This window comes from Antechinus flavipes, chromosome 1, assembly GCF_016432865.1.
Source record: "Antechinus flavipes isolate AdamAnt ecotype Samford, QLD, Australia chromosome 1, AdamAnt_v2, whole genome shotgun sequence".
Classification (NCBI taxonomy): domain Eukaryota; kingdom Metazoa; phylum Chordata; class Mammalia; order Dasyuromorphia; family Dasyuridae; genus Antechinus; species Antechinus flavipes.
Genome location: NC_067398.1, coordinates 294926340 through 295214697, shown reverse-complemented (window position 1 = coordinate 295214697; position 288358 = coordinate 294926340). Strand labels below are relative to the sequence as shown.

At 36.1% G+C, this 288358-nt stretch overlaps 4 protein-coding genes and 1 pseudogene across 5 annotated transcripts in view; 3 read left to right on the top strand and 2 right to left on the bottom strand.

Annotated features, from left to right (window-relative positions):
• NTAN1 (N-terminal asparagine amidase) overlaps positions 1 to 13351 on the top strand; it is a 15541-nt gene extending 2190 nt beyond the window's left edge. The window contains exons 2-10 of one of the 2 annotated variants that reach the window (XM_051962805.1): positions 2707 to 2809; positions 2886 to 2951; positions 3328 to 3436; positions 5021 to 5094; positions 6258 to 6311; positions 7284 to 7337; positions 10567 to 10664; positions 12376 to 12489; positions 13000 to 13351. In XM_051962805.1, coding sequence (XP_051818765.1) covers positions 2707 to 2809; positions 2886 to 2951; positions 3328 to 3436; positions 5021 to 5094; positions 6258 to 6311; positions 7284 to 7337; positions 10567 to 10664; positions 12376 to 12489; positions 13000 to 13179 — 852 coding nt within the window. In that variant the 3' untranslated portion in view covers positions 13180 to 13351. The remainder of the gene's footprint in view (positions 1 to 2706; positions 2810 to 2885; positions 2952 to 3327; positions 3437 to 5020; positions 5095 to 6257; positions 6312 to 7283; positions 7338 to 10566; positions 10665 to 12375; positions 12490 to 12999) is intronic. The other variant, XM_051962814.1, reaches the window with a different exon arrangement.
• A 1911-nt stretch (positions 13352 to 15262) lies between these two features.
• On the bottom strand, positions 15263 to 73157 carry PDXDC1 (pyridoxal dependent decarboxylase domain containing 1). Its single transcript, XM_051962780.1, has 23 exons — positions 72958 to 73157; positions 52428 to 52501; positions 51826 to 51891; positions 45840 to 45920; positions 44782 to 44928; positions 43758 to 43947; positions 41542 to 41610; positions 40295 to 40373; positions 35453 to 35537; positions 34980 to 35028; positions 34711 to 34812; positions 34157 to 34282; positions 27806 to 27856; positions 25970 to 26033; positions 23622 to 23716; positions 22310 to 22415; positions 20712 to 20883; positions 20110 to 20228; positions 19545 to 19666; positions 18520 to 18612; positions 18343 to 18439; positions 17493 to 17597; positions 15263 to 17205 (listed from the first exon to the last, which is right to left on the bottom strand). Exons 1-23 carry the CDS (start codon positions 73096 to 73098, stop codon positions 16931 to 16933), a joined length of 2508 nt encoding a protein of 835 aa, XP_051818740.1. The 5' UTR covers positions 73099 to 73157; the 3' UTR covers positions 15263 to 16930.
• Positions 73158 to 99029: 25872 nt separating this feature from the next.
• Positions 99030 to 100966, bottom strand: LOC127545385 (serologically defined colon cancer antigen 8 homolog; annotated as a pseudogene).
• A 4320-nt stretch (positions 100967 to 105286) lies between these two features.
• On the top strand, positions 105287 to 115447 carry MPV17L (MPV17 mitochondrial inner membrane protein like). Its single transcript, XM_051962858.1, has 4 exons — positions 105287 to 105867; positions 107878 to 107948; positions 115122 to 115151; positions 115240 to 115447. The coding sequence occupies exons 1-4, from the start codon at positions 105558 to 105560 to the stop codon at positions 115417 to 115419; spliced, it is 591 nt and encodes a 196-aa protein (XP_051818818.1). The 5' UTR covers positions 105287 to 105557; the 3' UTR covers positions 115420 to 115447.
• Positions 115448 to 146951: 31504 nt separating this feature from the next.
• On the top strand, positions 146952 to 287342 carry BMERB1 (bMERB domain containing 1). Its single transcript, XM_051962845.1, has 6 exons — positions 146952 to 147229; positions 239264 to 239387; positions 273936 to 274009; positions 281357 to 281471; positions 282948 to 283030; positions 285973 to 287342. The coding sequence occupies exons 1-6, from the start codon at positions 147124 to 147126 to the stop codon at positions 286083 to 286085; spliced, it is 615 nt and encodes a 204-aa protein (XP_051818805.1). The 5' UTR covers positions 146952 to 147123; the 3' UTR covers positions 286086 to 287342.
• The last annotated feature ends 1016 nt before the right edge of the window (positions 287343 to 288358 follow it).

Genomic DNA, 288358 nt, shown 5'->3' with positions numbered 1-288358 from the left:
TCTGGAATACATGTTAAGTACTTGAGGAATCCATTCAAGAGATCCATGTATTCCAGCCAGCGTGATCAAGGAAGGCTTCCTTGTGTCTCAGTTTCCACATATGTAAAATGTGATTAATAGTTAATAATACTTCACAGTTTACCTCATCTGGCATAAGTTAAGTTAAGTAAGCATTTTATAAACTCTTAAGTGCTATTTTCAAATGTAAGCTCTTCTATATAAAGGAGGGGAGATTTGAGCTGAGCTTTGGAGGATGGTTAGGTAAAGATGTGGTTAGGTGAGAGGAACATCCTAGTTAGGAGAAAAAGGAAGAGTTGGGAAAGTGGAAAGTATGTTTGGGTGGTAGTGAAATCAACCATTTGGTTTCAAGACACGATTTTCTTTAGATTAATAGGGGAAAAGGAGACTGAGAAATAGGGCTAAAAAGGGAGTTACAGGACTTTGAAGTTTAGATTTTATCGTCTAGCAATGGCTCCTCATTGCCTAGAAGGTAAAAATCTAAATTCACTAAGAAGATAGGGGACCACAACAAGTGATGTTTCAAACAATTAACATGGCAGTGAAGTCCAGAATGGATTTCAGTGAATAGAAAGTGGTGGGGAAACTATTATAAGGTGATTGAGTCCATGAAGCCTAATGAAACCAAAATTCATAGTTCAGATTTAAGAGACATGAAGGAATATTTGCTTAAAAGAAGAATTGGCCCTACTTGATGATTGATTCAGTATAGAGCTAGAAGAGGAATGAGAGTTTAAGGGGTATGTGGTAAAAAAAATAGTAGGAAAAAAATGTCAATAGGAGAATGAGGAGAAATTGGTTTGAAGATGAAGGGGTGATGTGTGTGTATGTGTGTGTGTGTGTGTGTGTGTGTGTGTGTGTGTGTGTACACATATACATATATAAACATTTGGTATCAATTAGATTTCAGAGAATTATATAAATATTGTTTAAGAAAATGAGAAAGTGCAGTTTACTCATTTCAAATATAAAATATTCTGATTTTTATATAGTATAAGTCTGTTGCAAAAATGGATAGATGATATTATATAACTTTTTCACTACTAGTTTGGAGGTCTGATATTTTAGCTATATTGCTTTAACTTTTTTCTTTTATTTGAAAAATCAATGAAAGATATGTTGAAGGCAGTTATAAGGTAATGGTTATTTTGCCATTTAGGAAAGAGGTAGTAAGTAGTAGAATTCAAATTTTGCTCATGTGAATTTGGTTAGTAGATATATTATAACTTTAACTGTGTTTGCATTCTTTTCCACTTCATTCCCCACTCCCCTCCCCAGGTAGTGTAAAAGAGTCATAAAAAGTAAGTTCTTCCGTTTTTATTTAGAAGAGCCCAACTGCTTTGAAATTTTAAAAATTGCTTTAGTAAATTTTAGTGACTAGAATGAATGGACAAAAGATATAATCTCATGATACTGGGAAATAGTCAGCAACAGTAATATCTCAGTGACTTTTTAAAAAAACTGCTCTTTTACTGATATAGTTTTCTTGAGAAATTGGCTTTAGAGTGTTTTCTAATTTGAGGGGAATTTTAATTACTACTTGGGTTATAATTAGTGGAAGCTTATTATAAAATAAAAATGCTGTAGAGTTAATTAAAGTGATCTTAATATTGATTACATTTCCTTATATTTTATTAAGTGTTTTTTGTAAAAACATCGAGGAAGAAGCTAAGGCATGGGGAATACAAGTCTTAAATAAAGAAATGTTCTAAATGGCATTTTATTGTATCCTTATTCAAAATGTTTTTGCTATGGAAAATGTGGTCAGTGAAAAAGAAAAAATTTGGCAACTTTTGCTTTTAATAATTTTGCTTAAATTTGTCGCTTTTGTTAGAGGAGTAATTGGTTCTGTTTCAATTCATAATTTCATGGGAACAATGAAGTTTTAAATAATATGGTATATTTTGCTAATATTAACAGAGCCTCTTAAATAAATCACTCTAACTCCTTAAAATAGACTAAATTATGAATGACACAATCTTCACTTAATCCTTTGCTTTATATAATCTGATTTCTTTTTTTTTTTTTTCTTTTTTTGCTGAGGCTATTGGGATTAAGTGACTTGCCCAGGATCCCATAGCTAGGAAATGTTAAGTGTCTTGAGACTAGATTTGTACTCAGCTCCTCCTAACTTCAGGACTGGTGCTCTATCTACCATGCCACCTAGCTGCCCCATAATCTGATTTCTTTGTAATAATTCCAAAGACCATTTAAGAAGTGCTTACTCTATTCAGAACACTATTTGGATACTGGAGGAAATACAGAATTTGAATAAGATATCATTCCTCTCCTCCTCATGGATCTTAATTAAGGAAGCTCCTGATAGAGTTTATGAAATTATAAGGTCTTATGACAAGATTCTTTCTCTCTCTCTCTCTCTTTTTTGGCTGAGGCAATTGTGACAGGGTCACATAGCTAGGAAGTGTTAAGTGTCTGAGACCAAAAAATTCATATTCTAATAAGGAAAAACAATGTATTGGGTTTTTACCATATATTTCTCTCACTAAGAAATAATTGGTTTTATTTATATAAGTAAATTTTTTCATGTATTTATTTCTCCAACCTTTTATCAACTTACTACAGACATATTTGTACCTGCTCTCATTTAGAGTACACTGTGGCTCTCATCAGCTCTCTCACCATTTAGCCCTTTTAAATTTACATAATTCTTATTTTTCAATTAAACAGGAAAGGGCCAAACTTCTCAGAGGTCAGTCTATTCAGCTTGTGGGACCCAAGGGCCTTCTCTATGTACAGCAAAGGGAGCTTGCAGTGACCTCCCCAAAGGATGGTATGTTAAGAAGCAGTGAATTAGACAATTAAGTAAAATGTTGCTGGATATTTTATTTGATTTCTTGTCTAAACAGGCTCCATCTCCATTCTGGGTTCTGATGATGCAACTACTTGTCACATTGTGATCCTGAGACACACAGGTATGAAAGAGATAAAAAAATCAGTTACTTTCATTCTAGGTTTTTTGAGGGGAGTAGGCTGAGGGGACAGTATTATTTCTAAATTGACTTTCTTCTTTTCCAGCTCAGAACATGACCTTAATTATACATTTCCTTTTTTCTAATGTGCATATTATTTTACATGCCAGCTTCTAACCATTGTCGGGATAATTATTGGCATACTTTTTTTTTTTTTTGAAGGTTTTTGTATCTTTTGGCAACAGAATAAAAAGTGAGGTATGAGTGAATAGAGCTAGTTAGGTTTGTTAATTCTTGCTTTATCACTTCGTGACTATGTATTAGTTTAATTATTTCTTCTCAGAAAGTACCACAAATTAGTTCTTCTTTGTTTTTTCAGGTAATGGAGCTACCTGCATGACACATTGTGATGGATCCGATACGAAAACTGAAGTCCCTCTGATCATGAATTCCTTAAAGTCTTTATCTAACCATACCCAGAATGGAAGGTGAGCTACTCTAGAATAATTTTTGTGCATTTTAAAGGCTGGTTGTCTGAAAATGGGATCTTGGGTATACCTATATATATATATATATATATATATATATATATATATATATATAATATATATATATATATATATATATATATATATACACACACACACATATATACTTATATATGTATTACACACTATATATGATATAAATACTTATATATGTATTACACACTTAATAGTACATCAAAGGGTCATCATAGGATCCTAGACTTAAATTAAAAAGAGGTCTTAGTAATCAGCTAATCCAACCTCCTCATTTTATAAATAAAAAAGATGAGGCCCAGAAAACTTAAATGACTTTCCAAAGGTCACACAAATAGCATGTGGAAGAGCTGGGAATTGAAGCTAAGTTCTATGTTGCTTCCCAAAGCCTTGTATCACCATAATACATGACTGATAGAGAAATATTTATGTAATCCATAGATAGGATAGTTTGACTTTGTAAGTGATATTTTAAAACTAACCATGGTTCAGTTTTTACAGAAGAGTCCCAGAAACAATACTTCTTTTGATTATTGGTATTCTAGTGTAGCCTGATGTAGCCAGTTGTATTGTTTATCCACGTCATGTTCAGATTACATTTGATTTTCTTGTGAGATTTTAATTTTTTATTCTATCACTCATTCACTAATATAATAACCATTATGATAGCCTTCACCAAAAACATATTATATATGATTAACTGAAATGATTTTTTTAAAATTTGAAACAATTTTTTAAATGGATTCAAACACAGGAATTTTTTTCTTATCTTTTTAATTACTCAGCATAGTGTCTAGCACATAATAGGATCTATATGTATTGATTACAAAGGAAAGTGCCACAACTATGCTATCCCATTGCAATTATTTAACAGTAAATACTGAGGCAGCTTGGTGATGCAGTAGTGGGTTTGGAATCAGGAAGACCTGAGTTTGAATTTAGCTTCTTACCATGTGACCCTCGGCAAGTTACTTAACTCCTATTTCTTCCTTCCAAAGAAAGAAAAGAAAAAAATTTTACATGACCATGGAATGTTAGTTTCTTGATATAACTTATAAAAGATAATGGTGTGCCCAAGATCTTTTTTTTGTTGCTGAGCAATTGGGGTTAAGTGACTTGCCCAGGGTCACACAGCTAGGAAGTGTTAAGTGTCTGAGGTCAGATTTGAATTTAGATCTCCTGACTTTCAGGTGCTCTATCCACTGCACCACCTAGCTGCCCTTGTGCCTAAGATATTAAATCTCAAATAATCTTACACCAAAGTATTTTTTTTAATGTCTGAAAATTATACTACTTTAGATGAAGAAGATGCTGTTACATAATTTAAAATTTTGCAGTGCTGTAATTCTGTGGGCTGATAATTATTTTGACTGAAATTCAAAACATCAATCCACTTTAATATTAAAATATTAATTTTTTTATTATTTATTATAAAAAAATAAAATAAAAAAGAGTGCAGAATAGGTTTTGGATGATATTGCAAAACTGCCAACTTGTAAGTGTACTTTATTATTGTGGATGTCCTTCATTATTATTCCATTTTTTTTTTAGGTTAGAAGTACATCTAGTTGGAGGTTTCAATGACGACAGGCAATTGTCACAAAAACTTACAAATCAGCTTCTTAGTAAGTACATGTTTTGTTTTGTTTTTCTTTCTTTCTTCTCTTCTTGGGCAGAAGGGTAGAGATGGTCTTTCTTACTTTCTGTCCCAGAGCTCTTAATTTTTTTCTGGGAAGGAATGCCCAAACATTTCATTAAGAAATGGTCCCTGGTATGATACCGTCAAGTTGCCAAGTTAAAATTGTAGTGTCTTAAAGTTTAACTATTTCTGAATAGGATGGAAAGACATTTCTGAGAGAAAATTTTGAAACAGTATTTTCTAAAACGTATTTTTTTTAATTTTGAAAAAAAAACACAGAATTACCTTCTTAATCTCAAAATGAAATTAAAATGAAAGAAATAATAGTTTATCTTCAGCCAGTGGAGAAAAGTTCAAATCTAGTCTGAGACATTTCATAGCTATGTGATTCTGGGCAAGTCACTTAATCTTTTTCTTCCATAGTTTCCTTAACACTAAAATGGCAATAAGAACAGCCACCTACCTCCCAGGGTTATTGTGAGGATCAAATGAGCATTTTATTATGTCCTTATTTGAAATCTTGTTTTTACCATGGAATGTGTGTCAGTGGAAAAGAAAAATTTGACAACTTTTGCTTCTAATAATTTTGCTTAAATTTATCACTTTTGTTAGGGGAATAATTGATTGTTTATCCATAATTTTATGGGAATAATGAAGTGGTATATTTTGCTAATATTAACAGAACTCCCCTCTCTCCATCCCTCTTCTCTCTCTCCTTCCCTTCCTTCTCTCGCTCCTTCCTTCCTTCCTTTCTTCCTCCCCTCTTCCCTCTCTTCCTCACTTTCTTTCTCTTCTCCTTCCCTCCCTCCTTTCCTTCCTTTTTTCCTTTCCTCCCTCTTTTCTTCATATGAAAAGACAAAAAAAAAAGTTTCAGGTACCCTGGGTGTTTATTTATTTATTTATTGGCTTCTATTGCAGAAGTACTTTGTTATCTAGTACTAAGAGTTCTAGCTAGATATTCAATTTCTGGGCATTTTCACACACTGAATAATCTCTGTGCATTTGACAGTGACAGCTTGCTTACTTAATGGTCTCAGATAAACAGCAGGATAATTCATGTTGTCTGTCCAAGCCATCCTGCCTTTGTGTTCAATGAATGAAACTGCCAGTTTGAGTCATTTTAATTTCTTTGAAAATGTTTATTTGTAGATGAATTTGACAGACAGGAAGATGACATTCACTTAATGACTTTCTGTGTGACAGGTAAGTACACATGTGCAAATTAAAATTGCAAATAAAAATGTCTTGCAAAGTATCTAGCATTTAATAGACTTTCAGTAAATGTTTGTTAAGCATGATGGTATTGATGAAGACCCAATTTTTTTTTTTTAAATTCTGTTTCCCATGTCAGAATTAGCATGGATAATTGGCACAGGCTGGAATTTGTGTTATCCCTGTAATGTGTGACTAGCTCTTCCTGTTGTTGTATACTGTATAGCTGGTTTTGACAGCAGCCATTTTAGTAATCCTAAAACCCAGATTTAACTACATCATCCCCTACTCACAAATCTTCAGATTTCCTATTGCCTCTGGAATAAAAAAGCAAATTTTTCAGCCTGACATTTAAAGTTATTTACTATCTGGCCCCCTTTTCAGTCCTATTTAACCTAATTTCCCTTCAACACAGTCTCCATTCCAGTATGACTGGCTAATAGTTATTCCATGCACTTGACTTTTCATTTCTGTGCTTTCCCTCACGTATGGAATTTATTTTTTCTCTCTTTTTTGTAAACTCCCTAGCTTTTTTTCAGAGCGTAGTTCAGTTGCCACCCACTATCTGACACCTTTCCTAATGTCCCAGTAATTTTTCTCTCTTGAAATTACTTTGTATGGAATTTTTATTTTCTTACCTGTGTACATGTTGTATCCACTAAGTAGAAAGTAAACTCCTGGAGGACAGAAACGACATTATTTTTATCTTTGCATCCTAGCACTTTGAACAGTGCTTGAAATCATCATTTATTCCGATATAAATCAAACCTCTTAGACACTTAGCAGAGAAATATGAAAGCATAAATTCTCTTTCTGTTCTTCCTGTTTTCACCTTTGAAAGATGGGGTGCTTTTCTTGTTTTCTTTTACAGAACAGAGCTAAAATTTTGCTTAATCTCCCCTTCACACAACATTATGTTTTTCAAAGTTACTGTAATTACTTTTGTTGCTTTTTTAAAAATAGAATTAAATGATCGAGAAGAAAATGAAAATCACTTTCCAATAATTTGTGGGATTGGTAAGTACCAGTTGCAACTAAGAAAAGAGATGCAAAAGTATTTTATAAACTATTTGAATATAGGGTATTATTATTGGGCTAAGTATGGGAGTCTAAGGATAAAATCTGGGCCAGCTATATTATTTTATGTTATAAATTATAATGCTCTGTGTTCAGGGAGATGGGTAGCAGCTTTCTGGGTACTAATAGACCAACCCACACACCTTAATTCAGTCCTTATGCAATAACAGTGGTCACTAGGGCAACTCTCCCATGTAGTTTACTACAACTTGGTCATCATCATACTTGGGGAAAAAAATACTCACAGGGAATGGCCAGTGAATATTTTATTGAAATTTCTTTGAAGGGACAAAATACCATTTTGAGTGAATTTCAATTTAATTTTGGAAACTTAAGTTAAATATTTGCTATTTCAGGTGAAGGAATTCCATGGGGTGGGCATGCCCTTGACTGATGCATATATCCCCATTCTTCTCCTTATCCATGTACTTACATACATTTTCCATAAATGATTTTCCTAACAAGATAAAGGCTTGCTCTTGTTCCTTTAAAATCTTGAGGGTACCAGTGTAGCTTTCACACTGTTCAATTATTGTATTCTTGTTACATGACCAATCTACCTTGTTTTCTGGTCATATATGTTGTTAACAGTGTTTTAAAATCACACCTCATATGCAAATTATCATTGGTTACATGTTATAGCCTATTTAATTCTGCCATGTCATTCATTTGCCTTTTGAGTTTGATTTTTTTTTTTTTTTGAGACCATGGTATTTCATGATTCTCAAACAAATAACATCACTGGAGAACATTACTAATTAGGACACAAAAACTCTATTAAGGAATGTTTACATAAAGACTGGAAGCTTTGAAGACCTCTTACTTTTTCTTCATCCTCCATGCCCAAGTAGTTGTCAGGTACTGTTGATTTTATCTCTACACGCCTGGCATCTCTCATTTTCTCTCAGCCAATGCCACCATCCCTTTAGTCTGGTCCTTTCTCTTGCCTAGACTGTTGTAAGAATGGTCTGACTTGTCTCCCTCTGCCTTCATTCTCTTCTTTCTCCAAGTGATCCATCACACAGCCACCAAAATAATCTTCTTGGGGTTTTGACAATGTCACCTTCTGGATCAAAAAATAGTTCCTCAATATTCCTGGGACCTAATGTTTTTCCCTCTTTTTGTCCCTAAAGACTCTTCTCAGCATGGGTCCAGCTTACCTTTCTAGCTTTATCCCACAGTTCTCCTTCCATCCTCTCTGTGTTCCAACACTTTAAACTACTGTTCCCTAATTTCTGAGACCAGAGATCTAGATATAGAAGCTATCTCAGAGGGCAGCTAAATCAACATCTTCATTTTTAAAAATAAATTTATATTGATGTGTGTTTAAAAATTGCTTAAACTCTCCCAATATTTCTTTTCCTCCTTAACTTCTATAGAATAATCCCTTATGATAAAGACTTTTTTTTTTAAAGAAAAGAAACAAAATCAAGCCAAACTTATCAACACATCAAAAAAAAAAAAAAACTTAATAGTCTTATGTGATTTATATAGTGTTCCATGTCCATGAACCCTGACCTCTGCAAAGGAGCCAATGTCTGTGAAGGGCAGGGAGGTAGAAAAAGAGAAAAAGGAGCTGTTTTCTCTCTCTCCTTGGGAGTTAACTCTGTTCTTTGTAATTTTGGAAAATTCAGTTTTGATGAGAAAATTGAGGTTCCTGGAGGTTGGATAAATGATTTGGCCAAGGTCACTTTGGTAATAAGTATGAGAGATGAGATTTTGATTCAGAGCCTCTGCCTCAAAAGCTAGTGTTCTTTTGTCACACACCAACTATGTGACTCTGGACAAGATACTTAGTTTCTGCCTCAATTTGCTCAATCATAAAATGGGAATATTAACAGTACCTATCTCAAAAGGTTGTTCTTTGGATCAGATGAGATGGTATTTATAAAGTGCTTTGTGTAGTACCTGGCACATAGTAGGCACTGTATAAATGCTTATTTCCTGACTTTCCCCATCTTGTGTCATCTTATACATTCCTCATTTTGTACCATGTATTACATACACCCTGTCTTCATATATTTGTGCGGGCCATTCCTTATTGCCTGGAAAGTCCTCCTTTCTTTGCCTTTCAGATAAAGAAACTTTATCTTCCTTCAAGGCTGAACTCAGGTACCATTTCTTCAGAGAAGTTCTTCTCAGTTTTTATTGCCTCCTTTCAAAAGTATTCTCTCCCCACATTTTGCTAGTGCTCTTTTATTTGAACATCTTTGTCTCATTACACTCTGCTTTGTGTCATATTTGTTTGTGTGCATGTTCTGCAGGAGAACATAATCAGGGGCATGAGACTTCATTTTTCTGTATCTCCCAAGAGACATACTGCACAGATTTTGCCTGAATTAGAAGGGATACATCTGTCTGTCAATCTGCACACGTGGGATAGATCAAATAGAGATGGACCTAGAGCTACACAGAAAGAGGAAAGGGCTCTGGCTTCTCTTAATGACCCTAAGCTTCCCATGAGAAAAGAAAAAAAAAGTTTTTTTTTAAAATGCTTGTTCTATCAGCATTTCTGTATCACCTGAGATGTGTAATGCAATAATCTCCCAGGAATTCAGATAGAGTGTAAACAAGACAGTGAGGTGTATGGTGGATATGAGTGGGCTGTAAACTAACCACAGAGGAATTTGGAAGGACAAAAATGAAGGATGATATTGAGATGTTTGAGAAGCTGGTAACATGAGGAAAATGGGAGATGACAGGCAGAGAGCTAGACAGACAGAGTGCTCAGCTGTCATTCTCCTAATTTAGGAGAAATGGAGGAAGGCCACTGGCAAATGACATTGATCCCCTGAACAAAGTTATGGGAGGACATAGGCAAGGGTAGTAGAGGACAGGCACGGAAAGCTTGTGATCTGCATTGTTAGAGAAAGCTCCCCAATCAATGAGGTCACAAATCCATCTCAGTGTCAGAACAGTGCCTCACTCATTGTAGCTGAGTTAATAATTGTTGAATTGAATTAGGATAGCTGTTTCCCTTTATTTCATTGGAAAACTGTAGACACATGATTATTTTGATGTGCTTATATTCATCATGAGGTAGACTGCAAATTCATTGCTTTATTTTCCAAATACTGTCTTTTCTTTGTAGATGTAATCATAAAACATGAAAATGTTTCTTTTTTATTCAATTGCCTTTTAATTCCAAAATATGTTTTTGCTGTCGCAGCTATCAACATTAAAACTGCAGAGATTTTCAGGGCCTCGTTTCCAGAGAGAGGTCCAGAGGAAGAGTTGCGTTCTGCTCGCTCTTTAACTGGAGGACCAGTGAGTGAAAAAAGTGATTTTTTTAATATAAAGGGCTTAAATTTTAATATAAATCTTAGTTTAATCTGTTACATTGGCGCCTCAGGACTCCAAGGTTTATTGAACCATAGGTGTTTCAAGGCAACAAAATGAGAAAATGCTGACACACATTTACATTGTTTATGAAATATAAATACTGACTTGCAGCAAATTGACCACTTTCATTTGGTAAGATTATCCCTTTCTAATCCCTAAAGAATGGTATAAGCATATGTTGTTTATATGATGTGCAAAGCTCAGACGGCTGTCCACGTGTTATTTTCCTTTTCTCTCTAAACAAGACTTCTTACTTCCCAAATTCTTGAGAGGTCTTCAGTTGAGCCAGAAGAGTATTAGGGACTCAGCATCTCCAAAAAAAAAAAATTAGTCTGGAGCTATTAAGTACCCTTCAAATTACATAATTGCTTATAGGGAAGGGTGTGATGAGACAGTTACATATTTAAATAAAATTAGTACTTATCCTTCTGGATATCAAGGTAACAATTAAGAAGTAGTGTTTACTGGATATAAATTAGAGTAATAAGGAGCCTTATGTTTATGGTTTGATCTTCCTGTAGATGAGTTAGTTTTACTTGATTCTGTGGTCATTAACAACATCTTTAGTCTACCATTGTATCTTAAAGGATTATCCATGAAATTGAAACTTTGCATTAGTAGTAAATTCTAAAATGTTTATTATTTATTTCAAATTCTTTCTGGGTTTTGCCTTTTTATACTGAACTTAAGAGGCACCAAATAAAAAGAACATTTCCTCATACAAAGTAGAACAGAAAAAGACCATTATACATAAAACCAGTTGTATTCAACTTGCTTTTATGTATGAAATAAATTCAACATGTAACTTTCAAAGCTGTTATTCTTGTTTTCTTCATTTTAGAACTGCTTCAACGACTCTTCTTTTTTCTCTTTTTTGAGGGGAGAGGTACAGATCCTATCTGCTCCCTACTCTTTATTTCCTCCTCTCCCTCACTGAAAACATCATTTGGGGGAGGAGATAATAATATTGCTGATGACTAATCAATTCAAAATCAACTCAATGTCAGCACAAACCTTTCAGAATTGGGGAAAGTTATAAGCTTTCAATGGCTTTTCCCAGATCCATTCCCCGATTTGATAAACTTTTTAAAATTCTTTTCTAATGAATTGCTGTTAATATAATTAAGCAAAGCTTTGCACTAGACATAGTAAATGAATATTGTCACTTTCTTAGTCCATCTTTAGAGTCCTTTCTTCCCTTCATTTCACCTCCAATTCAATTCAGTAAGCAATTGTGTTTACTCTGTCTTGCCCCACGCTTATTACTGGGAATTTAAAGACAAAAATGGTAAACATTCATTGCCCTCAAGAAGTTTACTTTCTAGTGGAAATCCTTTATCCAATTTTAATGATGCATAGAAATTATAAAGAAAATAAACCTGGGATTGAGGTCAAGAATTTTATAATTAAAGCTATACAAGAGTAGAGTAGTAAATAGTTTTCCATTAGAGGTTTTCAGTTAAATACTGCTTGACTATTTTAGAATATATTCTACTAAGAATTTCCTTTCTGGGGTTAACTGTATGAGATTGGCTTCTTTAAGCCCTATCCAAATACTAGAATTCTGTGACTTTGCATGAGTTGTGTGTTCCTTAAAAAGTGAAATTTTATGCTTCTCTTTTGAAATTTTTATTAGATGATTAATATTTATGATGCAAAGACAGAACAACTTCATATTGGACCTTATTTCTGGATGCCCTTTCCTCATGTGGATTTTTGGCTTCAACAAGATGATAAACAGCTATTAGAGGTGAGATATGATACAATATAGAGAATCCTGAACTTGATGAGAGCTGGACCTTAGCCTTGGTTTTGCTTCTGGTCAGTTATGTGGCCTTGATCAATTATCTTCACTTCTTTGCAGTTGTTTGCTTATCTGTAAAATGAAGGAATTATAGTAGGTCAAGTCCAAGTCCCTTTCCACTCCTAAAATTCTAACTATCTTTTTTGTAAGAATTATAATTAATGTTTTAGGTGGGCTTTTAATAGAGCTCATTTAATTTCCCTCCTTTAGTAAGAAAGGATGTTTAGTACAAGAAGTGAAATCCTTCAGGAACAATTGTGTTAAGATTGTGTTCCGCCTGTTAGTGGTACTGCTGCGTTTTATTGCTTATTGACCTTCAGTTTCCCTATCTTTATCATTAAAAACTTGGGTTATTAATATTAGTTTAGAGGAAACTTGCATATTTCAACTTATATTACTGTCAAAATAAGGAAATATAACAAGGCTTATCTTTCCTCTCATAATCTTATCTTTCAGAATCTTTCCACTTCGCCTCTTGCCGAGCCACCCCACTTTGTCCCGCACATCAGATCTACCTTGATGTTTTTAAAAAAATACCCATTTCCAGGTAACTCACTGTTTCCTGGAAATAGGGCTCTACTCTACAAAAAAAATGAAGGAGGATTATGGGAAAAGATTTCTTCACCAGGAAGCTAAACGTAGGCATTAACAACTGAACAAAAAAGCCTTATAAAGTATAATCCTGGCAAAGGCAACTGGCTCTGAGTGGAGAGAATGTGAATTTTGAAACTTGGTGACTTGGAGTCTTGATGTTTCATTCCTGAATATCTTTTAAGTGCTTTTCAAAATAAAACCTTATTTTGGCAGAGGTATTTGTTCATATTATTGCTTTATGAAAAAAGTGTCTGTTTTTTTTCTCTCTCCAGACCTCCATTTGTGTCTTCTCTTGTTTCTTTCTTGATCTAGAGTAATTACTGGCCAGAATTTTTTTATTCTCCTTCTATAGTGGATAAGATATTGAAACTTCTGAATATTTTAAAAAGTATATTAAATGCTACTGTATAAGTGTGGTACCATTTAAATGAAAAGAAAGAAAATTTCTAAGTAATGGAGGGAGATGAGAGGTTATAAAAGGAGAAGTAAGCTGGTGCATACAAAGCATTAGAAATTACCCACATAAAGACAATTAAACTTATGGAAGTTAATGAGATTATTATGGAGATTGCAAATAGAAAAAGGGAGACCAGCACAGTGTCTTAGTGGGTAGAAGATGAAATTTAAAAAAAAAGTCAGACGGGAAGAGAACCAAGAGCGTCCCAGAAGATAAGGGAAAAGAAAATAGTCAATCGTGTCAAAAGCTGAGAAAGGAATCTTTTGTGTCTTCTGGGGTTGATTTTCTAAGGCAAAGTTCCACATTTCCTTAGGCACCTGTGTAGGAGCCATCACCGACTGGGTTGATAATGGCAGTGCCAAGAATGTAGATACCATCTCTACTTGAGTGGGCTTCCTAAAGCTGGTGTGGGTGACAGTGATGATCAGTAAAGAAGGGGAAATCATAGCTCCAAGAAGTTTATCCATTAGTGGCAACGCAGTAGGAATCAGACCAGAAAAAAAATATTTCTGTATTTTGAAGACAAGATATGGATCACAATAAACAACAGAAGTAGGATGAAAGGTTTAGCTAAATAGGACCGATTTCCAAGCAGTGTGCTGAGATTGACTCTTTTATAACTCATCATAAAAATGCCTTATTAAAGTTATAAAAGCCTTTTTTGTTTGTTTTTTTAAAACTAATGAAGGCTGGAGGGTGAAATAAAGACAACCCCTCTCCCCTCTTTTTTTCGCCGTAGCGTCAGTTTTCTGAAGAGCAATGATGTCTGTTAACTTCTAAGGTCCCTTTCCAGCTTTAAATCTTTTTGTTTGTTTGTTTATTTGTTTTTTATTTTTTTATATTTTTTAGAATTTTGTAATAACTTTTTATTGGTAGAATCCATGCCAGGGTAATTTTTTTTACAACATCATCCCTTGCACTCACTTCTGTTCCGATTTTTCCCTTCCCTCCCTCCATCCCCTCTCCCCTAGATGGCAAGCAGTCCTATATATGTTAAATATGTTGCAGTAAATCCTAGATACAATATATATCTGCAAATCCAAACAGTTCTCTTGTTGCACAGGGAGAATTGGATTCAGAAGGTAAAAATAACCCGGGAAGAAAAACAAAAATGCAGATAGTTCACATTCGTTTCCCAGTGTTCTTTCTTTGGACGTAGCTGCTTCTGTCCATCATTTATCAATTGAAACTGAGTTAGGTCTCTTTGTCAAAGAAATCCACTTCCATCAAAATATGTCCTCATACAGTATTGTTATTAAAGTGTATAATGATCTCCTGGTTCTGCTCATTTCACTTAGCATCAGTTTATGTAAGTCTCTCCAATCCTCTCTGTATTCATCCTGTCCAGCTTTAAATCTTTAAGCCTATAAAAGATGACTGGCATTGGGAATAAAGGAAAAGTCTAGGCCAGATCTCTATAAAGATCATGACAAAAGCATAATATGCCCAATAAGATTAGAGGATGTGACTTTGTAGTATATTCAATTCCAATAGTTTGTGTGATTTTCTGCACCATTTACTAGTCACAGAGTAAGAATGGAGAAGGTGAATAAATAGTGGGGGAATCCAAGGATCAGGACTGGCACGATATAATGGAAGGAAGGGGACCTGATCAACTAGACTGAGGAAATACATAAAGGCTAGAAAATAAAGTAGTCAGCATGCTCATTTACTGAATAGTAAGATTTATTGTATATGAACTGAACTCGTATGTAACAATTTCAAGAACCTTTATTGAATCCAACATTCAAATAGTATCTAAAGGGTGAAGTTCTATTTCAGCAAAAACAAACCATTTTAACAATTTCAAATATAAAAACATTAAAAATTAATTTATTTATAGATAATTTTATCCCCCAATTTTCACGAGTTAATATACTTCATTGCACCAAATAAATTGAAAAGGAAGATCATTTGCCTTTTAATCATCTGCTCAAATGAAAAACTGTATTTTTAAGACAAGTGCCAAATATCAAGGAATCATATTAAATCAGAAAGTACTTATAAGTTTAATATAGTGTAACCAAGGCTCCCAAAACTAAAATCAACAAGTCTAATGTGAAACATGAGTAAAGGTACACCTTAAGTGTAGTCGCCTGATAATAGTAGGCAAAAAACTCCCTTCAAATATGTCAATGAAAAAGCAGTTTTAAAAAGTTGGGTTGAGTAGTATATTATAGGCTGTTACCATTTTAAATTTTAGACCAACTCTTAATCTGGGGAAGATCATTGTTTTGTACCTTTTCTTTTTTAAGTTTTAAAAAATCTTTTGTCTTTTATTGATGGATTGGGTCCAACAATGAAATGTAAGTGAAAAAGAGCCTCTGAGTCAACTTATGGTAAAAGATGAAATTATACATAAATTAAAATTGAAGGCTGTGTGCTACAGTGCATAAGATTTGATTTCATACATATCTACCAGACTTTTAAGTTAATCAAAGGAAAACAAAAACTAGTACAATCTGTGTTTCAGTTTGTTAATTTATAACTTCCACGTGTAAAAATATACATGGGAAAGAGACTTCAGTTATGGTTGCTCTATACATTTAATAATCTGTTTACAAATAGTGCATAGGGGAGAAAATGGATTTATGGCAGAGAAAAAAGTCTCAGACTGAAATGCTGCCCATCCTGATGTGCCTGACAGAGTACTATCAGTCAGAACACAATTTGGTAGAGTGCACACAGTCCCTACTTAAATCTCCAGGACACACAGCAGTGGGATATGACAGGTGGGGCTCAAGCATTTATATTTACAAAAGGATTTAACCCCATTCTCCTTCAAACAAAAGACGTATGTCACAAGACCAATTTGGTATGAAAATGCTACAATTCCATAAAACAGAACCATCAACTAACCAGAGACAGCCAAGAAGGCCGAGTGAATTTCTAGCAAGTGATGTGCTATCTTTGCCTGTAGGATAAAGTTCAGTGAGTAGCAGCCTGGAGTAATTGCAAAAGAGAAGTGTTTATCAAGAAGCAATTATGTGCAACCCAATCATTTACATTTGTGTTTGTTAGAGGACTAGGCCAATTATTTCAAGGGACACACCTGTTGCTTGTAAATAAATATTATCTAAAACAACTTTAAAAAATTCTCTTTCAACTTAAGTGTTGCTAAAGATGTGCAGGGTTGAAGCAACAGCCACAAACTGGCCTATTGAGCTGACCACCACTTAGAAAGCCCAGTTTTCAATCACACCTTTGTGCAAGAGTTCCAGTTAATTATGAATTGCAGTAGTTCTTACTGTCCTAATGGCACCATTCACATTTTCTATGTATCCTTACCATCCCTGGAACATAGGGAATACAGTCTTAATCTAGGAAGTCAAAATTTTATCTTAAGCTTTCTTGTTCTTCTACTTGACTGCAGTCATTGTCCAGGTGCTGAGATCCATCCCTTGGAATTGCCTCAATTTGGTCTGTTGCCCGTGAGAGAGCATCCCCAGTCTGCTGCTCGGTGCTGGTTAGGTTTGGAATCCCCTGTTCTTCCCCACCAGGGTGAGCTGAAGCTGCTTGTTCCACCTTTTCTAAATCTTCAATATGACTCACTGAGCTTGTCTCACTAAAAGCATCTGAGCCTCTTAAAGATCTTTTAAAAAGTTTTTGACCTGGAGTAAATTTGAATAAATATATCATTAAGAGACAGAAGACATTAAAATAAAGTCCTTATTTTAAAAAAGTAAACAAAGAAAGTTAGAAATTGCTTTATTTAGTAATGAGTATAGTTAAGCTAAAATCCCTGCAAAGATAATGGAGTTAGAACTATGAGAATTCAGAGCATAAAGAACATTATTAATAGCAACATGGTATAAAAATGAAGAGGTAATTAAACTGGTTTTAATTAGTGAAGAGGATAGGTTTTTCTTTGTTCAGTTCAAATAAAAAGAAGACATACCTGGCAGTCTTTGTTTGGTGCGGTTGGCCAAGGGGGTTGGAGGTGGAGTAGCTCCTGTACCTTGTACCTTTGAAGCATATGTGAGCTCCGTGGATTCCAAAGAACCTGTGGTTTAAAGAGCAGGGGCTGGGTGGGAAGGTAAAGTTTCTGGCAAAAGCTCTGTCTATCTTGGCCCTGAGATAAGCTGCTGCAATTAATAATTCTGCTCTTTAGTTGTTTCTACTGACTTGTCAGGTTTTCAGTGTTAATGGGATTTTTCTGTTTAATTCTTAGCTTTTTGCAGCAGTCCATATCTTTAAACTCAACCCCAAAAGACCAACATGACCCTAAGATCGCAGAATACACAATAGTCTGAAATCAGAATTCAAAAAAAAAAAAAAAAGAGAGACATATTTTGGTAATGTTAATCTATCTACCTAAATTCAAACTAGTGGTATTTATGAAAATTTTCCAATTTAGAAATCAAATAGCTCAGGAATCATTACAACAATCTTTGCTTAATACATAGTTGTGAAGAAAAGATTTTTCATTGAAGGAAAACTAAAATTTAATTTAATTTATATATATACATTTATATAATTTATATATATATATATATATATATATATATAAAAAGCATATAAAAAATTGAAATATAGGCCTACTCTCTTCTTTAAAGGTAATTTTGCTTTCCAACTCTTTAAAAATTCATAGAATAATCCAGTCATCTTATAAGAGGGACTAGCATAGTGTACAATGGTAAAAAATGGTAAACATAAAGTATTTCTCGAAATACAATGTGCTTTGGGAGTCAAGATCATTTGGATAAATCTCTCAACAACAGATTTTGGCAGAAGTTATTTAATCCTACCTGCCGTTAAGTTAAAAGTTCTTCCCTTTTGTGAAGCTTGAACTGGAGAAAACCAATTCAGTACTGAACCAACAACAGGAATCTGCCGTAACACTCCCTGCGAGATTACAACCAAGACCCCAAGGTTAGTGTGGCAACTTTTAAGGCTGAGGTGGAAAATTCAATCTATGGGCTCACCTCTTCTAAAAGGCGTTCTTCATTTGCTTTCTGTAGCTGAACCTGTGCTTCCTGGATTCCTTTCCGAACAACTTCAGTCATGTTTTCCAGCAGCTAATTAAAATCAGAAAAGGCATTATTGGGTATAGTTATTAACAGGGTACTGAGGGAATTTTCCAAAAGCTTGTCAAGGAAAAACTAATTTTGCCTTAATTAAAACCATAAAGAAAAACAAGTATTATAAAAACCTAAGCTTCCTGCTAACTTACATATTTAGTAGATACTGGCCAGAGGAGAGAAGATCAGACTATAATTTAAAGTTTTACACAGGTACTTAAAATGCTAAGTCAAGGAAAAGATTCCTACCCCTTACCTCCCCTACATTCCTAGAAATGCATCCAAAAGGAAAAAAGTAAGCTGAAAAAGTTAACATACAAGAATGAACTAAACTGGCACTTTTTTTTTTCTTGAGATAATGGGTTAAGTGACTTGCCCAGATCACAGCTAGGAAGAGTTGTGACTGAGACCAGATTTGAACTCAGGTCCTCTTGACTTCAGGGTGGTGCTCCATCCACTGCGCCAACTAGCTGCCCCTAAACTGGCACTTTTTAAAGTTTGTTTTGTTTTGCAAGGGCCTATAAGTCATGTATTGAATGCCTCCTTTATTTTTTTTAAATTAGTTGAAAAATATTGGCTATCCTACTAGGATTCCTTTTTTCTCTTCTTGAATATATCTATGACTCAACTGTGTGGTTTGGAGAATGTGCCTCATATCACCTAGTCTGTCTCCACATTACCCTTTAGAGAAGCAAGCAAACTTGGCTGCTGGAAGATCAAATACGAATTTCCAAGCATAGCTTCGGGAGGCTGCTTCTTACTGTATGGCTTTTAGCTAAAGACCTAACAGGACTCAATTCTCTTCTTCCCTTTCCTCCCAGTGTCCTGACCCAGAATTAAACACCTTAATCCTGCAGAACTGTCAAAAGGCTCCCAAGAGTCAATGTCTCTGGAGAGGGGAAAAAAAGTGGTCTGTTTATTTTACGAACCCTTGAGTTTTCCTCTATTTCTCGGCCTGTAGCTGCGATGGTCTCTACTAGTTCAGAAATATCAAGGTCCTCAGTTGCCATACCGATATAAATACAATTCTTCTGTCTTCCAAACTCAGGACCTGCAGAGAAATAAATAAAACAAGTCCCTTAGTTTAACCCTTAGTTCAGCATTATCAAATTTTAGTTCTGCTTTAACTTCTGCCAAAATCTGTTGAGAGATTTATCCAAATGATCTTGACTCCCAAGACCCACATCCAAATAGTGGGTACCCCGTATCCACATTTGGTACCTATCTCTGTTGTTCCACAAAGAGGCTAACATGGGACAAAGTTCGGTAATCAATTCTTCACATGTGATTAGAATTATTTGGGGCATTCAGGAATGGCTTTCATCTGGGAGAAGGAAAGCCCACAACAAACTATATACAGGAAGGGGAGATGCAACACTGGGAGAAAAGCTGCTATACTTTCATCCAGAAGCACACCAAAGTTTTTCCTAGCATTGTCCACATCAGCTCATTGCTTTAATGATGAAAATAGTTGATTTAAAAAGTAGGAATTACCCAGTGAAAATGAAAGGTCAGATTCCAGTTCATTTAATTTTTTCAGGATTTCAATATTGATTTTCTCAACTTCTGCTTCTGATTTCTCATTAATCTTCTCTTCAATTATGTGTTCATACCTACAAAATCACATCAAATAATAATATTGCAACCTACACAATATCTTTATTTATCACAGGGTTATAAAATGAGATACTTAACACAAAAATGAAGCCAGGCAACAGGGATGGAAAAATCATTTCATGGATCCTCAAAACTTAAGAACTTTAGGGAATGTAGAAGAGGAAGCAAAAGTCCTAAATCTATTTCCTGTTACCAGAAGTTTAAATATAGTACAATATAAAAAGTAAGAATGTAAGCTTTTTTGAAGGAAGAATTATTTCAGATTTTTTCCCCTATCTCCAGCATCTAGCTTACAAAGTCTAGCATGTAGTAGGTGCTTAATAAATGTGTGCTAATTAGTTGAATAATAGATCTGAATCTCAAGTAAATAAAGCCACAGATGGCAGAAGTGCTAGACAAATTCATTATTACAGCATCTTTCCAGCTGGGTTTTCTAGGCTACAAACCAAACATCAGGTGATGAAGAGCTGAACCTGTACCTGACTACACCTAACCCGGGCCAGCCCAAGTCCTCAATGTGTGAGAGGCCTGTTGTTCTTCCCACTTCTTCTTTGAACTCTTCTCGGAGTTGAATTGTACATGTCAGAATGGGGATCTGGGTTTTTAAGCACATCACCAGCTGATCAACATCATCTACTTGAGTTCCTAGAACTGAAAAAGTCCAACAGTTTATTATCAGGAATATTCCAACAATAAAAATAGATCAAAATACAGAGGAATAACATTCCCCTTTCACCATCAGAAATGTCCCCACAGAGATTCCTCACACGTCCAAATAGCTAGAGTTGGGAATATGAAAAATGCATAAGTTTATTTAAGGCAAGGTAGGATTAGTCAAAAGTTGTTTTAGAAAACAGTCCCCTGCCCCCCATTTATCCCCAGGGAAAAATGATCAAAAGGAATCCATATTTTTCTCTAAACTCATCTGTTTCCCCTCAATCCTGGCACATTAAGTAAAGGGAGCAATGGCTCTGGAAGCAGAGGAGGTTCAATCCCCCATTGTGACCACAACTTAAACATCTATTTTCCCTGGGTCTCAGGTACCTCAACTTGGACAGATTAGATGTCCTCTAGACTCCTCCTCACCCTAAATCTATGATCTCTATTTCTCTTAGTGATCCTACCATTCTGCTAGAGAATGCTTTCCCCCGGCCAGTCATCCAGAATCCTGTGCCCTCCATCTCCATATTTCTTTGTTTATTGCTGAGACCACTCACTCCCCTAATTTAGGCCTTTATTTCCTCTACCGCAGTAACTTGAGCAGTCTCCCCGTTTCCAACCACCCTATTTTTTTTTTTTGGGCTAAGGGATCACACAGCTAGGAAGTATAAAGTGCCTGAGGCCAAATTTGAATTCAGATCCTCCTCATTTCAGGGCTGGTGCTCTATCCACTGTGCCATCTAGCTGCCTTCCTCCCCTTTCCCCCTGCCCCAATCACCCTATTCTTTAATCCACTATGCATATAATTTTGATAACATTGCTAATCAAACTCCTTAGTTGCCAGCCTGCCTCTTATTTACCTTTTTATACCTATTTCACACAATTCAACATGAATTTTACATTTTAGCTCCACTGGGCTTCACAAAATTGTAGCAGCTCAGAGCTGAAAGAGGCCTCAAATAGTGTCCACAGCAACCTATCCAAACTTTCTACAAAATCCCCAACAAGTGGCTGACCTGCTTCTTCTCTGAGACTTTGAACAAAGGAGGACCCCCTCCTTCCAATGCAGCTCATTCTATTTTTGAATAGTTCTACTTGATAGGGAGCTCTCCCGACAATGGACCTAAATCTGCTCATCTGTAATTTCCACATATTGCTCAGCTTCTGGGCCATGTCTAATTATTGCTCTATAAAAGTGGTATCAAATTTGCTGTGTTAGGCCCTAGGATGAGAGAAAAACAAGGTCTCGCTCAGGAAGAAAAGCTCATGATAAGCAAAAGAAAAAAGGGGGGAGAAAAGAAACTTATTACTGATTCAGAGCAAGTTTTATTACACTGACAGCTTATATATTAACTCTTGTTATTTCTTCATCAGGACAAAAGCCCCTACACAAGCAGAAGACAGGGACAGCAATTACCTGCTGATGTCATGAGTGGGCTGAACCGTACACATGTGCCCTCATCTTCTAGTTCCACTACATCAACTCCACTAGCAGGAACCAGCTGTGCCAGCTGCTCACCAAGCTGATGGAAACAGGCAGGCAAAGGGACTGAGCAGAAAGGGTCATCAGGCCCTCAAGCCCTCTCCTCCCAGCTCATCCCAGAGAGGAGTTCTCCAATCCCCATTAGTGCACATAGAAAGTCCATCAAGCCTGAATGGGGAAAGCTACTTGTGATGGCTTAAAAAGGCTTTTTCATCCTTTCCATAATGCAGAAAATATTTTGTTGCTGAAAATAAGAATCAAGCCCCCCTCAATAACTAGGTCCATGAGGTTCAATTGCCATAGCTAAGCAAACACATTGCTGCTCCTTAGAAATTATTGTTGTTATTATCATCACCATCCTCTTCTGACTATTGAGGAACTGCTTATCTTTTTTTAAAACCAAACTATTACTATTATAACCAACCCTCATAATTGTGTTTAACAACCTTATCATTGAAGGTAAAGGAACAATGATAAGAATAGGTACACTTCTATAATGAGTAAGGAGAGCAAAAAAATCCTTCTCATTGGATCCTCACAGCAACCCTGGCAGTTAGGTGCTGAATTTTCCCCATTTTACAGATGAGGAAATTGAGGCAGGTAAGGTTTAAGTGATTCAATAGGGTCCCACAACTAGTGTCTGAGGCAGGATTTGATATATGGGAAAACTGAGAGAAAATGGATAAGTAATATGATGAAACCCTATCTGAGTCAAACAAAACTGAATCCAAAGACAATATTCCAATATTTCTGCAGGAAATAGTTTATTTCTACAAATGCAAATTCCTAACAGGAGTAGAGGAAAGGAAGGGAAGATTCATATAGTATCTACCATGAGCTAAGGACTGTGCTAAGTATTCTTACAAATATCTCATTTGAACCTCACAACACTCTTAGGAGGTAGATGTTGTTATTATCCCTATTTTACAGATGCGGATAAGTGACATACTCAGGATCTCCCTGCTATTAACTGTCTGAGGTTAGATTTGAACTTGAGCCTTTCTGAGTCCAGGCCCAGTGCTCTTTCCACTGAACCACTAGATGCCTTAAGATATGGGCATTGTCCCTGGACAATGATTTAAAAAAAAAAAAGTAGACAATGTCCCCTCATACTCTGGCCCACTATGAGAATGTAAACCCCTGAAGGGTAGAACTGTTTTAATTTCTAAGTGTATCCCCAGCACTTAGCACAGTGCTTTGCACAGAATAAGCACTTACTAAATGTTTCATTCATTCCTTCTCTTACCCACTGGTTAAACGTATCACAAATGTCTCTCTCCTGGGTAGTTGTTGAGGACTGCATAGTGGGCACTACTGTGCCATGCCCTGCTTTATCTGTTCCTGAAAAACAGAAAGAACAATCACCCCCAGGAACAGCAAAATGTTTCCAACAAACCAAAAAAATGAAGATAACACAATTGTGGTTAATTCCCATAACTAAAGTTTCCACATATTTTTATATCAGTTACAATAACTAACAAATATTCACAAATAGTAGCTGCATTTACAATGTGCTTTTTAAAAATACAGATCACTTCTTCTGAAGCCCTGTAAAGTTGTAGAGTGAAAATGATTTCCCGAGGTTCAGGGATTGATTGATCAGATCAAGAATATGCAGTAAGTGGCAAACTTTTTATAACAATAAAACAACAAAAACACAGTGGGTGCCCACTAGTTAGGGAATAGCTGAATAATGAATGTAAAGGAATCATAAGAATAGGTAACCCTTCTATAATCAGTAAGAAAGCAAAGTCCTTTTTCTTATTGGATCCTCACAGCAACCCTGAGAAAATTGATGTAGGTTAAATGATTTAATAGGGTCACACAACTAATAAGAGTCTGAAGCAGAATCAAGACAATTCTGAGGTACTATTAATACCTCTCAGATTGTCTAAGATGACAAGAAAAGATAATGATAAATGTTGAAGGACATGTGGGAAAATTGGGACACTAATACATTGTTGGTGGAGCTGTGAAATGATCCAATCACTCTGGAGAACAATTTGGAACTATGCCCAAAAGGCTATCAACCCTTTGATCCCACAGTGCCTCTATATTCAGTCTGCATCCCAAAGAAATCATAAAGGAGGGAAAGGAACCCTTTGTGCAAAAATGTTTGTGGCAACCTTTTTTATAGTGGCAAGGAAGTGGAAACTGGGTGGATGCCCATCAATTGGAAAATGATTGAATAAGTTATGGGTATATGAATGTTATGGAATATCTTTCTAGTATAAGAAATGATCAGCAGATGATTTCAGAAAAGTCTGGAGAGACTTATATAAACTAATGCTAAATGAAGTTAGTAGAACCAAAAGAATATTATGCCCAGCAATAACAAGATTATGTGATGATCAACTGTGATTGGACTTGGCTATTTTCAACAATGAAGTGAGTGAGGCCAATTCCAATAGACTTGTGATGGAAGAAGGACCTGCATCTAGAAAGAGGGCTGTGGGGACTGAATGTGGGTCACAATATAGTATTTTCACCTTTTTTGTTGTTTGTTTTTTGGGTTTTTTCTATTTTTTTTTCTTTTTTGGTCTGATTTTTCTTATGAAGCATGATGAATGAGGAAATATATTTAGAAGAATTGTACATATTTAACCTATATTAGATTAACTGCTCTCTAGACTAGGAGGAGGAAGGAAAGGAGAAAAACTTGGAACACAAGGTTTTTACAAGGGTGAATGTTGGAAATTATCTTTGCATGTATTTTGAAAAATAAAAAGCTATTATTATAGAGTGTAAGGCAGAATTTGAACTCAGGTTTTCCCAATTCCAAAGTCGGTGTTCTATCTTTTGTTGCATATTAAGCTGTAAGAAACAGCAAAGAGCAAGGAATTCAGAGAAACATGAGAAGATCAGTATGAACCTTTAGAGAAGGAAGAAAGCAGAACCAAGAGAGCAATATGCACAATGGTTATAATAATGCAAAACCAATACCCAGAGGCAAACAAGTTAAGGTTAAAAATACAATTACAGACTAGTCCCAGAACATATTATAAAACACTTTCCTCATCTCACACAGCACAAGTAGGAATGACTCCCAATGCCCAACTTCAAACTTCAAATCATTCCCATTTCCATTAGTTTTACTTCTTTTTCTTTATTATAAGCAAGAGCGCTACAGGAGTGGAGAATATTATTTTGAGAAATTATTCCTCCAAAAGTATAAAATTTTTAATGAAAAATAATAGCAGAGTGCTATGACTTGAACTTAGGACTACAAGGGCAGTAAATCTTTCTATCAGACCATATTACATGTATATGTAATGTAGCTAAAGAATCAATGATGTTTCATAATTACAACACACTATAGAGGCAATTTCTTTCAAGAAATTCCAAAGAGAAATCTTACAGTGTAAGGTTATCAGAGTTAAAAATCTACCAAACAACTAGTATTGACTGGGTTCCTGATGATACCCCTCTGTAAACTACCATAGCTAGATTAATGAAGTACTAGAGTCGTTGGGACAGAATCATCATAAAGGCTGTTATAACAGGATTCTCATGTGAATTATGACTAAAGATATAAAGTAGTTTATGTAGAAAACTTATTCAAAGTTTTCTCATGCTAATTTCTAAAGTACTTACCCAAACTTGAAAGTTCCTTGGAAAATTTGAATACCACTACTGGAGAGGTGAGTTCATCTTCCACCTTAAAAACCAAATGTGACATTATCAGGCAATATATTAAAACTACACATAATTAATTAAAGACTGGAATATTGTGTTTGCACCAGAGACTGAAGAAGTATATATTTTGTTTAGAGAGAAACAAAAGGTTCTAAGTTTCATTTACCTTAACTAATGAATGGAAAATAAAAACAGTAGTTTTGCTATACTCTTAAGATTTACTAAAATATTTTAGACTTTTTTCACATATTATTAATTTTGACAATCTGCTTAATCTTAATTTCAAATATTAATTTAATGTTTTACTCCAGTGTAATGAAAGCCAGGAAAAAATTTCAAAAAGACAACAACAAAAAAGAGATGTTCACAAAATTCAAGGCAATTCTGAAACAAAGGAATAAGCAGAAGGCAACAAAGTGTACAGAAAACAAAAAGAAGGCAAGGCTTAAGAAGACTTGGACCTTAGGGTTTTAGAACTTATGTAGACCCAGGCATGGTTAATTTAAACTCCTCCGAAAAACATGTTTATATGAAAGCAACCTATTTCTAGAATTAAAGGAATCCTCTCTTTTTCTACAAGTTGCCCTTTCAAAAGGAAGTGGTCCTTAAGGATGGTACTGCGAACGAAACTGTTATGTGTGTCCAAAATCTAACATATACATTTTCTAAAACCAGAACATGAAAAGGTACCATATTAGCATTTTGATGTGGACCAGATGGTTACATTATTAAAAGATTATAATTGCAAACAAATGAAAATTTTTATTAAGAGAAAGAAGCAAATCATGAGCTATTATGAGACTAGATTGAAGGGTGTTTCATCATAAGTAACTGTTTCCCATATTTTATGGTACTGAAGTACGGAGCAACAACAGTCCTATAAAGCAGAGGAAGTTGTAAATATGGAATTGCTATCATCGTAGAAGCATTTCAGAAAGGTTGCAAAGCGGAAAAAATTGATAGAAGGGATCTTGGAACTGGTCCCTACAAATTTCAACATAGAGGATAGGAAACAGTCTATGAAGCCCACCTGTCTGCTGGGACTGATAAGGGAAGAGTTTCTAGAAACTTTTTTTTTTTTTTGAGAGGCTTTCCAGATTGAAAAGGGAAAAATACATGAATTTTGTGGAGAAGGTGAAGATTTATATTCAAACTCCCCATCCTTTCCCTCAGCTAGCTCCATGATCCTAATTCAGATGATAGTGGGGAACAGAGGAGCTACTGCCCTCATTTATTGAACTAAATGCAAAAATAATTTTTAAAAATTAAACTAAGGACAAAAAGATCTAAAAACAAAACAGGTCAAAACTTTTTACAAAACCATCTGCAGACTTGCTTTTGTTACTTTAGGAAACCCATCTAAAAAATAAATGGCCACTTTTATTCTCCTAACCTAAGGTGAAAAAAGGAAAAAAAGATGTAAAGGTTAAGAGATTTTGAAAAAAGTTCTGATGAAAAAACTGCTTTTCAGCTAGGGAGATTTATTTGAATATGTTTTCTAAACTATGGGTATAGTATTTATAAATTACTTATGTGGCTGAATTTTATTTTACAAACTATTATATCATAACTTAAAACAGAATTAAACAATAAGATTTTTAAAATAGCACCTAAATCTGATTAGCCTTCAATATAATTACCTAGTTATGTCATACATTATTTATGATAGGATTTGTGAATATTAGAAGTCTCTTTAAAATGCATCAAAATAGAGATAAAAAGTACACAATGCTATTAAAATTAAATGTACTTTATGAATTTTGTGTCATACAGTGGAAATATTTTATTTAATACCGAAGTTTTGATGAAATCCAGTTTCTTCAAGTTTTCCAGCAATCTCTGACTCTGTAAATAAGAAAATATGACTTCATCAACTTGAAATAGGATATAAAAAGTGATTTTTCATAAGAGTTTGTAACAAACAGATGACCTCATCCAGAACTCCAATTAAAGACATTTGTTTATGTGCTATTTATACAGCCAAAGTAAAACAAGACTTTGAATCTAATAATCACCTAATACTTGATAATTTGTAAATATGGATGTCTACCAGTCCTAGAGGCTGAACTTCCAACCATCCATCTTAATTTAAATTAAGAGTGATACTGGATTCATTCAAGATATTTCTAATGGTCTATAAGAGTCAATAGAAATAAATAACACTGCAAATTCATTCAATAACTCATTCATTCAACAATGATTTATTAAAATATGCAAGGTGGTGTATCAGACTTGACAGACTTATAAAGGTTAAGGCATGCTATTTATCTAATAAGAAAGATGGTATGCACATATGAATAGCCATATGAAAGAGTTCTAAAGAAAGCCCTATATTCATTATTTTTGCTAGGATGATCAGGTAAGTCTTGATAGAGGAGGCAGCAACTGAACTGTATCTTCAAAGATAGGTAGGATTTCCAAAAGATTAGTGGTAGGCGAAACTCATATTCAAATTGTACTTTAAAATGATAGGATATGGAAAAGTACTTGCTTGATATTAACTTTTTAAAAGTATTAATAATTAATTTTTTCCATCATTTCTCCAAGGACAATACTTTTTCTGCATTATAAAGTATGTTTGGATACTAATAATTATACTCAGATATAAATATACAAATTTGAGAGATGAAAGCTGTACATACAATCCAACCTATATCATTATAAAGTTCATTCCTACTTGAAGACCTCCAATGAAGAGAAGCTCACTGTCCCTCAAGGCCCCCCCTATTTCGAGGGGTTCTTTAGAGAAGAGTTGTAATATCATAGAGTAAGAGAATTTCAAGAGGTCAGGTAATTCAACCCCAATAATTTTACAAATAAGGAAACTGATTTTGAGAGAGAAAATGTGTCCAAAGTTTCACTGCAAGTTAGTAAATGGGACTAGAATCTGGCTCTCCCTATCTGCAGTCCAATGGGTCCTTTTGTTATAACATTTCCTGCATGCATCATCTGGTAACAATCATAAGCAATATGCTGGTCTTGTACATAATAAGTACTTAGTATATGTTTACTTGCTTTTTTGAAAAAACAGAATTACAGAAAATGTTGAGCTCAAGTTGTGTTTTCAGAAGAAAAAAGAACCTGGAGTGCACTTATGTCCACGCACAGACACAGACAGACATACACACAGTCCCACTTCCCACACACAGGTTCTTTATTACACTAAAACAACCTGAGCCTGAATGGCACCTAGCCCAAATCATTCAGCCATCCATACTCTCTAATTTGAATCTCACAGAATTTATTTTTGGACCATTTTTCTTGGCATATTATTATAATTTAACTGTCTCATATGGTTAATGTCATGGTTATATTATAAACTCACTGAAAGCAGGTATATAATATTTTTTAATATTTATATTTTATTTTATATATAAGCAGGTCTTATATTTATCTTCACATCCCTGAAAAAAGTAGCAGATAGTGATATAAAAACACCAAGCAGTAAGCTTTACAGTTTAATTAAGCATTTTCTTTACAACTCTGTGAAAAGAGGCCATGCAAATATCATTTTTAGTATATAAGAAAGAACCAGCCCTGAAATCAGGAGGATCTGAGTTCAAATCTGTTATTTTCTGTTTTTTAATATCACCATACTTTCCCCTACATATATCTTCTCTCCTTCCTACAGAGCCATCCATCTCATTTAGCAAATAGTATTTTTTTTGGAGAGGAAATTTAAAAAAAACACCTCAGCACAATTGGTCAATACACTGAAAATGTCTCTTTCTTTGTGAAGATCAATCTAGTTAAGTTTGTTTTTGTTTTTTTGGTTTTCTAGTCATCCTCCTCTGGATGTCCTCAAATGTCCTTCCTAAAATGTAAGGCCTAAGCTAAAATGTTCTTTGTCCCAGAGATCCCACTCCTACATGTATACATTTAGCACAGAAAGATCTCACAAATAGTAAACTAACACTTTTTTGTAGTATCAAAGAACTGGAAATAAAGTAGATGCCCACTTATTAGGGTCTAGCTATCACTGTGGAAAATTAAAGCATTTTTTGCTCCTAGATGCAACTTCCAAATACTGATTTTGTTCCCATCATTCAAATACATTGTTATATTTACTGTGTATATTATTTTCTCAACTATCTACTTTACTCTGCATGAGAAAGGTTAGATCAACTGACCACTCCACCAATATTTAGTTCATCAGTGTGACTGTTTTTCTGATAAGCTCTCCTACAATTATCATTTCCTTTAAAAAATTTTTTTGTTAATTTTGATAATCTGATAGACATGAGATGGAAATCTCAGAGTGGTTTCCCTATCTGTGATCTGGAACATTTTTCATATGGTTGTTGACAACATGGATTTCTTCCTCTGAAAATTGCTTGTCCATCATCTTTAGCCATTTATTTACCTACGTGGGCACAATGCCTTCTAAAGGATTTTATTTTCTCATATTCATTTATAAATAGTTTTAAAAAGCTAGGAATCAATATACTGGTTTAGACTAAGTCTAAAGTTTTTTCAACTACATTCAATTAACATTTACTGAGCATTCATTATATATAACTGAATGTGCCTCCATTTAACATAACTTACAAAATTAATATCTAAGGCATTATTCAAAATCTCATAGACATTTCAGATTCTATCTCAGCTTTTGCTTTCAAGGATGGCTAAGCTGTGGTGTGACCTTAGGGACATTTTAAAAAATAATTTTATCATTTCTTGTCCAATACGAATGAATTTAAAAGCTCCAAGTGAATGCCTGCCCATTCCCCAAATACGCTAAGATACTATGGCAATGTGCTACACAATCTTTATACATGATCTCTATGAAAATTCTTCTAATTTATAATTTTAACTTTAATATGTCATTCGAGAGAAAAAAAAGTATTTTAAAAATATTTTTTCCAAAATGTTAAACCTATATCAAGTCTAACAGTTATTCCTCTAATGTATGAAGAAACTATCCCCATCATAAAACAAAGGGCTACTGCCACAACAGTATGAAAATCACTAAGACATGTAGTTTTTCATCTGTCTTGATAAAGACAACTTCCTTAATAATCTATTATAAATTACCAAATAATGTTCCATGTAAAAAGCCATAGATGGAAACAGGAAAAGTACTTTCCTCAAAGTACCATCAATTAAAATAAACTATTATTACACATTAAATAAATCATTTTAGTGATATAAATTACCATTTTATTTTTGTTTCGTTCTCCCTGTACCAAAGTCATTTCTTATGCAACCACAAGAACTTCAGTGTTGGAAGGACCCACAAAACTCATAAATTTCAACTTCTATTTGAATAGGAATAGACTATCTAATATCTCCATTGGTAATATAAGACTACCTGTAACAGAGAACTCAAACAACAAATACTGTGGAGCATATCTGGTCCACAGTAATTGTAGGTGTTGGCTTTGCATCGAGTTAACATCTTAATATCCACCCCCTTATTCCTCTGTACTCTGTACCCACTAAAACAAATCTACTCCCTCTTCTATATAACAAGGCATCAATTACCAGGAGACAAGATTACAGCCCTTCTTAGTCTAATCCTTTTCACATTAAACACTTCTAGATCTTTATAAATCAATCTCACAAGTCATGGTTTCAACCCTTTCACCCCATGGCCATTCCCTGCCATTCTAGTCATCCTTCTCTGAATGTGCTCAAATGTCCTTCCTAAAATGTAGGACCCAAGCTAAAATGTTCTTTGTCCCAGAGATCCCATTCCTTCATGTAAATATTTAGAACAGAAAGGTCTCACAAATAGTAAAATATTCATAGTAACACTTTTTTTGTGGTATCAAAGAATTAGAATAAAGTAGATGCTCATCTGTTGGGATCTAGCTAAAGAAATGAAAGTTGAAGCATTTCTTATTACCAACTGCAACTTCCAAATACTAATTTTGTTGCTACCACTCAGCAAATCTTTGAAGTTCATTCTATCAAAACTTACAAAAAACTATTCAGATTATTGTCTATTTTGTTTTCCCTACTTTTCAGGAAGCTCAGTACCTGCTTCAATTATCTTCTCCATAACTTCTGTCCTTCTTCTTAGAAACTTCAACATTTATGTTATGTTCTCTTAGTTTCTCATACCTCAAAACTGGATAGTCCTTCATTTTAACCCAGTCACATAAATGCCCCCATCCTAAATCTCACAATCACAAGTATTCTACTTCTATGAGGGAAGGTTAGGGAAAATGGTTAAAAAAAAAAAAAAAAAAAAAAAGGAAGTAAAGCCATTCTTAAGTCATGATGGAAGTTTTAGTCATGTCCCAACTCTTTTGGGATTTTCTTGGCAAAGATATTACAGTGGTTTGCCATTAACTAAGGCAAAGAGAATTAAGTGACTTTTTCAAGGTCACACAGCTATTGAGAGTCTTGAGGCCAGATCTGAATTCAGGTCTTCCTGACTTCAGGCCTGATATTCTATCCACTGCACCACCTAGCTGCCTGTCACAGTACAGGCTTAATTCTGTGAAAAGTCCCATAATGAAAGTAGTTGAATTAATCCAGAAAGACAGACATCTGGGGCTAAGAAAACCTCTGAAGCTCATAAATATATAATGAGACTTTCCTTGTTTTTTTCATTTTTCTCCTTGGAGATGGCTTCCATTCCAAAGACTTTAGAACTCACTTCTATAGAGGTGACTCTAAAATCTAGATTTTAGAGATATTCAGTCCTCAATTCTCCTTTGGCCTCCAGCCCCTCATTTCCAAATGGGTTTCAAACAACATTTAAAATCGAACACTTCATCATTCTCCAATCTATCCTTCAAACTTCTCAATTTCTATTGATGGTCTCTCACCATTCTTCCAGTTACCAAAGCTGGTAACTCTGGAATTATTTGTGACTCCTAACTTATCTATTTTGTCCAAACCATTGCCAATCCTCATCTATTCTAGCAGCACATCACTTTTTTTTTTTTTTTTTTTTTTTTTTACCTTTGCTCCATCTCTCAAATGTGCTCCTTCTCTCCTGTGACACAGCTACAGCTACAGCTTTAGTGAAGAATTTCATCACTTTACAGCATATCACTTCTAACCATCCCTCCTTTCTACCACAACTTTAGTTCAGGCTCTCATTAACTCTTTTAGAATTACTGTTCTTTGGTGATAATCTTGTAACTTTCTGTTAATCGTTCAATCTAATCCTCATTCAGAAAGCTATCAAAATTACTTCCTATTATACCAGTTTGACCATATGATTGTGTTCAAAACACTCAGAGGGCCCCAATATCTGCAAAATAAGCATTAACTTGTTCAGTTGGCATTTAAAGAGCTCCATAATTTGGCTTCATAATTATCTTTCTAGTCTTTTTTTACATTATGCCCTTTATATGTGCTTTATTTCATTCAAACTAAACTTATTAACTGTTCTCTGATCTTATCTTGGTTTCTCACACAGGCTCTCTCATAGGAAATCTGCTTGACTACCCCAAGAGGATTATAAATTTTCTGAGCAGAAACTGTTAGTTTTCCTCTTTTGTATTTCTAGTGACCAGTAAGAAACATTGTGGACAAGAGACACTAAATGTGTGTTTGTTAAACCATAACTCCTACCTAACAGTAAGTCAGAATAAGGAAGACTTCTTTTTCATATTTTTCAAACTAAATGTTCCCCCTTCAAAATGAACATCAAGAACATCCACAATCTGTTTTCATCTATTAAAAATATTCATATGCTCACAAAGGGGATCTTTTTGGTTGGTTACATGTAAATCTATATTCAAATTAAATTACTGAATGGAAGACATTTGAATGAGATACACTGTTCTCACTACAAGGAGCATGACAGAGAGAAATGAATGCTGCGCTTGGAAGCAAGACAAGCAGGGCTGAAGGCCCAAGTTCTGTACTTCCTAGATGTGTGATCACATCTCAATAATATCTGCACTCCTCATTTCACACATTTGTTGAGAAAACTGAATTTTATAAAACTGAAAATGCATTATGAATATGAGCACTTATTATTAAGTTTGAGAATGGAGAGACCTAATTAATCTTTTTTTCTCTCCTTGAGGCAAATGGGGTTAAATGACTTGCCCAGGGTCACAAAGCCAGGAAATGTTAATTGTCTGAGGCCAGATTTGAACTCAGGTCCTCTTGACTTCATGGCTGGTACTCTATCCGCTATGCCACCTAACTGTCCCCTGACCTAACTAATCTACTCACCAACTGAGAGGCACGTTTGATTCTTTCCACAATCCCATCAAGTCCCAAGTACTGTAAAGATAACCACAGTGGTAAGGCACGAAGTTTCTCCACTGGTTGACTTGATGTAAGTCCTGCAACCAGTGACTAAAGGAAAAAAAAAATTATTATATGAGAATCCATAACAATATTCAACACATTATCAATAAAATACAAAATTAAGTGTTAGAAGATAACCTAAATGGAGTTTGTTTTACAGTTCTTTTTTCTAAATAAACCATAAACAGGAATTCTCTGGATTTTAATTTTTGAAAGTTCCTAGCACCTAAATAGCATTTTTAAAAATTTTTTATTTTTTTAAAATTTTATTTTATTTAATAATAACTTTATATTGACCAAATCCATGCCAGGGTAATTTTTTTTACAACATTATTCCTTGCACTTGCTTCTGTTCTGATTTTTCCCCTCCCTCCCTCCACCCCCACCCCTAGATGGCAAGCAGTCCTATATATGTTAGATATGTTGCAGTATAACCTAAATAGCATTTTAAAAACTGACCATGTAAATAAGCTTACCAAAGAAGGATCTTCATGCCTGTAAAGTGTTACTGCGGGAACAGCTGGCAAGCCTAGCCATGGGCCCAGAGTCAGAGTCATACTGTCACATTTGGTTGCAGCCTACCAAAAAGAGAAGAATTCATTGCTATTTATCCAGAATCAGAGTTTAAAATTTAAAAACCTCTCCATTAAAAAAGGTCAAGAGGCAGACAATAGCAATTATTAAAAGGAAAGCTCTTTTTAAGGAGCTGACTTCTTTTCTCTTATCATTTAGTAAAATAACATACCAGTACTGAAGAGGAAATGTAGCCTAATGCCAAAGTTGCTAAATTCACTCTGAAAAAGAAAATAGAAATTTACCAACCAATTATATAGCTTATTTGTTAAAGCTTTTTAACACCTTTTCTTGTCTGTTGTTGGCTTAAATAACTTATCAGTTTATTCCTTGTAACTTTACAAGAAGACATGATTTAATTTATATAAAGTCATTATTCTGAGTTCACCACACAGCCATGACACACCAAAAAGACTTAAAAACTCACACTTTAGACAAAACCTTGAAAATGAATTTTAATCAAAACTTTTCTCACGTGAAGGATAAAATTAGAATGGTATTATCTTTATAGAAAAGTCTTTCAACTTTCTTTTCTTGCCTAGAGAAATGAAAAAAATACCTTTGTATATTTTATTTTGTATCATTACAAATTGATAGGGAAGATAGAAGCCTTAAGCTAGGCTTCAAGGAGTTTATTCTACTTACCCCTCCACATGGAGCCACATATTATGCTGGTTACAAAGTTCTTTCAAACGTCCCAGCTTATCTGTGTGTCCTGCTCCTGGGGTACCTACAATGAAGGAAAAATAACCTGTTAAGATTCTGATTCTTTATCTTTAATTACTACTAATCAATTACAATAACTACTTGCTAATAACCAGTATCTCCTCTTATTTCTTCAATAATAATTAAGAATGTTAGCCCAAATTTAACATAGTATATTTCAAGTTATACAAAGCATGTATTTTATATAAACTTCAGCAACAAAATTTTCCTCCAGAAAGACAAATACTTCACTAATTGAAATCATAAGACTTTCAAATCTATTTAACATTACTTAAGAGCTACTATTAGTATTTACTGGGAGGAAGTATAGCATTTAAGCAATTTGTGAAAAGTCTGAATTCTAAAACATTTAAAAAGAAATGCACATTTTCTTAATGAATCAAGTGTTGGAGGAGTCAGTAATAACTTAAATTCTGTTTCTAACACTTCCTATACATGAGTATGGGCAAGTCATTTAATTTATTTGAACCTCTAGTTTCCATATCACCAAAATGGAAATGGCATGTGTTGTACCTACTTTATAGAGCTGTTATGAAGCTCAAATAAGATAATGCAAAATGTTTTGTAAATTTTAAAATGCCATATAAAAACTAGCTATTCTTACATATAGTAACTAAAATTAGGTTACCAGAAGGTCACCTAATAAAAGTTCTTAAGAGACCTACTGGAATAAATAGGTAAGAAAACATTTATAATTAGTAATACAATGGTTTGTCTCAACTTGTTCTCTTAGATATTTTAAATATTTGCTCTGAGGAGAAAGAAATTTGTGACCAAAGATGAACTAGAGACCATTACTGATCACAAAATAGAAAATTTTGATTATATCAAATTAAAAAGCCTTTGTACAAACAACACTAATGCAAACAAGATTAGAAGGGAAGCAACAAACTAGGAAAACATCTTTACAGTTAAAGGTTCTGATAAAGGCCTCATTGCCAAAATATATAGAGAACTGACCCTAATTTATAAGAAACCAAGTCATTCTCCAATTGATAAATGGTCAAAGGATATGAACAGACAATTTTCAGAGGATGAAATTGAAACTATTACCACTCATATGAAAGGGTGTTCCAAATCACTATTGATCAGAGAAATGAAAATTAAGACAACTCTGAGATACTACTACACACCTGTCAGATTAGCTAAGATGACAGGAAAAAATAATGATGAATTTTGGAGGGGATGCGGGAAAACTGGGACACTGATGCATTGCTGGTGGAGTTGTGAACGAACCCAACCATTCTGGAGAACAATCTGGAATTATACCCAAAAAGTTATCAAATTGTGCATACCCTTTGATCCAGCAATGCTACTACTGGGCTTATACCCCAAAGAGATACTAAAAAAGGGAAAGGGACCTGTATGTGCCAAAATGTTTGTAGCAGCCCTCTTTGTAGTGGCTAGAAACTGGAAAATGAATGGATGCCCATCAATTGGAGAATGGCTGGGTAAACTGTGGTATATGAATGTTATGGAATATTATTGCTCTGTAAGGAATGACCAGCAGGATGAATACAGAGAGGCTTGGAGAGACCTACATGGACTGATGCTGAGTGAAATGAGCAGAACCAGGAGATCATTATACACTTCGACAACGATACTGTATGAGGACATATTCTGATGGAAGTGGATTTCTTTGACAAAGAGACCTAACTGAGTTTCAATTGATAAATGATGGACAGAAACAGCTACACCCAAAGAAGGAACACTGGGAAACGAATGTGAACTATTTGCATTTTTGATTTTCTTCCCGAGTTATTTTTGCCTTCTGAATCCAATTCTCCCTGTGCAACAGGAGAACTGTTCGGTTCTGCAAATATGTATTGTATCTAGGATATACTGCAACATATCTAACATATATAGGACTGCTTGCCATCTTGGGGAGCGGATGGAGGGAGGGAGGGAGGGGAAAAATCGAAACATAAGCGAGTGCAAGAGATAATGTTGTAAAAAATTACCCTGGCATGGATTCTGTCAATATAGTTATTATTAAATAAAATAAAATTTAAAAAATAAAAAATAAAAATAAATAAAAATTAAAAAAAATTTCCTCTGATATAATATAGCTTATAGAGGAGATAGCAATAATTTTAGGGGGCTTGTTTTGTCAGTGATTCTAAACCTCATTTAGAGAATGAGATTATAATCTTAATTTAGATTTAGAAAAAATTGAGCTTTGGAATTGGATCCTGAGGCTCTCTGATCTAAGAATGCTATTGTTCTGTCAATGATTATAAAAGTCCTCTGGACTAGGAATATAATATTCCTTCCCTTAGGCTTTAGGGAAGACATATTAATGATCCTGAGATCTCTGTTCTAACAGTCCTATCTATTGGTCAGTAATAACCAAATTCTTGAGACCTTGGTTCTACCTCTAGGCCATAAAATGAACATACCAGTAACATGAAGGACTAGATAAATGTGTCTCCTTGCTTCTGTTCCTTTGCTAAATTCTCTTGGAATTTAGACCTCTTCAACTGGCATTACAATTATAATAAACTTTGCTCCTTAACTTAGACATGGATTCAAATCTGCAAATTCTTTTGAGACACCTGTAATACAGGTCTATGACCCCCAACCTTTTGGGATTCCTTCCCAACCTCAACACCTCTATTAATTTTTCTTACATACTTATATAATCTCTTCAAAAATGATGTAAAATTCTCCATTATTCTTGGCTCTTTTCTCTTCTCTATACTCATAATATTAGCTGATATTATCTCCTCTATCCAGGGCTAGAATTAAGACTTATGAGGCTGTGGGAGCAATTGAGAGCACCAATGAAAAGAATACAAAGAGAGCCAAAATCAATGGGGACAACTTTTCAACTATGATGTCTATATTATCTGAATACCATCCTGAACTACAGGACCATATTTCCTATTGTCTAATGAATGTCTCTATCAGGATGTCCTAAGTCAAAACCAAACACATGATCTTTCTCTCTTCTCTAACTTCCTTATTCTGCTAATCTGACCACCATCTCCCTAGTCACTTAAATTCAATATAGAATTATATTTGACTCCTCCTTTTCCTTTCATAGCCAATCATTCAACCAGTTCTATTACCTTTATTTCCACAATCTCTCCTAAATTAATTACTTCTTTTTGAAGTATGCAACCCATTTCAGGCTGTCCTGATATAAGAGAAAGAGTAGTGGTTTTAGAATGAAGAGACCTTCCAACTCTAAATCTATGACTACCCACAAAGCCTGGGACCAAATAGGCCCCTCCATAGGGCCTCAACTTCCTCATCTGCAAAAAGAGGGAGTGAATGAGATAATCTCTAAGGTCCATTTCAGCTCTAAATTTATGACACTAAAATTCTGAGTATTCTATAACTTTCTATCTATTATCGCTATCCTGCCAATCTATCCTACCACATACTACTTCAGATTAATCTTTCTAATATATAGCTCAAGAAATCATTTCCTGGCTTAAAGGATAAGTGGCTCCCTAAAGTCATTAGGACTCAATTTGAACATTTATTAAATACCTATTATGTAGAAAGCAGTGATTAATTCTAGGTATACAAAGACAAAAATGAATCAGTACCTGTCCTCAAAGGGTTTATATTCATTAGACAAACTTCTCAGCTTGGCCCTCAAAATTGGGCTCTGATTTGTTACTTTTTCTTACATTTCATTCCTTCAAGTTCTCTACGTTCCAGTCAAACTAGACAGTAGTGTCTCACTTTTGTCCCTTTCCTCAAATTTCCTTATACATACAATTCTGGTTTTCTATAAATTCACATTATGCAAATTTGGCGGACTTGAGGGGGAAAGGCAGGTATGTCAGCAGGATCCCAGCACTGGATCCAGTTCCCAGGGAGGGGTGGGGAGTGGGGGATAGAGAGAAGAGGAAGAGAGGAATTAAGTCCAGCCTCAGATGCTCCAGGAATTAAAACCAAGGGAACCATGGGTTGCACTGAAGCCCCTCTGCAAAGTACTGAGGGGTCAACAGAGCTCTATGAAGGGAAGGGAAAGTCTGCAGAATGGTCCACTTAGGTTAAGTGAGAATTGACTAAACACTGAATGGACTCCTTGTCTTCACCAAAACTTCTGCTTGCTGAATAACCATCATTTAATGTCAAACTGCAAATATCACTCCTCCACAAAGTCTGTATTGATATCCCAATATGTAAGTAATCTTTCTCCTCTGAACATTAGAAGTACTTTGATATTTAGTGTATTTATTATATTCTAATTTGCACACATTTTTAGCAGAAGTCTAAATCCTTGTGATTACAAATTATTTCTTATTTTTCTGTGAAGCTCTCTAAATTTGGGGTTTACATTTGGGAGCATTTATATTATCTCCCAGACGCGTTAACAAATGTGACCAAAGTATTTAACAATAATCTATCCTAAACATTGTTTTTCTCACTGAAATTCTAATGTAGACTCATCATATACACTTAGTATATTGTGTTTTTTAAGGCATCTAAGACGTGGTGAATAGCATATCAGTGGAGTCATGAAAACCTGAGTTCAAATTCAACCTCAGACACTTAATTGCTTTGTGGTCATGGGCAAGCTACTTAATCTCTGACTCAATTTCCTCATCTCTAAATGGGTATAATGATTGCACCTATATTTCAGGATCATTATGAGAGTAAAACAAAATAATAGTTTTAAACTGCTTTACAAAACTAAAAACACTATATAAAATACTTGCTACTATTATTCAATACCTAAAAATCAGCAACATTTATTTATTCATATATTCAAAATGGAAGCCTTGAATTCGAAATACCTACCAGCATTTGCAACAAGCAATAGGGGCAATTTTTCATTCTCCACATCATCTTTAATTAATCTGTCCAATAAAGCAACATCCTGTCACACACACACAAAAGAACCAAAAATTAGGCACAGAACAGAAAAGTTGCAGAATTAGAGAACTACAGATTCTTAAAATGGAAGATAGCATTCTTAAAGTTAATACTATGACTAAATTCTTAATGCTTCCTCCATAAGAATGGAGGAAGCAATGGAAGGAATGAAGGACGAATGGAGACTTTTTTTAATTTCTTTTTGAAAATCAGAGAATTAATATGGAAATAATTTTTTTTGTTTTTTTCTGTAAGACACTGAATAATGAAGAAATAATAAATGCTAGATAAATAAAAAATACAGCTACAAGAGAATAATTTTCCAAGGGTACAGTCAGGATAATTTCTCTGAGACTACTTCACTGAGGCAAGTGAAATGAATAATAAAATTGCCTTTAAAAAAAAATCTGTTCTAACAAGTTCTTAGTTAATGTTTAGTTTTAGAATTCACTTCTAAGAAACAGGAGGATATACTTCAAAGATCAGAATTAAGAAATCTGATTTTAAGCCATCATGCTTGCTAACTCATTAACAATGTTAATATTTTTTAAATTATTTCAAGTATTTATCTGTTCCATCAGCTATCCATGGGGAAAAAAAAAAGAAAAACAAAAATACTGTTAACAAATATGAGCAGTAAAGCAAAACAAATTCCCCAAATGACTAAAAAATGTCTAAAATAATGTCTCATTCTATATCCTAAATTCACAGCCTCAATGTTTGGCTGTGAGCAGTCATTAGTTCCTTCAAAGAGTGTTAATTATTGTATTGATAAGAGTTCCTAAGTCTTTCAAAGCTGACAATTTTTTTTTAAACTGCACAGACTTTTTGAAGGAAATGCCCATACTGATTTGATCTCCCATGTCCTAGTAATGTAGGAATCTTAGTTTTTAAAAAGAAAAAGTCAAGAATTCTTAAGAATCATGAGTTTTTCAGCTAATTCATACCATATTCATAAATATACACAAGCAGAGAAGGAAGCCTTAATCACCCAAATATTGAGTTTTTCAGGTATAAATAAAAAGAGATAGTATATAAATAAAAATTATAGTTGATAAGCCAAAAAAAAAGTATGGAAACCTAGTGGAAAAACTATCATGTAGACAAAGTTTAAAAACAAGATTCATTACTATTCTTCAAAATTAATTGACTAAAGACTTTTTTAAACTTACCATCTGATGTTGGGATCCAAACATAGTATTACAAGGTACACGACACAAGCAGGATAAAGGTAAGCCAAGCTGCAGGGATAAAACTTTTATTTAATAATCTTTGAATCAGAAATGTCCATGTTATTACTCACTTCCTCAAGAGACTATCAATAGTGATTAGAGCTCTGAGAAAAGTCACAATTCCTATTTGAAAAATTCTATGTATAAAGAGTCCTAAACAACGCTTTATCCCTTTCTCTTTGACACACAAAAAAGAGAAAATCTCTCAGAGAAATTAAGAAGGTACAGGCTCTCAGTCCAGAAACCTAAAATAATCTAATTTAAAAAGGAACAAGAACTTTTAAAGGTCTATTTAGAAAATACAATGAAAAGTTTCACAAATAAAGTAAAAAATTATCCCTGAGCAATTTTTCTTGGGAAATTTTAGATTCTTCTTATTTTTCCTAAGCATCATTTGTGAATTAATGCTATGTCAACAGCCTCCTATATATTACTACATTTAAAGTAGCAGCAATAAATATGAGTTTAGATGAAAAGATATGCCCATTGCTGCCATCTACCAATCTCTGGTTACTATCAACTTCCTCACTACTGATGGGGCATCTGGCATTCCTTTCTATCATATATCCTGTTAACACTTTCAAAAATTTCAATATTAACTTTCATGTCTCCTTTAATATTTGGACTCCACAATTACCCAACTTTGTATCTTAGATCCTCTTTCTAAACAATTCACTTTAGTCACACATGGGAAGGGTTGCACTTCAGACCTGAGTATCTCTTGGAAATGGTTTGCCTTAAAGATAGCAAACTCAAAAAATTTTTATTCTCTTATCACAACTTCCTGTCCTCACAATAAACCTCCTCTTTGTTCTCATGATGATATTTGATGGACTGTCTGTTCTTTACAACAGTCCATCTCCAACAAGATTCTTGTCATCATAACCAACCTAGAATCCATCTACATACACAGCCACTCTAAAAAGCCCAGCTCCATCTCCAACCATCTTTTGCTTCCTGTCTAGTAATTTTCACTCATAACTTTAAACTTCCGCTACTTCATTCTCTATAAATGTTATTCATCTTCACTGAACAAAGTCACAGAAATCAAGCTGATTTTTACTTAGAATAAAGACACTAAACTTCATCTGGATATTCAACAATGCTTTACAACATTTCTCCTTTACCCTTATTGACTACCTATTTCATTGCTACACCAGACTATTTAAAAGCTTAAACACTTTCCTTCCCCACACTTCAAGCTGATAACCTGGTTTCTTCTTTACTGAAAAGAATGAGGACATCTAACAGGATCTTCCTCCATTGCTCACAACTTTCCACTCATTATCATTTACTCCTCCTTTTCGCATTTCTCAGAGGACAATGCAACCTCAGTATATTGAAGTAAATCCTTCTACTGATGTCTTTGATCCCATCTCCTCTGAGATCTTGAGACCTAGCTATGGTTTTCCTCTCTCATTCATAAATCTGAATTCCACATTTTCTGATGGCTTATCCCCATTTGCTTATAAATGTGATCAATCTTTTGTAATCCTAAAAGAATAGTCTTCTTTGACCATTCTGACTTATTCAGTTACCATTCTCTCTCTCTCCTTCCCTCCAAGTAAAACTTCTTGGGAAAATATTTCTACACAAATGGCAAAAAAAAAAAACCAATAGAGAGTCAATATTGGGATTTGGAGGGAAGGGAGACCTATACCCAGAAAAGACTATGATGTAAAAATAAAAGGCATCAATAAACTGTTAAAAAAAAAAAAAAAAAAAAAAAAGCTTTCTATAAGAAGTCCCAATGACTTCTTCATTTGCTAGGTTTATTAGTTCTCCTTCATCTCTCATCCTTCTCTGATCATTACCAATCCAGTTTCCCTTCTTATATACCTTTACCAGTTCCTTTTCTGATTTTTCTTCTTAATTCAACAGGTTGGATTTTCCAAAGTCCTTTCTTTGGCTCTTTTCTTTTTTCTCTCTATAGCTATTCTGTGCAATCTTATTCCTTCTCATTGCTTCAACTATCACTTCTGGGTAAGTGATGCCCACATATCTTTACCTCTAGATTTAATATTTCTCTGGATCTCCATTCCTACATCTCCAAATGTTTACAAGTCACCTCCTAAACTTGTTTGCAAATTTAGCAAGCTCCAGTACAGAAAATAATATTTGCATCTACCTAAAATTTCAATCTTAATACATCTTACCTGATTACAAAGGAATTGGCCCAGGCCAGGCCTACATGCAGCACTAATATATATAACAGGTTGCCTATTATATAATACATTGAATCCTTCCACTGTGTAGTCTTCATAGCGCGTATGAATAACAAGCCTACAGATCTTTAAAAGGCCCTCACGGTCATCTTCATGGTAATAGGCAGAGCCATTTTCATACCTGAAAGAAAATGATCCCAGACATTTCTTACTTTTTACCTTAGTTCAGAAATTTCCCCCTAATGTCATGATAACAGAAATTCCGGAAACAAATAGGTACATAAAAGTTTGAAGAGAATGATTCCCCTACTCCCATTCCTTATTCTATATTAAGGTGAGGCCCAAATAACTGAATCAAAGCTCTCCTACATACAAACTTGATAGTTTCACTAAGAGGACATCTCAAGAAGTACTACAGTGTCAAATGTCCTGGCTATTTTCTATATCAGGTTCAATCCTGATATATTAATCCTTTTTTCCCTCCAACCTTCTCAAGGAAGAAAGCAGTAGTGGTAAAAGGTGCTATTAAAATAAAAAGGTATCATGTGAAAAAAAAAATTAGTAATGCTATTTTCTATATCAGGCTATTTTCTATATCAGGTTCAATCCTGATATATTAATCCTTTTTTCCCTCCAACCTTCTCAAGGAAGAAAGCAGTAGTGGTAAAAGGTGCTATTAAAATAAAAAGGTATCATGTGAAAAAAAAAATATTAGTAATGCCTTGAAGTGATATTTTCCCAGGACAAATCAAACTAAACTACAAAACTACTCTTATTTCAATTGACTATGATGATCCTTATCAAAATTATCACCTCATTGTAAACAAGTTTTAATTTCATAATACATTCTATGCTTACTTGTAACATAAAAACCTGCAGGTAAATTTAAATAGAGTTCAATTGAGATAAAATAATTTGATGAAGAATATATTATCATCTAGATCATTATTATCTTTTTCTTTTTAAACGCATATATTTGTATGATAGTTTAACAGACAGGTAGAAATGTCCTTACCTGAAAAGTCTGCAAAGCCATAATGTGGTATCTGAAAGTATTCTAGTTGTAAGTTTTCTCAGCTTCTCTCTATCCAGTACTGAAATATATGCTGCCAGACTATGTCCCAACAAAGCCATATGCCCTTGTTCTCCAACATTTTGGAGTCTATTGAAAAAGAAATACAAATTTGAAACAACATTTATTAGAATCCTAACTTTGCCACCCAACTCTCCAGGGATGCTTCTGGGTCATAGGTTAAATCCGTCGCATGCAACAGGAGGCAGATACTAATCACTATACAATGGAATACAGACATATAATGGAAAAGAGCTTTAGAGAATATTGAAAGATGATGATGTCCAATCGATTTCATTTTTACCTTTTTTCTTACCCTAATACATTATTAAAATAACTTTAGTATATGTAATCAACTAAACATTTTATTCATTAGTTGAATACTTATTAAATATATACAATGCCTACTGAATATATGGTATTATAGCATGACAGGGTTTATTTAGGGTTTGTTTGTTTTTTTTTCAATTTAAAAACTGGAAAATATTATTCTATCTAAAACTATGGAATGTTTGACAATATAGTTGTTTGAAAACAAATGGAAAAAACAGAATCAGTAAGCCAGGAAAAATTCCTTGTTTCAAGTAACTTTATATAACAATTTACAATAGTTTCTAAAGAAAAAGAAAATAATAGCTTTTTATTAAAAACAAAAATGGATCACAATGTGGATGGCCAATTTCCTACAACAAATAGTATCAATCACAAACTCAGTCAAAATTAATTTATTAGTTGTATTGTGACTCTAATTCACCAGTCTCAGATATCAAATTGTGAAAATTAACAAGTTTAACAATTGGCTTTTATAATCAGAAGACTTAACTAGTTACAAAAACTATAGCTAAAGCATGCACATGTCAATTTGAAAAGAAAAGTGTGGGATTTTCAAATAAGATATATTATACTAAATGAAATAACTTTTATAATTTTTTAGAACACCCTGAAATCCAACAATTGCTATGGGTAAAAACAAAATGGTAAATGTACTAGTTAACCAATACCGAGAACACTGGGGCTCCTCATCATCATCTCCATGCATCAGGTTCTGAACCAACTGGAGAATGCTCACCATATCTTGCCCACTAGAGAAAAAGAAACAGAAAATGGATGGGGGGAAAAAGATGTATCTCTTCTCTCCCCACCCCTGCCACTAGCCTCCAAAATTAGTGTGATAATATTTTTAATAATGTAGCTGTAAAAGAAAGACTATATTTTGTTCAGATACAGTAAAAATCTTTAAAAAAAACAAACATAAAATTGTAAAGTTAGTTGATTCTGGAAGTTAGCTAACTAAAATAAGTTAATTTCCTGGCTAAGTATTATTTTGAATTATTGAAAAATAAAAATGTACATCAGCATTACTGAATCATGTAATTTTACAAATACACTCCAATCATCTATAAAGTACAGTCAAGGAGAACAACTATTTTATATAATTTTGTGGACTTTGTAGCTACAAACACTAATGAACACAGTTTACTTTAAAAAATCTAGTAATATCAACTGGCCCTTCTATAAAAGTCTCATTCATATTTGGATTATAGGCATCTTTCACCTCCCACAGAGGAACTTTCTGTTTCTTTTACCATAGCTGTGAAACTTGAAGATATGCCTTGAAGATATTTCCTTTCAAAAAAAGTTCCTAAACACCACCTCTTTGGATCTGCAAAGCTAATGGCTGACTAGGTACAAACACCTGTTGACAAGTGCATTTATACATATCATCTGTTTTATTCAGAGCACGAGATTCTTTTAAAAACTCTAACTAATATCTGCTGCAGGAATCAGATCTATACATACTTGAAACCCTTTTTTTTCCCTCTATAGGAATCTAGAGTAGAGTTTCCTAATTAAGATGTATTCAATAACCAACCTGACTGGTACTGAGTTTGATATAGGAAAGAAAACATCAAAGTTACTACTACTGGGTCTCACAGAGAATTAAATTTTGTTGGCTTGACTTGCTCATTTCCCTCCTCCTCCTTCTCCCTTTTCCTCTCTCTCTCTATTTGTGATGACCGCATATTTAAAATCAGCCGAAGTCAGGATTTCAGGTTAAGGGAAAAATCTCCAATCTTTATTCTCAGTAGAGGTGAAGAAGGATTGCGATAGTAATATGGGCAAGTGTAACAGGAAGCCAGCTAGCAGAGGTGAAGGGGGATTGCAGGCGAAAAGGGGACCGGAGGTGAAGGGGGGTCGCAATAGCAATGCGAGCAGCTGTGTCAAGACGGCAGCCAGCAGTCTCCCTTTCCCTTTCCTTCTCCACTCCCCTGCCTCCACCCACCAAAATCGTCATTTCCTATACAACACATCAGGACTTGCACAAAGAGTGGGCGGGGGGCCATTCTTTCTCCAAGCATATACATTTAATAGAGTTTGGTCCAATTACTATTTAGCCTCACATGCTTGGGACCTCAGTGCATCAACTCCAGCCTCAGCCCATTACATCTATCTATTCCTTCTTCTGTATCTTTTTTGCATATTCATGTTTGGATTAAAGTACTCTTTAAGGGAGCAGTACGTTTATTTTCCTATTAGCAAGTTTTGAGTTATAAAAGAAAAATAAAGTTAAGCTTAGCACAAGCAAATCATCTTGAGGCAGGAGAGATTTGCTCTTAAAAACAGATTTGGAAACCATCTGTGAAAAGATGGTTTTTCTCACCAGCAAGCCAGGTAGCTATTTTAATGATTTGCCTTTTGGTGAAAGGTTTTAAGGACACAATGGATAGAGTGCATGCTTAGAGTCAATAAGACCTGAGTTCAAATGTATCTTGAACACATACTAGTAATATGATCTTAAACAAAAAATTTAACCTCTATTACCTCAGTTTCCTTATCTATAAAATGGGGATGATAATAGTACCTATTGCCCAGCACTCTTGTGAAGACCAAATGAGATAATAATTATAAAGTGTTTATTTTTAATACATTTCCTGGGTACATGGTAGGAATGCTGTAAGTGTAAATTATTATTATAATTATGACTGGTAAAAAGTTTGCTTGACTGAATCAATTACATTATATTGGCCATTTACTTTATTGGTTTTTCTTTTCCTAGCTGAAACATTAAAACTCAACATGCTTATTTTGGATATAGATTCTTCCAATGAAAAAAAATCACAGAAGTTTCTTTCGTTAGCTATATTTCAGTAACCAAAAAAACCCAAAACAAAACAGAACAACATTCTCCAATAAATCTTTCAAAATAACTTTCCTTCAAGCCAATCAAATAAAAATATATTTCAGTCAAGGTAAATAAAGGCCATTTCATATTAAAAATTCATTTAATATATTTGATTTGTGAGATTGTACTGGCTTTTGCATTTAATTCAATGAAAAATTATTATGCACTTATTGTGTACAAGGAAATATGCTAGATTATGGGGGATTAAAAAAAGAAAAAAAAAAGAAATGGATCTTGATGAATTTACATTCTGGGGAAGGGAAGAAAAGGGAGAAAATGCCATTATGTACACAGAAAAGTTAATTTGAGGAGGGGAAAAAATATCTTGAAAAGATGTCAAGATCATAAGACCTACGAGTTAAGTCTTGAAAGCTATGGATTTTAAGAAGCAGAGGTAAGAATAGAGTAGGTTCCAAAAAAAAAGGGGACAGACTGAACCACGGTAGAGATATGAGGACATGATATGGTAACAAATTTATAATATAGCTAGAACTGCATGGATGATAAAGAGTGAGATGAATTAACCCTGGAGGGACATGCTAGAAACAGATTTTGAAGGTATGTAAAAATCAGGCTTGAGGAGTTTGATTTTATCATAAAGATAATAAGAAAACATTAAGTAACACAATGTGACCTTTCCTTTAGAGATATTATTTTGGCTTTGTACTGAAGATGGATTAGAAAAAGGAGAAATTGCAAACTAAGAGACTTAATTAAGGAAGTTAATATAGTAATCTAAGTCAGAAATACTCTCAAATAGGGTAGTAAGAATGTGAGTGAAAAGAAGCTATGATTATCAGAGTGAGTGTAATGATTATCAGAAATATCACAAAGGTAGAACAGACAAGCTTTGATACATGATTAGAGACAGGGAAGAAAACAAAGAGTCCAAGATGACTATGAAGTTGCCAACAGGGGTGATTTAGTGCCTTCCAGAGAAAGGAAATTTGGAGGAAGATGTATGGTCTAAAAAGGGGATAATGAGTTCCATCTGAGAAATGCTGAGTTCAAGTTGCCAATGAACTAGTAGAGATATCCATCAAGACATTGATGGTGTGGAACTGGAGCTCAAGAGAAATCAGGGTCATATGTAAAGATATGAGAAATAACTGAACAAAAATGGGAATGGATATGCTCAACCAAAGAAGGAAATATGGAGAGAAAAGAGTAAGAGTAAAGAAGCCAGGACAAAGAATTGGGGAAACCTAAATTTAAAGAATGAAACTCATGATAATACAGCAAAAGAAAATAAGGTGTGATCAGACTGGTAGGAAACAGCATACTACAGTAAAAAAAAGTGTACTCTTAGACATGGAGTCAAAGCTCATGGACAGAAGTTCTGTGTACTTCTGCATCTATAAAACTAAGGAGTTTTTATTAGATGGGCCCAGGTTCCTACCCGCACTCTCCAGTGAAGGATCCTATAAAATCAACAAGTCAATAGCATTCACTATGTGCCAGGCAGTATGTTAAACACTAGAAATCCCAAGAAAGGCAAGCCAGTCCTTGCCTCCAAGAAGTTCTGTCTAACAGAGGCGACGCCACAACAACAAACAAGACAGGATAACCTAGAGGTGGTTTCAAGGGGAAGATCCTAGGATTAAGGGACTTTAGGGAAGCCAGAAGGTGGAACTTCAGCAAGACTTGAAGGAAGCCAAGAGAATATGAGAAGAATGTCTCAGACATGGGGGATAGTAAGAAAACACTTGGAATTAAGAGAAGAAATGATAGACACAAAAATGGCAAGGAGGCTAAAATCTAACATTAGATAGCAGAGTATGTGGAAGGAAGGAAGTAGACGATTGTAAAGGTAGAAGAGGGGCAGGTCATGAAGAACTTTAAAGATCACACAGAAGATTTTATAGTTGCTATTGGAAATAACAGGAAGCCAATGAAGTTTACAGAATGAGGGGAAAGGTGAAAGACAGACCTGACACTTTGAAAGATCACTATGACAATCGAAAATGGAATCGAAAATGAACTGGCATAGAGATACATATGAGACAGGATTATTCCAGGAACCTGTCTCATGTTCCAGGTTCTTGGAATAATCCAGGTATGAAGTGATGAGAGCCCTGTACCAGGATGGCAGCTAGAGATGTTCTAAAAGTAAAATCAACAAACTGGATATAGGGATGTAGGTAAAAAGGAAGAATCACAGATGACATCCAATAACACGGAATAATAACACGGAAGTTAGGAAGTGGGAAAGTTTAAGGGTAAAGATAGTGAGTTCAGTTTTGGACAATGTGAATTTAAGATGTCTATGGGATACAGATAAATGAATGGCAACTGATGAGATTACCAAGCAAAATTATGCTGAGGGAGATGACTACACAAATTAATATTGAAGGAGAAAAGAATACAGGACAGAGGTTTGGGGCATAATCAGAATTAGTGTGGGATGTAGATAAAGAAGAGAAAGAGGAGAGGTTAGAAATGTAGAAGGAAAAGCAGGATACCACAGAAACCTGAGAAAAGAGTATCAAGAAGAGGGTGCTTGACAATGTCAAAGACTGTAGAGAGGTCAAAAAGAATGAGGACTAAGAAAAGGCCATTAGATTTGGCTACTAAAGGATCACTGATAACTATGAAGAGAGCAATTTCAGTTGAATGATGAGGTTGGAAGTCAATCTTTAGAGAGTTAAGAAGAGAGTGAGAGTAAAGAAGTGGAATCATAGATTACAGATGGTCTTATCACAGAGTTTAGTAAAAAAGAGAGACACAGGAATGAGCCAGAAGGAAATGACTATTTAGGCCAGGGTATTCTGATGGGGTAGACATGGGAATGTCAGGAGGTAGCAGGGAAGCAGCCAACAGACTGGGAACTACTAAGATTAGTGAGAAAGAGGGAATGATAGAGGGCAGAAATTTGCTGGAGAAAGTGGGATAAAACAGGATAGCATGTACCGGTGTGAGACAGAAGGCAAGGAGCAGAGAATGCTGCTGGCATCTAAATGATGTTTGAGGAGGGAGGATGAGGCAAGGTTATTAGTTAAGAGGAAGCAGAACTCAAATTAGCAGGATAATGAAAGCCAATGGAAGAAAAAGTATTCAGGAAGAGGAGTTGGTTGACAATACCAGAAACTGCAGAGAAGTAAAACAGAATGAAAATCAAGGCCATCAGACAACAGTTAAAAGATCATTAGTATCTTTTAAAAGAACAGCTTTAAAACTCTAAACTCAGATAAAAGAACTCTACCAATCACTGATAAAGTGTTAAAAGACAGATTTTTTTTAAGGGTTGAGAAATTAGGGAACAGAAGAGAAATTTCTAAGTTTGTTTTAAAAAGGGAGAATAGTTGTAGGATGAATACTTGAGAGGATGGCAAAGTCAACTGAAACAGGTTCTTTTGCTTTTGTAAAGAAGTATGATCTATTGTAGAGAAAAGAGGATCTGAGACCTTCCAAGATCAGGATTACTATTTTGGTGTCAAGACAATAGTACTGATGATTAATTTTGATAGACTTGGTTCTTCTCAGTGGTTCAGTGATTCAAGGCAATCCCAATAAACTTTGGATGGAAAACTCCATCCACATCCAGGAAAACATGCAATATTTATTAATTTTTCTTGCTTTTTTCCCCCCTCATGGTTTTTTCCCTTTGTTCTGTTTTTTTTTTTTCCCAACATGAGTCATAAAGAATTATGTAAACACACACACACACACCAACAGAACAACTTGATTCAAACTTACGTTAGACGTTACGTTAAATGCAAACATGTATATTACTGATCTGACCATTTTGGTTTTTAAAAAAAGTTTATCAAACAAACTGGAAATTACCAAACAGTGCTACCTACCTGCCTTGGAGTGGTCCTGGAATATCTCTTGGTGCATACTTCTTTTCATTCTCTTCCTCTGCTTTTCTAATTAAAAAAAAAAAAAATATATATATATATATATATATATATATATATATATATATATATATATATATGTTAAACTTTGCTTTCTGTCAACATTTAATTATGCAAATTCTCTTCAAATTACTAAAGCAAATCTAACTTGGAAGAAATCAAACATTCCCTTATCTCCCCCTCCCCTTTAAAAGAAAAGTTTGGTTTTCTAAAGAAAGAATATAAGATATTTTCTTTACTTAATGGGATGGTGATTTTGCTGGTTTCATACAGAAAATGAATATAGAGGAAGAAGAGTTGTTTATAGATTCAAATAAAGATGCTGAGGAAATGAAACTTTTAAAAAATAGAGAGCCAATTGAATTCATAACCAAAATTATATATTTTCAAAATCTATTAATTAGAGCATCTTTTACCTTTTACAAAAGGCAATTTTGACTAACTAAGCATTACATGCCAAATACCATGAGAAGCCCTAATAAGAGGAAATTAGTGCCAAAAATTTCACAGATTTCCAGAGACTTAGCATTGTTCCAGGTGCCTACCTCTGATTGTCTTCTAGCATCTTCATTGCTTCATTAAGATTTTTTCCCATTTCAGCTAGTGTAGGGTCAACCATCTAATATATAAAAAGATAAAACTACATGTTAATAAAATTCTATCCATCTAGAAATGCATTTCAATCCAGTAAATTATTTTAAGTTAAAGAAATATTTTAGAAAATAGCTACATAATCTGCAAGTCTTAAAAAATAAAAAAGATATTTAAGAGCTACTTTTAAAGGTCTCTATTAAGACAATTACTCTAAAATACTACTTTTTAATTATCATGCAGAACATGTATGGTACATTCTTTTTAACTCTGTAATCAACAGCTCTACTTTTTTAAAAATCTGGTGATCTGGGGTCAAGGATAGAGTAATAATCATTTATATATGACAGAATAAATTTGCCAATAGACTCTTAATTATTCTCCCTTCATCCAACACTATCCTCTTTCTAACGGAATCTTCACAAAGCTGGTATGACTTCACATCGGAGATAGTAATCTTGGTCCTGGAGGCCTCCATTCCCTGCAATAAACTGTACTCATTCTTTAAGAACAACAACAAAAGTCCATTTTACACGATGCTAACATGCTTGTAAGTCCTATAGTTCTTCTCTCTCAACTTAGAAACTCTATACTTCTGTACCATTCTGATTTCTTAACAATTTGTTTTCCAAATCCAACAGTTGATTAAAACTGCTATTTTAAAGTTACTAATGATCTTTTAAGTGTTAACTCTATTAGCTTTGGCTTTCATACTATTTAATCTCTCAAAAAATGTTCATACCACTTAATACCATTTTTATCTTTGACATTTTCAGATCTGCTCTTTAAGAAAACCAATTTGGCAGCTGCTTGGAAGAAGGTTAAAGAGGGAGATCAATTAGAAGGCTATTCCCCTAATCTAGGGAGGTGATAAAGGGGAAAAAATATATCACTAACCACATACCAAGTACTATGCTAAGTATTTTTTTTCAGGTTTTTTTTTTTTTAATTACAGCTTTTTATATATAAAACATATTTTTCAATTTCGACCCTTGCAAAAACTTCTGTTTCAACTTTTCCCCTCCTTCCCTCCACCCCCACTCCTAGATGGCAGGTAGTCCCATACATGTTAAATATGTTAAAGTATATGTTAAATACAATATATGTATACATATTTATACAATTATCTTGTTGCACAAGAAAGATCAGATTTAGAAAGAAGGTAAAAATAACCTAAGAAGAAAAAACAAAAATGCAAGCAAACAATAACAGAAAGTTGTGGTCCATACTCATTTCTCAGTGTTCTTTCTCTGGGTGTAGCAAGTTCTGTTCATTACAGATCAATTGGAACTGATCTGGATCTTCTCATTATTGAAGAGAGCCATGTCCATCAGAATTGATCATCATGTAGTATTGTTGTTGAAGTATATAATGATCTCCTGGTTCTGATTATTTCACTTAGCATCAGTTCATTTAAGTCTCTCCAAACCTCTTTGTATTCATCCTGCTGTTCTTTTCTTATACAACAATAATATTCCATAAGATTCACATACCACAATTCATTCAGCCATTCTCAAATTGGTGGGTATCCCTTTAATTTCCAGTTTCTAGGCATATAAAAAGGGCTGTCACAAACATTTTTGCACATACGGGTCCCTTTCCCTTCTTTAATATCTCTTTGGGATATAAGCCCGGTAGTAATACTGCTGAATATGTATGCATAGTTTGATAACTTTTTGAGTATAGTTCCAAATTGCTCTCCAGAATGGTTGGATCCATTCACAACTCCACCAACAATTATGCTAAGTATTTTCTAATTATCTCACTTGATCCTCACAACCACCCTAAAAGTAGATGCTATAATTATCCCCATTTTAAAATTGAATTGCAGTCAACAGTTAAATGACTTGTCCAGAGTCATACAGCTGTTACGTGTCTGAGGCCAGATTTAAAATCAGATTTTCCTGACTTCAGGCCCAACACTCCACTCCCGACACCACCAGTGTTTGTATGAAATGAGAGAAGAGGTTAACAGATGTAAAGAGAGAAATGACAAGATTTGACAATAGACTTGATATGTGGGATGAGTGAGGAGTTGAAGATAACATCAAAGTTTTGAACCACATTAAGTAAAAGATTGGCAGTACTCTCAACAGTAACAGCCCCATTCAGGAGAAGGATAGAATTGGGAGGAATGACAATGAGTTCTGTTTGGAACATGCTGAATTTGATACCCACCCAGTTTCAAATGTCTAAGTCTGATTTGGGACTGGAGATCAGAAGATAAATCAGGAGTTGGATACATAAAATTTAGGAGTTATATGCATACAGATAAGGGAAAAAAAAGAATCTGAACAGAGTCTTGAGGTATAATAACCAGTTAATGGAAGTGGTATGGAAGATTATGTGAAAAGAAGCTGAGAATAAGTAATCAAATAGAAAGGAAGAGAAACAAGAATGAACAACATGAAAATTCAGAATGAAAAAAGTATCTAGGAGGTGACAATATCAAATGCTAGAATGATGAAAACTAAGAAAAGGTCTAACAATGAAAGACCAGTGGTATTTTGGAGAGAATTGTTTCAGTTGGATGATGAATTAAGAAGCCAGAATGCAGAAGGTTTAAAAGAGAATGAGAAGAGAGGAAATGAAGGCACCAAGTGTAGACAATTTCTTCCAAATCAAGAAAAGGAAAAATAAGAGAATGTCATCTACTGGGAAAATGTGAAGATCCAGCAAAGATTTGATTTTTTGGTGGTGGGTTTTTTTAAGGATGGAGGAGACTTGGGACATTTTTTTAGGCAGCAGGAAAGATAGGCAGAAACTGCAGATAAAGGGAGGGATGACTGGAAACAACATACATTAGAGTTGTCTTTGGCAAGGAGAATGCCTACCTCTTATTTGGAGACTGGTGTGTAAAGGAAAAGATAGAAAAGGGGAAAAGTAGTACAAGGAAAAGGGCCTTTTCTTTTCTTTCTTTCTTTCTTTTTTTTTTTTTTTTTTTGTTAAATACAAATCAAGGTTCTTAGATAAGAAGGAAGTAGAGGTACTATGGGAAACTTTGAGACAAATCCCACCCCCCCCCCAAAAAAAAACCCAACAATCAAAAATCAAGTAGAACAGCCTCTGTGGTCAGTTGCTGTCCTTTGTTCTTGAAAAAGCCCAAAACAAAATCACTATGTTAGAGTTGAGTTTCAGTGTGTTCGACTGTCTGATCAGACCAATATGAGCTCAGAATGTCAGATTGGACACAAACAGTGCATATGAATACTTGGGGTGGATTCTTTAACTTTGTGCATCTCACATTTCTTCTGGGATATTTCAATTCTGCTTTGCTCACAGAGTACACCACCTTCTCTGATGAGGGCATGCCATGCTGGATAATCCTGTGTGTCTCCTATGTCATACAATCAATTCTAAAGTTCTTGAGAGTATCCTTGTGAGTGCTTGCCCCATAGGAATCATGGAAAAATAAAAGATGGGACTTGCTTTGATGCAAAGAGGGCCCAATCAACCAAGATAAGATAATATGAATAAAACTGTGGACCCAGTTAGCATACTTCATGACTTCCTATAGTTCTGTTCAATAGCATGAGAGTATTAGTGATGAGTGCAAATGGTGGGAAGATGACAGCAATAATGTGACAAGGGAGCAAGGGATTCTAGAGAAAAGACAATATAGTATTACAGGGTCATAATCAGCAAGAGAAAAGGGTTACCTAAGAGCAAGACTGATGGTATGGGAAAGTAGAAAGGGGAAGAAGGACATGTATGTATTAAGTCAGAAGAAGGAATGTGGGATGATATAAAGTAAAATACAAGAGATTCATTATATTAAGTCGCTGGAAAAATGAAATAAGGCATCAAGCACCACCTGAGTTTGAATAAAACTCAATTCATCTGATGGATCTGTGATATTATTGATCTGGATACTACTTTCATTAATGCAGATTGCTATTTCTCCATACTTTCTTCCTTTGTACAACATCTAATACATTTATTCCTTCCTCTGACAATTTTAATATCTGTGAAAATCAGTGCAATATGTGATCTGTTCATCTGTTATGCTTCATTCTTGTTACATGACCAGCCTACCTCCTTTACTGTAGATATCAGTTCTTGATGAGGTCTCATGCCATTTTCTGCATACAAGTCGCTGTTGATAATAAGATACATCCTATTTTCACAATTGCAAAAGCTTTTGAAAGGGCCTTGCAAATTTATCTGTTCTATCATGTACCTGAATAAGAATCAAGTTAACAACATTCCTCACAAAAGATCATTCACCTCCTGCCTAAAGATCTCTTAATCCCACTACTTCTCAAAACAACCTATTTCACTTTTGTATAGCTATAATTTTCAGACAGTTTTCCTTACACTGAGCTAAAACCTTCCAGCCATTTCTTAGTTTTGTTCTCTGCAGTGAAGCTAAACAAAATTCTTCTTCCAAATGAGGACCTTTCAAATACTTTGATGACACCTACTGTCCACCCATCACACCTCCCCAAGTTCTTTTCTTGGCTGAACATTATCACTTCTTCCATCTTCTCACCAAATTGGTCACCCTTTTCTGGATTCATGCCAGTTTGCCAATGTTATTCTTAAAATGTGGCATCAAGCATTAAGCACAATCCTCAAAAGGTAGGGAAGAGAACAGTGGAACCACCACTTTCCTCTTTCTGGACTTAAAAAAGTTTAAGATCATATCAGCTTTTTGTCCTTATTTATGTGTTTTATTATTGAGATGCATTAAGCTTGCAGTCCACTAAAACTTTTTTACTAAGACCTATTACCTAAACACATCTTTCCTCCATCCTTTAATGGAAAAGTTGATTTAATGCAAGTGGAATATTTTACATTTATTCTCATTAAATTTTCTCTTATTAGATCTTCCATGCTGATATATTTTTGTTATCTGAAAATTTGACAACATCATCTAGCACATTAAGCATGTCACTAAGGAAAAAATACTAACTAATAAAGAATGTCAAGGACAAAGCTGCCTCAAGAAAATGTTTAGCAAGACCAATACATCAATTATGTTGGATAGTATATGAAATATTCTACCACCCCTGAAGTAAAGGAAAAAAAAGTGGATTTTCTCAACTTTTCTCTGGGGCCATTCTGGGGCATTATAATTAAATAATTAATTTTTATAATGATGAAAAAGCTGATTTTAGAAAGGCCTGGAAAGATTTACATGAACTGATGCCGAGTGAAACAAGCAGAACCAGGAATACGTTGTACACAAGAATATGCAATGATTAACTATGAACGACTTGGTTCTTCTCGGTGCTTCAGTGATTCAAAGCAATCCCAACAGACTTTGGAAAGAAAATGCCATCTGTATCCAGAAAAACAATCAAGGAGACTGAATACCATGTTCACTACTTTTTTGTTTTTCTTCTCTCTCCCATGCTTTTTTCCATTTTGCCCCAATTTTTCTCTTTCAACATGAGTCATAAAGCAATGTGTGTTAAACAAATAAGCAAAAAATTCATTTTTCTTATTTTTATCATGTCTTATTATTTATAATATTTATTCATAATATTTTATTATTTAATAGTTATTATTATTATCTTATTTTTATCATTGTTACTGTCATTGTGCATGCTGTTTTTCTGATTCTTTCACTCTTCATAAAAATCTTTTTAAAAATCTCCCCATTCTTCGTATTCATCATGTCTGCATTATATTCATGTACACAATAATTTGTTTAACCATTCTCCAATTAAAGGACATCTATTGTTTTCAGTTCTTGATATCATAATAGATGCTGCTATAAATATTCTGGTGTACAGGGGTCTATCTTTGACCTATTTATATGATCTAGTATATGCTTAGCCCTAAGATCTCTGGGTCAAAGGACACAAACAATTAAGTCATTTAATATATGTTCAAAATACTTTCCAAAATAGATGGACCAATTTGAAATTCTACCTGCTTTTTCAATGCCTATAAAATTGATCATTTTTACTTTTGTCATATTTTTCAGTTTTCTGGTTGTGTGGTGAAATTTTAGTTGGCTTTTTAAAAAATTCTTTTATTAGTGATTTAAATAATCTATTCATATTCTTTGCCAATTTATTCATTGGAGAGTGGTCCTTCACATATATTTTAATACCAAATATATTTTGGCTATTAGATGCTGATCAGAGATTCAGTTATGATGCAAAGATTTTTGTATGTTCAATTTGTATCTTTCATACATTGTTCCTCTTTCATACATTGTTCCTGATTCTGTCTTAAAGGATCAATCAGAAGAAATATAATCCCTTCTACATGACAGCCCTTCATATGCTTTGCAGCTACAATATTCTACCTCATTCTCCCTTTCTTCAAGAAAAATAGGCTCAATACTTAGAAATAATCGTTCACATAACACAGACTCAAGGCCTTCTACTAAACTGGTTACCCTTCTCTGGATATTTTCTAGTTAATTAATGCCCTTTAAAAATCATGGCTCCCAGAGAGGGCAGGCCTAGGATGATTCTTAAGGTCCCTTTCAGCTTCAAGTCTCTAATTCCTGATTCCCATTATTTCAGTTATTTTGTTTTCCATTGTATTAATTTCTGCCTTAATCATAATACTATCCATATTCTGTTCTTTTCTATCATATTACTTTGTTCCCATGAAAAAGACCTGTATATAATAAAATTAATCTACCAGGGTAACTAGATGGTGCAGTGAATATAACACCAGCCCTAAAGTCAAGAGGACCTGAATTCAAATCTGAGGCCATATTTGAGGCAAAAAAAAAAAAAAAAAAAAGTAATAAAATGAATTTAAGTTTGGAAATTAAATGTTTTTCCTATCCTTAAACTGTAAAAGAGGCAGCTAGATAGCTTTATAGATAGCATACCAGCCTTGGAGTCAGGAGGACTTAAGTTCAAATCCAGACATTTAATACTCACTAGCTGTGTGACCTTGGGTAAAACACTTAACCCCTATTGCTTCATCCCAAAATAAAATTAAAATGTGATAATTCCAAAAATACAATAATGACCACACAGGGGTAGCGTGAAGACAAATAAAAGATAATGTACTTTAAAGCACCATATAAATACTAGCTAACATCATTACAAGCCTTAACAAGAAAATAATATTATAATGCAATATCATTAAGAAATACTCCAATGTGTAAATATTCCAAAGGAGCTGCATGGGGCAACAAGATGACAGGATTCTGGAATCAGGAGTAACAAAAAAGCTGCAATCACAGTGCATGTATTAACTCTACTGATGCAAATGGAACCCTTGCAAGCTCATTCCATCTTGTGTGTCTTTCATCCATGTCCTCTCAAAAGTTTGTCATAGCAGGTGAATCCAACTAGCTGGGGGAAGGAGGAGAAGAGAACTCTTGAAGTTCTCTGGACATCATTACTCCTCCACTTTGTTTTCCTGCATGGAGAGCTAAGTCAAACTCTAGAGTAAGCAAGAGGGGAAAAGGAGAGGATCCTCATTTTAGGATAACTTACATTGTTAAGGGTCTTAATATAATCAGCATGACAACATCTGAAAATTGGAGCATTTGGAAGACCACATCACTATAAGGAATCCCCTGTCAATTTAGACTATGTAGGCTCTCTTTCATGACAGTGTCAAACATCTTAAGCAAGCATATAATTCTCCTTATTTTATTACTCCATTATTATTAATTACCAGAGGACTGGAAAAGATTACCTCTTTCAAGAAACATTACATGATTTTGAAATATGCACAGTAAATACCATGTTAAAAAGTGAGAATTTAAGATTTTCATTTTTTTCTATAACTCAAATGCTTTTTTAGAGTTCAGAAATACTAACTACAACAGAATATTTTATTTTCTGCATTTTTCTGTCAACCATGTAATGATCAAGATGTAGTCTACTATGAAATAGTTTGTGAACACCTATCTTTTCAATTCTATTATTAAGGATGCTCTCAATATTTGTGTGGATTATTTTCATTATTTTACACAGATAGGAAAGTGGATATACCAGTTAATACTAATATATGTTTTATCATCTGCTTCTTCAAATATTAGAGACCTAGTACTTTGATGATTTCACATCTGTCACTTCCAACATGGATTGTCTCTCTATACACTTAATCTAGTCCAACTGTCTTTTCCTTATTTATCTGTTTTGCTTGAGTGTCCTTTTCACTTCTTTAAGACTATCTGGAATTGTGATGTTAAAATCCAAGTACAGTCATCCCATTAACTTTGGCACTATAAAGAATTTATTTGAAGTTTTCTTTTTATCTTTGTTTTCTTAAACATTAGGCGCGTGACTTTGCTTAAATGAACCTCTCACCAAACTTTCTTTCTTTTTATTGGGGGAAGTGGGGAAGAGAGGAGAATGAAATATTACACACATATTACCCACCTCCTGATGGAGAAATAAAAGACCTGGAGTGAAAAATAAAATAAATAGTTTTCATACATGGTCAATTTGAAATTTTTTACTCAACTATACATATTTGTAACAGGTTTTTTTCTTTTGTTCTTATGGTGGGGGAGGGATTGGCCAGGTTAATTATACCTCTATGCTCAATTCTACATGTATATATGTGTATTCTTTCATCAGTTCAGATAAGAGTAAGATTCACATGTCAGCTTCTCCCACCATCTTTATTTTTACAGATGTTTACTTGTGCATTCTTATTGAGATAATTTTTTCGATCCTTCCTTCCTTCCCACCCCTAACCAACACTGTATTCCTCTTTCCCTCGTTCCATTTTTTTCTTTTAAGATAAAGACAGAACTGAGCCATTCCCACACCTCGTCTAATTAGACTCCCTCTATGACCCCAATGATAACAGGGTTCAGATGAGACCCAAATAGCTTCCCATATTTGAATGTAAGCAATTTATTCTTGTTTGATCCTTTAACATTGTTTATTTTTGTTTCTCTTCAGCCCTGTCTTTGGACTTCAGAGTTTCTATGCAGCTCTGATCTTTTTATCAGGAATGCTTAGAAGTTCTATATTTTATTACAGATCCATACAATATACACAATACACAAAAGTTAGAAAAGGCTTTTGTTTAGTTATCCCAGAACTAAAACTCTAATCATAAAAATGATAAAAAGGGGAAAAAATCTGTACAAAAGTATTCAGTGCTGCTTTACTTATAACAGCCCCAATAGTAAATATGAGAATTGATCCCTGTGTTTCAAGGGATGTTATTTCATTAATCCGAACATTCCCTTTAACAATATACTTTACAGACCATCCATGACTGACTGTTCATCTTGTGCAAGTCTCACTCACAAATCTCTCTATACAGTGTGCAAGAATGTTTGTGGCAGCCTTCTTTGTAGTGGCCAGAAACTGGAAACTGAGTGGATGTCCATCAATTGGAGAACGGCTGAATAAATTGTGGTATATGAATGTTATGGAATATTATTGTTCTGTAAGAAATGACCAGCAGGATGATTTCAGAAGGGCCTGGAGAGACTTACATGAAATGATGTTGAGTGAAATGAGCAGGACCAGGAGATCATTATATTCTTCAACAACAATACTATATGATGATCAATTCTGATGGATGTGGGCCTCTTCAACAATGAGATGAAACAAATCAGTTCCAATAGAATAGTAATGAATTGAACCACCTACACCTAGTGAAAGAACTCAGGGAAATAAGTGTGAACCACTACATAGAATTCCCAATTCCTCTATTTTGTCCACCTGCATTATTGATTTCCTTTACAGGTTAATTGTATACTATTTCAAAGTCCGATTCTTCTTGTTCAGCAAAATAATTGTATGGACATGTATACATATATTGTATTTAACATATACTTTAACATATTTAACATGTATTGGTCTACCTGCCATCTGGAGGAGGGGGTAGAAGGAAGGAGGGGGAAAATTGGAACAAAAGGTTTTGCAATTGTCAATGCTGAAAAACTATCCATGCATTTATCTTGTAAATAAAAAAAAATCTCTATACAGGACGTTTAAACTAATATGGAGAAGAAGGAGGAAGGAAAGAGGGTTACAGTTCTTCTAATTCTCTTCATATTGTAGAAATATCAATGTAGTATTAAGAAATGTATGTCTGACATATTCCTCATTCTTGCTACATGATCAGCATAGTATCTTTTTCACTGATACATTTCTCTAATGACATCCTTTATTTGGCTCCTTTTGTGTAACTCTATTTCTAATAGATAGGCGCTAGTTCATAGCCACCACATGCCTTTCCATTGCTTTAGAGAGATTCTTAAGTTCAGTTCTTCAGAGACTGAAGTATTTTAAGACTGTAGTTATTATATGATATCACTGAAAGAACAACAGTGTTTAAAAAATTGTGCTTTTGTTTCAAGGACAAGTTTTGGGTCATTAAAAGAAAAAGGAAAAGTATAATTTGCCAAGGGCAAGTCAGCCTGCTCTATTCCTGCTTATACATTTGGCAATTACCACTTTAAAATAAAGCAACAAAGCTTTACAAGAAAATATCATTGTTATTATTTTGTTACACTTTATATTTTTCTTTTATTAAAATATTTTAAAATGCCTCTCAATTTGTGGTTTCATTTGCAACTCTGTCCTTTAATTTGTTTGTAATTTTATTGAGATATATTAGGAAATGAAGACAATGTAAAAACAAGATTTTAAAAAACTTTTTAATTAAAAAAATGTAAAGCATCAATATTTTATAACAGGTTCTCAACAAGATCATGCTACAAATAGCAAATGAGACGTCATCTTTAAAAATCATAATGTATTCAAACATCAATTATTCCCTTAATTAATGCAATTACAAAGAATAGAAATCAAATTGGAAAATGTTACTAAAAGGTATTTTTAACTCCTTTATTACATCAGCTTTGACTTATACATGTACTTCCAAGTCTGGAATTTGGCTTTACAAAGCATTTTACAAATATTTCATTTTATCCATACAACAATCCTGTGAGGTGGGTGCTATTATTCTTCCCATTTTATAGATGAGGAAATTGAGGTAGAAAAAGGTTAAGTGATTTGCCCAGGGTAATAGAGCTTTCTAAGTCTCTAGAGGCTGGAGTTGAATTCCCAATTCCAGGCCCAATGCTCTAACCAACATGCCTCCGTGATAAAACTAATTTATCTTATATCCCCTTCTCTCCACTCAGAGAACCTGGCCTAATGAAATTCTGTGGGTTGGTCTCTATGCTTCATCTCTCTCCATTCCAATTCATTTTTCATTCAATTGTCAAGTTGATTTTCTTACAATGCCAGTCTGTCCATGTCATATCTCCTCATATTCAATAAACTCCAGTGACTCTATTATTTCCAGGTTGAAATATAAATTCTTATTTGACTTTTAAAATCTTCATTGTCTGATTCCTTCCTATCTTTCCAATATTTCTATGTTACTCTCTTCCATGTGCTCTACCATCCAGTGACAATGGCTTCCTTGCTTTTCCTCAAATTATCTTAACTATTTACCTTGTCTTTTTTTTTTTTAACTTAATTTTCAGTTCCAAATTCTTTCCCTCATCCCTTTTCCTTTACCCATTTATCAAGGTAAGAAAAACAAAATCTATTTACAAATATATACTGCAAAAACAAATTTCCACTGAGAGGAAGGAAGATGTAAAGAAAGAAGAAAGGAAGGAAGGGAGAGAGGGATGGTAAGAAGAAGGGAAAAAGGAAGAAGAGAAAAGAGAAAGAAAAAAGGGAGGAATAAAGGGAGAGAAAGAGAGAGAAAGGAAGGGAAAAAAGGATGGCAGCAAAATGATTTGATATGTTCTGAATCCATTAATTTTCCATCTGGAGACAGAAACCATGTTTTAGCATGGGGAGTTTGGTGTGTGGTTAATCATTCTGTTGGTCAGTTACTTAGTCTTTCAAAGTTTTTTATTTATAATATTGGTATTATATGGATTGTTCTCCTGGTTCTGCTCACTTCATTTTGCAGTTCACATAAATTTTCCCAGGTTTAAAAAAAAAATTCCTATCATCATTTCTCACAACACAAAGTATTCCATTACAATTATATATCACAATTTGTTCACCTATTCCCGAACTGATGAGTATCTCCTCAGTTTCCAATTCTTTGCTATACCAAAAAAAAATTGTTACAAATTATTTTTATGCATAGCTGTCTTTTTCAACTCCTTCTTTGGTCTCTTTGGGTTACACCGACTATATTGCTGGGTCAAAGAGTATGCTCCGTTTACTTGCTTTTTTTAGTGAATTCCAATTTACTTTCCAGAATAACTAAACTAACAGTTCTACCAACAGAGGGACATGAATACAGGAATTCCAGCTGTCCACAAAGCCAGTAGTTTCTCCAAAGTGGGGACTTAAGAATCAATAATAACGGGTTAATTAAATGGAAACTAAGAAGATGAGTTGTGGGGCAACTAGGGGGCGCAGTGGATAGAGCGCGAGCCCTCAAGTCAGAAGGCCCTGAGTTCAAATATGGTCTCAGACACTCAACACTTCCTAACTATGTGACCCTGTGCAAGTCACTTAACCCCAATTGCCTCAGCCAAAAAAAAAAAAAAAAAAAAAAAAAAGATGGGTTACAGTCTACCCATCATACCATACATAATTAATCCACGGATTTGTTTTCAACACAACTACACCAAGCACTTATGGGTCAATACTCAATCAAATACCTTTTACTACAAGCCTCTCTTAGAAATTAATCTTGGTTATGCCTGCTACATCTCATATTCTGTTATAATTATCAAGCTACCATTAAGAAGATAGGGTCTGAGTTTTCACATATAGTCGCCAGTAAAACTTTTATTTTTTCCCACCTGTGAAAAGGAGTGAATAGCATAGGATGGGTCAGGAAGTGCATCACAGATAGTACATTACATTCCCATTCTCATCTCCTCAGCCCACAGTGCATCTTCCAAATGTCTTTATTTCCATTAAATCATCCTTCTAGTCTCTCAAGTAATCCTTAACTTCTCACTCAAATGAAAGTATTAAACAGTTCAGCCTTTTCTCAACCCTCATTTTTTTTTGACCTCTTTGGATCATTTGACACTATTGACCACTCTCTCCTTTTGGTAGGTTCTTGACCTTTTCAAGCTTACTGAAAAGATTTTGTATGCCACCTATAAATACTCATATATGCATACATAAAGAATTTGGCAACAGAATCTTTCTGTTTAAAAATTCTTCAATTATAATGAGCAGGTGGATTTCAGAAAAACCTGGAAAGACACATTAACTGAAACTGAATGAAGTGAACAGAAGCAGAACATTAAACACAGTAACAGCAATATCGTGTAATGATCAACTATGTATGATAGACTTATCTCATCTTAGCAATGCAATGATCTAAGACAATCCCAAAAGGTTTATGATGGAAAATGCCAAGCACATCCACAGAAAGAACTATGGAATCTGAATGCAGATCAAAGCATATTATTTTTTGTTTGTTTTTGTAACTTTTCCCTTTTGTTCTGCTTCTTCTTTTAAAACATGATGAATGTGTAAATATTTTATGTGATTGCACATGTATCATCTACATTAGTTTGCATCTTAAGGACAAGGGTGGGAGAGGAAAAAAATTTGAAACTCAGTATCTTATAAAAAAAATGAATGTTGAAAACTATCTTTACATGTAATTGGAAAAAAATTTATCATTTACAAAAAAACCTCCAATTAATTTCTTCTGAACCCATTTATTAAAAAGATTAAAATACAGCATATTTTGAATAATTTGTAAAAAACAAACAAGGAAGAAAAAATTAATGGATGAATTTCAACAAAATCTTTTGCATAATTATCAATTGGGATGAAAAAATGCGTTATCATGATTTAGTAACTACAGCTGGACAATTTACTTCTCTCATTTGGATCTACATGTCTTTATGAGGTATCTTTTTCAGCTGTGATAGCTATTAGACCAAGTATCAAAATAAATTGAATTTAGAACTAAACTTTCAAATTACAGTAGCAAAAGAGTTAAACCAAGATTTAAAAAAATAATGAAACATCTCACACTGCTCTCACTAAAAATATCACTGATATTTTGGTGAGAACAAAAAAGGTTTTTGAATCATTAACACCTTAAAAATTTCCTATCTTTTTCTTCTTTTGTACAAGTTTTATAACATTTATAATTACAAGTAGTCATATAATTTATAAATAAGTAAATATACATATTGAAATTTATGCTCAAATTTGCTTTTTTTTTTTTTTTAACCAAATGGGTATATAATCAAAAAATTTTAGAAACTACTACATTGTTAAACTTTGTTAACATTTATAATTACTTTGTTTACATACCATATTTATTATCTGATCCTCAATTAATTCTTTCGAATTCTCATTTCAGTACTCTATCAATCATAAAATCCGAATCTACTCTAAGGGTTCTTAAACCTTTTTTGTTGCATGGATCCAAGTACTGTACTAACAAAGATTACTTACTACCTAGTATCATAATTCCCATTCTAAACGTCCCTATAACTATTACTCAAAAGACCAAGAATTATTTTATTCTCTGCAATACCTTATAATTAGCAAGGTCCACTCTCAGTTCCCCCAAAATAATGATCTGCTAAGAAGCTGAACTTTAGGGATGATTTGTAATTAACCGAAGCAAATAATTCCCCCGCCCCACACACACACATTGGTCTGAAAACCAGGAAAGCTGAATTCTATTCCTTTATCTACTATGATTTAGCAGACTTTGGGTTATCATTCAATCTTTCTAGAATCTCTGTAAAATAAGTAACACTGTCTAGATTAGTGGTTTTCAAAATGTGGTCCACAGAATCCTGGGGTCTCTGAAATGCTTTCAGAGGATCTACAAATTCAAAGTTAGTTTTTTCTTTCATATGTGTGTGTGTGTGTACATATGTATATGTATACACACATATGTACACATACATATATACACATGTATATACACATACATATATATATTCCACATAAACAAAAACTCTTTGGATAGATCCTCAATAATTTTAATAGTACTGAGAACAAAAGTTCGAAACCATTATTTAGATGATCTTTAAAGTCCCTTTCAACTAAAAAGAAAACAAAAAAAAAAATCAAAATTCTATGATTCAAAGTTATCATTAGTAGACAATACAGAAATTTGCCTTTTCTTCCTTATCATAAAAATAAGGCTATAAACTTTTGGTATTAAAAATTTTGGATGATATATGCAGTCCACCAGTTTTCCACACTGCCATATTAAGTTTAGCACTATATATTCTTTTACTGCCTTCATGAAAAAGGTGTGTAAAATCTTTAAAGAAGCAGGAAAATTACATAATCCATAACCTTGGAAAGGAAGCTTTCTCACTCTATATCTATATCTAGATAACATTTACATAGCCAAGCAAGCTATCTTGATTGGTTTCAAAACTGTTTTTGGGTTTTCTTTTGGTTCTAAGTAAAGAGCAAGAAGATATTTTAAAGGCAATTTTTACTGACAGGTAATGGTCAGGGACATTACACTCAGGCAAGTGCTATTGCCTTTTATAGGGTAGTAGCACAAGAAGGAAAAAAGTATATTAAATGAAGGCCCAATGGAAAAAAATTGTAGTATAAACAAAGATGAGTTCAAATGTTTATTCTGCCCCAAAAGATAATGAAAATTAGCTTGGTAATAATTATTCATCTAAAAAGAAGAATCAAAATTACTCTTTTGGAGATGAACATTTAATACATTAACAATTAAAATAAGCCTATCTCTTTAAATCAGCAAAGGAAAACAATATCTAAGAGTTGTTGAAAAATGGAATTAAATTGATGTAACACAATAAGGAACAAGGGCACCCTCTTCCACAGATGATCCTTGAAGAAAATTTATACTAGCTGTAATGTTCAGGCTAGCTTTTGGAGGTCCTTTGGATGGGCCTTGGTCCCAGCAAAATAGACACCATGAGAATATTTAGAATAGAGTCTAGATTCTTGATTCTGGCCCAGTCTTGATCTTAGGGCAGGAGGCATGAGAGCCACTATAAGGCTGGGCAAAGATAGAATGTCTCTCTTCCAGTCCTTATTATTACATTTACATTTATTATTACAATTACATCATTACAGTATACTATGCATATGTGAACTAGGGAACCATTACATCACCATACTAAATACTAAGTATGTATGTGAACTAGAGAACCATTATCTCATCAATTCTACTGAGTTATTAATACCTTGTTTCAAGTATACTTCTCCAGAGTGCTGGCTCTCTACAACTAGCATTAAATATATACGTAGTTTTACAATTTTAAAATAATGAGCTTTCTAAATTAAAAATTCAATTCAACAAGCACTACTTAAAATTGAGAACTAAGAGCAAGGTTCTATATTAGGTACTCAGTACTAGGAACAATCACCAAAGATACCCAGGAAACAGTTCCTGGCTTCAAGGAGCATACAATCTGTAAGCAAGTAAATAAATTCAAGATAATTTGAGAAGAAATTTTGTTGGAATCCTTACAAAGTGTTAACTCATTAGAGTTGATAGAGACAATAATTATCTAATTTAGCATGGTTCAGTATGATTGATCTGATCTTACAAGGAGATGTTATGGGCCAGAAGAAACAAGGTACTAAGTGGAACTGAGAAACAATGCTTGTGTTCACACCTTTAGAGAGCTCATATACACAAGAAGCTCTTAGGGACAGAGAGCACTCTGGGACAGACACAGAGCACTCTGGGAGAGCCAGAAGCCCTCTCTCGGAGGCAAAACAGATTCATTCCAACTTTCACCTTGGTGCTGGCTGCAGATATTTGGAATGGTGATTGGCCTCCTGCACTTCCCCCACTGAGACCAAGGCTGGTCTGAAAGGCTCTCCAGAAAGCTGCCCAGCCCCAGGCAAGGAGACAAGAGATTCATTCCATTTTCCACCTTTGTGCTGGCTGGAGGCTAAAGAAAGCAGAGACAAAGGACAACTACAAGAGCTCTTGGAACCAAGCAGAAAGATAGGTCTCTAAGAAAAACTAACCAGGCTATTTTGGAGGAAGCAACAAAAGATCTGAACTTTTATCACCTGGCTGCATTTGGAGTAATTATTACTTTTAACCGAAACTAAGGTTGCCTCCAGAAAACCCTCCCCAAGAAACCTGCTCCCAGAGAGAACCATCTTATATTATATTTTAAAGAAAAAGAACACTACAACATTTAGTATCAAAAAAGTTTTCCTGTAGGAGCTGATATATTTGCTCTCCCCCCATCAAATTACATTAACTGAGTTCATATAAGTTCTTTTTTAAAAAAGCCATTTCATGAATGAGGTAAATAACCTTAGATGTTCTGTTTAAGTAGATAAAACAGAATCATTAAAGATGATCTAAATCTATGATCCTATTGCAATTTATTCTACTACCTCAAATGAACTTGGAAGCAAAGAGTTATTCAAATCTTTCATACTACCACTGCTGATATATGCACTTCAAGAAACAGTCAAGAATCACTTACATCTTCTTTCTGCACACTTAAATAAGTACATACATTTGTAGAGAATATGTCCATACAACAGGCCAATTGTTAGTTTTAATCAAGCACCTCTCTCTCTCTTTTTTTGCTTCTTTTGCTGAGACAATTGGGGAGTTAAGTGACTTGCTCGGGGTCACACAATTAGGAAATGTTAAGTGTCTGAAGCCAGATTTGAACTCAGGTCCTCCTGACTTCAGGGCTTAAGTGTCTGAAGCCAGATTTGAACTCAGGTCCTCCTGACTTCAGGGCTGAAGCTCTATCCACTGTACCACTTAGTTGCCCCTAATCAAGCACCTGTCAAGAAGCACTGGGGATCACTATTGCCAAGAGAGAAAAAAGAAACTCAGATTTGGCATAGAAAGTCCTTTGAGGTCTGGTTCTAACTCCATCTTCCAGGCAAATTATAGATGACTTTTACACAGTCTACATTATGATCAAACTGTCTCCAGGTACAAGCTATGCTCTATCTCCCACTTCTGTGCCTTAGTACATATGCTCTAACAACCCTTCCCTTTCTAACTCTCCCCCATTCTCTTCAAGATTATTCAAGAGGCCTTTCCTGATGCCCCCAAAAGATAACTGGCCACATCACGTCATATTTGTTTTGTTTATATCCCATACTTATTTGTCTGTGAACAAGTTGTATCCCTTCAGTAGAACAAAACCTCCAGAAGGCAGGGAATAATTGAATTTTGTCTTGAGTTTCCAGCATCTAGCAAAGCATCTGGAAATTAGCTGCTGCTTAATAAACAGGATACAATAAACCAGGATAGAGATTGGACTGTGTAACTTAACTGGTATATAACAACTTCTGAAAGAGAAAAATTTCCTTACTAATGCAAGTGATACCTCCCCAGAAAATTAAAGTCTGACAAAGCTGTCTGGAGCACTGACTGCTTAAGTGACTTACCTGCACCATAATCATATAAGTATATGACAGAAGCAGGAACTGTACCCAGATATTCCTGACTTGACAGCTAGCTCTCTATCTACATCTAGGCATTGTCTATTAGCTGATTTAAATTTTGAAGATAAAGCAAATTAGGCTTTGAAAGGTTAAGTGACTTGTCCAATATACTATAAGAAATGGCCAGAACTCAAACTTGGGTCCTAAGTCTGAGATTAAGACTTTTTCCTTAACACCATTCTTCCCTTGACAAAACTATGTCATGAGGAATAGTTGACTTTAGATAAGATTCTCTTTTACTTGGTAGAGTACAGAGAAGTTCAAGGAGGTTATGTCCATAATTCCCTGCAAACTGGGTTCCTACAGAAAATTCCCATACATTTGAATTTCTAAAGAATGCTGAAACTTTTCGAAGGCAACATGATCTAGTAAAATACTTAATACTTCTCATTATGACCAATTAACTTTTACCAAGCATCCACAATGATCTAAATACTAATCAAATGGTGAGAAAGCAATATTTAACCTTGGGTCCTACACTGAAAATGGCAGGTGAGAGTTACTTCCTATAGATAGCTAGCCTAAAAAAATACTGGACTTGCAAGTAAATCATTCCACTTCCTTATATGTCTCAGTGAAATTATACACAAGCCCTCCCACTGTCATCTCTCCCTTAAGACCTATGGCAAACCATAATAATGAAGAGAAAGCTCTTTCATACTGAATAGCTTCCTACAAATTTTTTTCTCTCATCACTGGTGATGCTGAGATAGCAAAAGAAACTGTAAACAATAAAAGTGAAAGAAAGTACTATACAATTAAACAATGGTCTGAACATTTTCCATTTAGCCACAATTTCGATGTTATAATATTCACAAATGAAAACAGCTTTAAAATGAAATATTTTAATTGTTTTCCCTTCTGCAATGATTATTCAAAACTGACAACATATCATTTTGTGGACATTCTTGGTACATGGTAGGTACTTATTGACTGGCACTCTCATACAATTACTTCTTTCAATTCTCTTATGACTTGTAAACAAGTCTACAACAACACTTCAGTATCTGAACTTAAAAGGAAGTCAACTAATTTTGCATTTTGAAGTTTAAATGAAGCCACTAGAACACAGCTAATGACTAAAAACCACACAGATAAAAAAGTTTGGTCATTATTAAACTGGACTAGCAATAGTCAGCAAAGTAGTGTGGATACTTCAAGCGATAGTAATTGCAGTCCAACTTATTGTAAGCACAGGGAACTGGTTGTAGGTACAATTTTAAATAAATCCAAAATTGATTCTCATTTCCAAGATCCAAATTCTGGCCTCCATTTCATTTAATGATATTTAAATTGGAAGGAAAGATGAGAGGGAAAGCTTTTTTCCCTAATTTGACATAATTTATTTTATTTTTTGACACGTGGGTCTCTGAGCTGTTCTTGGTAAAGTAGGTAGGAGGAAGGAATCTGGGAAGTTCAGGGTGTCAGCGACCAGTGACCCTGAGATTGTTATCTCATGATTCCGGGTGCAGATAGCCCCTCACTAACATCTTCATTCTTAATTAACGAGGATGAATGGGAAGCACATAGCCCTCCACCCCCCACTAGGTCTTTTCTGCCCCTCCCTTGCGTCTAGTGCCTTCCCTCTATTGATTATTTCCAATTTATCCCGAGCTATATAGCTTCTTTGCATGTAGTTCCCCCAGTAGACAGTGAGCTCCAGGAGGGCGGGGACGGTATTTGACCTTTCTTGCACTCCATAGAGCTTATCTTACTAGGTGCTTAGTCCATACACAGTAGGCGCTTAATCAATGTCTTATGACTGACAAATCTCAGCTTCGCTTCCTGCAGCTCTGCAGCTACAACCCGTCACGTGCTGACACCGAGGCCAGACCCAAACAAGCGTCAATTTGCCGCCCCCCGCCCCAGAGGACAGCCCTCGGGGCTCGTACCCGCCGCCGCCGCCGCCCCCCGTGACGTATGCATGGGCTCACAATCCCACCAAGCCGCGCAGCCCCGGGCAGCCCGCTCCCGCTGCCCATTCGGCCCGCAGCCCCCTCCTCGGGAACAGCCCCGCCCCCCGCCCCCCGCTCGGCCCGGCTCGGGCCCCGACGCCAGCCCCAGTCAGCAGCCGCCTCCCCCGAGGGAAGATCGTCCCAGCGCCCGGATAATCAGGGAGTGCCGCCCGGGAGGCTAGAAGCGGGGTCTCCCCTCCCCTCAGTTCTGGCTTCCCACGAACCTTCTCCAGAGAAATGTCCATGACTCGGGACGAGCCCCGGGCTCGGAGGGCAGCCGGACGGTCCCGTGTCCCACTTCCGCCTCCTGCGCCTCCGCTGCCGTTTCCACGCTGGCAGCGCTGACGTCCCAGCCAATCCGCCATGGGGGGTGGGGGGTGGGGAGGGAGGAGGAAGGAGGGGAAAAGGAGGAGGAGAAGGGGAGAGGGAGGAGACGAAGGATTGTCCAGAAGGGGGCGGGGCAGACCTGCGCGACGCAGAAGTGGGTGGAGCCATCCGGCTTTCCATCTCGGTGACGTCAACGTGACAGCCCCTTGTATTGGTAGGCCGGGGGAGAGAGTAGAGAGAGGGGGGCATGGGTCAGAATAGAATCTACTCAGGTCGACGCTGGAACTTGTTACCGTCATTCCTTAAAAAAATAGTTTTGTCATAAAAACCAAGTGGCATATTGCCACAATTGCCGATCCTTTTTGTCTCGTTTCCCAATGCCTCTTTTTCCCTTTTCCTCCAAAAAGATGTTGAAAAGACCAGGTCACTCGCTCGAGGGCAGGAGAGCCTTACACCGGCCCATGCGTGGGGTTAGCATCTTGCACGTGACTAGGGAAGCGAGTGGGGCTGGGAAGATGTGCAGATTTGAATTTAGAGCTCAGCCCATAGGCCCTTCAACCTTTGCTTCGTGGCAGGACCTTTCATAAATCATATTAGATTAGATTAAAAACGAAAAGAAATTCAACCCTTCCACATTCAACCCTTCTTTCTTGAGAGAAAGAAGAAACACCTGGTTTACAGAAAAGGAAATAGGCCTTGTCCCAGGTAACAGTAGACTACATCTCCCTATTCCTTGTATTTTCAGCCTTCAACTCTGGCTTCCTTCATTATTGTTCAACCTTGTCCAACTCCTCGTGACCACTTGTGGAATTTTCTTTATTTATTTTTTTTAATAATAGCTTTTTATTTTCAAAATATATGCAGATAGTTATAAACATTCACCCTTGCAAAACCTCTTGTTCCAAATTTTTCTTCCCCCTTTCGTTCTATCCCTCCACTAAACAGCAAGTAATTCAAAATGAGCACATTTATCATGCGCTCAAGTAAAATCAGATCAAAGTGGGAGAAGGGGGGAGAGATGAGAAAGGAAAAAAAAAAGTAACCTAAACAAAAAGGTGAGATGGCTCTCTCAGAAGTCTATTGGAATTGGCCTGAATCACCTCACTATTGAAAAGAGCCAAGTTGTGGGGTTTTCTTGAGAAACATACTGGAGTGGTTTGCCATTTCCGTCTCAAACTCATTTTACAGATGAGGAAATTGGATTGACTTGCCCAAGATCACACAGCTAGCAAAATGTCTGAGGCCAGATTTGAATTTAAAAAGATGAGTCTTTCCTGAATTCAAACATAGTACTCTATCCACTAAGAAGCCTAGCTACCCGTATTTCCTTCATGTCGTACTTTCTCCAAGAAGTCTTATCTGATTCCTCTTCCCCGCTCCAAAAAAAAAAAAAAAAGCCTTTCCTCTAATATCTCCAGTTTATATTCTGCATATATTTTCTTTATTCATGATTGTTTGTTCATAGTCTTCCCCTTTAATTTGACTGAAAGCAGGGATGTGGAGGAGAGGTTTCTTCATATTCCCAGGCCTAGTACAATTATTGACACATGGTAGAAGCTTGATAAATTCTACTTGACTTGTGGATCCTGAAGGTTTAGAGAAACACTGGAATGAATTGTCAGATGACTAATTGTGGAATGGAGCTTCTAGAACACCTGATTCCATTTAACTTTGATGGTCACAAAGCATTTTTTTACAAATGTTTTTGGAGATAAAATAGCATAAGAATTTTACCCATTTTACAAAAGAGACAACTTAGGAGCAGAAAAATACTAAAGTCATTTAGTCTGGGATAACATAACTAATGATTGTTGAAGCCCTTAACTAAAATAAGTCTGATGCTCTACATCCTAGCTAGGTCATGCATGGTGAAATGCAAAGAACATTGGGTATAAAGAGAGATTCAAACCCCACCTTTTCTATTTACTATCTGTATGGCCTGAGACAAGTCATATTTAACTTCTCTCCTCCTCAGATATCATATCTGGAAAAGGGAGTCGGAATAGATGACCTTTAAAGACCTTTGCAGCTATTTCCCCCCCCTTGGATCCTAGTAAATTCTCTTCCTTTATTACAATGTTTAAACATCTTTGGTAGTTGAAAAGTAGCTTGATAATCATCTGTGTGAACATTTCTTTCAGTTGTGAAGATCACAGACTAACAATATCTACCTTTTGTCATTCTTGTCTATGCTTCTTAGCATTCTTAAATATTCCATGAAGGAACCAATCAATATAAAAGAGTCTTCCCTCTATAGTGATATTCTGATAAGTATTTAATAACCAAAGAATTTGTTTAAAATTAACCAAAATTAAAAAAAAACTTTAATCTGCATTATTAACACTTTCTTTTTTTTAAATTTTATTTTATAATAACTTTTTATTGACAGAACCCATGCCAGGGTAATTTTTTTTACAACATTATCCCTTGCACTCGCTTCTGTTCTGATTTTTCCCCTCCCTCCCTCTACCTTCTCCCCTAGATGGCAAGCAGTCCTATATATGTTAAATATGTTGTAGTGTATCCTAGATACAATATATGTTTGCAGAACCGAACAGTTCTCTTGTTGCACAGGGAGAATTGGATTCAGAAGGTAAAAATAACCCGGGAAGAAAAACAAAAATGCAAATAGTTTACATTCATTTCCCAGTGTTCTTTCTTTGGATGTAGCTGCTTCTGTCCATTATTTATCAATTGAAACTGAGTTAGGTCTCTTTGTCAAAGAAATCCACTTCCATCAGAAAACATCCTCATACAATATTATTGTTGAAGTGTATAATGATCTCCTGGTTTTGCTCATTTCACTTAGCATCAGTTCATGTAAGTCTCTCCAAGCCTCTCTATATTCATCCTGCTGGTTATTTCTTAAAGAACAATAATATTCCATAACATTCATATATCACAATTTATTCAGCCATTCTCCAATTGATGGGCATCCATTCAATTTCCAGTTTCTAGCCACTACAAACAGGGCTGCCACAAACATTTTGGCACATATAGGTCCCTTTCCCTTCTTTAGTATTTCTTTGGGATATAAGCCCAGAAGTAACACTGCTGGATCAAAGGGTATGCACAGTTTAATAACTTTTTGGGCATAATTCCAGATTGTTCTCCAGAATGGTTGGATTCGTTCACAACTCCACTGACAATGCATCAGTGTCCCAGTTTTCCCTGCATCCCCTCCAACATTCATCATTATTTTTTTCTGTCATCTTAGCCAAACTGACAGGTGTGTAGTGGTATCTCAGAGTTGTCTTAATTTGCATTTCTCTGATCAATAGTGATTTGGAACACTCATATGAGTGGTAATTATTAACACTTTCATCATCACTTAAGTCTACACAATTGACAATAAATCAAGCACTGATTTGTAGCATTTGTAGATTTCCAAGGTGTTATTACTCAGACTAAAAATTTAATTATCCAACAAGCTTAGGAAGCTTGTTGAAATTGACTCCAACACATCCATGCTCTTGCTCTTGTAGTATGTTGTAGTATTGCCAACATGGCAATATTCTTTTTGTTTTTATAATACTGGTATGCCAATTCTTTACTGGGTAAATAATATGCTGCATCCTGAAAGTCATAGGGAACCCTTGTAGTTAACTAATTGAATGACTAACATATCCACTATTCCATCAGGCAACAAGATTTTATTAAATATTATTCATCTATTTCCCTTTAGATCACTAGCAACAGAAAGCTTCAGGCAGACCTCGGTTCAGATTCTGCCTCAAAACACTCAGATAGCTATGTAACACCGGGCTTAATTTCTTTCAGCCTAAATTTTTTTATTTACAAATGGAGATATAAAAATGGAGATAGTTACTTTCCTCATACTTCTGTTATGAAGTTCAAATGCTATAATATATGTAATGCATTTTGCAAATCTTAAAGCATTATGTAAAAATGAATTATTGCTAATATCTTGAGTGTTCTGAAATCAAGATTTTCCATTGACATAACAATATGCCATAAGAATATTAGTATTAAAATATTGGGCTTTTATATCAGGGATGAACTTGTGAAAAACTGAAAATATTGTACTTCACACAGATACAGAATAGTCTATCCTGATATTTGATATGGGCGTTAATTCATAATTCATTTTCCAGTGTCTATCTAAGACATAGGTATAATGAAGGACAAAATCAGAAATTCACAGAACTTCAGAGTTGGAAAGGACATCACTAACCACTTAATCTAAGCCCAAACTGAAAAATATTCCTTTTACAATATCTCCATCCTCTATAGAAAAGGAGCTTATTGTTCCAGAGGCAACTCATTCTACTTTTGGATAGTTCTAATCATAAAAGAGTTGTGTTTTTTTTTTTAAATATTAAGCCTAAATTTGCATTTTGCCTTTATGTACACACATACACACACTTACTCCAGAGCCCATAGTAGTATAGGTGATACACTACTATACTACTACAAACTTGCATAGTAGTATAATGTTTCTCTTAGGAGTTAGAAGCAAAAGGAATGTTTGTACTTTTGTTTCTTTGAATATCTTTGAAGTACATATCCTTCTCTAAAGCTAATTGATGTTAATTGGACTAGGGTTATTGCTGTCCATTCTCAAAGCAGACCAATGCCATCACGAGGGTGACATCTTGACATGCTTGTGAATTGTATTTAAGTGAGTCAGAACTGCCCAAAATTATCAACCTTACTCTTTTCTCCAGAATCATTGGAGTCTGGTGATAAGACAGAAATCACTATGACTGGTAATGGGAGACTAGGGTCCTAGTCATTAATGATTGGCTAACTGTATGGTAGGGTGAGTACAACTGGTAAAGGTTTGAATCAATAGCATTAGAGAAGAGAGATACTCAGCTCTTTAAGATACCTCTTTAAATTTTGAGGGGGCATACAAAACCTCTGAAAATAAGACTCAATTATAATTGCTGTACTAAAAAAGAAAACAAAACAAAACTTTTTGTGTTGTCCTTAGCTGCCCTTGCCTTTAACTTTAGCTCCTTCTGAGCTTGAGCACTCCTAAGACCATTCTTGCAGGACATTAATGAATTTTTGTATTCAACCTTTGTTATTTGTCTTTGTTTTCATCTTTTACACATCTTTTTAAAATCTGAAGTTATTGATGAATTCCTTGTGCCATCTACATTGTTATCTTGAAACAGTTTTCTTTACCTTATTATAATTGTTCATCATTTTTGAGAATTTCCCAACTATCATGAACTCATAAAACTTAAATTCATGGGATCCTACCTGTCCTCCTTCTGAATCCTTTGAAATTAATAGCTCATATCTCCTCTATTACAAATCTAAGATGAAGTAGTAAATTTTTCTCACTGTTCCCATTATTTCCACTCCAACAACTGACTCCTTCCTGTGGGTGAGAATAAGATTCAGAATATAATTTTCCCTTGTTGATTCCTTCACAGTTTTAAAGATGAAATTATCATTGAGGAAAGTCAAGAAATTAGAGCTGCCATGCTTTTGGCAACAGAAAATGCTTTAGCAGCTGTTCACATAACTGAAGTTTCCCATCACTACTGTATCATGACTCTATGCCAAGCTCATGATCTGTTTCTCAACCTCATTTATTTCCTCTTTCTGTTCACATGGTTGATAACATATTCTGCTAACAACATGGCTTCTTTTCATGTCTCCATTAATTATTACCCAAATTCTCAAGCACCATGCTTCCTGCATTTCCTCATATGAGTAATACATCTTAACATATCATGACATTCCATCCTGCCCTTTTGCTTATTCTATTCCTTTTGAATAAATCATACCCTTTAATATAGAAACATATTCCAATCATAGATCTTAAGTACCAGAGATACTTTTATAGGGAAGGAAATTCCTTAATCCAATGCAGATCATACTTTTTTTTAGTAATTTATAGTCTTAAAGAGCTACCTAGGCCAGAAGCATTTAATACCTATAGGCCTTGGCTAGCATGCAACTTACAACATTCCCAAGTAAACTAGATTAAATTAGATTAAAATATAATTGAGAAATATTTAACAAAATAAGTTAAAATTCAGTAAAACACATATCACATTTAAAACTGTCAATAATGTCCCTCAGAGATTTTTAGTCTGGATTAGTGACCCAGTTTCTATTTGAATTTATAAACATTGGCCTAGGGCACAGAGAGGTTAAAAACTGTCAGAATGTATCAGAGGAAGGACTTTAAACCATGTCTATTTTCATTATTTCAAAGAGCTCTCTCTCTCTCTTTCTCTCTCTCTCTCTCTCTCTCTCTCTCTTTTTCTCTCTCTCTTGGGTCACACTGCCTCTCATTGACTCATACATAGATCAAATTGGTCTCCTTTCAAGAATATCTCGTTATTTATTTTTAACTACATTTTGTACAATTGTGTATAGACATATGAGGCAGTGAGTCTTATTAGGTTCCTTTCTTGGATTTTGTCTCCTGTGAACTTATTGAGTGCATTAACTACTATTTTTCTTTCAACATTATTGCTATTATTTTTAGTTTGTTGAATATACTTAAATACTCAAATGGGTCTATGATCTTATTAATATTCCTTTCAACAACTCATATGCAACCCATTTATATTTGTCCATTCTATGCAATTCTTATCCATATTCTCTCCTAAATTTACCATAGGGTATCCACATAATGCTTCCTTGATTTTTCTTGAAATAGAAAACCTAGTAGCAAGTGACAGGACTGTTCCCTGGATGTTTCGCACTTTCACCACATGAGCAACCCAATTTCTTCTGATAAATTGAAATTGAAAAATGCCTAAAAGGGAGACAGAAAGGAGTGTGGTAGGTGTGAGCAGATTGTAGCATATTAAAAATAAAGAACTATAAAGAATTATAGTAATATAACTATAGAGATATTATCAAAGAAAGGTAGAATCAAAAAAGAAGTTAGACTTTTGCTTCTGAGATAAATCTGTGGTTAATAAAAGAAATCTTGCAATTTCCTGAAAGTAATGCCACCCCTTTTCTTTCTCCTACTATGTTTTGAGTCGAAATCATTATTATTAGAGACTCTTAGACTTCCTGTAAGGTGGGAAGAAGGGGCTCCTCTCCCTTTTGGCAAACTACAGTAACTTGTCACTAGTGGCATTAAGCCCTCATACTAGCCCAAGTAAGCTTGAACCTGGATTTCTAAGCACTGCCTCTTCTGGTTTGGGTTTCCTTCCCTGAGTATAAGTGACTGAACAAAGACCCTGAAAAAAGCAAGGTTGCCTTGGAGGCAGTCCTTGTTAGTTCAAAAATTGAGGAGCATCTGGTTCCTCCTGTTAGAGCAGCCAGAGGAATTCTTTGTAATTGCATTCTTCTCAGAGAAAAAGACCATAGGCAGAAAATGAACGCGAGCTATGACCTGTGACTAAATAGAAGAAATGGACACTGGATTGATGTTTGGACAGCACAGAGCTAAGATGAAAATGAACTAGCTATTTAGAAGTGTTGCAAAATGTTTTCATATTATGATGTTTTAAATACTGTCCTAAGATATTTAAGATATATTTTATTATATATTATGTTAAATATATATTATATTATTCATATGTATTACTTTTATATAATTATATAATGGTAAATCCTGAATAAAAATTATGATCACTCCTCCCTTCCTTGTCATTAGGACTAAAAAATCCTTGGAGCTCTGATTATCCTTACAAACCATTGAGTCATAAACTCCAGGTGCTTCATCTCAGTCCTTGCTCAAATAATTCCTCCTCCTTTTGAGTATTGCCCCTTATTTTACTCTCTCCTCTCTGTGACTTTTTTATCTTGACCCCTATCCTGTCAGGATTAAGTTATGATCCTTTTATGATCCTTTCCTGAAATTATGGTTTGTCCTCCCAGCGTCCTCATCCCCCTTATCTGCTTTTGTTAAGCCCTAGTTAACCAAAATCCTATATAAGTTCACTGCCTCAATTTATCTGTGCCAAATGCTTTGGACAAGAGTCCCATTTGGTCAGCTAACCTCAACTCGCCACAATAAAGATTAAAGACCAATCCCTCAGTTTCTTAGGTATTACAATAATATATCTCATATATTTACATAGCCTATTATATGTTTATATATTACATATGTTATATATGTATTTATGTTATATATATGAATATATATTCATGTGAATATATATAACAGTTATATATCATATATGTCTGTGTGTATATAATTTTTATCAGTACAAATGTAGTAAATATTCTCTGGCTTTTTCTCTCAGAGTCAGACAGGTTACAGATGCCTTTCATGTTGCAGGATAGTAACATCAAATTTAAATAGAAATGGATCCCTATAGGCTACTTAGAAAGACTTAGAAAATCACAAATTGACATTATCTATGTTTTATTGGATTTTTATCTTGTTAAAAATTTCTCAATTACATTTTAATCTTATTTCAGCATACTTGGTCACATGTGGTCCACAAGTTTGACATTTCTGTTCTTGATTGCCTTGGGAAGTTTGAAGGAATGTTTCTCTACTGCCATTAGCTTAACTCCTAACCAACTATATTCTTCTCTCACTATTAAATGCCAGTCACTTACACCTAATTTACTTAACTATTTCATAGCTTTTACAAAATATTTACTTCAAAGATATAGTAAGAATTACATATACATATTTCCTCCCAGCACTTTGCTGACAACACACTCTTGCTCAGCTTCTACATAGCATTGTCCTTTCTCTATATAGCATCGTTTATATTCAGATGTTTTCTAACTGCCAATTGAATCCTCATCTCATCTTTCTTGGCTCATCTGAATCCAGAAGGTAACTCCTAAAGCTCTTTTGATCTTGTTTTTTGGTACACTGATGTTGTACTAGCTACAGAAGCCAGACTCTGGAATGCTGGGATGCCAGAGCACTGCTTGTCTTAGGACTTTATCAATTCAAATGGAGGAAAAGCCCCAAATCTTCCATGAACAAAAGAGGCACCAAGATGCCCAAAGAGCACTGAGGCAAAGTGGCCAGATTAAACTCAGTCTTTTTTGAAGATTCTTGCTTAAGGTTATGCAACCAATCAAAAAATCCTCCTATCAAACATATGGTTAGCAGAGTGGGCCCAGTTATACAATATCTAGGTATTCTCCATAGTCTATACAAGATATTTCCATTTCATATTATCACAATTCTTCTAGAAGCAGGCTCTTCAGCTACACATGGTAAGGATAATTTCTCGAGGCTCTGAGTATTCTCCAGACCCCATTACAAACTCATTAATCTTTGGCATTTTAAACATTTCTTTTGTGTAGGAGAATTAAATAGTTGCCAAACCTGATATACCTTGTACTTCTTTTTGATGAGAGATATAATACAAACATAAGCTTTAAGGAATTTTTCCTAGGGGTGTTAAGTACCAGTGTAAAGAGCCAAAATGTGTTACAAAGAGGTCCCAAACTCTCTCTTTAGAGCTTAGACTTTTCCAGCACTAAATCTGATCCACCTGAACTCAGAAGTTGGGACCCTTTAGTAAAAGAGGTACTCCAAGCCCTTCCTGGATATTGTTACATATCCCTCTTCAACTTGGACTCTGCACTGGATTTCCTTCATGGCAAACACCCTTAGTAAACATATGTGCCCTGTTTTATGTCTTACCTTATGTTTAGAATCATAATTAGGAACAAGATTGTATTGTTATGGAATATTGAACAATTTTCATGGGTGTATAGAATGCTGGAAGAGAATCTTTAAGGTGGCATTTGGTTCTACAGGGTCAAAGAATTTACTGTAATCCATAAATGATATGCACAGATGGATCCTATATTCTCTACATCTTTTGGTTAGTTGTATAATGGTGAAAATGTAATCTATTGTGGAATGTCAATTGGGAAAACCTTCCTGCTCCCTACTAATTCCTTTATCAAATATGCCCTCAATATGTATATAGATTCACTATATAAAATCATATCTCGTGTGAAAATAGGCATTTAAATGCCTTTATTATTTTTCCTTCTCTTAGGTACCTTGTTAACTTATTAATCAAGGCCTTCCTAGTTATATTGCTTCCAGCATGGATCTTCTCTCTCTATTCTAGTTCCAATCCATCTTTTCTCCCTATCTTTTTCATTCTATCATTGATACCTCCTCTTTAAGCACAAAAGGGTCAGCTAAGGAGCAAAATTAATAAAGAGCTGGGTTCAAAGTCTTTTTACTTTGAGCTTAAATACAGACTCAGACATTTACCAGTTTAGTAAACCAGTCATTAAGTTCAAATGAGAAAATTGTAAAGCACTTAACACAGTGCCTGGCACACATAGTAAGGACTACATAATTATTATTATGATTCATGTTAAAGCTAAGTATGGTAAGTTCACTGTCTTTGAGGATAAAAATTTTTTTTTGCTATAAAAGTCTTTGCAGATTGTTCACTTTTTTCTTCTATATGTTGCTTTCTTCCATTTTTATCTTTAATAAGTTAGAATTTATAAAGCACTTTTTGCAAAGTACTTAACAAATATCTTATTTTATCCTCACGACAATCCTAGGAGATAAGTACTAATATCATCTCCATTTTATAGATGAGGAAATTAAGGCAAACAGAGGTTACATGACTTCCTAAGATCACACAGCAAGTTTCTTAGGTCAATTTGAATTCAAATCTTCCTGACTCCAGATTCAGCCTAGGTGCTTTGCTTAGTTTTTTCCCTCAATTTCTTTTTCTTCTCTTATTGCTATAGCTAACACTTCTAGTAAAATAATGAATGATAATGGTGATAATGGGCATCTTGATGCTTTACTCCTGATGTTATTGGGAAGGCTTCTAGTTTATTCCCATTATAAGTAATGCTTGTTTGCTGATGGTTTTAGATAGATACTACTTATGATTTTAAGGAAAGTTTCACTTATTCCTATGCCCTCTAGTATGTATGGTTTTTTTTCTTTCTTTTTTTTTTTTTTAATAGAATTGGGGTTGTATTTTATTTTAAAAAGGAAGAAAGGAAGAAAGGAAAGAAAAAAAAGAAGTTCTGCATCTATTAAGATATTCATATTTCTGTTGGTCTTGTTATTGCTATGGTAAATTATGCTGATAGTTTTCCTAATATTGAATCAGTCCTTAATTACCTGATCATAGAGTATAATCCTTCTGATAGATTACTATAATCTCCTTGTTAGTATATTATTTTAAATTTTTGCATCACATATCTAACATATATAGGACTGCTTGCCATCTAGGGGAGGGGTTGGAGGGAGGGAGGGGAAAAATCGAAACAGAAGCGAGTACAAGGGATAATGTTGTAAAAAATTACCCTGGCATGGATTCTGTCAATATAAAGTTATTATTAAATAAAATAAAATTTAAAAAATAAAATAAAATAAAATTTTTGCATCAATATTCATTAGGAAATTTGATCTATAGTTTTCTTTCTCTGCTTTCATTCTGTTTGCTTCCAAAAATTTTTAAGAAAATTTTTTTATTTTCTATCACTTCTGCTTTATGAAATTATGTTGCTCATAATTTTCCATCATCTTTCTCTGTAATATTTTATAAGTTAATTTATATTCCAAGCTAAATCCTAGATTGCCATATCTTTCAATTTGATCATTAAGTCCAGTGTTTGATAATTGAGATACTTCTTAAGCTTTTTTTGTTCTCTTTATGATAACTGATTAATTATGACTAAACTTCTGTAGTTCTGAAGAAACAGTAATAGAGTATAACATTAACAACAAGGAGACTGGCTTTGGACCCTCGAAGAATTTTCTTCAACAGGAATTCCAATACTAATGAAATTCCACATCTGAATTTTTTAATACATGAAATTATTATAATTTTTTTTCTTCCATTGATAACTCATTTTTCAAAATTTGGTTAAATTGTTTGGAATTGAATCATTTTAGCAGTATACTATATCCTCTTCTCATTCATATTCTTTTAGCTTTGGGCTGAATTTTATTTTTGCTCTAATGAAATGGACACTAACCCCTGTCCTGCACTCCCGAAACCGTGAGAATATTATCTTTGTTTGAACTCTGTCTGTAGTCAGAACTATGTTACCAGCTTTTCCCTCCCTAATGCAGGTGGTATTTTCTGTCTCCAATTGCAGGTACATATGGCCCCCAAATATGCCACCTTAAAACTTATCACCAAAGACTTTGACAACTTGACAAATATAAAACTTAAAGAAATATTGTCCCCTTGTTAACCTTTCCCACCTGTCTGGGAATGGAATTTTTAGTGTGATAAATGTTTTAGAGCATTTCTGTGGTTTTTTCAATAAATATGTGTCCCCAAAACTGCTCAGGGCTGACTCCTGTTCTGGCGGGGCTCAGTCATTTGCCAGCTACCAATAAACGATTTTAAACTTACATTATTTTGGCTGTCCTGTATTTTCTCTCCTTGGTATGTCAGTTGGAGGCTCCAGCGAGATAGCCTTTGTCTCTATCCGACTGTTAGTCCCTTTCTCTGGAGAGCAAAGGGGATTACCGTCTCTAGGGGGTGGCCACTGAGAAGACGTTCCTCAGCCCCTGACTTTGGTAACGTCCTTCTGCAGATTGGAAGAGTGAGACCTAATTTGGCTCAAATTGTCTTCACGCATTTTAGGAACCGATTAAATTTCAAGTGAATACTCTGGAATGAGTAGGTGGCTACACTGGACATGGCATCAGTACTCCTTACTGACCTCCACAGGACGCTGTCAGAGTGCCCTGGTTTTTCTGTCTGGATTGTATGTCTTATGTTCGGTAATTGTTTGTCTTCCTCCTCTTTGTGTTTAAATGTGTCTATTGAAATGGGAATGTTAAATGTTTTGTTTAATGTTGTAACTATGTAGTCTATGTCTGTGTGATTTGTGTTCTGTGTGATTGTTGATTTAAGAGCTGTATTAAAGTTTTAAAAACAATGATTAAGAATTGGTTATTTCAATGTTGTAACTGTGCTTAGTATAAACATTTGCTTATGATTTTAAACTTTTTTAACCTGTTGTACTAATTTGTAAGTAAAAGGAACAGAAAAAGAAAAAAAAAAAGCTTAGCTATTTTAAAACTGGCAGACAGGTTTTCAAAGCCTGCTAGAGAAAAAAGGACAATAAAAAACCTTATCTGATTGAAGTCACCTGGGGAAAAGAAGTTTATGCTAGTTGCTTTGAAACTCAGGCAGAAGAAAACATTTGGTTAGGAATTTTAGGATGATTCTGAAATTATGGGAAATGATTTACTATTTACTACCCTGTACATGCTAGATTTCGTCATTTTGAATATAAGATCTTAAGAATTTGTTTGAATATTGAAATCTTTATTACTAAAGAGGAAAAAGAAAATACTTGGTTATTTTAAGAATGGCAAAAAAATTTTCCCTTCAAAAAGCAGCCTGCTCTAGTTGGAGAGGAGGAAAAAAGCAATAAAATTCAATCATGGCCTTCGGTGGGCCATAAAAAAAGTTCTAGAGGTAAGACAGCTAATTGCTGTGAGAAGAACACTCAAGCAGAAGAAAGAAAAACTTAAAAAAAAAAAAACTATTTGGTTTGATTCAGTTTGTTACCTTCTGAAACACTGGGTAATTTGTTAACATTACAAATTATGTCTTGCTGGACATGTGGGTTTTATGAAGTTATTTAGCTATTCACTGTATTGTGAATCTTAAACGTTTTGAAGGGAAAGGAAAAGAGAATGAAGGTGATTTATGAAAGATTGGTTTGTAGGAGCAGTTGTAGGTTTGAAGGGTTTTAGAAGTAAGGAAGAGAAGAGATGGGGGAGGGAGAAATGGGAGATCTTTTGTTTTCAAAGGTAAAGATTCAGCTCATTTCCCATCCCCATTGCTTTCTGCTACTTTAGCAATGGAGCATCTAGTTAGAAAGATTGTTGGAATTTGTTTAAAGTATATAACAAGAGGGAAAGAAAAAAGTTAAGTAGGAACAGAAAAAGAGGAAAGTTTTTAATGGAAGGATGGAGAAAAATTGAGTGGGGAACAGGAGGGAATATTTTGTGCAGATTTAGCTTGCATTCCCTTCTCCTTTCTCCTTTCCCCTTCCTCCCTCCCCCTAAGTGTGTTCTAACTGGTTTTTTTTTGTTTGTTTGTTTGTTTTTGTTTTTTTAAATCAAGTTGCTGCCTCTTGGCCCTCTGCTGAAAAAAGCAAACTGTGATTTAAAGGGACAGACCTACTTTTAAGTTAATTAACTGAATTTTTTTTTTTAGCTATATCATGGTTTCCTTGTTTAAGGAATGTGATCATAAATGTGATTCCCACTTTGGTAGGGTTATTTCTAAAAGTTTAATACTTTTAAGAATCTTTCAGATTCTTTTATGTGGAATTATAATAATATATGATATATAGAATATAGATTCTGTATAGGATATTCTGTATAAGTTTTAATTGATTGTATCCTGAGGTTATGTCCATCATTTAAAGGACCTCTGAGAATAATAGTTTTTTTCTTCTTTGTCCTTTTGAAAATGTTTCTGTTATGGACAATATAATTTGGGATTTCTCTATGTACTGGGTATTTTAAAGCAAAATGATTTGTATAATGCTCACTTAGGAAACATTTACTTGAATATGAAAGGTAAATTGTGAATTTACTGGGACAAATTTCTTACTGTTATCAATATAAAGTTATGATAAAAACCTGTTTGAGATTTCTCTGAAGCTTTGGTTAATGGGATTTGTTAGTGGAGTTCGAATTTTTGGACTTGTGGTTAATATTATTTGGGAGTTTTAAAGCTCTGTTAGGTTAATTATCTGGTTAAAACTGAGTTAAGGCTATTTTATACTGTATGCGCTGAAGGATAGTTTTAACTACTTATGTTATGTTTTAGTTATGTCCCTGTATTTTTTTCCTCCTGTGACTTATCAGAAATGATGTTTTTAGGAATGTTAGGAACTGTTAATGCAATTCAATTATATCTTGCTGTTTCCAATCTGATTGTATATAATTATTATATCCTAAATACTTAGGCAAATAAGTATTTAGCCTGGTCATCTGTTACTGAATATTTTGTCTGTGGATATTCAATTTTTTAAAGGTTTCTAACTAATGAGAGGACAATTAGCATAGTGATCTGTGAAACTTACCTGCTGTTTTTACTGGGACTACAGCTGGCAGCCATTTGCCTGTCTCCTTTCATGGGAAGCTGCTGGCCATACTGGCTTTTTCACATTTTGTATTAGTCTGTTCTAACCTTTATTTGTTAGATTTGTTTTTTGTTCTAGATTTTGGTCAAATTACAGCTATATTGACCTGCTTCTGGTACATGGAAGTTTTGATCATTTTCATCAAGCCACACCACACCCATCCCCCTGCTTGGATTGGATATGACTCTCCACCCATACTCAGTATGAAGCAGTTTCGAATGAAGTTTCATCCCCTACCCATGATGGACTGATATGGGGATTTGGGAATTCTTGATGAATGACTGTTAAACCCTGATTGGGTCATCTATTATTGTGTGTTTAAGATTTGGGATGGAAATTGTTAAAATTGTGTAACTATTGCTGTTAAACCCTACTGTGATATGTATAGGAATTCACTCTTGGGATTTACATGTGGGATGGTTATTTAACAATTTATTTGCCTTTTTGGTAAATTTGCCTGAAAGTAAAAGAAGGGAAGAAGAGATAGGAAATTGGGGAAACTGGTGGATTTTTCTCAAAATACCTGAAAGAATGGGAACCCCCAGTTCCTATTCACTTTGCCTTAGGTGCTTCTGTCCCACCCCTTATTTCACTAGTTCAGATTGAATTGAAAGCCTTCTAACAGTCCTTTTTCGTTTTTAAACTTACTGGACTATAATTGCTGGTTATACTTTAGCTTTGGAATCCCTTATTTTATTAGAATTGCCCTAGCACTCTCAGTTTTTGGGACTAATTTTTTTTTTTTTTTTTTTTTTTAGAAACAACTAGAAATCAAACACCTTGGGACTTGGCAGTCTCCAGTCCTGTAACCCTCATTTCTTAATTAGTGTCTCAGCATTTTCAAAGGACATTGTAGTTTTGAGCTAAGACCTCTAAAAGTTCAGGGTTTGCCTGCTTTGATGGCCTAACTGTGCATACGCTGATAACTCTGCTCAGAAATCTGGATCCTTCCTGTATTCTAGTACCAGCCCTGTCTGTTCCTCTGGGTGGGAACAGGTGAAGCTACTCCAAGCCTCACCCTTCTCCCCTGGTGGAGTGGGTTGCCCCTATGAATGGGCTGTTTTGAGCCCTGCTGCTCTATAAGCAGAGGCTGAGTTACATGCATAAATGACTGCAGACCACCTAACTCACAGTGAACTGTCCATCTCAAACTGGATTTTCTGGCTGAGATGGTGCCCCAACTGCAGAGGATCTGACATGCTGCAACAGGGAGCCTTTGTACTGCTGAAAACTCTGGGGTTGTCAGAGAAATACTTGTCCTTGCCATAAGTCTTTACATTTTTCTAGTTTTATTTTGATTTATTGCTTCACATAGGATTGGTTAAAAATTATGGTGCTGAGACCTTCCAGGTATCTAGAGGAAGGTAATTCAATGATTTAAATATTCAGAAGAGAGCATGTAGAATGCTGTGCCACAGTTCCCTTTAATTGTTCTGCCTCAGTTCCCGTTTGCAAACCCTCCTTCTGTTCATTAGAGCTGATATAAGTTAGGGCTAGTTACTCTAAGGTTACAAACTCAAGATAAGGGGGAGTTCAACAAAACCTATGGGCAACCAACCCTCGCACAGACCTCAAGATCCTCCTGGCTCAGCTGATGGTCAAGGCTGGTGGCGCCCTTCAGAAGGACGTGTGATTCTTCCAAAAGCCTTGAGCTATCCTTTTATTTTAAAACTGTACTCTCTAACTCACTTGGGGGGACTCCCTTATATGATCTGCTTTCCCATTTCTTTTTCTTCCCTGGAATGAAAACCCTCACTGAGACTGCTGCCTGCCAATGCCTGACCTGTGCCAAAGTGAACCCTGCCCATCTCCCCACTGTGTCTACTCTGTGCCCCAAGGACTCACACCCAGTGAACACTGGGAAGTTAATTTCATGGATATGGAGACGTAGATTCAAGGACATCGTTTTCTTTTAGTTTTTGTTGACACCTTCTCCAGTTGGCCCTAAGCTTTTCCCATCAAGTCTAGTCCACTTTGGTCTAGCCAAGAAACTTATGAATCAAATTATCCCCTGGTTCAACCTTCCTCTCTCCCTCAGGTCTGACAATGGCCCAGCTTTTTTTTTTTTTCCCTAATGTTGTTCACTCCCTGGCACTGTTTCTATAGACAAAGAGTTAGGGTCGGGTGGAAGGAATGACCAGGACTCTTAAGGAGCACAATTCTAAGCTCCAGTTGGAAACTAGCGAGACCTGGGTAGGACTCCTTCCCTTTGCCCTCATTAGGGCTGGGTGTACTCCAAATCCTTCCGTTCTTTCCCTCTCACCCTTTGAGATCCTATTCAGTGCTCTACCCCTATTCTTCCCCACATGGGGCAGAACAGCTCTTATGATGTTACTAATGGTTCCCTTTTCAAGTCCCTGCAGGCTCTCCAGGACATCCGGGCAGCGGTCAGAGCTCTATATCGAGCCTCTGCCTAGTCTCCCTCACCCCAGCCTGTGGACTGGACCTCCAACCAGTGACTGGATCCTGACCAGAAAATTTCCTCGTGGCTCTGTATTAGAAGCCCGCTGGACTGGCCCATACCAGGTCATCCTCTCTAATCCCTCAGCAGTGAAGGTGGTCAAGACATGGATCCATCGTTTGCATGTGAGGCCTTGCCCTGCTCCCAAGGTGTCTGCAGGACCCGACCCTGGAAGATGATGTTTTCATATCTTATCCTCTTTTATGGCCTGATCCTCCCTCTTGTTTCCCCCACTCTATTGGGGAAGCCCAGCCACATTTCCCCCATAGATATGTGTGGACCCTAATAACTACTGGGGGGAGGTGATGGCCCAAAATGATACTTACAGAGAGCCATGGTTTTATCTGGGTCTATGCCAGCTCTTGAGCAGCTCTTGGAATCTTCCCCCTTCCTGCTGACATTGGTTTACAACACTCATGAAAAAACGGTCCCTCCAAATTAAGGGAAGGGAATGTAGAAACACAGTCCTTCCCTCCTATGGATGTGGGTCCCTGAGCATGGCGAAAGGATTGGGGAAAACCCAGTACTATATGTGCCCAGCGAATGGACCGTCTAAGTGTCAAGGGTTGAGCCAGTACCACTGTGGATCATGGGGTTGTGAGACCATAGAGATTGGCTCTCGGAGGGAGGTAAGGACTCCTACATTAAGATACATAGGTTAACTGATGTTACCACATCAATGGTCACTTGGTTAACTGATGTCACCACAACAATGTCAGAAGGAAGGCACCTGCAATCCCATTGCATGAAAGGATGGCATTATGAGGCCTGGGAATTGGGAAGGAGCTGGGGTACCAGATTTTATGTGGCAGGAAGAGATTTGGGAGCCCTGTTCACAATCTAAAGGACCCTCCCAAGAGAAAGTATCCCCAGAAGCCCTAATGCAGTTATTAACCTGCTCCTTTACTCCTGAGACCAGCCACAACCACTTTTTGTCTAAAGGGAGGAAACCAGGACAAACACCACTCCCCTCCCCGCAGCTTCCACTCCCCTGAGGACTGCTGTCTCCCTATAAGACCTTTATATCAGCCCTTGATGAAGTATATTGGCTGATAAACCTGACCAGCCCCACCCTCGCCAAGCTGTTGGCTCTGCCTGGACCCCCCCTTACTTTGTAGGCATAGATATATGTGCCACCTGGGGGACAGAGGCCCACTCCATCCTGATTCTTTCACTCTCAGCCGAGAACCTGCCCCCAGAGCACACCGCCCATGTTCCCAGGTTAACTTTGGGAGGGGTGGAGGGTGAGGTATGGTGCCTCAAATCAGAAGTTACGATCTGGAGCGCTCCCCATACAAGAAGCACTAAGTAGTGGTTACCGAGGTTCGCCCTACAAAAACACTTCCAACTCCCTAATACAGACCCCAACAGGGTCCTATTTTACATGTGCCCTTGTATCAGTGAATACACTTTAGCTTTGGAAGAATCCCCAGAGCTTTGCTTACTTGTGTACATGCTCCCTCAAGTGTATCTGTACTCTGAAGAAGGGGCTGAAGAACATTTTGGTTGGCCAAGGAGAGCTGCTCCTATTCTTGTTCCCCTGCTAGTAGGACCAGGAATAGGAGGCTCCATGGCTGTTGGGACCGCTGCCCTGATCCAGGGTGACAGCCAATTGTTAGCTCTGGATTCCCAGGTGAACCAGGATTTAAAGGACCTAGAAAATCACATGTCCTTCCTGGAGAACTCCTTAAACTCCTAGACAGAGGTTGTCCTACAAAATCAATGGGCCTAGATTTGCTGTTTTAAACGAGGGCTATGTATGGCTCTCGGGGAAGCTTGCTGTTTCTATGCTAACAACTCAGGGGTGGTAAGGGAGTCTCTATCTACAGTCAGAAGACATGGAGGAGTGAGAGAATGCCCAACAACAATGTCCTGGTATCAGTCACTTTTTAATTGATCCCCCAGATGACCTCCTTTATAACCTCCCTGATAAGCCCCCTTATTCTATTTCTGCTAGCTCTACTAATTGCCCCTTGTCTGATTAACTGTTTAACCATATAAATCAGGAAACGCAGGTAAGTGGTTTGTTGCTAAGACCACCTATTTCCCCCTGGCCTTTGATGAATCCAGTCTCTAACCAGTCACAAGTAAAAGGGGGGAGTGAAATGGAGGGACACTAACCTCTGTCCTGTACTCCTGAAATCATGAGAATATTATCTTTGTTTGAACTCTGTATGTAGTCAAAACTATGTCACCAACTTTTCCCTCCCTAATGCAGGTAGTATTTTCTGTCTGAAATTGCAGGCACACACAGCCCCCAAATATGCCACCTTAAACCTTATCTGTAACCAAAGACCTTTACAATTTGACAAATATAAAACTTAAAGAAATATTGTCTCTTTGTTAACCTTTGCTACCTGTCTGGGAATGGAATTTTTAGTAGGATAAATGTTTTAGAGCATTCCTGTGGTTTTCTTTTATAAATATTTATTCCCAAAACTGCTCAGGACTGACTTCCCTGTTCTGGTGGGGCTCAGTCGCTGGCCAGCTAGCAATAAACACTCTTAAATTTATATTATTTTGGCTGTCCTGTATTTTCTCTCGCCCAGATATTTCACTAAGTTGGTAGTATGACTATACACTGATAACCAATTCAAGGAATAATTCTACATCAATGAGTTGTTTTCTCTCTATTGAGATAAAATTAATTTCCTTTGCATCATACTATTAGTTCCTCCCCACTTTCAGAGCTTCTAAATTCTCTTCTACAAGAAAGTATGTATAGCATATAAGTATGAAGTTTCTTTATAATCCACAAGCTCTGCGTTCTCTCTCTCTCTCTCTTTCTCTCTCTCTCTCTCTCTCTCTCTCTCTCTCTCTCTCTCTCTCTCTCTCTCTTTCTCTCTCTCTCTCTCTCTCTCTTTTATTCCTGATCCATATTTACAAATCTATTTTTCACTGTCCTCTCTTATTTCAACCTTTATTGAAGTCACTGAGTATCAAAGAAGAACAGATCTTCTAAATCTGATCAAACTCTTTGAAAAATTTCTTTACCTCTTTAACACTCTGGAACAGAGATTAGTGAGTGACAGTAATTTAACAGTGTTCTTTTTGCAACTACTTATGAAAACTGCAATCCATGGTGGTCAATTGTCCCATGAAAAGATCTTTACCTTTGACCATATGATAGAACTCATTCTACCACTTTATTTTCATAGTAGAACTTATGAATCATCTTCCATTGAGAGGCAACTTCTTTTTTTTTTTCATTTAGAGCAAAAATATAAAAACATATACCATTTAATTTTTTCCCATAGTATGTCTATTCATTGGTCAGTGGCCAAGAATCTCATTGTAAGGATAACAAGAAAACTGAATGCAGATTGAAAAATACTATTTTCATTTTTTTGTTATTTTTTGTATTTTTCTTTCTTAGGGGTTTCCCATTTTGTCCTGAGTCTTCTTTCACAACATTACTAATGTGGAAATATGTTTAATATGATTATTCATGTATAACCTATATCAGATTGTTTGCTGTCTTGGGGAGGGAGAAGGGCAGGGGAGGGAGGAAAATTTGAAGCTCAAAATCTTAAAAAGATGAATATTGAAAACTATCTTTACATGTAATTGGAAAAAAGAAAATACTATTAAGTAAAAAAAATAAAGATTTAGATAATCTAAATACTGTGCAATTCTCAGGACTTTTTGCTTTCCTTTCCTTCCTTTCCTATGTCTGTAAAAGCACACATAATTGATGTCTATTTCATGTTCTTTGCCATGGTTAACAAATTCATCACCCAAACTGTGTCTACTTGTAATGATAGTGAATATACATGAATTTTTAAAACCCCTCTTCCTTTTCAGTTTTGAGTTCTTTTAATTAGATTTATGGCACCAAATAAATTCATTCTTCTTTATATTTTCTTTTATTTAAAATATCTTAAAATCTAAAATCAATTGTTGATGATAGCCAACATTTACAAAAGAGCTTCACATTTCTTTTCTCATTTTGCTTCTCATAATAATCCTTTGATTTAGATGCTATTGTTATCATTGACATTTACAGAAATGAAAACTGAGGCTAAAATGCAGGGGTGACTTATTGTACTACCTAGCTTGCTCACCAACAAATACAAATATTTCTACATATACAAATAGAAAAGAGGAAAAGGGGGATGGCATATAAAACCCTGAGTCTGTGTTGTATACAGCTTGTTTTAAAAATATATATTAAATTTAAATTGATGGTTTTACCATCGTCATGCTTATTATCCCCCTTTGAATTTCTTTCTATTATCTTCTTTGTGATTTAAATATTTTCATTCACATTTTTTCTTTTCCTTTCTGTCACAATTACTTTCCTCCCTTAAAAAAGTATCAAACCCTCTCTTATAACAAATAAGTATAATGAAGCAAAAAATTATTACATGTTGGTTATGTGGGAAAATGGATATCTCATTATGCCTCTCTAAGCCAGTATATTTCTGCCACAGGATAGAAAATATGGTTCATCTTTAGTCTTTCATAATTCTTCACTGTATTGATTACAATTCTTGAGTTTTCCCAGTTTTCTTTGTTTAAATTGTTCCCCTGGTTCTGCTCACTTCACTCTTTTATTAGTTCATAGGAATTTTTCTAGGTTTCTCTGAATTCATCCTTTTCTTATGATGAAATTGTATTCTATTCTTTTATAGTATGCTGTGCCTGACTCAGTTAAGTTTCCTGATAGTCTAAGTCTGAATTTAGAAAGAATAAATTCTTAAAATCGTAATTAACAATAAGAAGTTTGCTTAGCCATAGCAGGGAAAGATGTTTAGAATACAGAAGAGATGTTCATCAAGAATATTAAGTACATATTTATTGCATTTACAATGTGCCAGGTGCTTTATAATTATTACTTCTTTGATACTGACAACATCCCCAGCAAGCAGGTACTATTATTAACTCCATTTTACTGATGAGCAAACTGAGGTAGACAAAAGTCAAGTAACTTGTTCAGAATCACACAGCTGGTAAGTGTCGGAGGCTAGATTTGAATAGTCTAGGTGCTTTGCTCTATTCACTCCTCCACCAAAGCTTCGATTAAGTTGAGCATAGCTTCCCAGTCTTATTTATGTTGCTAGTCTAGGGCAGGAAGCCTCAGATTGGAGCTCTAGTCTTAACTATTCTACTACTTTTACAAAACCCAGATGATGAGGAAACTACATCAGTAATTGAACTTTAGTATGCTGAGACAATAAAATCTCAATGACAGTTTCAGTATCTATCTACTTCAGTAGCCACTAGCTTAATCTGAATACTGATCAGCACAGAAGCTTTACTAGCTATCTTTCTCTAACCTGGACTGATTGAACCCTGCTTAGTAGTCTTCCACTCCCAGGGATTCATCATATTGGTACTGAACTTCATCTTTAGCTCTACTGACATTCAGAATTCCCAAATTCAAGCTATCCAACCAGTCATATCTCCTCTGGTACCTTTTAAGGAAAAACTGGCTAAATTGGCAGGGAGTGGGAGATTAAATTATTTCTTCTACTACAACATTTATTTACAGTAATTTGTTCAGTCAATCTGCAATTGATTGGGCACTTGCTATAGTTCTTTGCTAAACAGAAAGTGCTGATTTAAGTACTTTTGTACATATTGGTCATTTTCCTGTAAATCTAAACTCTTTGGGGTAAAGCCTCAATAATGGTATCATTATTAGGTCAGGGTATTTTCAGTTTAGTGACTTTTGGAGTATTTGTTGTTATTCAATTGTTTTAGTTGTGTTCTACTTTTAATGATCCCATTTGGAATTTTCTTGGCAAAGATACTGGAGTGATTTGCTATTTCCTCCTCCAGCCATTAGGCAAACAGGGCTAAGTGACTTGACTGGGATCACACAGTTAGATGAATCTTCCTGACTCCAAACCTGGCATTCTATCCACAGTGCCATCTAGCTGCCCCACATATTCATATGCTGTATATATGTATGTGCCTGTGTGTACATAGGTGATATGTATACATTATATATGCATATGTAAGCTTGAGTATGTGAATACATACATTTACATATGTCTATATGAAACTCAAAATAAAACTACTAACGTTTTTTCTTAGGTGGAAGAAGTTGCAGAAAGGCTAACTCTTCTGGAAAAAAAAGCTGGACTTATGTGAGAAAAAGACACTCACTGCTCTCATCCTTTGACCTATCAGTCCCGTGGTTGAGTGTATAGGCCCAAAAGATCAAAAACAGAAAGAAAGTTTACATAATAAATGGGAATAGATAAGTAAAGAAATGTTGGAAAAGTGTTGAATACATAATATATACATCTAAGTTTATATATATATATATATATATATTATTTTGAAATCTGAAAACTCTAATGGTACATATGTGTTATTGAAAATATATTTAGAGCAAATTACCAATTTTTTCCCAAGAATTTTAATTTGTATCAAAGATGTTCTTAGGTAGTAGGTTAGACTGTGTAAAGTCATTATTGAGACTCCAACTATCGTTGCTAGCAGAAATTACTAATTTATACTGCCTTGAAAGTAAAATGTGTGTTTTTTCTAAAGCTCAAGTAAAACTAATTTTTTAGGGCACTTCTACAATACATATAATTGATGTCTATTTCATTTCTTTGCCATGGTTAAAAAATTCATCACCCAAACTGTGTCTACTTGTAATGATAGTGAATATATATGAATTTTTAAAACTCCTCTTCCTTTTCAGTTTTGAAAGGACTCTTGGGAAAAAATAGGTAATTTTCATTTTGTGTCTTGACCCCAAAGAGTAGAATCTTTTTCATACTCTGTTTTATTATACCTTTGCCACACCCTTCTCTCCAGTTTCTTGGGGAGAAAAATCTCTACAACAAAGGTTGGCTATAACTCACTTACCCAGGAATTCTTGAACTCATGAGGTATCATCAAAGGCTACAAACATTCATTTCTTCAAATCTTCATGGAGTGACCTACACTCAGAGAAAGAAATATTATAGATGAGGCAGCTATCCACTTAAAATTCAGTCTCAAGCCTACTCCTACGTGCGTGTAATTGCCATTGCTACTAGGGCTAGGAAGGGAAGAAAGGCAGTGGGTCACTGCTTGCTGGAAGTATGGAGGAGTTACCAGAATCCCAAAAAAAGCTGCTGAGAAAGAAAGGCTAGAATCTTTTTGTCCTCCTTAATCCCTATTGAGAGGGAAGTTTCCTTCACAATAGTCTGTCCCCCAAGATTTTCAGTGATCTGCTTTGACATGAGCACAGTCACATGGGCCCATGGCATCCCAAAATTCTTATTTTTCAGCAAGGGTCCAGAAAAATGTTTGCCAGAAAGGGGACATAACACATATCTACCTTGAATGCAGGTGCTCTAGTCTACAACATCAAGGGATACTCCTGATCATTTTTCACATAGTAGATTATAAAACAATAAATATTTGTTTTCTATTTTTCAATATGACATTTTCAAAATAGATAAGTGCTCAAATGGCTTCTTTATATTGAAGTTAGGACCGTGTTAGTTGACATTTCTTGATCAGAAACCAAATAGCAGACTTAAGCAAAGGAAATATGAATGGCCATTCATCAATGAAAAATAAATCAGATTTTAAACATTAGGTTTACATAAGATTTAAATTTCACTGGTGATACCATAACAGAAATCCATAATACCTGGGCAACAGTCATCCTGCATCTATAATGATCCTATCATCCCGATTCCTTTAATAAATAAGAAATTATTTTTAATTTACAATAATTCCCACAACAATGAAAAAATTGTTACTTCTACCACTCTTGGATACATAACGGCTGCTAAATTTGCAATTCTCTGTGAAAGCAAAGTACTTGCTAATACACTCTGAGTTTATGTTTTTAAACAATTTGAATGTCAGTATTATAGATCAATTTCTTACTCTAAAGAAATATCTCAACCCCAAAGATCATTAGTATGGTACTATTTCCTCATTGGTGAGGATGAATACCCTGCTATGTATGTGGGGTGGGGTGAAGCTAGGGGAGAAGCAGAGAGGATTTCTCTCTCTCTCTGGTCCCAGAGGCAATGGCAATTACAGTTACCCAGAAATAAGAACACCTGCTTAAATAGTCAAGTCTGAAATGGCATCTCAAGTTTTGAGTTTCCTCCTCTGCTTTGTGCTTCTTTCCCCAAGCTTAGATTCCTCAAGGATGAACTGAAGGAATGAAAGTTTATAACCTTTAATGATACCTCATGAGTTCCTGTGTAATGACTAAAATTTGTTGTAGAAACTATTTTCCCAAGAGTTTAACTGGGGAGGAAAGAGTGGCTTGGGAATAATAAACCAGAAAGTGAGATTCCCCTCTTTGGGGTCAGGACACCAGGAAGAATCCTAGCTTTGTGTTGGGTCTTTTATAACTTCATTTTATTTCACGTAGAAAATGACAACACCCAATATAAGCTAAAGTATAAATAGATTGCCTACAAACATAAAATTAAACCCTAATTTAAAAAGCCCAGATTTCTCATTTCCCTTTGCAACAAATATCTTTTCTGTGCATTAAGCATCCACCGTGGAACTTTGTAGATTGAAGAGATACAAAGGGATGGATAGAAAGAACAATCTGGCTGTCAATTCCTGGTGTTTAATTTCAAGCTCCTTCAGCGGTTTTATTCTGTACTCTCTATGCTCCATTTCTACCTCATCCTTCATTTTGATTTGATTCAACTGATAGTACATTTCTCCACATACCTCTGTGAGTTCCATGTCATGACAAGTCGGTTGTTTTTCAGCTTCTTCTAACTGATTAGCTACTGACATCTCTTATAACTTTCTCCACCTGAGCCATATTCTGAGATAAAGCAAGCATTATTGCTCCCAGATCTTCCTGTTCTTTTTTCAGCTTTTGTACCAAGATCTCCTTTTCATTTCTCTTGCTGTACTATGAGCTCTTTTTCAAATCAACATTTCTATCTCTCCAACTCAGTCTTTGACTGATCACACTGAATTAAAACCTTGTTGTTGTTTTTTTTTCAAAGTTGGCTTCTTCTATCATCAGGACAGCCTGTTTCACTTCCTTATAGGCATTGGATTCCATTTGCTACATCTCTGACAAAGTCTTTTTTACTGTAACAAGTGCAGACATTAATTCATCCCTCTCTTTGGTCAATCTTTCAATAGTCTGTACATGAATATTGGTATGTGTTTGAATGAGAACAGCTTCATATTGAGAACATTTTAAACACAGATCACCAGCACAGAAGTTGAAAGGAGTAAATCTTGATGCCTTACTCTCTCCTTGAATTCTTCACACCTTTTCTGACACTCAGACAAGTTTTTACTCAGTGTTGTGACTTAACATTCTAGTATTTCATTCTCTTCTTTATAAATAAGTTTTAACCGTTCAAGTTCTAGTTGCCACTTTTCCAGATCAGAAGTGATTGATTTTTTTAGATCATTTGAAGTAACAAGTGACTTGCTACCTTGACATGTTCTTAAATCAGCAACAGGCTTAATCCAAGAATTTTGAGAATTTCCAATACAGATCTACTCAATTTTTTGCTCTGCTGATGTGGATTTCAACTCTTCCTGAAACTTTTCATTTTCAAGCACAACTACATATATTCTTTCTTTCATTCTAGGTTGTTTTTCCTTACAAAACTTTACTTATGCCTCTAAATTATGAGTGTATTGGGATTGATCATTAATGATGGGAATAACATCAAATATGGCAAGCAAAGTGTTATTCTCATTTTCTGATGTTTTCAAAGACATCATTTTCTTTCTTGTTGTGAGGATACTTCACTTTTCTTCTTGTTCTGCTGATTTAATAAGGCTTTAAGTTGGTTAACTGCACTATGATGTAGTTCGTGCTAACTGGACCCACTCTCCTCAGTCCCAGTTTCAACAGGATTCTTCATGTTCAAATTCATCTTCCTCAACTGCGATATCACTTCCTTGGAAGAAACATTTCAGTTGGTGAATGCTTCTGTTGGCACATTCTGAGAAGAAAGGTAGATCCTTTACAAATGCAGAAAAGAATATAAAGAAAAATTGACATAGCTATTATTTTCTGTCAATGAAAAAAATAATTGAATCCTTTAATAACAAAGAATTTTCTTGAATATATTGAAAGAGCACATGTAGAACACTTCTTCCTAGAAATTTAGAATTATCCTTGAAGAAACATAAAGTCCATTTAACGTATAGGGGTATGTTGAGATTTCTTTGATCTTTCTTTGAGTTGTTGAGTCCCGTCAGGCTTCAGGAACTTCTGGCTTCCATCTATAAGAGAGAAGATAGAAAAAAGGACAACTCTACAGATTGATGAAGAGAAAGACTCTGGAAAGAGATGAAAGGAGCTGGGCATCTCCATCATGCCTCTAACTCCAGTACCTATACTAAAAGCTTTGGGGAACTTCTCCTTGATTGAGATCCAATATTCTCTCTTGGCTGAGCTGAGTTACCTTACCTCCCCCATGGGAGAATTCCTTCATATTTTGTTTCATATTTGTTTGTTTTCCACTCTTTCTCCCCGCCTCCCCCCCCAAGATGATAGGTAGATCAATACATGTTAAATATATTAAAGTATATGTTAAATACAATATATGTATACATAGCCATACAGTTATTTTGCTTCACAAGAAAAACCTGATATCCTCTTGTGACGTTCTTTCATTGTTTCTTGATGTTGGCTTGGATGTATTGCCTCCCTGGAATCACTGTAATGTACTTGGTCCACTGGTTGACTTAGTTTCCATATCCTCTACATATCAGGTAGCTAATAAAGGTTTATTTCATTGAAGTGACTTGACAGCAGACAGTTATAATAATGCTCTTCTTCTCTATTCTCAACCAGTGAAGGGTAGTTCCTAATTGGGAGGTTTCCCACACTACTGAAATCATAGGCTAGGCCAAAAAAAAACATATTAAATTTGGTGGCATTTCAGAATATGTAAAAAGCTATTTCCCCCTCCCCATTAGAATTACCACTTTTAGTATCAGTTTTCTTCTCATTTGATTTTATTTGTTCATCTTGATGAAATTTATGAATATTATAAAAGGCTATTTTAAACATGAAGGCTAGAAATGGAAATAGAATAAAACAAATTCAATTGATTGTCTATATTAATCCAAGCTAAGGTTAGCTATCATTTCATTTAATATTAATGGAAGTGGACTTCCTGAACCAAAAACAAAGGATTAGTCATAAGATTTTAGATATAGAACCATACAGGTCCCAGAAGTAATAGTCCAACCCCATTCCCTTTATAGGAGAAGAAACTAAATTCCATTTACAAAAGTAACTTTCCTAAAGTCATACTTTAGAAAATCATACCTGAAGCTAGGTCCTCTGACCCCAGAATCAGTTGCTTTTCTACTTCACCACCCTGCTTCCTCCATACCTTAAATATTTAATTTAAGGATTAAATGGTATGGTTTCAACATACTATGATGCAATTAAATGATCAAATACCCTTGGCACTAAGTAATCATTTGACGATCTCTGTTCTACTCTGGAAAATTTACAATAAAAAGTATTGGTAGCAAGACAAAGAATGTTTTTTCCCCCTAAGCTAGTAGTGTTGTCTGAAAATAACATAGATTATACCATCAATCATACAACATTATTTATCAGTATCAAGAATAAGAGTTCTGTGGGGTCATGAAGATTGACTCTTTAGGTATGGTTTCTTCAAATCAGAGTCAAAGCATAGTGGTCCTCCTCAGGTACTTTTATACACACACATACACATATTTTTACATATGTATATGCACACATATAAATATAAAATATACATATATAGTTACATATATTAATATGTACTCTATATATTTTTGTGTGTATCTATCTATCTATATATCTATCTTATAAACAAGGCTAAAGTATGTAAGCCACTGGTACTTTCTAGACATAGTAGATACCCTCTTCTTTGGTGTCACTGTTCCCATCATCACCAGAAGAACCATCATTATTTTCCTTTGCTCTTGGATTCACTGATCACCACCTTCCTCCCATACTGCTGCTTACCCTCCTCCACATAGTTTCCCTTGAGTAAACAGCTAAGACTGTGAGGGAGAAAATATTTAAATAACTACAGAATAAAGTATGAACAAGGGAGAATCATGTTACCTGTCCTTCCCAGCTTGTTATCTATCCCTATATCAGGATAATGGGAAAAGGTTCTTTGTTTTAACTCCTTCCCCTGTAATCCAGAATATTAGATTTAATAATAAATCCATGCTCATATCCTTTGTTGTCTCTTCAAGCAATAGAGATGTAAGCTGTATACATTAAAAAATACTAGTGGTGAGAAAGAAGCATTAATGGCACTTTCTTTTCAAGCAATAGAGATGTAAGCTATATACATTAAAAAATACTAGTAGTGAAGAAAGAAGCATTAATGGCACTTTCTTTTTAAGTAGGCCTTCTAATTGTCCATCTCTGGGCAAATGTTCCTTTTACCCAATAGAAAATACAAATTTGCCTGTAGCAGTAGTGTTACACATCTGTAAAACTCTGGCACATAGTAAGTTTGTAATAAATAGTTATTCCCTTCCCCTTCCTTCTCAGAGATTTCTGTATGCCAAAGGAAGACTAAGAATGCCGTGAAAAAATGTTTAGATAGTATGGTGGATTTGACAACTTCTCAATTCAAGATTAAGTAACAGTTTTAAAAATTAATGAAAAAATTGTAATACATTTTAATGGAATTCTTAGTGATAAACTGATAAAAGTGTTCTTTTGTTCGGTTTTCTTGGGAGTCTCTGGGCAGCCTTCTTTTCAATTCAGTAATCACCACAGGAGTAACCAAATTCTTTATTATTTCTTTCAAGGAGATAATAAAGAAAGATTTCTCAGTGAAATTCCCCTTTTATATTTTAGTGCAAAAATGTGTTTTTTAGTAATTTTCCATTGCTTAGTGATTTTAATATAGGTTGACATATATTGATTGATTATGTCCTGAAAATTCTTGATCAGAGCTTTCTACAAATGATGAAGTAAAAACATAATGGAGTCATGTTTTTAGTGTTTGTTGTTGTTTTAGGGCCATGCTAGGTATTTTACAATCTCCTGCTTCCCCCTCCTGATAGGAATCAAAGTCACTCTCTGGGAAAGGTGAGTGGAGGCAACTCAAGATATCTATTCATGCCTCTTTGTGAGTTATATCCAGAAAGATACACATAAGCTACATATACACACAAAACTATCCAACAACAATGGCTAGATACAGCTAATAGTACTATTAATGTTTATGTTTTTGTCAATGCCCATTATATTCATGGAGTTAGGTTTCAGTTGCTTTGCCAATCCTGGGTAGTCATTTCACCTTCCTCTTTTCTTATTGAACAATTCCTTCTAATATCTTGCCCCACCTACATATATGTATATATACGTGTATATATTATATATGTGTATGTGTGTACATTTATATATATATATAAAATCAAGCCCCAGCCTTCTACCTAACACTATAAAATTTCACAAATCCCAGAAGAATAGGACACTCAATTCAAGATATTAGGCAGAGTACTAAGGCCTAAGACAATCCCTTTCACATATCAGGTAGCTAATAAAGGTTTATTTCATTGAAGTGACTTGACAGCAGACAGTTATAATAATGCTCTTCTTCTCTATTCTCCTTTTCTTAAAAGTGTAAAAAAAAATCATAACACCACACACCTCTGTGGTGTAAAGGGAGCAAAAAGGATTTTAAGTTCTTTGGTAAAGGTTTGAGTTCTATTGTCCTAGAAATAAGGGGGCTTGCACCCCTATTTTTTATCCTATCAAGATAATTCTTTTGTCATGATGTTTTCCAGTCTTGTTCAGTTTACAATTCTTGTTTTCCCTCTTGTCTGATGTATTTAATTAGGGACTTTTGGTAGAAGTATCACATAATTTGATACAGGCAGGGAGGAAGAAAAATAATCAGGATTTGATAAAACAAAAACAAATCTGTCTCAAACAATAAGATATTCTCAATCTTTCAGGTATGTTGATAAGCTGACCTAGTGGGCAAGTTTCTGCCAACGCTAGAAGTTGCTTTTTTGGTAGTTCAAGGTAGAGTGAAGAGAAAAGAGGAAAAAGGCGGGGGGGGGGGGGGGGGGGGGGGGGGGGGGGGGGGAATAAGCAATATCTCAGTGGATCAACAGAACCTTAGATCTGTTGCTTAATGGTGCTTGCCCAAAAACAAAGCGAAATCTCTTTTATTTCGGGCAGTGATTGTAAAAAAAAAACAAAAAAAAAAAACCCGGGAAGCAGTTTGCATACACACGAACCCAACACAAGCACACAGTATCTGAGGATACTGACAGAAAAGGTACAGTTGTAAGAAAAGAGGTTAGACAGGGACATACCAAAGCAGTCTGTTTGGGTTATCAAATCTTGAAAGGGAGTAGTCAAAATTGAATGATTAAAAAAAAAGAATCGAAGGGGTTCAGAAAGGAGGAAATTGGGAAGGTGTGGAGTCAGGAACCAACTGGGCAGGTGTACAGCTTGAATGAGAGTGGCCAAAGGAGAGTGATCAAGAAAGCAAGAAACTACGGAAATGGAAAAAATCGCCAGGAACGGAGTATAGGCAAGACCTTGGCAGGTCTGAAGGAGAGAGTAAGGTAAAGGACAAAAGGATAGGTAGAAGGAGTGGGGTGCAAATCAGGAAAAAGATCGAGATTCTGGCTGGCAGAGGTAGGGAAATGGCAAAGTTTGAAAGGGCAACTAGTCCAGAAGTCCGAGAAGTCAGAGAAAGGGGGCAAGGTCTAACCTAAACTGGATGTGGCTGGGGCAGCCCTGATAGGAGTGAGCTGACCCAGGGAGGCAGGTCTAATAGGGAGCAAATCCGGCATACAACAATAAAAGCCTACCGAAGGAGGCAGATCTAACTGAATGTAGCTGCCAATGAGTCGAAAGACAAGAGGAAATCCTGACTGTGGCTAGCAGCGGTGCCCTAGGGTGCCTGAGAGTACACGGTTGTAAGTCCACCTTCCCGCCCACACCGGCGTCTCCACCCTAGGCGCTGTCACGCAGCTCCGGGGGTGAGCGGAGGGGAAGCGCACCAAACCAGCCAGTGGGGCCGAACGAGGCCGGCGATGTGGGGTTGGTGGCGGATAGTGCCGCGAATAGCCCAGCGCTACCCGTGGCCCACAAACGTGCTGCTCTACGGGACTCTATACTCCTCCGGGGACGCGCTGCAGCAGCTACTGCGGAGATGCGAGCCCGACTGGCAGCAGACGCGGCACGTGGCCACCGTGGCCATCGGCTTCCATGCGAATTTCAACTACGTGTGGATGCAGTTCCTGGAGCGCGCGCTGCCGGGCCGCACGCCGCGCGCGGTGCTGTGCAAGGTGCTGTGTGACCAGCTGTTGGGCGGGCCCATCGCGCTGAGCGCCTTCTATACTGGTGAGGGCCGATCGGGGCTGGACAGGCTGGGCCGGGAGCGAAGCGGGGCGCGGGGCGGCGCTGTGGGGGCTGGAAGACCTAACTTGCGGGAGGAGGCTCCCACGGGGCATCCTGGCGCAGGCCGCCGTGACCCAATGGACCCTGCCCTAAAGAGTTGTTTTCGCAGCGCAGCCGGCTGCTTTCCTTTGGAAACAAGACTCAAAATGTCACACGCACGCTCGCACATAATTGTGCTTAATGGTGCTTGCCCAAAAACAAAGCGAAATCTCATTTTATTTCGGGCAGTGATTGTAAAAAAAAAAACCCCAGGAAGCAGATTGCATACACACGAACCCAACACATACCCAGACACACGCACAAACAAACCACACACTCAGCTTTGCAGAGTATGGCCGACACACAGCTCTACATGCTTATGCACACTTGCTGCGTTTCCACTTGAAAATGTAGTGCCTTCCCTCCTGCTTTTGGAAAGGGATGGCAGAATATAAAACAAAAGATTTCACTCATATAAATGCAACCGTGGACATGCATATACATACATGAACGTACACATACATAAGCACACAACACATTTATATTTGTGAATGGCATCCAAAATTGTAGGGAGCAGTTGCAGAAAATAGGGAAACAAAAAATTTTTCACAATGTTCCCACGTATATGCATGAACAGACACCACCCATTTGTTGTGGTTCTCTCACTGAAAAATGTAGCCACCTCTCAGGCTCTGACATTGACATGGGGTAGTGGTTGCTGGAAGCAAATCCCACAGCTATACATTTTGGTGATGACTGTCTGCATATTTAGCCACCTCCCTTCTGACTCTCTGGGTTCATCCAGAATTGCAGAAAACAGAAAATCCCTTTAACGTACAGGCGTGGATACACCCAGCCAGTATGCATGCACAAAAATACTAGATTTTACTGTTCTCAGCAGCTAGTGAACGCCCTCCTTCCTAGTACGATTTCATACTAAGTAGTTGCAAAATGTGGGTCACAAGTTGGCCCCACATGCAATGCTTTGTCTTGAAGGGAAGGGATTATTATCCTCTCTGGTTGTTGACTGGCAGTTGAACCACAAACAAAGGAATCCAGACAAAAATGAGAAAACCTGAGCCTCGTAATTGGAAAGCTCAGAGACTAAAAAGATTAAAAAAGCACGGGGTGTATCAAAATGCAAGAAATAGGACATTTGAGATGGTCTTCATGTGTTTTTTTGGCTAAATTGTCATTTAAAGGAAAAAATGTTTCTCGGGAGTCCTGATTTTGTCTTTACATATCTAGAAGAATTTGTCCCCAGTTAACCTAAAAGCATGTTGTTGGAATTGAATTATTGTCCTTGATAAGATGGAGAATCTGGCTTTTTCAGATTGTGAAAGAATTTGGTTTGTAAAGAACTTGTTAAAAGGCAAAGTTGATTATTGGCTTTTAAACTGTTTTTTTTTTTTTTTTTTAATACGATAATGCAACTCCTTTTTTAAAGTCAAAGTTCTTTTCTTTTTGACAAGAGATCAAGGATCATGGCCACTGTGGGGAGAAGTGGGTAGCTTTTGTTTCTTACTCAGTGATGTTGCTCAGCCTCTTCAATCGTGTCCCATTCTTCGTGACTCCTTCTATTTTAGAGGAGGGTGAATCTTCCTGACTCCAGACCTGGCTTTTTGTCCCCTGTACTTTCTAACTGCCCTTCTTACATAGTAGTAACATATAATTTGGGCACTAGGTAGCGCTTTAGTGCACAGAGTACCCAGCCTAGAATCAGAAAGACTCATTTTCTGGAGTTCAAATCTAGCCTCAGACATTTGCTAAGCTTTGTTAGATTAGTTGACCCTTTTTATCTCAGTTTCTTCATTTGGAAAGCTAGTTGGAGAAGGAGATGGCAAACTGCTCCAGCATTTTTGCCAAGAAAATCCCACATAGACTAACTAGATGTTACTAAACAACAAAAAGTGTACAATAGGATAAAATCTATATTAGGTCTTTTAAAATTCTTGTTTGCCTTTTTATAAACAGGCATGAGTATACTTCAGGGAAAAGAAGATAAGTTTTTGGACCTGAGACAGAAATTCTGGAATACTTATAAGGTGAGTACAAACTAGGTCTTACTTGACTTAGCATTGGAATATTGGGTCTGATCATGTCACTCACTAATTTCAGCATATAAAGTTAAACTTCTTAACTTGGCATTCAAGGTCATCTGACAGAGTCTGGCCCTGTCCTTTGTTTCCAGCTTATTTACTTAAGAGAACAGTTTTGACCTGGTAGGTTCTGGAAACCGTAAAAGGTCCCTAGCCTATGGGGATCAATGACCTAGTTTAACTGAATTTCAATAAAGCATTATATTAAGTAATATACAAATTAAATCTTACTTAAAAACCATAGCAGAGGTAGCTAAGTTGTGCAGTAGATAGAATAGTAGCCCTGAAGTCAGAAGAATCTGAGTTCAAATTCAGCCTCAGACCCTTAATATTTATTAATTGTGTGATCCTGGGCAAGCCAGTTAATCCTGACTGTCTCACAAACAAACAAAAATAGCCAGTTTAATAAGTCAATTCATCAACTTGACAAACATTTATTAAATTATTATCCTTTTCAAAGATATATGCAGACCTTGGCAAAGATACAGTTCTTGCCTTCATGGAGCTTACTTAGGGTCTACCAGAGAATACACATATACAAACATATATATGCATAAATTATATAATAAAATAATGCACAATGCATGACAACTGTCCTTAAAAGGTCTTGCAAAACAAAGTGCTATATAATGTTTAGTGGGAGAAGAGTATTACTGATGAAGGAGGTTGCATTTGAGTTGGGTTTTAAAAGCCAGGTAGTTGTATTATAAGTTACAAGTTGCACTACCATGAGCATTATTTCAACCTAAAAAAAGATGTGAGGGAGAGCATTACAAGCATAGTGAACAGTATACAGGCAAAACTTTGGGAGTGGGAAAAGTGCAAGAAATGTTTAGAGGGCCAGAATTTGGATTATAATAGTAGTTTAAGTAAAATAGAATAGTTTAAGAAATTGTACTAAAGTATCACGTTGTTTGTATCACACAGCCAATACTTACCTCCCCCCCCTTTTTAAATAATCACTTTTATTTTTAAGATACATGCAAAGATAATTTTCAACATTCACTCTTGTAAAACCTTGTGTTCCAAATTTTTCTCTCTCTCTTCTCCCTACACCCTTTCCTAAACAGCAAGTAATCCAATATAGATTTAACATGTCCAGTTCTTCTGAATGTATTTCCACATCATGCTGCACAAGAAAAATCAGATCAAAAAGGGAAAAAAGGAGAAAAAAGGCAAGCAAGCAAACAACAAAAAAGGTGGAAATACTATATTGTGATCCACATTCAGTCCCCATAGATCTCTCTCTGGATACAGATCGCTCTTATCATCACAAATCCATTGGAATTAGCTTGAATCATCTCATTGTTGAAAAGAGCCCAGTCTATTAGCCTATTCCCCCCACCCCCTTTTTTTTAATCAATACAATACAATATAAATGTAGAATTTGGTCAGAAAACTTTAATTCAAAGCCAGTTTTACTACTTAATATCCATATGACCTTAAGTAAATCAAAATCTCTCTGACCTTAGTTTCCTTATTTCTAAAATGAGAGGTTGGAATAGATAGGTTACTTCCAACTTATACTCATGAAAATAAAGAGGAAAGGGTGCTGAGAAGTAAGACTTTCTTCACCATGGGGCAGAGGGGGAAGGATACTCCAGTACTTTAGTCACAATCTTAGCAATGATTCTGACTTGGTTATCTTATCTTTTTAGCATTGACCACAGTTTATTTAGAATTGAGGGCCAAAAAAGTAACTGGAAAACTATAATAATGCTGAACCGTGAGTGAATGAGTTAGTACAACCATTCCCATAATCACAGCCAATGTTCCCAGGTGTGCAATTGTTAAGGCAAGATTTCTCTTTAGTCCCCATGAAAGAAACCATTCTCTGTATTAACAAAGATAATTGGAGCTAAGGATTATATTACCCAGGGCTATCCTTAGGGGGTGGCAAACAAACTAGACTATGTATGTTGCCATCCCTGTAATTTCTTCATAGGACAGAATCTGGTTTCTCCAGATTTAAATCTTATACCATTTTGTCACTGTGGTTTGGAAAGTATTTTGAGTGCTCAAATATCAGAGCTTCTAGTTTGATTTGGCAGACCTTACTCAGAAGATGGAAAGACTTCACTTGCTGATAGATTACAATTTAGGAGACCACTATGCCTCCCATTTAAGGCAGCCTCACTAAATCTGAAAAGGATCATCACCAGAGAGTTGGCCACTGAGTAATACTATTTTTATGTATTTGACTACAGCATCAAAATAAAATAGCTTCTAAAGCACTAGATATTATAGTCAGTAGTGATAGGAAAAGTATCAGCATTGATGAAATCATGGATCTTTGGAATATTAAAAAAGAAATGAGATCCAAATAAATACTCAAGAGTAGCCTCCTTTAGTAAAAATAAGAATGTAAAGATTAGGAAGAATTGTTATTAGGTAAAAGAAGTGGGCAGTGGAAAGATGTCCCAGAAGGGCAGTATGTATTCTGAGAAGGGTGTATTGAAGAGGAAAAGGAAATTTGTCTTGCTAAGTGGCCAACTTCAGCTAGGTGGAAGTGAGAATTAGGTCATGATTTATGATTATTTAAGTGGCTTAGCTTTTTTTTAGTCCTACATGGTATTAGAATATTTTAGAGACCCCCTTTTCATCTCTTCCTTCACATATTTGCCTATTACCTAATATCTCCCTGATCTTCACAGCATTGGTGGGCAGAAGATAAAGAGTTTAAAATAGAAGTGAAAATAATCAACAACTCTATTAAAAGAAACACAGATTTAAACCACTCTGAGGTTTACCCCATGATCAAGCATAAGAGCATAAAAGATGACAAAATATGGAAATAACTAATGTTGGAGGAGATTTAGAAAGACTGACACAATAAAAATTCTTGATGGTATGGTCAACCATTCTGGAAATCAGCTTTGAATAGGTAAAACAAGTTAGAAAACTTCACATCCTTTGATCCAGTGATCTCCTTACTGGATATATAAATCAAACACAATTTTTTTTACATGCAGATTTGTGTGTGTCTGTCTATCTTTGTATATATATAGCAAAACATTTTGTGATTGCAAAAAGTTGGGAACAAAGTGGGTACCTATTGATAGACAAATCATTAAAAAAATTTTGGCAAATGAGTTATTATGGAATATTGTGTATCTTCAGAAATTACTAATATGAGGAAGTCATAGAAACATAGGAAGAAATGAATTAAATAAGCACAACCCAACATTGACACCACAAGTACCACTACTAGATAATACTGTCCAGAGGTTAAGAGAGAAAGAATGCACATATACAAAAATATGTAAAATAGCAATTTTTGTTATGGTAAAGAAACTAAAGGAGGGAGATGATTGAACAAATTATGGCATACAAATCTAATCGAATATTATTGCAATGACCAGAGGATCATGGCAAAGCATGCTACTTACCATCTGACTGAGGGTGATACACGAGATCATCCTAGTTCTTAGGTTCTTAACCTTTTGTGTCATGTTCTCTTGGGCAGTCTAGTTGAACTTACAGATCTCTTATTAGAGTAATGTTTTTAAATATACAAAATAATATAGGCTTGCAAAGGAAGCCAATTATATTGAAATACAGCTATCACATTTTGTCCTTTTTAAAAAAAGTTCTTAGATTTAACTTTTAAAGGACAGAATATTATATTCACTTAAAAAAATAAATTGCATTTATTTCTCATTTTCAAACCACTCCCCCCCACCCCCCGAAGAAAAAAACCCCAACCTTAACAAGTAAGTCTAATCAAGAAAAACAAAATACCATTACTGGCCATATCCAAAAGTGTGATATGTCTTACTCTGCATATTAATCTATAATCTATCTGTCAGGAATTGGATAGCAGTCTTCATCATTCATCCCTTGAAATCAGTTATGTGCATTATCAGTTGTGGCCAATGTATGGATTTATTTTGGTTGGCTGTACTTGTTTATTGCAAAGGAAGGTTTAAAAATTGAGGAAAGGGGAATGATAAGGATGAAAAGAAAAAAATGCCAATGAAACTATATATACATACATATCCCTCTTTTTCTGTTCTTCCTATATGGAAGTGTTCATGTTTGTTAATGTTATTCAAGTTCAGAATAACAAAAAAATTATTAAAAACAAACAGAACTAAAATGATATATACAAATAGAATTAAAACAATACTAAAAGGCAACCAAATTCAAATTAGTTATATGACCAATATTGGTTCCAGGTAACTGTTGAAACACAAGTCCTTCTTAGTAGAGAGAAGAGAAACTGCCAGTTATAGTTGCTGTGGCAGGTTTTATGGAAGCATGTTAGAAGATGGATTAACAAAAATAGATTATCAGGAAATAACTGGAATATAAAAATACAAGACAAAAATAAAAGTTTCAAAAATGGATATATTTAGTTTCAACAGAATAGACCCTTTCCAGTAAACATCTAAACAATTTTCCTTTAAAAAATCCTTCAGTGGGAAAAAAAGTATAGTGATTGTTGACAGAAAATAGGATTCTACCCTTTATTTCTGACAATTTATATGCCTGTTATATGACTGTTTATATGCCTGGGGTTTTGTTGCTTCCCCATGTTGATTTTATTTACGTTGTTTCAGTTGCTATATATATTGTCTGGGCCTTGTATCATTTTTTTTAACATTATTTCTTCGAATACATTATATTTGCACAAATATATTCTACACTTCAGCTATTCCTTTGTAGTTGTGTATATGGTTTTTCCCAACTATTTTTTCCAGCTCTCTACTGAAAAGAAAGACTTCCAAGATCTGTTCTTTGGAACCAAGATTGGTCCTGTAATTAATCTGGATGTGGCTATCTTTTAGTGTTGCTTTGATTTTACATTATTGTTGTTATTATGAAAATGGTCCTGATTCTGTTTTATTTTTTTCATAACTTAAAACTTATATGAACATTTTTATACATAGCAAGGTTTAGGGGACTGACACATTTGACATATGGGTGACCTCATCATCTACCATGTGATATGTTTCCATATTTCATCTTGCCATCACTAGAGCTAGAATGAAGTTAAGGTATGTTTTGACATTTCTTAATAAACTTTCAGCCTCTTTCCTATTGGCTCAATCTTCTACCAGTTCATTAAATATTATTTACTGAATAAACTAGAGAAATGGCCACCCCCAATAGCAGTTACTCATGTATCTCTATATATTAAATCTCTTAATCTGCTATGATTAAATAAATAATTACAAAATAGATAATTTATTAATAAATGAAATTAATATTAAAAGTAATATATAATTATTTACAATATTTTATCTCTATCAAAGATCATAGCTGTCATCATAATGACAGATGATGGGTTTTTTGTTTTTTTTTTTTACTTCTGGAAACACAATTCTAACATTTGAAATATCTTTTGAAGTCTCTCAAGAATGTTCTTAATATTTATCCTAATTATGAATTCATTTCAACCTCTTCAGAAATAAATCATGCTAGCCCTTTTTCTTTTTCTTTTCTTCTATTCACAAATAATGTCTCTGAAGCATACTCCATAAACTACCAGTTTCTTATACATCCTTCATGTTTTTTCACAAAATAATAGAATAATTCTCATAAGAAGTTTCTTTCACCTCTCTCTTTCAAAGAAAAACACATTTTCTTTGACTGAATAGGGAGAAGTACCTTATAGAATGATGGTACAATTCTCATTTGAAACTGGAAGTCTAAACTGTTCAACCTTCCGTTTGACTCTTAAAAACAGTAATAATATCTATAGTCTCTATGGAAGAATCTAATGAAATTGTAATTACATTTACTTATTTTCCTCTTGGGGGATAATTTTAAAATTTTAAACTTAAATACAAAATTAGAAAAGATCATAAGAGAGGAATCAATATAAAATAATATATTTCCATTTCAGGAAAACCTATATAATACATACTACATATAATTTTCAAAGCTGCCCAACTTGTTTTTGCTTCTTTGTTGGTTTTCTTTTATTCTCTGTTGGATACTTTTTACTTTTTTTTTAATCTTCCCTCCCCTTACCACCCTAGAGAAGACTATAATTAAGTATATATATACTTATGTATATAGGCTTAATTATAGCATATATATAAATGTATATATACACATATACATATATACATAAATACCTACATTAACATATGCACATATGCTATCATACATATATATGTAACACTGTATTATGCTGATTTCAACTTGTCATCTGTTTCTTTGAAGGTGGATAGCATCTTCCTTAATAAGTCTAACTCTTTCCATGTTTTTCTAATTTAGCCAGCTCATCATTTCCTATATTACAGTAATATTCTAACCCAATCACATCCTGAGAGACTGACTTAGGAACCTTTTCTTGCAGATAACCTCCTTGAAAGATCAAATTATTAAATGGTTCATACCTTTTAATTAAAAGTTCTAATAATGTACCTTTTTTTTTTTTTTGGCTGAGGTAATTGGGGTTAAGTGACTTACCCAGGGTCACACAGTTAGGAAGTGTTAAGTATCTGAGACCAGAGTTGAACTCAGGGCTGACTTCAGGGTTGGTGCTCTATCCACTGTGCCACTTAGCTGTCCCTAATCTTTAATCTTTAAATACTTAAGACACATTTTTTAAAAAGGCAAGTTCTTCTTAATAGGTAAACTTTTAAGAAAGACACAACTGAAGTTTATTAAAAAGATATATATGAAATATTTTGGAATCTACCAAGATAATATGTTTTGATTATTAATATAATATCAATTTATTCTTAGAGCATTATATTTATATCAAAGAATTTATTTGATACTCTTACACAGAGTGGCAGCTCCTTTTGTTTCTAGAACATTTTCCTGTGAGTTTTTGAATCAGTTGAACTGTGTGATATTACAGTGTAATGTCACAATATCTACTTTTCTGTGTATTTAAGAAATGTTTGCTTTATATATTCATTGTTGACACTAGCTAACATTCTGTTCTCAAAGTATAAGTATGACTAATAAAATTTAATGTTTTCTATCATGATTATTTCAATCTCTAGTTAAATGAGTGAGATCTAATTTGAACAGCTTAGCCTAAATCCAATATCACATGACTAGACTGCCATGTACTTATCAGCCTTTTGTAAATTGAGCAATAAAATTAATCCATTTAGTTGAAAAGCATAGTAATAAAATTCTCCTTTGTTGCAGACTGGTCTCATGTACTGGCCTTTAATGCAGGTGAGTTTCAAACCTACTTTCTGTGCTTACTTTTTAGTATAGTTTATATAGAACACCAAATAACAAAGTCTTTTTCTTTCTGCCACAGCTTACCAACTTCTGTTTTGTTCCCATTTACTTGAGAACAGCATATACAGGACTTTGTGGCTTTCTCTGGGCTATCTTCCTTTGCTACTCCCAACAAAGTGGTGATGGAACATTGTGGTCAATTTTTGCATGGCTTAAGAAAAAGGAGGCCAATGAAAATGAAAGGTCTCCAGAGAAATGATTGCTTTTAAATAAATTCTACTAATGAATTGGCTAAAATTTATTTCCTAAGTTGCAATGAGTTGAACCAAGGAAACAGTATGTTATTTAATAATTCTTATTTCTTAATATAGCATGTTTCATTGTAAAATATTATTGTATCATAGAAGAAAATAATTGACTATGAATAGTTTTATATATTTTATTATCAAGATTTTTGTTTGAAAGAACAGAAGGGATAGGGTTATTGTCAATTTCATTAATATTTTAATTAATATCAAAAAGTTTCATTGTTTAATATATCACTTTTTACCATTTTTATGATTTGATTAAAAAGTATTATGAAAATTTATCTAAAGACTAAATTTCAGAAACTATTATTCAGAAACAGTGGGGATCTAATTAAAAGTTCTTATATTTATATATATAATATATATGTGTGTATATGTATTTCATATATTTCTATACACACAGATGTATATAATATATATATATATATATATATAATTTATATTTATATATTTTCCCTCCCTCACCCCAATTCAAGATACTGAATTCTTATTTTACTCCTTTAAGATCATAGTCATCTATGCCAAGAATGGCCTTACGTAAAGTCCTGTGTACACAGAAACCAAATAACCATAAAGATCAAATAATTTAGTTTTTCCCCAGAATACTATACATAATTTGTAATTATGTTGAACTAAAGCAATACACGATCTCAATCATCAAAGAAACATTATAATGTAACTTTACTGTCAAATGTATTTTATTATGTTTCACTTCTTTGAAATCTGATCACTCTTGTTTTCAAATTTTAACTTCCACTTAAAATTTAAATATTCAGTTATAACCAGAATTTCCATTTTCCATTTCAAGTAAATGGAGGTTTTGTTTTCTACTTATATTTTACTAAGATAAAGCAAATGAAAATTTCAAGAATGTGTGAATAAATTTTCCTTTTTTTTGGTCAAGAAGAACTTATTTAGGGGTTTCAGTAAAAACATTACAAATATGGATATTAAATTTATGTTTAAGAACATCAACAATTTCAAATAAACTTGAATAATTTTGATGCATGTATTTTAAAATTATTCAAGGTTCATCTACATTTAAAGCTTATAGTTTACAAATTGTATGTTTATATAATCAACCACCCAAAGATTAATCAAAATTCACATAAGAATGAAACCATAAACAACAAAGTATAAGACATTGAATCGGAGGAAGATCTATTTTCCTTGTCCTTGGAAGTATAATTTGTATCTTCTAGCCTACCTAAATACTGTCTTTTTTTTAATTGTCAAAAAATTTAGTAGATGTTAATATAATTTGTGTTCTTAGGACAACAACAAGGTAATTCACAGATTATCTAATTCTGGCATTCCTTTCCAAATCATGGCTTATTCATCATAACAGTTATTTCAAGTGTAAAGCTATTTTTTAGTATGAAATGAAAAAAAAGAGTATTTTCAAAGTGATGACTTCTTGAGAAAAAATATAAATGTTTTTAAGTTTAGATTTTTAATTTTTTTATGGTAGAGGAACAGTATTTGCATTGCCTTGATTAAATGTTTGGGAACAGTTCTAGAATAAAACCTTTTTCTATACTGACAAATTGAGGTATAATATTCACAAAAATTCTAAAAGAATATAGATAGACCTTGCTTTACTAAAAGAGTGGATTAGTCATTAAAGCTTTATATTCTCCCGAATTTTTGCAAATAATATACTTGTTTCTAGTGTTATAATATGTTTATATTACAAGAAAAAGCTGAAGTTAATTAATTTAAGATAGTATGACAATCAATTTAATTTTATTTATTGAGGGACCCAGAGATGGGTAGACACTAACTTTTTCATTTAATCTGGTTTATGAAATTATATTGTGCTGGTCACAGCTGCTGAAGCCAAGGGAATAATTTCTTCTTTGGTAGGCAGTTGTGATTAATCTGTTCAGGCTAAAACTTCTGAAGGAATAAAATTGAAGAAAAGTTGAAGATTTGTAAATAGTAGAGTAGGGCATAAATATTTTTATCAAACTAGCATTTCAAAATTTATATAAATCAGGGATTCTTTTCCAGGGGTTCATGAGCTTTTTTTGGGGGGGGGGGTTGTATTTTAACTGATTTATTTGGTAATCCTACAAAATTATATTTTATGCATTTAATAATATAATTCTGAGAAGGGTTCTGTAGGTTTCACCAGACTGCTAAAGGGGTCCATGATATGAAAAAATTAAGAAACCCTTAGTTTTACATTTTCTTTTTATCCCTCTCTCTTCTATTTGTCTTTTTTCTTCTCTTCTACTTTCTTCTTTCTGTCCCCCCCTCCCCAGTTAATTAGATATAATATGGATTTGAAATATATTTGGAATTATTTTATTTACCCAATAAAGCTTTATTTTCTCTGTTCTTAATTTCAAAATTCAAAGTTCAAAATTTAATCTCTGTTATGTGTATATCTTTTTAAAAGCCTAACTGCTGTTATCTTTCTTTACTAATATAAGACCTAATAATTTTTTCTACATTTTAAAATTACTGTCTTGTTCCTGTTTCCTTCTCTCACAAAGTTCCTCAGATGTCCAGTGTCTTCTGATTGTCCATAGTTTACTGCCTCATATTTTCTTTTTTCTCATTGACTTCAAACTACCCCTTTCCTTAGTAAGGTTAATCTTAGATTAATCTAATTATGGCAATTGTGATTGAATTTCTCATCTGTAAAATGAATGATGTTGGAATATCTGTACAACCTCTAAAATCTTTCATACATCTAAATGTTTGAACCTATGTATAGCAGAGGTATTCTGGAACCAGTTCAAACCAGTCTAGGAGAGTTGATTATTAAATTTTTAGTGTATTAACACATCAAATATTGGCAAATGCTACAAATTAGGGTTTGATTTATTGTTTTATTCATTGTCTAAATTTGAGAAAGTGATAGAGAAAATGTTAATAAAGCGTATCAAACTTAAAACTCCTCCAGGGCAGAGATAATATACAATTCTTTTGAGCCACTGCTCAGTGCCTAGTACTGTTCTTGACAATTATTAAAAAACTAATTCTCTATCTCTTGACTGATTTCAGTTGTCTCCTGTAGAGCTAAATGCCTAATATGAGGCTTAAGTATTGACTTCTCAGTATTAGAGATAAGGTGCCAGATTTGGTCATGAGTATATTTACCAGAACAGTGAAAGAGAACAATGCAATTTTCAAAATATCTTGAATAAAAAATGTCACTGTCTTTTGGAAATGCTAAGTTGATTGCATTTTAAGATTAAATTGTACATTTATAAAACTTGTAAATTAAAAATCACATTTTATTATGTCTCCATGAAAAATAAATTTTAATCATAAATATAGCGTCTGATTTGTGAAGTTATTATTTTATTTCCACTCTAAATGTTTTAGGAAATAGGGCAAAAGAATTAGACTTCTATGACAAATGGAAATCTTTATTAATCCCCTTTATTTCAATCTGACATAGATTTATTCTTTTAGATTGGATTGCATCTATGATCTGATGTAAAGTTTTCTTTGTCTCATCACTTATCTTTATCACTTAATTCTTCAAATGTTGTCAAATTAAATCTTATGAGGTGATTCTAAATAACTTCTCAGTATTATTCCTTGTGAAATAGAAAAATGGAAAACTACATTGCAAATGCAAATACATTGCCCGTGTTATAGTATTGAGCAGTGCATTTTCAACATTGCCTACAACATTCTGACTCAGAATGCTGAGTCCAGCCAGTCTTCTAATGGCTGTCACTCAGTCACATTTATTATATATTTGGTATGTGCCAGACACCATGCTAAGTGCTAGAAATACAAATAAGTTCAAATACAGCCCCCCAAACCTCAAGAAGCTTACATTCTAATATAGGAAGATAATAACACAGAAGGAAGCTGAAAATGGGAAGGGGGAGGGAAGAAGGTGAGACAGGATGGAGAAATCCAGAATTCAAGTTGGTGAAAAGTAAAAAGAAAGCTGACTGGTCTGAGAGTCCTCTGTAAGTAGAGGATATGGGAGAAAGCCTCCTTCTCATCAGAGGAATGGCCTCAAGGGGCAGAGAGTACTTGAAGTTATGAAGTCCAGGACTGAAGTTTGGTTTCTAGTAAGATTTGGAGTGTACCCTAATAAGAAACAAAGAGATAAACATCTATTTGTATTTTAAGATGGGTAGGTTTCTGTTTTCTCCCGTAATTGTTTTAACTTCTTGTATGTGGAATGGAAAGAGCAGAAGCTTTGGGTTAAATGACTTGGGTTTAAATCCAACCCCTAATGTTTATTAATGTGTGATCTTGAAACAACCTATTTTACTTTCCTGGGCTTCATTTTCCCAAAATGAGTGCTTGGACTAAATCGTCTCTGAGAGCCCTTCTATCTCTAAATCTATAATTCTGTCTCTTGCCTGAATATATTTCTTTAAGTATATTCAATGAAGGAACTGACTGTATCTGTACAGTATAACATACATATATATGCCTTTATATAGCTATATGATTTTATGTATACATATATTTTATGTATATACATATACTTTTGTGTATATATGTATATTTTATATTTATATAGATTTTGTATATATACACATACTTCTCTGTATATGTAAACATGTATAATTATGCAGAGATATGTATACTTTTGTATATGTGTAGACATGTATGTTTTATGCATATCATAGATATTTTATGCATATGTGTATACTTTGTATATATAGAGATATATGTGCTTTTATAATATAAAGATAATGTATATTTTTGTATATTATATATATATTGATTTTGTGTATATATGTTTATTTTTATTTAGAGAGATGTATGTTTTTAAGTTTTATATGCAGATTATGCTTTTATGTGTATATGTGTAGATTTTTATTATATATATTTATTTATATATTTAGACTGTACTTTTATGTATATATGTTTATACTTTTATGTGTACACACATGTATATCTTTATTATATATTTGTTCAGGGTTTTTTGTATTTTATACATATATTTTTTATTATATACATACATATACATATGTATTTGTTCAGTTATTTTAGTTAGTTTAACTCTCTGTAACCCCATTTGGGGTTTTCTTGGCAAAGATACTAAAGTAGTTTGCTATTTCCTTCTCCAGCTCATTTTCCAGTGGAAGAAATTGAGGCAGACAAGCATTTAAATGATTTGTCTAAGGTCACACAGCTTATAAGTGTCTGAGGCCAGATTTGAATATATATATATATATTCATATATATATACATACACATATGTACACATATTTTTATGTGTATATAGAGAGAGATTTTATGCAGATATGTATAAATATATAGAGAAAGATTTTCTGTGTATGTATACTTTTATGTGGTTATAGGTATATATAGTTTTATGTATGTATGCATGTATATATCTATACACATTCTCACATATGAATATATGTTTTATTGTTCAGTTATTTTAGTCGTATCTGACTTCATGACCCCATTTGGGATTTTCTTGGCAAAGACCCTGGAGGGAGGTTTGCACTTTCCTTCTCCACCTTATTTTGCAACTAAAGAAACTGAAGCAAACAGCATTTAAATGATCTGCTCAGGATCACAGAGCTAGCAAGTATTTGAGGTGAGACTTCGACTCAGCGAGAGGAGTCTTTCTGACTTCACATCCAGCACTCTATCCACTGTGCCACCTGATTGCCCTTATAAATACATGTAATTTGTGTGTATATGTACATGTATTACATATCACACATGCACATACGTATGCAGTTTTATGCATATATTTTTATTTAAGTACAATTCACGTGTATATAGAGATATGTATATATGTATATAGATATAGAACAGATATGTTACCTATACATAAACATGTTTTATATATTTATATATCAATAGCTGTATCTATATATGCATATATGTGTGTAATTTTTCTAAAATTAGTTTGTCATTGGAACTATTGTGTTTGTTACATTTGCTCTTGAATCACACTTTTCCCAAAATCTATCATTTAAGAGGATATGAACTAAGTGGAAGAAAATAAAATAAGATTTTTGGATTTCAGGTTTGTTAAATTTTTCTGTCATTCAGAAAATCTTGGTCTAGGGTTGCATTTTAGAAAATAAAAGGGAAATATGGGTTAGAGTGGAGATTGTTCTTGCTCATCTCATTTCCTCAATAACCAGGCTAAATTTCAGAATAAGACCTCATTGTTGGGAAGTTGAAAGGGGAGGTAGGGAAGAAAAATATGTGATAATAAATTTTTTTTTACTGATTTTAGTTAATTTTTCTTTTTCTGTTAAAGGTAAATCAAAGAAATTAGCTTTTGTATAGATTGTGTGAAAGAGCAGATGCTTAATAATATTCATAAAATTTGATAAAAGGGACATGAAGTCTTAATTTCATCTAGCTGAACAGTAGGCTGTAGACTTAAAATGAAGAAATTATGTTCTGTCAAAAAAAATTACACACTGATGATACTCTGTAATGATAAATACTAGTGAGATGAATTGAAATTCTCAAGCTTTTGGCCAACCAAATGGTGGCATTGGTGTTAGAGAGCACCTAGCTGGGTGATATATGAATTTTTACATAAGGTTTAGTAGCAAGAAACCAGGCAAATATGTTTTTTTCAACCCTTGGAAGAAATTACAAGGAGCAATATGGCATATACCTTTTGGATCATTTCTATGATCTAATGTCAATTATATTACAGAAGAGAAAAATGATATGTTATATATGTACATACAAACATATATATATGTGAATATATATACACACATATATATATAAATCATTGTATATTTTGAATTTTGAATGAAAATTTAAGAGGATTATTTTTTCCACAGATATACAGAAAGAGGAAAGGATAACTGCTTAAAACTGAAATAAAACCATCCCAATTCTTCAGCCTTACTTTCAATAAGAAATTTTCTTTTAAAAAACTAATTCTAGGGGACAACTAGGTGGTGCAGTAGAAAGAGCACCAGCCCTGAAGTCAGGAGGACCTGAGTTCAAATCACTTAATACTTCCTAGCTGTGTGACCCTAGACAAGTTACTTAACCTCAATTGCCTCAGGGGAAAAAAATTAATTCTATTGATATCTTTAGTTTTTTGTCAACTATATTTTCCACTGTAGAGGGATATCCTATACAATAAAGAAAAAGAAATTCATCAAAACTAAAATATTGAAAAAAAATCTGACCTATGTACTGTTCTTGTATAATGAAATCTAAACTTCAAGGGCAGCTGAATGACACAAGGGATATAATGCTGAGCCTTGAGTCAGGAAGATCTGGGTTCAAATTTGACTTCAGATACTTACAAGCTATGTGCAATTTTCTTGGCAAAGACACTGAAATAGTTTACCATTTCTCTCTCTAGCTCATTTCTCAGATGAGGAAGCTGAGGCAAATAGGATTAAGTGATTTGCCCAGGGTCACATAACTTGTAAGTATCTGAAGTCAAATTTGAACCCAGATCTTCCTGACTCAAGGCTCAGCATTATATCCCTTGTGTCATCTAGCTGCCCTTGAAGTTTAGATTTCATTATGCTTAATAAAAGCTAGTGTGTGTAACCTAACCTATTTTACAGAGGAGGGAACTAAGGCAAACAAGTCATCCAGTATCACATAACACTACATAGCTGCTTTTTATTGATTGTATTCCCAAATAATATTCAAACTATTCAAGGTGCCCAAGCAGTGATATACTTCCTATCAATTTGATGCCTTCACTCATGTTGTTCACTCTGTAACATCTCCAACTCTTCCTACCAACTTAAACTAAATACATCCTCCAAGGCTCAGCTCTAGTCCCCTCATCTCTGTGAAGTCTTGCCTAAGTGACCCAACTCTCATTTTCTTCTGAAATCCCACAATACTTGATATTATGCATTTCAAAACTTAATGTAACAGTTGTCTCATGAAAATAAGACTTGGATCAAAGGACCAACCCAGAAAACTAGGGGAAAGGAATGCATGATACCCACTACTCTAATATATTTAGACCAAATTTCTGTGCACATATTAAGTTCACAGTATTAGTATTAAAAGAAAGACCACAAATCGACAAAAATCTCTGAAATTGATTTGTGATCGACCAGTAGTCCTAAGATTTAAATAAATCTCCAGAATCACGTGCAGTCACAAATATGAGTTCTTACCAGTCAAAAGGTACTCATTGAGGGCGTGAGAATTGCATAGGACAATATCTTCAATTTTCAGTTTTTCCAATGTCTATATGATACTCCCAGATCAATAAGACTGCCAAGATAACCTACAAGTTTCTCAGGCAAGGTGATGATGAGCCTCATATTTCTGGGCCATTGTCCCAGAGGCTCACCAGGACTTTCTCACTGTAGGCCTCTGGTGATTAGTTCTCTGTTCTCTGGTCTTTTTTAGCTACCAGTCTTATAGTGCCATGCATATCTTGGGGTGGAAACCCTTTATTTTTCTAGTTATTCAAATGAATGAGGAAAGAGGAGAAAATCCTGGTATTTGTTTTTTTTCCTCTGACCAAAAAATGCAGTTTTTGCGAATCATACCGTGTAATACACATAATAATCATACAAAATGTATGTTTTCCTATGATACAGATTGTATAATGTTTACTTGGTAAATTCCCATTCAAGATATTTCTCATGCATTCCATTATTTGCTTGCCTTTTCTCCTAGGATGCAGTATACTGCCTCATACTAGCATAACAAGCATCTAAGTACCATATTAGTGACATTTTTACTCATTTATTCCTGGTAGACCAAGTTAGCCTTGTCTCTTGGTCAAATAGTCTGAGTACTTTTTGTGATTTTGTGATTTATTGGATTATTTTGGATCACATGGGACCTCAGAGGCTATGCAGTTATCCATCTCATTTTACTGATAAGGAAACTGAGGGGGGCATTATACTTAGTGAATTCAGAACCATCCCACCACCCCACAGAGGAGTTTGGAGTTCATTGACATTATTCATGAACTAATTTTTTTTGGAATAAACAAATGTATACATTGTACACATATGAAGTTCACAGCATTAGTATTAAAAGTAGTAAAAGAAAGACAAAAATCCCTGAAATTGATTTGTGATCAACCAGTAGTCCTAAGATTTAAATAAATCATTATGCTTAATAAAAGCTAGTGTGTGTAACCTAACCTTTATCATGTGTTTCTGAGAGAAAAGGGGAGTACTGAAGTGAAAGTACCTCCTATATTGTTTTATGTATTCCATAAAGAGAGGGCATCCCCTCTGAGAAGAGTATGTAGTTCCTCTTATTTTCAGTTATCAATCACTGTAAAGGACCCTTAGCACCTGAGAGCCCAAAGAGGCATTCTCTTTATTCTCTAACAGGAAAGTTAGTGTGCATGCCTATTTCAATGAGATGTTCCCTTCCAAAGAATCCATGCCCTTTAACCATATCAAACTGATTAGGGATTATCATTAAATTGATCCGCATTTTAGCTGATAACTCCCCCCTCCCCATCCCATTACACTAATAAGGGAATAATTTTCCTTCACTTGTTTCATATCTCTCAAATTCCTAGCCCTTTGAAGTTCAGAGAAGATATTAAAGCAAGTTTAAGTAAAATGCTTAAGATTATCCAGGCAGAAGGGAAAGTCAGGGACGATATGAGCAAAACTACAAAACACTTTCCACACAAATAAAGTCAGATCTAAAAAACATCAAGTACTCTTGCATAGGTGGAGCAACTACAATAAAGATGACAATACTACCTAAACAAACCTATTTATTTAGTACTATACCAAATAGCAAACTCCCAAGAAACTATTTTACAGACCTAGGAAAAAAGAAAAACAAAATGCATCTGGAAGAATAAAAGGTCAAGAATTTCAAGGAAATTAATGAAAAATGCAAATGAAGGTGGCCTTCATTTCATTCAGATCTAAAACTATATTAAAAAGTAGCAGTCATCAAAAACATTTGATACTAAGAAATAGAGTAGTCAGTCAATGTAATAGGTTAGGATCACAGGACAAAATAGTCAATAACTTTCAATAATCTAGTGTTTGACAAACCCAAAGACCACGGTTTTGGGGATAAGAACTCATTATTTTACAAAAACTGCTGGGTAAATTGGAAACTAATATAAGAAATTAGGGCTAGACCCACACCTAACACTACATACCAACATAAGATCTAAATGAGTTCATTATTTAGACATAAAGAGTGATACTATAAGCAAATTAGAAGAACATAGGATAGTTTACTCTCAGATCTGTGGAAAAGAAAGGAATTTGTGACCAAAAATAATTAGAGATCATTATTGATCACAAAACAATTTTGATTATTATTATATTAAGCTAAAAAGGTTTTTATAGAAACAAAACTAATATAGACAAGATCAGAAGGGAAGCAATACATAAGGAAAACACTTTTACATTCAAAGGTTCTGATAAAGGTCTCATTTCTAAAATATATAGAGAATTGACTCTAATTTATAAGAAATCAAGCCATTCTCCAGTTGATAAATGGTCACAGGATATGAAGAGACAATTTTCAGATGAAGAAATTGAAACTATATTAAAAAGGTACTCCAAATCACTATTGATTAGAGAAATGCAAATTAAGACAACTCTGAGATACACTACACACCTCTCAAATTGGCTAAGATGACAGGAAAAGATAATGATAAATGTGAGAGGGGATGTAGGAAAACTGGGACACTGATACATTGTTGGTGGAACTGTAAATGGATACAGCCATTTTGGAAAGCAATTTGGAACTATGCTCAAAAAGTTATCAAACTGTGCATATCCTTTGATCCAGCAGAATTTCTACTGGGCTTATATCCCAAAGAGATCTTAAAGGAGGGAAAGGGATCCACATGTGCAAAAATGTTTGTGGCAGCCCTTTTTGTAGTGGCAAGAAACTGGTAACTGAATGGATGCCCATCAATTGGAGAATGGCTAAATAAATTATGTTGTATGAATGTTATGGAATATTATTGTTCTGTAAGAAATGACCAACAGGATGTTTTCAGAGAGGCCTGGAGAGACTTATATGAACTGATGCTAAATGAAATAAGCAGAATCAGGAGATCATTATACACGACAACAAGATTATACGAGGATCAAATCTGATGGATGTGACTCTCTTCAACAATGAGATGACTCAAACCAGTTCCAGTTGTTCAGTGATGAAGAGAGCCATCTATACCCAGAGAGAGGACTGTGGGAATTGAGTGTGGTTCCCAACATAGCATTTTCACTCTTTTTGTTGTTGTTTTCTGCATTTTACTTTCTTTTTTTCTTGTATGGCACAATAATTGTATAAATATATATACATATGTATATTGGATTTAACATATATTTCTACCATATTTAACATATATTGGACTTGCCATTTAGGGGAAGGTGTAAGGGAAGGGGGAGAAAATTGGAACACAGGGTTTTGCAAGGGCTGATATTGAAGAATTGTCCACTGTTTTGAAAAATAAAAAGCTTTAATTAAAAAAAAAAAGATTATCCAGGCAACTATTGGATCTGCATCCCAAAGAGATCATAAAAGAGGGAAAAGGACCCATATGCATGTTGAATTATGGGACCCTGCCTAGAGGAACTACCGAGGCCACCTCAACCTTTGATGCACAATAAGTTTTCTGCCACATTGCAGAAATGCTCTTGTTGAGCAAGGTGCATTGATTTGTGATCATGGGAATGAGTATAAGCCGAGGGTCACTGACAGTGGCTACATGAACAGGGATGCCTGAACAGGACCTCTCTCCTTTGAGCAAGCTGCTGAATTGCTGGATTGGCTCTCCTCCCATTGGTAGATACCATGCATACACAAAGCCCACGGGCTGCTTCTTTGAGTGGTGATTGGGGATTGCCTACTGTCTATGTGCTGATCACGCTTGTAAAAATGTATATCAACAAGGCTATATGGCATAATATTCATCTCGCCTCAGAAATCAAAGGGCACATATGCCATGAGCTCTTAAAAGAGGGTTACAACAACTGACTCCTGGGGAACAGGGACAGGAATCTGGAAGGGTGCCAGAGTGATCATTTCATGGTCAAGCACTGTTATATGGTCAAGACAACCTCTACAAGATTTTCAGAGGAAGAGCCTGCTGATCTGGGCTGTTTCCAGATCAGGCAGAGTGTGGTGGAGAGTGGTTAAGCAACCTAATGGGGCAGAAAATAGGCATCCTACTCCCTTCAGATAGGGAAGCATATGTTAGGACTATATATAAATGTTTTAAAGAGTAGGGGTGCATAATTCATTTAGGAGACATTAAGAAATTCCTGGACATTGCTTACAAAATTTCTCCATGGTTACCTGAGGAGGGCTGTTATAATTGTGATAGATGGATTGTTTTTGGTGAACAGCTCACTGCTTTTGATAAACAATGCCCAGGAAAAATACAAAATAATCTCATTAAACAAAGTCTGAAATCAGAACCAGAAAAGGAGATCAAGAAATTTACAGTTGGAGCACATGCAGGTCCATCTCTTAGTAGTAGATGTCCCTTTCCTGAGCCTGAGGAGGATAATAATGAATGGCCTCCCCATCCTCCACCATCATCAGCCTCGCCTTATCCTACAATCTTTCAAAGGCTCTTCTAATAAAAAAAATGAAATAAGAACTAAGGAAAAGCAGAATCAGAAATATAAAACAAAGACTGCAGCGACACTTAGTAGACAAAAAGTAAAAGGTAATCAGTTATATTCTTTACTTTCACTTCAAAAAGTTGCCCACTATAACCATTACTATTCAATATTGTATTAGAAATGCTAGCTTTGGCAATAAGAGTTGAGAAAGAGATTAAAGGAATTAGAGTAGGTAATGAGGAAACCAAATTATTATTCTTTGCAGGTGATATGATGGTATGCTTAGAGAATCCCAGAGAATTTACTAAAAAGGTATTAGAAATAATTCACAACTTTAGCAAAGTTGCAGGATACAAAATAAATCCACATAAATCCTCATCACTATAGAGGGCTGAAACTCTTGAGTTGATGCACTGAGGTCAGGACAGCCGAACACTTAAGGCTAACTACCTATTGGACAACACTGTATGAGTATATGCTTGAAAAATGGCCCTTCCCACTATTCTGTGCTGGTTCAATGATTGGTGTATACAGAGGATTGTCAGAGGAACTGGGGGTGGAGTAAGATTAGCCAGAGTCACTTTTTGTAGTGGACAAGGAAGAAGGAGGTTGTGGAGATTCTCTTCCATCCCCTTCACTTCTACCCCTAAAGACCAAGAATAAAGACTAAGGACTTTTGCTTATCTTGACTCCAGCTGATTCTGGAGTACTAATGTGTTCATCACACATCATTTTTATATATCACCAACAAAATCCAACAACAAGAGATACAAAGAGAAATTCCATTTAAAAAACTGTTGATAGCAAAAAATATTTGGGAATCTATTTGCCAAAGGAAAGTCAGGAACTATATGAGCAAAATTACAAAACACTTTTCACACAGATTTAAATAACTGGAAAGATATTAAATGCTTTTGGATAGGCTGAGTGAATATAATAAAGATGACAATACTCCCTAAACTAATCTATTTATTTAATGCTATACCATCAGACTCCCAAGAAACTATTTTAATGACATAAAAAAAATAGCAACAAAATTCATATGAAAGAACAAAAGGTCAAGAATTTCAAGGATTAGGGTATATTATAAAGCAACGATCACCAAAACCATTTGGTATTGGCTAAGAAATAGACTAATTGATCAGTGGAATAGGTTAGTTTCACAGGACAAAATAGTCAATAACTATAGCAATCTACTGTTTGATAAACCCAAAGATCCCAACTTTTGGTTTAAGAATTCATTATTTGACAAAAACTGCTGGGAAAACTGGAAATTAGCATAGTAGAAACTAAGCATGGACCCACACTTAACACTGGGGGTTAAAATAAGATCAAAAAAGGGTTCATGATTTAGGTATAAAGAATGAGATTATAAATAAATTAGAGAACATAGGATAGTTTACCTCTCAGACTTGTGGAGGAGGAAAGAATTTTGATCAAAGAAGAACTAGAGATCATTATTGATCACAAAATAGAAAATTTTGATTATATCAAGTTAAAAAAAAAGCTTTTGTACAAACCTTCACTTCAAAAAGTTTTGCAGCAGATTAGAGATCAAGGAAAAGACACAGAGGGGTGGGAAGAATTATATCCTGTTATAGAGGAGGATGGTCTTTTTAACTCAGGTCAGAGAAGACACAGACATGAACCACTTCCCTTTAAAGTTCTAACCCAGCTTAATGACTCAGTTCATAAATATGGGCCCAAAGCATCTTTTGTTATGTTACAACTTGAAACAATGTCATGGGAGATTTTGTACTCCAATCATTGGAAAGCATTCTCATGGGTAGTGTTGACTCCAGGCCAGGCAGTGTTCTGGATGACAGAATTTTTAGAACAGACTTGGTTGACTGCCACTCAAGTTGCTCCAGGAGCAAGCATGAAGTTATACTTTAAGCAACCTAGCAGCACTGGGGCTCATGCAGACACCAGAGATCAAATTCATTTTACTGAAGAGACATATCTCTGAATATCTCAATGTGCCAGAACAGCATGGAATAGGATTCCTGTAGAAAAGGGTGAAAAGGAAAGTTTTACCCAAATAAGATAAAAAATTGGGGAGCCCTTCACTGATTTTGTTGCTCCATTATAGGATGCTGTAGCTAAGGCCATGGTAAATGGGGTCGGGTGCCCAGAAGGCCCCAAAACCAACCTGGGGAGTGACAGTTCAAGTAAGGACAGATATAAATCAGGAATGGAAGAATAGGTATGCAACTTTAGATGCCAAGGGACAATCACAATAATAAAATTTAGGAGCAATGATTATTACTGCCTACCCCCTCATGCTACTTGTGAAGTGCCCATTCAACAGTATCAAAGAGGAAAACAACTAAAAATCCTTGTTATAAATCCTCCACTACTTACCTATCCCAGTCATACAAATATATGAGGAAGTGCCTGTGTCTATAACTATGATTAACACTGACAATATTGAAACATATCTTAACAAGGGACAATGTATAGCTCAAGGAATAATCATTCCATCTGAACTTAGTTAAACCAACAGATAATAATTGTGAATTAGTCCTGCAGATGGATCCAAATTCAGAGGCTGTTGTACAGATATATTTTCCAAAGGCAATTACACTCACTTGACTAATATTAATCCTTACCTTGAATAACCAATAGTTTGAATGGTTAATAGACACTGGAGCTGACAGGACTGTGGTGGGTGCTTCTCAATGGCCTCTTTGGTGTCCTATGACTTCAGCTAACAATAGAGTGGCAGGGTAGGAGGCAATAAGGAGGCTTTGATGTCCACTGAACTGGTAAATTGGCAAAAAGATGAAAAGACAAGAACCATTTTTCCTTTAATAATAGATGGTTTACACATTAACTTATGGGGTAGGAATATATTACATCAATTAGGGATGAAAATTATCCCAGATTTTTAGGAAGGGTCATTGCTGCTGCAGTTTTCATTGCTCCGAACTTGACTTGGATTACCAATACACCAACATAGGTTGAGCAATGGAACCTGTCTAATGAGAAAACAGCCATTCTACATCAATTAGTAAACAAGTAGCCCATGGAATGCCTCTGTTTTTGTTATAAAGAAAAAATCTGGTAAATGGAGAATGTTAACAGATTTGAGACAAGTAAACTCAGTCTTGAAAGACGTGGATTCTTTACATGTAGGTTGGCTATCCCCAAATATGAAACCCAGCAAATGGTCCTTATGGATTCTATCCCTTTTCACCCTGAGGACAGGGATAAATTTACTTTCTCAGTATAACATATAATTCTCAAAGACTTGTGGGGCTGGGGACTAACCCCAGAGGTCATAGGCCAAATGATATATGGCAAATGGATGTTACACATATGGGAAAAACATGTATTCATGTTATAATTGACACTTATTCAGGCTTTGTAGCTGCATCCTCTCAATGAGGGGAAGTTGCTTCACATGTAATAAATCACCTATTTTACTGTTTTGCCTCTATAGGTATCCCACACATCATAAAGACTGATAATGGACTCTCATATACCTCAAAAATATTAAAACAGTTCTTACAGGAATTCTTCATACATCATATTTTGGGGATTCCTTACAATCCTACAGGACAGGCCATTGTAGAAAGGACTAATCAGATCCTCAAGAGATTAATCAAAAAACAAATACAGAGAGATGGAGGTAAGGTCACTCAGAAAGATATAGATAAAGCAGTGTACACAATAAATTGCTTGAAATTTGATTCAAATGTTTTAAATCCAGCTATGAAATATTCTCTGGTGAACATAGACAGAGAATCACTCAAAGATAATATCCCATCTTCATTAATAAGCTCCCCTAAGAACAAGACCATGGTAATGAAAAAGGGCCCTGAAGAATGGGAGGGACTCTATAGGGTTCTAATGTGGGGGCCAGGATATGCTTGTATCTCCACAGGAGAAAACCTTCAGCAGTGGATTCCCACCAGAACTGAAGAGGAAAAGAAGGAAGAAGAGACGAACATCCAACAGGAGAAGACATGCCCCCAAGATTACTAAATAGATGTTTTCTGTATATATGGAATTGCATTACACACAATCAGGACTGACAACAGAGGCCAAAAGATGGGCTGGACCTACCATGGCCTAGAATTGTCTCTTAGGGAGTGGGGTATCACGTGACACATGCTGGGCATGCAAGGGACGCCCTGTCAAAGCAACACCCTCATCCGTGGGAGGGTGGCAGCAGTGTGTCTGTCTACATAATAGATCATCAGGTTGGCCCCACACAAGTCTCCATGGGACACTTTTTTTTACTCAAGAATTGGGCCAGCAGTTTGGCACATGGAAAAACATCTTGGGACCTGGTCTTTGGAGAAATGGCATGAGAATTGAATACTAGTTTTATACAACCAGCCTGTCTGGGAGGGAAATATGCATTTATGTCGGGAGACTCTGTAACTATTACCAAAGAAACATTAGATTTTTACAATGTTACTTGTTGGAATTGTATACTGAAATTGAAAATCAGACTGTATTTGTGATCCCTAGAGCTCATGTATCAATGCTTCCTGTCAAAAGTGAGAAACAGACCTTAATCCCATTAGAAAAAAGAGAAGTATCATTGGAAATAGGAGCAGAAGTAGAGTTACTGAAATGCCAGGCTCAATTACAATATGAATTCAGATAAAACTGCTGAAAAATCAAACATTGGTCTGATAATACCTCTTCTTGGTGGTTAAAATTAGAATCATGGATTGCCCTACATGTTGTTACATTGTTACTGCTTTGTTGTTGTCCTGTAATATTAGGATGCTTTTATAGATCTTTCTCTACCATCCTTTTAGAGGTTGTAGCTCAAGAAAGGACTTTTTATCTAAAATATAAAAAGGGGAAATTGCTAGGCTATGGGACGCTACTGAGAGGGAGTACCAAGGCCACCTTGACCTTTGATACACAATAAGTTTTCTGCCACATTGCAGAAATGATTTTGTTGAGTAAGGAGCATTGATTTGTGATCATGGGAACGAATGCAAGCCGAGGGTCACAGCCAGTGGCTATGTGAACAGGAATGCCTGAACAGGACCTCTCACCTGTGAGCAAGCTGCTGAATTGCTGGATTGGCTTTCCTCCCACTGGTAGATATCATACATATGCAAAGCCCATTAACTGCTTCTCTGAATGATGACGGGGATTGCCTATTGTCCATGTATTAATCACACTTGCAAAAATGTGTATCAGTAAGGCTATATGGCATAAAAAACTGAAGCTCTTTTCATACTCTATGAGTCTCCTACCTCATTCATCTCACCTCTGAGATCAAAGGGCTCATATGCCATGAGCTCTTAAAAGATGGCCACAACACATGTGCAAAGATATTTGTAACAGTTCTTTTAGTGGTGGAAATTGGATGCATGCCCACCAACTGGGAATACCTGAATAAGTTATAGTATATGAATATAATGACATTCTGTTGAACTAACAAATGATGAGCAGGTTGATTTCAGAAAAGCTTTGAAAGAAATCATCTGAATCTGAGTGAAGTGAACAGAACCAGGAGAAAACTGTATCCATTAGCAGCAAGAATGTGTAATAATAAACTATGTTAGATAATTATTCTCAGCAATGCAATGATCCAAGACAATTTTCCCTTCTCAACCATGATATAGGTTACTATTTAACCTATATCAGAAATGCTTGCTGTTTTGGGGAGGGAGAGAGGTAAGAGAAAGAAGAAGAAAAAAATTTGTAATTCAAATTCTTGCAGAAATGAAGGTTGAAAATTATCTTTACATGTAATTGGAAAAATAATATATAATTAAGATTTAAAAACAAGACTATCCAAGCAAATGTAGTTCCAAGAAATAGATGTTAATTCTTGGCATCTGCATTTGTTCTCCATTTTATTTAAAAAAGATTGCCATTTTCCCATGACCCCAACCTTGTGAATTTCAAAAGGTCAAGAGGACTTGGCCTGCAATCACTGAAGAGGTCACTCTGAAGAATAATCATCCATCTTTGAATTGACCTTCAAGATTCCAAGCTACTGATAGCTGAGACAAGTATTCATTTAGCATCAGTGGTCTTGAATGTGGAACTTAGTGGAATACTAATGTTAGGAGAGGAGAGGGATAAATTGAGACTACTCCCCTTAGTGACAGAGGTGGTTTAAGAGAAAGTATATCCCTGATGTACTGGAGGAAATATTTGTATGTGTCTTCTTGCTATATCTTTGAAATAAATATCCCTTTGTAAAACGTTTAATTTTTATGTTTACAGTAGCCTTTTTTGTAGTGACAAGAAACTGGAAACTGAATGGATGCCCATCAATTGGAGAATAGCTGAATAAATTATGGTATATGAATGTTATGTAATATTATTATTCTATAAGAAACAATCAACGAGATGATTTCAGAGAGGCCTAGAGAGATTTGTATGAACTGATGTTAAGTGAAATGAGCAGAACCTGGAGATCATTGTACACAGCAACAACAAGATTATACAATGATCATTTCTGATGGATGTAGTTCTTTTCAACAATGAGATGATTGAGGCCATTTTCAATGATCTTATGATGAGAGCCATCTACACCCAGAGAGAGGACAGGGAGAATTGAGTATGGATCACAACATAACATTTTCACTTTTTGTTGTTGTTTGCTTGCATTTTGTTTTCTTTCTAATTTTTTTTCCTTTTTGATCTGATTTTTCTTGTGCAGCAAGATATTGGATTTAATATATATATTTTAACTTGTTTACTCTATATTGGATTACTTCCCATCTGAGGGGTATCAGAGAAGAGGGGAAATTTGGAACATAAAGTTTTGCAAGGATCAGTGTTGAAAAATTATCCATGCATATGTTTTGAAAATAAAAAGCTTAATTTTTCCTCTCAGGCATTGCTTTTAAAAAAATAATTTATTATTAAAGCTTTTTATTTTAAAGACATATGCTTAGATAATTTTCAACATTGACTCTTGCAAAATCTTGTTTCAAATTCCACCCACCCCCCCACCTTCCTGCTATCTCCTTTCCTAGAAGGCAAGTAATCTATTATATGTTAAGCATGTGCAATTCTTCTACACACATTTCTACAATTTCCACAGTCCTCTCTCTGGGTACAGATGGCTCTTTCTATCACAAGTCCAATGAAGCTGGCCTGAATCATCTCATAGTTGAAAAGAGCCATGCCATCATATAATCTTGCTCTTGCTTTGTACAGTGTTCTCCTGGTTCTACTTATTTCACTTAGCATCAGTTCATGTAAGTCTCTCCAGGCCTCTCTGAAATCATCCTGCTGATCATTTCTTATAGAACAACAATATTACATAACATTCATATACCATGACTTATTCAGCCATTCTCCAAATGATGGACATCCATTCAGTTTCCAGTTCCTTGACACAATAAAGGATTGCTACAAAAATTTTTCAGGCAACTTTTAAGACTATAAGTTTCAAAACAGTTGTCAAACTGTTATTAAAAGATGAATTTTTCCACTGAGACGTTTCTACATTAATGAACTCACAAGTCTAAAAACAACAACAAAAAAATCAAAGATTATCCATTATCTACCAGAAAGGTCTAACCCTCCTTGTAAATCTCAATCTCTCTCTCTCTCTCTCTTTCTCTCTCTCTCTCTCTCTCTCTCTCTCTCTCTCTCTCTTTCTCTCTCTCTCTCTCTCTCTCTCTCTCTCTCTCTCTTTCTCTCTCTCTGTCTCTGTGTGTGTGTGTGTGTGTGTGTGTGTGTGTGTGTGTGTGTTTCCCTCCTTCCCTCCCTCCCTCCCTTTTCTCTTATTCTCTAGTTGCCTCCCTGCCCTATAAAATGACCTCATCCAGCTAGCCAAACAACATTCTGACTCGAAGGAGACTCAAAGTCTCCTGCTTCTGTGATGAGAGGAGTGTCACAGAAGGATGTATGCTGCTTTTTCTAGAGCCCAGGACCATTATTAGATTTTCTGTTACTCAGAGTTTGACTTCCTTTTATCTGTGCTTTGCACTCACTTTGCTTTAGTCATTGTGTGTGTTGACTTTGTATGAGGCAGTATGGATAGTGCACTGAGTCGGGAGTCAGAAAAGTCTGAGTTCAAATTTGACCCCAGATACTTAGTAGCTTTGTGATCTTGGGAAAATGGCAACTTGTCTGTCTCAGTTTCCCCAAATGTAAAATGGGAATAATAATAGCACCTACCTTCTAGAGCTGTTTTGAGGACTAAATGAGATAATATTTGTAAAACACTTAACACAGTCTCTGGAGCATAGCGTTTAAAAGATTCTTGTTCTTTTCTTTCCCTGCTCTCCCCTCCAAGCAGACACATTTTATTTTTTTTTTCTAAAAAATATTTATTTAATATTTTCCCAGTTACATTCAAAACATTATATATATATATTTTTTTTTATTATAACTTTTTATTGATAGAACATATGCATGGGTAATTTTTTACATTATCCCTTGCACTCACTTCTTTTCCGGTTTTTCCCTTCCCTCCCTCCACCTCCTCTCCTAGATGTCGCGCAGTCTTATACATGTTAAATATGTAATAGTATATCCTAGATACAATATATGTGTGCAGAACTGAACAGTTCTCTTGTTGCACAGGAAGAATTGGATTCAGAAGGTAAAAATAACCTGGGAAGAAAAATAAAAATGCAAACAGTTTACACTTATTTCCCAGTGTTCCTTCTCTGGGTGTAGCTGCTTCTATCCATCATTGATCAATTGTAACTGAGTTACATCTTCTCTTTGTTGAAGAGATCCACTTCCATCAGAATACATCCTCATACAGTATCAATGTTGAAGTATATAATAATCTCCTGGTTCTGCTCATTTCACTTAGCATCAGTTCATGTAAGTCTCTCCAAGCCTCTTTGTATTCATTCTGCTGGGCAGACACATTTTATACAGGCATCTTACACCCTACTTTAGGGTGGGACACCTTGTAGTATTTATGCTTCCCACTTTACATCCAGAGGCAGAAAGATAACCTTTTCTGGAACTTGGCCTGGTTTGGTGAGATCTGGGGCCAATATGGGATGACTGAATGAAGAGGAGCAGGAAAGGAAGGAGCCAATGAGAGATGACTATAGCCTATGATTTTACTGAGAACTTGTGGGAAACATCTGAGTTCTCCAGCACATAGGAAATGACTGACATTATTGACAAAAGAAGCCTCCACTGACAAACTCAGAACCTGGCACCCTCTCCCTCTTTTCTTCTCTCTTGTGCTGTCCTCCTTTTCTTTTCTTTTCTTTTCTCTTTTCTTTTTTTTCTTTTCTTTTCTCTTTTCTTCTTTCCTTCCTTCTTTCCTTCCTTCCTTCCTTCCTTCCTTCCTTCCTTCCTTCCTTCCTTCCTTCCTTCTTTCCTTCTCCCTCCCTCACTTCCTTCCTTTCTCTCCTTCTCCCTCCCTTCCTCCCTCTTTCTCCTTCCCTCCCCCTCCCTTTCTCTTTCTCTCTCCTTCCTCCCATCTCCCCTCATTTCCCTCAGATTATTTTTTTAAATTTTTTCTTTTAAATAAATCCCATTTAAATAATAAATAACTATATTTCAAAACAAAACTATACAGGTTTTCCAAAGGTCTCAGTGAATTTTAAAAGCTCATTACATAAATAGGTTATTAGCTTGAATAGCTAATATATTAAAAATATGATAACTGTAATAGCTTAAATCTTTACTAAGACTTTAAGGACACCATGTATATTGGATTTCTCTAATACAGTCAAAGGCATCCTTAGAATCCTTTGTTAGTTTCCCTGATCTCCTTTCTTGTAATTCAGTTATAAAAGCAGAGACTCTTATTGCCATTTCAGGCCAGGGTTGAATAGCAGTCATCTTGTAGAATCATGAGTCAGGATTTGGGAATCAGGTGTGTGTGTGTGTGTGTGTGTGTGTGTGTGTGTGTGTGTGTGTGTGTCTGCCTAAACAAGCCTACATGTAATTAAAGGATCAGGCAGAATCAGTTTTTTATAGCCTTGACTCTTTTGGACTCCCTATTTCTTTATCAGATTTACTTTGACCAAATCACTAAGGTTGACTCAAATTAAAAAATCACTGTGGGTTAGAACAAATGCTCACATGTGATCATTGTACCCAGTAGAGATCAGGGGAGGATCTTGAACTGCACCCATGCAAGAGGATTCAGAAAAAAAAAAAAAGTCTGAGTCAAGAGCCAGAAAGACCCTGATAACACTGAGTCAATTAAATGAATATATCACAAAAACTATTCTTGATTTTGTACTTTGTCAACACAACCTGTTAGACTCACTTTAAAAAGTGATTTTTTTCTATTTCTGTTAGGATAAAAAGGTATGGACAATGTGTGGAGAATTGGTCTTCCCACTCACCCTATCCCATCCCTGCCAATTGTTTAGGCATAATGCTAATGAGGCAATATTCATTTTCTAAAGCAAGGACTACATCTATATATCTGTCTATAAGCCATGCCTGACTGCTTTCATTTCTTGCCCCACGTACTTTTATTTTCATAGCTAAACAGTGAAATTGCTAGTTATATTGTTCAGAGATGGCTCAGTAGGTTGATGACATTGATTGAAGTATTTTACATTAATCTTGTGTTCTCAATTGACCATAATCACAATACTCTATGATAACATGGTATTGTAATGCTATTTCTTGTATTCTTCTACAAGTGTAATTTGGAGCATGGATCTATTGGTCAGGAATCATATTTAATTCTCTATCTTGTATTCTGTTTAACACATAATGCATTAATAATAGTAACATTTTATTTCATAAAGTGTGATTCATAATCTGATCTTTTTGTATCTCATTGCAATTAACAAATGTTCTGAATCAGCATTACCCAGATGGTATTATTGACGAAAATTGGATCACATATCCCTCTTTTTAGCCCCATAAGCATTGAATAATATTAATGTTTCTTAATATGGATTGCCTATACAGGCCATACAATGAATATAATTGGCATTTGTGTTATATGTATAGTACAAAATCAGAGGGGAAAATCAACAATATTTAATGCAAGCATCTTATTATAATGAATTGATAACATTAATTTGTATTGAAGAATTATTTTACAACCATAGTGCTCTGACTTTAAAATTCCTGAGGTTTATAAAAGAAAACATCTTTTTAATGGGTGAATATAGTTCTGAGGTGTTTCTCAATATTTTGATAGGTTTGCATGTATTTCTCCATTCCAATAGGTGCTAATTCTTTAAATGAACAAACCTAAGATATCACATATCATCCTTTCACTTCCTTGGTTAATACATTTTCTCTGCAGAATGGGGTATTTTCAAGGGAATGCTTGGTGTTTAAGATATCTAATGTAATCTGTGGAAAAGATTTAGTGTTTTTTAAAAAAGAAAAAATCTTATTTTTTTATTCTTTTACAGACAAAGAAGATTGATGCATCTTATAATACAATGCAGTACAATACAAAGAATTAACATTTATTAAGCACACACTATTGCCAAGTACTGTGCTAAGCACCAGATATATAATCAAGATGAAGACAGTCCCTGTCCTCTAGGAGTTTATAATCTAATGAAAATGGGGAGACTATATACAAAATTTGGAAGCTGAAAAGAGGGGGCTACTCAGCCAATGGTTATCTGACTGGGGGGTGGAGTGGAGACAGGGCATACCTAATGATGAGAATGGAGTTTAATTTAAGCAGAGCATGTGGAGGCAAAGGAAGAGATGGCTAGGATTCTGAGGCATTCATAAAGGGAGATTTGGGGAAGAGGGTTTGTTTATTTGCTTGTTTGACTCTCTAGCTCTCTAGTCAGAGAGACAGAAGCAATTGAGGGCACTGATGAGGTGGGAGTCCCAAACCAGAAGCAACTTCCATGATGATGAGTTTTCTGGTGATGAGGTATCTGGGCTGGGGGCAATGGGGATTTGTTGAGTTGTGTCTAACTCATTGTGACCCCATTTCAAATTTTCTTGGCAAAAACACGGGAGTAGTTTGCTACTTCCTTCTCCAGTTCATTTTTAAAGATGAGGAAACTGAGACAAATGGAGTTAATTGACTTGCCCAGGTTCACACAGATAGTAAATGTCCAGAGTCCTCCTAACTCCAGGCCTAGTATTCTGTCCACTATACCATCTATCTATCCTTAATGACAAGAGCAGAGTTGAAACTGAGTAGAGCAGCTGGTGGCAAAGGAAGAGATCGAGCTAAAATCTTCCACCTTGCAGATTATACTCCCCTACTTCTATTTGTTTCCTCTGAAGCAACATAAAGTAAAAAAAAAAGTGGGGGCAGCTAAATGGCACAGTGGATAGAGCACTGGCCCTGGAATCAGAAGAAGCCAAGTTCAAATTTGGCTTCAGACACTTAAAACTTCTTAACTGTGTGATCCTGGGCAAATCACTTAACCCTAACTGTTCCCCTCCCCCCAAAAGAAAGAAAATCCAAATTTTCTGTTTCTGGGGTTTCAAAGACAGTGATTAAGATGACTAGGTTAGCAGTGGGCTTAGAATCAGGAATACCTAGATTCAAATCCTGCTTCAAACACTGACTGGCTATGTGACTCTGGGCAAGTCCCTTAAATTTTCTCATGTTCATTTTCCTCAGCTGTAAATTAGAGATAATAATAGCACCCGCCTCCCAGTGTTGTTGGGAGGATTAAATGAGATGATATTTATAAATCATTTTATAAACATTAATGCGCTATGTAAATGTAAATGTTTACTATCATTATTAGTATCATATCTCCATTGTACACTCAGTCTCATCTCATGGTATTTGAGAATGAGAGGGGGAAAAAGACATTTGGAGCAGAAGCACGACATTTAAGGGACACTCCTGCGCTCACTCATCTGATCCTGTTGCAGGGGAGATCTATGATACTCTAAGCTAGTCATTTTTTCTCTGACATATTCCTATAGAAATCACCTACCTAGTGCCCTGGAAGAAGAGGTAGTTCCAAAACCAGGGCAGCCTTTGGATTTCATGAAGGAAAGAGTTTGGCATAGGCTGGAAAAAAACTCCTAATGCCTAGTCAGCTGTTCAAAGCCCTGTCCACAGAACATGGTCCTAACTCTAGTTTCAGTCCTAGGGAGTACCTGGCTGGGAGTTATTCATAGAGAGCCTAAGTCAGCTTGCCTGAGGGTTCTGAAGCAACTAAGGGTTTCCTCTTCTCTCACTCTTCTCAATCTTGAGGCAGTGAGAGGGATGAATTAAATTTACCTAGACAAGCCCCAGTCCCTCAGAGTTGGGAGTAGAGATCTTCTAATGCACAACTGAGCTTGCCACATGTGCAGATATGGCAACTAGCCACCTCAGCTCCAAACTGGGATCTTTTCCTACAAGGCCATATTGCACTAACACCATTTTTGGCCTTTGTACCACCTTTGGATCACATAGTCCAGGACAATTAACTGGATCAATTTGGTTGTATTCAAATGTTCCCATGTTGCATACATGTAAGGTAATATTACCTTAGTTGTTCAGGTCACACATGATTATTTTGCTTTACTCTGAATATTTCATTTTTGTCTTAACAATTTTTTGTGACTATGATAAGCAAGGGCCTCCTGAGGTGTGGGATTTGCTGTCTCTGCTTACCAGGGTTTAAGGGTGATACTAGTTTTTCCTTCCACAATTTAGAAATTTCCCCCTCCTCATTCAAGTGATTGAGAATAGTTAGTAGATCTGAGATTTCCTTGGCATAGAGAGCTTCCTGGTGAGAAAACTCCCTCTACCGATACTGTTTTACTGTTCTGTAGTAGCTCACTTAATTTTGGAAAAACAGGCTAAATTCTTTTTGACCATATTAAGAAAACTTCCTGTACTCATACAGGTCAGCATTTTTTCTGTAACTTCTAATTTCAGAGGATTGCCCAAAGTGCTGAGAGGTTTAGTTACTTGTTCTGGGTCACACAGCTAGAATGTGTAAGAGACAGGACTTGAACACTAGCACTCTTGGCTTCAAGACCAGCTCACTATCTACTATGCCCTATCTGCTCAACTAAACAATCTAGAAGTTTCATTTTCTGGAAATAGTACTTTTTATATATATATATATATCACTTCCGGCCTCTAAAATGTTTTTGTTTTCTCCCTCAAAATAATTCATTAGGACACAGATACTTGTTTTGTCCCCTTTCTCTGTGCTTGCTGTGATAAAAATCACAATGTATACTAATGGAAAAAATGCCTCCTTGAGGGAAATGACTAGATTGCTAGCTAGAAGCTGGAGAAGGGCTAGAATGTTCCCAGAGAGATGTGTGGGGATAGCAACAAATTGATCATTGTATTCATTCATTTCTAATAGATAAGTGTCTTCACTTGCATTATTTTTGATGTTCCAAAGCCCCACAGAGATGGAAAGAGATCAGGCATAGAGATAGTGTGTTTTCCAAGAAAAGAAATAACTCTAGGTTCCAGGAGATGTTGGGGGAAATTTGGGAAAGTACTAAGGGCTGGAACAGTCAAATGTATATCAAAATTCCCACATTCTCTGTTCTTCCCATGACTTGGAAGAGAAAGCGATACATCCTGAAAACAAGTAGATTTCTTTGTAGAGTGCTTCATGATTGTGTCATAAGCAATTGAAATATTTTAATTTAATTTAACAAACATTAATTAAATACTCACTCTGTAATATGTTAAGTTCTGAAGAAAGTACAGAGTTTAAATATAGACATATAGAGTTTATTCCTTCATAGAGCTTGCTTTGTGAGGATTATAATGCATTGTTGTTGAGTTGTTTAGTCATGTCCAACTCTTTGTGACCCTGTAAACTATATTGCCCATGGGTTTTCTTGGCAAAGATACTGGAGTGGTTAAGACAAACAGCTTAAGTGACTTGTCCAATGCAGTGGAAGTGAGGATCACACTGTGTTTGAGGCTGGATTTGAACTCAGTTTTTCCTGACTCTAGGCACAACATTCTAGTCAGTGAGCTACCTACCTGCCTCATAACATATGCATGAAATTACTGTAGTACAAAACAATACGTGTTAAAAAGAGATATAGACAAATTGGTATGTGAGGTCCAAATTGCATTTGAGGGGAGGGAAATCATTATTGACTGAGGAAATCAGGAAAGGCTTCATGAAGATAATAGTATTCAGATTGTGATTTGAATAGGAACCTGGCAGATAGAGAAGGGTGCTGAATGAGATAGAGGAATAGTTATGGAGTACCAGTTGTGAGGATTGTGAAGTCCAGAAAGAAAAAAGAATAACCAAAAGGAAGGCATTGTCAACAGTGTCAAATGTTGCCCAACAATCAAAAAATTAGGGAACAGTGTGATCTTAGGCATGAAACATGGAAAACTGAAGGACATGTATTGGGGAATGAAGAGTCAAACCATGTGGTTTGGCTGAAAGCTACAGTAAGTGAAAGGAATAGCAAGAGAAAAGACTGGAAAGGTGGGGTATCAGGTTGTGAAGGGCTTCGAATCCCAGGCAAAGGAGTTTAAACTTTGAGATAAATTAACAATTACTTTTTTCTGTCCCCCACCCTCCCATAAGTAAAGCCATTTTTTCCCAAGTCTTCCTTTCAGGAACTCCCTAAAAGTTGCCCCATGCTCCTACCTCAGAGGAAACCTTCCTCAAGCTTCTAATTGCTAGCTTTTCCCCATCATACTGTGGTTATCTTTTGTGTCCATGGCAATATAGGACAGTCTGAACTCCATTTCATCACTGCTTTGGGGGGAATGTAGTAATATGCTATCAATTAAAAAAAAAATCCTTGTTTTGTTTTTAACTTCAATTTGGTAGACATGTTAGTGATTAAGAGCAGCAAGGTGGTACAGTGAATAGAGTGTTGGGGTGTCCTGAGTTCAAATGTGACCTTGATACTTATTAACTGTGTGACCTTGGATGAGTCATTTAACCCCAATTGCCTTGCCAAAAATAAATAAATTTTGTGTGATTCTGACTGTGTTCTATGATATTTGAATTGTTTATTTTTTAAAAAACCACTACCAATTTTTAGTAATTAAAAACAGAATTTTCAATTTCATATCATTCTTTTAGCTTATAGTTGCCCTGTGGTTGAAGCTATTTGATCATTGAGACTGTGGCAGTTTGCTACTCCCAACTTTCACTTTCAGCTCAATTATACTTTCCATGACACCATTGCCTCTCACAGATATCTTGCTCTTCTTCTTTTAGTGACTATAAGGGCTATATTTCTCAGTCACAGTCTCTCCAAAGTTCAAGTAGATAAGCAATTATATTTAATTGTTCTCTTAGTTCACTTAGTTATTCAGGTCACTCATTATTATTTTGTTTTAGTCTGAATATTTCATTTTTATCTTAATAAAAAAGATACAAAAATACTAAAGCAGTGGGGAGAATAGCATGGAAGTGGGAGAGAAGAGAGGTAGGAACACCTGCTAGGAGGCTATTGTTATAGTACAGTGGGTGGTAATGAGAGCTCATACTAGGGTGGAGAGCAGAGATATTATGAAGGCAAAATCAAATAATGATAATTGAAAATGAGAGAAGTGAAAGAGGCAGTAAGAGAGAGAGAGAAGGAAAGAAAGGGAAAGGGAGAGGGAGAGGGTGAGGAAGAAGGAAAGGAGAGAGAGAGGGAGAGAAGACCAAAGTTTCTAATGTGAGAGACTGAGCAAACCATGGTGTCACAGAAAGAAAAAGTGAAGTAAGAAGGAAAAGATTTCAGGGGAAAGTCATATTGAATGTGAGGAATAGAGCTAAAATTCTAAAAGGAATAGAGTTGGAAATGCTAGTTTGGAGCTTGAGTCAGAGGTGGAGCTTTAAATTTGTGAGTGACTTGCAAAGAGGTGAAGATTTCCAAGGGAAATAATTTAGAAAGAGAAAAATAGAAAATCCAGGACAGAATCTTAGGAGAATACTGACCTAAAAGGGTCAGGGTCCACAGGGGAATACCTATCGTAAAAAATGAAAACAAGGAGCCAATGATAGACAAAAAAAAGAATGGCCAGGGAGGTGAGAGAATCAGGTGAGTGTGATATTCCAAAAGCCAGGGGGATCATGGGAGATGTAGCAATGGTGCAAATATTGTGTGCAATCAAGGAAAACAAGAGAGAGAAAAAAAAGACCATCAGGTTTGGCCATTTGATGATTATTATCTTGAAAAAGTAGTTTCAGTAGTGTGAGGGAGATGGAAATGAGATTACAAAGGGGTAAGGAAGTAGAGGCACTCATATACCTATTAGCTTTTAAAAGAACTTTTTAAAGAACTGACTGAATAGGAGAGAGTTGGGAATTGGATTGGGACAAGTATTAAGTGAAGAAGGTGTTTATTATTTGTAGGAAGATATGAAGAAACTACTAAAGATACAACATTTGTAGAAGTATAAATATAATTCCAATAAGCCATTATATTTTATATATATTATATATACTATGGATATATGTACTTATGTACATTTCCAGTTTAATGGGATTCCTCTTGTTATGCCTCAGTTTCCTGAATTGTTCTGCCTCAGTCTCCCTGGTGGTAACCCCTCTTCCTAGCCATTAGGATTGAGATAATTAGGACTGGGAGCCCTGGCCATTAGTATTCCAATGAGTCATAACACTTCAAATGGCTTATCTCAAATACTTAAATGGGACCCTCTGAACCAGACATCCTGGCTTCTAGTCTCTTCCCAACTTATCAGAACTTATGATCCTTCCTCCTTACCTCCAATCTGTCAGAATTGAATTTATGATCCTTTCCTGGAATTTCCTGCTCACCAGTGCTCTACTCTCCCCTCTCCCCTCCTCCCCCCCACACCTTTGTTTCCCTGATGGCTGGAGTCCCATAAGAGTCTCTAGAATCCCTCATTTCTTGTTGGATACTTTGAGACAATAGTCTCATCCACCAGGCTAGCTAAGATAGTTTTGGCCAGTCTAAACTCTCCCTCTAATAAAATATTAAAAACCTCTAATCTCTATCTTGCCTCAGTTTTTCCAGCATTACACTCTATAACTAAGAAAACAATTCAGTAAATTCATGGAAGATAAGAATGTAAAACATTATATGGTTAAGACTCATACATTGCTGAGAATATATACTTCTGTTGACCTGGCCTTTTATAATTATCTTATATCCCTTCTTTGTTATTGGCATTATCAGGAGAAGCAAGTCACTAAATCAGTATATGAGTTCAAGGATATATAGTCGCTACAGAGCCCTTTCAGTTACTTAAATTGTCTTATTGTCACCTTCAAACAGTGCAAATGGACAGGTTGAAATTTTGCTGAGAGTTGAAATTTTGCCTTTTACAGAAATTCCATAATTAGATTATTTGCCTAACACATCTTTAAATAATTTTGCCTTAAAGAATAGGGCTTCTGGCATGGATTCTGTCAATACAAAGTTATTATTAAATAAAATAAAATTTAAATTAAAAAAAAGAATAGGGCTATTGGATACAAAACACCCTATACAATCCAGATGTTAGTTTTGCTGAATGTATATATATTCACATATATATGTATATATATATGCTATATATATATATATATAACTTATAGGTTCTTTATATTCTTAAAAGTCACTATTTTGTGCCTGACAATGTTATTCAGGATTTCTGAAAAATACTTCATTATTTAACACTTTTGTAACCACTTAGGATCATAGATTTCGAAACAAAAGAAGGCTAGAGGCTCTTCTAATTAGTTTTATTGTATCTGAGGCTATAATCACCTTATCCCTTTCTTTAGTTCATAAACAGATATTACTGCCCCACTTTGTCAAAGATGCAAAGCAGAGGTATATAAACCCATAGTCGCAGAAATACAACCCTCCCCCAAATCCTTGTTCATACACCAACACTGACACATTTGTAGTATGCACTCAAAGATGGATACATCTCTCACAGATATGCTCACGAATCCCACACAAAGCTGGTCAGACTATTTAGACATGATGCATAGCACTTGCAGACAAAATACATATAAACCTCTGACACTTTTAACTTTTCCTTGAGACATCAGAAGCAGAGCTATATAGCATGGGATATGTGTCTTGCTCACTTTCCCTTGGCCGTTCTGTTTTTGTTGTTCTTGTTCTGAGTTTATTTCCCAGCCCTCTTCTTGCAACCCAGCCCCCAGACCTTTCCAAGTCACTACTGCGCATGTGCTCAACATCCCTCCCCTTCCTGGGTACCAGTCGGACGCTCCCGGACTCTGCCGGCGGAAGAGATGCAGTAGCGTCACGGGCGCCCAGCCCCTTAAAACGCCGCTGGCTGGAGCCACCTCCCTCCTTGCAGCCCGCTGGGGGGGGATGGAGTAAAGGAGACCCATCGACCGGCCAGTGGAACCGGCAATGGAGTTAAAGCAATCCTTGTCCGCCCACCTGGAGGCTGAAAAGCCGCTGAGGCGCTATGGGGCCGTGGAGGAGACGGAGTGGAAAGCGGAGGGACTGGGGAGAAGTGAGTACTCGGGCGGGGATCGTGGAGCAGCCCTGCAACCACGCCGGAGGTTGTTTAAGCGCGGTAAAAGCTAGAAACCCTACCCAGCTGAAGAAGACGCCCCCGCAGCGGTGCTTTTAGCTAAGGGGGGCGATACGCAGCGCCGCGCGGGCTTAGGCTGCTAACAAAGGGGGACCGGCACGTCATTCCCATTGGGTTCTCAGCATATATGTCCTCTGTTCAGGGGACTTTGTGAAGAGAACCCAGTGGGAAATGGAGAGGAAACACCAGTTTTTGGGCTCTGCTTTGGGCTTTCGAAATCTTGGTCCAGTTGCTTTCAGAAGGTCCTTGAAGTGGGCTCTCTTCTCCGGAAGACATTAGGGGTGAAGAATGATTTTTCCACCCTTATGCTATGAGAACAAGTGGACTCTATATTCCTAAAAAAGGCAATTATCAATGATCAGTTTTCTTGGTTGAGGATGCATGTGAAATTCTCAGCATTCCTTCTTTCTCTCCAGGCACACCTGCCTACTTCACCTATTCGGTGGGGAGAGATGGCACTTGACTCAACTAAAGGTTTTGATTTGTACATGCTGTCATTGTATAACAGATGGGCTCTATTTGCTAAATCTCTAAGGTCTTCAGTGCAAAGAACATCTTTTAAAAGATGAAGGATTTTTTGAAGGATGCAACAGTTGACACTTCTGCCTCCCGAGTCCAAAGGTAGTAGAATGCTTCCTGAGGGCAACAGGGCTACTAATTCTTCCTGCAAAAACCTAGTGAGATTCCAAGTTCCCTTCACCTTGCTTGGCTTAATGCAGTTGCTCACCAAATGTTGAGAAAAAGCCATCTCCCCTTCTCATTCAGCATGTAAATTCTTTCCTTTGCTCTTGATGACCATTTTGAGAATCACTTAAGCACATATATTTCCAAGCTACTAGGCTAGAAATGGAGGTTTCATAGAAAACATGAGATATTTGATTTAATTTTTATTATGGTTTTCTTGGGCAACTTCCAATCCTAATGTGTGTGCTTTTTGCATCATCTCTGTCCAGTAGCGAATTGTGTGTTTTCACGTTCTTCCCTTCTCCAATCATTGAGATTTAAGTCTTCTTAGAATGGCATAGATGTGTTCTGATTCAGGTGTATTCGGCTTGAATAGGCATTACAGGTTAATCCATGTTTCAACTGTTGGAATGTTTTACAGTATAGCAATGGATTCTCTACTATCTTAACTCCTCTCCCCACCCCCACCACTACCATCTTTCCAATATTCAAATGTCAAACTCTTCCACCCACTTACTGTTTCTGCTGTGATAGTTTTGTTGCAGTTATCTCTTATGGAGTCAAGACTGAATGTATCAATATTTCTTTGAACTAGATTGAAAAGACTCCCAGGGTATGTTCACTAATATCACAACCATGAGGCAGCTCTGGCTGTTTCTGGAGCCTACCCTGTTATGGGCCCAATAGACATCATTTTAGACCTGATAAACTGATGTTAATTTAGATACAACTTTTGATGGCATGTATATAAATGAGCTGCCTTTTTTCTTTTGCACAGTAACACTCTGGTGTAATACTGATCTGTTGGCTATCACTCCCATCACCTTACTGTAGTCTTTTCTTGCCTTTGAACTTAGGTCACAGGCTGTAAGCTGTTCAGAGCTTTTAACTTAGATTCCTTTATATTTCTTTCTTGCAATAATTAAAACCTGTCCTTATGATTTTTATAACTCTGCCTACAAACTCTGGTTTGTTCTTACAACTATCTTAAAATTCAAGGTTGGGCTTTTTTTTTTAACTCAAATTTGGAATCTTCTTAGGAAATTGATTTAAAACAAGCTTTGGAATTTTAGTTTGCTAGTTGGGTAGTTGTATCTTTCGGTTTCACACTTTGGCTATATAATCTATTAAAAGAGCTGTTTGAGAGAAAAATAACAATAAGAAGCTCTTTGGGGACTCCTTCCCATCTTTCTATATCTACACCATCATACATAATACTTATAAAATATATTTATATTGATTAACATAGTATGGCGATTGTTACTATTGGTTTCCAAAAATAAAAAATACTAAGCTGATCTAAGGAATTGACATTTGATGTTGAGGTACTTTTTTTATTTGCATAATGTGATGTAGACACAAGGTAGTGGTTTATTTACATTTTAACAGGAGGAGGAACTCTCTATTGATGGAATTCTCTACATTTAAAAAATTATTAACACTAAGCATGTGCTTAATTACAAGGTAAGATAAAAGAGATTTTTTTTGTGAGGGCTGATTTTTTGTGTGAGGTAGTATTGTATAAAATTCTCTTTTTGAATATCATTAGCAAGGAAAATAATAATAACAATGAAGAACTAAATATCTAATTGAACAGAGCAGAATAGTATTTGAGAATTTTAAACCAGATTTTTAAGTTATAGCTTTGGCATATTTCAATTTCTTCTATATAAATGTAATAATAGTTCTACTTTCCTTATAGAAAATTGCTTTGAATCCATAGAAAGAGTTTCATGGGGAATTTTTTTTTAAAATCTTGACCTTTTCCTCTATAGTTGAGACCTATCTTGGATTTAAATTGGGCTTTTAAGGGTGGGTAGGATTTAGATAAAAGAAGAGGAGGGGGAAGGGCTTTCCAGGTGGGTGGAAAAGCATCAGAGAAAGCATGGAGGTGGGAAAGAGCATGCTGTGTGCAAAGGACAAGAATAATGTAGAAGACTCATGTAACAAATTTTCCTACAAGCAAAGGAGAATATGATTCCTGTTTAAAGACCCAAGTTTATGGAATGACTAATAAGTTGCTGACACCAGTCAAGCAAACACATCTAGATTCAACCTGAACATTTCAGAATTATCAAAATAGTGAAGATGGAAAGAACTTAATATATACCTAGAGCTTTTAAAAATAGATTTTATATGAAGGTTTGGTTTAGTTTGGTTACTCTTAGGTATGTGAGGCAAATGTGTCACAAGCGTAAGAGGGTTAGTTAAGTCTTTGAACCATTCACCTTAGTGATTTAATGAAAAGAATGCAAGATTTCCAGAGGACCTGAGTTCTTACTAGTGGTATTCTAATAAATGTTAAACCATGGACTGTCTAGGTCCATGTAAAGTGTACATGACACACTTTTAAGCTTCATGAGAATTACGAACACTTTGACCATCATTTTCTTAAGTGCAGACAATCAACAAATATGCCCTGATCTGTAGCCTTTGCTGATTTCTGAGATGTAAATGCCCACACTGAAAATTTAATAATCTACTCTCTGGGGATGGTTTGAACTGACTCTAGTTTATGTTTGGTTCTTACCAACAGTGTGATTTTAGGCATATAATTTCATCTTCCTAGACCTCAATTCTTAATGTGTAAAATGAAAGGGTTGCATTTGATGGGGGGTTTTTAGGCCCCTTTTAAAGTTTAAAATTTCTGATCCTAAATAGATAGGATATAAAAATATAAAGAAAAAGGATAAGATATAAAGAATGAGGCAAGGTTAGAGAGACAATGTGGAATATTTACTGGAAGATTAAGGGAAGAACTTATCTATAAGAAACTTGATTCTAATCGCTGAACCATCACTGGAATGGCAACCTACATTATGTAAATTATTGTGGGGCAATTGTAGAGTTATGAAATAGATGAATGTATACTGAATGTTTTATTTTTGTTTTTTTTGGTATCTCTAGCATCCAGCACAGTGTCTTGCATATAGTAGAATGTTTGCTAAATTAGAAAGCACTTACAATAAATACACCATTATTTATTTCTTTATATGACTATTCATAACTTTAAATAGTAAATCTAATAAATAGGGGGGCATTTTAATCTTTAACCAGAATATTTAGTGATTTTAGGGTTTTATTCTCATTCATTAACTGATAGAGAAAAACAACTACTTGCTCTTGCTCCTGATCTCCAAACTTGATTTACAAAGGAGCATTTATAGAGCTCTTCAGGGGCAATTAGGTAATGCAGTGAATACAGTCTCTTGGAGTTGGAAACAGAAAGACTCATCTTCTTGAGTTCAAATATGACCTTAGACACTCACTATCTGTATGACCCTGGGCAAGTGCCTTAATTAACCTTGTTTGCCTCAGTTCTTCACCCGTAAAATGAGCTGGAGAAGGAAATGGCAAATTATTCTGGTATCTTTGCTGAGAAAACCCCAATTGGGGTCACAAAGAGTTAGACACAACTGAATTACAAAATAGAGCTCTTCATTCAGGCAGTGAATTATTACTATTAAATATCAAATATTAAGAATTATTAAGTATCTACTATATTTCAGACACTTGCTAAGCATTGGGGATACCAAAAAAGGCAAAAGACAGTTCCCGTCCTCAAGGAGATCATAGTCTAATGGGGAAGGCAACCTGCAAACAGGATATAGAGAAGAGAATCCTCTGAAATGTAGGAAAACAAGGGAAGACTTCTAAATGAAGGTGGATCTTAAAGGCTTATATTTTAAGATATTTCCAAAATACTATGTATAAATTATTATTTTAATCTTCATAATAACCCTATAAGGTAATTTATTTTTTATTTATTTTTTTCAATTACATGTAAAAACATGTAAAAACAATTTTAATCTTTTTTTTTTTCAAATCTTGAACTCCAAATTCTCTCTCTTCTCTTTCCTCTTTGAGAAGGCAAGCAATTTAGCAAAGGTTATACATGTGTAGTCATGCAAAATACATTTTATGTGATTATTCTGTGAAAGAAAGTTGATAAAAAGAATTCCAAAAAAAATAAAGTAGAGAAAAAAGTATTACTGATCTGCATTTAGGCTCTGCCCGTTCTTTCTCTAGAGATAAACAACACCTGTCATCACAAATGGTAAAAGGCTATTATTATCCTGTTTTATAGGTGAGGAAACCAAGACTAAGAAAAAATAAATGCCTTGCTCAGAGTGACACAGCCTAAGAAGTGTCTTAGGCTGAATTTGAACTCTGGTATTCCTGACTTCATGCTCAGTATTCTACTGACTACACTACCTTGGTTCCAGAACAAGGAAGAATTTTTATTGCCCCAGAGTATGCAGTTTGTTCTGACTTTTCCTCTTTGCTGGATGAAATTCATGTCTGTTGGTTCTCATGTCACTGTCTTTTTCATTCAGGTATACTGTCTGCTGATAGAACAGGTCTGACAGATTGGAGCTTGGCACAGATAGGGAACTTTTTTTATTTATCCTCTCCAAAACACTGTTCCAAAAGGCCCCAAAAGGTTTTTGACTAATTTATTGAGTCACACAAAGAAGTAGATAATAGTAGTCTTAGTGCAATGAAAAATCATAGGAAGCCAAAGAAGAGAAAGATCAATTCAATTCAATAAATATATTAAATACGGACTATGTGCAAGAATGTCCAATTTATATTCTCCCATCTCCACTCAGATTATACCTTTTTTTTGCAGAGTTCAACTGGGGCACCAAGGCACCCAAACCTAAGAATATATATTTTAGGGAATTCCAGGTAGCTTGGTTATTCCAAGGAGTAAATTACTTTTGGACATGTTTCCCCTATATTGAGAGGAAATGGGATGAGCAAGAAATCATAAGGCAGAGATAGAAAGTGGGATGTGCCAGGTGGGTCAAACTATTGATGTCATCTCGACTACCTCCCTGAAGAATCAAATGGAAACAGCCTAGACCCTGTCCCCGAAAACTCTATGAATAGAAATACCCCTTAACCACTAACCCTGCTTTGAGTCTAGCTCCTGTAACCATTATAGAGAGGTGTAATTCTTATAGAGAAGAAACTGACATTCCTGTAATCACAAACTGCAGACCCTTTGTCAACAATGAACCAGTAAACCAAAGAATCCAGGAATAGCAAAGCTCCTCAGATTATTGGCCCTGTCCAGCCCACCTGGGTATAGGGGAGCAACCCTTGTTGCTCCTAGCATGTTCCTAGCAAATTCCTCTGAAGGTATAATAGCCAACCTCTTCAGAAGCCATAGCTACTGAGATCTAGAAAAGAAAGTTCTTAATACCAGAGTCCTTGGCATTGTCTAATGATTTAACATCACAGGGGATATAAATGGCATTAAATAAGATGCATTACCACCTGTTTTGCCACTATACTCTGAGGATCACTGTTCCTTTTCATCTGACTTGCCACTGATCCTATATATGTTGTCTCCCATTATAATGTGATATTCCTTGCAAGCAGGAATTATTTTTTCTAACCTTAAAGCATTATATAAATATTAGCTATTATTATTTTTATTTGCTTTCCCAGAACTTAACACACTATTTTGTTAACTTGTACAGATCATTTTCAACATTTATTTTTATAATATTTTGAGTTCCAAATTATTTCCCCTTCCCTTCTTTACTTTCAACTTGCCCAAAACAGCAAGCAATCTGACATAGGTTATACGTGTATAATCATTTGAAATGTATTTCCGTAATAGTCATGTTGTGAAAGAAAAATCAGAACAAAAAGGAAAAAACCACAAGAAAGAAAAAGCAAACAAAAAAAGCTGACAACAATAAGCTTTTGTCCTCAATCAGTCTCCATAATTCTCCCTCTGAATGTGGATGGCAATTTTCCACCCCAAGTCTGTGGAATTGTCCTGGATCATTATTATATTGCTGAGAAGAGCTAAGTCTTTCATAATTGATCATCACATAATCTTGCTGTTAAAATGTATAATGTTTTCTTGATTCTGGTCACTTCACTTAGTATCAGTTAATGGAAGTCTTTAGTGGATTTTGTGAAATTAGACTGCTCATTACTTCTTATAGAACAATAATATTCCATTACATTCATATGCCATAACTTACCCAGTCATTCCCCAACTGATAGGCGTCCCTTCAATTTCCAGTTCCTTGCCACCACAAAAAGAACTGCTGCAAACATTTTTGTACATGTGGGTCCTTTTCCCTCTTTTATGATTTCTTTGGGATACAGACCCAGTACTGGCACTGCTGCATCAAAGGATATACAGTTTTATAGCCCTTTGGGCATAGTTCCTAATTGTAGCCCAGTGTTTTGCAAATAGTAAATGCTTACTGCTTTTTCATTCACTCTTTCATTCATAAAATATGGATATGAATTTGCAAAGTTATTTCCCTCACTTGATTCTTATGGATGAACATTATTGTCTGATTTATTAATCCTTTTGCCCATTCTACCTGGTCCCTAATAAATATGAGATCTTCACTGTCTAACTAGAGTTAAATTGATGCAGATGGGGGTGGGAGAAGAAAAGCATCAGAATAAATCTAGCTAAAGGTAAGGAAAGAAACAGACATTTATTAAATGCCTACAATATTCCAGTTACTATGTTAAGCACTTTACAAATATTTTCTCATCAGGCTGAATTCAAAGCCTGGAAAAACTTCTATGAACTGATACTAAGTGAAGAAAGAAGAACCAAGAGAACATTGTACACAGTAACAACAGGCTTATGTGATGATCAACTTTGATCTTTTCAACAATGAGGTGATTCAAGGATATTCAAATAGACTTGTGATGGAGAGAGCCATCTGCATCCAGAGAGAGAACTATGGAGACTGAATATAGATCAAAACCCATGATATTTTTACCTTTTTAAAAATTGTTTGTTTGCTTATTTTTTCTGTCTCGTGGTTTTTTTTCCTTTTAATCTGATTTTTTTTGGCACAACATGATGAATATAGAAATATGTTTAGAATAATTGCTCACATTTAACCTTTATCAGACTGCTTGCTATCTTGAGGAGGGGTATGGACAGAAGGAAAAGAGAAATTTAGAACATAAGATTTTGCAGACGTGAATACTTAAGACTATCTTTGCATGTTTTGGGGAAAATAAAATATTATTAAATTTTTTAAAAATCACAAAAAACATTTTCTCATTTGATCCTCATAACAACCCTGGTGAGTAGGTGCTATTATAATTCCCATTTTATAGATGAGGAAATTGAAGCAGGCACAGGTTAAGTGATTTGTCCAGGGCTGCACACCTTGTTAGGGTCCAAGGCTAGTTTTGAACTCAAGTCTTCTTCAGTCCTTCTATTCACTGAACTTCCCAGTTGCCTCTCAGCAGAAGAGTTAGAAACGTCTCTCTTAAAGGGAAAAATTTGAATCTCATACAGAAAAGAGTAAGAACTTTTAAAGTATCTGTCAATTGTCACTGTCAATTGAATTCACTAACCAAGTATCTTCTTGTCTTTTGGATCATTTCAATCTTATTTCCCAAATGAAAATTCATCCATTCAGCAAAACACTTAAGGTGCCTAATATGTACAAAACCTTGTGCTAGTTATTAAGAAAACTACAAAGAGAAATAAGAGATAGTCTCTGTCCCAGAAAAGTATTCAGTCTAGAAATAGAGCTAATTTATATAAGCAGTAATAATATGATATATGTGAATTACAACTATAAAACATAGGATCATAAATTTAGGACTGAAAGGGACCTCAAATACTTTCATTTCAATCAGACCAACACTCTCATATTACAGATGAGAAAACTAAGATTCTCTTAAAATAGGGTTAAGTGATGTTCATGATCATACAGATAGGATTTGAATGCAGCTCCTCTAACTCCACAGCATGTGTTTTTTCGATTGTACATCATCACAGAGTCCTTATTGTGATTTGGAGATGATCTTAGGTTCCTGAAGGCTCTGCCACAGTGTATAAGCTTTGTGGGTTCTACCATGCTGGAAAGACTTCAAGTAGTGAAATGGCCCCAAATGCAGGGGGAGACGTTGACATTTTTTTAAAGATAAGATCTTTCCCAGGTCTCAGTTTGAATGAGGAAACACCTTTTCAGTGATTAAGGTTAGGTAAAAATGAGGCAAAGAATAACCTTTTTTACCTAGTCAAAAAAAAATTTAATATGGAAGGAGAAAATCCTTAGAGTTCCAGACCAGAATTTTTAAAAAGTGCTATTTACACTCCCTTCGAATCCTCAAAACCCAAACAATGAGCTTGTTGCACAATGATAAGAAAGAAGGACAGAGAATAAAAAGATGATTTTAGACCATCTATAAACATTAATTTAGCTATTGTTATTAATTTAAGTAGGAGATCTTTGACCAGTGACTAGTTCAAGATACTATAACCAGAGGGATAAATCATAGAATCTTGATATTTTAAGTATAAAGGAAATGAGAGTACAAAAGAAAGTTGTGATTAGATGAAGCCTGTCTTTCATAGAAATAACGGAGTTGGCAAATTAATTTCATTATATATTTGAAGGTAACAAGAAACACCACAGGTGTTGAAGGACACTTAGTCAGTTGGAATTGCAGTGTTCATGATAAGTATTTGCAAAAAGACTATCATGAAGTTAATTGCAGCTTATATGCCAACATATTTTGCAGAGGAAGAGGAAATACATAAATTCTGTCTCCTTGATAAGGCCCTCTAAATTAAATTGACATGGACTCTGATTACTTTGAGGCAAAAAAAGGCATAGAGATAAATACAAAAAAAAAGTTATAACCAAGAAAAGCTAAAGGATTATGGACCCAGAAACCTCAAGCCTGTACATAATGAAGAATTTATTAGAGAAGAGAGTTTGGAAACTCTAGATTTGGGAAACACCAAGTTGCATAACAAAAAAAAAAAAATTAAATTATATTTAACAAGTAGAAAACAATTCATTGTTGCCATGAGAGTCATTTCCAAATCAGCTGTCTATATATAGTCAGTCTCCTGACTTATTAGAACAAAGAGTACAATCAGTAACAAATTAGGAAAAAGATTGGAAAATGAGATGATGTGAGGCACATTTGAAACATCTTCAGTCTGATCAATTTAAATAAGCAGTTTATGTAGAAAATGAGAAATAGATAAAATAACAGATATTGGCATGGACTACTGTCTTTTTTGGAAGGAAGTTTAAATGATGTAAATTAGTTGTCCCAGTGAGATGATGGAAAGACATCAGTCAGCGAATATCTGATCTCTTTGTCAAATGGAGAGAAAAAAAAAAAGAACAATGGTTTAGAAAAGAGGTTTGCAAGCCACAATCCCATGGACCAATTCTTCCTGCTACCTGTTTTTGTACAGGCTGAGGTTAGAATTTTTTTACATTTTGAAATCTCTTATGAAAAAACATAAAAACCAGTCTTAGTCTGAAAGGTATACACTTTTAATATAGTATTTAAAAATGTAAAAACAAAACAAAACAAACATAAAACCATTTTTAGTTTTCAGGCCATACAGAAAGCTGGATTTGGCCCTTGAGTCATAGTTGGCCAAACTCTGATTTAGAATATAAATTCTTTTTTAAAATCTTAAGGGGAAAGGCAGTGGAAGGTTTTGAACAATACTGCTTCTTAAAACATTTAAGATTAAAACAAGTTTCAGAAAACTTGGTGAGAAAAATTCAGATCATCACATGGGTATTTAAGGATAGAATTGAAAGGAGGTCAGTGAACAGACCAAAATGAAAAGACCTGGAAAGATTTCCACAATGAACTCAGAAAAGTGAATCCTTCACATTTGGACATTATCTTTCCAGAGCAAAACATGGAACCAAAGTCTTCTCTGATAAATTGCTGACCATGAATAGTCAGAATCATACAAGATATAATAAGGATAACTTCATGACTCTCTGATGTTTAGTATCAAATTAGGCACTAAAGAAGGAGAGCTTTGCTCACCAAAAGTGTTTGTTATTACCATGGAGGATGTCTAGTGCAAAGTCCAAATATAAGAAGGATTTCTTAGATATGAGGAAGTCTTTTGAACTCCTGTTTTTAAAAGACATTATGCTAAACCATCAAACCTAGAACCCTGCAAATCTTTATTAATGAAATCCATAATCCTTCAAAAGTATTTAGGCTAATTATTTGGGAAAACCCATAAAGCTAGAACCATCAGTACATATAATCTCATATGGGCACTGCAGATGGACTTAGTCTGGTATTGAATAGGAGGAAAATGGAATGGAATGACTTAGGGAAATTGCCTTGTGTTTTTTGTTCATGATCCTAGGTACTTTACTGAGAAAAAGATTCATATTTTAATAGCAGTATTTTTCTAATGACACTGTATGACTACATGGCTACCTAAATCTCTGAAGAAATAAAACTGAGAGTTACCTGAAAGTCACTGGAGAGGCACATGGTAGGAGTGCATAAAATGCAACATATTCCTGACAAAGAATTGTGTGGGAAAAATCCTAGAAAGAACAGTCACATATGATTCAGCACATGTCCCTTGGCACCTATACAATTTCAAGAGATCTAAATAAAGAACCTTACATGATGGGTTGACCTTACATGAAAGAAGATTTTTAGGAAGATATAGACAAGAATCCCACAAGAACAGAAAATATGGGAGAATAGCAATTTGTACTATAGGAGGGAATGCCCCACATTGATGAAATTAATGATTCATTAAAGTATGGAAAAGAGGGACAAGCAAAGTGATATAGAAGGGTTCAGAAGAGGAACAAATAGCTATCGTGTCTCAATATAGGGAGACTATCTAAGGAGGTGACATTTGAGCTAAACCTTGAGAGGTTTATCATAGGAGGTTTTGGATAGTTGGAGATGGCAGAGAAGGCCTTCCAAACATGACATATGACATATAAAAGACATAATTTCAGCAAAAGCTGGAAAATAGACAAGTAGAATGTATACTCAGAAGATAAAGTCAGCTGATTAGAACACAGAGTAAATGATGGGGAATAATATGAGATAAGACAGAAAATATAAATCTGGTCCAAATTGTCCAAAAGTCTTTGATTGACAACATAAGAAATTTAAGCTTTATTAAATAAGTAAAAAGCAGGCACTGAAGATTTTTGAGTGAAGGAATAGCATTATCAGAAGTGTGTTTTGGGAGGATTAGTTTAGAAATGATATGTAGGATGAACATCATGTCTTCCATGAAGCTCTTTGTTAAGTCTCATATTTTGTTTTGCATTCATTTTTTGATGCATCATAGCTCGCTACTATATTATGAGCTCTAGGAGGGCAGGGAACATGAAATAAAGATTGCCTGACACAGTGTTAAGCATATTCAATATATGCTTAAATAAATATTTGTCTGAATAATTGAATGAATAAAAAGAGAGGAGAAAATGAACAGTCCAGGTAAGTAAGACCCTCAGGTGAGTGGCACCTATGAGAACAAAAATGAAGATAACAGTTTTGTGAAACCATCCTTTTTATTCTATCATATAACTGATCAAATAACAATCATATGTTGAGTGCCTACTATGTATTTACTATTTTTAGGAACTGTGGAGAAACCAAAATAAATATAATTATCTTCACCTTCAAAGAAGCTTGTGATCTATTTTGGGACAAAACTGTTACGTAAACATTTGAAAACTATTAAGTACACAATTGTGTGAATTGGAATAGTTTTTTTTTAATAAAAAAAAAGCTTTATGAATCAGAACTTGAATTGATAGATAGGAGGATAGATAGGATTTAGTTACGTGAAAAGGCAAAAGGGAAAATGGTCATTTAGATATGTTAAATAGCATTAGCAGAAAAATGGAGGCAGAATATAGGATGTTCTTGAGAGAGTGAGGAGACTACCTAGACTGGATCAAAGGTCAAATGCTAAGGAGTGGTGGGAAATCAGTTTCAGTAGTTGGTTTCAGTTAAATTATGAAGTAATTTGAAACAAAGGAATTTGAGCTTGATGTAGTAATCAATAGGGAGGCATTGTAGGTTTTTGAGTGGAGAAATGACATGAAGGAAATTGTGTTTTAAGAATGCTCTGGCAAAAAAAAAATGCAGAGTGTATTTTTAGGAGCAGATACTGGCAATAGAGAAAATCATGGGGATAAATGGTAAGTGCCTTGATATAAATGGGGAGTCAAAAAACTTGTTTTTTATTGTTTCATTTTTGCTATTTGATTTTGACCACGTATGGATCTCAGCTTCCTTATTTGCAAAATAAAGTTGTTGCACTAGATTATCTCTAAGACCCTTAAAGCCCTAACATTCCATTTTATTTTTCAGTCTAACTTTTAAAAAATATTTCTTGTTGTTTCATAGAATCATTAATATCTGCTTGTTCCATATTATTCAAAGAATCTGTTATTTAGGTAAAGTTTTGAACCTCTTGTACTAAGCTATTATTTCTCTTCTCAAATTTGTATTCTAGTACAGACTCAAATAGAAATCTCATACAGAAGCATATGTTTGGGTCATATATTGATCTGGAAATCCACATGCTAATAATATCTGTTTTGTTGTATTTTTGTTTCCTTTGTTAAATTTTCCCAGTTACAATTTAATCTTGTTTGAATATCACTCAGGAGTATCACAGGCCTTAAGCATACAACCCACCGGGCCACATATTTGCCACCTTTGCAGTAGCATTTTCATTTATTTTCTAATTCTTTCCTCTAGAGTTCTCACTTCATTTTAAATATAAGGTATTCTTCATAGATATTAGGAACAGCTAAGGATAGGAAACTGCAATTTTTTAAACTGGTCTACCTCTTATCTGGGATGCAAATTCATTTCTTATTTGAGCTTTTGTAGGCTCTAGACCTTAATTTTAGTCTATGAAACACAACTGCAGGCTTACTTTCTTGTTTGGGATCTTTGGGGTACTGTCCCTGCTCTTCTTCCTTAGCTGAAAGGTTCTGAAGGTACAGAATTATAGAGTTGCCAGCCTACATCTGCCTTGTCTATCCTTACAAGTTGAATCTTGCTCTGGCTCTGTGGTTCCCAGCCTATCCTTATTCTGAACTTTTTCCCCTGATTATTTGCTTGTGAGCTGATCATGATCATAATCTTGGATTGGGAAAAAAATGACCCACTGTGGTTTCTCCTTAGATTTCCTGATTACTGTTCAGTTTCATCAATTAAGATTTTAGCATCAATATTCATTAGGGAGATTGGTCTATAATTTTCTTTATGTTTTCAACCTACCTGGTTTAAGTATCAGTACCATGTCTGTGTCATAAAAGGAGTTTGGTAAGACTCCTTCAATCCCTATTTTTCCAAATAGTTTATATAGCATTGGAGTTAATTGTTTTTTAAATGTTTGGTAGAATTCACATGTAAATCCATCTGGTGCTGGGGATTTTTTCTTAGGGAGTTGGTTAATAGCTTGTTCTATTTCTTTTTCTAAAATGGGACTGTTCAGCCAGTTTACTTCTTCCTCTATTAATCTGGGCAAGCTATATTTTTGAAGGTATTCTTCCATTTAAGTTATCGAATTTATTGGCATAAAATTGGGCAAAGTAACTCCTAATTATTGCTCTAATTTCCTTTTCATTAGTGGCGAGTTCTCCCTTTTCATTTTTAAGAATAACAATTTGATTTTCCGCTTTCATTTTTTAAAATCAGATTTACTAAGGGTTTGTCTATTTTGTTGGTTTTTTCATAGAACCATCTCTTAGTTTTATTAATTCAGTAGGTTTTTTTTTCTTTCAATTTTATTGAACTCTTCCTTTTACTTTTAGAATTTCAAGTTTAGTGTTTGACTGGGGATTTTTAATTTGTCCCTTTTCTAGCATTTTTAATTCATTAACCTTCTCTTTCTCTATTTTATGCAAGTAGGCCTCTAGAGATATGAAATTTCCCCTTATTACTGCTTTGGCTGCATCCCACATATTTTGGTATGATGTCTCATTAGTGTCATTTTCTTGGTTGAAGTTATTACTTATGTCTATGATTTGCTGTTTCACCCAATCATTCTTTAGTATGAGATTATGTAGTTTCCAATTATTTTTTGGTCTATTTTCCCCTGGCTTTCTATTGAATATAATTTTCATTGCATCATGGTCTGAAAAGGATGCATTTATTTATTTATTTATTATTTATCTGCCTTATTGCATTTGAATTTGAGATTTTTATGTCCTAATACAGGATCAATTTTTTTCATCATATTTTTCAGGGAGTCCAATAATTCTCAGGTTGTCTCTCCTAGATTTATTTTCCAGGTCTGTTGTTTTCCCAAGAAGGTATTTAACATTTTTTTCCATTGTTTCATATTTTTGGTTTTGCTTGACCAATTCTTGGTGTCTCCTTGAGTCATTTTAATTCTATTTGTTTGATTCTGATTTTCAATGAATTATTTTCTTCACTCACTTTTTTTAATATCTTTTTCTAATTGTCCAATTGAGTTTTTAAGTGAATTGTTTTGTTCTATGGAATTTATTTCCATTTCACCAATTTTATTTTTTAGAGAGCTATTTTCCTTTTTCAATTCACTGATTCTGTTTTTCAAGGATTTGATTTCTTTATCCCCTCTATCTTTAAATGAGTGGGATGACTTATCCAAACTCTCTTGCAAAGCTTCCCTTTCCTTTTGCAATTTTTCTTCTCGCTCTCTTGTGAGAGCCTTTTTAATTCCTTCTTTTAGAGTCTTGTGTGTTGAGGACCAGATCATATCCCCTTTTGGGGATTCATCTGAAGACAGTTTGTTTTTAGTCTCCTCAGGGTTTAAGGTCTGCTCTCTATCCGTACAGAAGCTATCAGTGGTTAGAGTCGGTTTAAATTTTTTGCTCATTTTGTTAGAGAAGAATCAAAGAAGACAAACTAGCAAAAAAAAAAAAAAAAAAAAAAAAAGCAAATGCAGTCTGCTTTTTTTGGGGGGGTGGTGGTGGTGGTGGATGGTATTACTGAGCTTCCTCTACAGACTGCAGGGGGCAGCAGCGAGGCACTAGCAGGGTAGCAATGGCTGCACTGCATCTGTGCTCTGAGACTCTGAGACTATGCTGAGACACTTCGGGTGGGTGTGGCCAGGTCCCAAGAGACCCTAGTTTTTTGGGTTATAGTCTTTACCTCCTGTGTTCACAGCTTCTCTGCTGATCTACTGGCTTGCTGCCAGGGCAAAGTAGCCACATTGTGGTAAAGTTCGTTCCACAGAAATGGCTGAGATCACACCCCAGCCCACTCTGGTCTGCTCAGTTGTGAGCTGCCTGCCATACTCTCACTGCCGCTGCCTGCCTTCAGCCTGTGCCCAGCCTAACTGTCCCTGCACTTGAGCAAAAATAGACCTTTTCTAGCAAATTTCAAGGATGTCTTCTGTTGGTAATTATTTGTGGGTTTTTTTTCCAGTCATGCACTAATTCCAAGACTTGTCATGAAATAAATTCTGAGAGCAAAGAAGGAGATTAAGTAGATGTGTGTGTCCTCTCTGCCATCTTGGCCAGAAGTTCCTGGTTCTGATTCTTAAGATTAACCTGGGAGAGTGAGAATAATGATCCGAGGAAGGACAAATCAGAGACTCATTCAAACCCTATTCCAAATAATATGTTTTTATAAAAAACATATTATTTGGAGTAGAGTTTTGGGAAACTGAAAAATGGTCATTGTTTTGTGTGGGGATAAAACCATTTCATTTTCTTTTCCTTTTACAACCAGTTCCTCATAGTGCCAATGTCACCCACTCCATATTTGGAATACATTTTTGCAGACTTTGTCCTGGCACCCACCCTAGAATCTCTACTTCTCCTTGCTCAAACATACATAACAAAGGGCAAATTTCCTCCCATTCTGACTTTAAAATCTTATGCAAATAGATGCAAATCCTAAAGAGCAGCTCAGCAGATGCTAGGGTTGACTGAGTTCTGTTATAGAAAAGCCAAATCTGTTCGAGATCCTAAAGGCACAGAGGTTATTTTTCAGGGGGCAGTCAAATACTTTTCTCTTCTGTGCCATCTGGCACAGTACTTAAACAGCCTGTTTTTGTTCTTTTTGTTGTTTTTTACTTCTCCCCCTTTTTGATGTTTATCACTATGCGTTGATCTTTCATTGGGTATCTCTGCATCTATTCATCTAGTGGGATTTTGCTGAATGCCCATTATGTGCAAAACATGACAATCCAAGATTCTGTGTAGGAAGTCAAAAGCAAGGCATGATTCTTTCCTTTCAGAAATTTATAGACTAAATCACAGGAGTTTTTAATCTGGGTTCCATGAATTTTTGTATTGTCTTGATATTTTTTTCCTCAATAATATTTTATTTTTCCAAATACATGCAAAGATGGTTTTCAACATTCATTTTTGTAAGATTTTGTGTCCCAAATTTTTCTTCTTCCCTTCTTTTCTTCCCTCCCCCCCAAGACAGCAAGTAATCTGATATAGGTTAAATACATGCAATCCTTTTAAACATATTTTCATATTTGTCTTATTGTGCTAGAAAAATCAGATTAAAAGGGAAAAAAATACAAGAAAGAAAACAAAAAACAAACGAACAAAAGTGATTTGATCCACATTCAGTCTTTATAGTTCTCTCTTTAGAAGCAGTTGGCATTTTCCATCCAAGTCTCCTGAAATTGTCTTGAATCATCACATTGTTGAGAAAAGCCAAGTCCACATGAGTTTGTTTTAAAAATATTTTAATAATTGTTTTTAGTATAATTTGTATCTTTCCTTTGTAATCCTATGTATTTTTCTGTACTTAAAAATATTATTCTGAAAAGAGATTATGAAGGAATCCTTGAGACAAAAAAGGTTAACACTAGCTCTGGATGGAGAAATAATACATAACACAAGGAAAGATAAATAACAAGATAAGAGATAAATATGGCAGCTCAATATAATAGTATATAAGGTGGTATAATGCTGGAGAAATTGTGACAAGACAAAGATTGGTTTTTAATAATTTAATGCGGAGAGTTTAGACTAGCCAAGGCCAGCCAGTTGCCTGGAACTTTTGTCTCAAAGCATTCAGCAGGGAGCAACTAATTCAGGAGACTTTTATAGCGAGGGGGAACAAAGGCAGATAGGAGGGGGCAAGGATACTGGGTGGGAACAAGCCATAATTCCAGGAATTCCTTCCTTATCCTGACAGGATAAGGGTCAAAATAACACTGTCAAGGGCAGGAGACAGTGAGGTAAGGGACAATACTCAAAAGGAAGGGGAATTATCCCAGCAGGCATTTGAGATAAGGTACCTGGAGTTTTATGACTTAATGGTATTTCAGGGTCTCCAGTCCTAATGGCAAGAAACAAAGGAGTGGGGCTATAATAATCTTATTCAGGACATAATAATTCAGGGAAACTGAGGCATTATAGTGTCACAAAGCAGAATATGATGAATTGTTAAGAATATACATAGTGTGGGCTTATACCTCAAAGAGATACTAAAGAAGGGAAAGGGACCTGTATGTGCCAAAATATTTGTGGCAGCCCTGTTTATAGTGACTAGAAACTGGAAAATGAATGGATGCCCATCAACTGGTGAATGGTTGAATAAATTGTGGCATATGAATGCTATGGAATATAATTGTTCTGTAAGAAATGACCAGCAGGATGAATACAGAGAGGTTTAGAGAGACTTACATGAACTGATGCTAAGTGAAATGAGCAGAACCAGAAGATCATTATATGTACTTCAACAACAATACTGTATGAGGATGTATTCTGATGGAAGTGGATCTCTTCGACAAAGAAATCTAATTCAATTTCAATTGATCAAGGATGGACAGAAGCAACGCCCAAAGAAAGAACACTGGGAAATGAATGTAAACTGCTTGCATTTTTGTTTTTCTTTCCGGGTTATTTATACCTTCTGAATCCAATTCTCCCTGTGCAACAAGAGAACTGTTCGGTTTTGCACACATATATTGTATCTAGGATATACTGTAACCTATTTAACATGTATAGGACTGCTTGCCATCTGGGGGAGGGCATGGAGGGAGGGAGGGGAAAAATGGGAGCAGAAGAAAGTGCAAGGGATAATGTTGTAAAAAATTACCCTGGCATGGGTTCTGTCAATAAAAATTATTTAAAAAAAAAAAAAAGAATATACCCAGTGTAAACCCTAGAGAAATTTCAAGTAGGGATAGATCTCACTGAGGGTTGGAAGACTCTGAGAAGACTTTCTTTTGGAGGACCAATACTTATATCTTGAGGGATAGGTAGAAAGTACATACATGGAAAAGGAGAAGGGATTCTAAGTAAGGAAAATGGGGAGAATGAAAATAAAGGTAGTATTGACAAAAAATAGAGAACTAGTTCAAGGAGAAAAAATGATGGCTCTGGCTTTAGACATATACAATTTAAGGTTACAAGTAACATCAATATAAGAAGAATGGTTTTGTTAGTGTGGAAAATGCTAATAACTACAAATTTGCACTAGAAAGTTGTATAAGGCATGTAGATATTAACTGACTTGCTCAGCATTCTAGAACAGATTCTTTTTATGAAATTTGAAATCATACTACATATTATCATTTTGTTATAACCAGTGATCACATTTTACATATTTATAACTTCCTATTAATTTGAATATATATATGACCATTTTATGGAGATTAATTATTTATACTAATCAGAACGTGGATCATTATTTGAATCCAAGTACTATCTTCTATGTCTACTTGCCTTGATAGCAAAAATTTTTAACCTGTTCTCTGTGAATTAAAAATTTTTTTTGATAACTGTATTTCAAAATAATTGATTTTATTTATATTCCTATCAATTTTGTCTTGTGCATTTAAGAATATTTCTCTGAGCAGGGGCTTCACTAGATTGACAAAGAGGAAAATACCAAAAAAAAGCTAATAACTCCTGCTTTATAGCAAGATATTGAAATAGAAATATTCAGCAGAAAATCAAAAATTTGGGAAGGAGATCAAATATAGAGATATAGATGAGGAGGGAATGAAATATTATGGATATCTTCCCTACTCTAGCTCCTCTATTACAGGAGTTCTATAGGTGAAGGAAAGAGTAATGATTCAGAATTGAAAAAAAAAATTAATGAGTTTAATGAGGCTTCCCCAACTTCACTAAGATATATGGAAAGTAATCTGTATGTTCTATTCCCCAAACCACTTTGGAAGAGTGACAGTAGGCATCAACAAGGCATTCCTAGTCAAGTTTAGATCCAAAAGAGGCCATGATAGGGCTTGGTAAAAGAAATGAGAAGAGGGGAATTTAAGGAGAATAGTGAAAAATTATAATTACACACTATTCCACAAAACAGAACAGTTTCTTTCTGACCACTTGTAGTCTTTTTTTCATTATTCTGAAACCCTGTATTTTGGAATTTTTCATTTTGGAGTTTCTTTGAGGAAGTGATCTGGGAGTTACTATTTCTATTTTGCCCTCTAATTCTCAAGAAATCTGCTTTGTCTGACACAGGGTCTGGGCTCTGCAAGTTCCTAACCTGAGCTTAAGTTTGAACGACAGAACAGACTGCAGCTGCCCTCAGTGACTATGGGCCAGCTGGGAAGTTCTATTGGTTTAGAGTGTCAGATCTGCAGGCTTCCCTTTGGTCTAGGATTTCTGCCTTGGTAGTCCTCTGAAGACTTCAGATTGGGCAAAAGCTGGAATTGAAATCTATTCTCTTCATATGGTCCTAGCCACACTACTGCTGCATGCTTCTATGCTTGTTCTGCTTTCTGTACACAACCCAGGGCCTTTCCCTACTGCACACCTGGGAATACTACCCCTGGGTCCAGATTCTCTCTTTCTCTCCCTAGATCTGGATAGTGAACAAGAGAGCAAGCAGTCAGCACCCACTATGGTGCCTTTGTAATAGATCTGGGACCTCCTATTGCCCTGATGCACAACTTCTCCCTGAAACACTAGCAGTTGAATTCCAGGCCAGACACTATCACATCATCCCCAGGATTTGCACACCTCTCTGTCTGACTCCCTGTACCTGGAAAAATGACTCACAGTAACTTTTTTGTGGATCTGCCCATCAGAATCCAATCTAGTATGCCTTCTAGATCTACTTTGGGGAGGTTTTTTGTGAGGGTGGGATGGGGAGATAGAGGACCCTGAAATGCTTACTGCTATTCTACCATCTTGGCCATATCTCACTTGTATTTGTTTCTAAATATACATTCAAAATTGAGTTCCTCTTTTCTATGTTTGTACTGGGGATGGGGGTTGGAGAGAAATGTATGTGTGTTACTGAATTTTAAAATTGTAAGGTACCTTAGAGATACTTTAGTCCAACTCTTTCCCTTTATAGATAAAGAAAATCCAATCTAGAAAGGTTAAATGATTATTGTTTGTATCAAGGACAGTTAACTTATTTTTTTTAAGATTTTTTGAAATTAAAGCTTTTTATTTTCAAAACATATGGATGGATAACTTTTCAACATTGACCCTTGTATAATCTTGTATTCCAAATATTCCCCTCCTTCCTCCCATCCCCTCCCCTAGTTGGCAAGCAATCCAATATATGTTATATATGTTAAAATATATATTAAACCCAATATATGTAAACATATTTATATATATTTATATAATTTATACAATTATCTTGCTGCATAAGAAAAATCAGATCAAAAAGAAAAGAAAATGAGTAAGAAAATAAAATGCAAGCAAATAACAATTAAAAGAATGAAAATGTTATGTTATGGTCCACACTCAGTTCCCACAGTCCTCTCTCTGGGTGTAGATGGCTCTCTTCATCACAAGAGCATTGGAACTAGCCTCAATCATCTCATTGTTGGAAAGAGTCACGTCTATCAGAATTGATTGATTGGTTTGAGTTCAAATCCAGCTTCAGACATTTACTACCTGTGTGACCATGGACAAATCATTTAAACTCTCTGTGACTCAATTTACTTATCTGTAAAATGGACCTTACAAGGATTGTTGTGAGGGATTTTGTAATTATGGTCTAATTTTTGTAATTACAAAAACCTATAAGGTAGATCTCTGTTTTATAGATGAGGAAATTGTTCTAAGAGAGGTTGGGTAGTTTGCTCAATCATGATACCCAATCAGTGTCAACAAGGTCCTATGACTTCCAGGATCTCATAATTTCTGTTGCAAGAGTGTTGAGATAAGGCGATCAAATTATAAGGACATCAGATATTTTTAAGGACTAAGCTATCATTGAGCTTGTAACACAGATGCCTCTACCTCTTAGCAATCTTGGCTTCTTTTAAGGCTCAACTCAGATATTTTCTAGGAAGTCAATCTTGAACTCCCTGGTTCTGAGTGCTTTCTATTTCTTCATATTATTTTTGTATTTATTTATTTAAATGTTATATCTATCAAGGAAAATGTAAGCATAAAGGCAGGAACCATTTTTTAGTTTTAACATTGTATCCAGAGTCTGTTCACAATCCCTTATACATTTTTTTAAAAAATGGAATCATATTCTTTAAAAAAATTTGATTCCTAAATCACCTTCATTTCTGATCTCTTCTCCCCTACTCAGTCATAACTTGAAAAGAATTTAAAGAGAGAAAATTAATCAACAATAATTTATTAAGCACCAGCTGTATGTCAAGCACTGTCTAGTCACTAACATCCTAACGATCTTATACATTCTGCTTGTCCTCAGTCCCTCTTCCCTTTCCCTGCATGGTATTATGTGATTTAGCTTCCCTACCTGAAGGGAATTGGTAAACACCTACTAGGCCATTTCCCCTCAGTGACTGCCAATATATTTATTTAATTTTTTCAGTATTTCTTTATTTTGTTAAATATTTCCCAATTACATACACAATTTTTTTAAACCTTCATTTTTAAAATGTTGAGTTCCAAATTCTCTTCCTCCTTCCTTGAAAAGAAAATTCTTGAAAATTGCCAATGTATTTATAATTGGCATTGGGGCCATTAAGGTTGGCTACTTCTCCACTGCTTACTATTTGGAGCAAATTAAGGTCTATTCTTTTTGTAGTGCTTCTAGTCTAGTCTCTGCATCCTTTTCCCTCATAGATTTTTCTTCCTTGCCCATTTCTAGAAGTCTAAATCATTGTTCATATTAAATCAACATGAAGGGTCATTCCAATTCCTTTACATCTTCATTCCTGCCAAGAGAGTTCTACTTGTAACTTTTAAACCTTTTTCTTTGTTCTTCTTCCCTTGAGACAAAGGTTTAAAGTCATAGATAGGTAGATAGATAAATAGATAGATAGATAGTAGATAGAGATAGACAGACAGTAGATAAAGACAGACAAATATAGACTGAGTCAGAGATAGATATACAGATGTATAGATATAAATAGATAGATAGGTAGAAGAATGAAAGGATAGTTAGGTAGATAGATATAGACAGTTAAATATAGATAGATGGACAGACAGGCAAATAAAGCATTTGTTAAAAGCACTTACTATATGCTAGGTACTATGCTAGGCACTGAGGATACAAATGTAAACAAAAAGGACAACCTCAAGCAGCTTAAATTCTTCCCCTCCTCCCCCCACTGAATAGTATTTTTTTTTTACATATTTAATATGTAAACATAGTTTTTAACATTTGTTTTTATAAGATAATGACTAGATTTTTTTTCCCTCCTCTATTCCTCAGCAAGAAGGCAATAAAGCTGATAAAGAAGCTTATATTCTAATAGGAAAAGAAATATATTTAGAAAGATTTAGAAGGAGGAGTTTGGGACAGAGAATCACCAATCCAGAAGAGAAGGCCGTGGGATAGAGGTGTCTCCAGAGTGAAAAGACTGATACTGAGAAGATGAAATTGCAAGCCTGAGAAGTAGAGTTGGAAGTGAAGTTAGAAAGGTTCTTTTCTCAATCTTATACTTAAGGCCTCTTGACTTTAACTGCTCATAGACAGAAGAATGCTGACCTTAGTACTACATTTGAACTTTGGTACTTGTAACTGCTCAATCCAGGTGATAGATATTCTAGATGATTTGGTCATGTCATGGGGATTTTTCAGACTCTCTTCCAGAAATTACACTGAATTTTCAGTTAAAGAACTGGGATTGACTCTGGGGACTGCCACTGCATACCTATCGTAGTCCTGGGCTATTTTATGCTTTTATTAGATGTCGATAGAACCAGTCATTGGTGGAGAACATAAGAAGATGTGTCTAGGCTATCACTATGATTTTTTAAAAATATGAATATTATTTTATTTTTCCAAATACATGTAAAGATAGTTTTCAACATTCATTTTTGCAAGACTTGGTATTCTAAATTTTTTTCCCCCTTTCCCTTCCCTATCCTCTCCCCAAGACAGCACACAGTCTGATATAGGTTAAATATGTGCAGTCCTTTTAAACATATTTCCATATTTGTCATATCATTGTGCTTTTGAAGGGAGACTCAGAACTATTTGAAAAAAATTAGGGAAATTCCTTTTATGACATAGATATGGTGCTGATAGCTAAACCAGATAGGGTAAAAACAGATAAAGAAAATTATAGACAAATTTCCCTAATGAATATTGATGCAAAAATCTTGAATAAAATATTAGCAATGAGATTACAGAAAGTCATCCCCAGGATAATACACTATGACCAAATAGGATTTATACCAGGAATGCAGGGCTGGTTTAATATTAGGAAAACTATTAGCATAATTATATCAATAATCAAACAAACAAAAATCATATGATTATCTCAATAGATGCAGAAAAGGCATTTAATAAAATTCAACATCCATTCCTATTAAAAATCAGAAAATATCATATGTAATGGGGACAAACTAGAACCATTCCCAATAAGATCAGGAGTGAAACAAGGCTGCCCACTATCACCATTACTATTCAATATTGCATTAGAAATGTTAATATTGGCAATAAGAAAAGAAAAAGAGATTAAAGGAATTGGAGTAGGACATGAAGAAACCAAATTATCATTCTTTGTAGATGATATGATGGTATACTTAGAAAACCCTAGAGAATCAACTAAAAAACTACTAGAAACAATTCACAACTTTAGCAAAGTTGCATGTATCAAGATAAAAGCTAAATGGGTTCATGATTTAGACATAAAGAGTGATATTATAAGCAAATTAAAAGGACATAGGATAGTTTACCTCTCAGATATGTGGAAGAGGAAGGAATTTGTGACCAAAGAAGAACTGGAGATCATTACTGATCACAAAATAGATAATTTTGATTATATTAAGTAAGTTTTTATAAAAACAAAACTAATTCAGACAAGATCAGAAGGGAAGTAATAAATTGGGAAATCATTTTTACATTTAAGGATTCTGATAAAGGCCTCATTTCTAAAATATATAGAGAATTGATTCAAATTTATAAGAATTTTAGCCATTCTCTAATTGATAAATGGTCAAAGGATATGAACAGACAATTTCATATGAATACATTAAAACTATTTCTAATCATATGAGAAGATGCTCTAAATCACTATGGATCAGAGAAAGGTAAATTAAGACAACTCTGAAATATCACTATACACCTCTGAGATTCTTTAAGGTGACAGGAAAAGATAATGACGAATGTTGGAGGGGATGTGGGAAAACTGGAACAATAATACATTGTTGGTGGAATTGTGAACAGATCCAACCATTCTGGAGAACAATTTGGAACTATGTTTAAAAAGTTATCAAACTGTGCATACCCTCTGACCAAGCAGTGTTTCTACTGGGCCTATATCTCAAAGAAATCTTTTTTTTTAAATAACTTTTTATTGCTAGAACCCATGCCAGGGTAATTTTTTACAGCATTACCAAAGAAATCTTAAAGGAAGGAAAGGGACACACGTGCACAAATGTTTGTGGCAGCCCTTTTAGTGGTGGCAAAAACTGGAAACTGAATGGATGCCCATCAGTTGGGGAATGGCTGAATACATTATGGTATATGAATGTTATGGAATAGTATTGTTCTATAAGTAACGATCAGTAGGATGATTGCAGAGAGGCCTGGAGAGCCTTACATGAACTAATACTAAGTGAAATGAGCAAAAACCAGGAGATCATTGCACAGGGCAACAATAAGATTATGTGATGATCAATTCTGATGATTCTTTCTAACAATGAGATGATTAAGGCCAGTTCCAATGATCTTGTGCTGAAGATCCAAAAAGAGAACTGTGGGAACTGAGTGTGGATCACAACATAACGTTCTTACTCTTTTTGTTGTTGTCAGTATTGAGTCCGTGTTGTCAAATTATCCATGCATATATTTTGAAAATAAAAAGCTTTATAAAAAAAAAAAAAGGAGACTCAGATCTGGTTGAGCCTCTTGGCTTTGGGAAGGATGTAACTGAATTGTTAAAATTCCTTGGAGTTTTACCTGATGTGGCTAAATCTCATCTGATTAATGACCTTAGAGATGTTGTGCAGGAGAACTTTAGCATATTTAGACAACCCATATGTATACACACATATGTTTATATATGTATATATCATATTATGCTATATCTACTATACCACACCATACTATACTAAATATGTGTTATATCCATCAGACCATTTGGATTATAAGAGTAAGAGAGTAGTTTTCCATGATATATTGGCATTATTTGGCAGATTATTAAATCTCAGTCTCCTGACAAAGGCACACTCAAAAGACTTGGGAAGATTTCAGAAAACATTGTCCTAGGTGTTATTGGGGCAGTTGGGTGGTGCAGTGGATAGAGTGCTGGTCCTGGAGACAAGAAGAGTTGAGTTCAGATGTGGTCTCAGGACAAATCACTTCACCCTGTTAGCCTCAGTTTCCTCATCTGCAAAATGAGCTAGAGAAAGAAATAGCAAACTACTCCAGTGTCTGCCAAGAAAACTCCAAATGGGTTCATAAAGAGTAGATAGAATTGAAACAACTAAACAACAATAAGTTGTTGCTTACTTTGTAATGCAAGTCTATCACTTCCTAGCTTTTTAGTGTTGATTTTATGCTTTCTTTAATCTTTAAAAAGATCCATCTGTACAACTTTGCTGAATAGCATATATCACAGTTGTGTGTTTTATAGATTTTACAGGAGAAGCCACCCAAATAGACTAACTCCTAAGCTCTTTACTGCTCTAGCATCAAGTGGTCTTTCTTGGCACTCAACCTCCTTCCTGTCACTATACTGGGCTCTTCATCATAATATAAAAAACTAGGTTAGAGCTTTCATAAGTTATCTGCAGGCAACCTCAGAATAGGAGATTGACTGCACAAGGGACTTTGGCAACAGTTGATGGCTTCTTGCTCTCATAGTTCAAATGTCTCTGTTTTTATAATTATGGTAACAAAAGTAGGGAAGTATCTAGTATTTATAACCATATCCTGGTGTGTGTGTGTGTGTGTGTGTGTGTGTGTGTGTGTGTGTGTGTGTGTGTTACCAGTAACTTAGGTAAAGATGACATGCCTATGAAATCTGCATATAACCCAGAGCTGGGAGAAGGGAGAATGGGAAGAATGAGGCAGAAATATATAGCAGAATTGGGATACAAAAGTCTTTCCTGTTAGTCAATAACCTTTTATTAAGTGTTTATTATGTGCCTGGAAATATGCTAAGCTCTGGGGATACAAAGAAAGGTAAAAGTCCCAGCTCTCAAAAGATTAAAAGTGTACACACCTCTCAGATTGGCTAAGATGACAGGAAAAGATATTGATGAATGTTGGAGGAATGTGGGAAAACTGGGACACTGATACATTGTTGATGGAACTGTGAATGGATCCAGCCATTCTGGAGAGCAGTTTGGAACTATGTTTAAAAAGTTATCAAACTGTGCATACCCTCTGACCAAGTAGTGTTTCTACTGGACCTCCATGTGCAAAAATATTTATAGCAGTCCTTTTGTAAGGGCAAGAAACTGGAAACTGAGTGGATGACTTAAGTTGGAGAATGGCCAAATAAGTTATGGTATATGAATGTTATGGAATATTATTGTTCTATAAGAAACATCAGCAAGGATGTTTTCAGAAAGTTGCTAAGTGAAGTGAGAAAAACATACAGAACCAAGAGAACATTGTACACAGCAACAACAAGCTTATACAATGATCGATTCTGAGGGACATGGCTCTTTTCAACAGTGAGTGAGTCATGACAGTTCCAATAGTCTTATGATGAAGAGAGCCATCTGCACCCAGTGAGAGGACTGTGAGGACTGAGTATAGATCACAGCATAGTATTTTCACTTTTTTGTTGATGTTTTTTGCATTTTGTTTTCTTTCTCAATTTTTTCTGTTGTGTTCTGATTTTTCTTGTTCAACATGGTATTTATGGAGATATATATGGAGAAAATGCATGTGTTTATCATATATTGGATTGCTTGCCCTCGGGGGAGGGGTTGAGAGAAGGGAGGGAGAAAAAAAATTGGAACACATGAATTCTGAAAACTATCTGTGCATGTATAAATAAAAAGTTTTATACAAAAAAAGGAATTAAAATTATAATGAGGGAGATAACATGCAAATAACTGTATAAAGAAGCTCTAAAGGACAAATTGGAAATAATAAACAGGTTAATACAATGGGTCGGATTTAATAAGATGAAATTTAACAGGGATAATATAAAATTCTGCACTTAGTTTAAAAAATAACCAAATTAATAGAAAGAAATGAAAGTGATGCTGTTGGTTATATAGCAATTCCTATGGAGTATGGGAGATGACATTTCAGTCAACTGGAAGCTGGATGTCAATCAATAATGTGATGTGGCTGCAAAATGCTAATTTGATTTTATATTACATTCATAGAAGTGAAGCATATTCTCTGATATCCCAAAACAAAGGAAACAATAAAGTCTCACCATCACTTGTTAGACCATAAATTCTGGATATCATAATGATGTCACATAAAGAATGGGTGAATGAATTGAGGCTGTCTTTACATATTCTTTGGACTTTCCTTTGGAAGAGGAATAAGATTTTGTTTTGCAAGTGCCTAATAAAAAGCAGTTACTCAATAAATGCTTGTTAACAATAAAAATAGCTAGCATTTTGATAGCATTTTAAGGCTTGCAGAACACTAAGCAAAAAAGTTCTCATTTTATCCTCACTTCAATCCTGGATTGATAAGTGCCGTAATTATTATTTCCATTTTACAGAGGAAGACAGGGTTTTAAGTGATTTGCTTAGGGTCACACAACTAGTATGTGTCTGTGGCTATATTTGAACTCAAATTGTCTTCTTGATTTAAGATTCAACATTCTATTCTCTATTACCATCTAACTGCCTAATTAATTGATTATTGCTTGTTAATTGATTTATTGATTAGTGCAAATGCCAGAGGGCATAATCAATGAGTAGAAGTTATAGGGAGGCAAATTTCATTTCATATTATTAAATTTTTTTTCAAAAAATTAATGAAATGTAACAATTAAATGAGCAGTCTCTTGCTGGAGTACATCCTGACTCCTTTTCATCATCATTACCAAAACTGGATGACCACTTGACAATGATGTTTTAAATGCCAGGAAGGAAGATGGACTTGATGACCTCTATAATATTAAAATATTAATGTTCTATTTATTCACTAGTTTCCAAGTTTTAAACCTTTTTCTTTCAGATATCTCAGTGTCCTATTTACCCAAAGAGCCCTGGAAATATGAATAAGATTGAGTGGGTTTAGCCTTAATCCAGCCTATTCAGTCATGACATTTTCTGATGCAGAATGAAATTTCTTCATGAAGAATGGTATTTGATTTTTGCTAACGGCATTTCTATCTGTGAAGATTCCCAGTTATCACAAGTTAAAGTGATAAAGAATAAATTGTTCCCTTCACTTAGAAAAAAGAAAAAAAATGTTTCAGGTAAGCTGCACAAGAGCACATTTGAGAAACAGCTCAGTGTGGTTTAGTGGAGACATCACTAGATTAGGAGTTTTCTTTCCCTGGAGTATGTTCTAACTCTATTACTTTGCTATCTTTGGTGACCTTTTTTGTGACCTTTAAGTTTCTCTGGTTCCTTATCTGTAAAATAAGGCTTTTAACCTAGTTGATCTCTAAGGTTCCTTTCAGCTGATTCTAAAGTCAGGTAAATTTATCTATCTTAGGTTCATTAAAAGTTCACCTAAAGTTTCTTAGGGGAAAAATATTATCTTCCAGATCTGGCATGAACCATTCTTCTTTCCCTAATTATACAAAGAATTTATGGGAAATAATGAAAGAAACCAAGGAAGTAGGATACTTTGTATGATCAATAGTATATCAAATTTCAGAAAAGTGTAATAAGTTCTTGAGAGCCTAGGGTAGGTAGGTATACCAATACTTGATTTAGTATTTCCAGATAGATTTTTTTTCAATATTCTTGTATTTTTCTTGCTGTATAATCATTTTTCAGTCGTGTCTGACTCTTTGTGACTTCATTTTCTTGGCAAAGATACTGAAATATTTTGCCATTTCCTTATGCCCAGAATCACACAGCTAGTAAGTGTCTGAGGCCAAATTTGAACTTACAAATATGAATCTTCCTGATTCCAGGCCCAGCACTCTATCCATTATATAATTTAGCTATTCCCTGCCCCCCCCCAAAAAAAAAATTCTTGTATTACCTTTCTGATAATTCAAATATATTAACTAGGGTCATTTTTGTACATTTGTGTTTCTTTCATATTAACTGAATTGAACTCCTAATAAAAGAAATTCTAATATGTAGTGGGAGTCATCTTTTGGGATGCAGCTGAAAAACAATTCAGCACGATTTGCAATGAAAAAGGGAGTTGGGGGGGTGGACCATTTCCTTTTCTGTATACACTGAATCATCCCCCCTTCCAGATCCATGGTAGGCCATGCAGCCTTCCATGTGGTCACCCACATCCAGGAATAGAGCATTCTCTGAGTATGCTTTATGGGAGATAGGGAAGGGGGAAGGGAAAAATCCCAGTTTCTAAAATCATTACTACTGAAAAATAGATTGTTTGCCTTTCTTTAATGGATCAGGGCAAATAGGTGGCACAAGTGGACAGAATGTCAGACTTGGAGTAAGAAAGATTCATCTTCATGATTCAAATCTGACCAGTCACTTATGAGCTGTGTGACTCTGGGCCCTGTATGTCTCAGTTTCCTCATCTGTAAAATGAGCTGGAGAAGAAAATCACAAACCACTCCAGTGTCTTGGCCAATCTTTGCCAAGAAGAGTCATTTTGGGTCATGAAGGTATGTAAAAATTTGCCAGACAGAAATGAGGTGCTTCATTCCTAAATGACTGAAAAAAACGTTGCTTCAGTTTTTCCCAAGGGAAGGGAGACAGGTACATTGGTGTCTCTAGAATTGGAAATCTATATCTAGCTTTTCCACGTTTATTCAACTGGTTTTTCTACCTTCTCAAAATAAATCCAAGCAGATTAAAGTGGATAAGAGATCACAAACCCTTTGCATTAGGTTACTTGCTCTGTTGCCCTACTTTGCTTAATGTATAGAGATTTGGTAACTCCCCAAAGGAGCACTGGAGGAAAAACTTAAAACTGCAAACTTTGAAGCAATCTGTGATGAGTTTTCTGTAGCCCTTAGAACATTATCCATCTGAGATTTTTTGCTGTGCAGGGAGGTGATCTCTGTGATGATCATGGGCCTGAACTCCAAGGTCAGGTCTCTACAGCCAAAGTTCATAAAATTTTAGACTAGTAATTATCAGTTTGGTTTTAGGATCAGTTTAGGACCCCAAAGAGCTTTTGTTTATATGGATTATATTTATCTATATATACATTATAAATTAAGACTCTTTACAGTAATTATTTATTAAATCATATGAAATGTGAATATTAACTCATTATATGTTAACATAAACATTTTTCATGAAAATCAACTTTATTTTTCAAAATAAAAAATTCAGTGAGAAGAGTGGCATTAATTTGCATTTTTGTAAATCTTTTAAAATGTCTAATTTAATATGATTAATAGCATTTATATAGTGCTTTAAGGTTTTCAAAGTGCTTTAAGTATGTTAATTCATTTTATCATTACAATAACCAATCCTATGAGGTAAATCCTATTATTATCCCTAATTTACTGATGGATACACTGAGGATAACACAGAAGTTGAGTGTTCTATCCAGGATCACACAGCTAGTAAGTGTCCATAATAGGATACAAATTTTCATTTTCTTAACTTTAAATTGATTCAATGTGCCAGCTAGTTCTGCATTAGAAGACAGCTAAATTCTCATATAAAGCCTAGGAAACAGCTGAATTATCTTATCTGCTTCTACATTTAGTCTGCTGCAATATTATTTTGATTGAAATATAGGAAGAAAATCTGACCTTAGTTAGAAATTATGAAATTGGAAAAAGGAGGGGTATTTTATTGGGCAAGTAACATCTTAGTATTATTATGAAAAGTTTTGACCTCATGGACTGCCTTAAAAGGCAGGACCTCTACACTTTGAGAACCATTATCTTAGACTATTAGAATGGGCAACGAAGACTTTTATTTTCCTTTAGTGACTTGAATCCATTCAGTTCCACCAACATTTATTGAGCATCTGCTGTATACAAGGCACAGTACCAAAAGCTGTGGGTTACATGTTCTTGATAGAAAAGAACTTAGTTCCAGAGGAGACAAGACATGTACAAAAATCATATAACTCTAGGCAGATGTAAAAAGTACTATAATGGAGCAAATGGCCAAAGGAGAATAGATAGAATATTTTTGGCTAGATGAAATTAGATGGGGTTTCATAGAGTAGGTGATGTTTAAACATTGACTTGTAAAATGGGTTGAATTTTGACAGATAGAAATGAGGAGAAGGTATTCCTGATTGGAAAAGACTGTGAGAAAAGAGCAAAAAAGTAGGAAAAATACACAATATGTTTAAGGAATAACAAATAAAACAAGTTGACTGCAACATAGAATATGATGGTATGAGAGAATAGTATAAGATAAGTCTGGAAAGATCAACTGGGTCCAGAATACAAAAGCCAGGTTAAGGAGTTTGGACTGTATGGTGTAGCCGATTGGGAGCCAATGATGGTTTCTTAACAAGGAAGTGATCAGATCAGAGTTGTACTTTAGAAACATCAATCTAGAAGCAGTGTGTAGGAAGAATTGAAACAGGGAGAAACTGGAAACCCAGAAACCAGTTAGGTAGTTATGATAATGATATAGGGTTAAAATTATGATAGTCTGAAGTACTGATGACTCTAGATGAAGTGATGGAGCATGATATATTTGGATAACAGTGTTACCTTACATTTCATTTTGGCATGTAAAACTGCCTTAAGAATCTCAAAACATATGTTGGATTGGTGAAAGCTTAGGTCTCATTCAGGGAAAAGAAGGCACAATAAGAGACTTAAGGTCACACTATAAGTTGAGTAAATAGAATGGAAATGTTATAAATCCTTCAGTCTTTCTCCAAAACTTGTCTACAACTTCATAAAACCAGAACATAGCTTTCTTTGTTGACTGAGATTCACTAGCAGGAATGGAGTGTAGGATCAGTCATTGCTTAGCTCTCCTGTTAGTTAGAATGGAAAGTCCTTAAAATATATTCAGGAATCCTTATCTTCTGAAAAGAAAATTCTCCTGTGCTCCTCTTTTTATATCGACTCTGCCAATATTCAGTCAGATATTGCTTACAGCCCTTGCGCCTCAACACAAGCAAAAAAAAACCTGTGTTTCCTGGCAGGATAAAAGGACTTTTCCCCCCTTTCCTTCTTTTTTTTTTTTAAATAGTATTTTATTTTTCTAAATATATGCAAAGATAGTTTTCAATATCCACTTTTGTAAAACTTTTGTGTTTCAAATTTTTTCCCTGCCTTCCTAACTTCCTCTCTCACAAGACAGCAAGCAATCCAATATATGTTAAATATATACAATTCTTTTAAACACATTTCCATGTCATACTGCATAAGAAAAATCAGACCACCTTTTTTGTGAACTAAAACTTTTGAAAGTAGCAATAAATGGTTTTTTAGAATTTCGTTCCTTTTTTTCTCATTTCACAGCTTATTTCTACCTCTTCAACTCCTTCACTTACTGGAGTATGTATAGTCTCTTTTGTTTTCTGGGAGGTACAGTGGATAAAGTATGGGCCCGCAGCTAAGAAGATCTGAATTCAAATTTGACCTTACTTATTAGCTGTATGACTCTGGGCATGTCACATAATCCTGCTTGCAATTCCAAATGGGATCATGAAGAATCAGTCACTAATGAACAACAACACGTTTTGGGGTTTTAATTGAGAAGAAATTCCATTGTTGTAAACATGACACTTATATCAGCACACACTTGGATCAGGCTCGATTTTGAGACAAAATCAGGCACTTTGAGCATTTAATAACAGAGGCTTACTTTGCCCAAACAGCAGAGATATAATGGTATTTATCTTCAGCTGGGTTAGATGCAGTATCCTTCGCCTCCTCACTGAGTCTGATCAGCTTGTTTTCAGAATATGATGTGACTCATGTGGTCTTAGGCATCCACCAAGTCTGGAAGGCCCAGGCTACATAGCTGGGGTTGGGGGGGGACAACACGTCATACCTCATGACTAGGAAGCTGTGTCAGGGAAACTGAAACTCTCAGAAGTTGTGTAGGATAAATGCTGGTTCTGTCATACCAGGAGTCTGCAAGGCTGGAAAGCAACTGAAAAAATGGACCCTCCAGATAGATCTTAACAAATCTCATATAAATTTTTAATTTAGAATAATAGCAGCAAGAGCTACAGCTAATGAAAAGCATGAAATGTTCTCAGTTAATTCAATGCAAATTTGCTCCATGATAAATTTCTTTTCTTTTGCGCAAATAAGGATATTTGTAAGTGGAGAAATAAAATAAATCTCTGATGAGCAAAGGGAGGGACTATTGGGTAAGGATAGCACAGTCAGTACCAACCAGGGAGTGGGCTGTCCTAGAAAGTCCTAAGAAGCTTATGAGAAGGCAGCTGATTTGGTGTATATCCAGCAAGGTTGCTATCTGAGGCACAAAAAGAAACTCCTCCCTCCCCAACTCTCCCCCCTTCAACCCTAGCCTTTATCTGTCCATCAAAGTGTCCAGTGGATAAAACATTGGATCTGGAGACAGAGAGACCTAAGTTCAAAGTTGACCTCAGATATTCAATATCTACATGATTTGCTTAATCTCTCAGGTTGTTTTCTCCTCTGTAAAATGGGAATATAGTACCTACCTAGTCTATAACAGTACCTAACTCCCACTGTTATGAGGATAAAATGTAATGTTTGTAAAGTATTTTGTAAACCATAAAGCTCTATGTACATACTATTATTATTATTACATAACATCCTGTGGAATGGCTTTTTTGTTTGACTTTATAAACACCTGATACAAGAGGTTTTAATGCTAGGTAACAGCTTACATAGTGTAGTTGATAAGACATTGTCTTCATAGTTAGGACATCTAACATATATTTTCTGTGACAACCTAAGCAAATCACTTAACATCTCATTGTCCTAGGCAAATAAGTTGCAGAATAGATACAATCTTTATTGATAGGAGTTTGCCCACCAGGAAGCTCTTTACCCTGACAAAAATTACAATTTGTCCTCTTTGCTCCCCAAAAATCTGATTTATATTCCTTTCATGTTGCTTGTGTAGTGGCCACTAAGCACAACTGTAGGGAGGCTTTAGTGGTATAAGAGAAATCAAAAATTAAAAGTATTCATACTCCTGACTCTCTTCCACTATAAGAATGGGAGAGGTATTGGCCAGGTATGGCCACACCTATTTTTCCTCCCACCATTCAGTCAAATAGCATTTATTAAGAGCTTACTATGGGCTAGGTGGCATAGTGGATAGAGTGGATAGACTACTGGTCCTAAAATGAGACAGACTCATCTTCCTGAGTTCAAATTCAGCCTCAGCACTTACCAGCACTTAACACTTACTTGACCCTAGATAAGTCATTTAACTCTGTTTGCCTCAGTTTCCTCCCATGTAAAATGGGTTGGAGAAGGAAATGAAAAAGCACTCAAATATTTTTGCCAAGAAAATCCCAAGTAGGGTTACTAAGAGTCAGACATGACTGAAAATGAATAACAATATAGTCATTACCTTAGACCCCACCTAAAAGAGAACAGGGGAAGAAAAGGAAGGAGTGAAAAAGGATCTATGATTTCACAGCCCACAGCTTTGTCCCAGACAGAAAAATAAAATGGCACTGGATTTTAGCTTGGAGCAAAAGAAAAAAAATCCCCAGATCCAGTTTGGTTCTGTCTTTTAAGAATTTTAAGAATCAATAATAATCAGAATCAAAGTATTCTCTTAGAATCAACTCAGCCCCCAGTTAGATACCCAGTTAGGTACTAGACAGAAGTCTGATATTTTAACCCATTTTTTTCTTATTTTGGCATATACCAAGCTAGTCATTAATGATTTCTATTGCCTTTTTCTCCCCTATCCTATCCTTAATTGATTTTAAGATATGGATCAAAAAAGAAATTATTAGTAATCATAGTTTTTATAGGAAACAAAATCAGGAAATAGAAATAGAACAAAGAAATAGAGAAAATCATATCAGATGCTTGTCAGCATCAAGCACAGGGGAGGTGTCCTTGAATTGATTCCCAAGGAGTAGCCAAGCACTGTCAGTGTGCTCCAGCCACCCCCTACTTGCCCTTTAGACTTAGGTTCTCCTCTGTGGAGAACTGGAACCAAATCTACATCTTAATGTCTATTTTCAATCAATCTCTCTCTCTCTCTCTCTCTTTCTCTGTTTTTCTGTCTGTTTCTCTGTTTGTCTATCTGTCTGTTTCTCTTCCTTTTACCAAATACTATCTCTGCTGGAGAGATAGAAAACTACTGAAGTCATAGCTAATGCTAATAATGTACAAAATCAAAGCTCATGCTTACTCCTCCACATTATTATCCTTACTCAGCCACTCTCAGAGTTCCTGGGGCAGGAGGGAGAAAATGCTGTATGTTCAGGACTCCAATTCCCAAGAGTCACAATCAGCTCTCAAAATTTTTCATTCTCTTCCAAGATTGGCTGAAAAATCCATCCCTTTAAAATATAACTCAGCCTTTGTTTTTGAAAGGAGCCCAATAAGACCTGCAAGTTTCATCTCATCTTCAGTGTTGTACCCCTCCTTGACAGAGTTCCTCTAGTTATCTCAGTGGTAGGTATCTGAAGTTACTATCAGTAATTATTACTAGTTAGTAGTAATTGCTTCAAGTTTTCTTTATTTGATATTTTAATATAAAGCAGAAGCCAGGTAACTTTCTGGTCAATCTATACCACTCTCTAGTCAGGAACAATTATGAAAATATTGATGGAGAGGTTGTCACTTGGTCTTATAGACAGCAATCAAAAAAAGAAATGAAGTCGATTTTAATCAAATTGAAAGACAAGTTAGGAAAAAATGCTCTTTTTTCACCTACAAGAATCCTAATCCTAATTGATAGTACTCCAACATTGTAATATAACTTCATCTACACTTTTGGCATTCCCCAGTAGACAAAGGGGACTGACATCATAAGGACACTGTGACACGTGGGGACTCATGGAAGAAAACTGAGGGACTGTGATGATCTAGAGGGCACATCTTAACAACAACATAGTGATGTGGTGTAATCCTAAGGAATATTGTATTAATAACCCCCAGACAACTTGATCTTGGAAATGATGTAGTAGGAACCCCAATATTGTAGAGACCCCAATACTTTTCAAGAAATCCCCAGGCCCCCCAGCCTTGGGAATGATTGTAGTCACCTTAGGAATATAACCATTGAGGGTGATGTAATGCAACCTTAGAGAATGTATGTGAAAGAAAAGGAGTTGAACCTAATATCTTTTATTCCACTGAGCCATCCTTTAAGGATATCTATTTGTCATCCAAAAGTCTGGGGTGCTATTTCACACCTGGACTCAGACAATGAGCACGTCTTCATTTAATGAAAGAAGGAAGAGAAGAAGAAACTTCACATCAGTGATGTGAATCCCAATCTCATGATGTCATACTCTGTTCTTTATTCTGCACTCCCCAAATTCCTATATATTTACTTCTATGCTCCTTGCTTTTTGTATCTTCCTTTCTTGGAATTTAGGCCTTTTCAATTGGCATTACAATTATAAAAATGTTGGGGTTCAGTGGATCCCCAAATATATTGGAGTTCCAGACCAGTGTGGCAGAATTCGGAAGTTTAAATAATTTCTAAGTCAAGAGGTAAAGTTTTATTATAATCATAACACCAATTAAAGAGAGCTAAATTCCAACAGAGAAAAATGGCCAAGAGCAAGGAGCAAGAAGATAAATTTATAAGGAAAAACTGTTAGAGGTAGAGTTGGGAAGTACAGAACAAAGATCAGGTAAATAACATCATAATTAGTGGGAAGTTTAGTAATGGGGACTAACAACAGCCCCCTTTCTTCTTTCATGAAATTAAGAAGGGTTCATTGTCTGAGTCCAAGTACCAGATAGAAACCCAGACTCTTGGATGACAAATCAAACATCCTTGAAGAATAGCTTAGTGGAATAAAGATATCAGGTCCAGTTCCCTTTCTTTCACACACATTCTCCAAGGCATCACTTTCAATAGCCTAAAAGTGATCATGTCATTCCCAATACTAGGTGGCCTGCAGGGGTGGGGGTTCTTGAAAAATATTGGGGTTTCTGCTATGTCATTCCCAAGGCCAAGTCGTCTGAACCACGCTACATCCCAAGCATATTTTCCAGTGAAGGCTGGCATAGGAGAAAGATAAGTACTTGAGCCAAATTGAAATACAGTGGAACACCAAATCTTGGATCCTACATCTCGCTATTATTGTGTTAGATCAAGAAAACACATGCTACTTAATATAATACCTGGCTCACAGAAAGAAGAGAGGTAGGGAATAAATATTTATATAGTACTAGTCCAGAATTGTATTAAATATTTTACAAATATTATCTCTGATACAACTCTGAGAAGTAAGTTATTATTATTCCCATTTTACAGTTAAGGAAATTGAGATTAAGTGCCTTATGCAGGGTCACATAGCTTAAGTATCTGAGGTAAATTTGAACTCAGGTCTTCTTAACTCTAAATTCTACTGTTCCATATCCTGTACATCTAGCTACCTGTTGGGGCTTAATAAATGCTTTTTGACCAACAGACTCTTCAATCTAAGTACGGACAATCTTTTCTTAACTAAGTACCTACGTCCCATTTCCACTTCACCAATAAATAAGAGGTCTTATTTGGAGAATAAGTTTAGTTTTTCTCTGCCCTCATCTTTTGGTTGAGGCTGAAGAGGACCAAATCGCACTTCAGCCTGTGGAGGTGTGGTGTTTGCCTGGAAGGGTTGAACCAGGATGTGGGGACCAGATGTACTTTGTAATATATGTAATCACAGTGTTTAACTTTACTATGTTGTTACCTAATCTTATGAAAGTGTTGTTCAACTTGACTTTAAATGGGATTGGTGACTAAAGTAAAATTGGCTTTGGAAAGGTGTGGTCAGTCAATGGGGGAGAAATCATGAATGGCACATGATGATTGATACATACTCCTAGATAATCTTCTGGTTCATAGATATAAGACACTTCTTCAGAGGTGATGGACAGCTACCTGTCCCAAGACTGACTGTTGGCAACATCCTAGCAACTTAACCGTGCTAGCATTAAATGCTTAAATACTCAACGGTATCTCTAGTGATTTCAAAAAGGAATTTTTCATGGAAAAAATTGGTATTGATTAATTGAGAACATTTCATATTTTTGGTTAGCTTCAGTGATGTGAAATTCTCTCACATTTGTTCACAAAAAATAATTTTAATTCTCTTTAATTAAAAATATGTAATGTAACACTTTTAAGGGGGGAGAGAAAAATTATGCCAGATCAAATAGTAACCAGAATGAACAAGCATTTTAGAAAGCACTGGGTCTAATACTTAAGTGGAAGACAAGTTAATACTTATCCCTTCCTAACTTGTAATGATTACTCCCCATTTAAATCCATTTTGCTAACTGCATTTGGCCTACAGTCAGAACAAGGAGTGTTCCAAGCTAATATTTAGTCTGACTTTATCATGCTTTGAAAACTCAATTTTGGATTCACAAACTCCCATTCCTGCAAAATAATGATTCTGGAAATGCTGGTTTCTTGGGAGTTTCTCCTGTGATCTCAAGAGGGTGATGTGAAATTCTCAAAAAATTAATTTTAATTCCCCTTAATTAAATGAAGACATACTCAATGTAGAACACTGAAGAATCAGAGAACTATATTGCAGAATCAAACTTGACATTCAGAGAAGCTGACAATTAGTAGGGTAATGCATTTTTTTCAAAAATAATTTCTTTTTATTGCTATCTTCTGTTTTTGCATTGTATACATTTTTCCTTGTGATGTGACTGATATAGCACAAATGTTATTTAGGCATTAGATGATGTGCTTTAGAAGAAGCACCAAAAGTTGGGGTTCAGTCATGTTGTTGTGCCACAGCTCCCTTTTATTGTCCTGACTCAATTTCCTTAATTGTCCTGACTCAGTTTCCCTAAATTGTCCTGCTTCACTTTCCCTGAATTGTTCTGCAACACCACCCCTCCCTTCTAATCCTCATGATCCAGGTAAGGAGAAAGATTTTCTATCTTAGACATCATGACTCCAGACCTTCCCTACTTATCAGAATGTCCAGTGCCTCCCCCCACCCTGTCAGAACCGAAATTCTAGTCTGTTCCCGCTCTCAATGCTCTGACTTTGCCCCTGTCTCGGTCTACTCCCTGGTAGCCACATGCATATATACTTCATGGGAAGCACATATTAGTAGCTGGGGGCTGGATTCTTGGAGATGATAGTCTCATTCAGCCCTGGGACCAAACCATGAATCCATTTAGTCCCAGTAAATCTCTCCCTTTCAAATAAAATGTTAAAACTCTCTAATCTCTATCTTGCCTCAGTTTCTCCAGCATTATAAGGTGAAGAATTCACAATGGCCATTCTCTTTGACAAAGGGTAGGTTTATTTAGGAGAAGAGGTTACGGACAAAATAAGAGGTACAATAGACACCAAGAGTGATAAATAAGAAATAGAGTTGGGAGAGTATAAAAAGGAGTTTTAGTAATTAATGATAGAAAATACAAGTTCCCTAATGGAATTTAACATTTACCAAGAGAAAGGAAACACCGCATGAAGTTGGGACATGTCCTTAGCTGGCAGGGTAAATCCTGAAAAGGACTTAGCACCCTAAAGGACTTATAACTATAAAAAGGAAAAGTGGGATCAGGAGCATAGTGAAGTTAGGAGACATACTACATAGCATGGGGGAGTGGTAAGGGGAAAAACAACAAGGCAAAGTACAGTAGTGGACTGACCCAAAGGAGGGCAGCAGCAAAGCCATGGGCCATAAGTTATTTTATAGGGAAAACTTAGCCTCTGGATCTTGACATAACTTGGATTTTATAAAAGTGAATGTTGAAAATTATCTTTACATGTAATTGGAAAAATAAAATATTATTGAGGTATTGAAAGGTATATGATGTATCTCTTCTAATTTTTTCATAACATTTTCAGTTGACATAACCATTTTGAATTTATTGTGGAATATGGTAAAAAAAAATTTTGGTCTAATCCTAATTTCTGCCAACTTGCTTTACAGTTTTCCCAACCATTTTTATCAAATAGGGAGATTTTTTTCCTAGTTTATCTTTTCAAGTTTTCCTAAAACTAATTATTGAATTCATTTATTTTTGATTCTTTCTTGTCAAGTTATATGGGTCTACTTTATTTTTAAATTAATACCAAATGGTATTGATAATTATGATGTTCTCTTCTTTTATATAATATAATCGTTCTCTGAGAGCAGGTTTCTCCAGGAGGTTTTCTGGAGGAAGCCTTAGTTTCAATTAAGAGTAATAATCACTCCAAATACAGTCAAGTGTTAAAAGTTCAGATCTTTTTATTGCTTCCTCCAAAATAGCCCAGTTAGTTTTCTTGGCCTATCTCTCTGGTTCCAAGAGCTCCCTCTGAATGTCTCCAAATCCAAAGGTTTGTCCTTCAGCCTCCAGCCAGCACAAAGGTGGAAGATGGAATGAATCTGTCTTGCCTCCGAGAGAGGACTTCTGGCTCTCAGTCTCCCAGAGTGCTCCCCTCTCTGTCAATCTTCCGAACTAACTAATCTGAAGCTCTAAGAGCTTCTTTATATTAATATATAATCATATATCATATATATATATTATATATAAAGGTTGACTTCTCCTCTGAAGGAGGGATTAAGGGAAGTGTGACTACTTGACTCCAATGAGTACTTAAATACATTAGTGAGAATTTGCTAAGTACCATGCTAAGTTAGGCAACTGACTTATCACTTTATAAGGATTCCAACAGATAATGGCTGCTTTATAATATAGTTTGACATCTGGAAGTGCTACTTCCACTTTTTTCACTATTTTCTTTGATATTATAGATCTTTTGTTCTTCTAAATGAATTTTCTTAGTATTTTTATAGCTCTATAAAGTATCTCTTTGATAGCATTATTGGTATAGTATTATCATTTATAGTATTGTCATTTTTATTATAATGGCAGGGCCCAGCCATGAATACTGAATGTTCCTCCTCTCATTCTTTATTCTTTTTTTCTCATTTTTTTATTTCTTAAAGGAAGATTTTCCTAATTGAATCTATACAAGTATTAAGTATGCTTTGGTGGACTGACTCCCAAATGTATTATCCATTTTGTAGTTATTTTGAAGAGGACTTCCTTTTTGTTATTGCCTCTTGGATTTTGGTATAACTATGTAAAGATACTATTGATTTTGTGCCTTTAATTTTGCTGAAGTTATTACTTGCCTCTATTAGTTTCTTTTCTGTTTAATATTTTCTAAGTAAGTCATTGTATCATCAGCAAATAAAGGATAGTTTTGTCTCGCCAGTCTTTATGCACTGGACTAATACCTAACAGACACTGCAGAATTTCAAGTTATAGTCTATAATTCAAGCCTCAGCAGTGTAACTGCAGTTATTTTCACATCCGGTACAAACCAACAAGCATTACAGAAATCTGCTGTCGTAAGGGATTTAAAAAAAGCTGAATTGAGCAATATGGACCTTGTTCTTTGTTCAGCTGTATTCATGACTTTGTGTTAAACTGTAAGATCAAAATTGCTTCCTTATTTTCATATCAGACAAGGTGGGAGAATGGGCAGGATAATCAGAGGAATTGGGGTAGCACTGGAAGAATATAAATTTTGCTCAGACCTAGCCTGATGTGGCTTATCTCTATTCATCTACTTTAATCATTTCCCCTTCCTAAGCTAAATTGAGTGAAGACTTCTTTCTCATGGGCAGGTGGCCTTGACCCATGCCCTAGTTGTGGCTTGATACTTTGCAATAACCAGTTGAGCTATAGCTAAAAAACTGTGGGTGTTGTCTTGGATGCCCATTTTCCCTCCTGTTCCTCCCACTTCTTAATTAGCATTTAAGTACTTAATGGGTAAAGAGTTTGTTATTTTCTAGTATTTTGTTTCTAGAATAAATTTCAGAGTATAAAGTGTAAGCAGTCAATGGGAGAAAAGGTGGGGGAGGAAGGGGGACTTCTGCATTTAGGGTCTATATAATCTTGTGTTTTGCAGTTTGCACCCACTCCTCTACTGATACCTTGTCTGTTGGGAGTTGCCCTTTCTCATGAGATCTTAATAAATCCTTTTTTTTTTTTTTTTGAGAATCTCTGATTTCAATTTGGGTAAGAGTCACTGTCCCACACAAAATAGATTGTTAAATTTTCAGTGTGGACATTTAAGAAATATGCAAATTATAAATCAGGTTTGATTTATTTTGTTGATTTTCTAGAGTGACTGTAGACTTGAGAATGATGGGGGGGGGAATGTTATTAATTAAAGTTAAATTGAAAAGTATGTCTTATGGTTTTTCTGGAGACCTTGTTGTTAAACATTTACCAGTATACCCCTGCTTTAAAGCTTTTTATGATTCTTCACCCTTTTTCCACTTTTATTCTCAGCTAAAAATGTTCTTTTCTTTTTCAGATTTTTTTTAGAGTACTTTATCTGCACTTCTACTTCAATTGTACCACACTCTATATTTATCTGGGTATATGTATTATATTTCCCCAACTCTAGTAGAATACTTTAGAGCAGGAATTATCATTTAAAAAAATCTTTCTATTACCATTACAATTACTTAAGTGTGGTACATACTTTATAAATGTTTATTAAATTGAATATGAAGAAATAATCAGAATATACAAATTGTTTTGTTGTTGAGAAATTTTGTTAAGTACTATGCTAGAAATCACATTCCTAGTCTACCAGAACAGCATAAAAATCAATCATCTTAAAAATGAGTAAATGAACAAATGAAACTCTGAATCCAGAAAGTAGAATGAATACTCACTTTATTCTAATCTTTTCTTTCTCTAAAAACTAAGAGCTAATGGGAGTTGAATAAGATAAAGTGCTTAGCACCATGCTGAGCACATAGTAGGTACTTAATAAAGACTTGTTCCCCTTTGTTTCCTTGTGTGGTCCTGAGCAAAATAAAAGATATTGAATTCAAATGAAACCGGCATAGCAAAAAAAGAATTGAGGAGAGTACAAATGATGAGAGATTAAGAAAAAAATTATGATGGAGGTATCACCTGAGCTGAGTCTTGAAGGAAGGAAAGAATCCTGATAAGTGGAAATGAGGAAAGAATGCATTATAGACATAGACGATGTAGGGGAAATAGTCTGAATTTATGGAAATGGCAAACTAATAATTTAGCTTGATGGAATATATAGAATTTTTGAATGTGAATAGTACAAAGTAAAACTAAAAAGGTAGTGGAAGATCTGAAAAAGAAAAGAATATTTTTAGCTGAGAATAAAACATACTCTCTATTGTGGAAGATCTTAAATCCCAGGCTATTGAGTTTTATTTTGTTTTCAAGGAGAATAACAGTCAGATTTGTGTCTTTGGAAGATTATTTTGACAGCTGTGGTAGGACAGTGGATTGAAGAGGAGGCAAGCTGGGAACAGAGAAGTTGTAATGGTCAAAGGAAGAGATGATGAACACTTGAAAAAGGTAATGAATAGAGTGAAGAGGATCAATGGAAGAGAAGTTTTAGATGTAGAATTGATCAGAATTGGTAATTTTATAGATATTAATGGGGAGAGGAAAATAGAATTGGACAATTAATGACTCCAATGTTGTGAACCTGGGAAACTAGAAAAATGATCTCTCAATAGAGATAAGGGAGATTGAAGGAGAGAAGACTAAAGGTGGGAATAATGAATTAATAGAAAGTTTTCTGGAATAGAAGTCAGAGGACCTGGGTTTGAATCCTGAATTTGCTTCTTATATGGAAAAGTCAGAGGTAGTTAGAGGGCAGTAAATAGATCTCTGGACCTGGGTTAGAAAGACTTGTATTCAGATCCTGACAGACATTAATTAGCCATCTTACCTGAACAAGTAATTTAACTTTTGTCTGAGTCAATTTCTGTAATGTTCTTGTTGGTTTTTGGTTTTCTGGAGGTTTCTGGAGCAGCCTTTGTTTCAGTAGAGTAATCACCACAACAATAGACAGTGTTAAAGTCCAAATCCTTTATTATCTCTTTCAAAGTCTTGTCTCCTTTCCTGGGGCCCAGTTAGCTTTTTTAAAGGCTTGCCAGAGTCCTGGTTTCAGTGGAGAAGCTAAGGAAGAGAGCCCTGCCATCACAGGGTGTGAGATGGGATGAATGAATCTGAGTCCAAGGGCTTGTGCTTCAGCCTCCGGCCCGCTTGTCTTCCCCAGCTCTGAATCCGAGCTCTCTCAGTCCCCCCGTTGAGGCATCAGGAGCCTGACTGAAGGTGGAAATGAATCTCTCTTCTTGGTTCTGAGAGCTTGAGCTCCTGCCCCCAGTTCTTTGTTTTCTCTGCCTCTCTGAATGAATCAAGCTGAGGCTCCCAGCTTATATGCTTTACACTGAGAATAAACCAATCATTATATCACTAGGAAACCATTATTTGTTATAAGATTAAATCAATCATACTGAACTTAGAGAACTATTAAGCACCATCCTAAACTAGATAACCATTGTCTCATCAATTCCACTTAGTTAGCACCTTGTTTCAAGTTCTGGCCCATAACAAATTTCCTCGTCTATAAAATGAAGATAATAGCAATTATGTCTCAAGGTTGTTATAATTGAGATAATATTTGTAAAGGGTTTTGCAGATCTTAAAGCACTAAGTAAATGATATTTATTATTATTATTATCATTACTTTGTAATGCCTCAGTTTCCCTGAATTGTAATACCTCAGTTTCCCTAAATTATTATGCTATACCTTGAATAAAATATTATGGCCACTCCTCCTTTTCTTTACCCCATTAAGCTCTGCTCACTCTCACATTCTAGTCAGTCATAAAACTCTTAGATGGTTTATCTCAAGTGCTGGGTACTGTTCGCTATCTCTTGCCCCAAACTCCTGTCTTTTGCCCCTGATCTTCTTGACCCCTAATCTGTCAGAACTGAATTATGATCCTTTCCTGAAATTATGGCTTGTCTACTCACCTAGTGTTCTGACTCCCTTGCCTTTGTTTCCCTGATAACTGGAGCTCTATAAAAATCTCTGAAATTAGTTGCTCGCTGCTGGATGCTTCAAGATAATAGAGTCCCATTCAGCCATCTAGTTTTGGCTAGTCCAAATTCTCCACTATTAAAATATTAAAAACCTAATTTCTGTCTTGCCTCAGTTTTTCCAACATTACAACTTAATCAATCTGAAAACAGCATGGTCTAGAGCAAAGTTTCTTTTCTTTCTTTCTTTTTAAAAAATTCATTTGTGTGTATGTGGAGGCAACTGGGGTAGAGTAACTTGTCCAGAGTAAAACAGCTAGGAAGTGTTAGTGTCTGAAGCTGAATTTGAACTCAGGTCCTCTTGACTTCAGGACTGGTGTCATTTAGCTGCCTTGCAAATCTTCTTAAACTGTGGATTGTGTATCCACTATCCTTTATATGGGATTGTATAACTGAATGTAAGGATTGAAAAATTATGATTTATTATAAATAAATGTTTTATTCCTATACCAATTTTATGTGCCTATGTAACCAGAATCATGTAAAAATTTCTCAGGTGAAAAAAAGTCACGAGTGGAAAAAGTTTAAGAAGTTATCAGTATTTCCTTGGATAAGTCCCTTAACCATTTTGGGATTGAAATTACATAATTTAATTTTAATTTCTTTATCTTTAAAATGAAGAAGTTGGAGTCGATGATTTCTTTGGCTCCTTCCAGCTCTAAATTTATGATTCTATGATAGTCCTCAGTTTCCTCATTTTTAAAATGAGGGTATTGACTTAAATGATCTCAAAGGTCCTTTTTAGCTTTAAAATCTTATGAGTCTATGATCCCAGGGGGGCTTAGGTACAATTTGAAGGTATGTACTAATGAAAATAATTTTGATATAATTGTAGCTTCCTGTAAGCATCCCATTGTCAGTGCAGATCTAGATGCTTTTATGGAAAACATTTGTATTATTCTCAGTGCCTGTTACAGATATTCCCAGAGTAGGACTAAATTAAATGATAGCAACAGAATAGTTTTCCCCTTTTCTCAAAGCAGCATGGCGCTGTGCAAGTAAGGGGAACCTGAATCAGCAGATCTGAAATCTGGTCTGGTTATGGCCTCTAATTAAATCTGTTATATTGGGCAAGTCACTTTGAACTCTCTAGGTCTCAGTTTTCTCTGTTGTTGCATGTGGGGGTGAATGAAACTAACAAATTGAAGGCAAGATCAGATTGAGGTGATAGATATAGACCAATGCAATGGCAAGGTCCTGAACAAATCACTTAGTGGACTCTAACATTTTTATTTAGATGAAATGAGATTAACATGAACAAAAATGTTGAAGGTGAAAAGAAGTCACAAAAATCCACCCAGTGTGCCTCTTAAAGACAGAGGGAGAACTTTAATTGGCTGATTGCAAAGGAGGATGTTTGTCTTTTTAAATTTCTTATCAGAACTGCTGTAAACTGAGATCTTTTTGGAGAAAAATGATGTAAATTGTGTCCCCTTAACTTTAGGAAGGGCGTTATCTGGGAAAAATGTGCTTTTCCCAGGATTTGAGAGTCGCCCCAAAGGGGACACAGTTTATATCTGGTCCTCCAAGGGTTAAAGGAGACACAATTTACATCATTTTCCCCCCAAAAGATCTCAGTTTACATCAGAGCCACCTCATTCTTCTCTCCCCCAGTTGCTACTTTGAAGTATTGTGCTGAAGAAGCTCTTAGTTTTACTCTAGGTGCTAATACCCTTGTGTTTCCTCCTTGATAATAATGTTGATTGTGAAGCGGGTTGTGGTCCCTTTAAGAAACTAGTCCTTTCAGATTGATTTATTCCTTTCTGATTCCCAAGCCCTCCTAGCCAATGCATTATCAATTCAGGAAGCTAGAACCTTTGATTCACAAATCCTGGTCAAAAGCACCCCTTTGAATTCCAATAGGCGATCTGGACTTGTCCCAGCCCCCATGGGATCTGAGGCAACTTGGACTCTCCCAGTCCCCATTCTAATGATCTGCTCAGGTTTCCCAACCCCCCACCACACAAACTCTAGCCCTCACTGAAACCCAATGAGGAGCCAACTTGGGACTCTACCCATAAGCCCCTTTAGCTAAATCTCTCATTATAAAAGGAGCCAAACTAAAATCCTCTCTTTGCAGAGGTTCCAAACATGCCAGCCCAGTATGCCTAGGGTCTCTGCCCACTGGAATCCTATTTCCAGTGCTATCTTCTCTTTACCTAACACTTTTTACTAACTAGACTTGAACCTTACTTCCAGTCCCCCTAATAAGCCTCTTTTATCAATCTAGGGTTTTGGATCTGTAAATTCTTTTACAGAGAACTGTTTGCACTGCCACTGGACCTCATTTAACTCCCTACCCTTGCACCGAGGTCTGAGGGGTTGCAGGGGAGCTCCATTTGACTCCCTGAACCCCGAACCTGCCACTAGACCTCATTTAACTCCCTAATCACCAGAAACCCTAATTTGATTTGGGTACCTCAAATCTAAATCTCATCAATTGCAGCAAAGGACTGGGATAAAAAATAGTATTATTAAGTGGATTTTAGTTCTAGTGATTGTTCTTCAGCCTCCTCCTAGACCTCAGTTTACTTATTTGTAAAGCAGTAGTATTTATAATAGCTTTGTAAAGTGATACAAGAACACCCTCAAAATGTCTTTTAAAAACTTTAGAATTGATTGTATGACAATGGGAGACTCTGGCAGAGGACTGTCCAGCATGGTGTGCCCTCATCAGAGATTGTGTTGTGCTCTATGAGCAAAACAGAATTGAAATAGCCCAGAAGAAATGCAAAATGCGAAGTTCGAGAATTCACCCCCAGACAGTCAGAGATACTGTTTGTGTCCGACCTATGACAGCATTCTGAGCTTGCATTGGTCTGATCAACCATAGTCACACTAACTTGACTCTAACATAGTAATGAAATTTTGGTCCTCTTTAAAAATGAAGGACCACAACCACCACTTATAATATCTACCTCACAGAGAAGTTGACCTAATTCAAGAGTTTTAATTCAAGTAGAGAGAGATCTGGGCAATCAAAGAAAGAAGCTTCAAAGGCAAGTGGGCCAACCTTGAGGGTTACATGATCAAGAATCTCAGTAGGGAACGATGTGAGATGCAACATAGTTCAAGAGGGAGGGTGGTATAGTGGATCTCAACCTGCAATTTAATTGATATACAGCAGTGTTTCTCAAAGAATTCATTTCAGAGTCCTTGAGACCCTTTTAGGGAATACTTGAGATAAAAAATATTTATATGATTTTGGTAGCTGGATAGTTCATAGAGAGGGGCATTAACTGGAGAGGGCCAACATTACTGTAAACAATTTGGGAAACCAAGCTACTCTCAGAGGCAAGCAATAGGAGCACCAGCAAGATTTTGTCTCCTTAACTAGAGCTTTTGTTCTTTAGTAGGCCTTTTGTTATCCTTAAGTGGACCTTTATTTCAGTAGACCTTTGTTGAATTACTTGCTTTGACAAAATTATCATGACTTCACAATTACTATATCCAATCAGAAAGCCAAATTATGATGTCAACCTCCAAAGTTATTTTTCTCCTACGAAAGAAACTTTGGGGGAGGGGGCAGCTAGATGACGCAGTGGATAGAGTGTTGACCCTGAAGTCAGGAGGACCTGAGTTCAATTCTACCCTAAGACACTTAACACTTCCTAGCTGTGTGACCCTGGGCAAGTCACTTATCCCCAATTGCCTCAGCAAAACAAGAACAACAACAAAAAGAAAGAAACTATTGATACCCCATTTTTTGCTAACTTCTTTTAGGGTTAGCCTATTTATCAAGTATCACAATGGCTAGTTCATTAGGAACTTAGCTCTTAGGGTTCAGTAGCAGCTCTGTCCATCTTATAATTTTGTTAGTTCATTAGGAACTGCCTGCTTTATGACAGCAAGTTCTCTAGGAACTTAGCTTGCCTTAATGGTGTCTTCCCCCTTGTTAATGGGAAATTCTGCTAGGAAACTTAGTTCATGTCTTTCCCCTTGTTAATTGCTAAATTCTCTTTTGGAACTCATCCCGCCAGTCAATGGTATAATAATAAAATCTTTGCCTCTTGATTTAATTATAGTCTAAGTTTTCGAATTCTTCTGCGACAATTTGTGACATGAGCCTGCGATCCCAATATATTTTAGGGTTTAACCAACATTTAGTGACCTCAATATATTTTTGAGGTTTAGCACTTCTGCACTTCTGTGCCTTATCATTAATATCATTTGCCTATTGAAATAATGTTCTCTTTTTAAACTATTTGCAGACCAGATTTTCTCATATATTTAAAACCAAAAGTGTTTCACAATAGATTGAATATAGAAGATATGAGAATCTTGTTGTCTTCTATGAAGCCAGAATCTAATAAGATCTACAAAATTACATAAAATGTCACTCTTCAATGAAAAAAAATTTTTTTAATTTGGTGAGAAATGTTATTTATATTATTAGGATTATTGGTATTTTAATGAATCAATAAATTTTATAAAACTATCAGTTTTATTGGAAACTGAGTGGATGCCCATCACTTGGGGAATGGCTGAATAAGTTATGGTAGGTATATGAATGTAATGGAACATTATTGTTCTGTAAGAAATGATCAGCAGGATAATTTCAGAAAGATCTGGAGAGATTTATATGAATTGATGTTAAGTCAAGTGAGCAGAACCATGAAAACCGTACACAGCAACAACAAGACTATGTGATGATCAACTCTGATAGATGTGGCTCTTTTCAACAATAAGGTGATGCAAGCCAATTCAAATAAATTTGTGATGGGGAGAGCCAGAAAGAGGACCAGGGATTGAATGTGGATTACAATATAGTATTTTTCACCTGTTGTTGTTGTTGTTTGCTTTTTTTTTTCTTCCTGATTTTTTTCCTTTTTGATGTGATTTTTCTTGTGTAGCATGATAAATGTGGAAATATGTAAAGAAGAATTGTATATGTTTAACCTATATTACATTACTTGCTCTCTAGGGGAGGAAGTAGGGAGAAAGGAGGGAGAAAAATTTGGAACACAGTATTTTGCACTGGTGAACGTTGAAAACGATCTTTGCATATATTTTGAAATAAAAAGGTATTATTTAAAAATATCACTTTTAATTTCTAGTATTATAAATATCAATAGGTATAACCCTCAAACAAAAGCTCTTTGGAGTTCTCAAGGAGTGTGAAAGAATCCTAAGGACAAAATGTTTGCTCTTGAGCGAGGAACCTTTCTATCAATGCAGGTCAGCACTTTCTTTATTGCTAGTAGCCTCAGAAAGTTGCCTCTATGACACTAAGAATTAAGCATTTGCCAGTGGTAACATAACTAGCAAGTGGCAAACACAGGTTATGAATCCAGGTATTCTCAGCTCTCAGACTGGCTCTATATCCACTGTGCTTTACTTCCTGTCAGAACAGCAACTTAGTGTGGCAAGTCCAGAAAATTCTCAGCTCTCAGACTGGCTCTATATCCACTGTGCTTTACTTCCTGTCAGAACAGCAACTTAGTGTGGCAAGTCCAGAAAAAGTCCACCTTTGAACTTCCTAACTGTGTGGTCCTGGACAGGTCAAATTGACCTCACTATTTCTTGACCTCTAAAATGAGCAGAATAATATTCTCTCCCTCACAACAAAATTATGAGGCTTCAGTGAACTAATATAGGTAAATTACCAACACTTTGCAAACATCAAATCAATATGTAAATATCAGTTATTATTAGTTTATTAATCATTTATTATAGGCCAGGGGCAGCTAGGTAGCTGGTAGAAAGAGTACAGATTCTGGAGTCAGGAAGACCTGAGTTTTAATTCTTATTTACCTCAGAGCTGGAGAAGGCAATGGCAAAACCTCTCCAATATTTTTGCCAAAAAACAAAAAAAAACAAAAAACAAAAAAACAAAAAAACCAACGAAAAACCAAAATGGGACTGAAAGCACTGAACATGACTAAAACTTTGCACATTTTGTCAGGCAGTGTACAAGGTATTGGGAATATAAAGATGAGAAGTAATAGCATGGGAGCCGGTCAGCAAGCATTTACTATTTATTAAGCATTTACTATGTTCCAGATGATGCGATTTAGAAAAGCAATTTCCGCCTAGTTCCAAATGATGAGATTTGGGGTTTGACACCAAATGTTGAGATTGATGTAGGCACCAAATGTTCTGTCATGAGAAGAATTCACAATGGTTATTCTCTTTGGCAAAAGGAAAGTTTATTTAGAAGAAGAGGTTACAGACAAAATAGAGATACAATAGACAGCAGGAATGATAAATATGAAATAGAGTTAGGAGAGCATATAGGAAAGGTTTTTGTTTTTGTTTTTGTTTTTGTTTTTGTTTTTGTTTTTGTTTTTGTCTTTTTAACAATTAGTGATGGAAAGGGCAAGTTTCCTAGTGGAACTCAAATAATCAGGAGGAAGGGAGCAACCCATGAGGGTGTATACCCCTAGCTGTTAGGCTAAATTCTAAAAGGAATTTAGAACCCTAAAAGAGTTACCTATAGGAAGGAAAAAGGTACCATAATGATGCGGGAAAGCTTGCTTTCTAGATTCCCACCCTCTCCTAGTTAATAATGTAAATTGTCCTTTAACTCACAAATCCTGGTCCCTTTGAATTCCAGTAGAAGATCTGACTTGTTCCCAGCCCCACCCGGATCTGAGCCAACTTTGGGGCTACACCCGAAAGCCCCTCGAGCTAAGTCTCCTATTATAAAAAGGCCACGCTGGGAACCCCTCTTTGCAGAGATTCCAAACATGGCTACCATGTGAGGACCCTCTGTCCAGTGCCCTCTTTATCTCTCCCTTCGCCTATACTTTAACTTTGCCTATCCAGTAATAAATCTCTTTTATCAATCTAGCTCTCCGGGCCAATAAATGCTTTTATTGGGAACTCGCGCCGCTACTAGACTCCCTTGCGCCGAACCTGTACCCCAAACCTGCCACTAGACCTTAACCCTAATTTCATTTAGGTACCCCAAAGCTAGACCTCAACATTTGGTTCCCTGACCGGGAACACCGGAAGCTAGATGATTTGGCGATCAAACTGGACCCCAACTTTTTCGGGGTCAGAACCAGTCTGGGTTTTGAGCTGTTCAGGCAGTATTCTTCTGGGAAGAATCTGCATTTTTCTTTGGTCTTACTCTATCTCTAAAGGTAGTGGGGAGAATATCTGTGTTCCATCTCACCCTACTTCCATTTCAGGTGAAAAGCCTTCTCCAAAGTCTTTCCTGGAGCAGATGCTTTGCTTGAAGAAACTCCCTCTGTCCAAATCCTTTGGAGAGAGAAAGGCCTTTCCTTTGCATCTCAATGCATTTCTAATCTTTTTTTCTCGTCACCAGCTAGTCCTGCTCTCCAGCAGGAACTGTTGAGACACGAGAGGAAGTGTCTCTTTAACACCACCCCAGACCAAAGAGTGGTCATGTGGCTGTTCTGGAGATACTTAAAACTTTTTCGGTAAACCAGGCTAGGTCTAACTCTACAGGTGGGAACTCTTTTGCTCCTAATTTTCTTAGTCCTAAGACCTTTTGCTCTTAGCACACTCGGTTCTATTCTTTTCTGGATTGGCGTTCTATGTCCCTGCCAACAAAGGGTTTTTTCCTGGGCTCCAACCCTGGCCAGGTTGCAGCTTCAAGAAAGACCTTTGGAATGATGGCTGGGGAATAAAATTTTAGGTCAAGGCAAATTAAATTCTTTAAAATATGGCTTTTTATTTCTTTTCTCCCCTCATTCCTTGACTGCAGCAAGAAATGAGTTAATGGGAGAAACTGAAGCCATTTAAGAATTCGGTGAATACCTTTAGGAAAGAAGTCTGTCTTTCCCTTGTGCTTTTCTATGTTCTCTAGACTTGTTCCCTGTTTTCCCTCCCCCATTCTTTGAGATGCTGAGGGACTAAGATGGGATAGTTTACCTTCCTACTTAGATGGTGTGTTTTCTAGAGGTATTGAGTAATTTGTAACTGAGTTATGCCTTAAAATTTGTCATCTCTGTTGGGCAATAAGTTATATGAAGTTTGGTTCAGTTACTTGTGAACTTCAAGATCTGTGTAATGTTAAATTTAAAACTGTCTACTTAGATAAGAAAGATAGCTGTATAAGCTGTAAACCCTTTACCGTGATTCTTGAGAATTAGATTCATCTGAAGTCCTTGATTAATGATAACTGTAGAAGATAAAATCCTTTGGGACTGCAGCTAATATTTGCTGGGAGTTTTGAGTTCAGGTGTGACTGCATAGACCAGAAGTAAAACTGCCTTAAGTAGATATTTTAATTTGTGGCCACACTATGGTTGCTGCTAAGCTTTTTACTTCCTGGGGCTAGAGTTTCTTTATCTAAAGGTTTACTTCGCCCAGGTACTTGGGGCCACTCCCACCTTGCCTTTTGAGAAAGTTGGGAATCTCATGGCCCTGATTAGGCTTGGGCCTAGAGCCTTTTACACTGTGTGTTGATGGAAGGCAGGGCTAGGCCCCTGACTTGTTGCTCAAGGAGCCCAGGGCTATAGAATATGCATACTGTCTAGTGTTAAGAGAGGAGCTGTTGAAAGGAGAACACACCCATTCCTACCACATCTCTCCTTTGCTACCTTGCCCTCAATGTTGGTGGCCCTCTTAGGAGGTTTCCACTGAAGCAAACCCACCATGTCATGCTTCTATAACGGGGGCGGCTCAAATGCCCGGGCTAATTTGAGCTCGCTGGGAGACTCTTGGCAGTCTTGGGGGGATTTGTTGCTCATAGGACGCTGTGAGGTCGAAATCCTGTTTTTTGTTTTTTTTTGGCAAACGGTCCTCTGGGAGGGCCCTTTGTGACACCTTCTAGAGACGTCTAGGAAGGTTACGTTTTAGAATGCGAAAGTTTTCGGGTTTTGCCATGAATTAGCTTTAATTCCTTATCTTGCAGTGGACACCCAAAGCCCTCCGGTCGGGGTTGGGTCGTCGTTGGGAGCTCTAAGCTTTGGCACAATTCTTTAGGAATTGCTGCGGATTGACAAAAGGCCTTCTTTTGTCGGCTCTATCTCTAAGAGGGATGCTGCAAGGATTTGGAAGAATAAAAGTTTTTACCTGTCCACACCCCATCCCTATGGAGATTTTAAGCTTTCTCTTAATGCAGAGACAAACACTGGGCTTGAGAAAAATGCCTCAGTCTCAATACCTGAACTCTGAATAGATTAGCTGAATTCCCAATCTCTCTGGACAAGTCCATCCTTTAAAGTTTTTTTCTTTCTAATCCTGGGACTGATTAACACTTATGCCCTAAGGCAAAAGCGTCGAGCCAAAACACACCCAGCCCTCTTGTCTCTTTAAAAGCTGAAAGACTCAACCTAGTGAAACCTAGGACCCACCCACCACCTCAACTTTTTTGGAGTCCAAACCTCAATGTTTCTTACGCTCAGCTGTTAGAGCTGTTGGTTTCCCTTTAACTCTAACCTGAGACACTGAGCTCTTTTCTCAGGGCAACTTATGCCTCCTGAAAAAACATTTGGAGCGGAAGCGCCGTTTAATACAAATCTCTCCCAGACTTAGGCCCGAAGGTGCCCTGGAAACTGTCCGAGGAGACCCCAGTCTCTGTCCTGAGTTCGAGCAGGAGGAACAACGGAGAAACTGCGTCACACCACAGGGGCTGAATTGGCCCCCGGTCCTGCTCCCCGGTAGGGAATTGGGGTCTGGCCCTGTTTCCTTTTATCCCAGGACAGTCCCAACACCTCAGGGGCCGGTAAGCTGGGTCGGCAGTGCTGAGATACTTTGCACTCCCTCTGACCCCTTCCACCCCTTCCCCGTAAGAGTGGGGAAAGTGGGGGGAAGGCTTAGGATCTTTGCTTATTGAGGAACCAACTCTTTTTAAAGAAAGGCAGCACAATTAAAAGACTTCTAAGAGCTTAAATTGCATTCTTATCTTGATTAGATTTATAGGCCTCCAGTTTCCCCTGACTTCTTACACCCTGGACCAACACCAGGAGAAATTAGCTTATTTCTTGGAAATTAAGAGTGAAAGGGCTAAATTCGAGGCTACTTAATACTTTTTACTATAGACAAATAATCTTTTGCTCCCAGCATTTTCTCCTACTTCTCCTTGTTAGATGGGCCATTAGCATTTTTACAGGCAGCCCACAGAAGGGATCTGATGCATCTCCTGCTGTCCTCATCTCCACCCTGGATGACACCCCGGTTTTAACCTGCTCTGGAGATCTGGGCTTCAACCTTTGGACTCTCAACCGCCCTTCAGCCTGGAGAACATGGGACAACTGACTGGGAATGACTGACCGGGACACACACCCCTTAGATGCCCTACTGCCATCCCCAAACCCCACACCTCACGCCTCACCTCCTGGCATGAAACCCCAAATCTCTACGACCCTTGCCAGCTCGAAGCAGTTAAGAGGAGATCCGGCACCCCTTTTCCCACATGCCTTTGGAGGTGACTGCTTGAGGGGGGGATGAAGAGGGGACCCCTGAACTTGGAAAATCCTGGAAGGAGAAAATCTTCAATTCTGTCTCAATAAGAGACTTTGCCCTATTTCTTTTTCCTTAAATGAATTTAAGTTCCAACTGCTTGAGGGGGGAATGATGCGGGAAAGATTCCTTTCTAGATTCCCATCCTCTCCTAGTTAATAATGTAAATTGCCCTTTAACTCACAAATCCTGGTCCCTTTGAATTCCAATAGAAGATCTGACCTGTTCCCAGCCCCACCCGGATATGAGCCAACTTTGGGGCTACACCCGAAAGCCCCTCGAGCTAAGTCTCCTATTATAAAAAGGCCATGCTGGGAACCCCTCTTTGCAGAGATTCCAAACATGGCTACCATGTGAGGACCCTCTGTCCACTGGACCCTCTGTCCAGTGCCCTCCTTATCTCTACCTTCGCCTATACTTTAACTTTGCTTATCTAATAATAAATTTCTTTTATCAATCTAGCTCTCCGGGCCAATACATGCTTTTATTGGGAACTCGCGCCGCTACTAGACCCCCTTGCGCCGAATCTGTACCCCAAACCTGCCACCCCAAAGCTAGACCTCAACAATAAGACCTGGGGATGAGAGGATAGACACGGGCTATAACTCCAAAAGGGATTCAGTAAAAATGGCGTGAGCTTTGGACAGATTTATGGGGATAATTTAACCTTAGGGGTTTGACATAACTTGGATTTCTTACTGGACATAGCAAGGTGGGGCTACCTATGACCTCCATAGAAGATTACAAGATTGAATTGACCCCCAACAACGCCCTTTCCTGCTTTGCCTCAAGGAGGAATTCCATCAATACATCAGTCTTTCTCTGTCCATTCCCACCTCAGGACCTTATCACAGACACTGTGCTAAATGCTGGGATTACAAATACAAAGAAAAAATAAATATAAGCACCGCTTTCAGGGACCTTACTCATAAAAGGGTGGGGGAGAGGAGTGGGATAAGGTAACCCACAAGGGGGAAGAAAGGATAGTGGCCAAGTCTGTAGAATCAGAAAACAGAAATGGGTGAAAAAGGCATGAAAAAAAGCATAAATAGTTTGCTGAACTTGGAGTCAGGAAAGGTTCAAATTCTGCTACTGATAGCAGCCCTCTGACTCTGGGCAAGTTTTTTTTGTTTTGTTTTTTTTTGTTTGTTTTGTTTTTTTTACCCTTTCTGAGTCTCAATTTCTTCATCAGTAAAATTGAGGGAGATGTATTAGATGGCTTCTGGGGTCCCTTCAGTTCCAAATACAGGCTACTATATAATCTCTGCCGCTAAGGGAATTTAAGCACCTTGGGTGCCAGGTGCTGGCTTTTTGTTGTTTTTGGTTCAGACCTGTTATTATAATCCATTGAGGGAACTTTCTCTATCAAGGCAGATTGTAACTGTTGTTGGGGTTAGAAACACAAAGATTAAAAACAAAAGAAGAACCCAACAGTTCTTGTATACTAGAATATATTTAAGTGTGAGGTCAAGGGTGATGAGGAGTAACAAGACAGTTTTGAAATGGGGGAAAGAGCTGAACAAAGAAAGATGTTATCAAAGCAGCTGGTCTGGGCCTTGAGAGATGTGAAAAATTTCATGTGGGGATGCTACAGAAATAAATGGCAAGGCTGTTTTCACAGGTGTTTTAATTCAAAAGAGTAAGCTAGAGGATGTGCTAAATTTCTCTATTGCTAGAGGTCATGCAGTATTTATATGGAACCAGCTAAATGATTCTTTTATTATTCAAAATTCCTTGCAAATAAATATGAATTTGACTGTAAATACTCTAAAAGCCCAGCATTTTAGAAAGTAGAAGTGGTTAGCTAGGGCCATTTTCTTGTGATTTAAATGGAAGGTCTTGCATAATTGATCTGTTACAGGGCCCTTAAAGAAAGCTTCTTAGAAACTAGAGCAGGCTTTGTATGTATCCCAGATGGGAAAATATGCATGTCTGGGATGAAGGGACACTTCTATAAAAGAAGATACTTCTGAAAGCCAGACTGACAGAAAGAGACCAACAAGTAAATATCTAAAATAGCTTGCAAGGAAGAGGTACAAGGAAAAGGACATTTCCAATAATATAATAATATGTGGATATCATTATAATCAATCAAACAATAAACCAAATAAGTCCATATAAATAAACCAATAAATAAAACAATTTCTTAAAAACCTACTATATGCCACGATCTGTAATAAGTATCAGGAGCCACCTTATAATAGCGGCCCCAAACCCCAATATATTTTGGGGTTCATTCCCATCCTAACATATCTATCTATCTATCATCTATCTATCTATCTGTCTACTATCTATCTATCTAAGACTCAGTGTAGTGGGAGAACAAATTTGATAGGTAAGAATTACCTAGACATCCAAACTAATTTCTCAAAGGAAAAGGCTTTGTTGTCATATAAAACAGGATAGGATTGAGCAGCCTCAGGAGACTGGCTGGTCTAAGGGAATACTTCAGGATGACTTTTATAGGGAGATGTTAAGGCTAAGACGGAACATGTTTTCTTTTTGCTTAGTGGTTAGCCCAATAAGGGAGAGGTTTATTTGTTTATCATTGGCTAAATTTTGAGAAAAACAAGGAATGAAAACATATAGCAGGACCCAAGCTTCCTTGTACCTGAATGTGTAGTTAAACATGTTCTGTTTACCACAACCCAAGCCCCCTGCACTTGTCCTGATGGACAACAACAAAAATTTTATTTCCTTCCCCTTCTCCTAATTATGAACAGAGGTCCTTTTGGTTCCCATTCCATCAGCATGGTGGGATGGATAGTCAGCCTCCAAGCTATGAATACTAGATTTAAGGTATACCTTAGTTACATACTGACTTTGTGACCTTGTATAAATCACTTAAACTCTAACTGTTCTAGTCCATTGGTGTCAAACTCAAATAGAAACAGAAGTCATTAAACCACATATAAAGAGATCTACAATAACATATTGACTTAGAAAACCACATATTAATGTCACCTATGTTTTATTGTCTTTTATTTATTTTGTTAAATATTTCCTAATTATATTTTAATCAGGTTCCTGTATTGAGGGCACTTACCTGTGTGGGTAGAGGGAGTTCCTTCTGCCAGGAAAATCACAAGCACAAGTTCTATTTTCCTATAATAAATTTTACTGATTCCAAGAAATGCTAGCACTGTTTAAACCGATAGCAAAGTACTTCTGATATCAGGGATTAGGGAAAATAGTTTCTAATCCTGAGTCAAAGTTTTTATTTTTGCTGAGAGCCCTTATTTCAACCCTCTTTTCTCTCACATTTCCCCATCTAGCCTTAGTGCCCTGTTTTTCTCTACCTCTTTATACATTAAAAAAAAAAAAAAAACTGCCTAATGTTTGGCATTATGAGTGTTTGACCAACTTGTTTTGTTGGAGTCCCCTAACAAAATTTGTAGACTATTTATGTCATTATTTTCTCTGTTTTGTGATGAGATATATAAGATAGTGCTTTTTTTGGTTTCATTTTTGGTTTTTTTTTGTACATGACAGACTCTCTTATGGAGTACAAGTATCTTAGAGGGAAGGAAATTATCAAGCCATACAAATTTTTAAAAATGCTATTCTGCTTTACCAACCATTCTCCTTTCCCCATTAGTCATTCCAATTATTTGTCAGTTCCTGAGAACAAGAATCTTACTAACCAGAACTAGATAAATTGGAGGTTTTTTCTCTTCACCTGAGGGCCTCTCTTTTGGGACATAGAGAGTCAAACACCACTGATGCTTAGAGCTTGCCCACGACTCTCCCTGGGACGAACTAAGTGATGGAGTAACCTGGAGCAAGTCCTTAAAGGGGGCGGGGGAGAAGAAATGGGGGAACAAATGAGCCATGGTGACAAGAACTAGCCATGGGGAGGTGTATTTGATACTGAGGCATTTACAGCTTCTGGGCTGTGAACATCATCTCTGTCTCTGAGGAGAAAATGAGTCTGCACGGCTTATTGACGTAACAGTCTGGGATGACGTCAGTGCCAAAACAGAACCTGAGATACAATCAGAGTTGTCCCCATCACTGCCACTGACTGAGTGAAATCAAAGAAATGAGAAGTTACTCTTGGCCAGAAGAATCATTCATGGGGTCATTTTTCCGTCTGCTCATCCTCTGACATACTGACTGCTCTCTAAAGAGAGGATAGCAAGTGAAGAGGTCTGAGCCCAGATTACAGAAGGAGCATTCATTGTTTCATCTGAGAGGATGTAAAAAAAATGATAAAGCAATGTCACAGTGCACAAAACCCAGGTTTCAGAAGCTCCTGGAGAAGGGCACCTGTGGAAATAGAAAATGACTCATTCTTGACCTCACATTTCACACAATTTGATGTAGAGCCACGGATGTGCAATAGCATGAGTTGGGCTTATTGAGATAGACAGTGTCAAGGAGATAGTGAGTGGGAGCTCTTGAAATTTCAGAAGGGACAAAAAAAGACAATAAAAGATCTGGAATACTTGAGTTATAGTCAAAACATAGTAGGTAGAGTGAAGAACTTGGAGTCAAATTCAAGCTCAGATACTGATTAGTTATGTGACCCTGGACAAACCACTTTCTTCCCTAAGTCTGTTTCCTTATCTGTAAATACCTGCTAATAAATACCTTTTAGTGTTATGAAGATCAAATATTTGTATTATTTATAATTTTAATATTTATGAAGTACTTTGCAAATCTTAAAGCTCTATATAAATGCTAACTATTATAAATATTATTATTATTATTAAGTAAACTAAAAATAAACTTGGGAGCCTGGGAGGAACATTGTTGATTTTTATATTTCTTTTTCCATCATCTTCAATAGAAGTTGCTTTGAAAGACAATAGAAAAAAATTCAAATGGATCTTGGATGGGGGCAGCCCTTTTGTGAGTCCCAGAATCCTAACTGGAAGAATCTTCCACCTAGTCCAGTTTGCACCTGAACAAGAATTCCCTGGACAATATATCTGACAAATGGTCAGATGGCCTTTGCTTGAAAACTAGATCCATAGTTGGACCTATGGGGGAGAAGAGGCACTTCCCATACCAACTCATTATACTTTTGGTTAGCTCTGATTGTATACTGAAGCATGTCTTTACATTAAGACTAAACCTCCTCTCCGTAGCTCACACCTTTATATGTTTCTTGTTCTATCCATTGGGATAGCAGAAAAGGTAATCCCTCTTCCATATGACAAAGCCTTCAAATACCTTAAGATAGTGATCATGTATCTTTTCCTCCTTTCCCAAGTTTTCTTTTCTCCAGACTAAATATCTTGAGTCCTTATAACCAATTCTCTCTCTCCTCTTCCTGCTTTTTTTTCCCCCTCCTCTTCATCGTCCCACCCCTCCAGCATTTATGTAGTGTTTTAGAGATAGCTAGCTAGAACATTGGGCCTAGAGTCAGCAAGATCTGAATTAAAATCCAGTAAGATTCTTAGTAACTATGACTGGACTTTCCATGCAATTATTGTCTGCCTCAGTTTCCTCATCTGTAAAATGAGGATAATAGCACCTATATCCCAGAATTATGAGAATAAAATGATTTAACAATTGTAAAGTGCTATGCAAACCTTAAAGCACTATCATTAATATTTCCAAGGCACTTTTTCCATATTATCTCATTTCTCATTTTGATTATCCCAGCATTCCTAGAGATAAATGCAACTGTTATCCCCATTTTACAGAGGTTCAAAGTCTTGTTTAGGGTCATATACACTTAATGAGTATTTGAGGCAGGATTTGAATTCAAGTAGTCCTAATTCCAAATCCACTACTCCATCCATTATGATACCTAGTTGTTTTGTGGCATAGATGTGGTATGATCTTGATTGAGGATATTCGTGGATCAGGTCACCCTTCTCTGGAAAGTGTCTATTTTATCAGTGACCTTCCTAAAATGTGTCATCCAGAACTGAACAAAATCCCCTGTCTATGTAGCAGGGACGAAAATTCTGAGGACACAGAAAGGAAGCAAGTTAATAACTCACTGCAAACTGACATATAATGGTGGTTGGGTTACTTTGCCAACACCATTGAAAAGTCCCGCGGTGAGAGCATCTGGTTGTACAGAGTACATTGTAGTCAAGTCTCTAAGGGAACAGATTCCAAGATGGGAACTTTAGGATTCTAATCTGGAGATCTTGGACAAGATGAGTTCTGAGGACAAATCTGAGTACTGAGACTATTGTCACAATCTTCCAACTAGTAATTACTTACTTACTCTTTAGCCATGCTGTGCTAGCTAGGTGCTTACCTACACATCAGAACATGCAAAGACATAGTCCCTGCACCTAGAGATTTTAAAGACTGGAAGTTAGGAGACCTGGGTCCCAATCCTGATTCTTAGATTTCATAATCATATCATGCAGTACTTCTATGATGCCTGGGTGACTGGGCAAGTCACTTAATCTTTGTGTGCCTCAGGGAGATCCTTAGGATTTTTGTTTAATAGAATAGGACCTAGGCCTCTTGACTCCCAGTCTTTAATGTGTTTTTTGTACTTCTTACTCTTTGCAGAAGTGGAAGACAATATGAGTGTGGAATATTGCATATATATTTTTTAAATTTTTAATATTAATTTTTTAAAATTTCAAGTTCCAAATTCTCTTCTCCTCTCTAGTTTCTCCTCAACCATTGAGAAGGCAAGCAATATAATACTCATTATACATGTGAAATAATACAAACATATTTCCATAATGGGCATGTTGAAAAAACAGCAAGAAAAACAAAATGTTTTTAAAACTGATTATCATTTCAATGTTGGTTAGTATTGATGAATTTTTTCCCTTTTTTATTTTTTTCTTGTAAGATAGTTCTCTGAGAAGGCAAAAGAAGATATACTCTGAAAAATTTAAATGATATAAACAAAATACTAATAAGGATTTTATATATATATATATATATATATAAGATATGCACATATACATATGTGCATATACTAATAAATTTATGTGTATGTTATATGTACTTGTATATTTATATATGTGTGTGCACACAAATATATGTACATATACATATGTTCAAGTATTGATTGGTTGTTGACTTTTGTTCTCAAAAGACACCAAGAGTGAAGTTATAGAATGTTTGACTGCTCTATCACAGGTTGGACACAAATAGTCCATGTGAACATTTGGGGTGGATTCTCTAAATTTGCACATCTTCTGCTTCTTTTGAGCAATTTCACTTCTGCTTTGCTCATAGAGTACAGCACCTTCTCTGACGAGGACACACCTTCCTGGGTGATCCTATGCCAAGTCTCCCATGACATGTAATCAATACCAAAGTAATTCAGAGAGATGTTGAAAGTGTCCTTGCATCACTTTTTTTTTGACATCATGTGAACACTTACTCCATAAAATTGTCTTTTAGATAAATGTACTTTTGGCATTTAAACAAAATGGCAGCCTATTGGAGTTGCAGTTTAGTTAGAAACAACCTCAGTGTCTGATATCTTATCAATCCAAGTGATCTTCAGAATCTTCCAAAGACAATTCAAATGAGAGCAATTCCTTTTCCTGACATGGCTTTGGTATACAGTTGAGATTTCACAGGTATACAACAATGAGGTCAGAACAATGGCTCTGCCAGAAACTGGAAACTGAGTAGATGCCCATCAATTGGAGAATGGCTGAATAAATTGTGGTATATGACTATTATGGAATATTATTGTTTGGTAAGAAATGACCAACAGGATGATTTCAGAGAGGCCTGGAGAGACTTACACGAACTGATGCTGAGTGAAACAAGCAGGGCCAGGAGATCATCATATACTTCAACAATGATACTATATGATGATCAGTTCTGATGGACCTGGCCGTCTTCAGCAATGAGATGAACCAAATCAGTTCCAATGGAGGAGTAATGAACTGAACCAGCTACGCCCAGCGAAAGAACTCTGGGAAATGACTAAGAACCATTACATTGAATTCCCAATCCCTATATTTTTGCCTGCCTGCATTTTGGATTTCCTTCACAGGCTAATTGTACAATATTTCAAAGTTCGACTCTTTTTGTATAGCAAAATAACGGTTTGGTCATGTATACTTATTTTGTATCTAATTTATACTTTAATATATTTAACATCTACTGGTCATCCTGCCATCTAGGGGAGGGGGTGAGGGGAAGGAGGGGAAAAATTGGAACAAAAAGTTTGGCAATTGTCAATGTTGTAAAATTACCCATACATATAATTTGTAAATAAAAAGCTATTAAAAAAAAGAAAAAAAAAGAAAAATGGCTCTGTAACCTTTTCTTCCACATTTTCCTTTGGAGACTCCCAAACACTGAACTAGCTTTGACAATGCAATGCATGTGTCAATCTCATTATCAAAGTGTACATCCCTAGAAAATATACTGCCAAAGGAAGTGAACTTATTCAAAAATTCTTCATTTGTTTAAACATGGTCCCACATAGGGATGGCATGGTGCTGACTGATGAAGCACCTGTGTTTTCCTGGCATTAGTTGTTAGGTCAAAATCAGCACAAGCAGCAGAAAATATCCATACCTTGTTGCATCTCAGCTGCAGAGGCTGCATGGAGAGCACAACCATCTGCAAACAAAAAATCGTGCACCAATGCTCCTTTGGTCTTGGCTTGGAGCCTTTTCAAGTGGAAGAATTTACCATCAGTCTAGTAGCTGACCTTGATACCTTGATGAAGACATTTTGACGGCATGACTGAAAACATCCTGCTGAAAATCATGGGAGTAAGCTCACAGCCTTGTTTTATTCTATTGGGAACTGAGAAAGGCCAAGAATGCCGTTCATTATCCAGAACCTGGGCGAGCATAATGTCAATTGTCTGGACAACCAAATTCTGACATAATTTTCCCTAAGCCCTCATGACTGACATTATCAAAGTCATTGGTCAGATTTATAAACATTGTATACATCTCTCTCTTCTGGTTTTGGCATTTCTCCTGGAGTTGTCAGACAGCAAACACTTTTATCAACTGTTCCTTAGCCCTTTGTGAAACCACAGGTACATGACTGTCTTCCAGGTGAAGGATCAACCTATTAAGGAGGATTCTGGCAAGAATCTTGCCAGCAATGACCAAAAAGAGAGATCTCCTCCCAATCTTCTTACCCCTCCCCCCCACTGTCACAGAACACTATTTCCTTTACCATTATAGAGATGGACAATAAAGGAATTCTTGAACTCCTGAAGGATAACCTCTTACCATACAACCCTGGATTTTTCAATCAGCTTCTGTGTGAGCAATGGTCCCCCTACCTTGTAAATCTCTCCTGAAATAGAATCAGCATCAGGTGTTTTGCCACAGGAGAGGAGCCTAAACCTTTTCTGTTGAAAATTTGTCTGAAGAGGGATTGACTTTAATCTACAGTAAATGGTCAATGGCTTCAACATTGATTAATGATGATCTGTTCAGAATACTCTCCAGGATCATATCCTGTCACTAATCTGTGGCTCTGTCAGCACTGAGATAGTTGAAATGTACCATATGTCTTGGCCCCAAAATAGCTGTCAGGGCATCATAAAAGCACTTTGGATTGTTACTATCAGCATAAAACTAAATTTTATCTGGCTTCTTACTGAGCCAAGAATCCTGCATCTCTCTAAGCTTTGCTTGTATTTTACTTTTGATGGAATAAAATGCTGCCTTCTCAGAGATGGATGAACTATCTTGCTGGTAAACCTTGTGGAGTTCTCATTTTTCATTTAATAGCTTCTGAGTTTCACCATTATTGATGTTTGTGAGTATTCTGACCCAGATGAGCAAATGCAGCGCTGTACCCCAAATCTCTGAAAGCTGCCCACTTTTTTCCCGCTTCACTGTTGTCAACAGTTTCTTGGCTCAACTTTCCCTCCAACTTAGCAACAAACTGTTTCTGCTCAGAGAAGCGCTCTGATCTATTGACATCAAGTCTTCTGGTAGTCATTTTGCCTTGGGGACACCATTTTTGTGAGATGTGAATATTGAGCTTGGAGAGATTAAGTCAGTGATCAGTCTACACACACATTGCTTTTGTCACTCTCCCATCCTGGCTATCTCTTCTTATAGTAACACAGTCTATTAAATGCTACTGTTTGCTGCAAGAGTACATCCACAAAGTTTTATTGCATTTAGATAAATGGAAAACGGTGTTGGTGATGAGGTCATGAGATGCACAAGTCTTCAGTAGTAAATGACTATTGATGTTGCTGTTTCCAACTCCATTCCTCCCAAATACTCCTTACCATGTCTAGTAGTCTGAGTCTTCTCTAGCTTTAAAGTCACCCAGAATTATAAGCTTTTCCTGTTTTGGAATGATGATGAAAAAGTCTCCAGGTTTTCACACCATATTTCTTTGATCTCATCAGGGTTCATCATTGTGGGAGGATAGGCACTGACAATGGTGGTGTGACTTTTTCCTGCAGTTGGTATTTGCATTGTCTTGAGACTGTGGTTCATTCTTTCTGGTAGACATATAAGCCTGTTGATTATATTAGTTTTGATTTCAAAAACTACTCCAGCTTTGCCATGTTCTCCTTCACTGTGGCCACTTTAGAAAAACATATATTCTGTTCCAACTTCAGCAAGCTGGCTTTCATTTTCATTCTTATTTCACTCACAGCTGCTATTTGGATGTTTTTATCTGTTGAGTTCTCTTACCACACTTTTCATTTTTTCAGATCTACTGGATTTTGGTTTGTCAATAAGTATATGCACATTCCATATACCAATGGTGAGTGGAATCATCTTTGCAGAAGTTTTGTATATTTTTTGTATTTTGAGTGGAATCTCCACCTGCTGGGATAATTGTGTCAGGGTTGTGGAAGCAGATACTTAAAAAAAAAGAAACTTTTTATATCCTTTTCCTCACACCAGAAGGTGAGGAGAGTGGTCCTTAAAAGGCTGCTAAGAATTAGGGGGTAGCTGAATCCCACTGTTGTTTCCAGTGAGGAAATGACAATGCCCTAGGCTGCCTGTGTGCAGGGTTGTGACTATATTTTCTAGTGTTTCTGCATTTGCTGCTTTATCACTTGCCAACTGATACAGGACTTTGAGATAGGTAAAAATGGTAAGATGATATGATGCGCTTTTGATTAGTGCATAAGTTGTATTTAAGTGAGACAGAGTTGGACAAAGTCGTCAGTTTATTCTCTTTTTCAGAGTTCATCACAATTCAGTAGCAGGACAGTCAAGATGATTGGTAATGGCTCAAGATGCAGTGGATGATCTTGGCGTCTTTGGAGTCTAACTTTAAGCATTCCACAGTGCCTCTATGACCATTGGAATTAATTGTTCTCATCTATCCATTCCATCAAGGGAAATCTTCACATGCTTATGGGAGCCACTCCCCCCCCACTCACTGATGGGTTTGAAACCCCTCAGTTACCCTCAATCTGATTTAACCCATCTGCCAAAATGGTTTATTGAGTATGGATGTGTGCTATGCTGCACCTTCTTGGAATCACAGGTGAGAGTTAGTGGATCAGGTGAGCACCAAAGGTGAAAAACAGCCTTTACTCCAGAGATACTAATTTTCTAATCCCATTCCAAATATATATATATACACCTCTATGCATGTATATACAAATATATATATATATTCATATAGTGATACCATATTTTAGGAAACATGGATTATATATGGATTCATATATAGGAAATATGACTATATATGAATTCTACATGTCTGATATATATACACACACATACATATGGATGGAATGCCAGCTTCACAGAGGTAGAGATCATATTTTGCCTTGAAACACAGACTATACTCTTCATTGATGATGGGAATTCCTCACAATAACACAATCAGAGTAGAGGTTTATCAGCCAGTGTAATTCACCTGGCATCTCAGTTCCTCAGACTCCTCTGCAAAATGGGATTGTATTTTCCATCCTACTCACACAGAATATCAGGCCTAAGGAATGCAGACTTTCTTTTCCTGTCTTACTCTACTTAATTTCTTCATATAGGTGATTAAGCAGTTGGTCACTGAGCTATTATGGGTTTGATTAATGTGGCTTATGAGAAAATCGCTACCTTGCTTTCTTTGCTGCAGGAGTATTTTATATTCGCTTTGATAATCTGAGTAATTGGTTTTGAGATGGAGTTTATTTTCTCTCCCTAAATATAGACTGTTATTTCTAGCTGTTTTACTTGAGGGAAATGAGAAAGGAGAGTTGTTTTCTCTCCATAAAACTAAACTGAAGATTAAGCAGTTTTTTAACCTTTGTTGCACCTGAACTCCTCTCCAGGTTGGTTTTGCCACCCACTTTACCAACAATTCTTGGAAACTGTCACATAGTTAAGAACTAAAGAAATAGCTGAAAGCACTCTATCTAAGGACCTAGATTTTTGACTCAAAGAAAGGTAGAAATTTGGGCATTATGTTGTATCCTATCTGTATGAGAATAGGCAGTATTTATATAGCATTTTAAGATTTGCAAAGCATTTTACAAATATTTCCTTCCAAGTAGTTGCTGCCCTTAGTCCATTTTGCAGATGAAGAAATTAAGGCATACCCTGGTTAAGTGACTTGCCCAGGATCACAGCACTATGTGAGTATCTGAGTGTCCAGTATGAAGGACTGGATTCCAGGCTAGGCTTTCCAGACTTCAGATCCAGCACTCTATCCTCTATTCCACCTTTGTTGTTCAGTTGTCCAGTTGTGTCCAACTCTTCCCCACCCTTTAAACCATAGCATGCCAATATTATTTTTAGAAAAGATACTGGAATAGTTTGCCATTTTATTTTTCAGTGTTTCCCCATTTTACAGATGAAAAATGAGACAAATAGGGATTAGTGATTTGCCAAGGTCACATCTAGTGTGTGTTTGAAGCTGAATTCAAATTCACAGCTTCCTAAGTCCAGCTCTCTATCCGCTGAGCCACCTTGTTGCTTTCTGGTGTTTGTGCCTAATAGTTAGCTGGCTCAGTGGTAAGATGGCTGGGTCTGGAGTCAGGAAGACCTGAGTTCAAATCCAGCCTCAGGTACTCACTAGCTGTGTATTCTTGGGCAAGACACTTGACCTCTGTTTGCTTTAATCTGTTGTAGAAGTAAATGACAAACCACTTCAGAATCTTTGCCAAGAAAACCTCATATGGGGTCATGAAAAGTCAGACATAATTAAATGACTGAATAACAACAGTTGCACTACCTAGCTGCCATCAAAAATGCTGTTTTTTAAAAGTCCCATCTGGGGCAACTAGGTGGTGTGGTGGAAAGAGCACCAGTCCTGAAGTCAGAAGGACCTGAGTTCAAATCTGCTCTCAAATACTTAACACTTCCTAGCTAGCTGTGTTGTGTGATTCTGGGCAAGTCACTTAAACCCAACTGCCTTAGGAAAAAAAAAAAAGTTCTATCAAAGTATTTTCATGATTAAAAATATATAATTATTATCAATATTGAATAAATACCATTTGTATTTACCATTCAGTGAGCAATAGAAGGAGAGATCTATCTTTCAAATAGTTAACTTAAAAACCTCTTTCAGAATTACTTTAAATGAAAAAAAAAATTAGCATTATCCATTTTGTTGGAAAACTAGAAGGTTTAGTAACTTAGCAAATTAATGGCAGAACTAGGACTTAGAGGTTATAACCCTTCAAACTGTAATTTCATTAAAAGGGCAGTTAGAGAAAGGCATTTGTGCATTATAATAGCTACAATCAGATTATTCCAGCAAAGTGAGATTTAGAAAAGTGAGAGAAGAGGAAATAAATTAAAAGATATTGCACAGCTTTTCATTAATTCCTACAAAAGTTTTATCAATTAAATCAATTACCATTATAAGAAGGACAAAAAGACACTAAAAATTTCTTTGATCAACAAACATTTGATTTCTCCAAGAGAGAGATATGATAGCCATGGACAACATCAATTTAGAATATAAATTCAGTTGGAAAATGCTTTGGGCGATGATGCTATTAGATGTGTGTTATAAAACAGGGAAGAAATGTGGACAAAACAACTCTCCAGAAAGACTGACAAAAGATCCAACTAAATCAGATTATCTCAAGAGAATTTACAGATTAAACTCAAAGTGAAATGACAGACTAATTAAAAATGGGACAGGTCTGCCAGCAAACTGTTTTCACTATTGATGATAATGGAATTATACCTAAGTCACAGATGAGCTCTATTTAAAAGCAGAGATAGTATTGAAAAGACTAAAAGTAAGCTAAGCAAATAAAGAAAATATTTATATTGAAACTAAAAATTTGAAAAGCATTGAGGGTTTTATTTTAAATATATTACAATGAAAAGAAGATAATCAATGATTAGGAAAAAATAGAAATGGTTTTGTTACTAAAAAAGCAATAAGGTGATATTAATTTCTATCAAACCATTTGCTTACCTTCTTAATTTTGTAGTAACTGGATACCCTCTAAAATGAAGGGTCTCTAGATTAGTTACCCCAGGTTACAAGTACTCAATGGGTCTATATCCGTGTAAACAACAGTTTATGAACCCCCATCATTTTATTTACTTTTCCCCCCAAAGCTAAAAGACACAATTGATTCAAAGCAAAGGTATTTAATAAAATAGCATATCAAAAATATTTGTAATAAATAATTTTCTCATAAATTTATTGAAATAAAATGAAATAAGATTTGTAAGTACTTAGCACAATGTCTAGCATAGAGTAGATGATTAATAAATGCTTATTCCTTTCCTTTTTCTTCCCTATTATATATTTCCTACCATGCTCTCTCTACCCCACTGATGTTGCATATCCATTATTAGTTGGGAGAGTAAGCATGCATAGGGATCAAGAATGAGAGGCCAATATATGGAGGATATGGCTAGAGAAGCAATCTTTACCTCTAATGTTTCAGATCCCAATGTTCATCTTGTTACTCTTTCTTGATTTGCTCCTCTTAGACCTGTTGCTTTGTTAAACTCTGCCAGTTTTACCAGTCTTCTTTGATCTAAATTGATGGTAATTCAGCTGTTATGTTGTCCCTCTATGCATCTATGCACTAGGCTATTTCTCCAAAAAGTAGATGAGATAGATCCACAATTAAATAGGAGGAGGAAAGCAGATGGGATTGCATTTCAGAAAACCTATAGTGATTTCAACAAACCCAGGATTCTCCCTATGTGAGCATTGAGTGACCCACATGTATTCCCTTTATGTTTAAATTCTGGATATTACTCAATTCCCTTAATATTCAGTTATACTTCTTATCCAATTTCTATCTTGTGAGAATGCTTTATTGCATTGTTTAAACCTAGCCCTGCATAATTGGGCAGTTGAGCCACCTCTATCTGCTGCTTAGAGATCTTTAACTTAAGGACCTAGGTTTTGCTGACCAGAAATCTGGTCAAATTCAAAGATTGATGCAATTGATACTTGCATATCAACCCATATGTCATATATGAAAATTGGCCCCATGCTGGTCAATCAGTTACTGTTTCTTTGATAGAATAAAGACACTTTGATGGAATGGGACACCTTTTTTCTGATTTCAGGGAATTATACCTGTTCTTTGCTTCTCAGTTTGGAAAGTCCCCAATCTTTCCTTCAATTAGAAAACTGATGACCTAATTTTGTATTCTGATTGTTTTCTTTTAATTAATTGGTCTTATTTCATAATTGTTTTTAATGAATGTGTCTCTCCCCCCATCCTTAGTGCCACAGTCGAAGAGGCCTGATCCCAATTTGTTAGGCATTTGACATTCATTGTTCAATAAATGTATATGCTGGGAAATTTGAACCTTTGTTTCCTCAGTTGTTGTGTCCTCCTTTCTAGAGCTCCCAAGTTAGGATGATTAAAACATACCATCTTTAGTGGAGAAGTGATGAGGCTAGACTCCTGAGGATGGTGGAAATATGGAGTCCACTTATTCCCAGTTCTTTCCCCCTTTTATACCCTAATACCCTTTTGTAACCAAAACAACACTAGGCATGCGCTAAGTCTATACTTTGCCCATGGGACCACATAAACAACTTGCTATTGTATGTAGATTGACCCATAGTATTACTCTTTGTTACCTGATATCATTATGCTTTAATCACAACACATGTTGTCACCACCCCCTGACTTTTCAGAAAGGCTGAGAGCCCTTAGGGGAGATGGGGAGCTGAACCAGACATTGTTAGCAGGTTCCTTCTGGGCTGAAGGGTCTTATACCTCACCCAGAGTTCCCCCACTGTCTGTGGCCCTCTAAATCTCACCCTTTCTTTTGTTTTTAATTGAAGCAGGTATATACCAATGGTTAAATCCATCAATATGGGAGGAATCACATGGGCAAGTTGTAATATCATACAAGCAAGTAGTAACGTAACAAACAATATGAATAAACAAAATACTATTTTCCATGTTCCATGAGTTCCAGGAGGAAAATGTAGAAAATAACTATCAATTCACAACCACACATACACCTCCTTCAGCAGCCAAGAGATAGTCGAAAGCCAATCTATTTTCCATCACTTCATGTGTTAGGGAATCCAGTGATTCCTGCAGATTTTGAAGTCCTGCATCAGTCTCATTGACAATTATTTTTGATCTTCATGAGTCAATTGCCATACACAAAGGATTAACTGCAAGGCTTTTTCAGTGATGGGCACAGTCAGCCATGGAACCATCCGATATTTCTTGGTTCTTCTTCATTTTGAGATTCTTCTCTTTTTCTGTCTCTCTCTGATGGACAAGGTGGATATGGCTCATTGGCACCCATCGGGTTCCTTCTCCATCTGCTGAGATACAAGCAAACCCTCTGCCCCAAGTGGTTAATCTATCTGGTCCCTTCCATTCACCACTTTCTGGTTCTCTCCACATCATCTAAAGATAGTGGAGCTGCTCACACTGGATCCTGCCCTTCCGGTGGGTTATGAAACCTGTCTGCCAGAGTCAGTGCATCTTCATCAAAAAATCAAAAAATTAATAACATATAGAGTTAAGTTTAGAAGTTCTCTAGGGTTACCTGTGGCTCCCCCTTTCTTTTATTTTTGGAGGAGTGTCTTGATATCTCAGTTTCTCCTCTCTACTATTCCCTGTTCTTGAGGATTAAAAAGTATGCCAGTGGTTTGCAAAATCTAATACTGTGGCAAATACAGGGGAATTCCAAGGACTTAGTTGTAAGTGTCCTTGGTCAAATTGCTTCTGCATTGTATCTAATAAGGCCTCGATTTTTTCACTGGTTAAGGGCCACTGTTCCACTCACAGTGGTGTATCAGTTTTCCATTGAATAAGAACAAGTGAGAATGCTGGCAGGGCTTTTTCTTTTTACTACAAAAGAGTAAAAACTCCTTCAGATTTCCATCTCAAAGGGATAGCACTAAGTTCAGCCGTTATTGATCCTTCTATACCAGACATATGGGTGTTTGGCTAGTGACTGGAATATTAGCTACATATTCCCCAGTTTCCCAAATCAGTATATGGATAGACATTATTTTGTACGTACTCTCAGGGGGTGAAATGGTCAAGCCTGCTGTGTTTGGAGGCAAGGGATCTATAGGCTGGACAGGGACAGGTTTCAACTCTCCAGGGGATATCTCAGTAGTCCCAGTGGCATACAGTTCTATTCTCCCTAACTGCAATCCCCTTCCCCTACCAGCTTTCTTAAACACTCTCTGGGTATAATAGCAGTTGCCATCATGCCTCAAGTGTTTTTGCCTGGGGCCCTGGATCCAAAGCCCTGCCTCTTGTAATGAGGACATAAGGGGCAAAACTGCTTCTTGGGTGGTGCTGATGGTGTCATTGCCCTTCCCACTCCTCCTCCTCCTCCCCCCTCTTCCACCCCCATGAAGATTGAGTTGAGGGAAGAGGGTCAGGAGATGGGGAATACCCTAAGGGTGCATGCTCAGGTAGAGGTAAAATTGAAAATGAACTTTGAAGGTTAAAAGCAAGTTCATCAGCAAGGTACTTAAGGTACTTAACTCTCTTCTTGCCCAATTGGCCATGCCCTGCAAATCTTCTAGAGCAGTAACAAGCAAAATAAATCAGTAAAATACCAAAAAAAGACTTCCTTAGTTCTGGCCCAGGTGCTGTACCCTCCACAGCTACAGACATCAACTCTATGCTTGTTTTTCTTCTCCTACTTCCTGGTTTGACTACCCAAGTTAAAATCTTTCTTTGTTTTAAAACTTGTAGGATTCCTTAAAATCAATTTTACTTTATTCAGTTAGTTGTTTTCCCACTAACTTCCACATCTCTGGTTCCAAACTCTCTTTCTCACAAAGCTATAGAGATGTGCACTCCAGAGGATCTGAGAACTCAGTGATCTGCTTCTGAGTTACCAACAAACCTTGCTTCTCTGTTAACCTAACTAAACATGTTTCATACTTCCCTCAGGAGAGAGGCTCTTTTCTTAGTATTTGCCTCATTTCAGTTGAAAAACAAAAGTGACTAGATGAGCCCTTACCAATTCTTCCGCTTGCCTATTTTTATACTTATCCTTTTCCAGGTCACAGGGACTTCTCCACTGAACTCCACTAATCGCATCAGTTGAGCTGATATACATAGGACCTCGCCTAAAGCCCCACATTGGGCATCAAATATTGCATCCTGCTTTCTAGAGCCCCCAAGTTGGGGTGATGAAAACATACCATCTTAGTGGAGAAGTGGTAAGGCAAGACTTCCAAGGATGGTAGAAATATGACATCTGTTTATTCCCAGTGTTTTCCCCTTTTTATACCCTCATACCCTTATGTAACCAAAACATCACTGGGCATGTACTAAATATATACTGCACACATGGGACTATATAAATAACTTGCTATTGTATGTAGATTGCCACCTAGTATCACTCTTCTTCAATCACAACACAGGTTGTCACCGCCCCTTGACTTCTCAGGAAGGCCGAGAGCCCTCAGGGGAGATGGGGAGCTGAACCAGATGGTTCCCTCTGGACTGAAGGGTCTTATACCTCACCCAGAGTTCCTGCACAGTCTGTAGCCTGCTATACTCAGTCATTTCATCTTTTACCCACCTTGTAGAAAACCTCATGTTTTTAATATTAATATTATTTCAGTGATTTTTTTTTTTTTTTTTTTTTTTGGTAGAGGGAATGACCAGATAATATCCTGAAGCCAGGTGTAAAATTTCTTATATAAAGTGCAAAAGCATTTGTCCATTCATGGAAATTTTGTTCTGGCTTTAGCATGGCCTACTTAACAAGATGTGAAATTCCCTTGATAAGGTTAACTTTGATAAAACAAGAATTATACTTCTTCTGAGTATCACTGAATTGATCTTGAAGATGAAATTCAGGGATGTTTATTATCCAAATGTCACTTCCCTGCTAATGAGGTTAGCATATAAGCTATATCTCAGCCTTGGTCTTTAAAGAAAGGTAATCAGAGGATTTAGACAAAGGAGAGGTCCCAGAGAGAAAGACAACAGAGAGAGGGATTCCTGGCTCCCTTTTCCTTCTCTTCCCACTGGAACTTAATTTCCTGTCCCTGGAATTCTGGGGAAAATAGTCCTTTTATCTAGACTAAAAGAGGCCATCAGTCCTCCTCACACTCCAGCCTTCCTCCACTTTCCAATGGAATTCAGATTCTCTAACCAAACAAAAACCAAAGTCAAGACCAGAGAACAGAGGTACAATGTGGAGAAGTAAATTGAGGCCTTATATTTCACTTATAATGTAAATTGAGATTATGAAGCTCTATGGAACAGAAACTAATTTTTAGAATATATTACAATTTTATTAACTTACAAATTAGCCTTAAAAACAAAATCAAATAATGAAACATACATAGATTTTTATAACACAAAATAACTGTAATAATATTAATATTTTGGGTGGTCTTGTTTTGCATACAGGGTTGCTCAAAATATGGTGAATTTGGCACTGCTATTCATAATCATTTTTCATTTACTTTTATTATGAATCTGTTCCTCCAACAGTACTCCCTCTCACTCCCATGAACAAATTTTTAAAAGAAATTATATATTTAAAGCCCTCAATACATACATCCAGCAAAATACATTTCAACACCAACAATGTCAGGAATTCTATATCTTTGTGCACTTTGAGTTCATCATCTCTTTGTCAAGAAGGTGAATGACACATTCCATCTTTATTCTTCTGAATTCATGGTTTTTCATTGCATCTATCAGAATTCTAAAGTCTTTCAAAATTGTTTTTCTCTATAATCTTATCTTTGTATAGATTGTTCTTCTTATACTCATTTCTCTCTGATGCTGTTCATGGAAATATTCCCAGTTCCTCTGAAAATGTCCATGTCTTCTTTTCATTATTTCCTATAATATTCCATTTATATACTCTAATTTGTTTAGTCATCCCTCAATAAGAGGAAATCCTCTAATTTTTCTAACTTTTGACTCTCACAAAGAGAGCTATCTAAATAATTTTTATACATATAGGTCCTTTTCATACTTCTTTGAGCTCTTGGATATATAGGCCTTGTAATGGCCGAGGTGGGTCAAAGGATATGTATGCCTAATGTCATTCACCTGTTTTTTATTTCTGTACAGTATTTTGTAGTTGGATTCAACTCATTGGTGAATGTTGGTAGATATAATTATTTTGAATGGAATTTCTATTTCTTCTTCTTACAAGATTTGCTAGCAAACTCAGAGATATTGTGGGTTCACTTCCAGATGACCATAATAAAGTGAATATTGCAATAGAGGGAATCACACAAATTAACTATGTCTCTATATGAATGCTAATAATTTATGTGGATTTATTTTATATGTTATAATTTTATAGTTATTATTTCAATTAATTTTAATTGACCTTCTAAGGTTACATTAATTATTTTGTCTCAAGATTTGCCTATACCAAAGCTATTCTAGGAAGATGAGATTTTATCTGTTTATAAATGAATGTCTGCCAGATAGCTTTTTTTGTCAGACAGCCTTTCCCTTAGTTCCTAGGGCTTTTATAGCAGACAGTGGTCAAAAGAGAGTAGTAATCCAGCACCTGGCTACTTGGACATGCTTACCTTTTGACTGCCAGACCTACCATATAAAATTTCTGGAATAGTAATAGAGTCAGAAAGTGGTGTCTGTGACTTCATTAGTACTGAGATAAGGCTCAGAGTTTGGTCGTTTTGGTTCCATAATTATTATTTTTAAAAGTATAATCTAGATTTGTAAGCCAAAATTATAAAAATATAATATCTTTGTAGTGGAAAAGGGCCAATATACAAAGAAATGAGATAAGAATGAAATAAAACTAGAGGTAGACATAAAAATAAATAATGACTATGAGGAATTCAAGAAACATGGATAGACTTACAAGAACTGATGCAGAATGAAGCAAACCAGAAAAAAAATCATACACACTGACTATAACTACATAAACAAAAAATTCAAACTGAATATTATGTAATTACCATAATCAAATTTGTGCCAAGAGAATAAAGAAAAATGTGTCTCCCTCACCACTTTGCAAATATGGGGGACTACAGATAGCTAGTTGGTCCTGTATATCGGGCACTGGGTCTAGAATCAGGAAGACCTGACTTCAAATCCAGTCTCAGACACATATGAGCTGTGTGACCCTGGGAAAATCACTTAATCCCCATTAGCCTCAGTTCCTCATGCATAAAATGGAGACACACTGGAGAAGGAAATAGCAAACTACTCCACTATCTTTGCTATGAAGATCCAATCGACAAAGTCATGAAGTAATGTAGATTCAGACATTACTGAACAGCAACAATATGGAAATGGAAAACCACATTTACTATCAGAGATGGCTGAGGTTTTGACTTTTTTTTTTCTGATCCTTTTTTCATATTTTATTTGTTACTAGGGATAGCTCACTGGATAGAGGAGAGGAGAAGGAATATATTTAGAAATGATGTCAAAACAAAAGATACAGATAAAAATTAGAAAAAATAAAATGGATTGAGAAAAAAGAAGAGTTCAGGAAGAAATATACTAAAGGGAATATTTCAAGATTTGTATATGAGAAAGAAGAAAAAATCAGGGACTTGAAATAAGTGTGGTATTCTGGAAAGTGTGCTGAACTTGGAGCCAGAAAAAATTCAAATCCTGGCTTTGACACTGATAGACTGCAGAATCTTGGCAAATTATGGAACATCCCTGAGGCTCAGTTTCCCTATCTGCAGAATGTAGATAATACATCAGTACATGTTAGAGTTATCATTATGAAAATATTTTATAAGTCTTAAAGTGCCATGTAAATAAATATGGACTTTTACTAAAGGACAGAGTAAACTGAGGTATAAATTTTTATTGATCACTTGAGCAGTGTAAAATATAGGAACCAAATCTATGTTAGGGAATATCATTCTTGCAGCTGTCCAATTTGATTCTATCTGGCTTTTTCAGGATAATGGTATTAAAGTTAATGCTTTCCCAAGAAAGAAGTCCAAAAAACTGGCAATTCCAGAGCTGCATAACCTGATTAGCTAAGAAAATTTAAAAATGGATTTTCATGTACATTTAGGCTTTCCAAATGCAGAAAGGTCTGTTCAGAGGGAGATTGTATTGTACAAAAGGGAATGATGCCAAAATGAAATCTAAAAATCTTTTAGAGAAAAATAGGTGCAAATAGCAGTGTCCAGTCCTTGGCAATCCTCCCTCGCTATTTGTTCAAGCCATCTGGACACAAAATGACATCTCTAGGTAACATCCATAACCAAAATAGGTCGCAGTGAATAAAAGGTAGGGGACCTTTATAGAGTTACAGATTTCTAGGTTCCAAAGGACATGAATGCTAGTCTTATCCATTTCATCAAGTAGGAAGATGATGTAATCTTCCCTAATGTATGAGAATCTGCTATCTGTGCAAAGAATTTGGGAGCAAGTCTGCCCTTCCATCCTCAGCCATGTACTGAGCTATTTTCATTTGTCTAATGTCTGTTCTAAGGGAACCAGGAAGCAACAGTCAGGCTGTCTGGCAAATGTGGCACTTATAAACACAAAACTATTTGTAAATTTACTACTGAACCTAAAGAACCCCATATTGCAGCAGCATTTATTTAGCATATTCTTAGACTTGGGCTTCAATTTCCTCATTTATAAAATGAGGGGATGAGATTAGATAATCTCTAAAGGACTTTCCAGTTTTTAAAGTAGGAAGGAAATATGTTATTTATTAAGTATCCACTACTGTCAGATACTATGTTAAGCGATTTATAAATATCATCTTATTTGATCCCCACAACAACCTTGTGAGAAAGGTGCCATTAATATCCCCATTTTGCAAATGAGGAAACCAAAGCAGACAAAAGGTAAGTGACTTGTCCAGTATCATACAGCTATAAATAGCTGAAGCTGGATTTGCCTCCAGACTGTTTTAGTCATTTGATTCTTTGAATATTCATGTAATCTTCTAAGTCTGAAGGTCTTGGGAGGTCATATAATTAATCATTTTGCTTTTAAGTTGGCCCATATCAAAGTAGCCTCATATAGATGAGATCTCATCTGTCTTTATTCCATAGACTTGTATTTTGCAAATCTAAATGATGTCATCAGCACAGTCTAGAAGCAGTCTAGCTTCCATCTGACAAGCTAGTGAGTAATTAAATGAGCTGCATAATTTTCAGCCTAAGCAATTTTTAAAAATCAAATTAATTTCCTTCTGTATTATAATTATTTTAGCCTTCACCAAGCAGGCTTTTCAGGTGCTCCATTTACTTCTCCTTCCATCCTGTTTCTGCCACCTGTTTCTTTTTGCTTACTTCTGCATTAGCTTGTAAATATTGTGTGGGGAATGCTCAGGGAAGATGCATGAATGGCTGTTCAAGATACATTTGTAATTGTGTATATGCATGAAATCATCCTGAAATTGCATTGGTAGAGGATAGTACAAGAATGAACTTTGAATAACGCGAAGAACTTGCAAAAGTGACAAAAAAATTAGCTGTTTATGAAACTTTAATTGGCACAATTATCTTTCTGCAATTACATGGTTTTCAATTTCCATACTCATTTGACAGTTCTGGCAGTTCTTTCTGAACAAAGAATAATTTGTTCTTTCGTATCAGGCTCTCTAAGGACCTATGAACAAACATGATACCCTCACCTTAGAGATGGTGAAACACATTCATCATAGAGAGGTTTAGTGACTCATTGAAGGTCACATAACAATTAGAAAAAGTATGAAGTGTGATTATGACTCATGTGATTGATTGTTTTACAAACATTACTAAAGCTCAAAATCATAACCAGTTATTTTTGTGCCTGGGACAAGAGGCATAAAGCATATCCTCCACTAATTGAGGTGGGGAGCAACAGACAGAGACCCTAAGTTATCAGCAACTTCTAGGGTGGGGAGAATAATCTGTTGAGGGATTATAAATGCTCTTAATTTTATTTAAAATTTAATACTTTGAAGCAAAACCCCAGTCACTCTATCCTATTATTGGATATACCAAAGTTTATATAGCCAGACAAATCTAAGCTATTGATATAAGAAAGGCAGAGATAGAAATTTCCTTTAACCCTTTTCAGGGCATTAAATAAAAATCTTTTAAGATAGATTTGTTTTATGATTTTTAGGTTTTTTCCCCTCCACTTATTAAGTGGAGTATTTTATTTTATTTTTTTCTAATTACATATATAGTTTTCAACATTCGCTTTTATAAAATCTTGTTTCAATTTTTCTCTCCTTTTCTCCTTTTCATCCATTACCAAAATGACAAGCAATCTGATATAGGTTACAAATATACAGTTACATTAAACATATTTCCATATTAGTCATATTGTGAAAGAAGAATCAGAACAAAAAGAAAAAACCATGAAAAAGAAAAAAAAACCCAAAAAATAGAAATAGTATGCTACAATCTGCATTCAGCCTCCATAGTTCTTTTTTTCTGAATGTGGATAACATTTTCCATCATCTGTCTTTTGGAAACAATTTTTGATTTTAAAAAGAGGTATGAAGGTAAAATAATAATGGTAGTCAATATGTATGTAACATTTTAAGCCTTAAAAACATCATCGCCTTTGATACTGACAACAATTCTGTGAGATATGTGCCATGGGTATTCCATTAGAAATTGAGTAAACTGAAGGCTTGATCATGACCATATATCTAGTGGGTCAGATATGGAATTTGAACCCAAGAAGTTTTTCCTGACTGCAAAACTTTCTCTTTCCAATTATATCATGCTTCTGTTTCTTAAAAAAAAAAAAACACCCGAACAATTATAAATTGGGCAAACATCTGTGAACATTCCCATATATGAAGAAAAACAGAAAAAGACAATGGTATATGAAACTAGAAATCTCTGCTATATACTTGGATTATTTTTTTTTTTAAATAAATCACATTTAACATGGTAGTTCCAATATTGTGGTGTATGTGTGTATGTGTATGAGATCTGAATTTCTTTTCTACTCCCTTACATGTGTTTTTTTCCTTTCTTATTTTTTGCATTACCGTCACTACCTATTAATTGCCTCTTTATGACTTACATGCTCTCTCCTCACATAAGTTTTCTTTTATTTAAAAAAAAATTTTACTTTAAGCAAAACAAATACACACATTAGTAGTATTAAAACATGTCTGATCCTGTACCTATATGGTGTGTCTCCTCTCTGCTGGGAGGTCATGAACTCATAAGGGGAAGAGTGTTTTATGATCAATCTCCTGGTCACTGCATTAATTAGAGTTTTTCTTTATAGTATTATGGCCCCTGTATAAATTATTCTGGCTTCACTCACTTCATTCTGTTCCTATAAATCCTCTCAGATTTCTCTGAATCCATCCCTTTCATTATTTCATAATGATTGGGTTCTAGTGGCAGTCAGAGTTGTGGAAATCACCTTTTGATCGGAGGCGCAGGTCCTTTGTGAAAGAATTCATGAACCCGAAATATTAAGTGGCAAAAAATGGAAGTTTTTTCTTGAATGAGAAGGAAAGAAGGAAGGAAGGAAGGAAAAAAGGAAGGAAAAAAAGAAGAGAGGAAAGGAGAAAGGAATGGGAGTGAAGAAAGGAGGATGAATGACCAGATAGGTGGATGGATGGATAGGTGTGAATCTGGTCATTGTTTTGGTTCCTATTGATTCAGATTGAATGTAAATAGCAATTTTTTTCTGCTTTGGCCAATAACCTGAGGGTCTTTCCCTCCCAGATTTATGTATTTATTTAAATTGTTTTTTGTTTTTTGACTAGGTGAAAGAGGAGATTCTTTGCCTTAACTACTATCTAGCCTAAATCATTGAATGGGTATGGGAAAGGCCAAGGTCTCCCACAGCATCCAGGGCCATCTCTGCCTCCTGATCTATTTCTGGTTATTGGATCTAGACAGCTATGGTGGGGAAAGTGAGGCAGGAGATCTTGCACAGCCCTCCCTCTTTTAATCCAATTCACTTGCAAATCATAGCATCATCTCCCTGATATCATGCTTCTCTTCAAGAATGAAGGACAAACAACAATAACAGCAATGGATACAGCACTAGGTTTAGAATCAGAAAACATGTTCCTAAGTTCAAATCTGGCCTCAGACACCATCTGGGTGACTCGGGGCAAGTCACTTAACCCTGTTTGCCTCAGTTCCTTATTTGTAAAATGAACTGGAGAGAAACCATTCTGGTATCTTTGCCAAAAAACAACAAACAAAAAATAAATGTGGTCATAAGGGGTCTATGCTTCCTGCATTATAAGCTTTGTAATGATTTTCTTTCATGTTTCTCCCTTCATAGTGGGTTTTTATATCTTTTGCATTTTTACCTCTTTTGTCTTTTATCAACAGTCACTTCTGTTTATTTTAACTGATAAGCAGGTTTGATCATGAAATCAACATTAAACGAAATCATTTTACCTAAGAAAAGCATGAATGTATAAAGATTGCTCCCTTTGTACCTTCTTATTATTAGCAAGAGTTTGATGTCTACATTTTAAAAAGATTTTTGCAGAGCAGTTATTGTATTATCATTCCTACTTGGTTTTTCCTGTGTGAACCCATCACTCGGTTGTATTGTTTTCTTACCATCCCCAGGAAGGGCTGTGATACTCTGCAATGCAGTCAAGCTGTTCTAATATTCAGTTGGGTTTGATAACCCAATGGTGGGGGGAGCAGTAGCTGGGATGATTCACCTGCTGAGCAGGAATCTTAATCTATGTCTCAGCATCATAGTGAAAGTAATCTTATAGAGCACCTAGTCCAACCTTCCTCATTTTATAGATGAGGAAACTCAAGACAATTGAGGTCATTGACTTGCTCAAGAACATATAGGTAACAAGTAATGTTAGGCTGTATTTGTACTTATTCCTTGTCTATGTTCTCCTGTAGACTGCAACATTTTTGTATCCCCATTAAATGGAGGCAACTAAGTGGTACAGTAGATAAAGGGTCTGGGATCAGGAAGCTCATCTTCATAAGTTCAAATGTTCAGGAGCTGTGTAATCCTGGGCAAGTCACTTAACCCAGTTTGTTTGTAAAATGACCCAAAGAAGAAAATGGCAAACTAATATCATTGCTAAGAAAACTCTAAATGGAGTCACAATGAGTCAGACACAGATGAAAACAACTAAAAAACAATAATAATAATATCCCCATTGGATAAATATGTTAATTCATTCAGTGCTCAGCACATCGATTGGCATTTAGCATAAATTCTTACTGAGTAATGGATACATTCCTTCACCAAGGATCCACCCATTGTTCTGAAATCTGGATTTTTTTTTTTCACATTTCATGAGTAATAGTGCAGTCCCAGGATATTTTGTTTGTTATTCCTTTAAATTCCTATATATCCAACCCACTACTTTGTCTTTGGTGATGTAACTTAAACTTAAAATATAAAAATGCTATTAATATTGTTCCTTCTACTTTTTAAAAAAAGCAACCACTCATAAGGTAATAAAAATGAAATTAGATTTTTAAAAATAATAAAACTACCATCTATTATAAATTGAAGAAACTATAATAAACAGAAATTTTATGAGTAATAAATAATTAAATAGACAGACATAAAATAAATATTTTATATTGCTAGATTTTACAAGTAATTTTTTTCTAAAGATATAATTTCATATTCAATATTTTAAAAGGAAAGGACAGTAGCAGCATGTTTTATTACATAATCCTTATTCACATCATGTGGAACTCCAGAAATTCAAGAAATAGAGTTTGAAGAAGATTAATGAATGGAACCTTAGCATGTAGCACCAATCTCTCATTTTACAAATGAGTATGTTAAAAAGGTTGGCTCCTATTTTACTGAAAAAGTTGAATCTGTATGGTATGAGTTCTTTCATCTATACTTTTCTTCACTTTAACACATTCAGTTTCAAATGAAGACATATGTACTTGTTCTCCAAAGCCAACCCCTCCAATATGCTATCTTCTCTATCCCTTCCTTGTTTCATGATAGCCTTCATTCCCATTTTTATTCCCTTTCTCTCTAGATTTTCCCATCTCTTCTTAATTTGCCTTCTTCTGCCTTCATTCATTCATTCTTTTAACAAATATTTATTATTAGTCAGTGAATAAGTATTTACTAAGCATTGTGCCAGATAGGACAGCTAAGGGATACAGTGGATAGAGCACTGGACCTGCAGTCGGGAACATTCATCTTCCTGCGTTCAAATCCATCCTCAGACACTTACTAGCTCTCTAACCCTGGGCAAAGTCTGTCTCAGTTTCCTCATATGCAAAATGAGCTGAAAAAGGAAAGGACAAATCAGTCTAGGATCTTCCGCAAGAAAACTCCAAGTGGTATTGTAAGTACTAGGGTTATAGAAAATATGTGAATGGAGAACAGAGAATGTAGAAGTTATGAAAGCAGAAACAAGATTGAATCCATAGGGCAACTGGTTTTACGGCATTTGGGATTAAACCAAAGTGGCAGGTTTGAGTGATTGAGAGGATGGTGTGGCCCTTGATCATAACAGGGAACTTCAAATCATTCCTTTGCTCATGAACCTACTTTCATCTTTGGCTACCATTTGTTTAGAGTATTAAGCCTTAAACTCTTTTGTGTAACTTTCAAAACCCTTTATACTCTTGCTCCAAATTTACTTAAGCAAATTTTTCCCCATCATAGCCAAGATGAAGTCTATATTTCCCCAGGTTGGTCCCCTTGCTATACCACATTGTCCCCATTGACATATCATATTTACCTCCATCTCTTTATTTTTAATTATACCATTTCTACTATTTGTAGCTTTTGCCATCTTTCCTAAATGTTCATTTTTCAAAGCACAACTCACTTTCATAAATACTTCTTTGATGATTCTAGCCCCTATTCATCTTTTCCTTCACTGAATTCTTTTTTTCAGTTAATGTCTGTAAAATCCAATTAGAACCTTTTTACATACAGCACTAGTCTCTAATTGTCTCACACCTCAAAATTTAGTACTTGATTCTATCAGCAGTTAATGCTAATATAAATAGTCCTGTCTTCTTTCCTCATTGTTTCTTGGATCTTATCTCTGCAATTCCCTTGTTAGATAGTTTGTAAGCTACTTGAGACTTGAAAATGTTTCCCAAGTGTTCTGGGTACAGAGATAGTTTTCAAAAACTATTTGATTGATTTATCAAAGGGAAAGCTGGATCTCTTGGCTCTGTCTTTTCCTGGTTTCTGGGTTTGGAAAACATCATTATGCACACATTGATTCTTATGTGGCCTCTGGATCACACATATGGGGAATAATGCTTATTATTAATAATGCTTATTAGCAGAATGGGGTTTTTTCCTAAGAGATAGGGTAAAGATTGTTGGGGCCACAGAAAAATAGTCAAATGTATTTGAATGATAATAATAATAGTTAATATTTTTAGAATTTTTACAATATGTCACACAGTGTGCTAAGTGCTTTATAATTGTTACCTCACTTGATCCTGACAACAACCTTAGGAGGGTAGTGCTACTATTATCCTCATTTTACAAATGAGAAAAGTCTTAAGTGACTTGCTCAGGGTCATACAACTAGTATCTGAGACTGTATTTAAACTCAGATCTTCCTAACTGCAAGTTTGGTGCTCTGTCCAGTATGATATTTAGAAGTGACAAACAGAAGGAAAAAAAAAATCATTCCCATGTGAAGCAACTGAAGGTTCTCACTGGCCAGTGTAGACAAACTTTAGTGCAGCTTCTAAGAAGAGAATATGTTCCCTCTATCCATTATACCAGCTAGCTGCTGCTCCTATATGTTCATCCTCCACAAAGATTTTCTATGACTTCCCCAGGCATCCTAGGAAGTCCACCAAGCTGACCGAACTTTGTCTCCTCTTCCCTGCCCCTCAACCTTGTATTTTACCAGGGATGAGTTTTTTACATCCTGGAAATCAACAAACTACAAATCAGGGCTTGATTTATTGTCAACTTATGAAAGTGATGTAGAAAATGATAATATAGCAGATCAAACTTAAATCTAGAGAAATGGTTATTAAAACATTTACCAGTACAACATGGACTCTATCCAGAGTATCCAGTTTCTGACTGGTGAGGTTTCATCATACTTTGCCTATAATCGGGTCTTCATAGGCATTTTCCAGCCCTCTCCATAATATGCTGGTAAAGGTTCATGCCTCATCTCTTTCCAGACCCCTTCCCCTTTTAATTGTCTTCCCATATTAGAAACATTCTTCACTTCAACACATTCAGTTTCAGATGAAGAAATCTGCACCTGTTTTCCAAAGCTCTCCAATATCTTTCCTCCCTCCCTTCCCTGTTTTTATTAACCTTCGAGTTGCTGTTATTTGCATTTGTATACTTTGTACTAGTGTATCTGTCTCCTTGCACACACACACACACACACACACACACACACACACACACACAAACACCACAGAGCTAGTAAATATCTGAAATGGGATTTGAGTCCAAGTCTTCCTGAATTCAAATCTGGTGCTCTCTGCACTACACCAGGGATAGAACAAAGAGGCAAAGGAATTAAGGATAGCAGACCAGGTGAGCTTGCTGTTCCTGGGAACAAGACTGTAAAAAGAGAAGTGGAAAATAAGATAAAAGTTGGTGGATTCAGAGAAGAGGGTGAGTTGGAATGAGTAGAAATCACAGTGAGAACAGAAATTAGGTTTTAGAGGAACAAGATAGAGGGAAAGATGAATTGACAGGAGGTGATGATCCGAAAGGAGTTTCAGAATTCTGGGTTGTGGAGGTAGCATGGCATGGGCAAGACCAAGAGAATAGAGATACTGATTGTACCTGGAAATCCATTGGAATAGGAAACGTCCAGATGAGGAAACTCCCTCTACCCACCATAGGTGATCACCTTCTATGCAATTTAGTGTCAGAGAGTAGCCTAGGGCACTGAGAGTTGGGTTAAATGAGTTGCCCAGTGTCCCATAGCCACTGTATTAGAATCAGCACTGGAGCCCAGATGTGCCTGCCACCACGGCCAGCTCCCCACTTTGCCTAGATGTCTCTCCTTTTTATGTTCTTCTGGAGTTCTAGACTATCACACCCTTTATCTAATGGAGAGAAGTACCCATCCTCCGGAGTGCTCATCAAGGTCAGCCCAATTCTCATCTTCAAATCCCAGCCAAATGTCCAATTCAATAACTGAGGTCACCTTCCCCAAGGGGAGGTAAAGTCCCAATTCATGAAGCATGATAAATTCCCATTATTCCACACCCCACTTATGGAATACGATGCCATTTAAAGTATTGAAATAAGATGAAGAAAAAAGGGAAAGATTGTGTGAGTGCACTGCTAGCTCTAAATATTGGCTGATGTCTTAAGGGACTGATCATTTGGGCAAGGTTTGAGGCTGTGGACAAAAAGAATGAGGAAAAAAAAGTGTTTGCCATCCAAACTGTGATGGGAAACCAAGTGCCATGGGACTTTCTGCTTTGGATCAAAGATAATCCTACTAAAGAATGAATGCTTGAAGAATGAAATCATAATTTCATTGAGGGCGGGGTCATCAGGACAAAACACCTTTGATCAATGATGTGAAGAGGAAATTCCTAACTTTAGTCTATAATTTTCTCTCTTTGTTTTGGCCTTTCCTGGTTTAGATATCAGTACCATATATGTATCATAAAAGGATTTTTGTAGGACTCCTTCTTTTCCTATTTTTAAAACTGTTTATGTAGTATTGGAATTAATTGTTCTTTAAATATTTGATAGAATTCACTTGTGAATCCATCTGGCACTGGAGGTTTTTAAGTCTCTAATCATATATATATATATATATATATTTTTTTTTCTTTATTTATTTTAGGTCCTTAACTTTAAAAGTCAGTGTTTAGCAAAGTGTCTGGCACACTGTAGGCATTTAATAAATGTTTATTGATCAACTAAAAAGACCTCAATTATAAATAAGCCAGTCATACAAAGGGCTACTGATGCCTCTGTGTCCTCCCAAACTTTTCCCATACATTCTCTTTAATTCCCATCAGAATTATTTCTGTGTCCTCCCAAACTTTTCCCATACATTCTCTTTATTTCCCATCAGAATTATTTCTGCCAATGCCTTGGAAATTGTAGTGGGAAAAACCCCAGGGATTTTTGGAGAACATGGAAAATGGAGGAAGGAAAGAGCCTGTGAAAAGCAAACTGACTTTGGGGAGCTGACTCAAGTTTCTCAGACTGAACTGACTGTATTGTCCAAGAGCATCTTCCTCAATCTTGTTTGAAAATTTTTTCTTCACTTTTGCTCACCACTTCTCCATCTAAAGATTCTTCTGGGTTCATGAGCACGTCTTTTTAAAAACAGGAATATCTTTGAGAGAGTTAAAAGGTTATAAAGCATTCACTTCTTAGTTTGAATTAGTTCTGGGAGATTGCTTTGTTCCAATGACTAGCTAAGATTTAATGTATTGAGTGGGAAAGGGAGTTTTAATAGGGAAGCCCGAGAAGTAGGTTAGGTCATTTGGGATGAAGTTCATGGAGCACTTTGAGGGAAGGGGAAGGAATAGCTGGAGGAATGTGCTGCCGTGGGGGCTTGTGGCAAAAGACATAAAATCTCTGAGAGAAAGGGTGCCACATGGTAGGTGATAGGATGTGAAATGAAGTTTAACTAACTTTGGATTTAAGAAAATACATCTTTGTTTTAAGAAATTATAGAGCTTTTGTAGTTTACTAAGGAAGCAAAATGTATAATATCTGTGAAAAACTCTCCACCCAATATCCTATTTGAACAGATGTTTGTTAACTGTAGTTAATTGCTTGTACTATATGCACTGTATGCCACCAAATACTACTTTGTCTGTATTATATATCACATTTTAAAAAAATAATTATAACTTTTTATTGACAGAATCCATGCCTGGGTAATTTTTTACATTATCCCTTGCACTCACTTCTGTTCCGGCTTTTCCTCTCCCTCCCTCCAATCCCTCCCCCAGATGACAAGCAGTCCTATACATGTTAAATATGTCACAGTATATCCTAGATACAATATATGTATCACATTTTTTTAAAAACAGATGTTTCTTTTTTTTATTATAGCTTTTTATTTACAAAACATGTGCATGGGTTTTCATCATTGACCCTTGAGAAACCTTCTGTTCCAACTTTTCCCCTTATTTCCCTAAAGTATATGTTAAATGCAATATATGTATACATATTTATACAGTTATCTTGCTGCACAAGAAAAATTGGATTTATAAAGAAGGTAAAAATAACATGAGAAGAAAAATAAAAATGCAAGCAAACAATAACAAATAGAGTGGAAATGCTATATTGTGGTCCACACTCATTTCCCATAGTTCTTTCACTGGGTGTGGCTGGTTCTCTTCATTACTTAACAATTGGAGCTGATTTGGATAATCTCATTATTGAAGAGAGCCACTTCCATCAGATTTGATTGTCATATAGCATTGTTGTTGAAGTGTATAATGATCTTCTAGTTTTGCTTATTTCACTTAGCATCAATTCATGTAAGTCTCTCCAGGCCTCTCTAAAATCATCCAAGCAGATGTTTCTTAATTGAATTTTTCTGTACTCCTATATATTCTTGCATCCCCATGTATTTTTTACTGGTATAGTCAAACAGAAAAATGAAGTTTTTTTGATTTTGTTGCTTTTCTGTATTAAAAAAATTCCCATAGTAAAATCTAATTGAGTTTGTATTCTAATATATCTCTTTCTGTGCACATCCCTTGCAATGTAAATAAAAAAACAACAAAAAAAATCTGTTGACCACTGAATGTCTCTTTCTTTCCCATTCTTTTCTGCCCCACTCCTGTAAAAACTGGCTTTTTTTTTCTGGTATCCTGAGCTCCAGCTCCAGTTACTGCTATATAGTCTAGTTTCATTATAGGTTAAATAGACTCATGTGGCCTAGCTTAGGAACCTATTATTTGCAATGTTTTTTTTTTTTTTTTAATAAAAAATGCTTTAAATTTTTTATAGCATTTTATTTTTCAAAATATATGCAAAGATAGTTTTCAACATTCACTTCTGCAAAACCTAAAGTTCCAAATTTCTCTCCCTTTCTCCCTCCCTCCCTCCTGTTACAGATTAAACATGTGCAATTCTTCTAAACATATTTCCGTATTCCTCATGCTGTACAAGAAAAATCATATAAAAAGGGGAAAAACATGAAAAATAAACAACAACTACAACAAAAAAGTGCAGATACTAAGTTTTGACCTACATTCAGTTTTCATAGATCTCTCTCTCGATGTGTGGATGGCACTTTCTATCCCAAGTCTATTGGAATTGTCTAGGATCACTTCATTATTGAAGAGTCAAGGAAATGTTTTCAAGAGTTTCAAACAACATATTTCCAACCTTAACTTCAAGATATGGCTCCCACCCATCTACTTCCTGAGTAATATACCTAGTACTCTGATTTAAGCCTTTATCACCTCTTGTCTGTATTATTACAATAACCTTCTGACTAGTCTCCCTGCCTCAAATCAATCTCTCTCTCCCTCCCTTCTCTCTCTCTCTTTTTTTCTTCTCTCTCTTTCACTCTCATTTCTCTCTCTCTCTTTCCTTTCTGTTTCTCTCTCTGTTCTTTCTTCTCTGTCTCTGTCTCCTTTCTCCCTTCTCTTTCTTCTTTCTCTTTCTCTTTCTCTTCTCTTCTATCTCTCTTTGTCTCTGTCTCTCTGTGTCTCTATCTCTGTCCCTCTCTTTGTCCTTCTGACTCTCTTCTTCCCTATCCTTCCCCCCCACTCATCCTCTGCACAGCAGCTAAAGTGTAAACACAATTCTGACATGTAGACTTATTTTGTAATGTTTTCCAGTCTTTCAAAAAATTATATCACCCCTTCATAGCCTATCTAGCTGATCATCATGCCAACAGAAACCTCTTCATCCTGGACGATCTCTTCAGCCTTGGAATTCACACTTCAGAAATACACTTAAGCCCCTGAAGCCCTTCCTTCTGACTGATTGGCTTTTTTCAGAACCTCCATTTAAGAAGGGCTCCCATTTCATAGATAAAAGAAGGGTTCCCAAGTTAGCCATCTCTTCATTTCCCATTGGGCGGCATGGCTCTCAATTTCTCCATCATTGTCCCTCTTTTCTTTTCTCCTTTTCAGCTTTCTTTTATGTATTGTTTTCCCCATAAGAATTGTAAATTCTTTGAAGATAGGAAGCATCTTTTTTTGAGCTTGTATTTTTATTTCCAGAGCTTAGCCTAGTGTCTGGAACATAGTAAGTGTTTAATACATGCTTGTTGACTGACAGACCATTTCCAATTTACATGCATCCTGACAATGTCTACCACTTTCCCAGGAACTATAAATTAATCAATCAGTAAATATTTATTAAGTACCCATTATGTACCAGACATTAAATACTGAGCATTTTATAGCTGTCAGCAATTCAGCTAGCCTTCTTCAGAGGTCTTTTGTATTCACATTTCTGTGGTGGTTTGGGAGTTTGCAAAATGCTGTGTAACCTGGCATAATCTGGATTACATGACTTATTTCTTCTGTCTGTGCAGATCAACTTGACATCATTTCCATGGCTGAGACAACCATGATGCCGGAGGAGATTGAGTTGGAGATGGCAAAAATTCAACGTCTTCGGGAAGTCTTAGTCAGAAGGGAATCAGAACTCAGGTTTATGTAAGTACCAGAGAAAGCTGTACAGGAGACCCATCCAATTTGTAAAATGATACAAAGAGAAATGCAAAAACTGGTGATGGGAGGAGCATATATTTATGGGATACTTTAGTGGCTTGAATTTCTTTGAAAATGAAGAGCGCCTGATTGGGCAGATTGTACGCTCAGCAGTACCTAGAAATGATGGATGGACTTTCCAGGGAAATTGCCATTTTTCATTTGGGACCTGGCAGGGTGAACAGCAAGCTGGCAAGCCAATCTGGGCTGTACACAGTACTGCTCTCTCCTTAGGATCACTTTATCCTAGAATAAGTTGGACAGCCTTGTAGGTTAAAAAAACCAGAAACAAAACAAAACAAAAACAAACCCACAACCACTCCATTTTATTTTCATAGGAAGGAAAGAGATATGAATTTAACTGTACTCCAAAGGACTAAAGGGAGAACTTTCATGCCTAAAAGCAAGAGAGATTTGCACAATTTTTTTTTTTTTTTTTGCTTTCTCTGATTGGCTAGAAAAAGCCCAGATAAGTCCCTCTGGATTAAGTATACATACATACCATCTGGCTGTATATGCATATGTATATTTATCTGTTGACTTCCCTTTCTATGTCTGTATTTTCTGCTTGTCTATCTGTCTTTCCATCTGTGTCTCTCTTTTGCTTGCCTCCCTGCTGCGCTATCTTTCTGTATACCCCCTGTTTTTCTATTTGTCTACTTTTCTTTGTCTTTCTTTCATTTTACCTATCTATCTCTATCTACCTGTCTATCTATATGTACTCAACCTCCTCAAAAATCTTCCTCTGATGCCATATCATAGCATTCTAGTGACTTTGGATTCATGAAGCCTGCTAGGTTCTACCTAAAGGGGCTTCAGGTCTATGCCGAGGGATGGATCATGTGCCTGTGAATTCAAGAAACGTGTATTCAGAGCCTCTGATGTGCCAGGCACTATGTCAAATGTGGAGGGAGTCATTATCACCAGAAGGCCAGCCATTGGGAGTTGAATATGGTGGGGTAATGAAGAAGGAAACAACATTTCATTAAGATGATCTAGGAAGACTTAGAGGGTCAGTGGGAGGAATGCCCACATAGACAGAATTGCAGTGCCTTGAAGCAGTAATGGAAATGCTGACAGCTCATGCCCTATTAGTCTGCGGTTAATATCTAGAATAAGATTTTATTTATCATTACCTGCTGCTAATTAATCAGATTAATACCTGTCAGCCCATGGAGACCTTAATGAGTCAGATGAATGCTTCACAGTTGAATATGTTTTCTGGTTCCAAGAATTTCTTATTCTAAGAATTAACTCAGACACTCAGAGGGTCTCATGTGCTTCCTGTTCCCTACTCGTCCTTAGAATTATTCTTCTAGAGATCTCCCTTCCCCAGTCTACTCTTCTTCCTCTTTGCTAGCTTTGGTCTTTTTTCCCCTGTTGCTCCTCCATCATCTCTTAACAAAGTTGATGAAAAAGCTTGGGAGGGAATCAAAGCCATTCCTCATAGAATTCCTAACTTCCTTCAAGAACATAGTTCAATTATCTTATACTAATTTTTTTTTTTTTTTTTTACCATTTATCTCTTTATTATAGAAACCCCTAGTATTCCAGTGTTGATACCAACCAGATGCTAGGGGAATATAGATATTGTCTTTGCCTTCCTTACCTGGATTTTAGGGCAAACTTGGATAAATTGGGTTACCTGAAGCCAAAGTGTCACTGACAGGGATAGTTTCTAATGTTATGTATATTACTTTGCCCAGTGCCTTATGTTGTTGTTGTTTGTTGTTTGTTCTCGAAGAGGACTCTATGATGTGCAAGTGAATTGGATTCAAGTGAGAGAGGGCTGTGCAAGATCACTGCCCACTTTCCCCTCCAGAGCCATCTGGAGCCAGTGCCCAGATACAGATCAGCACAACTGGTGATGACTCTGGATGCAATGGGAGACCTTGGCCTGGAAACAGGTCTCAGTTTGACTGAGGACATTCTTGGGTTTGGAGGCCTTTCTATATTGCATCCCTGTTGGACAATTTCCCTTAGATTACACTGATAAGGCTCCTAACCGGGCAAGACTAAACTTGAATCAGTCTCCATAGACCAAGTTCTTACCTCAGCAAATAGTAAGTACCTATTTATAAATAAAAATTCCTACAGTAAATGTGTGTGGGTGCCCATCTAGTTATATATGTTTTCTTAAAATAGAAATCTGACATTCCCTTAATCCTTAATGGTTTTCTTTAGGATAAAATATAAAATTCTCAGCCTAGCATTGAAAGCCTTCCCATAACCTGGTTCCCACCTGCTTCTCCAGTTCTAATTCATATTCATTTCCCTCACATACAAAACTGATTTAATCAAGCTTAACCCAGACACAGCAGATAGATAGGAGAAAGGGTCAACAACAGGTCTTTGTGCAGGTTGGAAAGAAGGCAAAGAGTTTGGGAGGGTACCGATTGTTCATCTTCAATCTCCTTGGAGGAAAGCAAAAAATGAGGATTAAGCAGTTCTTACATACTCATCAGTGCCATAACTGGAAAAATGTGAAATCTTTAACCTGGGTAGGAAGAAAGGAATGACCTTGGATTCCTTTTGCTTTTTTCCTGTTTTAAGCTTGTCTTGGCCCCTAGTTGGAATGCATTTTCTTTGAAATACCTTGCATTCTGTTGCATTCACTTCACTGTATACATGTATCCTTTCAATTGGGTAGTAAGCTCTTTGATGACAAGGATTATTTCATGATTGTTTTTTGTATCCTCACTGCCTGGCACATATTGGGCACTTAAAAGTTTACTGAACTGAATCATGAGCATGAATGATTTCAGATCTGAGTTTCACATGTTTAATAATAATAAAAAGTATTTGTATGTGTTAAAGTTTGCAAAGCACTTTACAAATATTATTTCATTCAATTCTCAAAATAGCTCTGTTTGGTAGGTGCTATTATTATCCCTATTTTGGAAATTAGGAAACTAAGGGAGATAGAAATTAAATGATTTTCCCAATGTCTGGAGCTGGATGTGAATTCAGGTCTTCCTGACTGCAGGCCTTCATCCCCAAGAATGCTTTCTTTATGAATAAATGATCTAGATTTCCACTTGACAATTCAATCTAATGGCCATTTAGTAAGTAACTGTTACATATCAAGTCATTTGAGAGACAGCTTGGCCATCTTATAAACTCATCTGACTCCCCTCAGTAAGCTAATAAATCTCTTAGCAATCTGAATATTCCTTTGTTGTAGGAAATATTGACTTGAGAGTCCCAGAATTTGGAGCTTTTTTTCTTCTTGACTCTATATGCTGTTTCTGTTGCTTTGTCCTCTCTTTCTCCAGTGCTACCCAACTACAGGGGAAAACTTTCCTGATAAAGTCAATAACTTCAGACTCATTTCCTTGCCCTTAATTCCAATGCTGAATCACATCATTAGCTTTTAATAACTCCATTTGCCTGCTCCTGGATGCCTGCCTTTGCTTCTTTGTGTCACATGGACACTACACATTCTGCTGTTTATCTTGGTTTCAGATAATTAAATATCTGCATCCATGAAAGGATGAGGGGAGAATTTGCTTTATCTTCATTTCACACCCGTTTGCCAAATTTTAATAAAAGAGGATGTAGGACGGTGTCTTATAGTTTGCTTTGGGCAGTACTGGGTTTTAATCAGCAACAGCCAGAACTCTTGCAATGAAGAAAGCATCAGGATAAAAAGAGGCTCATTAAGAACTGGGGAGATCGCTGTAAAGAAAGTGAATTCAGATACATTATCTTCCCCTGGAGAGTAGCAAAAACACATCCTCTCAGTCATTAGCTAACATTCACATGCCCCCAAGTTTGGCCAAAAGGTGAGAAAAAAAGGCTTAAGACTTTTCTGTCAAGATCCTGAGCTGTGGGCTGGGGTTTGAAATGTGGGGCTGGAGGACTGAGATGAGTCATAGAATGAGCATGGCACAGTTGATTGTGCACTGACTTTGACATCAGAAATAGGATAGGAACTATCGTTCAGCCATTTCAGTTATATCTTTGTGGCCCCATTTGGGGTTTTCTTGGCAGAGATGCTGGAATAGTTTGCATTTCCTTCTGTAGCTCATTTTATAGCTGAGAAAACTGAGGCAAACAGGGTTAAGTGACTTGCCAGGGTCACGCAGCTAGCCAGTAAATGTCTAAGGCTGGATTTGAACTCAGGTCTTACAGACTCCAGTCCTTGGTGCTCTATCCATGGTGCTACCTAGCTGTCAGGATAATGACAAGCTCTGTGATTTTATTGGTAAAGGGGGACTCCAGATGAAGAAACTCCTTCTAGCAATGTAGATTGGCACCTTCTATGCAACTTCTTACCTTGGTTTCCCTAGAACACTGACATGGTAAATACTTTGCTCAGAGTCACAAAACCAGTGTGTGTGGAGCAAGATGTGAATAGCTTTGTGGGCTTCAATGCCTCAGCCAGTCACTTTACTCAGTCCATCCAGGGGTCCTCAAACTATGGCCCACAGGCCAGATGCGGCAGCTGAGGACATTTATCCCCCTCACCCAGGGTTATGAAGTTTCTTTATTTAAAGGCCCCCCCAAAAAGTTTTTGTTTTTACTATAGTCTGACCCTTCAGCAGTCTGAGGGACAGTGAACTGGCCCCCTATTTAAAAAGTTTGAGGACCCCTGGATACAATAGGTATAATAATAGCATCTAACTTGCAGAGGGCTATTGGGAGGATCAAATGAGAAAACATGTTAAGTATTTTGCAAACTTCAATGTAACTATTATTAATTATTAGAAATGTTCCCTCTATCACCCTACACCTTCACGTCAGAAATACCTTGATTCAGATCCTTCGTTTTTCTCTTAAAAGCTGTGTGACTAGGGAACATATTAGTGAAACCAAGGGAAGAGATGAGGACGGCTTCAAAGCTGTGAACCTTGGTAATTGGAAGAATTCTTCTTGCCCTCAGAAGAAATGAGGAAGTTTGGAGGAATGATATTTTCCCTAACTGAGAAAATATGTTAAGCCTCTTTTTTGGATATGCTGAGTTTGAAATGTTTCTGGTGTACCATGGAAAGAGGACTAGCACTAGATGTAGAAGACCTGGATTCAAATCCTGTCTCTGATGCTTATGACAAGTCATATCACCTCCCATCTGTAAAATAGAGTACGTGACCTCCAAAGTCCCTGATTATCTATGATTTTATGAATTTCCAGTTGGAGATATCTAGTATGAAGCTGGTAATGTGGGATTGAAAAACTCAGGAGAGAAGTAAATACATAGGTCTGGGGACTATCTGCATTGAAATGATAATTGGAGGGACTCAAGAGCCTTAGAGAATCTACCCATGCTTAATATTCCTTAATAAGGAATAACTCTACCAAGGGAGGCTGAGAAGGAATAATTAGAGAGCTAGGAGGAGAACCCTCTCTCCTAAAGTACTTTGTATTTAATTGCTTTGTATGTATTTATATTCATTTAGTTTATATTTATGCTGAACACTCACACACACACATATGTAAACTTTATATTTTTAGATATACCTTATATTTATCCTGAATATATGCTTTTTACTTATTCTGAACATGTGTAGATTATTTTTGTGTTTATACTTAACATATATGTACATATGTTATTATTCATTCATTTCGATTGTGCCTGACTCTTTGTGACCCCATTTGGGCTTTTGGTTTTTTGTTTGTTTGGTTTTTTGGCAAAGATAACTGGAGTGGTTAGCCATTTCCTTCTCCAGGTCATTTTTCAGATAAGGAAACCAAAACAAACAAGGTTAAGTGACTTACCTAGGGTCATACAGCTAATAATAATAATCTAAGTCCAGATTTGACCTCAGGAAGATGAATCTTCCTGACTCCAGACCCAGCAATTTAGCCACTATGTCACCTAACTGTCCTTAGATATGCATATGACATACACATATACATCTATGTGTTTAGCATAAATATAAAGCACATATGAAATATACATATATATTAACATATACCTGTTGTCTTCACTTTTGAAATATAAGCTCCTTGTATAGGGATTGTTTCATTCTTTGTACTCATATCTCCAGAGACTAGCACATCGTTGACACTTAAATGCTTATTGATAGAAGCATCATGAAAATCCAAAGAGATGCTAGAAGAAAAGGACAGTTGAAAGCCAAGTAGGATAAGGACTGAGAAAAGGTCCTGGACTTTGGAGATGAAGAGATTGTTGGTAAGAGAGTCAACTCTGCAAGGTAGTAGCTTAGGAAGCAGATTACAAAAAGATTAGAAGTAATAAGTGACTGACATTTTCCAAGCACAGCAGCTCAAGGACCCAAAGTCTGCACGTATCAACATGGAATCATGGAATCTTTGGCATAAAATTGGACCTTAAAGGAGAGACAGACCAGAGTAGCGAAAAGCATCCTAAATTTGAGGACAAGAGACTTGAACCATTTCTTAGTAGTATGATCCTGGGCAACTCACTTAACCCCAGAAAGCATCATCTTCCTCATTTATAAAATGGAAATAACAGTAATTACACTATCTTCTTCAAGGTTGTTGTGAGGAAAACACTTCATAACTTTAAATGCTATAGAAACATGAGTTGTTTTAAACCACTCATCTATCCTTAACATGAATCAGGTCCTGATTGTATGTTAGATTAGGATTTATATCAATTAGAATCTCAGCGTAGACTGCGTATGTTGAATTCAAAACCATTTTTTCAAAAAGCCTTAAACAGGTTCGTCATCTAGTATGGGAAGTCGAAGGTCAGAAATACAAGTAATTAATCAGCAAGCATTTATTAAGTGCTTATTGTATGTCAGGCACTATATGAAGGGTTGGAGAAGCAAAAAGTCAAGTCTGTAAGTATTTATTAAGTGCCTACCATATACCCTAGCAATACAAAGGCAAAAATCAGTCCCTTCTCTAGGTTATGATCTAACAGGGCAAACAGAGTTCTTGCCTTCAAGGAGTTTGCATTCTAATGGGAAAGATAGCATATATAGGTACATTAAAAATGTGTATCAAGTAGATGAAATGTAACCTTAGAGGGGAAACCTAGGATTACTGGGAATGATCTGCAAAATTGTGGCCTTTGAATCGACAATTGAAGCAAGTCAGAGGTTCTAAAGAAGCAGCAGAGGTGAAGAGGGGGAACATTCTAGGCATGTGGGACTGCTAATTCAGGTGAAGAGGGAAAATGGAGAATCATGTGTGAGGAAAGGTAATTAGGAAGATAAGGTTAGATCAGAGAATAAACGAAGTTAAGTAAGAAAATTAGAAAGATAGAAAGGGAAAAGGTTAGAAGGTCTGTTAAATGCCAAACAAAGGACTACTTATAAAAAAATGAGAATTAAAACCTAAGGGAAATCAGGGTCTGCCTCCCCAGCCATCTCTCTAAGAGGATGCCTAGAAATCTCCCTCTTTTCCCCATACCTTGGCCAGCTGGAGCCATGCTTATGAGAACATGCTGGGATGGGTTGACATACCAGTGTGATCTTGACTAAAAAACTCAGCCCCCTCCGCCTCCAGGGAACCTTTACATTTGTACTTGTTCTTCATTTGCATTTTTCTTTTTTCCTTTAACAAGCTGAAATCTGGAGAAAAAGCTTCAAGTCAAGGGCAAACTGAAGTGTGTACATTTATGTAACTTGACACATCTTGGCCAGGTTCTGCAACTTTCATTGTCACCTCGGTGGCACTCTGGGTTTTAAATAGAACCCTCCAAGGCATATTTCCCAAGCTTAGGTCACTATCATCCAATTACATTCATACAATAGAAGAAGAGCTAGTGCTTAATTGAAGAAGCTTTAAAAACAATTTGTCATAGCATTTGATTTATAAGGATCTGATGAAGAAAGGAGAGAATAAAGGTGAAAGGAGAGATGATGAGCTCAGAAAGGACCCATTAAAATTTTTTTTTTTAAGGAATGAGCTCACTGTTGAATTTCTGAAGGCTGTGTATAAGGAGTATATGTATGTAGGATGGTTTAGAAATCTGAGGAGAAAGGGATTGCATTAGTTGTTTCCTCCTAAGTCTTCTGATAGATTGTTCCTGCTCAGTCACTAACTTAGGGCCATTCACAGATGCACTGCATTTGAAGAATCTGAAAAATAGGGGACTTGATTAGTTTTCTTTAATTATTTTAATTCCTTCAGTTGGCAGTAAACATCTCTCCAAATGAGTGATTATGTGTTAACAAAGTGTCTTCATTAGGAGGTAGAAAAGGAAAATCATGCACAAGACTTTTATGTCCAAAGGAGATTTATTAAAAAAATATTCTTCATAGCTAGCTGGTTGGAGATGGAAGTGGAATATTGTAGGCTTCCAATCGTCATCCAAATTGGGATGATGTAATAGCTTCATATATAACTTCCTAGCTTTCCAATTTTAATATAGAAAAACTACCATTTCTGATACACATTAGAGAAGCTTTCTCTATTTGGGGGTTTCCAGAAGGGTGTCTAGTGGAGCAAGGCATTATTTACTTCCTTTGCTTACAGATCTATACTTTGAAATCTTTGAGTATACTAATGGTGAAGGGGAATGGGACTGTTTTACTCAAGATTACAAGATTTACACAAGACTAACTAATAAGGGACTTGTAGAGGGTCTTTCCTATGATGCCAGGTGCTATGGGAATACCTGGGCCCAGATGGACACTTTATCTATGAAATTATTATGTATTTAAGAAGGTAAAATGCCCCAGCTTATTTTAGGGAGAATAAAAAAAAGAACAATTAACACTTATCAAATACATGCAAATTATTTGGTAAATGCCAGGAGAATGATCTTGGGTGAAGTGAAGGATCAAGTGAAGAATCAAGATTTCATAGAGATGTTCATGTTTTTTACTCTCCTGGAGATCCCATAAACCAGATCCCTCTTAGTGCAAATAATGAATCCCCTTGAAGCAGTTGCATTACTTGAATTTGAACTGCATATTTTCGTTAAGCTAGAACCAATGACTATATTTTACATAATTATAACTTCAAATAGTTCAAATGAGACCACTTCAGAGGATTCATTATTTGCTCTAATCAGGGCCTAGCTGTATATGAAATGCTGACTCAGATTCAGATTAACATCTCACAAATAATCCTAAAAAGAGATAAAGACATTATTATAGTTATTTATAAATGTGTATGTATCTATCATCTATCTATCTGATAAAGATCCTTAAAAAAGGGATCAAGATTTTATTACTACAGCTATTTGTGTGTGTGTGTGTGTGTGTGTGTGTGTGTGTACTAGATTTAGAATCAGAAAGATATGGCTTGGGTCAAATCCTAATTCCTGCCTCTCTCTCCTATTTTGTGATTTTGGATAAGGCACTTAACCTCTTTGAGGAGGTTGGGCTCAGTGGCTTCTAAGGTATGATTCTAACTTAAAATTGTATTGGATCTACTAACTATCTTACTAAACATCTTTGACACTGCTTTAAGTGATGAGAGACCCTGGGGACTAGGAGTATGTGATAAGTAATACTTATCAAAGGATATCCATATTTCCTAGGATGACCCCTATCATCCTGGAGCATCAAGCTTTTGGCCTTGAACCAGAACATACATAAACTCAGATGGCCTTATTAAACAAAGCATATGCAAAGAAAACATAGTACAAGGGGGAGAGCAAGAATATCTGGGTAGGGGAACCATAAAGAGGGCCCTCTAGGGCAAGTATTCTTAACTTAGGGTCCATGAACTTGTTTTTGTAATAACTTGGTAACTGTATTCCAGTATAACTGGTTTCCTTTGTAATCTAAGTATTTTATTGTATGCATTTCAAAACAAAATTCTGAGAAGGAATCTTTGACTTCACCAGACAGCCAAAAAAAGGTGAAGAATTTCTGTTCTTGGAATGTTTTCAGAAAAATCTAGGAAGATTTATATGAATTGATGCAAAGTGAAGTGAGCAGAACCAGAATTGTACATGATAACATTGTATGATAAACTGTGAATGACTTAGCTATTTTCAGCTATACAACAATCCAAGACAGTCTCAAAGGGAGATAAAAAAATGTTACCACCTCCAGAGAAAGAATTGATTGAGTCTGAATGCAGATTGAAGCATACTATTTTTTTTTTCACTTGCGTATGTGTGTGTTGGTTTGTATTTTCTTTAAATGACTAATATGAAAATATATTTGTATGATTGCACATATATGAACCAAATTGCTTATCTTCTCATAGAGGGGAGAAAGGAGAAAATTTGGAAATCATTTTTTTAAATGGATGTTAAAGTTTCTACATCTAATTAGAAAAAAGACTATTTAAATGTTTTTTAAAAGACCCTTTAAAAAAGAGAATTTTTTTCTCTAGGGATTTCAAGAGATGGAGAATGAGGAAAGCAACTTATTTAAAGTTGATCTTTTTTTTTCTTTTTAATATTTTTTATTTTCCCCAGTTACATGTAAAATAAATTTTACATTTATATCTAAATTTGTAAAATTTTGAATTTCAGATTCTCTCATTTCCTCTCCCTCCCAACTGAGAAGGCATATGTGAAGTTAAGCAAAACATTTTCATAAAAATCATGTTGTAAAAGAAAACATAGATCTCTCCCCCGCCCCCTGCAAAAAAACCCTCAAGAAAAAAAAGTTTTTTAAAAAGTATACTTCAATCTGTATTTAAACACTATCAGTTCTTTCTATCAATTTTCTTTGAATACTATCAGCATTTTTCATAATAAGTTCTTTAGAGTAGTCTTGGATCATTGTATTGCTGAGAATAGCTAAGTCATCCCACAACATTGCTATTACTTTGTACACAATACATTTCACTTTGCTTGATCTCATGGAGGACTTTCCAGGTTTTTCTGAAAGCATCCTGCTCATCATTTCTTATAGAACAGTAACATTCCTTTATAATTATATACCACAATTTATTCAATCATTCCCCAATTGATGTACATCTTCTCAGTTTCCAATTCTTTGCCTTAAGAAAAGAGCTATTATAAATATTTTTGTAGATTTAGGTCATTAAAAATCTCTTTTGAGATTTTTATGCCTAATAGTGGAATTGTTAGGTCAAAGGATTTGCATGATTTTAGTTTTTTTGGCATAATTCATATCTTTTGATCATTTATGAATTGGGGAATGGCTTTTTTTTTTTATAAATTTGACTTAGTTCTCTATATATTTGAGAATAGAGGCCTTCAGCAGAGAAACTTGCTTCAAAATTCTTTTCATAATTACTATTGCTAACTGCCCCATTTATTCTCCTCTGTCTCCTTTCATCCTGTCCCTCCTCAAAAATGTTTTATGATCTCTCTTCTATCACCCTTCCCCCCTTCCTTCTCACTTGTATTTCCTTCCCTTCCTACTTTCCTGCAGAATAAAATAGATTTTTATATCCATATTGTGTGTGTTATTTTGAACCAATTTTTTGAGAGTAGGGCTTATTCGCTTCTCTTCCCTTCCTCCTCTTTCCCTCCACTGTGAAAGCTTTTTCTTGTAAGGTTAAGTTTTGAGGAGAGAAATTATTTAAGTGATAAACCTAAGACCTGTCATCTCTGGAGCTGAAGGGATAAGGAACACCTTAGAAGATCAAAGCTAAGACAAAATGACAACACTGGCTAAGGGGAATTTCCTGTTGCTTTCTTATTATATAGACTTATCAAACCTTGAAATCTTCCAGAGAAATCTGTGTCTGAAGGATGAAAAGGGGGAGAAATACAGCTCATGAAGAGCATTCTCTCTTATTCTCTTCCTGTCTTTTGATTTGGATGCTTTGATCAGCAAGGACAGTTAAAGGCTCATCTCTATCTAGTTAATGGTTTATATTTTGTGGGGGAAGCTCTCCCTTATTGGCATTTAGTCCATAATTAGCTAATGGTTAGCCAGTTCCTGTTTTCACAGTTATTCTTCAAATGAGAACCTTAAGAAACCTGAGGCTAGCTTCTCATGATGTTTCTATGAGAAAAAGCCCAGAGAGAAATGTGGGAGGAGGAAAGAAATTAGAATGGATTTGCCAAACATTCCTAGGAGTTTTCTTCACAAGTTCTGGGCCTTTCTGGATAGTCTTACACATTAATTCAAAATAATACAATGATTTTGATCTTTCTAAAGACTTAATTTGTCTGAAGAGAAATTTTATAGGTTTAGAGCCAGAATGGGCCTAAGAGGCCAATAGTCCAACCCCCTCATTTTGCAGAAGATGAACTGAGCCCCAGAGAGCTCATCAAGCGACTTGTTCAAAGTTTCAAAGGTAGTTTATTACAGAAAAAATTAATAATAATAGCTAACACTTATATTGCATTTTAATTTTCACAAAGCACTTCACATATGTTCTCATTTAATCCTTATTAACAACCCTATGAGAGAGATGTTAAAATTATCCCCCATTTTACAGATGAGGACACTGAGGCACAAGGAATTTAAATGACTTCCTAAGGGTCACAGAGCTAATAAGTACTTGAGGCAGGATGTGAATTCAGGTCTTCTTGAATTCAATTTTTGCACGAAATATCTAACTTATTTAACTTGAGAAATCCAGAAACCCAGGAGGAGCAAGAGAGTAAGAAGAGAGGATCAGAACATATTACAGCCAGATCCAAGTTGCCTGAGGGAGCTTTCTGGGTGTTGGATACTTTGATCTTTTCAGTTATTTTTCAGTTGTGCTTAACTCTTCATGACCCTATTTGAGGTATTTTTGGCAGAGATACTGGATTGGTTTGCCATTTCCTTCTCCAATTTGTTTTACAGATGAGGAAACTGAGGCAAACTGGGTGAAGTGACTTGCCCAGGGTCACACAGCTAGTAAGTATCTGAGACTGGATTTGAGTTCAGATTTTCCCAATTCCAGTCCCAGCACTAGTTGCCATTATGATCTTTAGGCCACAGCAGAAAGGAGGGGATTAGGGGGCCTTCCAGAGCTTCTCCTCAGCATACTAAGGATATACTGAAATCTCATTGGTCCTCCTTCTTAGAGATGAAAATGTCTAGCTCCCATCCTTCACATCAATGTTATTTGGCCAGGTAGGTGATGAACATGGATTTTATAATGAAGGGTAGGAATTCTAACAGGCATATATGATTGGTTTCCTACATTGATATTATAGAGTGAGATAGCAAACCTGACCTCTTCTGTTCTTCATCTTAATCTCTGTGTCCCAAGCAGTTTACTCGGAGCCTAAATTGCTCTTCATCTGTACTGAACAAATAAACTTCTAGATCCTTATACTAGTGAAATCACAGATCCCATCCAAAAGGATCTTATACAGATGGAATTCTGGATCACTGGTCAGTGAATCAGTCAGCAAGTCTTCATTAAGTACTTAATGTGTGTCAAGCACTGTGCTAAGTGCTGGGGGGTTTTTGACCTTAAGGATCAGGAAGTCTAAAGGAAGAAGACAATATGCAAATAACTAAATACATTTCAGATCTGTATAAAGTAGGTATTTAGCAATTAATTTGGAAGGGGGAAGCATTAGTAGCTGGAGAGGCCAGGGAATGATTTCTTGGAAGACCATGGGCTTTGAGATAAGTCTTGAAGAAAGTCTTGGAAACTAAAATGTGGATGTGAGGGACAGCGTAGTTCAAGAATGTAAGACAGTCATTGGAAAGGTATGAAAAGAACAACTAATGGGAGCATAAAGTGTAAGAAAACTGGAAAGGTAGGGAGGAGCCAAGACATAGAGTTTTAATGCCAAACAGAGGACTCCATAATTTATTCTAGTGGCAACACAGGGAGTCACTGGAAGTTCATTAAACAAGGGGATGAATTTATCAGACCTGTACTTTTGAAAAATCACATTGGCATCTGAATGGAAGATGGATTGGAGAAGAGAAAGATGAGGTACAGAAACCTATTGGAAAAATACTGCAATAATCTAGGTGAGATATGAGGAGGAAACGAAGCAAGTTTGTGTCTGGTTGATCAGAGGGAAGAGAACATAAAAGAGAAATGTCAGAAAGGTAGAAATTGCAAGATTCAGCAACATATTGTATATGTGGGTGTGAGTTAGTATGAGGAGGGGAGCATGACACTGAAGTTATGATCCTGGCTGACTAGGAAGAGGAGGGTGCCCTTGCCGGTAATAAAGAAATTTGGAAGTAGAAGAGTTTTATGAGGAAAATAATGAGTTTGGACTTGGTTAGATTGTGTTTAAGATATCTCTAGGACATCCAATTCAAGGTACAATTAATCCAATATTTTTTCAAGTCTTCTATCATAATTTTGTGATCATAAATGCACCATATTTTTCTTTTGATTCTGGTATTTCCAAAATGTGGATAATAAGGATACTCCTGGAAAGATAAAGTTTTCCAAGATTACTTAATGAAAATTGCTGGAGTAGGGGGAAAGCAGGGAAGAGGAAATAAAATTTTACCTAAATTTCTCATAGACATCTTAAACTCAACATGTCCAAAACAGAGCTTATTCTTTTCCCCCAAAAAACTCTCATCCTCCAAAATTCCCTATTACTGTTGAAAGTACCAGCCTCCTTCCAGTCATCTAGGCTTATAACATCATGATCATCCTCTGCTCCTCAAATTCACTCCACATTTTATTATTTTTTAAATGAAATTAGAATATTCCTGGTCATATTGATTATAAATAGGTACTTTTGCCTAACAACAGGCAGTGAACAACATTTAGTCAGCTCAGTTCTTCATCCTTAAAGGACTAGTAATTACACACTGTCAGGCCAACTCCCTACAGACTCATGAAGCTTCTAAGACCAGTTAGAACTAACTAGGAGCTCTTCTCTCTTCTAATCTGGGGAACAATTACAGTTGGCTTGGCTGAGCTGGAAAGGAGCTCTAACTACACACTGGTAATAAACAGCTTGAGTTCATTAAATAGTGCTCTTGCCTTCTCCTGTGTGCCTCTATTTTGTCTGTGTCTCCTTTTGTTCATACATCTTTTTTAACTGTCTTGGGGAGGGAAAGCTCAGAGTTCCTTTGGGCTCACAGCACTGATACAGTCAGAACTGCAGTAAATGAGAAAGACCTGAAAATTCTAGTGATATTAATCAACCAAAGCTTTCTGAGTTCCAAAATTAGAGTTAGATGGAGCTCTAGAGATAATGTCATACAATCCCTTAAAACTACACCACCTTTTCAGCAAAGGAGCTCAGCAATCCTCCCACTATTAACAATGAGGAAGTTGCCATAGTTGCTCAGGGCTGAGAACTAATAAGAAATAATAATAATAATGGCATTTTTATAATGTTTTAAGGTTTTCAAAGCATTAAACACATTACTTCATTTTCTTCCCAACAACATTGTGAGCAAGGGAAATAATATTCTTATCTCCATTTTCAGATGAAGAAATTGATGAGAGATGAAGTGATTTAGTAGAAGGCCTAGCACATAGTGAGTAATTAAGGCAGGATTTGAACCCTTTAGGTCCTGCACTGTTATATAATTACTCCATCTTGTTGCATTAAGAATGGGCATTTAAATAAACTGAAACTACTATTCTGATAACTGAACCACATCAATATCATTTTGTTGTTGTTGAGGAGGTGAGGGGTCTAGACCTGTGATTATCTCAATGTATCTAATTGATATGAAAATACTTATCATCCATGTAGGCTACTCTTGTTGAGCCAATTCAATCATGTCTGATTCTTTATGATCCTATTTTGGGGTTTTCTTGGCAAAGTGGTTTGCCATTTCCTTCTTCAGTTCATTTACAGATGAGAAAATTGAGGCAGTTAATGACTTGCTGTCCCAGGCTAGATTTGAATACATGAAGATGAGTCTTCCTGATTCTAAGCTCTGTGCTCTATCTATTATGCTTTCTAGTTGCCCAGCATAGGTTGGTGACTCAACTGCAATTTAAAATTGCCCTAAGAAGTTAATGATCTATCTGGGAGTTGTCACAGAGCTAGTATGTGTCTGGGTCATTTCTTGAATCCAAGTCTTGCTAAATTCTGTCAACTACTCTATTCTGCCAATATTTCTATAATGAACAAAATTAGAAGTGTAATGGCATAGTGAATGGAGCATTGATCTCAGTAATGAAGATGTGGGTTCAAGTGCTGGCTCTGATTGAGCAAGTTGCTTATCATCTCAATGCTTAAGGCAACTCATTAACACTAAATTAGTAGAGGGAACTTTCTACTAAGAGATCTTTATATCAATTGCAATCATACATCAAAAAAAAAAAATGAGATGACAAAAGAAACTTGAAGCTAATTAAAAGGATGGCAACTAAGTTTTCCTTAGAGAGATCATTATACAGCTGACACCCATTGGGCATCCAGAGTCAACAATTGAAGTACTTGATCTTTTCCTCTTGTAATGCTGTTTATGGTGAGTAAAAGCCAAGAAATTTAAAAAAGATAAATTACTTTCCCATCCTAAGTATAAAATGGAGGTGCAGAGACAAAGTGAAGATGAATGGTTGGACCGGGATGGAGAAAGAAAGACAAGTTGAGATGTTGCCTTAGACACTCTAGAGGGACTTTTGGACAAATCATGTAACTTTTCAGTGCCTCAGTTTGGATTCATCCTTTAAAGGCTGCCTTCTAGCTCTGAATTTATAATCTAATGGACCTCTAAATACAACCTGTGAGTGGGGAAGAGCCTCACTGTAAGCTGAGGTTATAATATAAATAATGCCTTTTCTCTCACCACACGTAAAATAGTATAGTTACACTTGGTAACATGAAGATAAAATACACTTCCCATCTTCAGAGAGTTGAGTAAGATTAACTCAGCATGTGAAATGCAGAGTGACAACAGGGCAGTATCTGCAGGCAGGGTGATAGCTTAATTCTTTCTCCAGCCTGAAGCCCCTCTGGCCTTCCCCGATTGAAAGCTGTCTGCTCCTCGAATGGCAAGCTGGGATGATTAGTCCGCCAAGGCCCTGGTGAGCAGCTTTGTGAACAATTAGCCATTTCCTCATTGTTCCAGGAAACTGAGCTCCCCTTTAACAAAGAAACTAGCCTGCTGTTCCTTGTCCTCCTTCTGGAAGTATTTGATATAAACCAGTGATGAGTAAACAGAATTTTGATGGTTTTTTTTCCCCTCATTTTATCCAATTTATCAATGCCTAGGTTATTGAAATAGCTTCCTATTGGTCTCCCAGCTTGTGGTGCCTTCCTTCTCTATATGCATCCATCTTCTACACAGCCACCAGAATTATCTTTTAAGACACAGGTTTATCTGGGGCCATTCCTGTGATGAAGAGTTTGTCATTCAATGGCTTCCTGTGGCCTCAGGGATGAAGTGTAAACCTCTAGCATTTAAAGTCCTCTACAATCTGACTCCACTTTCACTTTTCATACTTACATTTATCATTCCCCTCTTCTATAGAGCCCAACTGGACTATTAGTTGTTCTCTAGATTTGACCTTCCATTTCTCACCTTTGTGTATTTGCAATATTAGGTAAAGTCAGTTTGGGTGTGGTGGGGGGGAAGCTCAACAAGATACCCATTTAATAAACTTGTTGAGAAAGATTTAGATATAATGGCCCTCTTACCCTGGCTGCTTCTCTACCACGGGTTTTGAATAGGAATTGGCAACAGGAAATTTTCATGCAGTTGTGGCGTTTACACTATTCTGAGACAGAGAAAATGGAGGCCAGGATGAGCAACAGACAATGTGGCTCTTGCTGGGGTTGGATGCTGAATCTGCTTACTCTGGGCTATGAGTCCCAGTCATTTCGTGGGCATTTCTTTGTTCTCACAAGGGAGAGACACAGGATAGAACTGAATAATGGGGATTTCCAGGCTAGAAGATGGGGAAAAATTCCAGGCCTTATTAGTATCCAGAAAAGGTACCCGAAAAAAACATCAATCACTCTTGACCTTTCTCACATATATAAAATGTTCATGGGAATTATTCACTTTTTCAGGGCACAAACTCGATGAGGTTTTAAGGAGGAAACAGGCAGGCTTTCAAAAGTTCTGTTTCACAGTACATTATATTTACCATCTTTACACAATTGATCGAAGGATTAAACAAATATAAGATTGCACTGTGCTTATTGTATGGTCACTTAAAAAAAAACATTCAATTTGGTGGAGAAAGGGGAATCTTAATAGCTTTCCTTCATCAAGGTGTCTCCCATGAATATATCAAAATAATCTAAGATTCTTTGAAAGATATAACAACATGATTTTAGAAAAACATAGGAAGACTTATAAAAAATAATGAAGACCAAAGTGAGCAGAACCAAGAGAATATTGTATACAGTAACAATAATATTGTTTAAGAATGACTTCAAGTGAATGTCATTTTGACTATTATATATGTTTCAATTAATTTTAAAAAACATATGAAGAAAAATGCTATCTACATTCAGAGAAAAAACTGATAAACCAAAATATAAATAGAATAATTTTACATATATATGTATACCTATTTGTATCTAGTGATAGCAATCTATAGGGCAGAGAGGGGAGGGAAGGGGAAAAAAGAAATTTGCATTATAACTTTATTATATATTTAAGATGAATAGCAAGTTGTACAAAATAGATTTGCAGTTTCATGTGCAATTAATTATCTTTTTTATTATACTGTGTTATGGAACTGATTCTTTTATTCCATAAATTACAAATAAATGAATGTAAAAAGAATTTCAGAGAGAAAGCTATCACAGAGATAGTGTTATTCTATTACTCTTTTATCATTAATATTAGGCCAACTAGATAAAACTCTGAGCCGAGAGTCAGAAGGCCTGAGTTCAAATCCAACCTTAGACTTTACAAGCTGTATGATCCTGGAAAATCATTTAACCTTATTTGCCTCAATTTCCTCATCTGTAAAATGAGCTGGAGAAAGAAATAACAACTACTCTAGTATATTTGCCAAGGAAACTATGAAGAGTCAGACACGACTGGAAGTGAATGAATTGATTCTTCTGATATTGTTGTATGGCTTTGAGAAATACATCACTACAGGTTCCATTCCCTATACAGTGTATCTTCCTTACCCTCCTTTTCAGTCAGCTCCCTTCTAATGTTTTGTTTTTCCCCCTTTAGAACATAAGCTTCTTGAAGACATGTATTATCTTTTACCTGTCTTTATATCCTAGCACCTAGCACTGTGTTTGGCACATAGCAGGCATTAATAAAAATTTATTGATTGACTGTTGAAGAATTGAAAATGAATATCTCCCGTAGTGCAATGAATATTGCCATAGGGCATAGTAGACATGAGCAAAGTGTAAACACATTACAAACAAGGAATTATGAAGGAAGAAGAAGAATAAAGATTGTCACTGAAGAAACTTAGGGGCAAAAAAAAAATCTGATCACATGGTAAAAATCAGGGACTCTGAGGGATAGCTAGCTTGTAAATCCCACCTATACCCTCCCAGTGTCAATAAAAAGCAAGCAGAGACCCCAAGGCACCAGACAAAGCCCCCTTGCAACTATAGCAAGGGCAGGCATAGATAGATTGCAATCTTCATCCCTGGAGGAAGTACTCACTTTGATGATTATACAGCCCCGTTTTGAGTGTTTGGATTTATTTGCCTAATCCCAGAATCCGGCTACCTCCTCATTTCAGGATCTCAGAATACAGAAAATCTATCTTTCCTTAAGGTTTAGCTGAATCCCAGCTCACTTCTTCCATGAAGCCTTCCATGAATCCCTAGCAATTGTTAATGTGCTTTCTGTCTCTCTTTCCTTTAATTACTTTTTATTTGCTTATCTGTGCTTATTTTATATTTCCCTATTCTCCCTCCCACCAGTCTAAGCACTTTAAGAGCAAGACATGTAAGTCTCATTTTCTGTTTATCTATCCCTAGTGTTTTCATAATGTTTTGCATTTATAGAATGTCCCAAAAGTTTTAGTAAAGTTTAGAGCCTTAAAACTTTTGAGACTCTATATACTAGTTATTTAATAAAGTTCTGATGAATTGAATTCATTGTAAATTGAATTGAAAAGGCTCTTCACATTTCCTTTGGTGCCCAAACATGGGGTACAAGAAGTATAAAAATTTTAAGAAGAACCAGAATTGTTCATGAGAAGGATCCTTCTAGAGTTAAGGAAGAAGAGCCACAGTAAGACGTTTTTAGTCGGGATAATTAAATGGCCAATCAAAGGGCCGAGCCAGGAGACTGATGAGAGACTTAAATGAAAGTTTGTCTCAATCAACACCTACTATAACCATCCAGAAATGATAGTGCTGTTTGCATTCCTCAGTGTGCAGACTATGCTGTGGGAGGAAAATAACAGCAACAAACAAACAAACAAACAAACAAAAAAACGGGGAATTATTCAGGTCAATTCTCCAAGAGCCTCCACAGTTATGGATCATAGCCTCTGAAGGAGCTGCAGGACAGCCTTTGCTGACACAGGTGTTGTGGGCTGGGAATGAGATAAATTGGAGGCAGAGGGAAGAGGAGAGAAGTCAGACAGTGCAGCAGCCTCTTAGTGGAGAGGTCAGAGAACAGCAACTGCCCCTTGGTCTCCTTGTATCATCCTCTCACAAGAGGAGATCCATTCTGGGTTGGATCTCCAGCATCCACTATCAGGTGTATTCCAACAGCTCCCATGTATTCCAACATTCTTTATGGTTCAGCAATCTGGTGTCTGTGGAACTTGAGGGTAACCAGTGCTCATAGATGGTTGAGTGAATAGTGCTGGACTTGGAATCAGGAAGAACTGGTTTTATATACGATCTGAGTGAGCTTGAGCAAGTAAATTAACCTTTCTGTCTGCCTCAATTTCCTCATTTGCAAAACGCAGATCATAATAATACCTATTCCCAGGGTTATTATGAGATTAAAATGAGATAAATATTTGTAAAGGAATTTGTAATTAAAAGGCTTAATAAGTAATAAAAATAAATAGTAAATATTTAAATAAATATATAAGAAATAATGAGTAAATTAAAATGTAATCAATAATAAAAATAAATGTTATTTATTATTGTTATTATTATAGATGTTATCATTCATAATAACAATAATAATTATAGCCGATACCTCTGAGAGAAAAATTGGCTTTTCTGTTTGAATCATCAGTGGACCTATGATGAGGGTGTCCACTGATGATTCAAACAGAAAAGCCAATTTTTAACCTGAGCAGATTGACATCTTCAGACCAGATAGGAGGAAGCAAGATAGGAAAAAAGTCGGTCCTGGAACAAGGATGTCTTCTTAATCCTCAGTTAAAAGCATTTTCAGAAAATAGTCTATATCACTGTTGATTAGAGAAATGCAAATGAAAACAACTCTGAGGTACTACCTCCCACCTATCAGATTGGCTAATATGAAAGAAAAGGAAAATGATAAATGTTGGAGACTATGTGGGAAAATTGGAACACTAATGCATTGTTAGTGGAGCTGTAAACTGATCTAGCCATTCTGGAGAGCAATTTGAACTATGCCCAAAGGGCAAATTGTACATAACCTTTGATCGAGCTATAATGTTGTACCACAGTTTCCTTTTATTGTTCTGCTTCAGTTTCCTTAAATTGTTCTGCCTCAGTTTCTCTGAATTGTCCTGCCTCAGTTTCCCTAAATTGTCCTGCCTCATTTTCCCTAAATTATCCTGCCTCAGTTTCCCTAAATTGTTCTGCTTCAAAAATTGTTCTGCCTCAATTCCCATGGTTGCAATTTTCCTTTCCTGTTCATTAGAACTGAGATAATTAGAGCTGTAGAGATCTGGCTACTCTGACATTCCAAAAGATAAAACTCCAGATGACCTATGTCAGATATCTAATTGGCATGCTCTACCTCTAACTCTCCAGATTGCTTGGGGAGGAGGGATGGGAGGAAGTTTGAAACTCAAAATCTTATTTAAAAATGAATGTTAAAAACTATTTTTACATGCAATTGGAAAAAATAAAATCTCTTCAGACTTCCTGTTTTTAGTTTGACTACTCCCTTAACTCCCAATTTGTAAGAATTTATGGTCCTACTCCCAACCTGTAAGAACTGAATACATGGTCCCTGCCTGGAAATTCCCACCGTTTACCAGTGTTCAGACTCCACTCCTTGTCTTTGTCTACCTTGATCTCTGGAGCCATATTTAAATCATTAGAATCTCACATTCGATGCTGATGCTTAATGCTTTAAGACATCAGCCCTGGGACTAAAATGGATCCTTTGGTCCCAGACAATATTTCCCTCTCAGAAATCCAAATAAAATATTAAAAACTCTCTAATCTCTATCTTGCCTCAGTTTTTCCGGTATTATAATAATATGACTAGACTTATATCCTAAAGAGATAATTAAAAAAGGACCTACATGTACAAAAACATTTATAACAGCTCTTCTGTGGTGGCAAAAAACTGGAAACTGAGGAAAAGTCCATAATTTGGGAAATGGCTGAACAAATTGTATTGTATGAATATAATGGAATATTACTGTGCTATTAGAAATGATGAGCAGAATTCTCTCAGGAAAACCTGGAAAGACTTACTGAACTAATGCTCAGTGAAGTGAGCAGAACCAGGAGAACATTATACAGTTACAGCATTGTGTAATAATCAACTATGAATGACTTAGCTCTTCTTAGCAATATCCATGACAATTTTAGAAAACTAATGATGAAAAATGTTTTCCATACTCAGAGAAAGAACTAGAGAGTCTAAATATAGATTGAAGCTTACTATTTTCACTTTGTCTTGGAGGATTTTTTGTGACTTTTTCCATGTGTTTCTTCTTTCACAATGTGACTAATGTTTGCATGATCTCACATGTATGACTATATCAGATTGCTTGGGGAGGAGGGATGGGAGGAATTTTGAAACTCAAAATCTTATTTAAAAATGAATGTTAAAAAGTATTTTTACATGCAATTGGAAAAATAAAATACTATTTGCAAAAAATAAAATAAAATAAAGCATTTTCAGACACAAGATCCTTAGGGATAGTTGTGAAATAACCAGGGCTGAAGGATGGAGGATTATTTAGAGACTATCTAAAAACTACATGATACTTAATAGTTCCTGCCTGCTTTTATACCACCCTTACTAGAGAAGTCAAAGAGAAACTAAGGACCATTTTCTTTCTTTTTAAAAAAATTTAATAGCTTTTTTATTTACAAGTTATATGCATGGGTAATTTTACAGCATTGACAATTGTAAGGACCATTTTCAATCATTGTTTCACAGATCATTGTGGATGATGAATCTCATTCTACTTGGTTAGACTGGTCCTGAGGAAACCAATGCAGACTATTGCCAATACTGAATCTGAAACCTTTCCAGCATTATTTAACATGCCAAAGTATGTTCTATTGGCATACTCTTCAGGAAGCTAGAGTTACCTTCATACCACTGTGAAGCCTTGAAGGAACTCCTGAGTATAAGACTCCCAGAATGAGAAAGCATGGATGGATAAAGATGTACTTTGCTGGAAGGAACAGTCACATGGAAAAGATCAAAGTTCATTTGGAATAGAAGGAGTTTAGAATCAGGGAAACATAAAAGTGGGTTCAGGAATTACCTAGCTGACAGATGAGTGGGTTGGGTTTGAGAGTGGGAGCAGAGAATTAAGAGCAATTATAGAGAACTAGTGACAAGTCAGGGGGAACTGGAGACAAATGAGAGGGCCAGACAAATGAGGAGGCTTTGAATAGAAACGGTATTAATGGGCAAATGTAAAATTGTACTGCTTCTTGATCAGATGTTTAATTGGAACTTGCTAGCTTTCCACTGATGAATGGTGCTCCCAATGGTGAATCTTTATGATACAATTTTAAATTCCCCATCATCATTTATACTTTCTTCAGGGAACAGTTTTGTGTTGCTGAAATCCAGAGCTTCTTAACTCTATTAGTGTGTGGCTGATAATTAGTGGAATGAAGGGGTCTCTCTCTCCCAAAAGTGTGTGCTATAAGAATTGTTAGGGAGGACAGTGACAAAATTCTCAAAAGAAGGGATGGTTTCATTTTTTCCTCTTCATTTCCCTACTGCCTACCATAACAGGGCCTTTAGCCTAGGAGGGCCTTAACCAAGGTTTGAGTCCCTAAATTAATGTTGAATTAAACAGAATGGAATGCATACCTTTGTAACTATCTTCCTTGAGGATAAAAGATTATGAATTTAGGTTATGGAGGTCATCTAGTTCAACTTTCTTGTTTTAGTGAGATGTTCATTGAGCCTCTGAGGCTCAGATTGATAACTGATTTACCTAGGATCACACATTAGAAGCAAAACAAAATTCAAAACCAGGTTCTGAGATTCCTGATCTGGGACTCTTTCCCTTGCTTGTTAGATTTTACTGACATATACTTGAAAACACATATCAGCAATTACTACTGGAGAAGAGGTGGAAGAGTAGGAAGAGAAGGAGAAGAAGAAAGAGGAGGAAGAGGAGGAAGAAAATGAAGAGGAAAAGGAAGAAGATAAGGAGGAGGACGAGGAAGAGGAGGAAGAGAAGGAAGAGGAAGAGGAGGAGGAGATTTTGAAAAATTTGAACTCAACCTTCTGAAGAACCAATGGACTCTTCTGTTAGGAGGTGCTTACTTTAATGTACATGAGAGGATCTTGAACATTGTAGGCAGAGACTAGCTTCCTTTCTTGAGCAATGAGGAAGGAGTCATGAAAAAAACCACTGGATTCAAGAGTTAGAAGTCTTGGGTTTGAATTCTGGCTCTCACAATTTACAGCCATGTGGCTGTGATCTTAAGTTAATTTCCCCAAACTCTCAGTATCCTCAGGGAAAACACTTGCATTACTTTAATTCTAGTGCCCTAATTTCAATAAATATGATGGAAAGTACCATCTGCAATCAGAAAGAGAACTATGAAAACTGAATGTGAATCAAATTTTCATCTTTTTGGGGATTGTTGTTTGTTTGTTTTTTCTTTCTTTCTTGTGTTTTTTCTTTTAGATTTGATTTTTCTTGTGTAACATGACAAACATGGAAATATGTTTAGAAGAAAAAAAATTCCAGTGCCTTTTCATCTTTTAATTATTTTCTTTTTATATTGTATAAAGCTTGTTTATGCAAATTTGTTTACTTGTTTCTCCTCTGTTATTTTGTAAGCTCTTTCAGAGCAGGGACTGTCTTTTGTCTCTTTTTGTATCTTCATTGCTTTGCAATGCCTGGCATGTAGTATGGACTTAATAAATGCTTATTGATCTGTGAGAAATGTTTAGTAGGTCATAAGTGCTAAGGAAATGATACTACTCCTCCTCTTCCTCTTTCTTTTTCTTGTCTTATTTCTCCTCTTCCTTTTCTTTTTTCTTTTCTTCCTCTTCCTTTTTCTCCTCTTATTCCTCCTTCTTCTTCTTTTTCTTTTTCTTCTCTTTCTTTTCCTCCTCCTTTTCTTCCTCCTCTTCCTTTTCATTTTCCTCCTCTTTCTCTCTTCCTCATTCTCCTTTTCCTTTTTCTCCTCTTATTCCTCCTTTACTTTCTTTTTCTTTTTCTTCTCTTCCTCTTCCTCCTCCTCCTTTTCATTTTCCTCCTCTTTTTCTCTTTCTCATTCTCCTCTTCCTCCTTGTCCTAAATGTCTTCCTCTTCAATATACTTCTTCCTTTTCTCTTCCTTCTCTTTCTTTTTCTCTTCCTTCTTTTTCTTCTCCTGATTTTCTTCCTCCTTTTTCTTTGCTTTCTCAATATCCTTCCATTCTAGGACACTAACTATATTCTCTCCTAGGACAGAGCAGTTTCATTCAGCTTGGATGCCAGATTGTGCAGACACAAGTTCACAGGTCAATAGCTGAACTAACTCAGACATCAGTAAACATACCTACAGAGCTAAGAAAACTCCCTTCCTTAACTATTTCACTAGGCTAGACAATGGTTTACCTCTTTACAAATTTGATGACAGCACATACAGTTACCTGGAAAGGTGCCCAAAAGCAGCAGGACAAAAACTGTCACCTGATTTGACCTGGTTGAGATCTTGTAATTTTCCCGAGCAGTATTAGCATTGGTAGGTCATTTGGTTTTGGTCAGAGCTGGTTTTGTCAGCTTAATACTTCATGAGCCACTGAGTCAAGAGGGACCTCAGATCTTCCTCCCAGGACTAGCTGTGACTTTTGACAGAGATGAACTTTGGGCTCAGAGCCTAGGGAATATGAGAGAGAGAGAGAGAGAGAGAGAGAGAGAGAGAGAGAGAGAGAGAGAGAGAGAGAGAGAGAGAAAAGAGAGAGAGAGAGAGAGAAAGAGAGAGAGAGAGAGAGAACATACACACAGAAAGAGACAGACAAGAGACGGAAAAACAGAGACAGAGAAAGAGAGACAGAGACAGACAGAGAGAACGTGAGCAGAAAAATGGGGGTGTGGAGAGAAAAACTTTAACATTCCTAACCAGGAAAGAAAATAAGAGAGAAAATTATGCTGTTACAGAAACTGCCAGACATCATTACCTCAACACTTGGAGAGCACCAGAAGGCCAGCTGTAGTTCCATACAAGAAACTTGTAACTGATATGACTCTGGCCTAGGAAATAGGGCAGTTGAGTTCTATTCCTTGCACACTAAACTCATTTCTTGGGTAAATCTCTTGGCTTCCCTCCCTCATTTCTGAATTGAGTATACTATGGTGTAGGAGAAATCAATCAGACAAGAAACATTTATTATATGCTTTCTGTTTGCCAAGTAGGGCAGCTAGGTGATGCAGTGGACAGAACACCATGACCATGACCATGACACTCAAACCTAGGCTCTGATACTTACTAGCTATGTAACTCTGGGCAAGTTACTTAACCCTCTTTGCCTGGGTTTCCTCATCTATAAAATGAGCTGGAGAAGGAAATAGCAAACTACTTTAGTATCTTTACAAAGAAATCTTAAAAGAGGTTAGCTATGACTGAAAAATGGCTAAACAACAATATTTTGCCAGATATAGTGCTAAACACCCGGAATTAATTCAAAGAAAGAAAAAAACAGTCTCTGTTCTCAAAGAGCTTATATTCTAAGGGGGGAAGAATACTGTTTGGGGCATCTGGAAACATGATTTTCAATTCTACTTCTCCCTCTAATTAGCTCTGTTTTGGTCGAGAAACTATTTTCTGCGTCCTTAATTTCTTCTTCTGTAAAATTATGGGATTGGATTAATTGGCTTCTTCCATTGCTCCCCAGTGACTCTTACATCAAGTTCAGCTTCCATTGCCCAATAAGCCAATTTTTTTTCACATTTGGACTACTTTACCTATCCTTTAATATACACCAATATTATATTGGTGCATATTCCAATATAGTCTTCCAATTAAGTCAGTCAGGCTCATTATTGATCCCTTACTTCACCATCCACACTCCATTTCTACCTCTTTTTTTTGCTCATATCCTTTCCTCCACTTAGAATATTGTTCTCTGATTCTCTCTTTCACTGAAAAGTATATTCCCCTTTCTCTTGCTTTTCTTCCTCCTTTTCTTCCTTTCAGTTCCTTTAAAAATAAAACTATTCTGGTCCAAAAGACATTCACTCTTCTTTGAACTGTCATTGAACATATAAGCTGTATAATCTGTACCACATGGTTTGTCATTTGATTGTTAACTTTGTTAACTCTATCAGGAACTAGATTTCCCTGATTAGACCATAAGCACCTTGATAGCAAGAATTTCTTTTGTATCTCCCATAGTGCCATCAGTGCTGAATATATACAAGACATCAAATTGTATTTGGCCAAAAATATTCATTGATTGGTTAATTCCAAGCTCAGGGCTGTTGTGCTTCTTTGTAGATTCAAATCAATAAATATTTATTAGGTATCCTTGAGATGTTCATTTTCACAGGATGCTGCAGGTCATTTTTTTTCTTAGCTCTTAGCCATCAGGTCAGGACAATATCCTAGGATACTTCCACTGGGAGCCAAGGAGGTTAAGAGGTAAAAAAGGTAAGAGATGTTGCCCTGAATAGCAACCAAAAATAGAATTATTTAAGGGCATTCTTTGGGCAAAGAATTCCTCTTGTTCAATTTATCCATGCTTGTCCTGGCTTTCTCAGTGACTTTGAAATAGAAATATGAATTAGTATAGAAGTAATCATTGAGGTAAAGAGGCATATGTTCTACCACTAAATTTCAAGTAGAAGTTAGTGAAAATGAAATTGTTAATTTTTTTACCATCTAAATTCATAGATTCTTTGAGATTTGTCTATGGCTACCTTAAGAGGTCTATGGATACCAGGTTAAGGACCTATGCTCTAGATTATCTCAGACCCACCAATGTCATTTGGTTGGTCACTGAAAGAAAGGCTTGAAAAATCATGTCATGGACTTGTAAACTCCTTGAAAGAACTGAGCCTACCTTACTCATTTTTATGGCTATCACAATACCTAATACATGTACTTGCCAAAGAATGTAGATCAAAGTAAATTTGTTAATTACAGAGCAGGCACTCCAGAGAATATAGTGGAAGGAAGTACATTTGGGGTATTACCTGAGAAGATGGGAATAAGAGAATAGGTAGTTGGGCAGGGGGAGTAAGGTTTATACATTAGCAGCCAGGGATTCAGAATCACTGTGATAAAGATAATATAAAAAGGTAGAAGTTTGCTTATCATTGAGGAGTGAGTTCAGGTAGAGTCATTGGAGAAACCAGGCAGTGGTTAGAGAAAGGTCCATTGAGGGAGGCAAAAGGAAATTATACTCTTTAAGTTCTTCCCCTAAGAATTTACTTCATGACATGTGTAATACTGTGTTCTGTAGGAGGTTCATCTCACAGCAGATAGGAGCAAGAGAAGGTATGTTGAGGAGATGTCTGATCAGGAGTCAGTAGATGGCATTGTGAGGTAAGTCTGGTCCAGTCTAGCCTCTAGCGTACTGGAAAAAATGTAGGGGTGGAGACTAGAGTCTGGGCTGATGCAAGGCTCTCTGTGAAGGCCCTAGAGGGAAGATAATGTGTGTTGGAGGAGGGAAAGTTGTAAATGGATCCCAGAATGAATAGGACTTACAAGCTTATAGGGCATTCTGGGAAGATCCTAGAGGGATGGCAGAATCAACTAGGTATTTAGCTGCTACAGGGCTCATAGTGCTCCTTGGGATAACAGATTTTCATTCAACAACAGACAAAAGCAATCTAAAATAGGTCTAATCTTAGCCATGTGCTGTTTTTCTTGCCCTTCTTTTCAAAGTTATCCATCACTGAGTATGGCTATAATTTCAGTTGCCCTTTTCAGGGAGAGACTTTCTAGTCACTACACCTTAGCAGACAAGATGGTCAGCTGGTAGCTCATAGCTAACAGTAAAGAAAAACTTACTGACCAGCAGAAATAATGTAATTCCCAATATAGAAAATGTGTCCAGCAAAGAATACAGATACACCTCCCAACAGAAAGCAACATAACCTCACTGGGGAGCATCAGCATCCCTACAATGCTAGAGTTGTCTTATCATGATTGTGGGTATGAATTAGCCGTGCATAAACATCTACATGTGTGACCTCCATGTTTCTTTCCATACTCTCTGAATGTGTGCCTTCCTTTAGTAGTAATGTGGGAGAGCATACATCATATGCATATATGGGAAATCCTTTCGTTATTTTATTTGATATTTATCTGTTTAATTCCTTTTCTTTAAACTAATGTGTACTCTGGTTGACAGGTAAAAGTAAACACATTTATGGGGGCTCATGAGCTATAGTTTTAAGTGGCTACTGATCCATTGGATTATTTGAACTTTTCTGGGGGACCATGATGTGAAGATCATAGTGGCTCTTTATTTTGTTATGAATAGACTATATCTGGAATATTATATCTATTTCTAAGAATGAGATTTTAGGAGGAGGTTGACAAGACTGGTGTGTATCTGAGGAGGACACCAAGGTTGGCAAACTGATTTGAAAATAGGTTGTAAGATCTGTTCAAGGAAATAAAGTTGTTTAGCCTGGAGGAGAAAAAGAGCCTTTAACAGGGAATGACACATTTCTTCATGTGGAAAAAAAAAATTAGATTTGTTTTGCTTGGTCCCAGAGGGCAGAATTAGAAGAAATGATTGGAAGTTACAGAGAGGCTGATTTCAGCTCAATGTAAGAGAAACTTCCCACCCATTAGAAATGTTCCAAAATGAAAAGGGCTCTCTTAAAAGATGATAAATTCCCATCATAGGGTTCTCGGAGACCACTTGTTCAGAATGTTATTTAGGAAATTCCTCTTCAGGTGTGGGTGGGCCAGATGAACCCTGAGTGACTTTCAACTCTTATATCTTAAGACAAGCTCAGGTGTGGAAGAAATGAAAATTATGTCTATGGATAGAGTTAGTTTAGCATCTTAGAGCTGACAGGGTTGTCTAGTCCTATGTAACTCTTCCTTTTATAGATGAGGAAATCAATTCCAAAGAAACAACTTGCTAGGAACTGTCAGTAAGCTAGGTAGTGGCAGAAATAGTACTGGATTTAGGTCTCCTGAGGCATGTAAAGAAAAGTAGAACAAATGCCATAAATGATACTTCAACACCTTGGGTTTTCCTTAAAAGAAAAGATTTCATTGTTCATGGATTTGTTACTCAAGTCTATTAACTATAATTGTCACTATGAGATAGCTCATGCATCACTTACACATACTTTTACCCTCCATGCATGCTTTAGTGGGTCCTCAGTGCTACTTCTGTTAAAGGAAACTTTTAAAATTAGTTAAGTTGGCAAAAGGGCAGCTAGTGGCACATCTTCCTGAGTTAAAATATAGCCTCAGATACTTAATAGCTATGTAGTCCTGGCCAAGTCACTTAACCTTATTTACCTCAATTTCCTCATCTATAAAATAAACTGGAGAAGGAAATGGCAAACTTCTCTGGCATCCCTGCCAAGAAAATAGTCAGAAAGAGTTATACACAACTGAAAAACAACTGAACTACATAAGTTGGCAAAGGACAAGTAAAGTCAGTACCAAGCCTGTTTCCATCTGGCCCTAGGATATCCTGACCCATTCCAAAGTTTACAAATTAAGACTGGTATTTCCCTTTCTCCATCCAAAGATGAGAAAATCAAATCATCAACAGAGCCTGACTCCATAGCTGGTTACAAGAAAAGATGTAACATTCTTTTTCTGGAGTTCTTAACCATTTTTGTGTCATACCCCCTTTGACATGAAAACTATGAACATTTTCTCAGAATAATGAAAGAAATATTAAATTTTAGTTACAAGTTAATGAAAATAAAGGTATTGGTTTTTTCATCCAAGTTTATGGACTCCCAGAAATTTACAGATGGATCCAGCATCTTTGAACTCCATGTTAAGAACCTCTGATCTACTGTCTCTACTGTCCAATGATCAGCAAGCTCTCCTTCTCTTGTCAGAATCCATGATTCATGAGTAGAAGATCATCTAGGGAGGATTTTATATTTGATGCCAATAATGATGATGATTTTCTCCTAAAAATAAAAATTTCTTTTGAAAATTTCCTCTAATCCCTAAGAATTTTAAAATACACATTAAGTATAAAAAATAAATCATTTCCTCCTGCCTTTTTGTTCAAGTCTGCCTCTGTCTCAGCAGGCCTTACATTAAGTTGTATCTTAAGTCCCTGGTGCATAAAGACCATGTTGTTTTGAATTAAATTTTGTAAAGAACCACATATTAGTCTGATGATCCCTTCTCACCTCTTTCCACTGAATATAGATAAAATGATGTATTTGTCCCATCTGGCCCAGCATGAAAGACCAAGGCTTTTAAAAACACAAGCTGAGCTTCTCCCCACCCCTTTTCTTCATCAATCAAGGTGTTAGAAAAGGTAAATCTCTCTAGACTAGAGCCTTGGAAGCGTTAGGATTGCTTCACACCAGTCATAACAAGGAGAATAACTACTTTAAAAATGCAGTATTATTGGTTGAAGGTCCATGGAGAAAGGGTACTATAATAACAAGGAAGCACAACAGTTGGAATCAGGAAACCAACTTTGATTGTAGAAGGAGAAGGAGGAGACGAAGAAGGAGAAGGAAGAGAAGGAGGAGGAAATGGACATAAACAAAACATTTTTAAAAATATATCAGAGAGAGTGGAAAGGGACATATGAGCAGGGTGATTCTGTTACTACCATGTTAAATTTGATATATACTTTAAAAACAAACTAGATAAATGAAATTCATTTTCATTTACAATCTCATTTTTGTCTTCTCTTTTGTATATTGAAATGTTTATATTAAGTGATGTTTGTAATAAAAAAAAATTAGGGGCAGCTAGTTAGCGCAGTGGATAGAGCACCAGCCCTGAAATCAGTAGGACTTGAGTTCAAATCCGACCTTAGACACTTAACACTTCCTAGCTGTGTGACCCTGGGCAAGTCACTTAACCCCAATTGCCTCAGCAATAAATAAATAAATATAAAAGAAAATTTATATTAAAAATAAACCAGGCATAGTGAGCTCATGAATACTTTACTAAGAAATGTAGTTTAGAGACTTCTCCAAAGCATTTTCAGAATGTGATATCCTGGATATTCCTCTGTGTAAAATGGAGAATTTTTTTTTAACTACCTACATCCAAAGTAAACATTTAAAAAGCCTGCCCCTTAAGTCTAAATAACACTTACTGTAGTTCTGTGACCTTGGGTATTTCACTTAAGCCTCTTTTTTCCTTTACTGAAAAATGAGGGAAACCTCTGTCCTATGCATTTCATAACATTTTTGTGAGAATCAAATGAGGTTATATATAAGTTCTCTATTAAGAGTAAAGCTATTGTCCTCTCTGAGGATACTACTTGATATTTCCTTCAAGAAATACTTTATATCAGTTTGTATAGAGATAATTTGTATCTACTTATAATCATCTTGCTATATGTTGCTTCTTTTCAAGTTCCTTGAGGACATTGCCTATTAAGTTTTTGCTTCTATGTCCTCAGAGCCTGATATTGCCAGTCATTTTGAAGAGGGAACCCCAAAACTCTGAAAATGCTTAAAGGAGAAAATCTCCTTCAACTCTGCCTCAGTGACTTCACCCCGAAGGACAAACAGTTTCATCTTTGTTATCTGGGTGGGGTCAGCTCAGTCCTGAAAACCATTGAATTCAATTTAAATTCCAGCTCCAAGCTGAAACCCAGCTTGGAACCAACTTGGGACTCCACCCATGAGCCCCCTTCAGCTTGTAGCCAAAGCTCCTATTATAAAAGAGCCAAACTAAAACCCTCTCTTTGCAGAGGTTCCAAACATGCCAGCACCATCCTTGGCACTCCAAGGAGCTTCTGCCCACTAAAATACTGTTTCCAGTGCCATCCTCTCTTTATCCTCACCTATTTCCTTAACTAGACTTTAATCTTACTTCCAATCCCCATAATAAACCTTTTATCAATCTAGTTTTTTGGGTCTGTAAATTCCTTTACAGAGGATCTTGCGCTGCCAGAAAGGGAATCCTCAGAACTCCTTGCCTTTGTGCCGTCACTAGATTTTAACTCCCTGACCACCAGAAACCCTAATTTCATTTGGGTGCCCAAATCTAAACTTCATCAATTTCGGTTGTGTCCAACTCTTTGCAACCCCATTTGGGGTTTTCTTGGCAAATATATGGTAGTGATTTGCCCTTTCTTTTGCCAGCTCATTTCACAAATGAGGCAAACTGCATTGAGTGACTTGTTCGGGGTCATAAAGCTAATAAATGTCTCAGACCAGATTTGAACCCAAGAAGATGAATCTTCCTAACTCCAGACCAGGCACTCTGTCCATTGAGCCATCTGGCTGCCCAATATTATCAGGCACCTAAAAATGCTTATTGAATGAATGACATAATGAAACAGAAATTATTTTATTTTTATTGGCAATAGATTAAAACATTTTGCTAGAATTTGGGGGCTCAAAAAAGAGAGAGAGGGACTGAACTTGTGATTTCATTAATATGGACCTCCCTCTGTCAATGTAAGGTGGCACTTTCTGTGTAACTTAAAAACTTAGATCAAGACAACTGGAGATGGCCCCTGGACTAAAATGGCTCTTGAGGAAAGTGAGGCAGATGACCTTGCACAGCTCTCCCTCATTTAAATCCAATTCATTTGCTTGTCATGGCATTACCTCCTTGAGGTCATGGTCCTCTTCAAGGACAAAGGACAAACAATAACAAGAACTTTAGAATATTTCTTAGAGCAAGAGAGTTCTAAGGACTTACCCATGCTAATATAGGTAGTTTGTTTCAGAGACAGGACTTAAACCCAGCTCCTCCAAGATTTAAGGTTGGGTTTATTTCACACCACTCTGTCTCTCAGGTTTTCAAAATGGATTGCAATAATTGCCATTATTGTCTCTCTCCTTCTTGCCCCTCTGCCCCTAATTTCCTTCCCTCTCCTTTTTCTCATCTGCCTAGCACTTTCTTTCTCCTATGAAAAATTATAAAGCAGCACTTTCAGTCAATTCCAGCAGTTTAGGCTAATCTCACTTTTCGCAGAAGAAAAGGGTAGGGGTCTGTTTTCAAAACAACACAAGGGAGTCACTAATGCAAAAACAGATGAGGAGGAATTTGTGGGCGATATTTGTATCCATCTGGCTCAGCACAAACAAGCTTGAGGGGTGTGGGCCACCTGCTAGGATCACACCCTACACATACACATTCCTTTCTTTTTCTAAAATAATGTCTCAAGTGATTATGATAACAAACACCTTGTCAGTTGCTGACGAAGTGATCAACTCAGGCCCCTGGGATTGGAGGGAAAAATTCTCAAGTAGCAAAAAGCACTCTGTCATGGTGATTTGGGGTGGAAGTGGATTTTGACAAGGCTTCACAAAGGAGAAATAACCCAATTCTGCTTTTAAAGTATGACTTTTTTTTTTCTCTCTCTCTCTCCTGTTTGTACAGGATGGATGATATCCAACTGTGCAAGGACATCATGGACCTTAAACAAGAACTGCAGAATTTAGTCGCCATTCCAGGTAATGGTTCAAATATTTCAGAAGTGCTTGGAGATCCAAGAGCCTGTTCTCTCCCACATTCACTATGTCTGGAAGACTGGACCATCTTCCCTTCTTACTTTCTACAATGGGTGATTTAGCGATCTAGCATTCAGGGCTATCTTCAGTTGTCCTGATCTATAGCTGGCCACTGGACTCAGATAGCTCTGGAGAGAAAGTGAGGCAGGTGATCTTGCACAGCCCTCCCCTCACTTAAATCCAATTCACTTGCATATTACAATATCATCTCCCTGACGTCATGATCCCCTTCGAGAAAGGAAGGACAAACAACAACAGCAAAGTGTTTGGCCAACAGTAAGCATTTAGTAAATTGACCTACACTGACATCTGCAGTTTGTTATTTTTGTTTTGTTACTATTTGTGGCCCCATTTGGAGTTTTCTTAGCAGAGATACTGGAGTAGTGAGCCATTTCCTTCTCTAGCTCATTTTACAGATGAGGAAATTGAAGTAAACAGGGTAGAGTAATTTGCTCAGGGTCACCCAGTTAGTAAATATCTGATGCCAGATTTGAATTCTAATCATATGGTCCAGTGGAAAGAGCTGAGAAGGAGTGTCCCAAAATGATACCCCTTGTATAACACTTAAAGGTTCGCAAAACACTTTATGTATATTATTCCATTTAAGTCTCACAACAACCCTTCAAGGTAGGACCAACAGACATAATTCTCCTAATTTTACAGATTAAAAAACTGAGACTAACTGAAGGAAAGTGGTTTGACTATGGTCACATAGCTAGTGTTCAGGTGACTTTCAAACCTCTACACTTAGATTTTTTCCTGTCTGTCCAGGACTGTATGTGCTACATCGATCTCCCTCTCAACTGTTTGACTTGAAGTCAAAAGACCTGGATTTAAATCTTAACTCTGCTAACTTATTTCTACTCTGTGTCTTTAAACCAATCATGTAACCTTTCTAAGCCTCAATTTCCCCATCTATAAAATGAAGAGCCTGGATTAGTTGATTTCTAATGTCCCTTTGACTCCTTCATTTTATGATTCTTATTTGACCTATCCCTTAATTTACAAATGAAGAAGCTGAACCCCAGTGAAGGAAACTGCCTCTCCTCAAATCACATGGTTGTAGTGGTGGATGCAGAAACTATAGCCAAGTCTCTTGACTCCCAGTGTAACATTCTTTCCATTGCAAAAAGTAATCTCAATTAAAGAGGGAAAACCAAAAAGAGAGGCCAAGGGATTTGCCATGATGTAATGCTTGTTTGAGAACTAGAAGAGCACAGCCATGGCTCTTTGGTCTACAGTCCTGTCAATGACATTTTTTTCTCAGCCCAAAGTCTTCCCTGAATAAACCACAGCATGAAATAGGCACGAGAGACTTCCTCCTCTTTATCTTTACTCCGCCTCCTCACTTTCTCACCAAGAGTTCTCCCTCTCTATTTTCAGAGCTGTACCAGGTCCTAGATGAATTTAGCTGAGGTTAGAAAAAAATCAGAGCTCTTGGCAATGTGTCAATAAAAGTATTAAGTTAAAAATACACTAAGTCACCAAGAAAATTATGTTTCTCAAGGCAAGGACCTCCTGCTGATGTAAAAATGGCATTGACTAGTCACTTAAGACCATCCGTGGCTGGGTTTGCCTCTGAAGGACATATGAAAAAACAATCCCAATTTCAGTTGTTGTTCTAAGCCTAAACCTTAATCCTTTCATTGAGGAATATGGCATTTTTTACCCATTATCATCACTCCCAGAGGTTCATGGTATTCCTTTCTCTTCCTTTTTTGAATCTTTTCTTAGATTTCTTAGCATTGTATTTATTCATTCCTTGGTCTGTCTTTACAAATTCAGCCTTTTATTTTTTGGTGCTGATAAGAATATCTGCCCACAGGACAGGGGATGCAATCTAGTTCACATCTGTCCTGGACTTGGGCAAGTCCTCGACTCAAAACAGATCTATAAAAACAGGTAAATTTAGTAATTCTGCTCCTTTTCTTTTTCATTCAAGATGAATTATCTCTTCCATTCTTGATAGCTAAGTGGTAGAGTGGATAGAATACTGGACCTGGAGTCAAGAAGACTTGAATTCAAATCCAGCCTCATATATTTACTAACTGTATCACTTAATCCCTGTTGGCTTCAGTTTCCTCAGTGATATAATAGGGATAATAGAATTTAGCTTTTGAGGTTTTTATTAGGATTTAATGAGATGAAATTTGTAAAGTGCTGGGTGACACAGTAGATAGAATGCTGGCCCTGGAGTCAGAAATCTGGCTTCAGACACTTACTGTGTGATCTTGGGCAAGTCATTTAATCCTGTTTGTCTTAGTTTCCTCATCTGTAAAATGAGCTAGAAAAAGAAATGGCAAACCATTCCTCTGTCTTTGCCAAGAAAACTCCAAATAGAGAGTCACAAAAAGTTGGATATAGCTGAAAAGTTTGAACAGCAACACAATGCCTGGCAAATGAAAGGCAACTAATAAATGCCTGTTTCCATTCTCACTCCTTTTATTTTCTGGCTCATTTTTCTATGAAGACCATTCCTTTGATGAAATAATGTTTGTAAAGTGTATTTCAGTTGCTTATATGTTCTATAATTACTCCTTCCTTGTTAAATTCTAACAAGCTAGTAGCCCTGGGGAGCAGTTTCAGAATATCTTCCTAACCCACCAACCTCATGTCACTAACCATTTCTGTTCTGCCTTACCTGAATGGTGTGTGTATGTGTGTGAGAGAGAGACAAATCCAGAAACAGAGGGACAGAGACAGAAACAGAGAGGCACACAGAGACAGAGAGACAAAGAGACAGAGACAGACAGAGTCAGAGACAGGGAGACAGAGAGAGAGAGAGAGAGAGAGAGAGAGAGAGAGAGAGAGAGAGAGAGAGAGAGAGAGAAAACACACCAACTTGTGCTCAGAGGCAAAGGAAGAAAAGGGACAATAAGAAACCAACTGAGAAAAGCAGAGGCAATAACAGTTTTGTTCATACTTCATTTTTTATTTTAATTTTTTTGTGAAAACACTATTCTTTGATCCACATTCAGTTTCCATAGTTCTTTTTCTGGATGTGGATTTTCAATCCCAATTCTATTGGAATTGTCTTGTTGTTCTTACTTTATTATAAAACCTTACATCTATATAATGTTTCAAAAATAACGAAGTGTATTTATACATTATTTCATCTAGGATGATGGACAAGGAGAAGAAGAGACTTGCTATATGGTATTCTGATTGTTTCCCATGCCTGTGAGATAGCCCAGGCAATAACATTCAGGACAGCCAAGATGTTCATAATTTTAGAAAGCGTTTATTATCGGCTGGGATAGACCTCTCAGTAGAGTTCCACTCTGAACAAGTAGAGACAGTCTTATAAGCATCCTTGTTCAGCTTTGCAGTTACAGTGACTTGACTTTCCACTTACAAGGGGAAAAATAGGGGGCTTACAGAATATAATGACAGATGTTGACATAGATTATTGGAATAGATCAGGGTTATCTGACATTGTTAGGCAAGCATTCTGTCTGAACGTAGTTGAGCAAGCGCTTTTAAAACACTTCCCTTAATTTAGTTTAAGGAACATTTTCCTATAAGCCTGAGGCCCCTTGACCCAGGGATGAGGGGGCCAGTCTTTTGTCTATTTCACCTGAAATGTCTTCCCTCCTTTATTTTTTGTTGTTCTTTTTTGGGGAATGGTTTGAAGGCAGTTGGGATTAAGGAACTTACTCAGTGTTAAAGGTCTAGGCTCAGGTTTGAACTCAATTCCTCCTGACTTCAGGGCCAGTTCTCTATTCACTGTGTCATCTAGCTGCCTCCTTAACATGCTTTATTTCTACTCCCTCTATCCTTCCCTGGATTCCTTCATGTTCCAGCTAAAACCTTCTACCGGGAAGCCTTCCCAATCCCTCTTTGTTTATTTCCCATTTATCTTTTATATAGCATGTCTGTATGTAGCTGTTAACATGTTATCTTCCCCATTAGACTGAGTTCCTTAAGGGCAGAGACTATTTTTTTTTTGCTTTTCTTTGTATTCCCAGTGTCTGGGATACAATAGGTGCTTAATAAATGCTTACTGGCTGACAAGCTGATTTACTAGGCATGGTGAATAATGTGCTAAGCTTGGATTCAGGAAGAACTCTGATGTTTACCAGGTAGGTGACCATGTGTGAGTCATATAGCTTCCTTAAGGCTTAGTTCCTTCATCTGTAAAATGGAAATAATAATGTCTAGATTACCTGACTCATTGGGTTGCTGTAAGGCTCTGATGAAATGATATCTATAAAGAGATTTGCCAACTGTAAAGCTTGCTTTCTGTCTCTCTTTATGCCTCTGTCTCTGTGTCTGTCTCTTCCTCCCTCTCTCACTTCTCTGCCTCTGTCTCTGTCTTATTCTGTGTGTCTCTGTTTCTGTCTCTTTCCTGGGATCTCATCCAACATCTCATCTAGTTGGGACATCTCCAACTAGATGTCATCACAAATCAAGCATCTAAAAGGAAACATTATCTTTTTACCCAAACCAACCCTCCTTCCTAACTTCTTTATTTCTGTCCAGATCACTATCATTTTAACTCTTGACTCCACTCACCCATGTCCAATTTCCAAGTCCTATTTGGTCTCCCTTCATAAAAGATTAATCCCTTCTACTTCATTCACGTACAAGGCCATGCCCCTAGTTCAGACCCTTATCATCTCTCATCTGAACTACTGCAATTGCTTTCTAGGATCTCTGATTCTCCACTCCTGCACACAATTGCCAAAGTGAATTTCCCAAAGTACAGTATTGAACATGTTCCTCACACGCCCCCTATCTCCCTATTGCCTCTAAGAAAAAGTACAGACTGGCTGATTTCAGCTTGCTTCTCATGATTATTATATATCACTCCCCCTCCCACACTCTACAGGCCAGCCAAACCCGCCTGCTTGCTTGCAAGATATCCTATCTCCTGCCCCTGTTCACATGATTCCTCTCATTCTTGGAATGGCTTTCCTCCTCGATATTTTAAAGTATGTATTAAATTTAAGAAGGTAGTAACAAAACAGCCCCTGTTCATCCATAGGCAGCTAGGTGATACATTGAATAGAGTGCTAAACTTTGAGTAAAGAAGTTATTGTTTAGTCATGATTGACTCTTCGTGGGGTTTTCTTGTCAAGGATACTGGAGTGGCTTGCCATTTCCTTCTCCAGCTTATTTTATAGATGAAAGAACTGAACCAGTGGTGGTTAAATGACTTGTCCAGAGAGTCACACAACAAGTAAGCATCTGCCTAGTCTAACTTTGGGCCCAGCACTCTATACACTGTACCCACCCAGATGCCCCTGGGAAGGGGTGGTAGTTAGGAAAACCTAGGTTTGAATCTGACCTCAGCCATTGGCTTTGTGATCTTGAATAAGTCACTTCAGTTTCCTCATCTGTACAATGGGTATAATAACAACCCCTGCCTCCTCAGGTTGTTGTGAAGAACAAAAAGCACAGTGATTGACAATAAGTGCTGTATATATGTTAAAAACATTTTTATTTAAAATTTATCTATGTTTCCTTGTGACTTTTCCTTTCCTCTTTTCTGGGTATTCTTTAAAACTTCATTGACACTCTTTTCTTACCCCCTTCCTTTAACTGCTTCCCCTTCTCTAACCAGTAGACATTTTCCTTTCTGACAAATCAAGTAAAATCAAACAAAACCAATCAACATATTGGCTGTATTCAAAAATTGTTTCAAGACAACTGGAAATGGCCCTGGCTGTAATGGGCCTTTTTAAGCTAAGGTCTTTCCCAGGTCTCAGTTTGTCTAAGGCAATGCCTATTCAGTGATTAAGGGTAGGTAAGAAATGAGGCAAAGAATGGCCAGTTCCAATTGGTAACATAGCTCTTTCCATCCTCCTTTCCTCCCTCCCTTCTTTTTTCCCTTGTTTTCTCTCTTCTTTCCTTCCTTTTTTCTTCCTCCCTTTCTCCTCCCCCTCCCTCTTGAGTCTCCCTTCATGAAAGATTCATCCCTTCTACTTCATTCACTTACAAGGCCATGCCCCTAGTTCAGACCTTTATCACCTCTCATCTGAACTCCTGCAATTGCTTTCTATGATCTCTCTGATTCTCCACTCCTTCTGCACACAACTGCCAAAGTGAATTTCCCAAAATGCAGTATTGAACATGTTCCTCTCTTCCTCCTTCCCTTCCTTCCTTCCCTTCTTCCTTTCCCTTGTCTCTTTCTGACCACATAATGAATCACACTTTACCTGTGGGTATTCTACCCAAAGGAATATAAGATTGGATTGCTGAAACCTCACAAGATATATTGGGGTTTACAGACTAGATTTCTTTTTTTAAGGACCATGCCTTAAATCCAAATCACTTTGGCTGTCTTTGATTGGCCACAATAGGTCCCAGCCCAAGCCTCACTTGGGCATTCTTTGGGTTCTGATGGCTCAGAATGAAAGTATATAGCAATTGTTTCTGTTTTGGACAGAAACCCCGAGGATCTTACCATCTCAAATTTATTTGTTTATTTATTTGCTTATATAAGAGAAATCATTCTTTTCATCATTTCTTACCTAGTCTTAATCACTGATTGGGCATCGCCTCACACAAACTGAGATCTGTTTAAAGACCTAAGCTTAAAAAGGCCAACGCCTCCCACTGCATCTAGGGTCATCTCCAATTGTTCCAATCTATATCTTGCCACTGGATCCAGATGGCTCTGGAGAACAGAGTAAGGCTGGTGACTTTGCACAGTCTTTTCTCACTTTAACTCCAATTCACTTGTATGTCATGGTAGCATCTTCCTGATATCATGGTACCTCTTTGAGAACAAAGGACAAACAATAGTCAACAATCTGTGAGTAGTAGTAGCTACCCCACTGGGGATTCAACTGATTAGTTTATTGTGGGCAATACAGCTCCTTCTTTTCTCCTTTTCTCTTCCTTTCCTTTTCCTTTTCCTTTTCCTTTTCCTTTTCCTTTTCCTTTTCCTTTCCTTTCATCTAAGGCTGGAGATAAAGGGTGCTGCCTGAGGCTCTCCTGATCATCCTTTAATCAATGCCTTTTGTTTTGACATCCAATTTATGTTTCATTAGTACCTCCTTTATCCCTCTCTGATCTAGGGAGCTCTTCTTTATAACAAAGCTCAAAAAAGAAGGAAAAGAAATTCAGCAAAATCATTCACTACTTTTATTATCTGATAGTATAGGCAGTATTCTGGTCCTCTAAATCCCTACCTCTGCAATGAAGGAAAGAAGGTACATTTTCTTGATTCTCCTCAAGGGTCCAGTATGGTGTTACAATTTTAGTATTCAATGCTCAGTTCCCTTTGAAAGGCCAAAGAGGCTTTTTAATTCATTTTCTGAACCTTTTTCTTTTTCTTTTTAGAAAAAGAAAAAACTAAACTGCAAAAGCAGAGAGAGGATGAATTGATCCAGAAGATCCACAAATTGGTACAAAAGAGAGACTTCCTGGTGGATGATGCTGAAGTGGAGCGATTACGGTAAAAATGATTAATGGGTTCATGTCAGATCTCTAGATAAGACAAACTTGAGGCAAGTTGAGATATTGCATTCTAGGAATACTGCAGATACTGCTGTTCTGGTCATTCACATCTTCAGAATCATCAAAGGCATCATGTAACTTGCCCACCCAATATTGGAACCCTTGATAAAAAATTATTAAAAGGACCTCTGAGGAGTCATTCTTTTAAAATTGATATGCTGGGGCCAAACTACCATAATAATTCCCTTTTTGTACTATGAAGGTGAAGTTGAGGTATAAAGCAGATAGATCTCTGTTCAGATCTACCAATTAATTGTTGGAATGGAAATAGCCTTCATCTTCTGACCTTATCTAAACTACCTGGTGCTTAGTTTTTATTTCCTATGAGAATTGCTCTTGATGTTATCACCTTAAGGGGGAAAAGTGACATGACTACTAAATGGAAAAACATTTATTTGGCATCTGCTATATGCTAAGCACTGTGCTTGGTGCTGGGAATACAAATGCAAAAGTGAGATATTCCCCGATGTTAAGGAGCTTCCTTTCTATTAATGGGAGACAGCACATCCAAGAAGTGGTGGTCAGGGAAGAGGGTTTTGTTTTACAATCGTTAGAATGATGAGTGAAGCCCTAGAAAGTCCATTATTATACTCTTTACAGTAATAATGGTAATTTTTATTTTATTAGTGTTCTTAGAGTAAGAAATAAGAAGTGGAGGGAGAGGGAAAACACATAAATGGTGGCAGAACAAGATGACAAAATATCTAAACTGGATGCGAGAAGGATGGTTTGGGGCAGGCTAAATATAGTGAGATTAGGTGAATTTGTACTCATTTACAATCAGATTATCTTGGTAAAGTTCCAAAACTGAGTCTATTAACTCTCCTGTTGAGTAGCAGCATGATTTTCAGTAGGCTCCCTTTCCAGAAAAGAGAACGGGTCAGATAGTTGGGCTGAAGGGCAGGTGTCTGGGATAAATAGTGGAGATGATGAAGTGAATGGGGCAGAGGATGTCTTTAGGCTCAGAGGGAGTGGAGAAAGTGGTACTTCAGGCAGCTAGATAGTCAGTGGTGCCCAGTTCTTGTCTGATATGACAGTGAGTTTAGAGTAAAGATTTCATCAAAAAAGGATGGTTGCCTTCAGGGGTCAGAAGTTAGTGACGTGGAAACCATACTCACCCCAACTTTGATTGCAGTGGAATGTGACCCATTTCATTAAATCCGGGTAAACAGGGTCCCAGAGATCTTAGCAAAGCCTCAGCCCCAGTCAAATTTCTGACTGTAACAGGAAGCTACAGCTCTAAATGTGACTCATAAAATTTGACATTCCTTGGGTCACATCTTGAATCACACACTAACATTTTGTTGTCCACTGTATTTTATCCTCTTGCAGTTTTATTACAGATGTTATGACTCTTTAATGGTTTTATAGTTCATAAACCTTTTTTCTTCTTTCTTCATATTTGTTTTAACAGTGAACAAGAGGAAGACAAGGAAATGGCAGAATTTCTGAGAATCAAGTTGAAACCTCTAGAAAAAGTAACCAAATCTCCAGCCAGTGAGTGTCTTGGTCTCTATTTTCCCCCCAAGAAGAGGAGGGCTAGGAATGGGTTAAATCCCTCCTCTTCTTGGGTTAAATGCTCAGCATTTAGATCAGAATACATTCAGGTGAAAAAAAAAAGTGAAACACTTTCCAGGAAATCCATGAGATGGCAACACCTATTCTTGTCTTCTCATTATTCAGGGGAAAGAGCCCTGGATTGGTATCACAGGAACTGAGTTTAAATCCAAGATCTACCCACCTTGGGCAATTGGTCAGGCAATAAACAATTAATAATATCTACTATGTGATAGGTACTGGGTTAAGCACTGTGACACTTAGCAAAAGGTAAAAGACACTCACCTATCTTCTTGAGTAATTCAGTCTAATGAGACAACATACAAATGACTATGTATAATTGAGATATATGCAGGATAAATTGAGATGATTAAGAGATGAAAGTCACAAGAATTAATGGGATTGGGCCAAGATTTTTGTAGAAGATAGATTTTTAGCTGAGATCTGAACTAAGCCAGGGAAGATAGGAGGTAGATATGAGAAGGGGGAGCATGTAGGCATGGGAGACCACCACTGAAGAAGCCTGGAGATGAGTGATGGATTATCTTCTTTGAGGAACAACATGGAGACCAGTTGCAGTTGGAGACCAGTGAAGGAGGAGAGATAATGTATAAGAAGACTAGAAAGGTGGTTTTAGGGGCCAGGGGATGTTGTGAAGGGTTTTGAACACCAGAGGATCTGGAGATAATAGCTACTGGAGTTCATCAAGTAGGGAGGTGATGTGGTCAGCCTTGTGATTTAAGAAGATCATATTGACAAAATATGGACTAGAGTGGGGAAATATTTATAACGGTGATACCAACACCCAGGAAATTTATTTTCTTGGGCCTTGTTTCACCTGGGATGGGAGTAGTGGTTCTTCACAGTCCTTTCAAGATTTAGATCTAAAATCTCCTACATGGAGATGTGTGTTTACCTTGGTAGAGATGTGGGGATTGAGACTGAGGGAGCTTCTGAGAATTTTGGTGGTGCCAGGAATCTCCCTGGTTGGAGTAAGGGTAGGATACAAAAAAGATATCCATCCTTCCTCTCTAAGCAGACCTTTCCAGGAATATGCGGCTCAAACTCCACCATCACCCAATATCCATGACAGAACTAGTCTTGACCTGAACAATCTTTCCCAATTTGGTGCAAGACAAAGATCAGTAAAATAGCAATGAGTTCACACTTACAGAGTTTGTGAAATATTTTACATATTCTTACCTCAGCCTCAAAAAAGTCCTGTGAGACAGATGCTTTCATTACCCTTACTTAACATTTGAGAAAACTGGAGCGTGAAAAGATTAAATGCTTTTCCTAAGATCATATAGATATAGTAAATATCCTAAGGAAGATTCAAACACAGATTATCCTGGGCCATAGCCAATACTCTATAGAGGAGGTAAGGAAAATATTTATATAACACTTATTATGTGCCAGGCAATGTGGTAGGCACTTTACAAATCTTATATTATTTGATCCTTACACCACTCAGAGTTAGACAGTATTAACCATCCCCATCTTACAGTTGACAAAACTCAGACAAGTAGGGGTTAAAAGACTCCAGCTAATGAGTGTCTGAAGCAGGATCCGAACTCAGGCTTTCCCTCCTCCAGGCCCAGTTCTGTAGCTACTGCACTACCTAGAAATGTATTGTATTTCCTGTAATATCCAAAGAATTATACTGCCTCCAAATAAGGGGAATAAGTTTGTTGCTATTAGATTTTTTAAAATGAGCAGAGGTAGAATCCTGATGTCTCAGTATCATAACTGAAACCCCAAGTCAGGAAAGACCCTTGAAAAAAGTGACTTCTTCTCCTGGAGAGCATCCCTATGGCTAGGAGCTGTTAAACATTTTTGATGGTGTTGTTTGAAACTGATGAGAAAAGAAAATAAATAACTGGTAAGCCAAAGAAAATGCTGTCAAATTGATAGAAATCAAAGGCTAACTTGTCCTTTGCAACCTCACGTGGGTAAGTTAGTTGTGTGTATGTGCGTGCGTGTGTGTGTGTGTGTGTGTGTGTGTGTGTGTGTGTTGGGAAAGAAGAGACAGAAAGCCAGAAAGAGATGATCATAACTATTCATATTTCTATAGCACTTTCCAAATTTATATTGTTTTCCTCACAATAGCTCCATGTGGTAGGTAGAATAAGTATGTTTTATCATCCCCATTTTTAACATGAGAAGAAAATTGAATCCCTAAAAGATTGAGTGAAGTCAGTTAAAGCCTATAGTCACACAGGAAAGCTCCTTAATATGAGCCCAGGGTATTTTCTCCTCTATCCTCAGAGCTAGGTGTAAGAGTATTGGTTCCAGAGTTCGAAAGACCTGAGTTTAAATCCTGTCTCAGACACTTGCTAGCTGGCTGTCCATGAGCAAAGTCTTTAGTTGTTAACCTTTTTGACTATCAGTTTCTTCATCTATAAAATCATAGCAATAGTACTTAATTCTCAAGGCTGTTAAGAGTGTAGATTATGTATGCCTTCTGCAAACTTTAAAAGTCAGAGTATATAAATTATATTTTAAAAATAAAATATACACTGTCAATCAAAATTTTATTTATGAAGCAATTGCTGTGTGCCAGGCACTGTGTTAAGCTCTTGGGACACAAAGAAAGGCAAAAAGCACAATCTCTGCTCTCAAGGAGCTCACAGCCCAATGAAACAAATATACAAACAACTAGGTTCATCAGTGATTTTTTATTTTAGAATTTTTTCCATGCTTTACCCCCCAATACAGTGCAAGTGACTATTTGGGTGGGTTGGGGGAAATAAAATAGAGGCCCTTTAAAAAAAAATGAAATGATTCAGTTCTTGCTGCTGCAGGTGGGAGATATGGACAGAAGACAAAAGGAGCTTTTATTATGATCTACCATCACATCTCATGTTTGTTATCCACCACAGGTTCTCCGGCAGAGAAGAAGGCAGAACCCCCACCTACTAAACCTACAGTTGCCAAGACTGGGATCGCACTCATTAAGGATTGTTGTGGGGCCACCCAATGCAACGTTATGTAGCCCCCAGAGGGCTCTCCTGTGGCCTTGGGGCCATCCCCACCCTCTTATCTTTATAGCCCCCATTTCACCGGGGCCAAAATAAAACAAAAAACTTTATAAGGCAGAAGGGATCAAAGGCAACCCTAATTCTGCCAAGAGGGCCATGGGCGTGGTGGGGCCCAGCCGTCATGTACAGAGTGTAGCAATAGGGAGTCCCTCACTGTTGCATGGCCCTCCCCATGCGCATGCTGAATACAGGAGTTATGTATAGCAGTTTATCCAACCATTGGGAAAGAGTTGTCTTTTTAAAAAGAAAAGTATATATACATATAATCCCATTGTACAAACAAGCTGGGAGAGGGGCATGTTCCCCAAGTGTGTACAATTGTGATTTTTTTTTTTTTTTTTTAAGAATTTAGCACTTTATAGGACAAGTCCCATGCCCCTTCTCTCGTTGAAACTGCCCCACCTCCTGTTTCCCCCCTTGCCCTCACCTGGGAGTTCTGCCAGTGCACCAGATGACAGGAGTTACAAGAAGCCAGCATCATCTTCTCCTGATCCTATAGTAATAGAAACCTCACAGTCAGTCCCTAGATCATGAACTTATTGGGTCAGTGAAGAAAGGGAGAAGAGGTTGCAGCCTGCCATTGCTGGCTATTTGGCATCCTTCCCAGGTGTCATCTGAGTGCTGTTGTGGCCAATCCCTTCTCCCATATTATGTGTGTGTGAGCCTGGGTCAGCCCTTTCAAGCCTAAGTCTATCACTAGAGCTCTGGTACCCCTTTTTTTCATTTCCCATGAAGGCCATTCTCTGTGCATTGCCTCAGCCAGAATAGGGATGGAATAATCAAGACAAAGAGAACAGCTATACATGGTTCTCCTGGGTCTAGATTAATTCTAGAGAGTTGAGTAAGATTAGAGGTAATGAGGATACAGTATAAAGGTCTGAGAGGGGCTCTCTATTTGCCAATGGGGCACAGAGAAGCTGCCATGAGTGTGACTGCCTCAACAGCCAGATTTGACTTCTTGAGGAACAAAAGAGCATGATGGATGGGAGAGTCAGCATGCCCCAACATCTGTGTTCCACTGTGCACTGGCTTATTTTAATCAGTCTGCCAATTTAACCCATGTAAATCTCTTCGTACATTTGCTGTAGCCAGCAGGGCGCGGTTTGTGCAACATCTCTATGTGTGTGTGGCCTAAATAGTTATGTGACTCAAGACTTGCTGATGTGCAATCATCCATCTGGAAAAAAATAATAAAAATGTAAACAAATGAACATATATCACTCTTAAAAGGTCTCTCCTGCATGCTGCAGCCAGCACTGAGGGGCCTGAGGTCAGGAAATGAACTTCTCTGTTTCCTCTTATGGTGAGGTTTAGGATTTATCCAAATTGGTTATGAAGTCAACAAAAACTGTTTTTAGTCAGGTGGCCTTGAGTTTGGGAAATTCAACCTGGATAAAAAAGAGCAGATGGCTGCTGTTCCCCATACCTCCACCCAGGCTCCCAAGGACTTGATTGTTCTCCTTTCCCACAGAGAATGTGGGAGTCAGAATCCCAACACCAAACCCATTACACAGCAAATCACTCACTGATCCAACCAGCAAATGTCGGTTGAAGTCTTCATAAAAATGCCACTTCACATATGTTTGCCTGGCTCTGAGCTAAACCGAACTCATACTCCTGCCACCTTTATTGATTTTTTTTCTTATTTATTCTAGCATTTCACACAAAGGAGGGAAAAAAAGTAATTATCCAAGGAGATCCTACAACACTGGTAATTCTACACAGATCTAAAAAGCCCCACTCATGCACTCACATTCAATCCCACAAATATAAAAAACAGCTCCAGCAAAGAGGTTATCCCTTAAAAAGAAACAAAAAACAAACAAAAAAACAGGTCTTGAACAGGTTTGTAGAAGAGCAAATCTCTGGTCCCTTCAGCCCAATATTCCACCTTAGAAGGCATTAAGGTATACTTTGTAAATGGTTATTATTCTCTGGGGTATTATCTTTAAAGGTTAAAGGTATATCTGCAACAACTTAACTTCTCTTCAGATAATATGGTAAGGGATGATGATCTGTGTGACATGATACATTCATCTGTCACAGCCTAGCTAGACCTAAGTCATTAACTTAGCCTTTAGCTGCCCACAAACCTACATCTCTGGCCAAATGGAAATCAAGTGGGCAGCAGGATCACATTGGACTGTTACTGTTGAAAGGAAGAGAAACACAACTTTAGGAATTGGGGAGCATCTGGCAAAATGTAGAGAATATTGGGAAGCTGAAG

Bases quoted from the DNA above. Each gene is read 5' to 3' on its own strand.
- PDXDC1 (XM_051962780.1), bottom strand. From the start codon at position 73,098: ATGGCGGATTGGCTGGGACGTCAGCGCTGCCAGCGTGGAAACGGCAGC. The intron at 45,921-51,825 runs GTAGGTAGCACT...CTTTTTCTCTAG, and splicing joins CCAGGACCACTCCAAGGCAG to TGGGCAAGATATGGTGAGCA. The intron at 20,229-20,711 runs GTACAGGTTCAG...GTGATTTTGTAG, and splicing joins CCCGGGTTAGGTGTAGTCAG to GTATGAACACATAATTGAAG.
- MPV17L (XM_051962858.1), top strand. From the start codon at position 105,558: ATGTGGGGTTGGTGGCGGATAGTGCCGCGAATAGCCCAGCGCTACCCG. The intron at 105,868-107,877 runs GTGAGGGCCGAT...TTTTATAAACAG, and splicing joins GCTGAGCGCCTTCTATACTG to GCATGAGTATACTTCAGGGA. The intron at 107,949-115,121 runs GTGAGTACAAAC...CCTTTGTTGCAG, and splicing joins AATTCTGGAATACTTATAAG to ACTGGTCTCATGTACTGGCC.
- BMERB1 (XM_051962845.1), top strand. From the start codon at position 147,124: ATGGAGTTAAAGCAATCCTTGTCCGCCCACCTGGAGGCTGAAAAGCCG. The intron at 147,230-239,263 runs GTGAGTACTCGG...CTGTCTGTGCAG, and splicing joins AGCGGAGGGACTGGGGAGAA to ATCAACTTGACATCATTTCC. The intron at 283,031-285,972 runs GTGAGTGTCTTG...TATCCACCACAG, and splicing joins AGTAACCAAATCTCCAGCCA to GTTCTCCGGCAGAGAAGAAG.